This window comes from Denticeps clupeoides, unplaced genomic scaffold (assembly GCF_900700375.1).
Source record: "Denticeps clupeoides unplaced genomic scaffold, fDenClu1.1, whole genome shotgun sequence".
Taxonomy (NCBI): Eukaryota; Metazoa; Chordata; class Actinopteri; order Clupeiformes; family Denticipitidae; genus Denticeps; species Denticeps clupeoides.
Window position 1 is genome coordinate 391591 of NW_021630069.1, and position 288358 is coordinate 679948.

The window sequence follows — 288358 nt, forward strand, 5'->3', positions numbered from 1 at the left end:
TACATCTTCGGATGTACTGGCCTGTCTCCTGGTAGCGCCTCCATGCTCTGGACATTACGCTGACAGACACAGCAAACCTTCTTGCCACAGCTCACATTGATGTGGCATCCTGGATGAGCTGCACTACCTGAGCCACTTGTGTGGGTTGTAGACTCAGTCTCATGCAGTCACCAGAGTGAAAGCACCGCCAGCACTCAAAAGTGACCAAAACATCAGCCAGAAAACATAGGAACTGAGAATTGGTCTGTAGTCACCACCTGCAGAACCACTCATTTACTAGGGCTGTCTTGCTAATTGCCTATGATTTCTAGTAGTTGTCTATTCCATTTACACAACAGCATGTGAAATAGATTGTGAATCAGAGAAGTGTATGTTAAGTTCTCTCTTCAAATACATGGATGACAGCAATCCAGCAATTGCAGGACCCTACTTTATTCTACTTAATAAATAATATTATAAATATTATCATAAATATGTAGTTCCAGCAGTCTCTAGCTGGTTGACACAATATGACCAAGTGTCTTGTAACCGAAAATGCCAGTCTGTACAGACTTTTGTTTCAACATTTATTTCATCATGAATAATGTTTGTTTATCCAAAAAAGCAACATATACGCTCGTAAAAACATGTGCCATATTCTGTCCAAACAACATACTGTATATCCAGTGCATAATTAAATAGCATCGCAACACTGTAACAAGGTTATCTTTCCCCCTGCTGACATACAGCATCCAGGGCAAACTACCTGTTCTTCTCATGTTTCCGTGCCACATGCATCATGTGATCCAGTTCATTACATGCAGGTGCCCATGCAGGTGCCCATATATATTTTACTGAAACTTTGAGAACAATATTCCAGGAATTATCAGTCATATTCTTTAACGCTATGTCTTTTTTGTAATTATTTTTTAGTAGTTTTTTTATTTACTTAAAGGAGTGAAGAAACGGGGAAAGGAAAGGGACCACTCACTTGGAGATCACCCCACACACGCCCACCGCCTGACGTGAGACTGACGTGCCCTGTCTCATTGAGCTCCACTGTGGCACAGGACACAGAATTACATGACACCATACGTCAGCACGTTAGGTCCAAGCTGTAATTCATTACAGGTAGACGTGGTTTTCCCTATTAAAAGTGTTAAAACAGATTAATTTTTATCATTATGTTGAGTACTAATGATGGGGAAAATAAAATAGAAAGACACCTCATCTGAAAGTCTACATTCCATGACCACAAATTACTTACTAGAATTATACTGTATACAGTAGGGGTGTTAGAAAATATCAATGGTGGCCTAGCGGTTAAGGAAGCGGCCCCGTTATCAGAAGGTTGCCGGTTTGAATCGCCAAGGTACCACTGAGGTGCCACTGAGCAAAGCACCGTCCCCACACACTGATCCCCGTGCACCTGTCATGGCTGCCCGCTGCTCACGAAGGGTGATGGGTTAAAAGCAGAGGACACATTTTGTTGTGTGCACCATGTGCTGTGCTGCAGTGTATCAAAATCTCTTCGTTTTCATTTCATATTGTGATATTTTACATGGTGATATTGTATTGATACAGGGACATAAAATATCAATATTTTTGTATCCAAATTTAGCCCACTGAGTGGTGCTTTTCTTTAGTGAGGTCAGCATGCAACTACAACCTCCACTCCTGTAGATGCCGCTGTAAAATCACAAAGTGTGAGTGTGAGTGAAATCACAAAACCTGACATACTGATTATAACATCTTGTATTTCAGTTCTGGTATTTTTTAGTGACTTGTAGAATAATGCAATATGTAGTGTATCACAATATATTGTGATATAATCGTATCATAACCCGTGTATCGTAATACGTATTGTATTGTGAGATCCTTGCCAATACACACCTAGTATATTGGCAAGTATATCTAGTATACCCTAACGTGACATTAGCAATAACATATTGTAGATATTTTAAGTGCTTTGTTGTTACGGAGTACATGTCTATGGGTTAAGGTGCAGATGGATGAAGTTTTTTCATTTTTGTCTGATGTTGTGAAGGCTATGATTGGAACCCGACACGTGATCTCTACCTCTGGTCCACCCTCAACACTCAAGGTCCCTGGAGTTCTAGTCAGGGTTTTGCTTTTCTCCTCCTCCCTCTGAGTGTGTAGGTCTCAGGTGACAACTTTTCCATCATCCAGCATTCTTACTTCTTGTGCCTGTGTTTTCAAAAATGTCCTTTTTTTCTGATGTATTCTGTATCTGATGATACCTGACATCAGCCTTCAGTAAACTCTAATGAGTTCAAAATGCAGATGCAAGAATTCAAAGCGGAACAAGAAATCCACACCGATTCTGTCTTCAATAAAGAATTCTAAACTATAAAAATAGTTTGCCCTCTACTATTTATGTGACACCTTACATGAGAATTACACTAACAAGTCTCTTACTTGTATGAAGAATAAAACTAATTCTAAGCAGATGGAGAGCTCCCCTGTTCTGGAACAGCCTTCCTGCTAATGTTTGGAACTCAAATATTGACATTATATCTGGATCCAGGCTAAAGACACATCTTTTTAGCCAAGCATCCCATAACTATTAAAACACACATATACTATGACGATCATTTCTCCTAGGCTAACCTAGATGGACACTAGGGCCATTGTTGCACTTGACATGAACCCAGGCATCTACCATAACCACTCAGTTCCAACCGTGTCAAATCTGTTTCTCACTGAGCAACTCTAGATCCTGGTTCTTGGCATTGAGCTGCTGATAAGACAAACCGGCCTGAAATGTACTAGAGGGACAAATAGCTCCCAACACAATAACTGGTGTAGCTAGAGGGATCTTCAAATGGACGAGTATCTTCATAATGGACATGCAGTGTGGACCATGACACTGGACTAGTTGAAACCTACTCTGCACTGTCCTGTACCTACAAACATGGACAGATCCTTTCTCCAATCAACCATGTTACACTATTTAATACCAGCCTTACTCTTAAACCAACTAGAATGTTTTCTTGAACAAACTAATACCAACTCTGCTCTGATATTTACTGCACCCTCACTCTATGCTGGAAGAATGTGGGGCAGTGGTGGCCTAGTGGTTAAGGAAGCGGCCCCGTAATCAGAAGGTTGCCACTAAGGTGCCACTGAGGAGCCACTGAGCAAAGCACCGTCCCCACACACTTCTCCCCGGGCGCCTGTCATGGCTGCCCGCTGCTCACTCAGGATGATGGGTTAAATGCAGAGGACAAATTTCACTGTGTGCACCGTGTGCTGTGCTGCTGTGTATCACGTGTGACAATCACTTCACTTCAAAGGAAGGGAGCTCTCTGGTCCACTCCTTCACAAAGTTTCTCCTCTTTACCTCCTGGAGTTTTTCCTTGTGCAGAAAGGGTCAAAGTGGGGGTGGATATCAACAGTAGGGCCTGCCAAAGACCATTGAGACATTCTGAATTTTGCCTAAATACAAAATGTTGTAAACATGAACTCTAAGGCCCTGTTCGCACTAGAACACTTGTCTCAAGAATGAATTATCGGTTTTCTGAACACTGTTTTAACACCCCCTCTACACAAGTAGTGCTGTAACTCCCTGGTCTTATGCAGAGTGCTTTTCTTCTTTCGCGTCTAGTTCTCCTCCGCACTGTATTAAACACCGGGAACATCTTGTTATTCTCCAGTCTCGTCTTTTCTTTAAAAATGTACATTGTAGAAAGGATTTTGTAGTTGCTTTATGAGATTCTGCAGCTGCTCGACCACAAAGTTTTATCTGCCATGTTGCATGTATTGTAGGTCCGATGAGTTCAGTGCATGTGTGTGCATGCGTACTCTGGAAGCCACCATGTTATGGCCTAAACCTAACCCTACCATTACCCCTACCCCTAACCATTGGGAAAGTGGTACAGATTGGGCACTGACACAGTTCAATCAATTCTTTGTAGGTGGGGTGCATGAGCACATAAAAGGCACAATTAACAGGCACGTGATTCACCATGTTTTCTTAACATTCCAACTGGAACTATTAATGACATCATAATTTGCTGACTGAAAATCTTATTCTATAGAAAGATGTGGATTTAAAAATATCTCTATGCTCTCTCTTGCTGTCCTGGTGTGAGTTCTTGCATAAAAAGTAAGTAAATCATATGAATGATGTATGCACATTTGTCTATACTTGCTTACTTGAATTTATAGATGAGTATAATCTGATAGATGTCATTACTTCATGTAGACACTTTTGAAAGATTGTGATATCTAGAAAGATTGTGATTTGAGAGCCTACCCACTATTTTAAAAACAGGCCACTTTTCTCTATAGAAATGATCTGTAATGCTCATGATCAGGCAGTTAATGATGGCATACTCTGTAGAGCCTCTCATAATGCCCATGCATTTTTTTAGTTAGTAACTAATCGATGTATAGGAAACATGCATGTCCACTAATGACATGTTACAGCCGTAACATGTCATTTTCGTTCATCAACGAATTTGAACTATAGTAGGTGGGTCATTTCATTACGAGTCTTTGTTTCCGGGGGAATATTTACAGTGCTGCACCAGTCACGGATTAGAGCAGACGCCGGCATTTTATCAGCGGCTGTAAGTTGTATAATAAAATATGCTGATTCCCATTTGAAGTAGCCTGATATATTGTGTAAAATGAATATTTATACTTACAGTCTCTGTGAGTGAGACTTGAAATGTTGAAATGAGACTGTTGAAAATGTTTTGTTTTTTGAATGATCAACAAGCCTTATAAGGCTGATAAGGGTGGTAGTAGCATAGTGGGTAACACACTCGCCTGTGAACCAGAAGACCCAGGTTCAAATCCCACTTACTACGATTGTGTCCCTGAGCAAGACACTTAACCCTGAGTTGCTCCAGGAGAACTGTCCCTGTAACTTCTGATTGTACGTCGCTCTGGATAAAATCGTCTGATAAATGCTGTAAATGTAACGAGCTGAATTTACGAGAGGGAAAAAGAAGCTAGCTGTCTCTTAAACCCCTGTTTGGCAGCTGTGATTTGTGGGATGTGGGGTTTTTAGGTCCATTTTGTCATGCTTCCATTAGTTGTTTTCCCAGGAGGTTCTGACCTGAAGTGCCAGAGATTACTTATTAAAGGTGAAGAAGTTGATATAATGTCTTCATGTCCTGACAGTATTCTGCTATAGTTATGAAATAACTGCACTAAAAGTCATCACTTGTTTTCTTATCAACTGTATAATTCTAGTACAAAATTTGGGTGTGTATTGGCAAGGATCTACATATATATTAGGATATTCTACTGATACACAAGATAATTTGTATGATCTGTGTGGATCACATTACATTAATAATTCAACCAAAACAACATAACTTGGAACTGGATTTTGGACTAAATACAAAATATTGTATAGAAATGTCTCGACATTCAATGTCCCTGTATTGATACAATATCACCATATAAAATATCATTTTAAAATATCACAATATATTGGTGTATTGATATTTTCTAACATCCCTAGTAGAACACATTATTGTAAATGAATTGTATGGAATGAGATGGGCCTGTAAACCTGGAACAATGTACCCAAACCTTTCCATCCTGTCTATTATGAAATGTCCACATTATGTGAGATCGGTCTAGTCTGACAGCTTGCTTCTGACAGCTATATAATAATATTTTTGTGTCTGTCTATGACTTCATTAAATTTGCCATTTTCTCTACATTACAGATGTGACATGAATATTATCATCAGTTTCACAGAGCAGATGATGTTTCCCAGAATATCAGCACTGCCTGTGGCCAAACCATGGAGATGGCTGAGTCCTGGACCTGGACACTCCAGTTTTAGGCATAGTTATTTCAAGTCAAATATCTTGGCCTCTCTGTCATCAAGATCACATTTTAGCCAGAAAGACGTTCTCATCCAGAGATCCTGTTGCCAGCCCAGATCTCTGGGTAAGAGACAGTTTAGCTTCTCAGCTGTGGGGATTGTAGCGGCAGCTCCCTCTATGGTGCAGCCATACCTTCGGTTGATGCGACTTGACAAACCCATTGGTGAGTGAGCATACTTTCTGATGGAGGTTTGTGGCATGACATAAAAAAAGATTTCTGACCCTTATATTGAATATGATAGTTTTCTACTAACTTTATTTATGTTCATTGAGGTGTTCTCATCATGTGCTGTTCAGGTCAGGAAACAGATGTTGAGAATTCTGACTGTAGAATTATGGACTTGTGTCTTGTAGGAACATGGCTGCTGTACCTGCCCAGTACATGGAGCATTGCCCTGGCTGCTGATCCAGGCTGCCTCCCAGACCTGGGCCTGCTGACTCTGTTTGGGATTGGGTCACTGCTAATGAGGGGTGCTGGCTGCACCATCAATGATATGTGGGACAGAGACTTTGACAAAAAGGTCATTCCCTCCACTTCTGATATTTTTAAATTAAATGTTTACTGCTTCTTGATTTGTTAGTTTGCAAAATGAAACACTGATCTGAATTCCCATGGTTATCTCTGATCTAGTATCCTTCCTTGTGCAGGTAATCAGGACTGCCAAAAGACCCCTCGCTTCTGGTGAACTGTCTCAGTTTCAGGCCCTGGTTTTCCTGGGTGGACAGCTCAGCTTATCTCTGGGTGTGCTGCTCTGCCTCAATTATTATAGGTACCCAAGTATCATTAAATTGAGTTTTTTTTATTCACTGGTATCATCAAGGTTTTGAGGAATGTTCTGACATGTATATTATATGTATAATATAACCTCCAGTTTCACATTGTTTTATTTATTGATTCCTATTTTTATACCCATCATAGCATAGCCCTGGGTGCTGCTTCTCTGTCTCTGGTTGTCACATATCCTCTAATGAAGAGAGTAACATACTGGCCACAACTTGTGTTAGGTATGGTGTTAAGTACAATGAGTAATTCATAAATCTGCATGGTTGTATTTATGTGATTTAACTCATTTTTGTTCCAGGTCTCACGTTCAATTGGGGGGCATTACTTGGCTGGTCTGCAGTAATGGGTTCCTGTGATTGGTCCATATGCCTCCCACTGTATTTTTCAGGAGTGATGTGGACACTTATCTATGACACAATTTATGCTCACCAGGTAATGCACAGGTTAAGGGAATGTTGTCAAGAGACACAAGATATATAAAATTTGCCATATTATATCCAATACTAAAAATGACATTTCAAAATCTTAAACTTTTAATTGGGCTCAGTCATAGGAAGTGAGTTTCAGAGAAATCATGCGTGGTCAGATAAAAAATTGCCCGGCTAAGTCATTTGCATAATGTGTAGGGTGTTTTATTAATCATGTAGCACACAGGAAGTGCAACTTTTTGAACATGCCTTAATTAGAGCTGTGGGTTTGATTATGGTTGTCATTTGCAGATAAACCTGTGCTCTGTATTGATAAGGACTGTGCATTGTGCCATTCCACCAGCTTTACCCCAGTATACATTTTGTTACCATCTCCACCTGATCCTGTAGGCTCTATTTCTGCTGTTACCATATGGATCATTTTAATTTTGCTAGCATTCCCATGGAAAACATGGAATTACTGCGCATTCCTGTGAATAATGATTTACGGCTTCTGGTTCACTCTGTAGCCCTGTCTTGGATTATGGTGTAGCATTTAAAAGTGCCCAGTGGTTAAACATGAATATAGAAGGCATTTAATATTAAAATTGGAGTGATTGTCATTGTGAAACACAGCACAGGGTGAAATCAGTCCTCTGCCCTGTGTTTGGGGACAGTACTTTGCCTAGTCGCAACTGGATTCAAACCTGTAACCTCCCAATTACAGGTCTGCTTCCTTACCCACTAGGCCACAACTGCCCCACTGCATGTGACAAACTATAATGCATGTACTGTGGAGGTTAGGTATGAATTTTGTGAATGTGATAGTATTCAGGGAATTGTCACAAAAGTATGGCTTCTGTATTTACAGAAATAAAGTATGCTCACAGACTAGCATAGCATTTACAGCATTTGGCAGACACTCTTATCCAGTGCCTATCTGTGAAATCCCTCATTTGGTTCACTAGGGACCAATCTGTAAATACAAAAGGTGTTTTAGCCAGAGTTTGAATTCATTCCACCACCTAGTCTCCAAGATGGAGAAAAGTGTAGATGAATGCTTTTAGTACCTTGAGGAGATGGTGGTATCAGGTGACCAGTGCTGGAGGATCGGAGGGATCGAGGTGCAGAGTGAGGAGTGATGAGAGATCTGAGGTAGGAGGATGTGACCCTTCCTTGGCTTTTTAGTCCAGCGTCAGGATTTTAAATCTGAATGAAGCCAGTGGAGGGAATGCAAAAGTGGAGTGGTATGGGAGAATTTGGGAAAGTTGGAATCAACTTGTGCTGCAGTGTCCGGATCAGCTTAAGAGGTCAAGTAGTGCTTATAATGTATTAAAGTATTCAGGTTGGTGAACTAGTGACTTAAATTTTTTATTTTTTTTAACCTGTATCTGCAAATTGTTCACAGTTAAACACAAAGAATTAAAATTCTCTTTCCCCCTATTTTGTTAATACAGGACAAGGAGGATGACATCAGGGTAGGAATTAAGTCCACAGCACTAAGGTTTGCGGAGCAGACCAAGCCATGGCTCAGTGGCTTTGCTGTGGCAATGTTGTCAGGCCTGGTCTTGGCTGGCATCAATTCTCACCAGACTCTGCCGTACTATGGCACATTGTCCGCTGTAGCCATTCACCTAGCAAATCAGGTAGGTTGTAATAGTTAGCAAAGCATGAAGAAGAATATAGGATTGTTTGAAAATTTACATGAATTATTGTGATTTGATCACAGATCTACACTTTGGACATAAATAAGCCAGAAAACTGCTGGAAGAGGTTTTCATCTAATCGCAATCTTGGCATTCTCCTATTTTTGGGAATTGTTACTGGCACTTTATGGAAAGAAAATGTGCAGAATGAAGAGATCTACCAGAATTGAAAACTCACACAAAGGGCATCTGGACTTCCCTACATTTCACTGGACCTTGATACACAATGACACTTGTTTCTTTTAAAATACTTTATTTCTGCAATCCTTAGATCATTAGAAAATATTATTTTCTAATAAATGATATCAACATCCACAATAGTGAGTGTGTGGCATAGCAAAAAAAAAAAAAAAAAAAAGTGGTTGGGAAGGCAATAAAAAGTACATTTCTAGAGCAGGTTTAAGGTTTTCTAAAACCTCAGGCAGGAACACAGAACAGGTTCAGGACAAAGACCATTTAAAATACTTATACATGGGATGTAAGCAAGGTCATGAGGAAGCCCTCTCCTCATAGGGAGACTCATACACATCCATGGGTGGGCAAGTGCAAACTAGATGCTGGTCCCCGTAGATGTCATCAATCCTGGAGATTGTTGGCCAGAATTTGTTCTCAGGTCTCACAAAAGGCTAAAGCCATGCAAACACACAATTACAAGGGCATGTAACAGGAGTAGGCCAGCATGACACATAAAAGCAAATGCATCTAAAGTTAAACTGAAAAGATTATTTATATAAACATAGATCAGCCATAACACTGATGTAGGAAATCAAATTAATGATATCCTTACAGTGGTAGTGGTCTGCATATTGTGAACATTTTGTGTTAATATGCTGGAAGCAGGGAAAATGGGTAAGGAAAGATTTGAAATTGTGATGACATTTCCAAAACATTCTGTCTTGAATGTTGATCCAATAGAAGAACTGCTGTAGCATAGTTTGCTCAGTATTGGGGCCCATGCGGACCATTGCTACATTAGCATGGGGGGGGGGTGTCATTTACCTGAGGAAGGCAGGTATAATTCTTTGGACACCTTGGGTTCTGCCATCATGTGGATATCACTTTGACACATAGCACAGTATCCCATGATTGATGTGCCCACTTTAAGCAGCCCCACTGACAAAATGGTTCAAGAATAGTTTGAAGAAACAGGTTTGAGGTGGCTGACCAGTTCTCAAGCCAATCGAGCATTTGTGGGATGTACTGGAAAAACAAATCTAAAATCCTCACTACCTCACAATTTCCAGGACTTAAAACAAGAGGTTCAGAGGTATAGAGGAGTCTGTGCTTCAAATGGTCAGTTTGATTTTGGTAACAAAAGTGATACAAAAATAAAAGATCATTAATGCTATGGCTGATCTATGCATTTTAATATGATTTATCAATGACATTAATTATATTCAAGATAAATGTTTGTCAGAGCCTTGGTTATATTTACCATGGGGAAAGCAGCATCTTCTCTGGAATAGGGTCGGTCCCATGTGGTTGATGCAATACAGGCTAGAGAGTGGGGTGCCATCTGCATGAGAGAGTCTGTATCATGTCAGTATAATGGCAGCTTCCTCTCTCTCAAGGTGGAAATAAGGTAACCACAAGACTATTTGTAATTCTCATTAAAAAACAAGAGCATTAATATTCTTTAAATAAGAATAAATTAAATTTACATTTTGATTATTGCAAAACATTGATATTAAATAAAACCTCAGTTAGCCAATACATGATAATGCACTTTTACATGCATCAGTTTCTCCAGGATTAGTGACATTCTGAATGCTAGAGGCAAGCCTTGGCTTTTAAAAGATTCTTTTAGTGACATCCCAGATGTAAAACTGACAAGCAGCCAGATTATTGAAGCTGCATTTTTTTATTATAACATTCCTAACTTACATCCAGAGAACCAAACAAGATCACAATCAGCAAATTGGCTCCAGGAATCGTTCTTTAGAAATTTAGACAGTTTGCAGCTTATGTTTGTATTAATATCATTTGTGTAAATTACAAATAATAAATGGTCCTAGAAATAAACCCTGGGGTAACTCACTCTGGACACAAGTCAATCAAATCATTCCTAAAATAATGACCTGCAGTTTTGTCTTTTAACAAGGGTTCTATCCAGCCCATGTATAGTCACTGTAAGTGAAGACAACCGAACACATTTTAAAACTGTTACACTCTTGTTTTCACGTTCCAGTTTTACCCACAGAGCTTAGGTAGCATAACATTTTGTTCTACAAACATAGGCTACAAGAATCCCCCAAATCTGTTATAAACAAGGTCACCCACCTTCAGAGGGTTAACACGAGAGTCCATCCTTCCCTCCTCAATGTCTGTGATTTCCTGCCTTATAGCAATCAGAGCATCACAGAATCGGTCCAGTTCTGCTTTGTCCTCAGACTCTGTAGGTTCTATCATCAAAGTGCCTGACACTGGCCATGACATGGTGGGAGCATGGAAACCTGGAAAAGAAAGATTTTCAATAGCCAAGCATTACGTATGGCCAATAAACCAGACTATGTTATATGGTCTGGAGGAAGTAAACCTGTTCATGTTTTACAGTCTTACCGTAATCCTGCAGTCGTTTTGCCACATCCACTGCTTCAATATTTGCTGTTTTTTTGAATGGTCTGACATCAAGAATGAATTCATGAGCAACATACCCTTATGGAAGAAAATATATGATTAATTAAATTTTAATTCTTTTATCAGCATTCTTCAAATCAGGACTTCATAAGATAAAGTGGCACCAGAATGTATGCACACCCTTTCACATTTTGTTATAGTTAGAATAGTTTTAAAATTATTTAGTATCGTCTTTAGAAAGTAGTCCATAATGACAAAGTGAGAATGTGTTGTGCTCAGGGACACAATGATAGTAATTGAGATTTGAACCTGGGTCTTCTGGTTCATAGGCAAGTGTGTTAACCACTAGGCTACTACCACCCATGACATGACACCCACCAGATGACAGTGGAAACCAGACAATGAAGCCAATGGAATTGTCTGTTCATTATTATAATAATTATTACAGAGTCAGATTGGCCACAGGTAAAGTGCAATCATGGAAGGGGGGGCACGATACCTTTTGTTCCCCTGAAAAGAATCTTGTAGTGGCTCTCCAGTCTTTTGGCCATGTAGTTAGCATTTAGGATGGCGATCTCTGTGGCATGGGTCAGACCCTTAGCTCCCATCATCTTAATGGAAAAAAAAAACAATAATTTATTCAGAACAATTTCGACCTACTATAATATGGCAGATAAATATTTCAGCTCACCTTGATGTAGGCCCATGATATGGGCAGGATGGCACTAGAACCCCATGGAGCAGCACTGATTGTACCCAGACTGCTTATAGCATCCCCTGTCTGCATGGGTACCACAGGGTGGCTGGGCAAGAAGGGGGCAAGGTGCAGTTTCCTGCAAAAGGGGTCAAGGTTTAAGGAATGAGTCACATTCTTACTCATCTTTACAAGATTCATTTGTTTGCCCTTACTATATTTTGTCCTGTGGCTATAAACTCACACTCCAATGGGACCCATTCCTGGACCACCACCTCCATGGGGGATGCAAAAGGTTTTGTGAAGGTTCAAATGGGAGACATCAGAGCCATAATCTCCTGGGCGGCATAATCCTACCTGCACCAAACAGTTTGTGAAATGGAGGTGCAGAGGGGAAAAAAGAAAAAACAAGAGAAAGCACCTCACCTGAGCATTCATGTTAGCACCATCCAGATACACTTGCCCACCATTCTGATGGATGAGCTCACACACTTCACTAACATTTTCTTCAAACACACCATTTGTGGAGGGGTAAGTGATCATTATTGCAGCCAGGTTTGCTTTGTGTTTGTCCACCTAAGAAAAGAGCAAATCAGCTCATTCAGACAAGTCTACTAAATCTAAATGTATATTTGAAATTAATATCTGTACATTTTGTTCGATTTTTTTTTACTACTAACTTACCATGGCCTTTAAGTGGGCAACATCAATACTTCCATCTTTGTCCACCTCAACCACTTGAACTTTCATTCCTGCCATCTGGGCACTAGCAGGATTGGTTCCATGGGCCGACTTCGGTATCAAACACACCTAACAAAGATTGGTGCCCTTAGATTTTTTAATTTCTTCAGGACTTTCAAAACTACTGATATCATTTCACACTGCTGCAGCATTACATTCAATAGAATGAAAAAAGAAAATTGTTTTAAAAAGGTAATCAAACCTGGTTTGGCAAGGTTAGGTCTAACTAGGGAAGGAACGGGGACTTAGCCCAGCATCTTACTTTCTTCCCCACACTGGCAGGGATGGGTCAGATTCTAAGGGGTTTAATTTTTTTAATGCAGGTAAAAATACTGACTAGTTAGTTGAAAAGACAATGATTTATTACATTTGCCTCCAATTCTGCATTAGATTTTAGAAAAAAGGCATTAGAAGTCCTATTTTGATCACACAGGGACATCCTCTAAGGCAGGAGCAAGTAAAAGGCATACCAGCACTATGCAGCAGTGGATCTATGGGTGTGCTCGCGAATAGGGCACATCATGCTGAAAGGCGGGGCTGAGTGTTGCACAGTGCACACACAAAAGAAAGATGCGACTGACTTTTTTCTTTTCATTAATAGGCTGACTAATGCAACAGAATGGGTACAGGTGGGTAAGTAGTAAATAGAAAAAGTGCAAACAAAAAAACAAAATAAATCTGTGAATGAAACAAATAATGATCAAATTCATATTTATACATAAATAATAGCAGCAGCCTATTTGTGTAAAAATGAAACAATCCACATTTTTATTATAATTACACCAGGTACAGAGTAGTTTAGGGTCATTATTTTAAATATATGTTATAATTATCTTCACTATAATGTTATCCTCTTTATTTGTGCCTCATTAAATATTGGGCTGTGGTGCTATCTTGTGCACAACTAGACTTACAAACTCTGCAGAAACGAATAGATGTGATTTTCGTTAGTCTTATGCAGTAAGTGCAAAGGGACCAAAATGTCCAGTTTGCACATAGTGACATTTAAATGAAGTCAGCACAGTCATGAATCTCTATTTTCCCTCCATGTTGCATGAGATAAAGCCCTAGATCATTTAACCAGCATGTTTTAGGTGGAAGCATAGGCTCTTTAGACTGCAGTAGAATATGTCTACAAGCAATTACAACATCAAATAATTTTAGAAAACCAAAAATGGAAATGAAGACTAGTGTCAAGTGTTTTATTGAGCATTATTACAAAATTTCAGCCACCACTGCCCCTATTTGACAAATATAGGGCTGCAATAACGAATCGATTACAAAGAGTCAGCAATGAATGTCATAATCGATTTGTTGTGTCGTGCGACACAGACACATTTGATAATTAAAAATAAATAAATAAATAAATAAATAAAAAGGTTAGACGTGGAGCGCAGGGGAACACACTTGGTAGAGGAAAGATACAAGGCCATACGGGCCATAATTCCTCTGCATTTAAACCTTTTTTTTATGCTAACACACACGTGTTTTTATGAATAAAGCGCCACTTTGACTCCGCCAGTGGAAGCAGGCAGCAAGCAGTGGTCTGTGCTCCTGATCAACACAGCCACGAGTTATGCGCTAAAACGGACTGAGATACACCTGGTCCACGGTATGGTCAGACCCGCCCATTTTATCTCCCACGACAAAACAGGGAGCTCGTCAGCCCATGCAACAACAATCCCGAGCCACCGAGGTGCCACTGAGCAAAGCACCGTCCTCACACACTGCTCCCCTTTCATGCTGTGTTTCACAAAGTGTGATGGTTAAAAGCAGAGGACATATTTCTTTGTGTGCACCGTGTGCTGCGCTATGTAGCAATGCAAAGTGTCTGAACAAAGGCAGTGAGAGAGAATAAGTGTGTGTGTGTGTCAGAGTGAGAGTTTGTGAGTGGGTGTGTCTGCAAAAAAGTGTGCATCTGCAGTGTAGAGAACAAGTTCTGACATTAAAACAAATCCTGTTCTTTATTTTTTTATTATTAAATAATTGTATTTTTTATAAATAACATTATTTATTGTTCTGGCAGCTCAGGTGGCAATTTATTTTAAAAGTGTATATATTTGGTAGATCTAAAATCATAATGTGTATGTTTGTGTTAGTCCATTTTTATTTTTATTCTAAAAGCAAGGAGCAAGATAATTGCACTTTCTAAAGAATTTTGAATAAAGGGTTGGAAATAAATGCTTTTCTTTTTTATCCGATTAATAATAAAAGTAATTGAAAGATTAATTGATTATTAAAATAATCGTTAATAGCAGCCCTAGACAAATATAATGTGCCTAAGATAAAAAAAATCTGATATTTCATGTCTTTATTGAGAACAACCATAAACAATATTGCTTGTGTAGATCTAACCCTAACCCATTATATTGTATTTGTTTTCTTATTTATTGTTGATCAAAAGCATTAAGCGTCAAAATATCAATATCAAATATTTGTAATTTAAATCTTGAAAAAGATGAAGTGAAGTGATTGTCACTTGTGATGCACAGCACACGGTGACAGTGAAATTTGTCCACTGCATTTAACCCATCACACTGAGTGAGCAGTGGGCAGCCATGACAGGCGCTCGGGGAGCAGTGTGTGGGGACGGTGCTTTGCTCAGTGGCACCTCAGTGGTACCTTGGCGGATCGGGATTCGAACCTTCTGATTACGGGACTGCTTTTTAACCGCTAGGCCACCACTGCCCCTGTTAATCTGTTAATGATCATGTGGATTATTTTTCTAGCTCTTTCTACAACTGTGCTTTATAGACCTTTTGTATTTGCTAATAAAACTACCATCTAAACAGGTCTGTTCATTCCAGATGACACTTACAGTTCTGTGTGACTCTCCTTTGGAGTTCAAATAGGCTTTGATGGCAGCCAGGCCTGCATATTCTCCCTGAGCACCACTGTAATGCAAAACAAAGTATTAAAACACAACCTCAGCAAAAACCACATGCTCAAAGATCAGTTCAGAGACAGAGTGTCCCAGACAAGGGGAGAAAGTACAAAACCACATTTCAAACTGCTGAATACTCCCCAGCCAATGGCTGATAAGATTTCTGTTGGCTATCAGTCTATTTATAACTAGAACATTTTGTGTACCACCACCCTACCCCTACATTTGCAGAGTAATGAACTGGAAACAAAAAAAAAAAAAAAAAAAAAGAAAAAAAAAACATTAAAAAGCTGCACTTGTTTTCATAAGGAGGCAAAAAAGGTCACATTAGCAACATGCCTGTTCGGTTGGAAGGAGATCTTATCGTATCCTGTGATCTCACAAAGGTCTTTCTCCAGCTGTCGAAAGAGCTGCTGATAACCTTCAGCCTGATGTAGAGGCACAAAAGGATGGATATTTGCAAATTCGGTCCAGGTAATTGGCTGTTAAGAGATTACGGGATAGGGTGTCAAGTCATTAATAGAAAGAGACTAAACATTTATAAACTGTGACATTTACGGACATACTTCTATTTACCATTAATTCTGAGGAGCTATTCAGCTTCATTGTGCATGATCCCTGAAACAGCAAAATTAGCCACATTGATTAGGTTGCTGCTACAGCTCCAATATTTTCATATTCATTCACGTATTACTCACCAGAGGAATCATACTATGCACAAGTGAAATGTCTTTGTTCTCTAGACGTTTCATGTATCGTACAATATTGGTCTCAGAATGATAACTAAAAAAACAAAAAAAAAAAAAACAAACATAACATATCAAATCAATAAACTACATTGTTTGGTTTCTTCTTTAATAAAGAAGAAATCATATTTCACAGATACAATGCCAAACATTGTATCAATGTCACCAAAAAAACCACACAGTAAGTTCAAATCAAATGAAAGTTGCTGGTGAATATTGACATTACACTTTGACGTGGACAATTACCTACATAGTCGATTACCTTTACAAACCGCCTCAGTTGATTGCTTATGAAGGCAAACAGGAAGAGAAGACTAGTTGCTAATTAAAATGACTAAACCTTTTCAAACTGCACCCTCCTCACTGGTGCAACTCTTATTTTGTCTGCCGTTTGGACTTTTATGTGCTCTTTCAGTCCAAAAGTAAATCATATATTGGCAAATACAAAAATAAAACAACCTGTTGAACACAGGATGGGTGAGGTATGTGGTGGTCCTCTTGAAAGGACTTCCAAGAATGCCTTTCATCCTCTCACTCATTTTCTCTGCAATGAGTTCCTCAAAAGCAAAGAAATAATAATGAAGCCTAGGAATCGGTTTCCTCCTCATTTTCAGAAAATATCATACAGGAGTACTGTTTGTACATAAAAAGACATTTTATAGCCCAGAAGAATACAGGAAATAAACTTACTGCTGAGGATTCACATCCAAACACCCACAGCAGGTCATCCAAGTCTCTCTCTGTCACAGTCTCATCCAAAGAAACTCCCAGCTAAGGGGGTCCAAAAAGAGAACATACATTTTTCAACACATGGTCAGTAAAAAGGTGGAAACTGTAAATAAAAATCACCGCAAACCAACATTTAACAGAGAGTTCAGGAAATGTGTACATGCTGTTCCAAACGTAGTGAATGGAAGGAGAGCTGCCAAATGACGAGTCCTTACCACTCCTTTGCTGTAGACTCGTAGGTTGATCTGCCGCTGGACTGCCCTTTCCAAGATGTCTCTAGCTGCTACACTGCAGTGAATCTTCAAGGTGTCAAAGAAAAGTTCATGCTGCAGCTTGTGACCTGCTCTCTTGAGCCCTGCCATGTTAACAAAGTGACCAATTCAGGAGGACATTAACGGACTAAACTGCTCACTGGAACAAGCGGAGAAATTGAAACACACCTTCAGCTAGTATCAAAGTTGCATTGTGAGTTCTCTCAGCTATGTGCCTTAGGCCCTGAGGTCCATGGTAGAGTGCAAACATGGCAGCCATGTTGGCTAATAAAGCCTGGAGGAAGGTCAAAAATGTCTGTCAAACCAGTACTTCAAACAGTGGTGGAATACAGGTCCACCTTATAGACTACAGCGATGGCACGTTCACACATCAGTGTGTCAGCCAGATAGAGCACTAAGGAAGAAAGCTGGATGGGTAGCTTATGCTAATAAAACTGGTGAGTGCATGTTATCCGATCCACCCACTTGAGCAGTGCAGATGTTGCTGGTTGCCTTGTCTCTCCGAATATGTTGCTCTCTTGTCTGTAGAGCCAAACGGTACACATCCTTGCCGGCAGCATCTCTGTACAGAAACACGGCCTCCGCTATTATTGGGAGTGTTGATTAGGCTTATCATGGCCTGAATTTTGAGTACCTTGTCACTCCCACCATCCTTCCTGGCATCATCCGGACAAGATTTTCTTTGACTGAGAAGAAGGCTGCATGAGGCCCACCATAACACAGGGGAACTCCAAACCGCTGGGAGCTGCCCAGAGTGATGTCCACCCCAAACTCACCAGGAGGTCGCAGCACACACAGCGCTAGCAAGTCTGTGGCACAGCAAGCCAAAGCCTACAGAAATAAAAGAAAATATGTTTTTAGACTATATTAAAAATGTTGCATTCAGACAAATGAATAAACTACTATTTTTTTTCTTTAAAATATAAAAACCAATGGGGGTTGTGAAATTGAATCTGTTCCTGTGTAACAGGCGGGACATCAACAGAGTCGGCAGTGGTTTATTTCTGACATGTCAATGCACATGTTGGACTATAAAGCATTAAACTTACTCCACCCTTGTGAGCTTTGTCGACCAGTGCAGTGAAGTCCTCCACACGGCCCTCTGTATCAGGATACTGGAAGAGCACACCACTCACATCCTTCCCATTGAAATCCATCTCATGTGGTAGCTTAAGCACAGTCCGCACTCCAATGTAACTGGAACCCCCAAAAAAACAGTCTTCACATTGTTCTAAAATATTCAAATCTTTCCTGATGACTGTTAAGACCTGCTTACTTTGCTCTGGTCTGCACAACTGCAATGGTCTGTGGATGGCAGCGTGGATCAATATAGAAAACCCTCCTCTTATTTTGCCTTGAAAAAGTATTTATAAAGACTATAAAATCAACTGAATGATGGCATTAAAGGCTGGAAGGTCTTGCCCCTCTCCACTGACCTGTGGCAGAGCTGCATGGCTTCTGCAGCAGCAGTACCCTCGTCCAGCAGTGAGGCGTTGGCCACAGCCATGCCAGTGAGGTCACAAACCATGGTCTGGTAGTTTAGTAGGCTTTCCAAGCGACCCTGTGAAACCTCTGGCTGATAAGGCGTATACTGCGTCACCCTGAAATACAACACAGGGGTTCAACAGACTGGTTTGTGATGTGGTGATCACATCATTTCTGATTAATAATATTCTCAAGTCAATCTTTCATTTTAATCCAGAGAGGGGAAAAAAAAAAAAAAACAACCCACAAACCATCCAGAATTTTCCAGGAGATTCCTCTGAATCACTGGAGGCACTGAACAATTATAATAGCCCATTCCAATGTAAGATCTCCAGAGCTTGTTCTTTGATGCTATTTCACGAAGAGATTCCAAAATTTCATTTTCACCTGCCGAAATAAATCATAGTGATTTATAATTCATGTATTAATTGTTAACACATTTTCCAGAAGACACATAATATATTCATGTTGTATGTAAAATAAATACTAAATTATTCTGTGTTAAAATTGTGCACACAGCAAAACAAACAGCAGATGTGGGTTTAATGGAAAGGTTCAGACACGCCTAAATTACCCAGATACTCTGCTGCAGAAATGAAAAAATTACCCACATTTTTAAAAGCAAAATGATCCAAGTAATTACCACAATTATTTACTCATTCTGAAGCCTCAAGTTCAACGTTCCACCTGGAGAAGTTCCGCTTGCAAACCAAAAACCGGCACCAGAGGAACTGATCCTTTCATTTAGCTAATGTGACCCATATATAAGGTTTTATATAACATTAGTAATCATGGAGGGCGTTTTTAACAACGTGATTGTAGAACAGGACGGAACAGGTTATTAACAGCAGGGTTGGGCTGATTCCTCCTGGTTAATGAAGATGGCGTGATGTAATGTCGTCCTAACCAGATTGAACTGGCCCTGCCACACAGCTCAAGGCTGAACTTTGCACTCGAATGTTCATCCTACTGGCACCGACGGAGCCCGACAGCAGCAAAAACAACTCCAAATATGTTCAAAGGAAGACTTAACAATGAAAGCCCCTCCACAAAGGCCACTGGCAGCCAGCCGATCGCACATAATACATCCGCTCGATGCCCCATTATTCCAGCTCCGTCCTGTACATACACGCTACAATTTCACCAGAAACATTCATAACAACAACACGTGGGCTGGTTAGGGCAGAGAAATTGATGAACTTACACACGGGGTCGTCCATTTTCATGGCTCTTTGCAAGCGGATCGATGGTGGAAGTGTATTTTCAATCATCTGCTCAATCGACTGTAATCAATTGAGTAAAAAGGGTTACCCATCACTAAACCATAAAACGAACATCTGAATACAGACGCTCACCAGTTTCCTTCAAGAATAAAATGATATTTCATTTTATCGATATTAGCAGAAATTCTACCCTGAAATAACTAAAAAAAGAAGTGGATTGGCTGCATACAACTTGTCTGAAACATACCTCAAGTCCCAGACTACTGAGCATCTCCCGTTTCTCCCGGTCACCTGGTCCTATATGTCTCTCGGCAAAGTCATCGTGCTTGGGCAGAATTCGCTCGATCTTCCTGGATCGTAAAGTCTCCGCAGTTCGCAGGTGTCGAACGGACACATGGTCCTGGGCTGTAACGATCAGTTTCTCGAACCCGGTTCTGCACGGCGCTCGGTGACTTAGGGACCTGGAGATGAGAACACTCCACGTTTTAGCGCAGTTTTGCATCCTGGAAGTCAAAGAGAGGGTCCGAATCCGCGACTTCAGATGTTGCACCGCTCATGAGAAGACGTTCCGCCAGAAGTGTCTACTTTATACGCCTCTTCATTACACAACGAGCGACCAATCATAAGGGAGCTGCGTGATGACGTAGTGTCGAGCCCCGGTCCGGGTCCACGCTTAACTGTCCCACGCACGCCGGTGCTTTTATCAAATTCACTGTAGCTCTACCAAACACGGAGAATGGTGTTTAAATCAGCAAATGGTAAATGTCTACAGTGTTTAATATGTTCAATCTGGCAACGTTGCATCCAAACTAATGCACTGAATACACTATAATTTCTTTAAGAAGTGTTGGAATTTCAGATTTACCCTGATCCAGAGTTATAGATACAGGAAGTAAAACAGGAAGTGCTTGAAGCGACATTACTCCTGTATTGGAACAAGAAAAACACACACTGATTCTGTCTGTCTGTAACATTTCGCATAGACTATAAACTTATTTTATTAACATACAAAGCTCAACATAGACTGGTCCCTGAGTGACTTGTTAACAGAGTACTTCCCTACACGACAAGTCTCCAGGCTCTTACTGGTATCGAGAATTAACAAATTCTCAGCAGGTGAATAAGCTTTCTGCTACAGAGCTGCCCAGCTTTGGAACAGCCTTCCTGCTAATGTTCAGAACTCAGATACAGAGTCAATATTTAAATCCAGGCTAAAGACACATCTTTTAGTTAGGCATCACAGTTAAAACTGTCCACTTTGGCCATTGTTGCACTCAACATGTACACCTGCATCTGCCATAACCACTCCCAGCCATCCAAATATAATCTGTATCTCTCCAAGTTACTCTAGATCCTGATTCCTGCCATTGAGCTGCTGATGAGAGGTACCTGCAGGAAATGTACCAGAGGATCACCACTGCCACCAACACCATAATGGCTAAAGCTTCAGGCATCTTCAAATGGACCAGTATCACTTCACTTTATCATCATGATGGACATACACTGTGGACCATGACACTAGACTAAAACTCTCCAGGACAGATGTTGTTGTATTGTCCTCTCTATTCTTGTCTCATTTGTTTGCAACTAAGTACAATACTGATTTTAAGATTCTTTTCTCACTTATGAATGTTAAAAAAACAGCACAATTGATTGATAGTCATTGATTTATAAAAATTGATTGACAGGCTTTTATGTTAATGAAAGTCTTTCATCAGACTTTCATGTTAATTTGGGACTTCAATGATTTATTTGAAAATTATACATTCAGGTTCCAATGCAAACACACAGACTGTTATTTAGTTGAATGTCCAGTAAGAAATATCTAAACTAGATGCTTTTGATAGCCATAGTTTCTGCTTCTGTTATAATTCTGCTTTTTGGTAAAATTGGTAAAGTTTATTTTTATTGGTTTCCTGGCACAGTCTCAGCTTTAAAACAAGGCCTGGTGACTGAGTAGTGGCGCTGTACCGACTCCGCTCCGGAAGCCATCGGGGGTCGGCCCTGAAGTGGGGGTACTGTCAGGAGCAACGTGGAAATAAGGTGACGCAACTCTACTGTTGGGCAGTGGTGGCCTAGCGGTTAAGGAAGCGGCCCCGTAATCAGAAGGTTGCCGGTTCGAATCCCCATCCGCCAAGGTGCCACTGAGGTACCACTGAGCAAAGCACCGTCCCCACACACTGCTCCCCGGGCGCCTGTCATGGCTGCCCACTGCTCACTCAGGGTGATGGGTTAAATGCAGAGGACAAATTTCACTGTGTGCATCGTGTGCTGTGCTGCTGTGTATCACATGTGACGATCACTTCACTTTTACTTATACTGTTCCTGTTGCCCTTCACGTTCGCAGTCATTCACCTGCCTCCTTGTGCCTCACCACACGGGGGTTTTCATTACCGCCTACATGTGCTTAATCACCTGCTCCATCTCATCGGCATGACATTTTTACTTTTATTTCCCCAAATCTTTGAAACAACCTTTTGAGAACTAGACACAGTTTCAGACACAGACACAGTTTCAATATTTAAACACAGGCTAAAAACCTACACAATACAAATTGTGAGTACAAATTTTTGTAAATAATTTATTCTATCCTTTCTTGGGACACTTAAGATATGACATTTTGATACAATGTAAAATAGTCAATGTACAGTTTAAATCTGATGTCCCTATCACCTTGCCATCACCCTGCACTCACATCTTCAGCTGGGGTCACCCAGCAGATGTTCCTCTCCACCATATCATTGATAACCATAAGGAGGCCTCTCCCTCAAGCCTTATCCCCTGGGTTCAGTGCCTCCACCATTGTCACAGTAAACTGTGAACACAGTTACAGATATTAGCACATGTAATGGATGGTACAGATGTTAACACAACACAAATCTTTATACACTGGGGATGAGCAGGGACGTGCATGGGCTGATTGGGGCTGACATGTGCAGGTGATCATGACAGAACACAACTCAGACAGGAGCAATGAACTGGGGTGTCACAGTACCCCCTCCACTAGGTGCGCCACCAGGGCACCAGGCAAGCCACCGGGAGGTGGGATTGCAGCCAAAGAACCACCCCAGGCATTGGCAGGGCTCCAGGCCGTCTGGGCGTGAAGTCACAGTGTCTGCCGGGTCCGGTGATGGAGTCACAGGGTCAGGTGGGACTGGAAACTCAGAGGCCCGCTCTCCATGCATCCAGTAATGAGGTCTGTTTCCCAATTCCTTAAAACATCTCTTATCAGGTCTCTGCCATCCTGTCATTTCCAGGATCTCAGCTGTCTGGTCCACTCTGCTGTCCTCCATGGTTCGCCTGAAACCCCAATCCCACACAGCACTGACCCCAGGAGGCGGGCCATGTGAGCTGACGTGAGCTGATGCAGGATCCCATCCTGTGGAAACCAGATGACCAGCAGGCAGTCAGGCAGGCAGAGGTGCCTCAGACAGAAGTGCCATGGTTTTTGCTATTCTAAATGGTTTAATTTATCTTAGCCATGTTTCTTCACAGTTTTCCTTGTTGTTTGATGGGCTCAAACTGACAGACATAAAGAACAAACACAGGCATATTCGGCAAAACCTTCCAAAAACTGAACAAAAACTTGTGGCCAGAGGCAAATTTTTCTGAAGGTCACAGATTGGTAGCGTAAACTAGGAAAGGCCTTGGCTTCCTCATTTTGGGCTGATGTGCAGTCTTAGTTTCTCACTTATTCCCTTACTCTTAGAGAGATATGGTCTCTCTAAAAGAAGCAAACAAACCATCGTTCAACCAAAGCCTGCTGAGCACCAATTCTGTCAATTCTGCCACATGTACAGGACATACAGAGAATTTAAATTACGTTACTCTCAGACCCATGGTGCTTACAAGTAACATTAAATACAAAACAGTAACATTGAAAACAAAGGTATAAATACAATTTTTAAAAAACACAATATACAATTTTAAAAACACCATATACAAATAAGGGCACATGGTGGAGAGTGCAAAACCATGTAGTGCAACAGAGGTAAGTTTAAAAGTGACAAAGTGACAAGTGAGGTAGTTTGGCAGACCAAACTACAGTGGTCCTGGCCTGGAGACTCCGCAGTCTCCTCCCTGATGGCAGCAGGCTGAAGAAGGTTTGCATTGGGTGGGTGGGATCAGCTGCTATGCCGAGGGCTTTCTTGGTGAGGCGTGTGCTGTAGATGTCTTGGAGGGAGGGGAGAGGGACACCGATGATTCTCTCAGCTGTTCTGACTATGCGTTGGAGAGTTTTTTGGCAGGACGCATTGCAGGCTCCAAACCACACAGTGATGCTGCTAGACAGGATGCTCTCGATGGTTCCTCGGTACCATGTACATGATGGGGGCTGGTGCTCTTGCTCTTCTTAGTTTGCGGAGGAAGTAGAGACTCTGCTGTGCTTTCTTGGCCAGTGCAGTGGTGTTATTTGTCCAGGAGAGATCCTCAGTGATGTGCACACCCAGGAACTTGGTGCTGCTCACTCTCTCCACGGATGCACCGTTGATGGTCAGAGGAGCATGCTGAGTATTTCCTCTCCTGAAGTAAACAACAATCTCTTTCGTCTTCTCCACATTCAGAGAGAGATTGTTGTCTCCGCACCACGTGGCCAGGCGGCTCACCTCGCTTCTGTAGTTAGACTCATTCCTGTTATTGATGAGACCCACCACAGTCGGGTCTTTACACATGTGTAAAGTAGAGACAAGTTTAGCTCACAAGCAAATAGGAAATACAAATTTATTAAACATTGTATATCCCAATGTAAATGTAAATGACAACATTTACATATGGAAATGAGTATAAATAAAGCCATAATTACAGGGTTTGTTCTGTTCACTAAATAAATATTTTATTTAGCATTTTAGTTGAAAAATCTCTGGTTTACAGGTTTATGATGAAAAGAAAGTTTCAACTCTTTCCCACGGTCTCTTTTTTAATGGGACCCTTTATGGCCCACCCTCTCTATTGAAATATCACTGCAACTTAACACCTGAGATCCTATTATGTTGAAAATGTTCTTTTGAGTCATCGTCTTGACACAGAATGGAAATTATTTATAATTGCCATTCTGATCTGAACACAATCTGAACACAAATGTAATTTGTTTAACGCAAAGGGGTTAGATAAGCAAAGTTTTCCGAGGCTTCTGGAACCTAAACTATTCATGCAAATACATCTTGAGGAAGAGAAAGTGAGATAAAGATGGTTTTAAAATGAGTCACACAGAGATCACAACCTGCTCAGCACACCAGAGAGGTTTCCAAGAAGCAGTCAGGAGGGGAAACACCAAGGATCTCCAACTGCGAGTTCCACGTGAACTCCTTCGGACCAGATGTGCAGTCAGCCCTGCACCAGTCAGTCATTGATGGGAACCTGGAGCAGGTCAAGCTGCTGGTGAATTTTGAGGCTGACATTCACTTGGCCAACAGAGACGGATGGAGTGCCTTGCTTATTGCAGCATTTGGTGCACTATACTTAATCACCAGCGCAAAATAATCACCTGCTGCATTGTGATTGTCAGGTAATTTCCCACTTGTGAGACTAATAAAGGTTGATCTTATCTTATCTTAATACAATGGAATCATTGTATTTTTCTGTTTATTAAGTTGTGCCAAAGTACAGACCATGGCAGGAGGACGTAAACAATCAGATCTTATCTTGGATTAGTTGATGTCCAAAACATGTGCCCAATTCCTTAGCACTTTCAGATGTGTTCTGGTGATTTTACATTTACATTTACAGCATTTATCAGACGCCCTTATCCAGAGCGACTTACAATCAGTAGTTACAGGGACAGTCTCCCTGGAGCAATTTACGGTTAAGTGTCTTGCTCAGGGACACAATGGTAGTAAGTGGGATTTGAACCCGGGTCTTCTGGTTCATAGGCGAGTGTGTTACCCACTAGGCTACTACCACCCGGTTAGTCAGTTTGAATTGGAATCCAATCTGTGTTAAACAGTCCTCAGAAATGCACCTGTATGCTCGCTGAACAAAATGGCTCCTGCAACACACAGACATCAAAATGTCTTTTTATTTCATGAATGGGTTTGCTTTTGCTATAAAAAAACAACTTACAATCAACACATGTGACATTTATGAAAACAAACAATGGCATTTTGGATAGGGATTAAAATGACAAATCAGGTATAGTAAATTGACATTTAGCAGCTGAAGCATGTAATGAAAACTCCTCCACCACAAATGTTATTTTTGGTGCTACATCTAATTGTGCTAAATTAATTATTGGAGCATAATGGAAAATTAAGGGCAAAATGAGTGTGTATGAGTCTCTGGCAATGGAAGAAATAATGTTAACTTGCATTCAAGGACCAAATAGAAATATGTTGTGTCAAAAGTGTGTTTTTTTCCCCTTGCACTGAGGTTTGTTATACTAACTGTTGCATAATATGTAAGGGTATTTTCTTAAACTTAATATCTCATGTTTTTGTTTTGTTGACCATTTTTTATTATATCTATTGTTTGCCTGAAATGTTATTGAAGCTCCTACAAGACCTTTCTTAAAGATGTTTCATAATTTGAGTCATAATTGAGGTAAAATCTGTGTAACCAGGTTTACTTGAACATGACATAACATTTATGACTCATGTCCCTGGTTTGAAATATATATTTTTACAAATGTGATTTTTTACATGATCAAATGTTGCACTTTGGTTTCGAGCATATTAGTTTGTTTCAACCTTGTATCCTTCTGTCCTTTATGTCCATTTGTCCATTTTTTATTGTTTCTACCATCTTCTAATTATATATAGTTGTAGATTTGGCCAAAGTTTTTTTCCGGATGCCCTTCTCTAATCAATCCTCCCCATTCACCAGGACTTGGGACCATCACCAAGAAATACACTGTCACATGTATCGCCATATAGAGTGTTGTTTTTATGTCTCTTTCATTTAAATTGGTTTGACCATCTTTTAGACCATGCAAGATGTATAATTAAACATCTTGCAAGAAGTTACCATTATCATTTGTGCGCAAAAATTTTTTTCTTTACCACACTGTAGAGGTCATCAGTAAATGCCATGTGCACGTCAGTGTGGATATCACAAGTAACATCTGAAACAAAATCGAGTGATAGATTAATAAAGATAGGAAGACAGGTGGACCAATCCCTGCATGGCCTTTCCCTCCATTCTTTAACACTCTCTTTCTCTCTCTCCATTTCCCTGTTTTCGTCTCAGTGACAAGCTGCTCCATTCGTCTAGTCTCTCTCCGTTTGTTTCTGAAGCTTGGCTCTGTGCAGCTCTATTCAGGGTCCAGACGGCCTTCTTTTGATGGGAGCCTTTAGCCAAGTCTCCCTGCCCCAGCCTGACACCACATACAGATGCATACATTCCACAGTTCAGCAGCGGCAGAGAACAAAGGAGCAACATAAAAAAAATTGTGGAAAAGGGATATAGATGGAGGTGTGAAGTGAGGAGAAAATATGACTGTACAGAAGAATGGCTGGGTTTCCAGAAATTCAAATATTTCAAATTTAATAAAATTAGCCTGTTTGGGTGTAATTACAACAGGCAAATTCAGAATATAATTAAATATCAGTGATAATGTTTCATTTAATTTATAGTAGTCAGTAGTCATTTTTGTCCACAAATAGATTTAACTCTGACCTAAACCAATTAGCAATAACATTATGTCCTATTATTGACTATATTCCCCCATTTGCCACCATAACACTTTTGACCCGTTGAAGCACTCCATTACACCTATGATGGCATGCTGTGTTATGTAGAACTAAACATTTACATTTCAGGCATTTGGCAGCTGTCCTTATGCAGAGCGACTTACAACGTGCAGTCAGTTGAAGATCATTTGAGTTCTGTAAGTAGCAAGGTGGCCTTCAGAGTTTTCACAGCACAGTTTTTAAAAATGTACAATAAGCTGGTAGCACAAGAAGTTTGTAGACGTTTACCTTCTTTTTAAGCAGGAAATTGAAGGTCCTGATGACCCAGCTGTCTAGCCTTGATACTCAAATTTTTACACTGGCACATTTCTTCAAGGACAAAATGTATAGTTGCTTTTTAAAACAGCTCATCCTCTGCCAGATGACATCGTAACAAGATAAACGGTATTTAATAGCAAAAAAACAAATCACCATTTTTATTTTGTTCAATATCAGCAGATTTTTATTTTAAAGTACATTGACATACCTTGATATGATATACTAAGCTGGATAGTAATGAGGCTGACAGAGTAACCAAAAAACAGCAAAACTTTGTGATCCAATCATGTCTGTTCTCCGTTGTTGTCCCTGGCTGGTGGAACAACCTACCCTCCTCCACACGACTAGCCGAGACTATCACCACTTTTAAGAAGAAGGTGAAAACCCTCTTATTCCAAAAATATTACAGATAAATTTAACACATACACATGCATACACATTTAACAAACAAATACAAAATGTATAAATACATTATAATTTTTCTTAGTCTAGCACCCAACACTCTCCGAGCATGTTCTTCAATGACAAGTCTAAGCCTTATCAGGGCTCTTAGTTTGTATACTTGATATTCTATAGAAATCGAACGAGAATTGCTGGTGTCTTCCCATTGTAAGTCGCTTTGGATAAAAGCGTCTGCCAAATAAAGTAAAGTAAAGTAAAGTAATCCCACAGACTTAGTAAGAACCATGTAACATCTGCACACGTTTTCATAGTTTACATAGCAAGTGCTACGATGACATAGAACCATCTGTGAAGTAACAGCCGGCAAGGCCATAACCCTGAGCTAGATCAGCCCTGTATTTAGAAGTGATTCAGGATGACACCGGGACATGTCAGTTGGTCCTGACACCATCAATGTAACTACTTTGTTGTAATTTACATGACTAAAAGTGTTTCCTTTAAAATTCCACCTGCAGCAAAAGTACAAAAAGCAAAATCACAGTGTTTTATTATGGTTCTAATGTTCTGTTATAATTTTTGTAACATGGCTCTTGCTTAATCAATTAATTTTAGATTTGTGACTGCATAACAGTGTTTAACTGAAGGTTTTAATTTATCTGACATCCATTTAAATTAGCATTAAGCACAAAACATTGAAGGCAAACCATTTCCATTTAGCAAAACGTAGCCATTGAGGGTTTGGGAACAGGTAAAGTTTTGTTAGAAACCTGGCCATGTCCGATTTAGTATTTTACATGAATGCAAGTGGTGTTTGGATAAATCCAGAAGGGACTAAGGGACCGGGCTTGCAGTGTCTGTAGATGTGGAGTTTACTTGAAGCACTGTCTGCTGCACTGAGCAGGAGAGCAGGGTTTTTGCTGGGCTGCCCTTTTTTATCATCAAATTTTAATAGTGTCTACTAATGTCAAATATATTTATCCATATTCTTATAAGTATAGTCATAGTTATATATGATCCCTTACAACACTTAAGTATGCATGTACACAGTAATGTTATTGCAGATCACAAAAGTTGTGTTGAGGGTGGTGGCAGGGAGTACGAATAAATTGAGAGGGATGCTTTTCTGTTTGACTGGACACACTGAATGAACTCATTCACAACTAGCCCACCCATCTGCCCCCTATGACCACATTCTTTCATTCGCTCCATTGTCATCTGTCCTTCCCCCTTTGTCACCTCGTCTCACATTCATGGTAGCATAAATTGGCTGAGCACAGATTGGCTGGAGCGACAGAAATAGAAAAAAGTGTTGGGGCTGGGGAAAGTTTGGTGGCCGTTGGTTGGGGTGGTCAGTGTTCTCTGTCTGTATATATTAGATTTTGACTATATTGTACAGTTGTGGCCAAAAGTTTTGAGAATGACAGAAATACTGGTTTTCACAAAGTTTACTGCTTCCGTTTTTATTATGGCAGGTTGCATATACTCCCGAATGTCATGAAGAGTGATCAGATGAATTGCAAAGTCCCTCTATGCCATAAAAATTTACTTAATTCCCAAAGACCTATTACCACTGCATTTCAGCGCTGCCAGAAAAGGACCTGCTGAGATCATTTCAGTGATCCTCTGGCTAACACAGTTGCATAAAAAGGGCTTCACAGGCAAGGATATTGCTGCTACTAAGATTGCACCAAAATCGACCAACTATCGGATCATCAAAAGCTGCGGGATCGGGGTGCCACCAGCGCAGAGCTTGCTCAGGAATGGCAGAAGGCAGGCGTGAAGGCAGGAGGATGCCTGGTGACAAGAAGCCACTCCCAGAAAAACAAGGACAGACTGATATTCTGCAAAAAGTACAGGATGAAACCGCTTTCTGATTGTTTTCAGGCATCTGGAAAAATGACTGTCTGAATAAGAGTGCTACCATCACTCCTGTCTCATGCCAACTGTAGAGCATCCTGAGACCATTCATGTGTGGGGCTGCTTCTCATCAAGGGGAGAGGGCTCACTCACAGTTTTGCCTAAAAGCACAGCAATGATAGCAACTTCTCCCAACCATCCAAAAACAGTTTGGTGAGGAACAATGCCTTTTCCAGCATGATGGAGCACAGTGCCATGGACCGGAAACTCCACAGACCTTAATCCAATTGAGAATTTGTGGTCAAAAACTGCAAATATCAACTCTTTGCATTAACTTTATGTGATTGTCAAAAAAAGCATGTGAAACTTCTAAAACGCTTGCTATTATACTTCAATACACCACAGACAAAAAGATCTAAAAACACTGAAGCAGCAAACTTTGTGAAAAACAGTATTTGTGTCATTCTCAAAACATTTGTATAGTTTTTATTCTGTTGTGCTTGAAACGCCATGGACCAGAATCAAATTTCTTGTATGTGTTCGCTTATATACTTGGCCAATAAATGTGATTCTCAAGTATTCACTGAGGTCCCCTAGATCAAGGTACCGTCCCCACACACTGCTCCCCATTCGCATGTCATGGCTACCCACTAATGGGTTAAATGCAAAGGACACATTTCATCATGTGCACCATGTGCTGTGCTCTGCTGTGTGTCATAATGACAAAACCACTTTCACTATTTAAGTGTTTTAACTTTAATTGTATCTATGGACACAACATACAGTGACATTCCTGACAACAATGGAAAAATTTCCTTGGAAGATAAATTAAACAAGAATATGATAATCACCCTCAAAGCAACTGACCCGAGGCTATATGATCCTACTCTCAGGTATAACGAAGAGCTAACGTGGCATTACAGCAACAGGAAAAAGTGCTACGACAAGATGATTATGCCAACTCATGCATGCTCATGTCTGTAGGGTTAGGGTTATATCTGCAATACAACAAATAGATGTTTTTAATAAATATTCAGCCGTGGCACAAATATATACTAATGTCACAATAACAATGAATACATTGCACCTTTGAAAAGAATCAATAATTCTTTTTCTAGTAAATCAGGCACTAACAAATGTGCAGCACTTGTTTGTGTGAGACATTACAACATCATTGAAATATTTCTTTATAAATCCATCAGCATATGTTTATTGTTAAATGGAAACTGGTGGACTGTTATTTAGAGGAATATACTTTGGCTGCTGTGATGCTACACTGACCTCTAGTGTCTGCGGTATAGTGTTGTCTTTAAAGGGAACGTACCGAAATGCTTCACTTCATCGAGTGATTCGTTCGTTTCTCAGTTCAGGACGGCCTCACTCACTGAATTACACTCTCCTGAATCATTTTGCTCTGAGGACGACCTGTCCTTACAGACTGGCAGTAATGAGACGAGAGTGAGACTGACCAGCGGTAGCGGACACTAGGGCAGAAGCAACGGAGAGAGAGGGGTTCAATATTAACATTTTGATGTGTCACATGCAAAGTTATAACAGTACAGCATGCAGTGAAATACATCCTGAACTGCTCTGTATTGACTGTGCACAATAAAATAGAATAATTAAATAAATTAAATAGATTAAAGTGAAAGTGAAGTGAGGCAGTGGTGGCCTAGCAGGGGCAGTGGTGGCCTAGGGGTTAAAGAAGCGGACCCATACTCAGAAGGTTGCTGTTTTGAATCCCAATCCGCCAACATGCCACTGAGGTCCCCGTCCCCACATACTGCTCCCCGGGTGCCTGCCTTCCCACTGCTCACCAAGGGTGATGGGGTAAAAGCAGAGGACACAATTCATTGTGTGTACCTGGTGCAGTGCTGCTGTGTTTCACAATGACAACCACTTCACTTTCACTTCATTGTCATTGTGATGCACAGCACAGCACACGGTACACACAATGAATTGTGTCCTCTGCTTTTAATCTATCACCATCATTTTGCTCAGTGACACCTAAGTGACACCTTGGTGGTTTGGGATTCAAATCGGCAACCTTCTGATTATGAGTCTGTTTCCTTATCTGCTAGGCCATCACTGCCCCCCAAACAAGAGTAAGGATAGTAAAAAGTATGAAAAGAGTAAGCAAGCTATAATGCCAGCAAATATTTATGTTCAAGGAGAACATAAGACACAGACATGGCTATGGATTCAGCTAAAGTGCATTGTGCATTATGCAAAGACCAGATTGCAGGGCACAAACTCGTATATAGTTGGACACTGCAGGCAACATGTCGTGTATAAAAACCTGCATTTTGAGAAAATGCATGGTCCGCACTGGATGGTTTGCGATGGAATGGTGAATGTTCAGTATGAATCCTTCACTGAATGTACTGTGGGGAATGACTCATTAGGGCCAATTTGCATTGTTCCCTGCCATTTGAAAGTACTCAGTGACTGAGCTGTTCTGACCTCGAGGGGAAGTTCATTCCACCACCGAGGGGCCAAGACGGAGAAGAGTCTAGATGAGTGTCTTCCTTTTGCCTTTACCCGCAGCAAGTAAAGCCTGCTCTGCTCTTTCCTGTAGAGGGCATCAGATTTGTGAGTCCAGTAGTTGTAGTGTAGTGTCTTCAGTATAGATGGTGAAATGGGAACGGTGCCAGAACTGTTTCCTCTGGGGCTCCTGTACTGCAGACCACCCTGTCCGACATACAGAGTTCTCACATACTGTGGTCGATTGCTGACATAGTCCATGATCCGAGTTGTGAGGTGATGATGGGGTTGAAGGCACTGGATAAATCAAAGAACATGATTCTCACAGTGCTCCCAGCGGTCTCCAGGTGAGAGGGAACAATGTAGGAGGTAGATGATGGCATCATCCACTCCAGAGCCAAGCTGGTAGGCAAACTGAATTGGGTCCAGTGATGAGCTCACCAGAGGCCGAAGCTGAGTCAGGACAAGCAGCTCCAGGATCTTCATCAGGTGGGATGTCAGAGCCACCGGCCTGTAGCTGTTGAGGTCCCTGGGTCGTGGAGTCTTTGGCACTGGTACCACACAAGAGGTTTTCCAGCCTGGTCCAGCGGGTCAGTGGTGGCCTAGTGGTTAAGGAAGCGGCCCCGTAATCAGAAGGTTGCCGGTTCGAATCCCAATCCGCCAAGGTGCCACTGAGGTGCCACTGAGCAAAGCACCGTCCCCACACACTGCTCCCCGGGCGCCTGTCATGGCTGCTCACTGCTCACTAAGGGTGATGGGTTAAACGCAGAGGACAAATTTCACTGTGTGCACCATGTGCTGTGCTGTGTATCACATGTGACAATCACTTCACTTTATTATTTATTATTATTGGTCCATCTAAAACTGCACAGCGGGGCTCTTGCCCACAGTCTCATTCTGATTCCGATATTTTGGAGCTGTCTACAGCATCCAGAGCTCTTGCTGCTGCACTGCAGCATGCAAAACTGGAACCACCTGTATTCGCTGGTGGTGGCATGACAAATTCAGAAGATGGGCTGCGGTCTGTTAACAAGTTCTGAGAGGAATTTTGGATCGTTCCAGAGCCCCAAGGAACTCTTATCTACATGAATTTCCCACATGATGAGTGAATTTACAACGCTTAATAACCCACCTTCTGAAAAAGAACAAATTGAATGAATCTGTAAGCATGCCTTAGACAAGTACAGAATTGCACACTATGGTCCATCACTGCTCTCTGGGTGAGAACAGTGATGCCACCGCTTCAAGAAAGAATGAGGTAGGTGACCGCTCAGGTTGCAGCTAACAACTTCAATATTGACGTCATGGCATGAGCCCCTACGTACCTTATTTCTGATAGAGGAACACCGTTTGTGTCTTGGAACTGAATGTGTTATGTGCAATTTGTGCGTATATTGGAGACAAACACACTTTGTGAGATTATTAATTCCTCAGATCTATTTTGCGCTGCACATAGCTGTGCATGAAAGATTGGAATCATTTAAGATTAAAAATCTAGTCAGAGTAAGATTGGATCGGTCTTCTTTCACTGCTAAACTGGCCCGACTTTTTGCTGGTCCTTTCCACATGTCTGATGTGAATTACAAACACTGAAGAAGAAGTTGGAGTTTTTCATGTAGTGAACCTACAGCCATTTTATACCTGGACCACAGCTTTAAAGAACCCAGGCACCAACCACTCACATAATGACACTCTGAACCCTGTTTTTTGCTAGATGACAGGGGGTCCCTGAGGGTGTCCTGATCCAAAGAGATTTCATCAGACTGTGGACAATGCTTACTTCAATGACTATAACCCCATTGATGCACACTAGCGGAGAACATTAAACTGACTGACAATACTGACAGACATGACTCAGTTCAGGCTGACTGTGCTCTTACTTCTGAGAGTCACTATGACTTTAGACCAATATGTGTCCCTAGGATCACTTCAAATTGGGCAGTTCGTAGGTGGACGAACCCATACCACACACATAGAGTTGACTTTCAGTAGACCTCAGGGTAGGTTGTGATGAGTTTACATTTACATTTTTGCCATTTATCAGACACCCTTATCCAGAGTGACTTACAATCAGTAGTTACAGGGACGGTCCCCCCCCTGGAGACACTCAGGGTTAAGTGTCTTGCTCAGGGACACAATGGTAGTGGGATTTGAACCTGGGTCTTCTGGTTCATATCCGAGTGTTTTACCCACAAGGGTACTAACACCCTGTGGCTCATGACAATGCGACAATGCCACTGAATTTAGATCAGTGGCCAAAGTCAATGGACCGATGTAGCACTGCCCACTGCATTTTCCACCCCAAGCTGCTCCATTGCCAGCCACTGGAGAGCCCATGCAGCTCGGCTGGGACCGGCCTCATCTCACTCCCCAAGAGAGACAACGGATCCTGGCAAATACCAGGGGCAGCCTCTGATGGACTCTGGGGAGGCCATGAATCTAAGTTATGTTCTAACATTATGAATTTAATTTAATTTGGCCACCCACCCTCAGTTACCAACCACACCCAGGGCTCGACAGACGGCACCTCAGGTTGCGACAGATCCTCTGCACATTGGCAGTGATCATGAGGAGATCGTGGTGCTGTACCTCATTGTGACCGCTCACACTCAACCATCAACCCTGGTCCCATGTGTCTCTCGATTTTGTCACTGGGCACCAATCCAATGGCCAAACAATGGTGGCCTGAACGTGGACATCGTGATCTAGTAAGTTGTTCGGCAGCATGAATCCCACACAAACCTTCTGTCCGATTCTGGTGATGCTTTCACCTTGGCTTACCACCTAGAATCCAACAAGCAGACAGAGCACATCAATCAGGAGCTGGAGAAGTATCTCCATTGCTACTGTTCTGCCCATCCCACCACCTGGTCCAAGCAACTACTCCATGTCAAACAGCCCAGTGATCAGCACTTCTCCACTGCCACGGGGCTCTCGCTGTTCCACTGGACACCACAGAGGGGCTGTCCATCTGTTTGTGCCAACATTGGGCCATCAACCTGACCGCAGAGCTACATGCTACATCAGGCGGAGCCATCTCGTCCTGGTCTTTCATCCTGGATATCACATCCTGGTCTCCACCCATGGCCTCCCCATGCCCCGGACTTCAAGAAGCTCAGGCCCCATTCCACATCACAAAACGAGTCAATCCCGTGGCCTACAAGCTCTTCTTCCCCTGGTCCCTCCGGGTCAGTCTGCTGTTTCATATCTCACTCTTCCAGAAGGCCTGAACCCTCTTTGGTGCAGAAGTTCCACAACTTTCTTTTGCCCACCTGTATTTAGACCATAAAATACAGATGAAAGGTCAATGGAAATTAACTGATGATAGTTACCTTGATATACAGTACCTGCATGTGGTTTTGCGCTTTCTAAGAAAGTTGTACTGAAAACCATTTAATTCCATTAATTGAAATATGTAAGGTAAATAAATAAATAACACTTTAAGGGTGGGGGGAAGTACTTCATGTCTACATCTCAAATGGTAATTAAATAAAATCAAGGGTGATCCTTGCAAGAAATACATATAATACATATATAAATACATATGTAATATTTTGGCTATCGGCAACCCTACCTTTACCAGAGACATACAGCTTTGTCAGTTTAAGTTTATCCCTTACATATATTAAATAAAATTAACAATCACTACTGATGTGTGAATAAATAAATCATGGTATTGCTGAATAAAGTATGATATCATAGGAGAGGAGCACTAATGAGATGGCCAGAGTGAGCTAAAGGTTTGAGTTGACAGACATCTGCCACAAAATATTAATGGCTTGGACAGCATCTGCAAAGTGGACTGCCCCGGAGCTGTGTGTTAGCCTTGGGGCTACAAGAAAAGTGAGTTTGCAATCAAGTATTTTAATTACTAATTTTAATTATTTTAAATAATTTTAATTATTTTAATTACTGAAAATGCAAATTCATTTTTATGTCTTTTGAAATGGATTATTTTGGAATTTCTTGTTATTGTTCTTACTGTTCAAACAAATCTACCAATGAAATTATAGACTGTTAGTGGGCAAACTTACAATACTTAAATTTTTTCTCCCTGACTGTATCCTAAGGGCAAGTGCCTGCCCTCTAGAAATAAGAGACAGTTGACAATTACATACACAGAACAATGAATTTATTGCAAATGTCACAATTTCGCTGTGAAAGCATTAGGGATGTTCCATTGCAGGCAAATCCCTGCAGTTCTGAGTGCAGAACCCAACATCAGAATAATCTGACCACAGATGAAATGCATTGCATGGTGTGTTTAGTATCTTACCTTTATTGCTATGTGCTCACCATTACAACAAACAGAATCAGTAGTGTACACTTCAAATACGTCTACAATAGGTACAAACTTCGCAAGCGTCTGACTAATCAGAGCAATAATGTCTACTGTAAATGCATGCGAGGTACTGGGATTGCATTTATCATTAAATCCTCTTCAGTAAATTGATCTGAGGCTCAAGGGTTGTCAGCATTACTTCTAAGAGAGTTCTAGTATTTTCTTCAACTTTGAAAGCATTGCATAATATTAGCAGCAATTCAACCATAGTCAACATGAGTTAAGTCAACATAAATTTAAAAATGAAAATGGGTCAATCAAGGTAAATCTTATTTCTATCTATCAAGATGGAAAATCTACAAAACAGTGGGAGAACATTGTAAATTCTTGAATCAGCTGAGACGTTACAGCTTTGTTGGGGTTGCTCATGGCACTAACTTACACTAAAACCACTGGTGGAACAGCTTTCTCTTTCATTTGAGGAAACTCAAACACTGAATCTGTTTCATGTCTAATTGCTCTATACAATAAAAAAAGATCTGCCTGAATCGATCACATTCAGCTCTTTCAAAGCTCAGTAAGAATAAGATACAGTGAGGGTGTGACCAGCTGTGTGTACATTTCTCTAAAACAGATACATTTTCATTCTTGTAACTATTGCAGTCAGATGCATTGTGGTTCTGAAAAAAATCCTTAATTATTTCTTTAATAAATAGTTTCCAAAAAAACTCCACATTCAGCCTTTCTATGAGCTTCTGGAGAATTTGGTTTCTCTGTAAACAATTCAGCAGAGAGAAACAGAAAGATCTGGAGATCTGAAGAGACTTCACCACCATGTGATGCACAGTACAACGCTCCAGATATTCAAAGCACCGTTCCTATAAAATCTGTTTCTTTAAAATAATACTGACATTTTACACACAGTATTTACAGAAACAAATAAATATCCAGACGTATAAAAAAAGAGAGTTGTAAATGGGAATGGAGAGCCAGGATCATGTTGGCTGAAGGCATTGTGAGGGAGTGATGGTTTTGGTGGAGATATAAGTCTTTGGTGAGGGTGACTTGGGAAATAATTGGCTGTAAAGTGAAGGGTCCATAAAGTGAACCAGCACTTTTCTCTCTCAGTTAGGCAAACGTCTGGATGACCAAGTCCAGTAAAAGCTGTTTAAAAGCTTCATCTCTCCACTTCAGTGAGCACCATGGGCCACCGGCTATCTGGCCTCCTGGAGGTGGCATTTACGGAACTGGCCCTCTTGGTGGCACTGGCAGGGAGGCTCCTGATTGCGATGCTGGTCTGAGTGCCTGAGTGCCTGTGGGTCTTACTGGCCTCTGACGAGCCCCTCCGTGCTGGGGAAGTCGGCCTAACAAGGGACGGGGCCCTTCGGGAGTCGTGATGGGGGAGGGGTGAGGAGAAGGAGGCCATGCTGTTGCCAAGTCGGTTCACAGGCTCAGACAGCAGTGGCGCAAGGGTTCCGGCACGCTTACTACAGGACTCACAGCACAGCTTGTTGTACCCGGGGATGGAGCAGTACCGTGCCAGCACCTCCATCTGGCAGAATATGGATTTGTCACCAGCACACAGCTCATCTGCAGACAAAAGAAATTGAACTGTGATTATCTCAAAACCAAAACCAAAACCAAGGGCAATCCAACAAAATAGCCTCCAGTTTATCCTACAGCAGGGAACATCAGATATACTGAAAGTCAGTCTTAACGAAAATCCCCCACATCAAGTAATCAAGGCCAGAATATACTCATTCTTCAAAATCTCTGGGGAAGAATCATGGGTCTCACCATGACATGGGCCAGCCTTGCATGTACGCAAGGTCTCTGGTTTGTCCCCGCTGCACTGGTCTCCAATTCGGCAGGTTGCCATTCGGCGCTCCACTCCCTCCCCACATGTCACAGAACACTGCAGAAAGGGCAAAACGTGGGTTTAAACGGAGAGAGACAACTTTCCATAAATTTTATATTTAAAATAACTAATATGAAAGTGAAGTGATTGTCACTTGTGATACACATCAGCACTGCACACGGTGCACACAGTGAAATGTGTCCTCTGCATTTAACCCATCACCCTTGGTGAGCAGTGGGCAGCCATGACAGGCGCCCGGGGAGCAGTGTGTGGGGACGGTGCTTTGCTCAGTGGCACTTCAGTGGTACCTTGGCGGATCGGGATTTGAACCGGCAACCTTCTGATTACGGGGTCGTTTCCTTAACCGCTAGGCCACCACTGCCCCCACATGTGTGTCTGTTTTATTGTCAATTCCTGCATGCACAAGACGACAGGTGAAACACGCTTTTCTCTCTCACCACAAAATAAAATATAATACAGTAGAATTGCTAAACTCTAAAGTTGCTTAATGCAAACACAATATCAGTGATGGAAAGTGATGTGGTGCCTAATTACTGCTGATTGTGAGAAGGTGGAGGGTACTGCAAGTGTCTTCTCCACAACCTTCCCCACATACATTCAGGAGGAGATTTTTTTTTACACCTCTGGACCAATTGGCTCACCTCATTCCTGCAGCAGGGAATATCAGATATACTGAAAGCTTCTGTCAGGCAGTTAATCCAGACATGTATGCTTGCACAGTCAGTCTTAATGTGCTGTTCACATTGGGGTTACCTTAATCATATCAGTGATGAGGCCCAACACAAAATGTATAATGTGATTGATGCTGTAGGTTGCTGGCTGCCACCCTGGAGGGGGTACCTCTCAGAAGTACTCGTTCACAAAGTTTCTAAATTTTTTTCCTCCATGTGAGATTTCTAGGGAGATCTTCCCTGTGTCATTCACAAAAGCAATGGCTCATAAATGAAGCAACTCATCTTCTTTTCACTCATCTGTCTGATAGCGGCTGGTTCATTGTGAAATTATTTTCTTTCCACTTCCATATTATGCCTCCAACAGTGCTCACTGGGTTCTTCAGTAGTAACCAATGCCATCAGTATATTTTGCAACACAAAGGTAAAGGTATTCTCCATCACGAGATGTTTCTTGTCTGACACCTTAGTAATGAGACATTTTTATAGGCAATCAGTTTATATTAATTTGCATATTAAGTGGCAGTAATTTTCCAAGCCTTTTAGCAACTTCCTTTCTTCATGTATTAAATTTTTGCTGTACTAGGCAGTAAGTCCACAATTTTGCAACTTTGGAACGAAACAAACTGGGTGAGCATGCATAGTGTAGTTTCAACTGCTGCTTGTGGAATGGTGCTACTACACATTTTCTTTGTTGGGTGAAAGATTAATCTTAATACAGAGCTGTCCTTTACTTTAGAGGCAGTTCAAAGGCAAAAGAAGTGTTTAAGAAATCATTTAAGTTAATATAGTTGCATATGAATAGGAATAGATCTGAGAAAGTGTATAATACCTCAGACCAGGCCCCTGTCCTCCACTGAGCAGGGCAAGACAGTCTGTTGCAGGGACGCCGGCTCTCAGGCCTCTCACCGCTGCAGTACTTGCTGTGCACGGTGCGGTTGCCACCCTCCACAAGAAACTGCACGCATCGCACAGTGCGAATCTGGAATCCAAGCATCCCACATGTTTTGGTGCAATGCTCCCAGTCCTCAGAGATCCATCTGCAAAGAGGAGTGTGAATTACCTGAGCAGAGATGAAAGTCGAGGGACACTAGGAACATCAGTGACTCATTGTGTAATTAGACAGTGGATGCTCACAAACATTCTTCTGTTAAACTCTGATAAGACAGAAGATCTTGTACTTGGACCTCATGCAGCCAGACATAAGCTGTCTGACTACATCATAACTCTGGATAGCCTTTCTCTCTCACCAAGTACTGAAGTAAAGGATCTAGGTGTCCTCATTGATGCAGGTCTCTCATTCAATTCACATGTAAACAATTTATCACTAGGATAGCATTCTTTCACCTAAGAAATATTGCAAAGATAAGACATATGATATCACTGCACGATGCTGAAAAGTTGGTCCATGCCTTTATCACATCAAGGTTACATTACTGCAATGCATTACTGTCTGGATGCTCTAGTAGGTGCATGAGTAAACTCCAGCTAGTACAGAATGCTGCAGCCAGAGTTCTAACTACAACGAGGAAATTTGACCACATCACCCCAGTCTTACAATCACTGTAAAGAGTGCGGGGTCACTGCTTGTACCCAAAGTACAGAAGATCACAGCTGGGAGCAGATCCTTCTCATATAGAGCTCCACTGTTGTGGAACAGCTTGCCGGTCAGTGTCCGGGACTCAGACTCAGTCTCAGTGTTTAAATCTAAACTGAAAACACATCTGTTCGCTCTGGCCTACTGTTAAAGTCCCAGACACTGTGTCAATTACTAAGTCCAATTTAATACACCTTAGTTAGGCTGTCTTAGTTAGGGTACCGAGCCACTATTATACAAATGTGCCACCATAACCACGTATTTCTGCCCCAGTTGTGCAATGCCACTGTCTGCCCCTGTTTCTGTTTGTACTCTCTGAGGCACTGAATCGGGCACCCAGACCACATAATGGGATCCTGATTCCTGGCAATGAGCTGCTGACGGGACAACCCAGCATGAAATGTACCAGAGTGTCACCACAGCTACCACCACCATAATGGCTAAAGCTTCAGAGATCTTCAAATGAAACTGTAGCATTATAATGGACATGTAATGTACACCATGACACTAGACAAAAACCTACTCTGCACCATCCAGTACCTCCAAACATGGACAACAGATCTATACAGCACTTTGGACTTTTCCACCACTACACCTGTTGGACTATTGTTTCTTGGACAAATCATTACCAACCCCAGCTCACTCTACACTGGAAGGGTCACTCCTGACAAACGCCTTCCCAAGGTTTCTTCCTTCCTTTTTTTCTAGTGGAGATTTTAGTGGTGTTTTACCTTCTGTGCAGAAATTTTGAAACTAAACTATCTCCATACTCCGTTACATAGCAATATCATGACAGATTGGGACGTGGCCGTGTTCCCCTAAACCCCCATTAGCTACTGCTTTAAAGAGGCCACTTAGAGCATATGCAAACCTTTGCTCTGAACTGACAATATGGTGAAATATGCCAAATAGTAATGTCCACTAGACAGTAAAAATTTCTTTACAAGTAGCAGAATAACGCAAAGAATTAAAGGATGCCTTTTCATTGGTGGTTGTGTTGCATTTTGCCCAGGTACAATATTGCTATTTTCTGATTGGCTGTTGTCTAGGACCATTCTTTTTGATTGGCTAGCATGTGACAGGCAGTAGGAGCCAGCTGAGACGCGCTTGTTTCATATTGAGGCGCTGCTGTCCACGATCTGAGAAATCTGTGCATGCACTCAGATTCCCTCCACTGCACATCCATGCTTGGAGCTGAAAGCTATGATTCGTTTGTAAAACACACTGTTGGAATTTCTAAGCATGAGAAATGCCATGTGAACTGAGCTGGAGAGCTTGAGAGTGTTCAGGTTTAAACTCACTGTGGCTGGGTGCAGTCCTGAAGGTTGCACATCCTGCGGATGGGTTTGGGCTTCTTGTTGACATCACAATAGCTGCGGTGAACCATTTTAGTGTCTCCTTTCTTCCTGCAACCATATTTTGTATACTGGAACCCTGCATCCAGAAAAAAAACCATTGAAGTGATCTGAGCATTCATTTAAATACAAGAAATCTGGCCTACACCACTCCTACCTCCAGAACAAGGCCGAGAACAAGGTGACCAGCTCTTCAAAGCCCACTCGTACGTGTCCTCCTGAATGACATTGTTATTGTTAAGTGGTACGGAGTCTTCATGAATGATGTATTTGTACATCAGTGTGGCGCGTGTCTCATTGTCCTGGGGCATAATCTGAAACAGCAGGAGAGAAAAGGGTGAAGCTGGGCAGGGCATGGAAGAGCACATTTCCACTCCCCATTTCATACTGAAATATGATTTATCTGCCCACCTCATTTCAGCAAAAATAGCATCTTGTTTTTCTGTAATCATTTATTTTATGTTTTTAAATCCCTGCATACAGCCCCCCCCCCCCCCCACACCCAAAATACAAGTGATATAGTAATTAAATCAAGTGAACATATAAATCCTGCACATGATGACGCAAGGTTAAAACCTAAGCTCCATTTGAAATCTGCCTAATTTCATCTTTATCTGATAGCAAACTTTAATATATAGTGCCAGCTTGTCTATTATGACAAGACAGACAAAATTGGTTTATTTGCGGGAGGAAGACAGTTCACCAACTGAAAAGAAATTCAGAGAAACCCCAGTGATGTCGAAGGACGAACTAGATAAGGCAATGTTGAAGATAAAAGATAACTCTTAGGCAAGTGATAAATGATATACACCACAGTTACAAGGACAAGATCTCCTCCATTGACTGCCGGATCAACCAACAGGCCCTTAAACATCTCAAGCAGTCAAGACGTGACAATATTCAAGTCTCAGCTTGCTCTAACAAAGCAACTGTACACGACCTGCAAGCATCAATAGCTGAACTTACATCTAAGATCACTGCCATGAAAGACAGAAGTCACCACTCAAACCTTTGTCTGGTCGACCTAAAGGAAGGAGCTGTTTCATTCCTAGAATCTCGCATCCTGAAATGGCTTCCATCACTGGCTGGATCATCCATCAGCATATAGAGAGCCCAATATATCTACTCCCGCACACACAGAAATAACACACCTTGCACACTCATTTTTGAAATGGGATGCATCCCACAAATTTGTACATTGTCACATGATGTCACATGATACAAGAGTTCAGTACACCTTTGTGGATGCTTTGATTTGCTACAATGAGCAGAAAAACTAGTTAGTGCGTGCTCAACTTGACTAGCATCAGAATCTGCTGATACTCTGCACAACCCTCAACACTGACAGACCTCCACTGGAAGACTTTGAAAAGGGAAGTGACTGTCATTGTGATACACAGCACAGCACAAGGTACATACAACGAAATATGTCCTCTGCTTTTAACCCATCACCCTTGGTGAGCAGAGGGAACAGTGTATGGGGAAGGTGCTTTAGTCAGTGGCACCTTGGCAGTTCGGCATTCGAACCAGCAACCTTCTGATTATGGGTCCATTTTTTTTTTACCTGCCAGGCCACCACTGCCCATGGATATTACATCTCGGCAACCAATGCTGCAAGATCTCTCATCCTAAAGGGGTGTGTATTGGCAAGGATCTCACAATACGATACATATGATTATATCATGATATATTGTGAAACATATTGCAATATTCTACAGTTCACTGAAAATGTTTAGCAAAACTGACCAATGTAACCTATGGCTCTGTTACACAAAAGAATCCATACCATGAAGTCCATCTGATGGGCTGTGCCATAGAGTGAAAAAAGTTCAGGCAGTAAAACATATTTCTGTCCCTTTCTCGGTGAGCCACTTTCTGACCGAATGCGGATGGTATGGCACTCGACACGAGGTTGCCGCTTCCTATCAAAAAGCAGTGAGTAGCACTTGTGGTTGTCATAGGGCTCAGCACTAAAAATGTGATAAACTCCCGGTGAAATGATAATGTCACATTGTACGTCTCTAGACAATATGGGACTGATCAAACCAGCCTTTCCTCTATTCCCACTTTGTGTGTATGTGCAGACTGAACACTAGCCAGCTTCATAGCCTTGATTCTATTAGTCGTGCAAAACCACTCACACACAAGCCATAGAAGATAATGGGTTTCTGAGCAAAGAGCAGCACATGCCGCGTTCGGTCTGAAAGCAACTGTAGTGCCACCTCCTGCATAGGTGAGGGAGTCCTAATGTCCCTGTGTGATAAACAATAATGCTCACAATCAGATGCGTCCCATGTTAAAGCCACGGCCACACAAACATTTGCTCTCAACTTGTGGTATGCTAGTTACAGCGTACTAATGTACAGTTATGTTTTTAATACACATAGTAAAGTGAATACTGAACAGACTTTTAAATTGAATAATATATTTGTCACATATTAAAATACGTGTGAATATTTGACAAATATATTATTCAATTTAAAAGTCTGTAAAAGTAAAAAAAAATCGTGATTTGAGTTTTTCTTAAAATTGTCAATATGCTAAATCATTAAGAATTTTCTTTAACTGGAACTAATGGGCCAACCCCTTAAATTCAGAGCAATACCGTTATATGGGCAAGTGGTGGCCTAGCGGGTAAGGAAGTGGACCCATAATCAGAAGGTTGTCGATCCGCCAAGGTAACCACTGAGCAAAGCACTGTCCCCATATACTGCTCCCCAGGTGCCTTTCATGGCTGCCCACTGCTCACCAAGGGTTATGGGTGATGTGATTTGCCACTCCATAGAGAACATGTCCATTGCCGGTCACACGGTGGTCCACTGAAAGTTGGAGGATGAATTTATCAAACTACTTTAGGATTTACACTACTCCATCCCCAGATTGTTGCCATTTAGGGACAGAACTTTGACTCTGTATGCCATTTTGTTCATTGATTACTTTATAGACAGCTACAGTTTACTACAGTTACTACATTTAGGACATCTTTCTGCAAGATTAGCAGATAATAGTAAATAACAGCCACATGTCTGGGGAGAGGCTGGAGAGATTCTCATTACTAAGCAGTATCATTTCTTCAGACCTTTCAGAAGAATAGTTGCTGGAACAGAAACAGTTTACCTGCATTTCAGAATCACTCATATGTTCAGTCATGTGTTATTAGTCGAGAACAGCAAAGTATGGTGAAACACACAGAACACACATTGACCCTAACCCTACTGTTACCAGAATGACGAGGGTGTCATGCAGAGGCCCGTCGGTGTGCAGTGTCTCCACATCATCCTCGATGATGTAGTTCCACTCCAGGCCAAGGTCGATGAAGCTCCGTGATTTGGCCTCCTCGCCTTTCCCATTGAGGATGTAGTGTCCCGTTGCCTGGTTCTTGATTGCTGCAAACACCAACTTGATGAAAATCAACACTGATAAATGACGACCATGTCATATTGCAGTGCATCTGAGCTTATAGACTTAGATTTTTAGTAATTTTCTGTATTTTTGCTGAGATAAAAGTTAGTTCTGAGCAGATGGTTCTAAATCATCATATGATGACTAGTAATTCATCTGCCTGTGCAAGTCTTCAATCATCCATTGTGTCTTTCTACTGCAGACCACTATGGATGGATGGGAGGTTGCATTGGTACTGGTGTGAAGTAATGGAATGACATGAACCAGGTTTGAGGACAGTGGTTAGAAAGGGGCATGAATTGAATACATCTGGATGATGGAATGGATACCATTCAATATGGGTCACATGGGTTGTACTGGTAGTGCTGAGACTTATGCCATCTCATTGGGACAGGCATTATTAAAATGTAACCCAAACTGAAGGTTCAGTGTCTTCAGGCTTTTTATATCCCACTGCTCCTGTAACAACCTATGTGACCATGGGGTCTAGTAACATGCAGGCATCACTTACCAAGAATGTGAGGGGATGCCTCATGCTCTTGGATGATGATGTGCCTGGTCCCAGATGGAATGAGAAACATCTTAAGGAAGCCTTTCGCAAGAATGAGCAGTGACAGGAGAGGCGGGAAATTTGGGGGAAGAGAAGAGACGTATTTAGTAAAGGGACTATTGGTTGGATAGTCACCACATGATTGTGCTGACTTTACTCTAATGAGCAATAGAATAGGAGAAAACATATCGAGGAGCGCTTGCAATGCAGAGTTACTTTAAATAAATGGACAGACCACTCAACACCCATGTTCTATCAATCAGTTGGAGCATTCAAAGAACTGGAAACTCCAACATCATGATGATCAACTTGGTGTCTGAATGCTTGCTCCATTTTACAGTCAGGACAGGCCATAGTTGCAAAGATCAAAAGCCTTCTGTACACGGCCATGTATATCCACCGTTCTGTAGACCCACACTCACCGAGCACATTCTTAGCATCTCCTGTTTCGTTCAAAAACACGTTCCGCGCTCCTTTAGGCAACAAGAATGCTCCTCTCATTTTCCCTTTAAACAAGAGGCATCAATTACAAGCTGGCAGTGGCTCTGCCTCCATACTGCTCTTAAAACAAGCATTACCTAAACTACAACAATGACAACCTAGCAGCCTGAATCTAATCCTGCTGGAAAAAACATGACACTTCAGTCCCAACGACTACAGATTCTGATAACAACAGCTTCACACATTACACACTACCATGTGCATGTGGGTGGGTGTGCATGTGTTTACTAAGGGGGAAAAGACAGGAACAAGGGATCTACAGACTGCAGCTACGTCGAGCAGAGCAGGAGGAACTCATGATACTTGCAGATTATGCTCTCCAACATAGGGGTATCTTTTTGACACCTCTTGCTTAATTGTTTCCCTGTTAAAAAAGGTGAGTGATTAAAACATTTTTCAGTCACCACAGGGATTGTCTTTAGATCCTGTTATTTTTTAATTTTACTCAAATGTGAAATTTTTTTGCTATTTTAAAGAGCAATTGTAAATACACAAGACAACAAAGCATGAACAAAGATCAGGATTCCTTTTCAGAACAGTTATGCAATAATTGTCTTATTATTATATCAAATCAAATAGTCTTAATCCCTATTTCTGCCCATTGCAGAGCACAATACAACCAGTCCAGAGCTGAAGTTACACAGGTTTACCGGTAAAGACTCTCACACTCCAGTAATCCCGACCATTCCCCTTTTTGTTATTTATTGCTATTATTGAACTTTTGAGGCATTGAGACTGACATAATATAATGTAATTTATATAATCAAAACTGTTCAAAAAAGGAATCCTATGCTTTGTTCACAAATTGTTCTCTTTTATATTTGCAATTGCTCTACTAATTGGACCGCTTTCACTTCATAGGACTGAGCTATGGCAACTCTGCAAAAACCAGTCAGGAAAACAGAGTTCCACAGAGTTTAGTACTGGACCCTTTCTTATTTTTATTGTACATGCTTCTGCTCAGACATTTGATTCATAGACATGGAGTAAATTTAAACTTTCATGCAGATGACACCATAGTGGAGATGGGAGAAGACCCACTTGCTGTCCCCCATGTATGCAAAGTCACTGCTGGAAATAGAGCATTTGCTTACAAAGCCCCAAATCAATTTCCCCAGGAATCAGACACAGTTTCAAATCCAGGCTTAAAACCTACTTATATAGTCAATCTTTTACCAGCACATTAGTAGTTATTGCCACAATAAATGTTTAGTCCTCTGTTCACTTATTGTCATTTCAGCTTATTTACCACTAATCAAAACTGTACAAAAAAATTAATCCTATGGTTATTTATCACTAACACACGCTTCTCTTTTCATATGGATGCAGAGGATGTGGATAGTACTCCTGGACCACATCCTGGTGTGGAGTCATCAAGTGGCATCACCGACCTTCATGGATTTCCCTTCTCGGCTCGTACTGACCATTAAAAGCCATCTGTTGATCCTACTTTATAGTCATCTGCTGGAACTGTAATATACTACCTCAATATTACATCATAATACATAACTGAACTGCAATAACCTCTATATGCCACATTTCCAAGACAAATATCCCAGGGGAATCCAGTGCTGACCAGAGTAGCCCCTTACTGAGTCTTGGTTCCTCCGAAGGTTTCTTCCATTTTCAGGGAGTTGTTCCTTGCTCACTAGATGTTCTATTGTTAGTTGCTTTATGAAAATGTACACTGTAAAAAGCATTGTAAAATAAAATTTGAGTGGGTTGCCAGCACCAGACCCAATTCCTGTTCGAGCCCTCTTCACACCTCTGCTATGAAGACAGCCTCCCTCTCCCCGTCTCTATTTGTCAATCTCTCTCTTTTCCTTTCTCTGGCATTCTTGGTACTTGCTCTCTTGCACTTTTTTCTTTTTGTTTATTTTCTGTGTGCTTGGTAACTCAGACCACGCTACTCAACTGCTACACACCAATTTTTTCATAAACCCAGACCGTTTTTTTGGAGAAGCAGCAGTTTGGTATAGGTAGAGACGAGGGATGCACGCACTGGTTAAATTACGTCAGTGGGGATTTTGCACTGTGGTCCCGTCCATTCACCTGACAAATCTTTGCACGTTAGGCTGCCCATTGCTTTATTGAAACTTCGCTCAATAAATGTACCCCCACCCAGCTCCATCGCGAAAATTTTCCACAAGCTACCACAAATAACGCACTGCACACACTGGATGACCAGATCCCTACGCTGGAATATAAATTAAATTTTTTATAGTTCTTTGGTATTTTAAAAAAGCAAAACCTAACTTTGCAAATACCCCCCACGAACAACATAGCACCATTCCATTGTTACACAACTTTAAAAGATGCCTATTGCTTCGTTACCAGGGCAACTTTGGAACATTCTGATCACTGCCTGGTCCACACTTAAAATGTGCGGAGACGATTGTTCAATTGTTGACAATTACATCAAGTTTATGCAAAGAGTCAATACTTGCAGCGTTGGTCCTTTTTTTTTAAGACCTCTGCAATTCACCCTGGCAAGCTGTCAATCAACTTCTGGGCCAAATCCTGAGTGATGGCAAACTATTCCTTCATTCCAAAATTTCAATGTTTTGTTCCCTGAGCCACTTAGTTATCACTTTGGCTTGATGGCACAGTGCTCCATTGTGCTGGAAAAGGCATTGTTCTTCACCAAACTGTTCTTGGATGGTTGGGAAAAGTTGTGGTCGGAGGATGTTTTGGAACCAATCTTTACCATTCTCACAAAAGTGGCTTCTTTCCTTACAGGCCATCCTCCAAAAGTCTTTACCTCACGGTGTATGCAGATGCCCTCACACCTGCATGCTGCCATTCCTGAGCAAGTGGTGGCACTGCACTGGTGGCACCCTGATTCCACAACTGAATCATCTTTATGAGACGGTCCTGTGTCAACTGTAGGGCCTGTCAAAGCTCATTGAGACATACTGTGATTATGACATACTAATACTGTCATGATCCAGTCCGGCAGGGGTGACTCCGGGTCTAGAGTTCGGACCGAAGTTTCATGTTAGTCTCGTGTAATGTTCCCTGATCGTGGTCACCTGTTGTATATTTATATAATTGTATAAAGCTGTTCGCCGTCAGGTCATTGTCTGGTGATGTTCCCTTGTTGTGTATTAAACCCCTGTCCCGTGACATTGTGCGTATGCATCCTCCTTCCTCGCCATGTCCAGCCCTTCGTGACAAATACATACATACTGACATACTAATGTGATTATGGGCTATATAAGAAATAAATGTTGTTGTTGTAGACCAGGGGTAGGCAACCTTTAACACTCAAAGAGCCATCTTGACCCGGTTTCCACAAAAGAGAAAAATACCGGAGCCAAAATTTCTTTTGGACATGTAAGAAACAATTTGTGAAAAATTCACAGACTCTAAAGCCTCTTGTGGAGAGTAAACAGTTGTTTGTAATATTTCGTGTTTAATGATTTGCATATGTTGACATTAAGTTGATAAGTTTGTTGTGTAAAGTAAGCGTCTCTAGGTTAGGGTGACCAGATCTCTTTTTTTCTTGGGTTGTACTAGTAGTAGAAAAAAAACTGCATTCTGACAGAATATGAATTCTGTCAGAATGCAGTTTTTTTTCTACTACTAGCACAAATGTTTAATCACCCAAGTCTAAAAACCCAGCTGGACATGTTAGGTGAGAATTGCTGGTGTCTTCCTCTTGGATGGTCGCTTTGGATAAAAGCGTCTGCTAAGTAAAGTAAAGAAAAAAAGAGATCTGGTCACCCTAACCTAGAGACGCTTACTTTACACAACAAACTTATCAACTTAATGTCAACATATGCAAATCATTAAACACGAAATATTACAAACAACTGTTTACTCTCCACAAGAGGCTTTAGAGTCTGAAATACTACTTCTCTTGATTAACTCCTCTGGTGGCAACCCCTGTGGACACGCCCCTGTCTTAGCCCTACATGGCATCAAAACGCTTGTAGTGTTGCATTTGTAGTGTTGTAGTCAAGAGCGCCTAAACCAAGACCACGACACTGAAGAGACCAGCGGGTACCAAGACCAAGTCAGGGTGGTAGTAACTAAGTGGGTAACACACTCGCCTATGAACCAGAAGCACCAGGTTCAAATCCCACTTACTACATTTACATTTACAGCATTTATCAGATGCCTTTATCCAGAGCGACTTACAATCAATAATTACAGGGACAGTCTCCCCCTGGAGACACTTCGGGTTAAGTGTCTTGCTCAGGGACACAATAGTAGTAAGTGGGGTTTGAACCTGGGTTCCCACTAGACTACTACCACCCTTTACCACCACTAGGCTACTATTACCCTACTACCATTGTGTCCCTGAGCAGTCCCTGACACTTAACCCTGAGTGTCTCCAGGGGGGGACTGTCCCCTGTAACTACTGATTGTCGCTCTTGATAAGGGCATCTGGTAAATGCTGTAATGTAAATGTAAGACCAAGACACAGTAAGGTGAGACCAAGACCGACTACAGATTAGGGCTAGAATCGACATCACATTACTCAAATGAACTGAAGACAAAAAAAAGTGTTGCTGTAATGTGTCATTACTTGTTAAATGTAATTCTTGTTATTTTACCTCTCCCCTGTTTCTGATTGGCTTATTGGCTTGGGCCTATTGTTGGTGTGGCTGAGAGAGAAGGCTGCACTCTGAGCTCCACCTTATTGATCTAGTGTCTGATCAGTGGGCAAACGGTATTTGAATGTTTTTTTCTCCAAAACCTCACGTAAACTTTGTAGAATTCAGAGGGTGTAACAGCACAAAACTGTGAAACATTTCCAGATGCTCCGTATGTGTGCATACCAAGACCTTCTGCACATAAAACAACAATAAACCCTGGTTCACTCTTGGACCGGCCAAGGAGCTCGCTTACAGAAGTGGTGACAGTCAAGCTGGTTCTCCGTGAATAACCCTGCGTACGTGTGGAGAGGCCTGCAAGATATCACTAGCTACAGACAAATCCCAACCTTTGCTGAAGGATGCAAAGTCTGGCTGGATGATCTTAACAACTTCTACTGCATTTTAAAGACTGACAAATTTCACACCCCTCACCCAACCCACTATAGACAATGAACCCCATCACACCTCTCAGCCTTACACCCCCACCCTCCCCAGCCCAGAGTCAATCTCCTCCATCACAGAGTAGTGAACTGCTTCATAATGTTATTTGGGACACAACTCTTCCTGTCAATATGGAGTGATGAACCTTCTCTTTGTGAATATGTTAGATGCCAAGTTCCAGGGTACAAAATGGAGTAGGGCCTACCGTCTTTCTTCGGTGTGCGGGTGATTGTCCCTTTCACGGTTCGGCAGTGGGAGTTATCACCTCCGCACACCCCGCACTTATCCTCAACCTTGTTGGATCCAATTTCCCTGTCACATCCAACCTTCTGTACAATACAAAAAAATGTACGTTTTTAAACATTCTAAAGAATATGGAGCTGATTGAATATCATTATAATCATAATCATTATCCTGTCCTTGTTTAGAGGAGGAGGATGATGAAGATAGACCAGTTGTTCTAAATATTCAGTTATTTAGGTTTCTGATGCTTTTATGGTGATGGCATACCACACATTCACCACGGACACAAATGCTGTAGTGGTCCTTGTAGGAGCATCGCGTCCCATCATGCACCAGATGCTTCATGTAGGCAACATCACTGGTCTCCTTGGACTGGCAGTACAGGTGGCATCTTTTATGTGCTGAGAAAAGAGGCCGGTGACACAATCAACACCATGAAAATAGACCAGCTCAAAAACAAACTTGAATAAGCCACTTCAGTGGGATATAAGCAGGGGCAGATGTGATAGAGTTTATCATTCTCTTGTTGCACTGCATTATTGGATAAAAAAAAGCATTTAAAAACAACACTGAACAAAGGAGCAAGACGACCTCTGTATATATGCATGTGCATGTATACTGTCCTCCCCACTCACTGTCTGGGTGCTCATAGGGCAGCCAGTGGTGTTTGCCCCCCTGGAACTCAAAGTGTGAGTTTCGAAGTTGACACTGCTGTGCTCTGAAGTCCTCATAGTGTTTGGGGCAATCATCCATGTTGCACAGCTGATACCCATAGTTCACACCAGGGCAATCCTGGCCTCCATTCGCCGGCCTGGAAAGAAAAGCAGTGTTCTGAACACATTCTACAGACAGATTAAAAAATCATTTCCATTTCTAAAACACATGCTGCACGCTTTCGGTAACTATAAATATTCATACTTTTAAAAAGTTTTGTGAATTTTGGGCCTGATTTTTAGGAGCTATAATATTACCAATATTATTATCATAATAATGGGAATAGTACTATTGTTTATACTACTACTACTAATAACAACAAGAGATCGCTTACGCTGGGCTGTTGCACTGACGCGTTCGGAAACGGACCCCCATCCCACAGCTCCGGGAGCAGGTGCCATATTTACTCCAGCCTCCCCAAGCGCCATCCTGTTTCAACTGGTTGGCATTCTTCCACATGCAGTGGCCTTTGTAGCACCACTGAAAAGTAAAGCCTTTTTAAAAACCTCGTACGATCCAAAGTTACTCAGGTTGAAAAAAGGACTCAGAGTCAGAGTTAACCTTTCCAGGTGCACACTCGGTCCCATCTAGTGGGGGTCCTTTCTTTGTCTTGCAGAAGTAGGGGTTGTCTGGGTGGCTACACCACAGCTGCTTGCACGGATCATTGGTGCGAAACTGAGTGAAGGAGGGAGAGGGGAGGCATTTCCTCATTTAACAACAGTTAACTCTGTCACGTGTACTTAGTGGTGGCAGAAGTAGACAGATACAAAAGGTATAACATTTCAAAGTACAATTGAAAAAAGGTTGCCTTTAAACTTTTGTACCACAATTAAAAGTACAGGGATTTAGTATGGTTCTAATGTTATTAGTTTTGTAAGAGAGCACTTGATTCATTTTAGTTTATTTCACTTGTCTCTAAGAACAGCAAAAATATTTCTCAATTAGACATATAATCACATTACAAACAACAAGCCTACTTATAATACACTGTTAATCTGTCATGTGTCGGGAGGATGATGTCAGTGTTATTTTGATTGGTTGCACTTTTACATGCTGCTGTGAGGAGCTCCACGCACAGTTTCAAATTCCCTCTTTTTAGAAAATAAATCCCAGTTTACCTTAAAAAGTTGCAGCTTCCCACCGACATTCAGCAAACAAAAACTCACTAGCTGGAGTTCACTCATGCACCTACTAGAACATCAGACAGTAATGTGTTGCAGTAATCTAACCTTAATGTAATAAAGGAAAGGACCCAAACCTAAGGACATAGGTCAGGCAGTTCTGCCCAGGAGGTAGTACTGATTCTGCCCAGGACAGACGATACTGATGCTTAAATCGAACTACATCAAGAAACTCCTGTCTCGTGATACAGTATATAAGTGTGGCTAGTGTGGGTAGGTATTAGACATAAGTGTCTAGGATGTATGTACAGTGGGGTAAAAAAAGTATTTGGCATCCACTGATTGTGCAAGTTGTCACACTCTGTAATTTTCATTTCAGGTACACTTCAACTGTGAGAGACAAAATGTAAAAAAAAAAAAAAAAGTACAAAATAACGCTGTATGATTTTTAAAGAATTTATTATTGTATATGGTGCAAAAAATAAGTAATTAGCACCTACAAGCAATAATTCTGGCAGTCACAGAACTATTCTTTAAGAAGCTCTTCTATCCTTCACTCATTACCTGTTTAAACACCTGTCCACAGCTTACGTCCTTATCCAGATCGACTTGCAATCAGTAGTTACAGGGACAGTCCCCCTGGAGCAACTTAGGGTTAAGTGTCTTGCTCAGGGACACAGTGGGAGTAAGTGGGATTTGAACCTGGTTCTTCTGGTTCATACGCGAGTGTGTTACCCGCTAGGCTACTACCACCCTATGAGAGTTCTGGTTAACAACACTCTCTCCGACCTCGTTACACCTTGACCGGATCACGCCAAGGCTGCGTGCTGTCTCCCCTGCTCTTCATCTTATACACAGACGACTGCAGGGCTAGACAGCCCAAATGGTACCAGCCCAAGTACGCTGATGACACAGTTCTGCTGTCCCTGCTCTCTGGTCCTGTTCTGCAGGAGGTTGTGGAGTGGTTCGATTTCTGGTTATGGCGTGGTACGGTGGATGATCTGGAAAATCGCAGTCGTCTGTCCAATCACCGACTAGTGGAACTTCTCCGAAGTCCGTTCTGAGAGCTGTGATAATGAAAGTCCGTACTCTGAAAGCAGCTCGAGCAGTAGGCACCGTGATGTTAAACGAAAGAAAGCAAATGTTCTTTTCTGACGGGTCAGCTGAACTGCACAAGAAACGGAAAAGATTTGACACGGTAAAGAAGGGTCTTCGTGACCTGGGTGGCATCTTGGACCCAGGTATTTTGTGCATGACATGCAAGGGAAAGCGCCACTTGTTCAAAAATCTTCCAGCTTCCAGATGCTCAGAGGTTTTTGCAAGATCTGAAAGAAAATGTTTAACAGGAGGACTTAAAGGAAGACGTTTCTCTTCGGGGTCACCTGCATGATATATATATATGGGGCAGTGGTGGCCTAGCAGTTAAAGAAGTGGCCCCATAATCAGAAGGTTGCCGGTTCGAATCCCGATCTGCCAAGGTGCCACTGAGGTGCCACTGAGCAAAGCACCGTCCCCACACACTGCTCCCCGGGCGCCTGTCATGGCTGCCCACTGCTCACTCAGGGTGATGGGTTAAACACAGAGGACAAATTTCACTGTGTGCACTGTGTGCTGTGTATAACAAGTGACCCCCCCCCTTCTTCATATACAACAATAGTCTGTATACTTGTTTTTCTACTTTTGGCAAGAATGGGAATATGCAGTGTACATAATAATGGCTCCCCTATTTGATATAAAATTTACATCCTGGAATATAAGAGGTCTCAACAAAATTGTAAAGTTAAAACAAGTGATGAATAGAATTCGGCAATTGAAAGTTAAAAATTCAGGGATGAGACAATGCTAAGGAAGAGATGGCCAGGACAAATGTTTTCTGCCTCTTTTAATGAACAATCTAGAGGGGTTATTACACTTATAAATCTATACTTTTACAAATAATTAACACTATCAAGGACAGACTAGGGAGGTACATAATTAATCAAACCAATATTTTTCTGTTAGATTGAATTTAGTAAATGTTTACAGACCCAATGTGAATAATCCTACTTTTTTCATAAATCTATTTTTACTGGACTGCCAGAATACTTTGTAATAGGAGGCGATTTCAGTTGTGCTTTATATCCAGAATTAGATAGATCAACTAAATCAGACCTTTCTCATACACAGACCAGAAAAGAGATAAAACAATATATGCAAGATTTCAATTTAATAGATATTTGGAGGAACAGACACCTGGATAATTTGACTTTTTCATGCTACTCTATTACTCTAGTAATTTTTGTGTAGATTCCCAAGATGGTGACTACATTTAATCTGGTTGAGAGATCATTGATAAACAGATCGATTATTAGTTTGAAATTAACACAAATCAAACATCTGCCTCAGTTCGGTGGGAAGCATTTTAAGCTTTTATAAGAGGACGAATGATTAGTTATACAAATTATAATCACTGTCAAGTAGAAATGGTGGACTTGAAAACAAAATAAAGAAAATTGAATCAAAGTATATCAAATAATTACACTTATCTTTTGGATTTGCACAAATTGAAAATGAAATATTATAAACTTTCATTAGAACATTCATTAGCTTTCTGAGACTTAAACAGACTTATTACGAAGGGGGGGGAGAAAGCGGGTAAGATACTGGCTTGGCGTACTAAACAGCTACAAACTAAAAGGGACATAAATTCTATTCAAATAAAGGAGAGAGAGGTAACATTTGATCAAACTGAGATAAATTACGTCTTTAGGAATTACTATCAGGTTCTTTACAGCTCTGCGGCACTCTCCGAATATTCAAAGCTGTAAATAGCCTGATTTGGACTTTAAAACCACGGGTTCGGGTTTCATGGTATCTCTCGAAGAGGACCTAAATCTGAAGAGCTGTGTGAGGCCATTACCTGTATGAAAGGAGGGAAGAGCCCAGGGCCTGATGGCATACCGATAGAGTTAAATAAAAATATCCATCATGAATTACCTGGTCCCCTTCTGGACATGTACCAGGAATCATTGGATAATGGGGCCTCCCTCTTTGAATACTGCGATAATAACTCTGCTGTTAAAACCAGGCAAGCCACCAACTGACTGTGGTTCATGGACATGGACCCATCGCTCTCCTAAATAATGATTAATAATGCAAGGTACTAGTGAAAAGATTAGAAATACATTTGCCTAAGCTTGCTCATATGGATCAAAATGACATTGTTTGGGGGAGGCAATAATATTCGTAGAGTATTAAATATATTACATTCGAAATCTAATACTTGTGATAATGCACTTCTGTCATTAGATGCTGAAAAAGTGTTTGATAGGATTGAGTGGCGCTACCTGTTTAATACTATGTATTAAAGGAGTTTGGTCTTTTACCGAACTACTGAGGTGCCTGACACGGGACGTGGCCTGGCTGACGCGCTTGATGTAACATTGCTATACTCTGTTGGTTCCGTTATATGCTACACAATTAAATGAACCTCGATGTCTAATACAAAAATGTCCATTTATTCCAAAGCACTTTGCAGATATCACCAGTTAGCAGTTGGAGTTAGAGGTACAGCAAACAGTCCAGTAAGAGCTGGCGTAGCATTCGTGCAAGCGGTCAAAAACCCTTTGCCCTTCTGGGTCAAACACCTACCAACAACATAGTTTGTGCTACCTTTATACCTGAATACCTGCATGCGCCACCCTGTGTTCCACCTAGGATATTACAACCATTAACCTTGCAACATTTGGCGGCTACACTATGGAAAGAATGGGGATAAGTTTTTGAAATGGGTCCAGATTCTATATGCAAACCCTTCAGCTGAGGTATTATCGAATGGAATAATATCTGCCCCCTTCAGACTCTATAGAGGAACACGCCAAGGTTGCCCGCTCTCCCCCTTGCTTTTCACCGTAGCGATCGAACCATTGGCTAAGGCAATTCGTAAACATACACATATTTCAGGTATTACAATTGGCCCTACAGAACATCATATTTCATTATATGCGGATGATATAATTATATTCCTTTCTAATCTAAAACAGTCTATGACGGTTTTATTTATCTTGGGATTAAAATTACACCAACTGTTAATGAAATTGTATCATAACTGGTCTGCTGAACAGGCTGACAAAATATTTTAATGTGTTAATATTTAAAAAATTTAAATTTTGACCAAATTGCTATTTCTCTTCCAATCCATCCCACTTCCTCCACATTCTTCTTTTTTTCCTCTAATTAAAAAAACCTTTACAAACTTTATTTGGAATAACAAGCGCCCTCACTTCAGACTATCCTTGCTTTACTTGCCTTACAATAGAGGGGGGTTAAACCTACCTAACCTAAAATGGTTCTACTGGGCGGCTCAAACTAGAGCAGCAATGTTTAATTTTGAGAAGGATCACCCTCCATTCTGGGTATCCATAGAGGCTCACTCAATTTCAATTCCTTTAAATTCATATCTATATTCAGCAGATGTTAAAAAGATCCCTCCTGGATGCCTCCCTGGGGAGGTGTTTCAGGCATGTCCTGCCCGCAGGTGGCCCCTGGGTGGACCCAGGACAGACTGGAGAAATTATATCTCGTTTCTGGTCTAGGAACGCTTTGGGGAGCTGGTGGAGGTGGCTGGGGAGAGGGCTGTCTGGGGTTCCCTACTGATCCGGACCCGGATAAGCGGAGGAAGACGCCGACTGTTGAAGATTCTCCTGTCTATAGGTGTAATTAAATGTATCTTCAGCTGGGTATGCAGATACGCAGTTATCCCACACTCCCTGTATTGAACCTCATTCCTCTTCCTCAGGAAACAAATGTTATATACATAACCAAAAAAAAATCTGACAATATATACTGAATGGATCGAAATTCATTTAAGAATCTTGTTGTTTGTAAACATTCTTCCTGTAGGATTATAAATTATAAATGATTTCTCCTCAGCAGATTCCACTTTCCGATGAATGAAAAAAAAAAAATTAGGATAAGAGAAGATAAACATCCAGATGATACAATTTTGCATTCCTCCTGCACGTTCATATATCCTATATTAACCCACCACAAGATTTTTTGTTTGTACACACAACATGTATATCTGTATAATGATCTGTAAATTGATTCGTGCAATGGGTTTTTCTAGAACTTACTGAAGTGCAGATTTTGTATCCAACTCCAAAGTCAAAGCGGCACTGCTCATCCATGGAGTAGTTAATGCCTGGAAGTTCTGGGAGTGGAGGCCAGTCGTGTTTAAAGGGGTCATCCAGAAGGCAGTCATATGAGCTGGCAAAATATAATTTAAAAAAATCATCGCAGAGTTATTGTGATAATATACACAGCCTGTCCAAAAAATGTCACCATCTGGATTTAACAAAGCAAATATAAGAGCATACCATTGGATGATGGATCGCTGATGGATATTGATGTTTCAGATAGTTAAGGATAGTTTCAGAACAATTGATTAATCTCTAACTGTGAGATGTTGGAAGACACATCCTATCATAATCAAAAAGGTGTTAATCTGATTGGTGATCAGGATCAGTGATCACTAAAATTTTGGTAAAATCAAACTGGAAAAAAACAGCAGCTGAACATTACATGTATTTCCACACGCACAATAGAAAACAATACAATACAGCTTGTAAAACCCTGATCAGCGAGGCTAATCTGGAAAAAAGGCTCCACATTGCTAGGGAACAATATTGGACTATGGAGTAATAGAAGAAGGTCATGTGGTCTGATGAGTTCAGATATACCATGTTCAAGAGTGATGGGCACATCAGGGTAAGAATTCAGCCATAAAATGAATGTTGTGACTTTGCAGAAGACTTTGTGATTGTGTGCTATAATCAAGGCAGTCCAACAAAATTTTAGAGTGTGTGTGATCAACTGAAAAAATCACAATCAGGTGATCATGTAATACTTTTGATGTAATACTTACATTAATTATGTAATACTTTTGTTCTTCCTATCTCAGACTGTGTGTCATGCCCTTTCCCTAACTATGCTTGCCCTAGAAGTATTCTGATCTATGGGCTACCAGTGATTCAGAATCAGAATCAGAAAACTTTATTAATCCCAAAGGAAACTGCTTAAATGAATGAATCCTCATGTCTGTTGAGAATAATACACACTCCCTCTCTCTCTCTCTCTCTCTCTCTCTCACACACACACAAACAAAACCAGAGTGTGTGGTGGTGGCCTTTTGGAAGCAAAGGTTGCGGGTTCAAATTCCAAACTGTCATCTCCCACACACTTTTCATGGCTGCCCACTGCTCACAGGGTAATGGGTTAAATGCAGAGGACAAATTTTGTTGTGTGCACTGTGTGCTGTGCTCTGCTGTGGATCATTACTTTCACTTTACTTTCACCTACACCACTCACTGTATATATCGCTTCAGCTCCTGCCCACTGCACATGGACCAGTGGTATCTGTGGAAGGCGGCCTGAACCAGCGGTGCCATCACGCTGCCCATGGCCGTTTCATCACCGCAGCGGTTTCCCTGACCATCGTGCTCCATTCCCAGCCTGAAGAGGACATAGTGCAGTTAGAAAAATGGGCAATATTTCATTTCATTTTACAGTGGTCAAAGTCACTCACTCTAACGCCTTTAGCCCACATTCACTGTGGCATTGTTTCAATTATTTATAGACATATACAATTTCAAATAAGAACAAATGAACATCAAACCCCAATCCACTAAGGGGAGAGAAGAAAGAAAAGGAAGAAGAAAGAAAGAGAGAAAAATAAATAAACATCCAAATAAATATCAATTGCAAGAGGCCAGACAAGACAGACTTGCAGGTACATGTGTAACGTAGACATATCGAGGTTACCCAATTCAGGCAGCAATTAATTGACTCTTTCAGCTTTAATATTTTTGACAAAGGTTAAATACGGCTGCCATGTTGTTCAGAATCTCTTGGTATCCCCCATGCATTTACAATTATGGCATTTATAGTTTCTTCACCTCTGTAAAAGCTGCTTGTGATTTGGCAACCTTTGTGGTGTAATTCGGGAAGATTGCAATCGGTTCACCATTGATTTGGTGCGGTGCGTGGTTTCGAGCTTGTCGCAGGACTTCAACACAGTCCTGATAGTAGTGTCATTTCACCACAATCACATGCGGCTTACTGCCTGGATTGCAAGGTGCACTGCTTCTATGACGCGCTCAAAAGTTTAGTTTCTTGTATTTTATCCCATATCCAGTAACACACTCAGGGAAGAATTCGGTCTTACCACCAGGGGGATCTATCACTGGAAGGGGGAATTGGCGTTAACGCGGTATTTTCTTTAGATACAGAAATGCCTGCACGAGCGAACGACACTAATGATTCCTGCCTGTGCTTTCTCTGTTAAATACAGGTTAGTATAGTGCACCACTATTTCTAAATACACCCACTGGGTATAATAGAGAAATTACTCATAAAAGCTGTTGGAAAACGCGACAGGTATCACATGGTTCGGAGTAAAAGTGTAAGACACGTGTAATTCAGTGAAATGGTGGCCGCGCCATGCGCGTTTCTTTGTTCATGTTACAACTGCCAGGTAGATTGAGTGTATTCTTTATGTGTATGTGTACATATGTTAAGACCACTGATGTGCTGTGGGATGGGAAAATACTGGAAAGATTCTGTTCAAGGTGTTTTTGAAAGTAATTATTGCATTTAAGTAATACTATTATGTACTATTATGAAAATGGTTGTTCAATGGGCTGAAAGCACAAGTATGTGGGTTGATTCTGTAAAAGTGATAGCAGATATTGAACAAATGTAATGTTCGAATGTGTATTTCTGTTGAGATTAACATGTGAGAAGACTGAAAACTTAATGTAATTCAGGAAGTGAGTGTATGTAAATTGTTTGTAAAGTTGAGTAAAATCTATTTTTCTTTAGATAAAGAAATGCCTGCACGAGCGAACGACACTAACGATTCCTGCCTGTGCTTTCTCTGTTAAATACAGAAACCGCAGACACAAATACACTTTTTTTAAATCTGTCACAGTCCCGGGGCGCTGGGATCTGTAACACTTCCATGGAGCTTGATCCCAGCATTCGTACATTGCACCTCCGCATTCTCTCGTACATATCCTCCCATTTATTTAGCAGCTCCTTTAATTCTGTCTTCAGGTCAGCCACTGTAATCACCAGACCATGTAGATATACTGCTTTCAATGTCTTTAATGGTAGTTTCCTTTGGTTGATATCCATTTGCACTAGCACCATGTTGTTATGATCTCCGTTCTTCTGTACTCTCCGCTTGGATCTCGTTTTTAAAACAGCTGAGATCTTCAGCGAGTATGCCTTCTAGTTTGGGTCATATTAGTTCAGAAATATTGGCTTTTAAAGACAAGAGGCCTTCCGTGTACATACTCTCAGGATGTGTGTGGTGGAGTTAGTGTGGAGCTGCGATCGCTGCCTGAACTTTGTGTGGAGGATGTGTTTGGTTTAGAGCTGTATTGATGATGGGACAGTTGGAAAGCAGCGCAAATTCTTCTCCAGTACATCACAAGATTCTCAAGGTTAAGGTCTGGACTCTATGGTGGCCAATCCATGTGGGAAAATGTCGTCTCATGCTTCTTAATCAACTCTTTCATAATTTGAGCCAGATGAATCCAGGCATCATCATACTGGAATATGTCCATGCAATCAGGGAAGAAGACATTTTCTAATGCAATTTTCTGGTCATTCAGAATATTCAGTAGTCAGTTGATCTCATTCTTTATTCTCTGATCCTTGACCTGACCAACTGCAGCAACCACAACACTGCCCTCATTATAGGGTAGTAACTAAGCTTCATGTGCCTCTCTTCTTACCTGACGCTGATCACTCTAAAACAGGGTAAACCTGGACTCACCAGACAATTTCATTTAATGGCTATCTCAGCTTGCTATCTCAGATTTCTGAAGAGTGTATGATGATTGAGGCCTGCCAGTAAGTGTGCTGTTCAAGGCCTGTGACTATTAAGGTGGTTTTCTATTAAACCCCATTGCTGCTAGCACTACCTTCAGTCAGGCAAGTGTACGGCCTCAAAGCTCTCTCTGCTCAGCCCCAGTGTAAGCATTTTGGTGATTCTAATACATTTTGCCCAAATCTGGCCTATATGCCTAAGGTATATAGTGTACCAAGACCAAGACTGAAAAAAGACTAGGGCTAGAACTGACATCACATTACTCAGATGAACTATAGAGAAAAAAAGCGTTGCTGTAAAGTGTCATTACTTGTTAAATCTAATTCATGTTATCTTTTCAATTATTTTGTTGATATGTCTCTCATTTCACATCTCTCAGATTTGTCATAGTTACAAGGCCTGAAGAATAATAATCTCAGCAATTCTCTCCTATAACCATTTTATCAGACCTCGCTAAGGGGGTTAAGAGATTGTATGTACCAGAAAGATTTTCTTAAAAGTCTCTCATACAGTAACAGGACAGTGGCCTCCGGTAAGCTATGAATATGGCTAAGTAATGATCCCTTGTTTTGAACTGAAGACAATGAACATTTGTCCATTGAACATCTCAAATGTTCACTGGCACACTTAAATACATTTTCTTGAAGCAAATTAGTCAAATTAACATTAAGACAGTGCTGGTTCACTGACTTAGCAAAGTACCTAAAGAATAACGAACTGGAAAAAATGTATGCGCACAAGTTATTTAAGATAATTTACTCTAAGATACATACCTCATGATGGAGAGGACTGTCACGACTGAGTGCAGCTGGGGCCACAGCCTGCACCACTCAGCTTGACAGCAGGCCTCTAATCATGGACAGGTGCGGCTGATTAGGGTTAGGGCCCCATGGTTAGGGCCCTGTTATAAGGAACTGTTTGGCAGCAGGCTGAAGGTGCTGCATTTATGTGGACTACAAATAACCTGTGTAGTAGTTGTTTTCAGTTCTGGCAATCGCCACATGTTTATGTTGGTTTCTTGTGTTGTTTCCCCGGTTTTGGCCCTTGTGTCACTTTTTTTCTTTGTTATTATTAATAAATCCCATTTGCCCAAACGTCCCATCTCTGCGCTTCCTTCGCCCGTCAGCCCGTGGTCGTGAAAAGAACTCAGCTGATCAAGATTTATTTAAATTTTGGAATGTCATACAATAAAATGAATTCTGCTCTTGCACATGACAAAGGATTCTTTTTCTGCTCTTTTCTCTTTTTCCATACTGAAAGATAACAGGCACAGCTGATGGAAGGACTAAACAGACAATTACAAGGTCTGGGGAAGATGCATGGTCATTTGGCGCATTGATTCATAGGACAAGTTAAAATAATGGGTATTAATGGGTGTATCGACGGCATCTCATGAAGAAAAATTATTCCTACAAAACAATCAGTGACCCACAAGTTATTGGAAAATATTTTATAGAAGCGTTAGAAATATTGTCCCAAACTAAAGCCCACAGAACATGGAACAGAATAACTTGTGCACACAGGATAAAAAACCTCTTTCCATTTTATGGTAGTCAGTTTTTAAGTTATCTTTCTTTTCATTGTGTTTTCCCCCCAGCACCCGCTCAGCACCCTCTGCCATCTCTGCACCTCCTGCGGCAAGGAGTGAGCACCTCACTAATGGTTGATAGAAAACAGCCCTCAAAATAACGATGCTTCTGACTGGTTGCATTTGAATTAAGGCGTGTAACAAATAATGATAATGTTCTGTTTTCTTTCTTTTCCCCATCCCATCAAGGCCAGTGGTGGCCTAGCCGTTAAGGAAGCAGAAATCAGAAGGTTTCCGGTTCGAAGGTCCCGTAATCAGAAGGTTCGAATCCAGAGCCATCAAGGTGCCACTGAGCAAAGCACCATCCCCACACACTGCTCCCCAGGTGCCTGTCATGGCTGCCCACTGCTCACTAAGGGTGATGGGTTAAAAGCAGAGGACACATTTCGTTGCGTGCACCGTGTGCTGTGTATCACAATGACAATCACTTCACTTTCACTTCACTTCACTATGTCTGAGACCAAGACAAAGCCAAAAAAATAGCTTTGCTAAGTATATAGTAGAAGCACACTTTTGATCTAATGCAGTCATGGGTCTTTCGGGGGAAAAAAATGCAACAATCTATGGGGATCCTCTGCCATTTCTCCTTGCAGATCCTCTCCAGTTCTGGCAGGCTGGATGGTAAAAAATGGTGGACAGCCATTTTTAGTCTCTCCAGAATTGCTCAATTGGGTTTAAGTTGGGCCCCTGGCTGGGCCTTTCAAGAACAGTCATAGAGTTGATTCCTCCATTTTTTTAGCTGTGTGCTTAGGGTCATTGTCTTATTGGAATATAAACCTTTGGCCTGGTCTTTTTGGGCGAGATGGCATCCACCCCAACTGGGCGGGTGCCACTCAGTTATCTAAAAATCTGGCTCATAGTCTTAGAACCAAATAACGAATATGACTCGCCAGAGCCGAGACCAGGCGGCAGACAGACTGGCTGAATCGAGCGTCTGCCATTTGCGTAGAACTAAGAGGTGTAAAATAAAACGCTCATTGTTAATGAAATTATTACAGATCAGGGGTTTGATGTACTGTGCCTGACCAAAACTTGGTTAAAACAAAACGAATTTGTAGCATTAAACGAGTCTAGCCCTCCTGGATACAGCTATGTACACCAACTTCGCTTAACTGGAAGAGAAGGTGGCGTCGCAGTAATTTATAATGATAACCTTGGTATTACTCATAAACCCGAACATGGATTTAACTCTTGAGATTCTCTATACCAACTTAACCCATGTAGTCAATGTTGTTAAAAAGTTAATTCCATTGATTATTATTTACAGACCCCCCTGGACCTTACTCCGAGTTTCTCAGTGAATTTACAGATTTTGTTTCCAACCTGGTTGTATCTGTGGATAAAGCCTTAATTGTCTGTGACTTTAACATCCACTGTGATAAATTAGAAGACTTGCTAAGAACAGCATTCCTGTCTATACTAGACTCAGTTGGAGTTAACCAAAATACAACAGGACCTACTCATGAAGGTGGTCACATGCTCGATCTTGTACTGACCTTCGGTTTAAATATAGAAGTCATTAGTAGTCATTCTTCTGCAATCTGAAATAATCTCATAATTTCCTCATCGCTTTTAAAATATGTCTCAGACACAATAAACTCAACCCCCCTCGTTATAGAGACAAACGGACAATTACATCAAGTACAGCACAGAGGTTTATTAATACCTTACCAGATTTATCAACGCTGATAAACTCACCATCAGACCCCGCTGAACTCGACCAAGCGACCAAATGTCTAGAATTAACACTGCGTAGTACGTTAGATATAGTCGCGCCCCTCAAAAGGATGGTAAGAGATAAAAACTTAATTCGTTGGTATAATAATCACACACGCTTGCTTAAGAAGACCGCCCGGAAATTAGGCGTTGAAGTAAATTGAATGTATTCCGAATAGCGTGGAAGGAGAGCCTACTTAACTATAGGAAGGCTCTCAATGCGGCTCGATCGACGTATCTCCTCGTTAATAGACAAGAACAAAAATAATCCCAGATTCCAGTTTAACACAATAGCCAAGAAAACCAGGAATAAGACAGAAACGGATACTACCACTCAATATCATCATAGTAGTGACAATTTTATGAATTTCTTTAATACTAAAATAGTTACAAACAGAGATAAGATTAAAAGCATAACAAACAGCTCTGTCGATATTAACATGGAAAATAATATTCAAATATCTGACCACCGATTAGAATGCTTCAATCTTCTTAAAGAGCATGAATTAATTCAGCTAATCTCGTCGTCAAATCAATGTACTTGCGCTTTGGATCCGCTTCCTACAAGGTTCCACAAGTAGCACCTGATGTTATAAATTCTTTCCTCAAAATTGTTAACTCGTCACTTAGCACCAGTCATGTACCAAGTTCGTTTAAGGTAGCAGTCATTAGACCCCTGATTAAAAAGCCTGATCTTGATCGCAGCCAGCTTTCAAATTATAGACCGATATCCAACCTTCTGTTTTTATCAAAAATCTTAGAAAAAGTCGTAGCCCAGCAGCTGAGCGCATACCTAGACAATATCCATGAAGTATATCAATCGTGATTTTAAACCTCACCATAGCACTGAGACAGCGCTGGTTAAAGTGGTTAATGACCTGCTGTTGGCCTCTGATCAGGGACGCATCTCGCTGCTTGTCCTGCTTGATCTAAGTGCAGCGTTTGACACAATCAATCACGCTATTCTCCTTGCCAGGTTAGAGAATGTTATTGGGATTAAGGGAACAGCCCTTGTATGGTTCAGATCATATCTGATTGATCGGTATCTGTTTATGGACATCAACGGTGATTCATCTGCATATAGTAAAGTAGATTTTGGTGTTCCACAAGGTTCTGTCCTAGGTCCGTTACCATTTTCCCTATACATGTACCTTTAGGTGATGTCATTCGCAAACACGGTATTAGCTTTCATTGCTACGCTGATGACACACAGTAGTATTGATCAGCAAAGCCAGATGAGAGGCAGCAGCTAAACAGAATAGACAATTGTCTGAAGGTCTTTAGACAGTGGATGCTCACCAACTTTCTTCTGATAAGACAGAAGCTCTCGTACTTTGGTCTCAAGCAGCCAGACATAAATTGTCTGACTACATTATAACTCTGGATAGCCTTTCTATCTCACCAAGTACAGAAGTAAAGGATCTAGGTGTCCTCATTGATGCAGAACTCTCATTCAATGTAGATAATTTCACTAGGATAGCATTCTTTCACCTTAGAAATATTGCAAAGATAAGAAACATCTCAATGAAAGATGCAGAAAAGTTGGTCCATGCCTTTATCAAGGTTAGATTACTGCAACACATTACTGTCTGGATGCTCTAGTAACTTTAACTTTTTAACTCCAGCTAGTTCAGAGTTCTAATTAGAACTAGAAAATTTGACCACATCACCACAGTCTTACACTCACTGCACTGGCTACCCATCAAATTTAGGATTGACTACAAAATCCTTCTTTTGACCTCTAAAGCCCTAAATGGTTTCGCCCCACAGTACAATAGACACGTATTATTGGACAATCACAAACACCACTTGCAGGCTCACTCTACCCTGGAAGGGGTTCCCTCTCTGTATTACTCCTATTACTCCCAAGGTTTCTTTTTTGTGTGGAATTTTTCCTTGTGCGCAGAAGGGGCAACTGTGGGGGGTGTCAACTGTAGGGCCTGTCAAAGCCCATTGAGACATACTGTATGTGATTGGTTGATTTTCTACAACTTTCTCTCATCTCCTGACTGCATCTCTGGAGCTCAGCCACAGTGATCTTTGGATTCTTCTTTACCTCTCTCACCAAGGCTCTTCTCCCCCAATAACTCAGTTTGGCCAAACGGCCAGCTGTAGGAAGGGTTCTGGTTGTCCCAAACGTCTTCCATTTAAGGATTATAACGGCCACTGTACACTTAGGAACCTTAAATGACGCTGACTTTTTTTTTTGTAACCATGACCAGATCTGTGCCTCGCCACAATTCTGTCTCTGAGCTCTTCAGGCAGTTATTTTGACCTCATGATTTGCTCTGACCTGCATTGTGAGCTGTAGTGTCTTATATAGACAGGTGTGTGGCTTTCCTAATCAAGTTCAATCAGTAAAATCAAACACAGCTGGACTCAAATGAAGGTGTAGAACCATCTCAAGAATGATCAGAAGAAATGGACAGCAGTTAAATAAATGAGTGTCACAGCAAAGGGTCTGAATACTTATTTCAGTTTTTCTTTGTTAGTAAATCTGCAAAAATGTCAACAATTCTGTATTTTTCAATACAGGGTGCTGCGTGTACATTAATGAGGGAAAAATGTAATACTTGGTCTGAATACTTTCTGTACCCACTGTACATGGGTACAGAAAGATTTCTCTTTTTTTTTTTTTTTTTTAATAAATTTGCCAAATCCTCAAGTAAACATTTTACGTTGTCATTATGGGGTGTACAATTCTGAGGAAAAAATACATTTAATCAATTTAGAATAAAGCTGTATCATAACTTAGTATTTAAAATGAGATGGGATTTGAATACTTCCTGGGTGCACTGTAAGTAGACACATTCAGGTAATTATGAATGTATAATGCAAGAGCAGAGCGCTTCTCATGCATAGTAAATCAGATCCCTGTCAAAACATTAACATAAAAGCAACCAAGCAGAGTCAAAGGAAATACACACAATTATATTAGAGCAGATTCCTCAAAGCAAGTCTTCTGTTCGATTCTTATTAAAACTGCAGGCTCCCATCCGGAACCTTGACGTGGAACCTGTATGATTAAGTTCAGAAAGAACTTACACATGGCCAGTTTCATGGGCCACCACAAACGCAGAGGAGAAGCCATCTTCATGGTTGAGGGTGCAACTGCGAACAGGGTGACACATTCCAGTGACAGGGGCATACCCTGCAGAAATGAGAAGACACAATATACCATGTGACCAAGCCCCAAGCCGCTGACCATTTCTATGGAGTTGTGAGAGAACAAAGCTGACCTGAATGAATTATGGGAGCTGATTTCAAACTTACTACAAATCAGTGGTGGAATTTCAAGTAAATAGATTTTTAAAAGCCAGTCTGTTATGAGCTCTTCTGTCAGATTAGCCAGGTTCCATATGCACTGAATTAATGTCCAGAATTATGAGGCAGACTGCGATGCCATGAGTCCTTCAGCATTCAGCTGAAACTGTGTTTAGTTTGATTAAACTAAATGAATCTCTGGTTCTTTGCTAATTATTTAACAGGGAGTGCAGGAGAGAGGGGCAGTGGTGGCCTAGCGGGTAAGGAAACAGACCTGTAATCAGAAGGTTGCTGGTTCGAATCCCCAACTGTCAAGGTGCCACTGAGGTCCCCTTGATCAAGGTACCATCCCCACACACTGCTCCCCTGGCGCCTTTCATGGCTGCCCACTGCTCCCTCAGGGGATGGGTTAAATGCAGAAACCACATTTCACTGGGTGCACTGGGTGCTGTGCTGTGGTGTGTCACATGTGACAACTAATCACTTTCACTTAAACACTGATGTATAAATGACAAAGTGAAGGCTAACTGAAAAACAGCTGGACTTCAATTGTACGTGGTTTAAACTGAAAATCCAAGAGATTTCCTCATCACACATAAATGCAGGGTTCTAGCCTCATGTGACAAGCTAATAGTTACTTCAGATTCTCACAATTTAGAAAGTAAAAGATTTGTTCCCATTGGGTTGTCTGCAGCAGAGTATTCTTTAGAAAAATGTTTAATGTTAAATAAATAAAAACTGCTTAGACAGGCAGCTCTCACCCTGCATGCCCGTGGGCCCGAAGCCCTGGCGGGTGAGGAAAATCGCATGGTCATGGTGCTCGGAATGTTCCGGGTTATCTTTCTGCTGCACATGGGCCCAGCGGCAGACATTCTCCAGGCTGCGTGATGGGTTTCCTCTCTCAATCAGGCTGATGGACTGATCAGGATAACAACAGAAAGGTGACTAAGAAACACAAAATTAACTTCTTTTATAGACATTCTGAACTAGAACCACCATGCTGCAGTATGCAATGAAGACAATCTGAGTCCCTTACACTACTTAAAAATAACACCCTAGATCTGAATGAATTAAATATTCTAATTAAAAACATTTTTTGAATGTGTTGAATGCGACTACACACTACAGGGTGATCCAACTTTGATGTAATGTTCTTAAAAAAAGTCAAAATGAGGCAAAATGTGTGTAGCCTCCATGTGCCTGTATGACCTCCCTACAACACCTGGGTGTCCTCCACGGCATCTCAAGACTGTCACGTCTGTCACGTGCCCAGTGTGAACCAGCTTTCATCTGTGAAGAGCACAGTGCACCAGTGGCGAATTTGCCAATCTTTGTGCTCTCTGGCAAATGCATGGTACTGGGGGTAAGAAAAAACCTCCACCTGTGGACGTCGGGGCCTCAAACCACCGACATGCAGTCTGTTTCTGACCATTTGTGCAGACACATACACATTTGTGGCCTGCTGGGGAACTTTTTGCAGGGCTCTGGTAGTGCTCCTCTTGTTCCTCCATGCACAAAGGTGGAGATAGTGGTCCTGGTTCTGGGTTGTTGCCCTCCTACATCTTCTGATGTACTGGCCTGTCTCCTGGTAGCGCCTCCATGCTCTGGACACTACGCTGACAGCAAAGCTTCTTGGATTGATGTGTCATCCTGGATGAACTTGTGTGGGATGTATACTCAGAGTGAAAGCACCACCAGCATTCAAAAGTGCTAATTGCCTGTGGTTTTCATCTATGTATATTCCAGTTGCACAGCAGACAACACAAATGTATTGTTGATCAGTGTTGCTTCCTACATGGACAGTTTGATTTCACAGAAGTGTGATTTGACTTTGTGTTGTTTAAGTGTTCCCTTTATTTTTCTGAGCAGTGTATAATATCTACCAATTCTGGAATTTGTGTACCATCAATAAATGCACAGCAACAGAATAAAGCTAAACAAGGAGAAACTGAATTTCATGAATAACCTTTTTTTTTTAAACATAAGGAACATAATGATTTTTGTATATATTGTATCCTGTATAGAAATTCATTATTATTCATTCATTATTTTTTCTTTAATGCTGTCTGGTAATTCCCAGGCCCCCAGCTCTCACCTTTGAATATCCCAGCATGATCATCCTGACCAGGACCACATTGATGTGAACACCCAGGGACTCATCATGGTAAATCTCATTCACCTGTAGGGAAACAAGATAAGATAAGATGGGAGGGAGATGTTGTCCAACAGGGACTACAGCTTAGCCTCCACTGGGTCCAGAGGGCAGATCAGCCTGTTCAGTCTCTTTCTGTCCCCAGAAGAGATGCTACCTCCCCAGCAGACCACACCATAAAAAATGTCTTTAGAGAGGATTGGATTTGTGAATCCAGTCCAGTTTATTGTTCAGAGGAACACCAAGGAACCTGTAGCTCTCCTTGTGTCAATGTCCATACCTTGGCTGTTCAGTGGAAGATGTTTGTGCCTGCGGAAGTCTACCACCTGCTCCTTGGTCTTTCCAGTGAAACAGATGAAAGCCTGTTATTGAACCTACTAAACTGTGGGGGCTCAACTAAAGAGTTTCATTTATCAATACAAGCATATATTTAGGCGTGAAAATAATTCATGAAACTTTTTGAATTTTTACAGGTTTATAAATCTGCCAGTTGAAACCCTGAAGAGGAATTCTCAGAAGAGGAACTCAACTTTTTCTAGCATTACCACTGAAAGCACAATAAAGAATGAAACCTATCATTTATTCTGGTAGAAAGGACGTGCAATTTTCAAGATGGTGGCGCAGACCCCTTTCGGAGTGTTTTGTGTGTGTTTTACTTGTAAACCCTACATGTTGGCCGTACGAACACAACCGGCACGATCTTAACAACACTGTCTGTGGTGAGGGGAGTGTAATTCGCAGACGCCAACGACAAAGGCTGAGCAGAGAGAGGAAGCAAAAGCAAGGCTGCAGGGCCGGCGTGCCAGCTAGGCTATGGAGATTGCCGCACAAACCACCGCTTCCAGGCCTTTTCCTCCCTCCCTCCAGATCCATAGTCAATAAGATAAATGAACTGACGCTACAGGTTGCGTGATCAAGGACCGTTGCTTTTTGGTGTGAACAGAAACGCCTTCATTCATTCATTCTGGACTCAGCTATCGAGCTAACAGGCTACACATCTTGCCGCTATGACTCCGGTAAGAGCAGAGGAGGGGGTGTGTGTATTTACGAAGGCAGTGATAGTGGAAATCTACTGCTCTCCAGACTCTCAAATGTAGACCCATACAGTCAGGTCCATAAATACTGGGACATCGACACAATGTTAACATTTTTGGCTCTATACACCACCACAATGGATATCAAATGAAACAAACAACTGCAGACTGTCAGATTTTATTTGAGGGTATTTACATCCAAATCAGGTGAACAGTGTAGGAATTACAACAGTTTGCATATGTGCCTCCCACTTATTAAGGGACCAAAAGTAATGGGACAATTGGCTTCTCAGCTGTTCCATGGCCAGGTGTGTGTTATTCCCTCATTATCCCAATTACAATAATCAGATAAAAGGTCCAGAGTTCATTTCAAGTGTGCTATTTGCATTTGGAATCTGTTGCTGTCAACTGTCAAGATGAGATCCAAAGAGCTGTCACTATCAGTGAAGCCATCATTAGGCAGGAAGGCCAGACTAGAGTTTGCCAAACAACATCTAAAAAAGCCTTCACAGTTCTGGAACAACATCCTATGGACAGATGAGACCAAGATCAACTTGTATCAGAGTGATGGGAAGAGAAGAGTATGGAGATGGAAAGGAACTGCTCATGATCCTAAGCATACCACCTCATCAGTGAAGCACGGTGCTGGAAATGTGATGGCGTGGGCATGTATGGCTGCCAGTGGAACTGGTTCTTGTATTTATTGATGATGTGACTGCTGACAAAAGCAGCACGATGAATTCTGAAGTGTTTTGGGCAATATTATCTGCTCACATTCAGCCAAATGCCTCAGAACTCATTGAACGGCGCTTCACAGTGCAGATGGACAATGACCCAAAGCATACTGCAAAAGCAACCAAAGGGAAAGAAGTGGACTGTTTTGCAATGGCCAAGTCAATCACCTGACCTGAATCCGATTGCGCATGCATTTCACTTGTTGAAGACAAAACTGAAGGGAAAATGCCCCAGGAACAAGCAGGAACTGAAGACTGTTACAGTAGAGGCCTGGCACAGCATCACCAGGGATGAAACCCAACGTCTGGTGATGTCTGTGTTCCAGACTTCAGGCTGTAATTGACTGCAAAGGATTTGCAACCAAGTATTGAAATGTATAAGTTTGATTTATGGTTCTTATTCTGTCCCATTACTTTTGGTCCCTTAACAAGTGGGAGGCACATATGCAAACTGTTGTAATTCCTACACCGTTCACCTGATTTGGATGTAAATACCCTCAAATAAAAGCTGACAGTCTGCATTTAAAGCACATCTTCATTTGATATCCATTGTGGTGGTGTATAGAGCCAATATTTATGGACCTGACTGTATTCCTGCTGGAGTTCAATGTGGTGAAGCTCACCGTTGTTTACACACCATCAGCTTCTAATTCTACTGCGGCTTTGGGACAATTACACAGCAGCATTAGCAGCCAGTGGGGGAGGTATCCTGTCGCAGTGTTATGTCCTGGTCTAGGACAGGAACATAAACAGATAAGAAGGGAGGGAAACGATTAAACAATTGTAATGAACAAAAAGAAATACATTCTAGACTTGACACAAAGACTAAACAAAGCAGTAAGAAGCGCAGGGTAGACAGCTACTGCAAAAAGGTCATCTGTCTCATGTTTTTCTCCCTTTCCTTCCCCACGTCCATCTTTAAAAATCCCACTCTGACTGGAGCTGCGTCAGGCATTGGAAGATTTCTGTAATTACAGGCTCCTCCTTCAGAAAGGAAAACACAGACAGCACATCACATGACCATGGGACATAACCGTATTCATTATTGAATCATATGGATTCAAATTCCGTCGCAGCATGTAAAGTGTGCTACTAGTGGAGCTACCATGCTAGATAAGGTCTACATGAACATCAAGCTCCCACACCTGGCCCAGTCTGACCACATGTCACTGATGCTGATTATATCATACACCCCTTCCACAAATCTGCTCCAACTATCACAAGATCCATCACAACCTAATAAAATAATAATAATAAAGTGAAGTGATTGTCACATGTGATACACAGCAGCACAGCACACGGTGCACACAGTGAAATTTGTCCTCTGCATTTAACCAATCACCCTGAGTGAGCAGTGGGCAGCCATGACAGGCGCCCGGGGAGCAGTGTGTGGCACCTCAGTGGCACCTTGGCGGATCGGGATTCGAACCGGCAACCTTCTGATTACGGGGCCGCTTCCTTAACCGCTAGACCACCTGGCCTGAGGATGCTTCTCTGCAGCTACAGGACTGCTGTGACTGAACCAACTGAGACTTTTTTGAACATCCTGTCCTGGCACTCCACACTGACAGTGTACTGTGCTATATCAAGACCTGCATGGACACTGTCACAGTGGACAAAGATATCTGGGTCTACCCTAACCAGAAGCCCTGAATGACAAGGGAGGTCCTAAAGGAGAGAAACACCACTTCAGGTCTGGCAATAAGGCCGTCTACAATATGGCACAAAACAGCCTGAAAAGAGGGATCAGGAAGGCCAAGAAAGACTACAGAGAAGGATTGAAGAGCACCTGGACAAAGGCATCAGGAAGGTTTAGCAGGGAGTCCAGCACATCACCAACTACAGGACCTGCTGAAGGTGAGGCCTCAATGGCAGATGAGCTGAACCACCAGAGGCAGCTGTTCCATATGCAGCAGCAGCTCACATCAACTTCAAGAATATGAGGTGAGACACTCGCTCCACACCGTCAACCCCAAGATTGTATTCCTAGATGTTTTCTGAGGAACTGTGCAGAGCAGCTGGCCAAGGGTCTTCACAAAGATCTTCAACCTGTCACGGTCCCAGGCCCCTGTCCCACCCTGTTTGAAATCCTCCACCATAGTCCCCTGCCTGAATTACTATCTGTCGGTCGTGCTCACCCCAGTGCTGATGAAGTGCTTTGAGACACTGGTCCAGAGTCACATGCTGTAGCTGTTGCTCTTCATGCTGCCCTGTCCCACCTGGACCACCAGGGGAGCTATACATGCCTCCTCTTTATAAACTTTAGCTCTGCCTTTAACACCATCCTCCCCCACAGATTGGTGTGTAAACGGTCAGATCTGGGACTCCCATATTCCATCTGTCTTAAGCAGCCTGCTATTCAGGCTCCGCCCACAACAGCAACAGCAACATCGTCAAATTTGCCGTTGACACCCCTGTGGTGGGGCTCATTTCTGCCTACAGGTACTGTGTGGTTTTCTAGCTGCACAAAAGAGGACATTACTTCAACACAGCTCTCACTGCCTCAAGAGAGCACAAAACATCATAAAGGACTCCTCACATCCCACTGATGACCTGTTCCAACTGCTGCCATCAGGCAAATGATACAGGAGCAATAAAACCAAAACTAAAAGACTAAACAGCAGTTTCTACCCTGTTACCATTAGGGCACTTATTGACATTTAATTCCCACCTCCAATTTCCCTTTCGCTACCAAAAAGCACATTGTGGTGCTAAAAAGAAGCAGCATTCAGACAGGAGGAGGACAGTTTGACCCCAGACTTCACAGAGGAATAAGAGGCTGTGCGCATCAGTCCTGCTTTTATTACCACCATAATTGATGGGGAAGACACAAACCTGCATCTCAGCCAAATTTATGTGAAATATTTTCTAATGTGGTTCCTTGATCAAACAGATGAAAACCTGATTTGATTTTAAACTGATGAGTCAAAGCCCAAGCACCAGTGCCTGGAGCCATGCATCCACGCAGAGTCTGTCTTCAGTCTCTCAAGGATAAGTATTTAGCAGTCACATTTTAGAACATGTTGAATGGTGTCCTGTCTTTGTCTAATATGGCTCTTTCAGCATCAGTTTATCAAATGCAGAGCCACAAATGGAACCTGGTTGTCCAGCGCCATATGGCAGGTCAAAATGATGTCACACACTTCAGCAATCTAATGCAGCGTTCAACCATGGCACCATGTGTGACTGTGCACAATGTTGTCTGATGGACAAGAAGAGGTCCTCTAAGTGTTGCTGAGAGTCTGTATTGTACAGAATTAGACCCAGTGTCTAGATGGCAAGTGCTACAGGCAATTAATTAAAATATGTTGGACATGAATTTTATCTCATGAAGATGAGTGAGTTTTTGACAGAACCCAAACACAAAGTCCAGTAGCCAAACCTCCTCTTTACATTTACAGCATTTATCAGACGCCCTTATCCAGAGCATCTTACAATCTGTAGCTACAATCAGTCTTCTCCTTCACCAGCTTCCAAACTGGCAGCCATTACACTAAACCTGTCCTTCATTAAATAACGTAGTAAATGAACCTTTTTAACGTCATGAAATCGAGATGAGACACAATGAAAATGCTTTTCATGTGACTATAAAAAAATATATAATGTAATAAAAGTAAGACTAAATATGGTTAACAAAATAAAAACTATACTTAAATGTCACTTCATTTTCATTGCCGAAAACAATACACCATTTCACGTGTTAATATTTTTATGCAGTATTTCTGTTTCCTGTATATTCTCGTCATTGCACAGATGATGTCACTACCACAATACTCATTTGCGGCATTAATTAGATTTCAGGATGCTTGGGAAAAAATGATGAAGCTATGTGGGGTCAAAAAACATGGGGAGAACAGTGGTCAATGGATGAAGAGTATTCCTGAATCCATAACAATAAGTAACAATAATATAATAAGATAACCTTGTTTTAATTATAAAATGGGTTGTTTTGTTGTTTTTGCCTTTTCGTGCACTATATTGACTGGGTTAAATAAAATTGCAATAAAATTTAAAAATTGACTAAAACTACACTTAAATGTCATCAGTTTTTGTTGACTAAAACTAGACTAAATAGTCATGGATAATACTGACTAAAATGCTCAGACTTTGAGTTGACTGAAACTTGAACAGACTAAAATTAGTATGGACGTGATTAAGTCTAATAAAAACTAAAATGACCGCTTGATTCCTTAAAATCTCCCTGGACAATTCCCCACTGCATGCAACCTTGGGGTAATCATGGACAATTCCCTTTCCTACTCTTCTCACATTTCCAATCACTTTCACTTGTGTCGATTCCTTCTCTACAACATTAGAAGGATTCATCCATTTTTATCAACCCAGGCTACTCAGATACTTGACCAATCTCCAAACTGGACTATTGTATGTCACTCTTGGCCTGTCAAAGTCCATTGACACATACTGTATGATATTTTGGGCTATACAAGAAATAAATGTTATTAGCGCTACTTGACCTGTCTAGTTGAGAACAGAACACTACAGAACTCTGCAGCATGACATGTTTTCAACCTTCCGAAAGTTTCCCCACACCACTCCACTGCGACATTCCCTCCACTGGCTTCTTGTAGCTGCTCACATTAAAGGTCTTCAAACACAAGAAAAAACTTCCTGTTTAGAAAATATTTAGACTAAGAGATTTTTCGTACACACTCTATATAAAAAAGGTGTTAAAACAATGGTATCAACAGATTGGGTCCTAGTGAGTGATTACAATGATGGATATTTTAAAGCACTTATTTAAGTCGCTCTTTATAAGAGCATCTGCCAAATGTTGTAAATGTAAATGTATCATTTGTGTAATTGCGAATTAGAACTGTTCTAATGACTACATCAACACACACATGAGATGAAGTGCGGTGGGAGGATGTGGTCAGTGCCAATGAAATGACCAGAGCCCTGAACTGCAGTGGTCAGTCAAAATGGATGAAAAGCCCCCAGTGTTGGAAACAGTACAGGCCTTTAAACTGGCCTATTTTGCTTCCCCACCCAAAAGGTTGCAGTGTGTGGCGGCAGTGTGTATTCAGCTGGTGGTGTATGGATATGTGTGTGTAGAGTGGAGGTATGTTACAGGATTGTGTATAGCATAAGCTCAGGGGCAGATGGCCAGATGGCCCTGTCATATGTTTATGTTTTGTGAAGGTGCAGAATAAATGGTGCAAACATCAGATCAATGGAAGTAGAGAGTAGATTGTGCATGCTTGCATTGTGCTGCACAGATGGGCATCCACAGAGAGAGAAAAAACATTACTGTAAACTAGCCTTCATTCACCTACTATGTTTGGAGCCTTGTGGTTGGTGAATGATGCTGATGACATTATCTCCATGAATGCTGATAATTCAAACAAGGCATGAAGCATTAAAATTGATCAATGCATTCGTGAGCTATTGCTGAGCATATTGTAGAGAACTTTATGGTATACGCACAACAGTCCAGAACACACAATAGACGTTGCTGTTTCTTTAGATGCTGAAAGAAGACAAACTATGATGGCACGGCAAAAAATTATGGTTTTTAGGACTTAGGAGGTGCTGGATATTCTGGTGCAGGACCACAATCCTGCTGATGAAGAGTAGAAGAATTTGAGGAAAACAATAGTGATTCAGATTTTCGAATCCCTTCATCAGAAAGGTATGTATTCTCTGTTTGAGAATGTATTATTATAGTGAAAGTGAAAGTAAAGTGATTGTCATTGCAAAACACTGCAGAACACCACACGGTGCAAACAATTCTGATTATGGATTCAATTAATAATTGAAAGGCACCTGAAGAACTCTCAGACCATGAGAAACAAAATTCTCTGGTCTGATGAGACAAAGATTGAACTCTTTGGTGTGAATTCCATGCGTCACTTTAGGAGGAAACAAGGCACCGCTAATCACAATGCCAATATCATCCCTACAGTAAAGCATGGTGGTTGCAACATCATGCTGTGGGGATGTTTTTCAGTTGCAGGAACTGGGAGACTAGTCAGGATAGATGACTGCAGCAATGTATAGAGACATCCTGGAGGAAAATCTTCTCTAGAGCACTCTTGATCTCAGACTGGGGTGATGGTTCATCTTTCAGCAGGACAATGACTAAGCACTCAGCCAAGATATTAAAGGAGTTGCTTCAGGACAACTCTGTAAATGTCCTTGAGTGGCCCAGGCAGAGCCCAGACTTGAATCCAAATGAAATAAAGTAATATAAAGTGAAGTGACTGTCACATGTGATACACAGCAGCACAGTGCACACAGTGAAATTTGTCTTCTGCATTTAACCCATCACCCTGAGTTAGCAGTGGGCAGCCATGACAGGCGCCCGGGGAGCAGTGTGTGGGCACCTTGGTGGATCGGGATTCGAACCAGCAACCTTCTGATTACGGGGCCGCTTCCTTAACCGCTAGGCCACCAATGGCTGCCAAAAAAGCCGAGAATATGTGAGTCATCATATTCAAAGAGCTGTAATAGAGTCAACAGAGTATTGAGCAAAGTGTGTGAATACTTATGTTCATATGATTTCTCTTTTTTTATTTTAAATTAAATTGCCAAAAGTTGTCATTGTGGGTTGTTGTGTGTAGAATTTTGAGGAAAATATGTATTTAATCAATTTTGGAATTAGGCTGTAATATAACAAAATGTGGGAAATACCTTCCGGATACACTGTTTCTTGACATTCTGTGTTAAATTCCAGAGTACAGATTACAGAACTGTTTACTTCAAATTAGTTACATAACTGAAATTGTTGGCTACTGAATGAATACATTTGACTTCATGTAGTTTCTTGCAATGTTTGTTTTCTGTCATTTATTCTACTGAGATTATTATTATAGGCCTCCATAGACAACTACATTTAAAAAGGTTCTGGAGTGTCTGCCACACACTTTAAATGAAAAGTCCAGCAGCCCAACCCCCACAAACACAGACATGTGCATCATCATCTACCCCCACCTACCAGAAAGGTGTGGAAGGCTACATCTGGGCTACACCCATGGACAAAGGCAGGGCCATGAATACCTACCCCCACCTCTGCCAAGCACAAATGGGATACCGCAGGATGCTGGCATCCATTGGGTGAACACACATTCAGTGCAGAAATTGTTAGGTGCTACTGTGCCTCCCCTGACACTACAAATGGCAGAAAAATATGGGATCAGATTTGGGGCCAAAATTTTGAAACAAAACCTTCCTAATAAAAAAAAAAAAAAAAAATATATATATATATATATATATATATATATATATATATATATATATATATATAATGTTGAAATATGTTCTTTCTTACATTTCGCTCGTTTTCATTTCACATTTTTACAGTTTCACTGCAGGCTTTTAGGTGAGTCCGCCCTGTTTTACATTTACGCTGCCTGAGGATTTGGTTGGATCTTCGGCACAATTTGCTTGTGGTGGTTGGGCTTTGTGTCATTGGCCAGCAGATATTTGAGTGAGAGTTCAAGGAAAAAACAAGTGAGATATAAGCTAAAGTGTATGTTGTCAAAATTCCAACCTCTTATTTTACATTTAGTGGCGTCCAAGGAGTCAGGTGAGCGTGGACTGAACAGACCGTTTTCCTGCTCATTGTAGAAAATCTAAAGCCGCTTTCAGACCAAAAAAGTACAAAAAGTGAGCGTGTTTTTTTTTTTTTTTTTTTTAGATGATAATGTTGTTGTAGATCTCTGGACACTCAGATAAAGATCAGCTTTTCATCCATTCCTGCATCGTGTGTGTTTCAAAGTGATTCTATTGGTTGTGTGGAAAATACATCACAGAGCAGCAGTCAGAGTTCCGGGTGCCACACCACGCAGCATGACACTGATCAGGAAGCCAGTCACTACCAGCACTACTTTTTAATTTGAATTTTTATACTGCCCCCAGAAAATCACCAAGCACAGCCTTCATTCACCAGACAGCATATTAGTCAAACAAATAAAATGTGTGTGTCTGATGTAATATTGACAAAGAAATCTGAGAAACCAATTGATACTAAAATCCTAAAATGTAGTATTACTTTTGATATCAATTCGCACTTCTTGTGTCTCCCCCTGTATTACTGAAAAACGTATAGAGTGCCATCCATGGTATCGATATCAAGTTTGAATTTTCAGTATTGTGACGAGAATGACACAAATACTGGTTTTTACAAAGTTTGCTGCTTCATTGTTTTTAGATCTTTTTGTCAGGTGAATTGAAGTATTATTACAAGCATAATTATAAGTTTCAAAAGCTTTTATAAACAATTACATCAAGTTTATGCAAAGAATGCAGTGTTGGCCCTTTTTGTCAAGACCACTGCATGTTGTCAATCAACTTCTGGGCCAAATTCTTACTGATGGCAACCCATTCCTTCATAATCAGTGCTTGGAGTTTTTCTTTGGGTTTTTATGTGGGTTTTTGTATGACCACATGCCTCTTGAGAATTGACCACAAGTTTTCAATTGGAATAAGGTCTGGGGAGTTTCCTGGCCATGGACCCAAAATTTCAATGTTTTGTTCCCTGAGCCACTTAATTATCACTTTGGCCTTATGGCATGGTGTTTCATTATGCTGGAAAAGGCAAGTCCTTGTCCAGTCTGTCTTTCTTGGAGAGAAGTGGCTTCTTTGCTGACCTTCCTCCAAAAGTCTTTACCTCACTGTGCATGCAGATGCACTCACACCTGCCTGCTGCCATTCCTGAGCAAGTGGTGGCACTGGTGGCACCCTTTTATTTGTTTTATTTGGGAGTAAGTTCAGTTTCATAGCAAAGCGAGATTTCCCAATTCATTTGATCACTCTTCATAGCATTCTGGAGTATATGCAAATTGCCGTTAAAAAAACGGAAGCAGTAAACCTTGTGAAAACCAGTATTTGTGTCATTCTGAACTTTTGGCACGCTGGCCACATCATGCAAGATCAATTAATATTGATCTATTTTTATGGCCCTGGCGATATTAAGCGCTGATAACACAAGCTACAGATCCCATGATGCAATGCTTCCGTTGCCTAGCCAAATGCAATCTTTACACTGCAGCTGAATCTCTACAGGAGCAGATTCAACGAGGCATGTGCTATACCACTGATTTTCACTCAGGTTGTTATTGTCGATACTGATAAATCATACAAAAAATGTGTTTGAAAAAGTACAAAGTGTATATCATGCGGCGCCATGGGATTTTCCGGGGGGCAGGGGGTTCAGCTCATGTGATTTTTGTCTCTTTGGCTTCCCCATTTGGGTTTAGACCGTTTGTTTAACCCAGTCAGCAGTGCAACAATTTGATTGTACAAATCCCACCATGGATGAGTGCAGTATACAGAGAGAACTCTGGCAGGCTCTCTGTGTGCCAGGAGGAGAGGGCAATATTTACCTGCCTCATTCCTGAGCACTGATATGTGTGTGTGTGTGTGTGTGAGTGAGAGAGAGGGACCGAGAGAAAACACTCACTATATTCATCAGGGTGAGAAGGTAGTTCATCACGTGCTCTTTGCCGTGGAAACGCACAACTGAATCGTCCACTCCAAGCAGGACCTCAATGTTGTAGTCGTCATAGTCAGAGTGGCGCCGCCTCCTGACTGTCTGGTTGATCTGGTTGGCAATGTTGTCCAGCACCTTTGGGACATCCAGCTCTGGTTCTACAGGAAGGAGTGAAAGAGGCAGTCAGGCCATCATTTCAGAGAACTGAATATCCATCATTCACACAATTCACTGTCACACACTATTTATTCCTTGTCAAATATTAACCCCTCCACCAATTGGGACTGTGGGGTGCATTACCACTACGTTGCCACACCGGTAAGGTACCTACTCCAAGCACAGGGCTTCCCCTCCCACTCCCAGAAGCACATATATGTGTGTGAAAGACTTTAATGCTGCTCTCTCAAGTTCTTTATTTAGAAAGACCAAAAGCAGCACACACACACATACACACACATCCAGCTCTGCTGCTAAACTGACATCTGTGGTATCAGAATGAACCCAGACAGAAGTGGAAATGTACAGTTTTATCATCTTGTCTTGTATATGATTACTTGACATTATCCTCATCACTACAGCTGATCCTAGATCAGTGCAGTGAATATATGGGGAAACTATTGTTTTTATACAGCCTCATTCCAAAATGGATTAAATGCATAATTTTACACACAACACCCCATAATGACAACTAACACCTATATACATTTTATATAGGTCATAGTGTTCTCTTAAAACTGTCTCTGAAATCTTTTTTTTTTTTTTAATCATCCTTGGTGCAGAATTACAGAAACTTGTCCCACAATGAAATTTCCCCAGGACGCACCATTTTGGGGAGTGAGAGAGTGGCAAAACGAGGAGGAGGCAGCCTACAGAAATCAATCAATCATTATTTATATGGCACTTTTTACAATGTTCATTGTCACAAAGCACCCTACAAATACAAAAGTGCTCAAAGCCCCACACATAGAGGGACTGTTACATCCCCAGACGTTCGCTCCCACATGTTCTGTGGCTGGCTGTGGTTTTTTGTGTCTGTCTCTTTTAGGTTTAATTCATGAGAGGAGTTGAAGCCTACCAGCTCCACCTACCATCTGCCTATTGGTCACCTCCACCTATATAAAGTGACTTCGGATGGTGTCCGGGAGGTCCCCAGGGTCTGCTATGCCCTTACTCATTTGGGTGGTCCCCAGGGTCCATGGAGATCTGCAAGGAGCTCCGTTTGGGATCTTATTTGAGTGTGTTGTTGCTTTGTTTGTGTTTATGTGCACCTTTCATTAAGGGGTCTATCACTCAAAGAAACAGCCATTTTAAGATCATTTGGATTCAAGTCTGGCCTGGGCCACTCAAGGACATTCACAGAGTTGTCCTGAAGCAACTCCTTTAATATCTTGGTTGTGTGCTTAGGGTCCTTGTGCTGCTGAAAGACGAACCCCAGTCAAGAGCTCTCTGGAACAGGTTTTCATCCAGGATGTGTCTGCAGTCATTGCTGCAGTCATCTTTCCCTCTATCCTGACTAGTTCCTGCAGCTGAAAAACATTCCTACAACATGATGCTGCCACTACCATGCTTCACCGTTGGGATGGCCTGGTTTCCTCCTAAAGTAACTTTGGTCTTGTGGGAGGGATTCTCCAATACTTAGTATTGGAGGGGGTTTCAGTTCATGTTCAGCACAGTTCATCACTGCTTATAACATCACCGGTTCTCGCTACGAGACCAGCAAATTTGGTCAGTGGAAAAGTATGGCACTGGTTCCAAATATGGGAACCGGCACAAGAACCAGAGAAGTGGAAAAGGTTTAAGAGTGACCATCAGGTCTTGGAGGTCTACAGGCAATTCATTTGACTTCATGCTTGGTTTGTATTCATGAACTGACAACCTTATATAGACAGGTGTGTCCAATTAATAGTTTTTTCCAAAATTGACTGCAAGCTGCAGAAACATCTCAAGTATGATCAAGGAAACAGGTTGCACCTGAGCTCAATTGTGAGCTCAAGGCTGTGAGTATTTTTTTAAAGACAAGGTTAATCTTTATTGTCATTGTCAACAACGAAATTTAATGTGCATTTGACTCATTGTGAGGCATAAAGTTAAAGTTAAAATACAAACTTTAACAAAAAATAAAATAGTATTATACAAATTAAGCTGGATTGTTACAGTCTCGAGCTCGAGCTAGCAATATGGTTGGAATGGAGCATGGACCAAACGGAAGAATTTTCAGCAGCACAAGATCCCTTGGGGTCCCAGAAAAACCTCCTTGAGTTGCTGGCCCAAAGTGCTTGAAGACAGGTGCTATCATTGGCGCCCTGATCGGGTGCTCAGGGCAATTGCTGACAGCATAGCCAAGGTCATCAACACCATCAAGGGCCACCACACACCAAAGGCCATCATGTTCCACAGAGCCAGAGAGAAGCCCAGCAAGCAACCAGGGGCAGAGTCAGGCCTTCCTTACTTCCGCCACAAACTAGAGACTGGAAGTGGACCTTGGCAAAAAAAGGCAACTTAAGCCGCAGAAAAACAGCACAAGGTGGCTATGGATAAAGAGTGCTGATTCATGTGCAAATGCTGCTTGAACACAGGCTGGGGTCTGATCGACCTGGGGCAGGGCGAATGTATCTGATGCTTGGAAGACCCGACATGACCCAGGATTACATCACTGATGATGTGTCCCAGCGCATGCACAAGATGTATCTTTCAATTAAATATGATATTTGTAACTTCTGGTTTCAATGGCTGAAACACACATACAGTACAAGCCAAATGTTTGGACACACCTTCTCTTTCAATGTGTTTTCGTCATTTTCATGACCATTTACGTTGGTAGATTCTCACTGAAGGCATCAAAACTACAAATTAACACGTGGAGTTATGTACTTAACAAAAAAGGGGAAATAACTGAAAACATGTTTTATATTCTAGTTTCTTTGCTCTGATTACTGCTTTGCACACTCTTGGCATTCTCTCGATGAGCTTCAAGAGGTCCTCACCACCTATAGGGTGGTAGTGGCCTAGTGGGTAACACACTCGCCTATGAACCAGAAGACCCAGGTTCAAATCCCACTTACTACCATTGTGTCCCTGAGCAAGACACTTAACCTTAAGTTGCTCCAGGGGGACTGTCCCTTGTAACTACTACATGTAAGTCCCTCTGGATAAGGGCGTCTGATAAATGCCGATTGTCACACTAGTGCATCATACATTCAGTTTGTATTCAGCATGAGGTCATCTACTAGACTTTGTGTAAGAGTGATGAAGTATGCATTCATCAATAAAGCAGAACTGGAGCTAGAGGGGACAGAAAACTGCTAAACTTGTCTGATATCAGCACAGAAATCTCTGTACTTTCCCCTTCAGTGACACTAGAGATGCATGGATTCAATTGGTTTCCCCAGATCCTGACTCCATATTCTTCCAGCAGAATGGCAGCGATCACATCATCATGGCTACTCATTTACTTCAATATGAAACATAGCAGAAACTTCTGTTTCATTGGCTGTGTGCTTCCAAGTGTTTGAATCCAACTGTGAGCTATGCTGGTTAAACTGGTTCACTGTGCAGCTGGATTTTATTTTCCTCAACATCTTGCATGTTAACGACCGTGTCTTTGATGACAGAAGGTGATTTGCCTTCCCCCTTACTGTGCCCAAAATTAGCAGTGGCAACAGCACACTAATCAACACCAGCAGCATCCAACGCAAAAGCTTTTTACACTGGCAGCAAATGTGCCAAATTATTTCCACAACCAGCCCCAACTGAACACCTTCAAGCAGGGTTACGAGACGTTCCCAGTCTCCAGAAATGTTTTAGTGCTTTCTGGGTACTCTTGTAAATGAAAGTGGCGCTGAGTCTGCAAACCCTCCTGTTACTCAGCTATTTCAACTCGCTACAACCCCCAGTTTATGGCTCCATTAATAAGACCAGAGATTTCAGCACTCAGACGAACTTGTCCTGGCACACTCAAAATCCCAATGAATGAATGTGACTGATTAACACTCTGTGCTGAGTGCACTGCCACACATCAGAGGAAGGACAGAAGTGACTGGCTGAGTTCCTCAGGATGAAGGTCTGAACACATTCTGAGGGAAACTGACAAGAAATAAAATCCCTTCCTTTCCCAGTACCAGGGTGTAATGGGATGATTCAGAGAAATGAGCACTGCAGACCTGCCAGTCAGAAGACTGGGAGGACCAGAGAGGTCTCCTTAGCTCACAGAGAATTTAACTGCACAGCTTGGTTAGATGGGAACAATTCTAATGACACCAGTTCACCATCAACATTTCATTGCGTAGTACAGGGTTCAGCAACCTTTAACACTGAAATAGCCATTTGGACAAAAGAGAAATCATCGGGAGCCGCAAATCCTTTTTAACATGTAAAATAAAGATAAGACTGAAGATAAAGTTTTTTACAGTTTGCATAATTAAACAAAATAAAAACAAACACAAAAGCAAAAGACATTATGATATAGACTTATTATTCGGATGCTTCCAAATAAAACGTGTAATTCCAAGCTCATTATGTTACAATGAATGTTTCTTGGATTGTGCGAAATCATACAAAATAAATAATCTGTGCACTATAGTGTCTATTAGTTTACATTGGGGTGATCCTCAGGTTGGAGGATGGTTGTTGATACTCGAGTGCATAATTAACACATATGGAAAATGGACAGGAAAAGTTCAAATGTTCCAACAACAGGTTTTACAATTAAAATGTTAATGTACCATTCTTAATATATTGTCTGTGTGTGTTTTTTTGTGAGGGGATGAAGTCATTGTGAAACATTGCAGCACAGCACACGGTGCACACAACGAAATGTGTCCTCTGTATTTATCCATGCGCCCGGGGAGCAATGTGTGAGGACGGTACTTTGCTCAGTAGAACCTTGGCGGTTCAGGATTCAAACTGCCAGGCCAACCTGCAGGTTATGTTAGGTGCAGGTTACGTCAGTATGTATCTGTTCAAAAGTCACATGCAGCACCAGGTTACAGAGAAACGTTTTGTTTCAGTATGTACTGTCTAACACGTATATAGCTGAAATGACAATAAACTTCACTTCACTTACAGGGACAGTCCCCAGGGAGTAGCTCAGGGTTAAGTGGCATCTTGCTCAGGGACATAATGGTAGTAAGTGGGGTCTGAACCTGTGATTTTGCGGTCTTCTCATTCATATGCGAGTGTCTAACCAAGTAATACTACTATGTTTAAACAAGAATTTAGACTAACAGATTTTATACCCGTTAAAATCTTGTATACTTTGTATACTTGTGTACTTGGTCTCCTTTGCTTAGTTCAGATTACTTCAGATTAGTGCAATGCTGGCCTAGTGGTTAAGGAAGCGGCCCCATAATAAGAAGGTTGCTGGTGCTCCCTGGGTGCCTTTCATGGCTGCCCACTGCTCACTAAGGGTGATGGGTTAAACATTTCGTTGTGTGCACCATTTGCTGTGCTGCAGTGTATCACAATGGCACTTCACAAAAATCTCCTTGTAAGATAGCCCTGCATGTCCAGGAATTCTTCTTGTAGTCTTGCAGTGAACCCTTTTAAGAGTAGAAATATACTTTTTTTCCTGAGAGGTTGACCAAGCCTGGATCCAGTCTGTAATATAAATATCATTAGGTAAATTACAATACTTAAATTGAACCAGGCAGTGTTTTGCAAAATTATTTGTCCTGTCAAGCTCTGAGGCAACAACCCCCAACCAAACCTCCTATCAGTTCATAGTTCTCACTGCTTTGAGGTTAAGCAGGACTCAAGCACATTAGTCAGAAACAAATTTTAAACCATTTGGGTTTCTCTTGGAATCTTAATAGTATCCAGGTATGCAATTATTTTTCCCTGGACATACAGGTATGCCTCTATCAGTTTTCCAGTTATATTACAGTTTCCCTTTTGAATATTGGTGTCACTTGAACATGCTTTCAGTCTAAAGGCACCACATTTACAGATATGACCTATCAACCTAAAACTTTTTTTTACATTTTCTTTATTTATCAATATATTTATTCAACCATCATTCAATTGTTTTTATTTTAACAATGCTGCCACACTGTGTTGTAGCCTCACCCCAGTCAGAGGTCAAACCCTGGGTCTGGCTTTGTTCTCTGGTTTCCAGGTTCTCTGGTTTCCTGGTGCACAACAGGTGTATTGGTGACTCCATATGTGTGAGGGAATGGTGCGTGTCCTAGAGATGGGCTCCAGACCCTGATTTATTATGTTAACACCACCATCCTTAGTCACACACACAAGAGTGTTTCCATTCTAACTCCTTGATGATTATTTACCTGTATGGCCACCAAGAAACACAGATGGAGGCAGAGACTTTGCAGAGACAAATCATTGGCCACAAAAAGTGTACACAAAAGGCACTGTCAACCTTTGCTTTCTTTAGTAGCTTTGTAACAAACTTTGTTTCAGACAGTAGTTTGTTCAATATCAGACTTACCATAACCAAACCACCACAGAATGACTGATGAAATCCAGTGTTAGAGACTTGTTGATGTGTGTGCTGCTCTTACTGTCTGTTTGTCTACAATGGTAGATATGGCTTAAGAGAGAGTTGTCCATTATGCCATTATTTTAATGAGGTCATAAGGTTTTAAAATGTTCATAAATACAGTACTTTAGGAACATCTATGGTCATTACCTTGTCTAAAAATAAATATTTGAATTAATCAAATAAATCAATTTGTCACAAAACTTTGTTCTTTAGTTTTAGTTATGGTTTTTATGTCCAAAGATACAGGGCCACCTGCAGTTTTGGTTAACACTTTACTGCATGTTTTCTCTTTATGGGCTTGTTGGCATATAACAAAACACTGCAGAGCTGATTAAGCAGGACAGACAGGAATCAAATTAAAGACAAAGAAAAAAATAGAGCTTAAAATGCTGCCCATGCACATTAAAAACTGCCCATGCACATGTCCAATTAGCTTTGCTAATGTAATATTTCAGCAAAGGATGACTGATATTCCTCTGTCACTGTGTTTTAGTAATTGATCCTCCATACAATGGTAAAAGAGAAAGGGACTCAGTCCTTTCATTAGAATGACACTTCAAAACCCTTTCAATCCTGATGTTGGTCCAAATATCTAGGCTGGACCCTTTGTCAAATGATTAGGGCATTTTAACATAGGCATTTTAACATAGGCATTTTAACTGCTGTTCACCTCGCTTCCCTTCCAACCTGCCAACCATTTCTCACCCTGTGGCCGAAGGGCTGATTATCCTCAGTTGATGGGATATCACTAAAAGACCTTGCCCCCCCCCGCATTCCAGAGAAGAGCCCTGACTCCTGGGCAATGACCTCCATGTGGACTGAGGAAAGACATGCATCTAAACTAGAGCTGAGGAACCAATCTATTACCAGAGCTGAGAAAAAGATGAAACTGTGAATCCTGGCTTCAGGTGATCAGTAATGGCTTCTGCCTCAGTCTCTGCATCTATATTTAACTCATCTCACAAGCCTGTGATTTAGCACATCCATCCCCTGGCAGGGTGGTACTAGCCTAGTGGGTAACACATCTGTCTTTGAATCAGATGACTACTGGATTGACTTCAGGGTGACTGTCCACATTATAAACCACTTTGAATAAGTGTGTGCTAAATGCCATAAAATATACATTAATCTGATATTACCTTATTTTACTGCCCATCAGATATATACTTCTCTCTATCAGTCATCCTTAATTAGGAGAAATATTTATTTCTATAATATTTTTATAAATTAATATTTCCATTTAATTTGAATCCTTCTGGCCCCAGTAGTTAAAATAATATTCGTTCTCATAGTCAACCTCCAAAAGAAATCATGTTTTACTAATTATGCAGATAAATGTGTGTTTGACACGTATTTCCAGACTTCTCATGATGTCCATTTGAATAAGAAACTGTTGTCTGTAACTGACTAACTTGAGTCTCTGTAAGGAACACACCAAACAGCTAGGTGGTGGCTCAAATTCAGCATCACCTACATCACAATGTCTTTAATTTTTTTTACTTATCTTGAATATTCTGAATAATTTTTGTTAATTGAATTATTTCTAATGAACCTAGCCTGGACACCTGGACATGCTGTGCGTCATGCACCACTGGGGCAGTGGTGGCCTAGCGGTTAAGGAAGCGGCCCTGTAATCAGAAGGTTGGTGATTCGAATCAAGGTGCCAAGGTGCCACTGAGTAAAGCACCGTCATGGTTGCCCAGTGCTCACTAAGGGTGATGATACATTTCGTTGGGTGCGCCGTGTGAGCTGCTGTGCATCACAATGACAATCGCTTCACTTTCATTACCATAGAAACCAGGCTCACACCTCCTCCCTAGGCCTGTGACTGAATGAATTAGAGCAACGAGTGACAAAGACTGCGGTGGCTCTGAGAGTCTTCCAATGCCACTACAATTATTAACATAGTGTAACAAAAAAGGGGCGACCTGCTGACCTTAGGCCACTGCCCACAACGGCACCCACCGGAAACTTTGCCGGACCACCAGCATTGACTAGGGGCTTTGTGATAAGTACACTACAAACATTAAAGGGACAAAACATGCAACAAAAGTGACAATAAACACAGATGGATATGCATATATCTCCGCATTACAGCATCTGCCACGGGTTTCCTTTCAATGAGATGGGGGATGCTGCGAGAGAACAAGCAACCTGACCTATGTTTTAATCATGAGAAAAGTATACAGTACTAGCAGCTTTAATGTCAGAAACAAAAGACAATAAATAAAATAAAAAAATTACTTAATAAATATTATAAAAGTTGAAATAAAAGCCATTGGGGGGTGGGACTCGGCTACAGAGTAATTTTGATTATGAATATTTAGAGCTTCAACTCACAGAGACAGGAATCTTTATCAGCAGACTCTCAAGCAGCGCATTGCTGTTCCGAGACCAGAAAAGAACGCTTACCTTTATTCAACCAAATCAAACAATCCAGCATTGGGATTGGCTCTTATGACAATAATCTATAAAAATTCTAATTAGGCCTTATTTCACCTTTATTACATAATACATAAAAATGTGCAGGAATGTGTGGTATAAAAGCACATGATAATTTGTGTGTGTCAGTGGTGTGTTGGCAGTCATACCGTTGGTCTGGTAGTCCAAGGAAATGTCGGAGGGAGCCTGCAGCACTGCTGAACGCCTGTAAACCACGTGGACCCGTCCCCACTCCTCCACTTCCTGCGTCCCACGCTCCAGGGGTTCAATGAAGTATTCATCAGTGTCCGTCCGAATGAGGCCAGCCTGCAGATACACATAGTTAGTGTTACGAATCACACACCTACTCAGTGTACATACACACACATTCATTCTGTGTACACTAACACACCCCTGTGTGTAAATCCACACATACATGCCAAAACACTCTGTCCGTGTTGGTTTACACACACATAAGACGAACACATACACACACATACAGTGTGGTGTAATTACAGTGTGTTTGGAGGTGTTGATTCAGATATCATTTTTACATTTATGCCCTGATCCCGGACGACCTACAATTAGTAGTCCCAGGGACAGCCCCCCCGGAGCAACTCAGGGTTAAGTGCCTTGCTCAGGGACACAATGGTAGTAAGTGGGGTTTGAACCTGTAACCTGTGGTCTTCTGATTCATTGGCAAGTGTGCCCCCAGATTACTAGGAATACTTAATGAATTAAGTTACATTAATTAATACTCAACAGCTTTGCAGTGGACTAATCAGCTGCATAGAATTGTGGTATCCTGTTTTGCAGGTGATGCATATGATATATAACATTTAGATGTCACATTCAGCCTCTTAGCATGCGTTAATTCCACCACCATATTTCACTCTGACAGAGTAGCGTAGGAAGAAAAGCACAGGAACTGAGAAGTGGTCTGTGGTCACCACCTGCAGGACCACGCCTTTATTGGAGATGTCTCGCTAATTGCCTACAATTTCCATTTGCACAACAGCATGTGAACTTGATTGTCAGTTTGATTTCACAGGCGTGTGGTAGACTTTGAGTAACATTGTGGTGTTTAAGTATTTATTTTGTGGTGTTTGTATTTGCATTGTTCTGAAGGCAGTAGGAGCGTAGTTTAATCTCAAAGTGAAGTGATTGTCACATGTGATACACAGCAGCACAGCACACAGTGCACACAGTGAAATGTGTCCTCTGCATTTAACTCATCACCCTGAGTGAGCAGTGGGCAGCCATGACAGGCGCCCGGGGAGCAGTGTGTGGGGATGGTGCTTTGCTCAGTGGCACCTCAGTGGCACTTTGGGGGATCGGGATTCGAACCGGCAACCTTCTGATTACGGGGCCGCTTCCTTAACCACTAGGCCACCACTGCCCCAAGTTTACGTTTATTTTGAATAAAAAATAACTATATGCAAATTACATTTTGAAAAAAATATTAAACAAAATGCTTCTCTAGTTATTTGTGGCTTGGTCATATATACGGCTGACATTTGAAATGAGAAAAGACAAAGATCGCTTCTAAAATTTTCCACTTTTCAGTAGCAGGCTGTGGCACCCACAATGTTGGACGGAGAGATTCAGAAGGTCTTTCCTGCCAACCGCTGTCAGGCTCTACAACAACTGACCACACAAACATACATAAATAGAAAAAAACACACATTCAATACACCATCGCCCCCTTTCTCTTAAGTGCAATATGTGTATATTTACCTACTGTACAAATGTAAAATCTCACAAATACTCATATTTTTTCTTATTTGCTTACTTTGTGTCTGCGCTATTGTTTTGCTGCTCTTATCTTGTACTGTCCATGTCCTGCTGTGACTATATAAATTTCCCATTTGTGGGACTAATAAAGGATCATTTTAGCTTATCTTATCTTAACCCTGATTGACGTGCATTCGTTCAAAAGGAGCGTTACCCTGTCCCAAGATGGTACATTCGCTCCCATAGACAGCACTATGCAACATCTAGTGCGTTACAGTGCATCCACATTTTGTTATGTTAGTCTTATTCCAAAATTTATTAAATTACTTTTTACCCTTAGAATTTCACACACAACACCCCATAATGTCAACATAATGTTCACTCAGGTGAAGCTTTAATGTAATATATACTACATATTAAGTTAAACTGGCATTTAAATATTTATGGGTGACGCTTAAGATATTACAGTGAGCTAAATAATGAAAATAAAATAAAGTAGCACGGTCTTCTTGCATTATTGTGAATTCCTTCCCAAAAGCCACATACAGCCTCACCAAAAGCAAAGGTCCTGTTGCCATGTTTACATGAAAAACAGATTATTCAGCTCTCACTCATTTATCAAAATGTTAACAGGATCAATAACTCATCTTACAAGACATGACTCACTCAAGGTCATAATTTCACTGACAATTTGAATGTTTTTTGACTGGACATGACACTTAAAAACCTGACACCTAGCTCATAACAAGCAATTATCTGGTCCCATCAAGAGACCTTCAAATCTCCCCAGTGCTCCCCTCAAAACGGATTCATGTCCTGGATCACATCCATGACAGCTCAGCGCCATGCAGTCAATGAACAATCACAGCATCCGCACCATCTGAACGCATCAAAAGATCTGTTTCATGGGTTTAATATCCCAGCATTAGCACAGGCCAGGCAGACGGCACACCTGTGCCAACACAAACATTCACAGTTTGGACGAAAGGCCACACCTTTCTGCTCCTGCAGCCCAAACTTCTTAAGGATCTGCATGAAGGCACTGGATTCAGGCGAGACAGAGACCCATTCAAGCAATGTTGCACCAATGTTGTTTAAAGGCCTGTTTGCTTTAAAGATTTGAGCAAACCTTCGTCATCATTACCTGCCATTTTCAGACTCCTTTAAAAGGAACTTTCAGGGGAAATTACACTGATTTCTGCCCACATGAGAAAGGGGAAAGAAGAAAAGGAGAATCTGCTCAAAAGTCCAAATGAGAAAATGACTGATATTGAAGCTAATACAAATGACACATGAAAAGAAGGAATTAAAGCAAATGACCCCAAAGTTGATCTGGATGAGATGAGCTTTGTGCAAAGTGAGGAAGGAAAGCACCTTCAAATTTAATAAATATGTTTAATCAAATTAAATTTAAAATCAAATTTGAACAAGAGCCTGGTTCCAAATCAGAAAAAATAGTAAAACGCCTGTAAACACAGCATTTACTCATCACTCTCCGGTGGTGTAAAGAAACCACTGTACCCCAAAATAATTTTTCTTTAATCAGCCAGTTTCTGTGGCCTCCTCTTATGTCCACCAGAACTGCCAGAGGTCAGCCTGAGTCAACAAGTGGCATCCACGGCGAGGGTGAATAAAGTGCTTGTGTGCCGCCAAATGAGCCAATCAGCTGTTTCTGCTGCATCAAAAGGCCACTTCAAGCCTGCCTGAATCGGCTATGACTGAGAATGCTGTCCACCGGAGTGGAGGAATGGAAAAGCGAACGCACCACTCCGTTAACTTGACTCTTTAACAAGCTGAACCTCTCAGAAATGCAATCTGACTAAGCGATGCGCAATCAAACTACAATGAACCCGGTTTGTATTCAGTTCAGTTTCTGTTCTACTAGGGTCTCTGTCACAGGAGCGTATTTTTTGGGGTTTTTTTTTACTTGTAACTCAGCCCCCAAATGGACCCCTATAAATGTGACTGCATCTGCATTACAACTGTGACTTCATGTCACAATGGCTTGCAGTGATGTGTCTTTTAACAAATAAACAGTCTAATTCATAAATCAAGCCTCAATTAGCATTAGATATACCATGAAATGCAGTCCTTTACAACAGTGATGCTGTCAAGAACTGGATGTCCCTCCAAAACTGATGAAAACTGGTGGGAGCCTGACGAGAGACGTACAGCAACAGACTTTTTTTATCTGTTTGAATATGCATGCTTATACAACATTTACATGTTGGCCACCTGTCCTCTCTTTTGAACTGACTTTACATACAGTATCACATCATATTTCCTCGTGCTACGTTTTTTTATGTGTATGTAGTGAGTGTGTATGACCGAGGATTTGCTGAGCCTTGATCCCTGAAGGACATGCTTTGGAGTAAAATGTGAAGTGCAATATAAATAAAAGTCATTATTATAATTATGCTGGTACTAGGAAGTTCTGGGGCACAACTCGCTTCCATGGGGATTGCGGCCTTTGGAGGCTCAGGCCTCTTTGCGCCACATAACACATATGTTAAACCTGTGCTGAAATTTAAATCCTGAGTTGCCTCAAACCTTTACACACATTTAAAGACAAACACCAGAACCACCCACAGTCACTCAGAAAAGAAGAGATTCCTCACTGCTGCAGAGCTGTGCAGACAGGAACACACAGCGAGAGACCAAGACCTTCAGTTGAGATCACAGGTAAGAACGTTTTCTAGTGCACGTACTGAGACCAGAACATCAGTGACTACCTGAAACACAAACCACCCTGCTGACACTGAGCAACCTGTAAGAATCTGGTGAACCCTGGACCCACAGCAGAGTGACAGAGGAATCTGGTCCAGCTGAGCCGATTTCAGGGTGTTTTTCCTCCAGAGACCTTCAAGTCAGTGGCAACGTAGAGGAAACTGTGGAATTATGATAAAACCAGGCAAGCCCAACATGTGTTATTGATCAGTAACAGCCATAATCCACAGTTCAAGAAGAGGACAGCACTCCTCGACATTTCACATTAAAACACTCATCCAGTGAAATTTTTTTTAGGTGTCAATGTCAGGACGTATTTTATTTGACATAATTAAACCAAATATTTCAATTCACAGCGAGTCCTTCTACATCCACACTGTGGTAAACAGCATCTCTAGCAATTCAGAGACATTTAAAGTAGACAGAACAGACGAAAGAGCATCCAGAGTGACTCGAGGTTCACTCAAGGTTCACTGGCATTGCAGCCCAAGGTTAGCACTGATTGGAAGAAACGTTTTGCCCCACTCTGGCCTGGAGCAGTGCTACTGATTTAATGAAATTAACCTGTTAGAACCCTGGTTCCTTTTCAGAGATCCCTGTTCAGGAGCGGCACACCCACAAAAACTAGATCTATTAGTATCATTTTGGTATTTACATTTACAGCATTTATCAGACGCCCTTATCCAGAACAACTGTCAATCAGTAGTTACAGGGACAGTCCCCCTGGAGACACTCACAGTGGTAGTAAAAGGGATTTGTGGTCATCAGGTTAATAGTATGTAACAGATTTTAATCAAAGTAATTAATTTTTTTTATACTCTAAGATTACTGCAGAGCTCCAGCATATACGTGTTACTGAAACACAGAAGAAAATAAAAAAATAAGATTAATGGTAGAGTGATTTAGCTTTGGCAGCTGCAAACCTCAAGCAATCCATCATAAGCATGACCATAACCACCATAAAATATTGCTACAAAAGGTAAAAGTGAGATTTAAGTACACAAATAATAGAGATTAGGACCCGAACTATGAACACTCACTTCATTATAGTTGTTCGATTAATCAATCTATTATAGCTATTATAATAAAATAGTTATATAAGTGTAATGTAAATATAGTGATACAATATGAATATATTCACATTGTTTAACTATAAAGCATTGTAATTGTTATAATTCCAATAGTTAAAAAACTGATGCAGATTTGCTTATAGCGCAATATAATACAATTAAACAACACAATAACAATCAAAAGAAAGTGTGCCCTCTGCTGCATGCTTTGTTTCTCATACATGTTCTCTAATGGTCACGTTTCTGTTAAGTGGTGGAATTAATGGTCATTCTCACTTTAGGATGTCCCACAATGAAAGTAAGTAACATCATTCACCAATCACAAGGAGCCGCCAACGTGCCACTGAGCAAAGCTCCATCCTCACACACTGCTCCCGGGCGCCTTTATGATTAAAAGAGAAGGGGTTGAATGCAGAGGACACAATTTGTTGTGTGCACCGTGTGCTGTGTATCACAATGACACTTCACTTTCTTGAACTCCCCCAGTTCTGACCAATGGCCAGTTGCACCTGGAACCATTTCCGGGTCACACATGGTGCATCGGCTACAGACTATTTATTGTTATGGCTTATTAAGTGCTGCTGCTTCAGAGTGGTAATACCAGTCTGACTTGTTAACGTCAGCGCTGGTCATCTTTTCTTAGACATACGCCTACAGCTTTTTGCTTGTTTATGTGCTTGGAGTTTTAAAAATTGTGATTTTGTGCATTTGATTGAGCAACTTTGCGTTGGCCTTGGTACAACACATGATCACAGAAATTCACAAAAATCCTTCCAGAAACGTCCACAACAGCAACTCGATGCTGCTCTGCTGTGTCGTGAGGATGCAGGAGGGAAAAAGACTCACCAGGCCATCGCAGTTGTTGATTGCGACCGATGCTCCAGGCAGATCACTGATGTCTCCAATAAAGGTGCAGTCCGATTTCAGGAGCTCCCTCTGCAGTATCCGCTCCGTCCTGACACTGGACCGATTCTGGCTCTCCGTATAGTTGCCCTCCACCACCATCCCTTCTGCCTCGTCATGCCATTCTACCGTGGCCCCAGGGGCCACCAGCTTTTTGTTTGGATGAAGCCGGAGATGGAACTCCTTCCCAAAGACAGTAATGTTAAAGAACAGCCTCTCGCTCTGCTCTGAGCCCAGGGACACGTCCCTCTTCATGCGCTGTTTGTGATTGGCTGAGAGCAGGTGAGACAGGAAGTGACCTTCTGAGTCTGTGCTGATGGGAGTGACCAGTCCATACTCTTTCAGCCTGCCTTTTAAGAAGTCTGGAAATGGCAAACATAGGACAGAACCAACATGAGAATCTGCACTGTACCTCATCTGCGTTCAGCACAGGCCTGAAAAGAGCCAACCTGGGAGCTGAGCTCTTCAGCACCAGAAACATCTCCCTGCTTTCAGATGAATTAACAGTAGTCTGACATGCAGGGATGCAGGATGCTGATCTTAACTTTCCAAATCACCAGATACCTTGCTGAGCAGCAGACCACATACACCTGCAAGTCTGTTCATAACTTCGTATATTCTAGGTGAGAAGCCATAGACTCCGCAGACCTGACTGAGCAGGGGGTAAACTAAAAGTAATACGTAGGTTTTTTCATAGTCAGGTTCTGACACCTTACAACCGTCTTTTAGAACATCAAAAGGAATATCAGAAGATGTGAGCAGACAGATTGTGGCCTCTTACCTTCTTTATCTACTTTGCCAGCCTGAAAGACAGAAACACACACAGGTCATTAATGACGGCAGGTCCCAGAACAGTTGGACAGAACGGCGACCAGCAGCAACAGTGGCCACCAGCAGCAACAGGAGCCACCAGAAGCAGCAGGAGCCACCAGAAGCAGCAGGAGCCACCAGAAGCAGCAGCAGTGGCCACCAGAAGTAGCAGCGGCCACCAGAAGCAGCAGGAGCCACCAGAAGCAGCAGCAGGAGCCACCAGAAACAGCAGCAGTGGCCACCAGAAGTAGCAGCGGCCACCAGAAGCAGCAGCAGTGGCCACCAGAAGCAGCAGCAGTGGCCACCAGAAGCAGCAGCAGTGGCCACCAGAAGTAGCAGTGGCCACCAGAAGCAGCAGCAGTGGCCACCAGAAGTAGCAGCAGTGGCCACCAGAAGCAGCAGCAGTGGCCACCAGAAGCAGCAGTGGCCACCAGAAGCAGCAGCAGTGGCCACCAGAAGTAGCAGCGGCCACCAGAAGCAGCAGCAGTGGCCACCAGAAGCAGCAGCAGTGGCCACCAGAAGTAGCAGTGGCCACCAGAAGCAGCAGCAGTGGCCACCAGAAGTAGCAGTGGCCACCAGAAGCAACAGCGGTCACCAGAAGCAACAGCGGTCACCAGAAGCAGCAGCGGCCACCAGAAGCAGCAGCAGTGGCCACCAGAAGCAGCAGCAGTGGCCACCAGAAGCAGCAGCAGTGGCCACCAGAAGTAGCAGCGGCCACCAGAAGCAGCAGTGGCCACCAGAAGCAGCAGGAGCCACCAGAAGCAGCAGCAGGGGCCACCAGAAGCAGCAGCAGGAGCCACCAGAAACAGCAGCAGTGGCCACCAGAAGCAGCAGCAGTGGCCACCAGAAGCAGCAGTGGCCACCAGAAGCAGCAGCGGCCACCAGAAGCAGCAGCAGTGGCCACCAGAAGCAGCAGCAGTGGCCACCAGAAGTAGCAGTGGCCACCAGAAGCAGCAGTGGCCACCAGAAGCAGCAGCGGCCACCAGAAGCAGCAGCAGTGGCCACCAGAAGCAACAGCGGTCACCAGAAGCAACAGCGGTCACCAGAAGCAACAGCGGTCACCAGAAGCAGCAGCAGTGGCCACCAGAAGCAGCAGCAGTGGCCACCAGAAGCAACAGCGGTCACCAGAAGCAACAGCAGTGGCCACCAGAAGCAACAGCAGTGGTCACCAGAAGCAACAGCAGTGGTCACCAGAAGCAGCAGGAGCCACCAGAAGCAGCAGCGGTCACCAGAAGCAACAACGGTCACCAGAAGCAGCAGCGGCCACCAGAAGCAGCAGGAGCCACCAGAAGCAGCAGCGGTCACCAGAAGCAGCAGCAGTGGCCACCAGAAGCAGCAGGAGCCACCAGAAGCAGCAGCGGTCACCAGAAGCAGCAGCAGTGGCCACCAGAAGCAGCAGGAGCCACCAGAAGAAGCAGGAGCCACCAGAAGCAGCAGCGGTCACCAGAAGCAGCAGCAGTGGCCACCAGAAGCAGCAGCGGTCACCAGAAGCAGCAGCAGTGGCCACCAGAAGCAGCAGCAGTGGCCACCAGAAGCAGCAGCAGTGGCCACCAGAAGCAGCAGCGGTCACCAGAAGCAGTGGCCACCAGAAGCAGCAGCAGCGGCCACCAGAAACAGCGTCCAGCTCCACTCACCAGCGCGGCTGAAGTCAGAGTCGCGAGCAGCGCGAGGGTCACACGGACCGCGAGTGACAGCGCGACCATCACGAGTGACTCGGAAGCCCTCAAACCGACGTCTGCTGAGCGCGAGCGATCACTTGTCGTGGTGAGTGAGTGAGTGAGTGAGTGAGTGAGTAGGGGTGTGTGTGTGAGTAAGTGTGTGTGAGTGTATAAGTGTGAGTGTGTGAGTGTGAGCGAGCGGGTAAAGAGTTTGAGCCCCTCGCGCTCCGCTCGCGCTAATAAGCTGCAGGCCGCCCAGCGTGACGTCACAGCTCCGAGGGGGAAAAAGGGGGAAACGATGAAAGCTGCGTTCTTCTCTACTTCAACTTTCATATACTGAGATTTACAGGCAAATCTTTTCCTGATGAAAATTTCAATTTGACATTTTTAGTCCTGTCAGAGTACTCTTTGTTAATATGCTCATATTTAGATATTCAGCATCATGCGTACTTGCCAGTACATTATATGTGTTTAATAAAAAGTATATAATAAAGTTGCTGTCACGGTGTCTTATTTGTCCAGGATGTAGTGATCTTGCTCCTTGCCATGAATTCAGCAGCTACAGAATTACAGAACATTGGGGCTCTGAGGTCATCTAAACGTCACCGACTCTGGAGGTGAGATGTGACTGTGTGGTAAGCAGGTTTAGCATTGCCGTGATTCGAGGCCATGTGTCCTGGTGTCTGGCATGCAGGTGAGCGCTGAGGAGGAAATGTGATCATCATTCACATCTGCAACCCTTTTGGTCCAGACACCCCTACATGAGCAGCAGTGAGAGGTCAGGCTTTTAAGACCCAGAGTCTTGGTGATGTGGGGTCTCAGAAAAACTCCCTGTACTGCGGTGACACAACACAGTATGAAGACACAGAGAACTGTGTATGGGGGTGTTTTGTGTGTATTGTCTTGTACCACATGCTGGAAGAATAGGAAGGGCGGCATTTATAGTTCCCTATTCTGGCCTGTCTCCAGGATTTCATGGAAAAAAGCCAGAAGAGTGAAGTATGTGGAATGGGCAGAAGAAATTCCTCCACCATTGTTGTCTCTGATGAAGGAGGAGCCAGAGGTCCTGAGAACCCATCTCTGCTTGGCCTTTTCCACTTTTTATTAGAGTAGAATGCCAGCAGGTCTTTGTTTGCTGCTTTTGATTTGATTAGGTAAAGCACAGACCTTCAGACTCAGACCATAAACCATTTAAACAAGGCTGTAAAGTGGCTACCAGACCTAAGAATAATTCCCATCCCCACCACGAGGACCACAAATCCAGGCACACAACTGGTCATCAGAAACGTCCTGTTTCATCTCTATCAAAGATCATCCCACATAGAACCTCTACACATACAGCTGCTTTCCATGTCTGGATTCTTTCTCCTCCACTGCCCTCAGACTAAACTGACCAATACAGTGGCAGCTGGCATCATGCTGGTCCAACTGACCACCAGAGACAGTAATCGCCACTCTTGCCAAGTTCTGACATAATTCAAACATTATGGTTCCACTGACAATTTGGGTCTTTTTGGAGTGTAATTTATTGTTTTGTTTTGCACAACAGAACAACGGCCAGAAAAGAAAGAGCTGAAACGCAGGACGATATTTCAAAACCAGCAGACTTTTTCTAATGAGTTTCTCTCTCTAGGTTAGTGGAATGATTCACTGCTGTGTTCCCTCTAGACATTCCTCAGATTTATTTATGCTCTCGCCACACAGTTCCGAAACTTAAAAAACTCCAGCTGGAGTGAGAGCCACACCCAAAGCCACTCTTTATCTTCTCATCAACAGGGACAAGTTCGCTTTCAGGAACAGTTTCAGGATTTAGGACACCTAGTTGGATGCTGACGAAATGCTGAAAAAGCTTTGAAAGCAAGCCTATAAAAGTTCAAATAGCCAGTAGAGGGCATCCCACCATCTTTACCCCATTCTTGAGGTGGAGGGGTGAAAGGACAGATGGGGGTGAGATATGGTGAGCCTGAGTTCCCTTCCACAAACCTGGTGTCTTAACCTGCCATCTGTGCCCAAATCCTGGTTCCCTCAGCGGACCATCTGATCAGTGCTGTGCTCATTTGGCTGATCATCAGCCAGGCAATGACATCATTCCAACAGAGAAAACCTGCAGCAGCTGCTAGCAAACCACTATTGCACTGTGCACCTCTTTAGAACAAAATCATCAACCTTTAATAATCAACAGATAGTTTCCTGATGTCAAGCTTTAATTATCATCACCATAAAATATTACATTTCACATTTATTCAGCTCTGTGTCTTCAGGATGTACATCACAGTGGAACAGGAAGACAGCTCCACCTACCTGGCACCACAACCAACTCTCCACAGGCCAGACACATCCTGTTTTGCGCCATTATGCCCATGTTTGCATTGGCAAGATGGACAGTCGTCTGAAGGTCAGACCACAGTAAAGTTCAATATTTGACCCTGAGAAGAGGCTACAGTACAGTGGATGTATGCAAAATAGAAACCAAAATGGTAGACACTGAGTATCATAGAATTTGTCAACACATCATTTTTCAGTCAGTGAATTCAATCAGATGTCTTCCATCAGAGCTGATCCACAACCTACACGTGCAGGGAAATGAAATCATGTTGTAATGAATTAATCTATCAATCAATAGCATGGGGCCACATACAGTGCATCCGGAAAGTATAGCGCATGACTTATTTCACATTTTGTTTTGTTACAGCTGTATTCCAAAATTGATTCAATTCATTTTCCCCTCAGAATTCTACATACAACACCCAATAATGAGAATGTGAAAAGGTTTTACAAAAACATTTATTTCTTATATAGCACATAATCACATACAGTACACAAGTACAGTACCATCCAGCACACAAGGAAAAACTCTAGGAGAGAGTAAAGAAGAAAAAAGGAAGAAACCATGGGAAGGTGTGATACAGAGAGGGACCCCCTTCCAAGGTAGAGTCTGCAATTGGTGTCAGTGCAGGGTTTGTGATTATTTGTTCTAGAAAAGGAAAAGTCCAACCAGTATCATGGTGTACATTGTGTTTCCATTATAATGCTACTGATCCATTTGAAGATCCCTGAAGCTTTAGCAAATTTATTAAAAAACAAAAAGTTAGAAAGCACATGTACATTAGGGGCAGTGGTGGCCTAGCGGTTAAGGAAGCACCCCGTAATCAAAAGGTTGCTCTTGATAACTATTTTTGTCATATAACTGGATTGCACTTTATCAGGCCTCTACCCTAAGACCTGTGTCTTAATGACGACTGTCCCGTTGCACTTACGCCCATCATGATGAAGTGCTTAGAGAGGCTGGTCATGAAACATATGATGACCCTGCTGCCTTCCACCCTGGTCCCACTCCATTGTCCAAACCGCTCCACAGATGATGCCTCAACCACCTGGACAATAAGGACACATACTGTTCAAATGTTTTTCATAGACTTCAGTTCAGCATTCAACACCATCATTCCACTGCACCTGATTGGAAAGCGGAGATTCTGGGCTTGTCTCCCTCTGCAACTGGATCTTCCTTCCTGACTGAGAGACCTCAGTTTGTCTGGATCGGGAACAGCATCTCCAGCACCATCATCAAGTTCACCACTGACACAACCATGGTGGGACTCATCAGCAAGAACAAGTTAGCATACAGAGAGGAGGTGCAACGACTGACGAACTGGAGTAAGGTCAACAATCTGTTTTTTAATGTGGACAAAACTAAAGAGAGGATTGTTGACTTTGGAAAACAACGGAGGGACCACTCCCCACGGATCTTGTGTGCAGATTATCAAGAACACAAAGTTCCTCTTTGTTCATCTAGAGGAGAACCTCTCCTGGACTCTCAACACCAGAGGAGCGGCCACCTCCCATCGTCACCAACTTCTATAGAGGGACTATTGAGAGCATTCCGACCAGCTGCATCACTGTCTGGTTTAGGAACGGCACCGTACTAGACAGCAAGACATTGCAGCGGATAGTGAGGACAGCTGAGAAGATCATTGGAGTCTCTCTTCCCTCCATAACAGACATTTACCAAACACAATGAATCCGGAAAAGTCAAAAGCATTGTGAAGGACTCTACACACCCCTCACATGCACTCTTCACCCTCCTGCCAAGCTTTTTAAAAGCCAGGCTTTCTTTGTGTGCACTACAAGCGCTAGACTAAGAAAATTAATATTTACTCATTTACAACAATCAATCAGTCTTTATTTATATGGTGCTTTTTACAATGTATATGGTCACAAAGCACCTAACAAACAGAACAATGCTCAGGTGAGACAGCCAAAGGCAACAGTGACAAGGAAAAAGAACTCCTTCTAACAGGAAGAAAACATTGAGGGGAACCAATTCTCCTCTGGTCAGCACTAGATTACACTGAAATACCAAAAAATGATGGCATATGAAGGTTATAAACAGTCCACTTGCATATATTGAATTAGCATCTAGGTAGAGTGTTTGGGTACCAGCTGGTGATCAGATGGGGTCTGCAGAGGGCCAGATAGGACAGTCCATGGAGGTCGGCCATGTCACGTGATCACTCCGAACCAGAAAACTCCCCAGGCTGGATACACCATCCAAACAAAGCTCTCCTGACCTTATCCTCTTCATTTCTCACGTCATAAATAGTTCAATTATATCTAGTCATGTACCATCTGTCTTTAAAACAGCCAGGGTTATTCCAATCCTCAAGAAACCCACTGCTGATCCTGCAGATATCAACAGCTACAGACCAGTGTCTTTTCTCTCATTATTTTTTTTAGTCCTTGAGCGCTGTGTTTACAATCATTTATAACTTCATCTGTCTCAGAACAACTTTTTAGATCCCAAGCCCTTCTGGCTGTCTCTGTGAAGCTACATGTGGCCAGATCAGCAAAACCCTCATTTGTTCCGATTCTCCTCGACCTCTCTGCAGCATTTGATACATTTAACCACAAGACTCTCCTGTCCATCTTGAAGAGACTTGGAATTCGGGGCTACCTTGGGTATGACTTGGTCTGCTTCAAACAGACTCTCAACTGGTGTCTCTCAGGGTTCAGTACTTGGTCCTCTCCTTTTCTCCCTCTACACAAGATCACATTGTGAGGTCATTTCCTCACATGGGTTATCCTATCACTGCTATGCTGACGACACACAATTCATCTTTTCTTTTCATCCTTCAGATGTACATGCAGCTTCCAAAATCTCTGCATGTCTAACTAACATTTCATCTTGGATGGCAGCCCATCATCTAAAACTCAATCCCACCAAAACAGAAGTAGTATTCATGACCTCATTATGATCTTGCTTTCTACCTGAACAATGCACAGATCTCTCCTTCTACAACCGTACGCAACCTTGGAGTAAATATAGACAACCAACTCTCCTTCTCGAGTCACATGACCAATCTTTCCCACTCATGTAGATTCCTGATCTACAATATCAGACAAAGCTGCCTTTATCAGCACAGGCCACCCAGATACTTGATTACTCCCTCCATGCATGTCTACCTCTGAATGACTTCCGGCCTCCACAACTAATACAGAATGCAGCAGCACGACTGATCTTCAACCTTCCCAAATTCTCCCACACCACCCCACTGCTACGCTCCCTCCACTGGGGAGGTAGCACCATCCTACTTCAGAGCCCTTATTATACCTGTATTCAGGGTTTGAATCCTAGTGAACCTGAATTGATCACTTCATTAAAGGTAACATGAAAGCATGTTGTATGTCGCTCTGGATAAGGGTCTGCCAAATGCCATAAATGTGAATGTAAATAACCACACCGACCATATTGTGCATTTTGCTTAGAACAGTAACCAGGAGGAGTTGCTTTATTCAGAGTAATGAAGTCACCTTTGCTTAAGCCAAGTTTCTGAGAGACAGAGAAGGTCTAAAGACTTTTCTGTAAGTTTTCTGAGATAGAGACCTAATATTTAATATTTTACAGAGCCACTGCTGGAGTTCATCTTGAGATTAATCATGACAAATAGCACTATTAGGTTTCATTAATTTAGCTTTTCTAGCGCAGGGAACAGACACAATATCTACACTCTCACTCTCTACAACATTCGCAAGATTCGGCCTTTCTTTCACAAGAGGCTACACAGCTGCCGTCAGAGGGTCTCCAGATGGTCCAAAATGTGGCAGCCCGCCTCATCTTCAATCAGCCGAAAAACACCCACGTCCCGCCTCTTCTCACCTCTCTCCACCGGCTCCCGGTAGCTGCTCACATTGAGTTTAAATCCTTGATGCTGCATACAGGGCTGTAAATGGAAGTGCACCCTCCTACATCAATACAATACTACCTAGCTACACTCCTGCACGCTCTCTCAGATCAACGAGACTTCAAACGAGACTGAAAATTCCCTCTTCACGGGGTCTCCAATCCCAATCGACTCTGTTCTCCTTTGTTGTCCCTGGCTGGTGGAACAACTTGTCCTGCTCCATTCAACTAACCAAGACTACTACCACCTTTAAGAAGCAGTTGAAAACCCACTTGTTCAAAAAGTCAAATCTAACAAATCTAACACTTACACACGCACATGCACACACACTCACAATTTATAATTTTTTTCCTAGCATTTAACAATTTCCGAGCATGTTCTTTTTCTGACAAGTTCGGCCTTATCAGGGCTCTTTGTTTTATAAACTCAAAATCTATAGAAACCGAACGAGAATTGCTGGTGTTTTCCTCTTGTAAGTCTGCTAAGTAAAATAAAGTAAAGTAAAATGGGGTTTGAACCTGGGTCTTCTGGTTCATAGGCGAGTGTGTTACCAACTAGGCTACTACCACCCCAGATCATTTGCATACTAACAGTGATTGGCTGTCTAACTGGGGGGATGGAGAGTGGGGGATCTCTTTGCACAGAGCATGGAGGAAAGGATCAAAAGAGGTGCAACCAATCATCTCATTTGTGAAAGTGAAGTGATTGTCATTGTGAAACACTGCAGCACAGCAAACGGTGTACACAACCAAATGTCTCCTCTGCTTTTAACCCATCCCCCTTGGTGAGCAGTGGGCAGCTGGACAGGCGCCCGGGGAGCAGTATGTGGGGACAGTACTTTGCTCAGTGGCACCTCAATTGCATCTTGGCAAATTGGGATTCAAACAGACAACCTTCCAACTATGGGGCCACTTCCTTAACCGCTAAGCCACAACTACCCCAAAATTTGTGTGGATTGAGTGGATTTTTTAGCTACTATATTTAATATTGTCCATATTTTGTTTCTCATGGTTTGAGAGTCTGCTATCTGCATTTTACTAAGGAGTGGCTTCCATACAGGCCTGATTCGTTGATAGTGCAGAGCTGGTTGTCCTTCCAGAGGTTTCTCCTCTGTCCACAGAGGACCTCTGGAGCTGAGAGAGTGACCATTGGTCACCTCTGTGACTAAATTTTTTCTTCCCAGTTAGCTCAATTTTGTGCCTCAAGACAATCCTGTCTCAGAGGTCTACAGACAATTACTTGGACTTCATGCTTGGTTTGTTCTCTAACATGAACTGTCTTCTGTGTGACCTTATATAGACAGGTGTGTACCTTTTCAAATCATCTTAATTTTTTATTCCAATAGGACTTATTTTGATTCCTTGACAACATTTCAGCCTTCAATTCCAGAGGGCTTTCTCATGTCTGACTGACTGGCAGGAGAAGCAGGTTTATAAACCCTGTGGAGCCCTGAAGGTGGTAATTGGTGGTCATCTTTGGGTTGTCCTTCTCCCTGGCTTTCATGTATGTTAATGAGACCAACTGAGTCAGAGTGTGAATGACTGTGGGTACAGTTGAAAGAACTCCACCGTGTTGATGTGTTTTAAAGTGGAAATTTTCCACTTCTTGTGTTTTAATCATGACCCAGGTATCATCCCCATACCTGCAACAGTGTGGGTGTAATCCCTGGGAACAAGCTCAGGGCTCTGCTCTCTACTTCTTTCATGTAGAGATTGGACACACTGGGGGACACAGGTGAACCCATGGCACAGCTTGTAAAAACAGTCAATGAACTTGAAATAGGTGCTTGTGAGCACATATGATGTCTGGGTTGAAGCTGGTTCTGTTAGAGAGAGTAGTCTTGAAGCATCCATTTCCTCACAGTCTGGACCGCTTATGGGGATGAGGGTGAAAAGAGATGTGACATGGGTTCATCTATGCCCGGTTTAAGGTTTTGAACCTTGACAAAGTCCTGTGAATTCTTAACGTGATGAATGGTGAGGAATGTACAGATCTGTACATAGGAGAAACCGAAAGGCAGCTCCATAAACGCATGGAGCCAGCTAATCAGGACAGGAATCAGCAGTCCACTTAAATCTGAAAGACAAACACCACTAATCTTAAAACAACAAAGTAAGAATTTTGGACCGGGAAGCTGACTGGTTCAAACCAGGTGTGAGAGAAGCAAGATTTTACTGCAAGATTTAGCAACCATCATTAAACAGAGGAGGCGGCCTTAGACATAATCTATCACCCACTTACAATGCTGTACCCAGAAAGTTTCACAGTCCTTCACACTCTGGCTTAGGGGGTCTTATTAACATGCAAGCCAGGGAGATGGACAACCCACAGGTGACCACCTACCTTTAAGATTTCACAGGGTTTATAAACCTGCTACTCCTACCAGTCAGATTTGAGAAAGCTCTCTGGAACCAAATCAAGTCAAGTTGCCAATATATAATGGCAATAACCTTTTTTTAGATAACCATGACCTGGATGACTGAGAACCTTTACAGACACTTTCCAAATCATGTCCAATTAACTATTTTACCACTGGTGGCCTCCAATTAACCTGCAGAATCATCTCAAGGATGATCAGGGGAAACAGGAAGCTTCATTTTTTTTTATTTGCCTAAACCTGAAATTTTTCACATTGATATTATGGGGAGTTGTGTGTAGAAGTCTGAGGAAAACATTTATTTAATCAATCAAGGTTGTAACAGAACAAAATGTGGAAAAAGTGATGCTCTGCAAATGCTTTCTGGATGCACTGTATCAACCCATTTTTTAATAAAACCAAATATTAAAAGATGAAAAATTAACCTCATTTGCAATCATGTTTTACCAGATGAGCTATTCCTTGGTGGGGTGGGACTGCCAGGCTCTGACATGTATTGGCGGAAAATGCCATTTGAAGCCAAAAAACTTCATTGACTCATTCAATGGACTGGGTCATTTCTCAACAACACCACAGTTAGTGTCATGACAGCCTGTGTGCATCAGCAGTATGAAGAGCTGGAGCATCCCTTCAGAGGTTGGTGGGATGTTGTAGATTGTGCAGAAGTAAAGGGAAAGCAGCTGGGCTGATGAGAGAAGGAAACGTTGAACTTCATATTTACATTCATTGATGTTAAAAAAATGAATCATTGGACATTAGAAATATTATTATCTGGTCATGCCTGCTTGCGGGGGGGTGGTGTTGGGTGGTGTAGAACAATGTGGGAAACAGAAGAGGCAGTTGGGATAGTGTAAAATGAAGAGTCCGAGAACAAACAGTGTCACAGAGCAGCTGTCAGGAAATTGCCAGTAGCATAAAACTATAAGGAATTTATGAACAAGCTGTTTTTATTTGCGCAAAATAAATTATGCAATTGTACAATTAACAAAGATTTAATACAAGTAAATTCTTTAAAACTCATATAATGTGATTTCCTGGATTTAAAATTCTTTCTCTCACAGTGTACCTGTGATGATGAAAATTATAGACTCATCTCTTTAAGTGGGACAACTTGCACAATCGGAAGCTGCCAAATACTTTTTTGTCCCACTGTTCATCTGCAGTTGTTCACACTCCAAGTTGCCAATCATTGCATAATGAACCTAAGCCTAGCAATTTCACATTATGCTTTATTGTCATTTCAGCTATATACATGTTAGTACATAGTAAAACGGAACAACGTTTCTACGGAACCTGGTGCTACATGTAACTTTAGACAATTAAACAAAGTTACACACTGACAAAAAGTACAAACAGGGGACACAGGCAGTGCAAGAAGAACAGTTAACAAAAAAACGTAGACAACAATGAGACAGACAGCGCTACACTAGTGAAATTAATAAAAAATAGATCATATTACAGATAGATCATATTACTAAATATATTTTATAAAAATGATCAAATTCCCTGAGTGTGTGTGTCAGGTCAGAGTGGAAATTCAGTGTTCAGGTGTCTGGTGGCCAGTGGGATGAAGCTGTTGCAGAATCTGGCAGTAAAGGCCTGAATGTTTTGGTACCTTTTTTCCGGATGGTAAGAGGGTGAAGGGTGCATGTCAGGGGTGTGCTTCACAATGCTAATGGTTTTCCTGGATGCAGCGTGTTTGGTAAACGTCCATTATGGAGGGAAGAGAGACTCCAATAATCTTCTCAGCTGTCCTCACTATCCACTGTAGGGTATTGGTATGATATAGTCTTATATGGTGCAGTTCCCAAACCGGACAGTTATGCAGCTGATCAGAATGCTCTCAATAGTCCCTCTATAGAAGGTGAGAATGTGTGGTGGGAGATGGGCTTTCCTCAGCCTCCGCAGGAGGTAAAGATGTGGCTGGAATTTCTTTGCTGTTGAGCTGGTGTTGAGAGCCCAGGAAAGGTTATCCTCTAAATGAACACAGAGGAACTTTGTGTTCTTGACTTTTAAGGCATTTGGCATCTTGACTATCTCCACACAAGAATGATATTCAGTGGAGAGTGACCCATCAGTTATCTTCTGAAGTAAACAATCATCTCCTTCATCTGGTCCACTTTCAGAAACAGATTGTTCAGCTTACTCCAGTCCGTCAGTTGTTGCACCTCCTCTCTGTATGCTGACTCATCGTTCTTGCTGATGAGACCCACTACGGTCGTGTCATCTGTGAACTTGATGTGGTTGGAGTTGTGCATCGCTGCACAGTCGTGGGTTAGCCGGGTGAACAGCCTTGGACTGAGCACACAGCCCTGAGGAGCTCCAGTGCTCAGTGTGGAGGTGCTGGAGATGCTGTTCCAGATCCAGACAGATTCGAACGATAGTGGGTCCATGGTGGAGGGCAGCAGGGTCTTCATATGTTTCATGACCAGCCTCTCATAGCACTTCATCTTCAGCACAACACAATGATTTTGTCCTTGAGACATGTCAGTGGTGCTCAGTGAGATGTTAAAGGTGTCAGTGAGAACATAGCTAGCTGGTCTCCATATCCACTACCCAGTGATGTATGTGTTTATTTTACATAGTGAACATTAATTTCTTGTTTTTTTTACTTATCTTTTTTAAAAAATTGCATAGTGCACAGTCTAATAAGAGCAGTTCAGCATACATTTAACTGAGTTTTGTACCCTGTATAATGTTAGATGTGACTTGATCTTTATTAGTAACTTCCTTTCAAGGAAAGAACAGATGCATCTCAGAGCGAATGGGAGGCAGGAATGAGTTAAAAAAGCTGTCGATGACCAGAGCACATCCACCACCGAGGTGGTGACACAATGCAGACACCTGCAGATGCTCTGATTTAATCCACTGTTTCTTCAGCCAGATCCCCTAAACTGAGCACCAAGGCCCTGACTGGCCAGCGTGGTCATGACCTCTGCACGCTACAATCCCCCCCAAAACGTTCGCCCACTCCACTCGTCCTGTACAGACCCTTCATGTCCACATGCTTTTACCATCGGTCCACTCTTACCAGATGATCAGCATTTCGTCTACAATTCAAACAACACCCTTATGTTCTTGGGTGGTAGCTACAATCAATCAAAAACTAATCTTCTTCTCAGGGTTTCTTCTCATACTTTATAACCCTTTCATGTGTTGCAAACTTTGCTTCAGGGCCTGAGAATCCAGATAACTACCAAATTGCACAAAGAAAATTATTGCTAAAAATAGGTGTCACCTGGTCCTTACATTTATTCATACATGACTTCCTTCTGAACTGGGATCTGAGAACATTCTTCTTCTTCAAAAAGAACAGCATGGCAGGGATTGTGAGGACTCACTGTCTGTGTTGCAGCAAGGACGGCTTGACCCCAATGACAAAAGCAGCAATTGCACAGACACCTGGCTATTTCCAGCTGACATCTCAAGCTCTGTAACAGGGATTAGGGTCCAATTTATCTCCATCTTCTGAAGCTTGCCGCCATCCTAACTGTGAGTGACTTCAAAGCATGTTGAAAAACTGGGCTGAGTCCATGTGCACAGTCTGCTAAATGGCTTTCATTTTGCTGTTTTGGAGAGAAATGCGAATGATTCCTTGATGAAGGGCTCTCTAGCTTCAAAACAGAGTTTCAGAGTTAGTGGCAGGTGACATGAAAAAATCCTCAAAATTTTCTGTTAAGAGTGAAATTTGTAAAACTTCTCTGATAAAAAAAAAAAAAAAATCCACTCAGTAACCAAAAAGGCTCGTCATTCCAGCTTCAAATCTGTTCCATCTTCACTAACGTTCTAAATAAGAAACATTTTATAGCATGAACAAAATATAGACCATGCATTCAACTCGTCCAAATCTGAAATATTTATTTGCTTTGTGAGAATACAACCACAATGATGATGTGTAAAGAAAGCCGCGATACAGAGAGCTGCAGCACTTAGTGCCAGGACAGAGTACAGAGTAAGCTATGGAGCTTAAATATATGGCTATGATTTAAAGACTTTTATAAATCCAAGTAGAAAAATAATGCAAGCCATGAGGCAGAATACTGAGCCAGCAGCAAATGAGCAGAGGTTATTTTGCACCACATCTGTTCCAGACTGCTGGAACTGGTGTTGTCAATGAAACCATGTCATGATCCACAGGCCAAATTAAAATCTGTTCCAACCTGGCTTCTTTTTTATTTAAACAATCAACGGTAACTTGGACATAAAATGGTGCAATGCTAAAGCCTCACACTCATCTAAATGACTACATTTGAAGCACTTAATGTCAAACAGCGCATAAAAGCATGTTCTTTATCTTTTGTAAATATTGTATAACTTTTGTATATGATCCTTTTTTTTTTTTTTTTTACAAATTGGCCAAGCATTATTTTGAACATATGTCATATATCAGTGAAACAGGAGAGGCATCTGAATTCGGCCTTATGGAGTGGTGACAAGTTGCTCGTGCTTCACTGCTCCTCATCCTCACTCATCTTCACTCTGGCTCCCAGTAGACTGTTCCTGTTAATAAACACACATACACGCACGCACAATTTCAATATTTGATGTGATGTCTAAATAGGTACGTTTAATATGATTGCTTTTTGTTCTCTGTGGAAGAGGAGTCTACCTCTGACATTGGGGGATTGGATTAAAGAGGTTACACTATTGCAAAGTTCCATCCTACCTGGCAGCTTTGTTGAAAGTATGCCAGCTACCAATAGGACTACATAATATTCATGGCTAGGTTTAGTTTAAATGTTTATAATGTTTATGGAGTTTATAATGTAATATAATGTTTACACCATTTTAAAAGATCTGGATCAGAGTTCCTGGGTAGAGAAGGACAGTCCAGGTTTCTGCAGAGGCCAACCTACGTGCTCCTCTGGGTCGTCATCTGTGTCATCATCACTGACCACAGGTTTGGACTTTGTCCGGCCCTGCTTCTTCTTTGCATTTTCTTGACTGCCACATTCATCACGCTTGCTCAGCCTGATCTTTACCTTCACTGACTTAGCTGAGGAATCACACAAACACAGTCAGGGAAAGCATGAACTATTTCTGTGATTTCATAATCCTGATTAAAATGTCACCCTCTGACTCAGACTCCTCCTCTTCTTCATCATCGTCACTCTCATCGTTGCTCTCTTCTTCTTTGGCAATCTTCTGTCTGGCACTCTTAAACACAGACTGCAGCACAATGGAGTCCTCATAGATCTGCAGGAAGAATATTGACCTTATACACAAGGACCATAAGCCGGTGAATTTAAATGCACAGATAAAAGACAAAAATCAGCGGTCCACAAGTCAGGATAAAAGGTTGGTTAAATGGACAGTAAATAGGATCTAAATCCTGGTGAGTTTAAGGACATCTAAGGTCTCACATGTACAGTTGAGGCAAAAATGATAAGCCCACATTCTATAATTAGATCAACACTTATTGCCTCAATGAAAATGACCATTAACAACAAAAGTTTGTTATTTTGGAAACTAATAATCTATATATAACAATGTCCAATAAGTTTAATTAGGATATGTAATAACCAATCTCTTCAGAATAGTTAGGTTTGCACAGGTCTCCTGGGGGATTTTGGTCTATTCTTTATTGCAAATTGTCACTAAATGATGAATGTTTGACTATATCAAATTTCATTAATGCAGCAAACATTGGGAAGAAGTTTCGGAAACTGTTCCATAGCTCCCTGGGGCAAATACTGTAAATGGTACATTTTGTGGCTCCAGCACCCCTTCCATCAGCAAGCAGCTGCCCTTTGGTTTGTGAGGCATGGGAATGGCAGATTAGCACATCTTCAGGTGTGGCTTTGGGTGCAGGCAGTAGAATAAACTCCCAAGAGTTGTATCCAAACAGTGCTTATTTCCATGCTTAGACCAGGGCTATCCCGTGGCATAGGCAATATAGGCAAGTGCCAAGGGCGCAATCCCTTCAGGGTGTGCCACAAATCGAGAAAGGATTAAAGAGTTTTATGTGCCTTACTATGACAAGAACAAGCCCACATGAATTAACATATGAAAACATAATACTTAACACTTTTGTCACACACTCCCGCCACACATTGTATTTCACGAAAAATTAATTAGTTGGCTAATATGCCGCAGTGCCCAACATTTCTCAGACCATGGCACAGTAGCGGCTCACGATAAAACAAGCACGTCTCCACAGAGAGGAGCAGTATTGAGAAAATGCAACACAACAACCAATGAAAACACATCAAATCTTTCCTTTTACAAGTCTGAGCAGTAAATAACAACACTAATAATAAAATGATTATTGAACCCCCCCGATTCCTGCAGCTCATTCGAACAAAACTTGCATCTAATTAGCCTTCACCTGCTACTTGGTCATTTTTTGATGTGCCAACAGGATAAGTCCAGGACACAAACATTCCACTCACTTTTATCTTTTTTATGTTTTTGACAGTAATAAATGAATGAAGTGTTGATCCCTGTGACTGCATTTTGGCTCCATGTCTGGGTGCAGATATTTGTGAGTGTAGCTATGAGTCAAGTATTAATGAAGACCTACCTGAGATCCCTCCAGGTTGAATGTCTGAGCATTGAGACAGAGGAGCATGACATCTTTCTCCAGATCCCCCATACTTCTGTACTTATGATTACGCACTCGATCCTAAAGAGACAGCAATGTCATCAATCAATCCCACACAGTCTTGACAGTGAAGAGAAGGAGGATAAACAACAAAGAACACTATTTCCAAATTGGTTCTAAGTACCTTGTTCCTTTTATATGGATATAAAACATTCCCCCTTTCATTTGGTTGACTTTGTACAAGAAGTATGGGCCATACAGTGCTCAGCATAAATGAGTACACCCTCTTTAAAAAGTACTAATTTAATCAGTAGCTCAATAAACAAAAGAACAATTTCCAGAAATTTCACAAGGCTGGGTTATATTTAAATCCAATAATATAACTTAGATCACAAAATCTTTTACAATCTTTTAAAATCAGTTTTACTAAAATTGGTCGAAGCAAAAATGAATACACCCCGCAACAAAAACTACCACATCTTGTATGACCACTGTGTTTTACAAGGACAGCGGCAAGTCTTCTAAAAGAAAAGTGAAGTGATTGTCATTGTGATACAAAGCAGCTCAGCACACGGTGCACACAGTGAAATGTGTCCTCTGTATTTAACCATCACCCTTAGTGAGCAGTGGGCAGCCATGAAAGGCGCCCGAGGAGCAGTGTGTGGGGACGGTGCTTTTCTCAGTGGCACCTTGGTGGATCAGGATTTGAAACCTTCTGATTTATGTGGCCGCTTCCTTAACCTCTAAGCCACCACTGCTCCCTTCTAGGCATGGAATGAGCAAGTTGGCAACATATTGGAACATCTTCAAGAATAACCTCTTTTAGAGCCTGGATGGAGAGCGATGCTCAACTTGCCGCTTCAGAATTCTACTTTCTGGCTTTCTACTGCTTTAGTTAACTGATAAAGCAATGGACTGTTCTCTCGCTCCCTGAAGTCCAACACAGAGAGAATTAGGAGGAGCTTCTTCCCACAATCACATCACTTCATACAACTCCAATACACTCCAGCACTTTCACTTCCACTTTCAATCACTCTGGACTCAATCCCCCCAGAAAATTTGCACAAACTCTTTTTTTTTTCACTCAGGCACTCATTTTTTTTTCACTTTTTCATTTTATACTTTGACATCACTCATTTGCACACCTCCACCCTACCTGTTACACATATTTTATGTTTTATGTTAAAGACATAAAAATTTAATATTTGGTTATGTTTGCAATATTTGCATATTGTCTGTTCATATACTTGCAATACTGTTGTCTGTAGCTGTCGCCAAAGCATTTCACTTCATATCATACCATGTATGACTATGTATGTGACAAATAAAATTTGAATTTGATTTGAGTTTGCAGTGAACTTGCATGACTATTTTCTCATCAGAAGATGCTCCTGTCGAGATGTTAACTTTTGTGGATGGCCCGGACATCTTAAAATTTTGGATCACGTTTGCTACAGTATTTTGACTGATATGTAAAGCTTTGCTGATCTTCTTGTAGCCCACACCTTTTTGTGTAAAGAAATGATTTCCTTTCTCTGATTTTGTGACATTTCTCTTCCATGTGAAGCCATAGCTGACAGCATAAAATGGGAAGGGCTTTTCTAGTCACCTGTCTGCTGGACACCTCTTAAATGAATCATTAGACTGACCAGTGGTTGAATGCCTGTTAATTCGAATTTAGAAGTCTTAGGTGTGGCTTTAGTGCTAAGACTAATTGGAGTGTACTCACTTTTGCAACATGGGCTAGAATGGATTTATAATCAACATTTTGTGTGTGCAAATGAACAAATCTTGTTTGCAATCAATGGCCCACATTTGTGGGAGTATTTTGTAGAATGGTATCTCATAGAAAATTATGATTCTGAAAGGAAACTACAGATGTAGTGGAGTGTAGTCATTTATGCTGAGCACTGTATATACACACTCCACCCAGAAGATGCCCTAGAGCTCAGAATAAAGTGATCAGTGATGGAGCAGATCTCAAGCCCCAGATGGGGATTTTGTATTGCTGTATTTAAGTGTCAAAGATGAAATATTTCGTTGTTTGAAGGACATTCTATGCAGAACACATCTGAATAAGAAATGAAATAGTTGCATGCCTAAGACAAATATGAACACCTTAGATATTTCATGAAAATTTGTGGATGATTTACAGCACACATGGGTTTGTGAAGCTAAAGGCACAATGAAGAATGTTTCTGACAGACAAATACATCAGATTAAGAGATCAGATGCCAAAAATACAATTACAAAGCAGCAAATGGGTATTTGATTGAAGTGGCTGGTGCCTATGAGGATTGGCCCAGTGGGTGGCAAGAATTGTGAAGCTGTTATCCAATAATTCATCCTATGTAATAGCTTTTGATTTCTGTACATTTTAAAGGTCCCCTAATATGAAAATGTGACTTTGTGAGATTATTTAACATTAACACAAGTTCCCCTAGCCTGTTTTTGGTCCTGCAGAAGCTATAAATGACGATAGGTGAAAAGAGTGCTTTGACCATACTGCTTATTAGCTTCAATGTGCGACTATTATGTTAAAAAAATATTGAGAGGTTTGTTCGGTAACATTTATACTCTGACTTAAAATCTGTTCCAACCTGGCATTGACTATTTAGGAAAATCAGAGAAAAATATAATTTGCATAATCATTTGGAATAAGTGTTTGTGTTAGCACAGCCCAGAGGGGATGGCATAACAGTGTGTCTTCCTCCTACAGCGCTGTTTGTACAGTACTGCCCAAAGGTTTGGAGAATGACACAAATACTGGTTTTCACAAAGTTTACGGCTTCTGATTTTATTATAGCAGTTTACATATACTCCAGAATGTTATGAAGAGGGATCAGATGAAGTCCCTCTTTAATCCCCCCAAAAATAACATTTCTATTTCTTTTCACCCCTGTCAGAAAAGGACCTGCTGAGATCATTTCAGTGATCCTCTCGTAAACACAAGTGAGTGTTGAGGATCACAAGGCTGGAGATCATTCTGTCATGCTGATTGAGTTAGAATAGCAGGCGGGATGCGTTAAAAGGAGGGTGATGCTTGAAATCATTGTTCTTCCTCTGTTAACCATGGTTACCTGCAAGGAACATGTGCAGTCATCACTGTGTTGCATAAATAGGGCTTCACAGGCAAGGATATTGCTGCAAATATATTTACATTTACAGCATTTATCAAACTTACAATCAGTAGTTATGGGGACAGTCCCCCCCTGGAGACTCAGAGCTAAGTGTCTTGCTCAGGGACACAATGGTAGTAAGTGGGATTTGAACCTGGGTCTTCTGGTTCATAGACAAGTGTGTTAGACACTAGGCTACTACCACCCACCTACTAAGATTGCACCTAAATAAACCAATGATCGAATCATCAAAAACATCAAGAAGAGAAGTTCAAGTGTTGTGAAGAAGGCTTCAGGGTGCCCAAGAAAGTCCAGCAAGCGCCTGGACAGTCTCCTAAAGATGATTCAGCTGTGAGATTGGGGTGGAACTGTGTGGGAGAACAGGGTGTTCTAAACATACATCCATGGGGAGTGTTAATGTGGAGAAGGTGATGTTGCCAATCTGAACAACCTGAGGTTGGTAGTGTTGGGACAGCCGACTGGAGCAGGAAAAGGTTGAAAATGTCTGTGAAGACATTGTGGACACATGCATTGAGAGCATGACTTTAGATATTGTCTAGTCTGGGAGCTTTCCTGAAGTATTTACACATGTCTGCCTAACATATCTGAAGAGGACCGCTGAGAGCCTCCATTTGTTTTCTCTAAAACAAAAACTAAATGGCTGCATAAACCCCCTGGGAAAAGCTGGAATGTCCAGATCACATTCCAGCATGTCTGTCAGTCATAGATGCCATTGGGCCATGGCCATAGGCGCCATGCTTCACCTAAGAGAGATTGCTCCAGCTAGAATGCGCTGCCCATATCAGCTAAGCACATGCCTGATAGGTCTGGAGCAGCGTGACTGAGGTGATGAGGGAGGGCATTCCACCTCCAGCTTAGCGCACCGAAACAGGGTTGATGAACCCCTGCAGCACTAGGGGTTGACTGAGTGGCCTGCATCTCCTCTTCAACTCATGACTTAAGCCTGAGAGAGGTCTTTGTGTGTGCTTTTCTTTTTAAGCTGTCGGAGGGGAGGAGCCATCTGATGATTGGCCCAGCCTACCCCATCAGCTGAAGTTTGAAGTTTGGAGGATAGTTGTTGAGAGAGTAGTAGTTTTGGAGTGTGTAGCTATTTGCAGTAGTTATCTTGCCCTAGTGTCCAAGTCCCAAGTATGCCAAGTTATTTTATGCACTTCAACTTGAAGGATGCAGGGCTGCGTTTAAAGTCGCCTGCCGTTGGTTCGCTCAGAAGACTAGCTAGCTCAGTTAGAGGGTTTGGTTAGGCAGACAGGACTGGAGGTTGGTGGCGGGGTACCGTTTTGATGTGTTTTTATTTGGATTTTCTTGAGTGCTTACATTCAGCTTCCTGGCCTCAGAAATGGTCGGTGCTTGAATTGTTTCTGTAGAATCCATCAGAAGCTCTCTTATTGCACTGTAGCAAGGACCAGTTTGTACAAATTAAAATGAGGTTTATCCAGTGAAGACAAGAAAGTCATTTTTGAGTTGCACAAGATGCACCAGGTTCTTAATTCGGGCTTAAAATTCCCTGACTTTTCCATGACTTTCCCTGACCAAAAAGCAGAATATCCATGACTTCCTGTAAAAAGAAATATCCAATAGAACATCTAAATGCTGTTCAGAAAAGAGCATTTAAAGGGGTTACAGAATTCAAAACTGCCTTTACGTCATTGTTGTTGAAGCCCATTGAGAAATACTATGTGATTTTGCGCTATATAAGAAATAAGTGTTGTTGTTGGCATGTTGAATGGAACATACCAAAACCTCAACTCCATCTCTGACATCCTCTACATGCAAGTCTAGTGTTTGGTAAGTGTAAGGACATATTTCGACCCAGACTAGAATGTTGGACATTTTTAGAGCTGGAGAGGTTTTATGCAAAACAAAAACACTCACTGGGAAGAAAGCCGCTTACATACAAAATCCAGGTTTTTCATGAAAAAAGAACCCTGTAGAGCGAAACGTTTTTGCTGCGCCTCCTGAAGACCACTCATTTTGGTGAGGAGTGACACTGATACAGAATTTAAGAGAGGAGAGGTGATTACATTTTGAAGTTGCAAAATTAAGTTCAGAGTGTAAAAAGGAGATAAAGAAAATAGAAATAAAACAAATTTGGACCTTAAAAAGCTTGAACACGAAGTGAATTTCAACGTGAGCGTGATTGCGACTTTGCTCTCAAAAAATTGGAGTTCCAATTTGCATGCCCATATGGGGATTGTTTCTCGTACTGCTGTGCATCATACCAGTTTTGAGACTAGCTCTACATCAACAGAGTCATCGTCCCATATACCATTTGACGTTGGGCATTATATTCAAATGGTGCCACTTTTTAATGAACAAAAGGTTGAAAAATCATATCGAACAAGTCACTCTTATGCTAAACTGGCCGTCCAATGTGTGGTCATTGCTGCTGCAGTGTGTTTTGACTAGGAAAGTGCAGGATTTATATTAGACTTTAACTGTAACTGCAAAGTTTAGACTTTGAGACAATGCGTCCTGTGCTTGATCACAGCAGGTGCAGACTAAGGAGCAACATAAAATTGCCTGATCAGCCATGTCAGGCACCCAGGGAGCAGTGTGTGGGGACGGTGCTTTGCTCTGTGGCACCTCGAACCGGCAACCTTTTGATGTCCTAATTCAGGGAATCACCCCGACTCACATGAACGTCACAACGTTTATATAGAATGCTAATTATATTCTGGGTTTGCTAAAGAAGCTGTTCTTCCTCAATCATTTACAGTCAGTAGTTACAGGGACAGTCCCCCTGGAGCAACTCAGGGTTAAGTGTCTTGCTCAGGGACACGATGGTAGTAGGTGGGATTTGAACCTGAGTCTTCTGGTTCATAGGCGAGTGTGTTACCCACTATGCTACTACCACCCCAATTTCACCCATGGGAGGGATATATTTTATCCCAGGTGTCAGGTTTTTCTTTTTCCTTAGAAATGGTTGGGTTGTCCTGGTTGTGTGGGGTTGTGCTTAGTGCCATTTTTTAAATAAATGACACTCTGCACTCTACTAAGTCCATAAGAAAACAATACACAATCTATGCAGAAAAGCCCTGATAGACAGGCAGAGTAATGACCAATGATGAAGGGTCCCACCTTGATCTTCCGGAAGTCTACTGGTTTGCGGATGAGCTCGTAGTACTCAGGCAGTTCCTTTCGTGACGGAAGTTGGATAAAGACCTCACTAAGCTGTCGTCCCGACCTGCTGACAGGGGCAAGGAATGGTGGGATCAGGAAAAGTGTCTGAATGGTTGTTCAAGAAGAACGAAATTTTGTGTTGTTTACACACCATCTAAAAAGTAAATTGAAAGCTTGAAAGACTTAAATCACTGCATCAGCGCAATAAGTCTGGCCAAAAAACCTTTAAATGAGTTTTAACATTTACACTTTCTTCCCACTGAGTCACAAATGAGGTAAGAAAATTAAAACATTAAAAATGAACCAAGGGCTGCTGCAGGCTGGGTAATGCTGAACTCTAGTCACACTCACATTTGTAACTATTTATTCTGCAATTAAAGCAAGATGCAGAGAGGTTCTGCCTTCCTTTGTATGTGTCTCTGACTGGACTGTTCTCTTGTCAACAGGAACGTCAAGGACACAGCATGGTAGCTCTGATTCACTGAGATTCAGCCAAGGTCAGGCTGCTCAGACTGCAGCTGTCTGGAGGGAACTACAAAAAAAAAGTCTCCAGGACAGACTTAAGCGTAATTACTGCACTCTGCTGTGAATGTACAGATAGGTCAAGCAGGTGAATGTGGAACTTTTGAAAAATTATTAATGAATATTCTTAACCATTTAGAAAATGTTGTAATCTGGGCGTGTTTAGCTTATAAAGCAATACACTGAGACCTGAGAAGTTGTTTTTAGCAAAAACGTGATTCAATTTCACTGCTGTGCTGCTAACTGACTTTCCAGTTCTCACATTTTTTAACAGCAGTTAACTTGATTTGCGTGTTAAATGTTCACAGTATACGATGATTTGGACGCTAAAAATGGGTGCACACGCAAGTGTGTGGACAATTGTGATGCATTCTGCGATCGATTGAAAATTACTCCACGATCAACTGGTTGGGCACCCTTTAAAAAGGTTACAGTGCACAGACAGTCCAGCTCCAACATCCAAACATATCAGCAATTCATGATTACAATATTAAAATTGTAATCATGAATCTTTCAATAGGTAACTGTAATTTAACTACTTATTTTCCTACAGTACTGTAAGGAATTAATATTACATTTTATTCTAAATTAAATTACGTAATTACATAACTAATACATAACTTTTCTATGACTTTTCAATGACTGAGGGAAATTTTCATGACCATATGATCTCTGAAATTTCTGTTCATGCATACACACACATACATAATTTTGATTATAAAAGTGATTATTACAAGTGTTGGGTAATTATATAATCTTGATTGCGATAAAACTCAACTTGGTGATACGTTTTTGCCATTTTTCACGATCACAGTCCGACTTACTGTGGCGGCAGAGGGCGGCCAGCCTGACTGGACGTTTGCATGCAATATGAGTGTTAGACTAAGAGGGAAAGGAAATGCAGAGGAGAATGAGCAGGTTAGGATGTAAACAGTTGAATGTTGCATGTTGATATGTGTGTTAAACACAGCAAGGTGCCAACAGAGTAAGAGCAGCCATTTGCTAGGTGTGTTATACTGTCAACTCTGCCTACCCTGTTACAAATAAAAAGTTCGAATTCCAGACAGAACGAGTACCAAGTGTTTCTTCTCCTAGTTTGGTGAGCTCTTTTGCCTTATTTCAAAAATGTGTCTTTTTTTAACATTATTTACTCAAGGTCAAAAAGATTCCGACACCACCGAAAATTTAAAAGCCACTCTGAGCATTTTCTCTTACTGTTTTCTTGCGCTCCAAGCATTCACAATGTGACAATGAATGACTACTTCTGACTGACAAAGGCACCACAAATTTAACGTTTACCAGCGTGTCATGTATTTGTTGTTTGTGGATTCATATCTCTGATTGATTAACATGAATGTCAGGTTCTGACATAAAAATAATCTTACTCTGGGATCATGTAACAGTAAAGTTTTATGGATTCCATCTGAAATGTCCAGCTCTAACTCGGTTTTAAAAGGTTCTACCTGGGACTATTTTTTTGCTGATGTCTGGCAACACATAAGGATCTCTAACTCTTACCCATCTCTGTAGTTGACCACTGTGTCCACAATTGCATTCATCTGTTTGGTGAGCTTGGGAGGGTTGGGTGACATTTTCTCTGCTGGTGGACGGCCACGCCTCTTTTTGGCCTTCTCTTCATTGTCTCTCCTCCCATCCTTGTCCACATGGCGCCTCCTCTTTCTTTTCTTCAGTCGAATCTCCTCTTCCATCTCCTCTAAATTGCCATCTTCAATTGCCTGAAATAGATAACATGAAAGTACAGTCATAGGCAAAAGTTTTGAGAATGACTCAAATACTGGTTTTCAAAGTTTGCTGCTTCAGTGTTTTAGATATTTTTGTCTGTGGTGTATAGAAGCATAATGTATAAGCATATTATTAATTTAAGCTTTTATTGACAATTACATCAAGTTTATGTAAAGAGTCAATATTTACAGTGTTGGCCCTTTTTTCAAGACCTCTGCAGTTCACCCTGGCATACATTAAATGCAGACACAAACTACAACTTGCCAGCAGCCTGAAAGCATGTGGTAGTGCATCCGGAAATACAGTATAAATACAGCGCATTCCTTTTTTGACAGATTGACCATCAGGTTCTTGATCGCCTCCATGACTAAGGCCCTTCTCTCCCGGGAGGGCCATAGTTTGTACATTTATACAACCTAAATCTTGAATAAAAATGACTAGTGCTAATTTTACATCAAAAGATTGAAAGTAACTAAGAAACTTACTCGATTTTAAATGAAGTAACTTTTTACTTTTACTTAAGTACATTTTTAGATTGGTACTTTTACTTAAGTGGAATTTAAGCAAAGTAAAGATACTTTTACTTAATACAATTTTTTCAGTACTCTTTCCACCTCTGGACAGGGCTGATGGTAGCACTCACGTCTTCTTCCGCAGACAATAATTTTTCCAGGCGCCCCAAACAATCGCCTGTGAAGCTTGTTTACACAATGATGACTGCATATTTTACCTTGCAATATGACCCTCCCTTTAAAGCATCCCGTCTGCTATTCTAACTCCGAATTATCTCCACAATGAGAGGATCACTGAAATGATATCAGCAGGTCCTTTTATGGCAGGGCTGAAATGCAGCGGAAAAGATTTTTTGGGGGGAGTAAGTTCATTATCATGGCAAAGATCTTATCACTCTTTGTAACATTCTGGAGTATATGCAAACTGCCATAATAAAGCAGAAGCAGCAAACTGGCACAAATACTGGTCTTCCAGTATCCATTTTAAATATATTTGGACAAGAGCAAATATTACAGAAATGTAACTCCAAGTCAATCGTACTTCTGTGAAATCAAACTGTCCACTTAGGAAACAACACTGATTCACAATCAATTTCATATGCTGTTGTACAAATGCCATAAATGTAGACAACAGGTGGAAATTATAGTCAATTATCAAGACCTCCCCAATAAAGATGTGGCACTGCAGGTGGTTCCACAGACCACAGATCTCAGTTCCTATGCTTACTGGCTGATGTTTTGGTCAATTTTGAGTGCTGGTGGTGGTTTCACTCCAGTGGTAGCATGAGACTGAGTCTACAACCCACACACGTGGCTTTCAGGTATTGCAGCTCATCCAGGATGGCACATCAATGCGAGCTGTGGCAAGAGAGTTTGCTGTAGTGTCCAGAGCATAGAGACGCTACATCAGGTGACGTGGAGGAGGCCAAAAGAGGGCAACAACCCAGCTCCTCGTTGCCTTTGTGCAATGAGGAACAGGAGAAGCACTACCAGAGACTCAAACAGTCAGTAACAGACAACATGAGGGTGGTATGAGGGCCCAATGTCCACAGGGGGAGGTTGTGCTTATAGGCCCTCACTTTGCAGCGTGTTTGGCATTTGCCAGAGAACTCCAACATAGAAAAATTCACCACTGGCACCCTGTGCTCTTCACAGATGAATGCAGGTTCACACTGAGCACATGTGACAGAGGTGACAGAGTCTGGAGATACCGTGGAGAACGTTCTGCTGCCTGCAACAGCATGATAGTAGTCCTGAACTTTTTTTCAAGCCTGAACACCAAATGTGAGGTGTGTTGCATTACTTCTATAGTTTTTTGGGCAGCCTGTCTTAATTTTACACCACTCACAATAAGTTACGGATATTGTGAAAGACTTAAAGGATGTCATACATACGTTTCACTTCAGACATTTTTGGGATAGGGAGGCAATTGTATTTGGGCTGATAGACACACCTCATTTTGTGTTTTCCATATCTCATTGTCTCATTGTGTTTGTGCCTTATATTGGGGCCAATACCTAGAGACAACCTTTCTCAATGTGGCATCAATTTCAACATTCTCTGGGTACAAAAAGCTGGTATTGTCAGTTTGTCATTTCAAGTTCATCATTCAAACAGCCATGAACACATGACGTCACCTAACAAATGAGCAGTGTCACCTGGTCATAACGTGCTTCATGTGACCTGGACAATGTAGCAGTGGTCTACAGTCCTGTGTTGCTGAAGAAGGTGAGGTGAGCAATACACTGAGGTCAACATGGTCTCCAGGGTTTGCTTTTGTGGAGGAGGTGTAACAGTCTGGGCAGGCATCACCAGTCAGCGCAAAACAAATTTGGTTATTGTACATGGCTCAGTCACTGCACGTTCTTACCTCAGAGACATCATAGAACCCATCACCATCCCCCAATTAAACCAACACACCCCCAACTTTCTGTTCATGGATGATAATGCTCCACCACATCATGGCAGAATTGTTGCAGCTACAAAAGATTAAACTAATGAAAATGGTGTTTCTTCTCATACGTTATTAGTAATATCAAAGCGAACTTTCACTTTCAGAGCAAATAGGAAAATCACTAATCTAAATAACAATATCCCTAATTTATTGTGATTAGTGTAATCTTTATGTCAAGCTGTCGCGTCCATACTAATTTTAGTCCAGTCAAGTTTCAGTTGACGAAAAGTCTGAGCATTTTAGTGTTAATTTAGTCAGAATTTTCCATTACTATTTTAGTCTAGTTTTAGTCAATTGTAATTTAGTTCTTTAGTAATCCATTTAAATTTAATAGTCAAACCCACTTCACAATTAAAACAAGGTTATCTTATTATTATATAATTGTTACCTTACATACTCTAGAATAGAATACTGTTCTAATATGTCCATTCCAGACATGGAAGACGCTCTGATTTGTTCAACCACACATTCTGTTTACTTTTCCACTTCATTCTAAAGAAAATCTCCGAAGATCGCTTTGTCATTTTTTCCCAGCCACCTGCTAAACCATCACAAGTATCCTAAAACCGAATTAATATTGGGAATGTATGTCGCAAAAGTGACATCATCTGTGCAACTGGATGAGAGACACAAAAACAGAAATACTGCATAAAAACAACACGATTACGAATACGACGAGAGGAAATAATGTCTCGTTTTCGTCAACAAAACTAAAGTTTTATTTATTAAACACTATTTAATCTAGTTTTTATTGTAAACAACATTAAATGATATATTTTGTAATAGTAATCACATGACCAGAAATTACATTGTCAGTTGGCATTGTGGAAATGAGACATAAAGATATTTTTTCCTGCTAATTCCATAGCAGCAAAAAGTGCAAAAGCATCCTCCTGGTTGCCAGAGCTTTTGGCAGCAGCCTCTATCTGGCTTCATAAATGTGCTGTCCATGACTTACGATTTGCATTGCCAGCATGGAAAACTGTTAAACTGTTTGGCCAAGACCCAAGGTCCCTCCATCCCAATTTCTAATTGGCTTATTTGCAAGTAGGCATTATTGTTGGTGTGGTTGAGTGTGAAAGCTGTTGAGTGTAAAAGATAAGTGTTCAAACCTGGTTTTTATAAAAAAATATTTTTTTGCTGGCACATTAATCCAGAATCTGTCACTTTTTCAAATCACTTAACTAATTCATGTAACTTACGATACCCATCACGGTTTCAGCACTATTAATACTGTTCTGTTCTTATTTTCTTTTGTTGCTTTGAGCATGTGTTTAGGACAAAATCATTTCCTTCAGGATAAAGTATTTTCTTATTCTTAAAAACAAATCTAATGACCAACATTTTGGGGGTGTTAAGGTAGCTAAATTGCCCCCACAGCTGCTATACTTTGTGCCATCTGCCAAAAGGTTTGCAGAAAAAACCATGTCGACCCCAAGATGCTGTCAGAACCACTGTTACACTATGGCACAAATAAACAGGATTACAGTGAAGACAATCAAACAGATTAAAGCTCCCCTTTATTTCCATACTTGTGCAGCCTATGGCTTTCCAAAAAACAGGAAAATCTGTATCTGTAATTATGTATTTTCTTTCTATAAGGCCACAGAGACATTAATACAAACAACAATAAACCCATACATGTAATTTGTAATACGGACATATATAATGCTTATACACTGTAAATAAACCTAAACTGTTTTAAAACATCCAAATCTCAGATTGACACTAATTTCTATCATTAAGACACCACTCAGAATTGAAATGGCTAAACATGTATTACTTTACATATCAATTAACGATCCAATCGATTTTATAGTTATATGATTTTCAATGTGAAATTTCAAATCTTCAAATCTTCTTACACATCATTACAAAAGAATTTTCATGACTTTCCAATTATTCTAATTTTTCATGACCATATGTTCTCTGCAATTCCTGTGCAATTCAAAAAAATCACAAATAAATCTAATTTACCAATTTAAACTAAAGTGTTACTTCCTCCAAAATTGTCTATCCTGTCACAGCGCTCCAGAGAACCTATCATCATTTGAGAGGTCTTCCACTGCTTCAGTAGAGGACACCCAAATATTGCTCCTCATCAGATGGGACATGTCATATCTACTTACTCCAATCAAGCCAAGGGCAGCAAGAGGGCCCATTCAGTATGTACCCAATTTGGCTGGGTACTCCAAGGTCCAGTGATCCCCATACAGATGTGGTGGACATCAGCAGTGCCTGCATATTACCAATACATCAGGTAATGTTGAGCTACACCAGCATGTACAACGCCTATGGCAAGGCAGAGTTGCTGCTCTGAAATTCTCAAGCTGGAGGAAGCAGGGTACGTAGCTTAAGTGAAAGTGAAGTGATTGTCATTGTGATACACTGCAGCACAGAACACGGCGACATACAAAGCATGTTTCACCAATTGTGATTGTTACCTCAAGACTGATCAATTCTGTGTTTTCTGGGGAGAAATATGCAGATGGATGAGGAGCCGACCATCTACGAATGGCAAGTACTCCCGTTTGGCCCATGCTGCTCATTCTATGTGCTCCAGCACCATGTGGAACATCACCTCTGCAGCACCCCAGATACGCCTGAATACAAGGCAGTGGTGGACGGCCTGAGACAGCTCATGGCCAAAAGAGGATTTGAAATCAGACAGTGTGGCGAGTAGCTTATCTTCTGTCATCAAACATTTCCCACCTGATGCTAGGTCCCCTAGCAGTGAGCTATGGCTGTTAAAGAACACCTCAAACATCCAAGAGCCAACATTTGGCTTGAAGTGGAACTGCAATGCACTCCAGAGAATCTTCTGCCTAACATGAGGAACCTGTACCAGACATTGGCCAGCCAGTATGACCCGCTGGGTTTCATTGTGCCATTCACTACCAAAGACCTCCAGAAGCAGGATGACTTGATCAAGCCCCAGAGCTTGTGAAACCAATGGCTCACCTGGGTCAGCAAACTCAAGTATCACACTCAGGTACAGTTTCCACAACCACACACACCAGCCCTCACAGATCCTCACACAGTGGTGAAAAAACTTATGGTATGGTGTGCCTTTCTACAGACAATAACACTGATGTCTTCATCTTAGCCAGGTCCCGTGTTGCCCATGCCCCGCCTAGAGCTGAGTGCGGCACTAACCGGAGCTCAACTAGCCAGAGTGGTCCAGACCAAGCTAACTATTTGTATTAGCCAGATCATCTGTTGGTCAGACTCGACCACTGTGCAGCACTGGCTAAATTTAGATTCCTGCCGTTACAAGGTCTCCGGAGCCTGACTAACAAGCCAGCTGGAGGTGAGTGAATTCAGGTCACAATCCGGCAGACCACATCACTAGGGGGCTACCCTTACCAGCATTAGCACAGCCCCATCAGTGGAGATCAGGCCCCAAATTCTTACTGAAGTTGCCTGACCAATGGCCTACCATGTCCTGTATGGTGCATGCCCTTTGTGTGAATTCCTTGGGATTTTGTACAAGTGTAAGACCAAAAGGTACCTGCACCTAGATCTACTACAGAGCCTTTACAGATGCCTTCCTGCTCTCCTTATACCGCTTCATGGCCTGCAAAGGAAAACCTTTCTAACGGCTCTGTGATAATGGCACAAACACAAGCTCAGAGAGACATTCAATGGCACATGGCAGTGGATGGGAAAAGGGAAACTACTGAACTGCGTTATGGGTTGTCATGACTGTTGCATGTAGGCATCAGACAGTCAGAACCGTCAGAAAGAAAGCAAGATGGTCCTGCCATTCATGTGGATGCCACTTTGACAATGAGTTTGAGGTGTTGAAATCTTAATCCAGTCAAGCATCAGTAGGATGTGCTAGAAAAAGGCAATTTCATTGAGGTCCAATCTTGCAACATACAGAACTTAAAGGATTCACATTCACATTTATGGCATTTAGCAGGAGCCCTTATCCATAGTAGTTACAGAGCCAGTCCCCCTGGAGACACTCAGGGTGTCTTACTCAAGTGGGATTTCAACCAGTGACTGTCATCTGGTTCATAGGCGAGTGTATTAACATACCATCAGAGGTCTGGTGGAGTCAATGCCTACATGGATCAGGGTTTATAATAGGTAGGTTATAGATTAGTGTTATTGTTGATATATGATATGAAATATGTAATCAGTACGTGTAAATCTAATTAAGAAAAGTGACACACCAGACAGACGAAAGAGAAGTCTGTGTATTTCAGAAGGAGAAGAATGTGTGTGTGCATTTCTGATAGGAAGTGAGCAGAACTTTTCTGCTGAGATGCGGAGAAACATGTGGATCTTCATCTTTATGAACCATCATATACAAAAATGCTGCACTGGTTCCATCAACTCCGGACCACTGGCACAACTGAATCAGAAAAGAAGATGGGGGCAATAAAATGAAGTGAGAAAAGGGCAAAGAGACAGGCATACCCGCAGCCACTGCTTCTCAGTCAGAGTGTCGCTGTAGTCCACATCTCTGCGGTGGCGTGAGCCACGACCAAAGATTTTCTCCTCCTCTTCTTCACAGGTGAGTCTTTCCACCTCCGCATCATCCTTAAGGATCCAGGATGGCAGCTCATCCTCCTCCATCAGCCGTGGCCTGCGCTTTGGGTTGCGTGCATCTTCACGGCGTCGGTCCATATCCATTCGCTGAGGCCCAGAAAAGCATTAAATATACTGTTTAGCACCCCGCACTGTTCATGCAGCAGAAAACACTGAACTTACCATGAAGAGTTCGAATTCATCCTCATTTCTGGCAATCATCTGGTTAAGGGTTTCGTCATCAGGCACCTCATCTTCCTCCTGCCATCAGAGGGACAGAACAAGAGAGAAACGTTAGAGCAGGCAGTGCTGTGCTGTTTAAAATAGCGTTTAAAAGACTATTTCTTCTCACCTAAGTCCTCACTAGACAGAGTTGGCTTCACGTTCAAAAGGTAGCATCATCATTTCTGATCATGTTTTAATATCAAAATGGCCGAGCTTAAAACAGTATAAGAAAAGGAAACTGTATTTACAAGTGGCGCCTGTTATGGCTGCCCATGGCTCGCCAAGGGTGATGGGTTAAATGCAGAGACCACACGTGTTCAACAAATTACTTTCATTTAAAAATTTTTTACATTTTACATTTGCAGCATTTATCAGACACTCAAGGACACAATGGTAGTAAGTGGGATTTGAACCTAACCTGGGTATTCTGGTTTATAGGCGAGTGTGAACGTAATTGTTGTGTAGAAACTGTGCAGAATGTGGTTACGGAGACAGAGTTGGGATCTGCACCTGATTCTGGGCCCAAATAGCCTGAGGGAAGAAGCAGTTCCTCCTTCTCTCTGTTTTGGATTTTAAGGGAGCTGAAGCGCTTCCCTGACCTCAAAACTGAGGAGAGTCTGTTGTTGGGGTGATCTTACTGGCTTTAGTTTGGCACCGCTTGGTGTAGATGTACTGAAGGTCAGGGAGCTCCGAGCAGCAGAGATTTTGAATCAGGATGCTCTTGATGGTGCAAGTGTAGAAGTTCTCGAGCACCCTCTAGGGCAGCTTTCTTCACCAGTGGTGCATGACAGGTTCTGAGAGATGTTAACACCCAGATCCGGGAAACTCTCCACCCTCTACTGTCGTCCTGACGATGTAGCTCCTCACCTGCCTTGTGCTGAAGTCCACAGTCAGCTCCTTAGGGTGTACTCACACTAGGCACGATTGTCCCCTCTCCCCACTCCCCTTCTGGCCTGCACTCACATGTGCTTTCAGCATTCTTACGGAGCACGCTTACGTCATTATGGTGGGCGGGGTTTCAGGATAAACAGGAAGAGCGGCGCTTTTTAAAATGTTATCTTTTTCATCTGCAGAGCTGGCAGATAGATGGAGTGCATCCCGCACCTTTAAATACTGTGCCCGCAGTTTTTTAACCTGGTCTCGGCACTGCTCGGTGGTTCTTGGATTTTGTGCGTTTTGTCCAGCTGTTGTTGTATGCTTTCATCTGCCCAAATTCCCAACAAACATTGCACCTCTGCAGTAGACCAAAGCGAGCCTTTCCCCGCCATGCAAAAACGTGACATCACGCGTACTGTTCTGTGCTTCAGCGCGGTTAGCGGTCACACTTCATGTTAACCACGCCAGAGTCCAACTGAACCGCGCCTGGGCACACCTCTTCCAACCGGACCAGTGCCAGCTAAACAAACCACGCCCGGGCACGGCTCGGAGCACTCACACTAGTAAAACGCACTCACACTGGTCAAACGCACTCGGGCACGGTTCAAACTAGGGGTGTGCTCAAAATAGCGATTCTTAGATACATACCGATATAATAAAAAAAGATACAGTATCGACATTCTAGCCCTTAGTATCGATACTCCGCCCAGCCATTAGGGGGCGCAGCGGCGCCCACGAGTTTCAAAAAACTCATGGAAAATGTCAAAGATTTTCGAAGCGCCGTTGTCCCTAAAGGCAGATGTTTGGACACATTTTGGTTTTAAAGCAAAGGGAGGAAACCAAGGGATCGATAAAACAAATGCAATCTGCAAGCATTGCCAGACTTCTATACGCTACACCGGTAATACAACTAACCTGCGCGCCCACCTGCAAAGACACCATGCGGACAAGCTAGCTTCGCCGCAGCCCAAAAAAACAGGGGACCCCACGCAAACTACTTTGGACAACGGCTTTCGCTTTATGATCAACACGTTAGATCCCCGTTACGTGATCCCTACCTGCAGCTACATGACCGACAAAGCAGTACCGAGAATATATGACAAAGTCAAAGACAATGTTAAGTCAGCCCTGAGTTCTGCCCCACGAGTGGCACTGACTTGTGACGGGTGGACATCGTGAGCCACGGAAGCTTTTGTTACAATCACTTGCCATTACGTTCACGAGGAGTGGGAACTGATGTCGCATGTTTTACAAACGCGAGCCATACGGGGTCAAACATTGCAGAGTTACTGAAAGCGGCGCTGGAGGAGTGGGACCTCGTATCCAAAGACCCAGCTATTGTGACTGACAACGCCGCAAATATGAGCGTCGCAGCGGAGCTTGCCGGTATGTTGCATTTCAGATGCTTCGCTCGCAGCGTGCACTGAAGCTTCCTGCTGTCGCTCGTTTATTGGGACGTGTTAGACAGATATCCACCTTTTTTAAGCGCAGTACCACAGCCAGCCACGTACTTCGACAGAAGCAGAAGTTGCTCGAGTTGCCTGAACATAAACTGATCACCGATGTCGTGACGCGCTGGAATAGCACGCATGATATGCTCGAGCGCTTTCTTGAGCTGCAACCCGCTGTCTCCGCTGCTCTTCTGTCCAACGAGCTTAGGAAAACCGAGAAATGAAGTTTGCACCCTATGTGAGTCCGACATTACATCTGCGGAGGAGATAGTGGATGCAATGAAGCCCATGAAGATTGCTACTCTTGTAATGTCAAAAGAAAGCTCTCCAACACTGTCAGTTGTGGCCCCTCTTCATGCTCAGCTCATCCAGGATTTCCAAGAGAGCAGAGCAGATAGTGAGATTGTGAAAGAAATCAAGATTTAAGCAAGAGGTACATGGATCAGCAGAAAGAGACCATGTATGTATGTTCAGCACTCGATCCAAGATTCAAAGCTTTGCCCTTCCTTCCTGATGATGAACGAGAGGAAATATACTTGAGAATCACTGCAGAAGCTCGAAGAATTCAAGAACTATTTCAGGTAAGACCTTTCACTGTGTCATTAACATTAGCATTACATGGTTAAAAAACATAAAAAACAAACACACACACACATACATATACACTAAGTGTAATAAAACGAAATATTCAGTTCATAATTTCAAATTCATAATAGTATGTCAGAGCTTAAAAAAACTAAATGGTTTCAAACATATACTTCATGTAAAGCACTATATTAGGAAAACAATATATTGTAAAGGTTTGTCAGTTGATCGCATTAAATAAGAGGCAAACTAACTATTATATGTCTTTGAATATGCTCTTTATAGAATTAACTATGGGTTTATTGATAAAAAAATCTGTATTTTGCATAATAGGAAGAGGCTGAAGTGATACCAGGAGAGGAGGACAATCATGTGGAAGACAAGGATGACATTCCTGCCAGCCCACCACCCAAGAAGAAAAAGGACTTGTGCTGTTTGGCTGATCTGCTTGGTTCAACTTACAGTGCAGGTCCTGCGGTGAGACACAGAACCACACAGGCCCAGGCAGAAGAGGAGATGTCAAGGTACAAGGAGGCACCACCCCTGTCTCTTGCTGAGGGAAGTCCACTCAGTTGGTGGAAAGAGCACCAGAATGAATATCCACTAATGTCACGCCTTGCCAAAGTGTACCTGTGCATTCCAGGGACTAGTGTCTCCTCGGAGCGCATTTTCTCTACGGCAGGCGATATCGTAACAGCACAGAGAAGTGTACTAAGCTCAAAGCATGTTGACCAACTTCTGTTTTTGAACAAAAATCTTAAGTCATAGGATAAAGCTAGCATTACCAAGAGTATCCTCAGGTTATTGTTTTGTTGCTGCAGTGATTTTTGTTCAACTTGCCTTTTTGAGGACAAACCTGGTTTGTCCATCATGTTATGAGGTAGATTTGTTGTGCCAAATGTTAAAGCAAGATATAGCATTTAAGTGATTTCATAGTGAAATATGTTATGGCAGTACATGGTGTCACAAAAAAGAATTATAAGAAGATTTAATAAGAAGTTAAGAATAAAAAGAAGATTTTGTGCTTGTGTGAGCTCAGACTGTACCCTTGGAAAGTTAAATGTTGACTTGTGGTAATTTCCAGATTAATACAATTTGTGTACAATTAATCAGAGCACTTAAAGTTGCAAATATGCACTTTGTTATAATGCACTTTTGTCTTCAATAAATTGAGTTCTGTTTGTTGAGCAAATGTGTTCAGCATTAACTAATTGGCTCTGGCCCATGTATTTTTATTGAATCGTATCGAATCATGTCACATTGTATCAAATCATATCGAGACAGCTCTGTATCGAGGTACGTATCGAATCGTGACCTGTGTATCGAGGTATGTATCGTATCGCCAGGTTCTCCAAGGTATACAGCCCTAGTTCAAACTGCCTAGTATGAGTACACCCTTAGTCTTGCTGACATTTAGGAGATCTCCAGGTTCCTAATCTTCTCCAAGAAGGTAAAACTTCTCTGCGTTGTCAGAGATTAGGCCCACCACAGTCATGTGTGTACATGTGTGTAGTGTGTGGAGCTCCGGTGCAGAGAGAAATAAACGAGGAAACATGTTTTCTGACCCTCACTGACAGTTAAAAATTTGATGATCCACTGGCAAAGTGATGGATTGAGAGAAGAGCTTGATGAAGAGCTTCGAGGGATTTTGGTATTAAATTATGAACTGTAATCCATGAACAGCATTCTGACATAATACCCGCTACCCATGTCCAGGTTGTTTGCAGCAGATGGGAGATGGTGGACGATTAGTCCAGTACATTTATATTCAGAGCATTTATCAGAGTCCCCCTGGTGCAACCACCCAGTATGCAAACTGTAGTGGATCCATAGTGGCAGGAAGTGGCAGGGGCAGTGGTGGCCTAGCGGTTAAGTAGCGGCCCGGTTGCCGGTTCGAATCCCGATCTGCCAAGGTGCTACTGAGGTGCCACTGAGCAAAGCACCGTCCCCACACACTGCTCCCCGGGCGCCTGTCATGGTGCCCACTGCTCACTCAGGGTGATGGGTTAAATGCAGAGGACAAATTTCACTGTGTGCACCGTGTGCTGTGCTGCTGTGTATCACAAGTGACAATCACTTCACTGTAAAAGTGATGATGTGATGAAGTTTCTGACCAGTCGCTCAAAACACAACATCACACCTGAGGTCAGTACTACTGAGTGGTAATCATTCATGCAAGCAGGCTGTTGTTTTTTAGGTCCAGGGACAATGATAGACTGTTTGAAGCATGTGGGGACTAGTGTCTCAGCCAGGGACAGGTTGAAGATCTCATTGAACACTGGTGCTACCTGTGATCTGGACCTGATCTGGCTGCAGCATCGAAGCGGGCATAAAACATGTCCAGCTCAGCACCATTGAAAACTGCCCGTCTTAGCGCACTGCGCGCCTGATAGGATGCTGCCTTGCATAGCTTCATGTTCCCAGAGTGAAATCCCTGCATTGCAGTTGCTTTTATCCACTCATCTGATGATGGCTTTCTCAAGCTTCCTTACGAATCCCACAACCGATTCCATAAACAAGTTGACCTCATGAGAAACGTTTCTTCCCAGCTCTACAAATAAGGCATGAACTTCCTTCATTTATGAAAAGAGGAGACCAACTGATTAATGTTCTTCCTTTCATTGTGAAACACTGCGGCACAGCACATGGTGCACACAACAAAATGTGTCCTTGGTTGGCGGTGGGCAGCCATGAAAGGCGCCTGGGGAGCAGTGAGTGGGCATTTGAACATTATTGAACATTTACATTTACAGCATTTATCAGACGCCCTTATCCAGCGGGACTTACAATCAGTAGTTATAGGGACAGTCCCCTCCTGGAGCAACTTAGTGTTAAGTGTCTTGCTCAGATACTTAACATCAGGGACACAAAGGTTGTATGTGGTAACTCTAGATGCTGAAAAGGGATTTGACAGGATAGAATGGCTGTACCTATTGCATATTCTCTCTAAATTTTCCTTGACTGAAGGTAGACTCAAATGTGTTGGATATTTCTAGGAAATGGGTTAATCTGGCTGTTAAGGGTAACTTTCTCTTACAAAAAAAGTTTGAAGGATTCCTAGGAAGATTGTGGTATCTCTATTAGTGGCTCTTTATTTAAACCCACATTTCCTTCCTGGTCTCAAGCAGAGTTCTTTTATTCTATGGTCTGACAAAGGCAGTATCTAGCATCTCACAGTGGATAAGCATCGTGTTAGAATTCATGTCTCTTGAAGCCCTTAGTTTCTATTTGAGATGAATCTCAAAAATTGATCATGTGCTTTCATTTGGAGACAATTTATTACTTACTTAGGGTCTGAATGTATACAAAAAATAAAAGCAAGACTATGGGCTGGCATGGTAAATCTGTTTTGGCGTTATTTACATTTACGGCATTTACCAGACACCCTTATCCAGAGTGACTTAGAATCAGTAGTTACAGGGACAGTCCCCCCCTGGAGCAATTTAGGGTTAAGTGTCTTGCTCAGGGACACAAGTGGGATTTGAACCTGGGACTTCTGGTTCATAGGCGAGTGTGTTAACCACTAGGCTACTACCAACCCAATGTTCAGTTTGTCATGACCCGTAAGCCTGTCAATGTTTAGAAAAATTAGTAGAACCTGCACCAAATAAAAAAAAGATCATTTTCACTGATGACAATGAGACGTTATTTCATCTCGTTTAATAGTGTTATTATTAGGCAGTAGTTTCATTTCCTTTGTCTACATTATTTAGATTTCATACCTGTGGACGCACTTTCACCACAATGACATTGAGGTAAGTAAAGACATTAACGTAATGATACTTTCTATTTTAGAAAGCTCATGCCAACTGTGGTCAACATGCTAACATTAGCAACAGATGTTAACCTGTTAGCTTTAGACTTTTTATAAAAAATTATATTCCATAAGCACGGACACCTGGAAATCCGTACAAGACTTTCTAAAAAACAAAATGTTCATTGACTAAAACCAGACTAAAATAATCATGGATAATTCTGTCTAAAATACTATATTTTAAGCACTTATGTAAGTTGTTCTGGATAAGAGCATGTAAATATAACTTGACTAGACTAAGAATGGATTTAGACTTAGACTAATAGGAAGTAGAATGACAGCTTGAAGCAAAGACTAGATGAAAACTAAAATTAAGACAGGCCACCAAAAACAGCTATACTTGTCACTTGATCCAGACTTTTGGTTTACTTGTTTTCATTTCATAGATTTTTTTTATTGGTATTAGCCTTCCTATTGCCTGTTAAAATTACTTAGTTTTTTGCACCCCACCTGCAGGTGTGCTTGATAAATACACTGCTCAAAATAATAAAGAGAACCCTTAAACACACAATGCTGTTGTGTAAATGGAGTAGACAACAGGTAGAAATTGTAGTCAATTATCAAGACATCCCTAGTAAATGAGTGGTTCTGCAGGTGGTGACCACAGACCACTTCTCAGTTCCTATGCTTACTGGCTGATGTTTTGGTCACTTTTGAGTGCTGGCGGTGCTTTCACTCTGGTGACTGCATGAGACTGAGTCTACAACCCACACAAGTGGCTCAGGTAGTGCAGCTCATCCAGGATGCCACATCAATGTGAGCTGTGGCAAGAAGGTTTGCTTTGACTATCAGCGTAGACAGGCCAGTACATCAGGAGACATGGAGGTGGCCATGTCTGCTAAAACGGTCAGAAACAGACTGAATAAGGGTGGTTCACAGGTGGGGATTGTGCCTACAGCCAATCACTGTGCAGCACGTTTGGCATTTGCCTGAGAACACAAAGATTGGTAAATTCACCACTGGTGCCCTGTGCTCTACATGCTAGTGCAGTTGGCCCTAAGTTGGATCAGCCTGTAGTGTGTTTTTCCACTTTAATTTTGAATGTGACTCCAAATCCAGACCTCCATCATTTGATCAATTTGATTTCCAAAAACTTGTGTGTAATTTTGTTGTCAGCACATTCAACTATGTAAAGATAAAGTACTTAATTCAAAGTACATTCATTCTGATCTAGATGTCTTATTTTCGTGTTCCCGTTCATTTTTTGAGCAGTGTACATTACAATTCCTGCATTTTTTCAGAAGGCTGTCAGCAGGACTCTTCATGCTACCCACTTACTTTCACTCCAAAGAATCCTAAGCGTTCCTCAGAATAGCTTCACCTGATCCAATCCACTGGCTCTACTGCTCCTCCCTTTTATGTAATTTGGAGCTTATTGCTTGTTGATTATTCTGGAGTATGATTAGATGGGGCATAAGGGCATAATGGAAAATCTTTGAGTAGTGTTAACCTCAACCTTATGTGACAGCATATCTGACCTCGTTCTGCTCCTCATGCTCCAGGATGGCTTGCAGGAAGACCCTGCGCTCATGGCCTGACGACTTCTGGTCGAACATGCCGGCCTGGATGACCTTCTGGTCCACGTTGAGTTTGTACTTGGCAGCAGCCAGGATCTTCTCTTCCACACTGTTGACAGTGCAGAGACGGAGTACACGGACTTCGTTCTGCTGACCAATACGGTGGGCTCGATCCTGAGCCTGGAGATCCTGCAGACAGTCAAAAGACAGCAACATCAAAGCTGCACAATATGTGGGACGATGAACACCCTCAATGCCAATCTGTTCTCATTTATTTGATAACTTGCTATGTTCCTAAATGTTCTTTTAAACAGCCTAAATGCTGTTTAATTATTTAGGATTATATTTTTACAAAGGAAAATAGATTTGGTTGTACTGTTCATTTGTAAAATATTTAAAAACTCTATAGTTACAAATCATGGTTTTTGCCGTATCGCCCACCCCTTCCTCCACGTCAAGGACATCAAACCTGTTAATGACCCTGTAACTAAATAGCCCAACCTGGTGGGGGTTCCAGTCACTGTCGAAGATCACTACAGTGTCAGCTGCTTGCAGGTTGAGGCCAAGGCCCCCTGCTCGGGTGCTAAGCAGGAAAATGAAGTATGGAGAGCCTTGCTCGTTGAACTTCTTTAGCAGGGCAGCACGGTCCTCTGCCTTGGTTGTCCCTGCATTGGTCAAGTAATGGAGTAGAATTTAATCATTATTTATCATTGTAGCATATCTCACATACAGTTCATTCAATGTAAACCACAGAAAATGTAAAAATTTGAATATATCAGTTAGGGGTTTAACGATATGCCTAGGTCACGATACAGTACGTATCTCGATACTGGTTTCACGAGACTATATGTATAACGATATTTTGAACAAAAGTGAAAAATGAAGCTGAAATTTAAATAACAGATTTATTTCAAAAGCATTAACAAATGTCAATAATTTTCTTTGTTGTACGTACATACACATTTCAAGGTTTAATAAAAAAAATCTTCTGTATTCAAAATAACAACTGAATATCTCTTTCTGTCACTGAAAAAATTGTTAAATTTAACATGAACTTAAAATTAAAGATACCTCAGACAGAACTTCTTAAAGCAGTAAAAATGCGATCTCAAGCATCTTTTTTTTCCGTGAGCACAGCTGTGGCACTGCGGTGTGGCACTGCGGTGGCACTACGACTTTTCTTACGCGACCAAGCAATCGACTGACGCGAGGCACATTTAAACCTGCTTGCGACGCAAGATTCAATGTGTGTGCGAAACACTTCATATGCGGTGACAGCCCGGCTTCTCTCACTGCCACCTCCATGTTGCGTGCGTTGTCAGTAACAACTGCAGTACTACGAGGAGCCCCATCAAGCTCCCACTCTTGTACAGCCGCTTTTAAAACTGAAGCACGAAACTTTTCATTTCCCACTCCGTGGTAATAACATGCGCCGTGATAGTAATATAGCCCTGACAAGCCCGCGAGGTCCACCCATCAGTTGCCACATCCTCTGCTTTTTTCACACCGTCGACCACCTTTGCCTTAGCTTCACGGTACAGCGCTGGAACTACCTCTTTTTTAAATGGTCCAGTCGACCTGTTGCATGACTGGAAAACCAGACGATGGACTTATAAGAAGACGCCCGGGGCATCTTCAATTTCACTCTCAGCCGAACTCATGTTGCCCTACTAATGTTCAAGCGATTTCTGCGGCTGCGATGACTGTTGCAGAGTAGGTCACGTCGGCAGCTCAACCAATAGGATTAAACTGACGTCGTATCGTAAACGTATCGCCAACATTTTAGCATCGCCAAATATTGTACTGCGATATATTGTTACACCCCTAATATCAGTGTTTTGTGTGCAAATATCCCTCTCACAAATAAAACTGAAATATCTCTACTTTAACCCAAATGTATTTTGTTGGCACCACCTACCATCCAAACGAAGGTACAAGAAGTTGCGGTAGGCAAAGTAGTCCTCCATGATGGTCATGAGCGAGGTCATCTGGCAGAACAGCAGGACTCTGTGACGGGTGGCCTGCAGTTTGGGCAGTATGCGGTCTAGCAGCTCAAACTTGCCAGAAGCGCGGTACAGGTCCGGCCTGCAGTGGAACAGAGCAACGTCAGAATCCGACCAACCACTGTGAAACCTCATCTCAGCTGCACCCTCACCCATTTATGATGCCGTTTGAATATCCAATGTGTTCAGCAATTGATTCCTAAAACAAAAGAAGAAATAGTCTGATGTAAAATTTGTTGAAATGTCACAATGGAGAATCTTCTTGGCTCTGCTCCTCACCTCAATATGCTGGAACATGTATGGGTGGTTGCATATCTTCTTCAGCTGCATGATGGTGTTCATTAGGGTCTTTGCTCCTCCTTTACCCTAAGGATGATAGAAAGAGCAAAAACTAAACATACCATATTAGACACATCAATTTCTATGACTGCAGCTGTCTTTTCTTTTACCTTCTTGTCCTTCTCCGAGCCATCAGTCAGCAGAATGCCCTTCCCCTGCATGTGCCTGTACAGAACCTTCTGGATTGCCGACATGTCACATTTGATGACATACTCCACCTGACAAGGTAAACACCGCTGTTTCAAATGAACTTGAGCGGATAGAAAATGGCATTCTTTCAGTGCACACTGGGTGGCAACAAGTGAGTACTTGACATTTATTCAAGACTGAAACCTTAGATGATGATTGTTCAATTAAAAAACACAAAAGGAAGTTCTAAAATAACTATTAACAAATAAAACTTAATATAAATATATTGTTCAGGTTGACCTCATACAAAAACACAGCAAAAGTCCTACAGAAGTAGGTAACAGTAGTAGTTGTAACAAAGCCAAGCTTAAGGACAAATTTGCTGTTTGCATTGTGAGGAATCACATTTCTGTTTCCAAGGAGACACAATCTTGGGTGTACTGGTAATGAGAATCTCACCCAGTTCCCAAAACATTCTAAAGTTTTCTTCCAGAATGGAGGTATAATCTGTGAAGTAGAATCTGTGTAATAATTTGTTATTTTCCCCCTTACTTCTCTGAATGTTTTCCCTGTTTCAGAAAAAAATGTTTGTCCCACTTTCCTCATCTATTTCACATTTAAGTTCTTTTTGCCATATTGTTGGGAGATTCTTCCATGAATCACTCAGTTACAAAATAAAGGTTATATAGAAGACAAATGCCCTGTGGAATTCAATTTCCAAGGTAGTTTCCTAATTGTAAATATTTCCCAAATTTTTAACAATTTTGTAAAGCATAATTGTTTAGAGAAAGTGAAAGGAAAGTGATTGTCCTGAAAGCCTTTCGGCTGGCTGCAACCAGATTATTCACTGAAATTCCTGTCATGTTTTAAGACCACACCACTCCACAGCGCCCTTGTCAGACTTACAAATGATCTGCTTATGTCATCACACAATGACTGCATTTCAATACTCATTCTACTGGATCTCAGTGTTGCTCTCAATACTGTTTGACGACTGCATTCTCCTTCTTGTGGGAATCAGAGGCCATGAACTTAAATGGGCTGTTCTCTCTGTATATGCCTCCACTTGGAAACATAGCATCAACTACCACAGTTATAGAGCTCTCCACAAGGCGCAGAGAAGACAGTGACATTCAAAAAACAAGATATTAAAGACTGGACGAACCACAACTTCCTCATGCTAAACTCGAAAAAGTGAATTATTGTTACCTGGACCTAAAGCTGGCAGAAGAAATATAATTTTAGCTCTCAGTCCTACCACCATATGTGCAGACAGTGATTTGTCTTTCAAGAATCACATAAGCAACATTCGTAAGACTGCATTCTTTCACCTCCACAATATTTCTAAGACAAACACTGACCAGGCATGATGCAGAAAATCTGGTACATGCTTTTTTAATGTCCTGAATAGACTACTGCAATGCTCTATTTATTGGAAGCCCGGCATCATCTCTCAGTAAACTCCGACAAGTTCAAAATTCCGCTGCAAGCATTCTAGCTGGAACAAGAAGATTTGAACACATCGTAAAATTAGACTACAAAATTATTTTATTAACATAAAAAGCTCAGCATAGACTGATAAACTGAGTGGCTTGTTAACAGAGTACTCCCCTACACGAGAATTACATTCATAAGACTCCAGGCTCTTACTGATGCCGAGAATTAACAAATTCTCAGCAGGTGAATAAGCTTTCTGCTACAGAGCTGCCCAGCTTTGGAACAGCCTTCCTGCTAATGTTCGGAACTCGGATACAGAGTCAATATTTAAGTCCAGGCTAAAGACATTCCTTCACAGTTAAAACTCCTAAATAGTATGATGCTTATCTCACCCAGGCAGTCCTAAATAGGCCACTATCATTGTTGCACTGAACATGGCATCTACCTTAATCCCTCAGTCCCAGCCACCCAAGTTTAATCTATTTCTCTCTGAGTTGCTCTAGATCCTGGTTCCTGGCAATGAGCTTCTGACAAGACAACCCAGCATAAAATGTACCAAAGGGTCCCCACAGCCACAAACATCATAATGGCTACAGCTTCAGGGATCTTCAAATAGACTAATAGCATTATAATGGACATTTTTTTTAGTGGCCAAATTATTACCCTGCACTGACACCAACCTGGAAGGGAGTCCCTGTCCTTGTAGACGTTCCACTATCCTATCAACAACCTTTGTGTAAAAATGGACTCACGTCACCTAATTTTACCACCGGTATGGTCAACATAGCCAAACTTTGTACTTAACTGACCATGGCAGATGCGAAAAAGCTGGTCCACGCCTTTGTTTCCTTGACGCTGGACTACTGTAACTTTCTCAAGGATCTCCTCACTCATTAAATAAGCTTACGCTCCATTTGTTCCTCCTCAATCAACCTCCTCAAAACCCCAAGCACAAAGCTTCACACAATGGGGGATCAGTGTGGCTTGAAATCCCACCTTTTTAAAAGAGTATACCCTTGTAGATTTTAGATTTCTTAGCTGTTTTTACTTTGTAGCACTTTGAGGGAAAGACATGTTTTCCACACTGACCACAGGAGAAAATGTATCCTTTTCATCCTCAGTGGCTTTTCGCTGCCGGGCAATCGATGGGCTTGCTCAGTGAAGGTTCACCTCTAGTAACCATGCGAGTTGTTGCAGTACTTAGATATACTTAGAACTTTCTTTTGAACATATAATCAAAAACAGCCCCCCTCACTGCCATCACTTTGTCTACAGGAGTAATAGATCAACTGAAGAAGTTATCACTGGCCCTTCATACTGCCCTGTCACACCTAGAACAACCCAACAGCTATGTGCGGATGCTCTTCGTTGACTATAGCTCTGTCTTTAACATCCCTCCAATAAAACTGACTGTAAAACTCTACAACCTGAGACTGGACACTAAACTATGTAAATGGATTTTGGATTTCCTTAGAAGCAGACCACAGAATGTGCGCATAGGTAAACATTCCTCTAAATCCATTACCCTCAGCACTGGTGTGCCGCAGGGATGCAAGCTCAGCCCTCTCCTGTACTCCTTCACACACAACTGCAAAACCATACATGATTCCAACATTCCAACGAGTTTGCAGATGATACATCTGTGATCGGTTTCCTCTCCAAAAACAACAGGGAAGAAGTGAGGAACATGGAGTGCTGGAGCCATGACAAAAAATCTTGTCTTGACTCTAAGATGCAATGATGACCAACACATCAGCATCGGATGAGGGACTGTAGAGGGACTGGAGCTCCAATATCCTAAGTGTCCACAGAGTCCTTTCTGAGGACACTAAAGAAGGCTCAACTACTGCAGAAACTGCTCACCAACTTCTACAGGTGCACAATCACACAATGCATAACAGCATGGTTCTCTAAACGTACTCCGAGAACAGGAAGCGCATCATTGGGAATCCCCAGCACAGAGTCAGGATTAACATCAGGATTCCCTGGACTTCTGCATGGGCACAAGCTGTAACAGCAGCTCCCCCAAGGCCCTCACACACATGAGGACAATCCCTGGGCACTGAATGCAGGCCACGCCCCATTAAGTCATGGCACCTGTTGTTCCCCAGTACTTAGATGTGCCTGCAACAGTAAAACTGCAGTGATGCCCACTGCATGCTCTTGCTACCCTGGAAGGACCCTGGAGTAGTTATTCGTGTAGCAGTCTCAGTCTTGGTATACATAAAAAAAGGTGTGTAAATGAATGTGAAGTGTGTTATCACTGGGTTATTGTTAGGTTTTTTAATAACAATTAAGCAATTTGTTTTTCCTAATAAAGCCAGAGTCAGCATTCAATAAAAGATGTAATGCTAGTCAATGCCCTCAATTGAAAGAATACAATAACCAAGATCAACATCCTGGCCTGAAACATCAATCTGGGCTTCATCAACCGCTAGGCCACCACTACCACTTCTCTGCATACCCCCACTTTGCCTCTTTGATGGCCCGTGATAGGTTTGCTCTAGCTGTAGTGTAAACTTCCCTATATTTGGCAGAGTCTCATCAGGTTGTGTAAATCAGGGTTTTCTGGTTTGTTCAGGCGATTTGCTCAGGCGATGACTGTCTTGGAGACGGTGACATCCTCATCCTCATCAATTCAAAAGAGTCTGGCAGAACGTCTTAGACTGTCCAGTGTATTGTCTATTGAGCACACGTTGAAGAGCAGAATGGATGGAAGCATACTACCTACGCCACTTTCACTTCCTTGCACACCACTTTCGACAAACTTCCAGGCAGGCGCTGAGATGCGCAGAAGATTGTTCCACCAGTGTGTCTTCATCTTGTTGTGTTTTCTGGCATTTTCCAAAATCCAAGAGCTGTTTGTGGTTATAGACGTGTTTGTCTGTAGTTCCGATGGGCATTACAACTTAAAATAAAGCCGGAAATCAAATAGAACATCATAGTTTGGACCAGTTGTGGCCGGCGAACATAACACAGCACCATTAAAAGCAGAAGTGAGTGCAATCCTTTCCTGTCCCCGTTTCCTCACTCCTTTATCCCGAAGTAAAGCCCCAGATGGTTGTTTTTTGAAATAAATATTTGGCACTTACTTAAGCGTGAGTCCTCACCTTCTTGTGTTTTGTAACACAAGCGCACATCTACCCTGGAACCCTGGACTTGTATATGCACACACACCAATTCTCATTATTATTTAGAGCTGTGGTAAAAATCGATGTGCACTTTATTTTAACTTTTCTACCCCATTCTATGCCACTTTGAAGTGCAATTACTTGTGCAATATCACACCTCTTTTTTTTGCTCAATCATCATCTTACCTGCACTTTAACACACTGCTTACTTTAAATTGTAAATATCCTAGACTGTATCATTTATTTCAGTTTTACTTATTTGGGCCTGTCAGCATGACAGACCACTTACTATTGTGCTGGGACCAGCAAAAAAGGACATGTCTTACGTTCAAGGCTGCCACGCAAAAACCGTGAAACGTACAGAAACAACGGAGTGGTCAGGCCTTGTTTATTTTGGCAGGTCGTACGGCCCGCCCACAAATCGGGTTCAAAGTGTAAAAAGTACCGTTTACTATCGTGCTGGGAACACGTTTTTGGCTCCCAGTGACCAGCCGTAAAAGCTAGAGACACGGGAGTCGAGGCGAGGCCAAAGGCCTCGCCGAGACACACAATCTGACATATTGGATGTGTTGCTACCACCAACAGTGGTCAGGAAAACATGGGAAATATGGAAGAAGGCCAAAAAGGCCATGTCTCGCATTTGTGGCTGCCACGCTAAGGCCGTGAGACGCACAAAAAAAACGCACAAAATGACATATTGATTGCTTGTTTGGGGACTACAGGAGGGCCACAAATTGTGATCAAAACATTAAAAGTGTGAAAAAATTTGGTTTCTTAAGACTTGCGATGAAACGCTTCACAGCACACACACAAGTCTCATATCAGGTCGTGCGGCTTTTCCTTCCGCACGGTTTGACGTATGGCTCGGCTCGGCCGGATTTACGGTCCGCGCGCAATTCGCCAAAAAGCGTTTTCGGAACGCGTTTATTATCCTAGTCCAAAATTGGACTTTTTTGGACTTTGTGTCCAGATGGTTTGACATAGAAAAAAGATTTTGATGTTGTGTCGTAGATCTCTCCAAAACCGACGCTTTGACGTATGGTTTCTCTCTGTCTGATTTACGGATCATTGACAAATTTGAAAAAACAAAAAAGTGTCAATGGGCGAAAAAAAGTTTATTTATTATTATTTCAGCCTCACTCTTCGGCAATTAATGCGGGTCGTACCGAACCACGCACAGCGGCGTGCTATATATCAAAAATTAGTACTATATTGTGTGAGGTGTGGTATTACTTTTATATAAGCGATCGGACTGGGCGTGGCCGAGCTATTAACGCTCAAACAGGGTCATTTTCCCATTAGAATGCATTGAATGCTAATTTTAGCATTGGTAGCATTGGTAAAATGGGGCCCCTTATAAGTGGTACTGCTACTGTGTCATTGCCAGCAAAGGGGGTCCTACAAGGGGTACTGATACAGCAGCAGCGCCAGCACTGTAATTCAATGGCAGATTAAACCAGCAGCTTCATTAGGATGCCAATCAAACACATTATTAAGACCGCCCGGTCCTTTGGCTGCTTTATTAGGGACATTGTCCAAACATCACCAAATCTAACATGACGCATCTCGGCCACACCCTGTTAGCGGTTTTGATGTTAGCATTAGCATGCTAACATGCTAATTTCTAAACATGCTTCAAACGTCACCAAATTTACAGTGACGCATCTTGGCCACGCCCTGTTACCATTTTTGATGTTAGCATTAGCATGCTAACATGCTAATTGTTAAACATGCTCCAAACATCACCAAATTTAACGTCACGCATCTTGGACACGCCCTGTTAGCGTTTCTGATGTTAGCATGCTAGCATTAGCATGCTAACATGCTAATTTTTTTAACATGCTCCAAACGTGACCAAATTTACAGTGACGCATCTTGGCCACACCCGGTTAGCGTTTTCGATGTTAGCATGCTAGCATTAGCATGTTAACATGCTAATTTTTCAACATGCTCCAAACGACACCAAATTTCATGTCAAGCACTTTGGCCAAGCCCTGTTAGCATTTATGATGTTAGCATGCCCGCGCTCCTACGAAAAACGCCCGGACAGGCCCATCAAAATTTCCCCTGGAATTTTGGCTTCTAGTATTCTATTTATCCTTGTTGGAAACCATAGTTTAAATGTGAATCAGCTGTTTTGCTCCAAACGTTATCTTACTGTACTTTTATAGTGACAATAAAGTTATATATCTATCTACGTATAACTGAGTCTTAGCTATCCACTGTATAATTTCTAAAATTATTAATGGTGGCGAAATATAGGTAAATAATTTAAGATTTAGTAGTGGGTTATTCTGAGCTCCTCTAGGACATCGCCATGCTGTTCTGTCACCACACATGACTTCCCAAAAAATGTATTACTGACCTTCTCAGGGAGCTGGGACTCCACTTCCTTTTTCAGCCTGCGCAGCAAAAAGGGGCGGAGCACCTTGTGTAAGCGCCGAATAATAAGAATAGTCTCCTCCTCATTCAGGTCCACCTACTCCCCAATAACAGAACGAGAAGTAAAAGTGAAGTGATTGCCATTGTGATACACAGCACAGCACATGGTGCACACAACGAAATGGGTCTTCTATGTTTAACCCATCATGCTTGGTGAGCAGTGTGTGGGGACGGTTCATTGCTCAGTGGCACCTCAGTGGTGGACCTTTTGATTACGGGGCCGCTTCCTTAATCGCTAGGCCACCACTGGCCCAGAATTAAAGATAAAACAGATTCAGAATGAGAAGTGAAAGTGATTAGTTGTCACATGTTAAACACCTGGGTTCAGTGTTCAGTGTCCTGCTCAGGGACACAATGGTAGTAAGTGGGATTTGAACCTGGGACTTCTGGTTCATAGGCGAGCGTGCTACTGCCACCTTATCCTCTAAACCAACCACTGCCCCAGCAGAAACACTTGGCTGCATTGGCCAGGGACTGAACTTGGACCTGCTGTGTGGAAGGCGAGAATTCTATCACTAAACCACCAATGCCTCATAATGTAAAGAAAACATTTACTTCTATAAAATGCATGTCTGTCACTGTGATGTAATCATAATCATAGCACCTCGTACCCTTTCCCCGGTCATGGCAAACGGAGCATTAAACCACTGTTCAAAGGTACTGCAGCTCTTGAAGATGGTTGGCAGAAGAAAGTTCAGGAGGGCCCACAGCTCAGGCAGTTTGTTCTGCAGTGGTGTCCCTGTCAGCAGCAGCCGCCGTGGGGCTACATAGTGGGTGTTCAACACCTGGGTCAGCTTGCAGTGATGGTTCTTCATGCGGTGGCCCTCATCCACAATCATGTACTTCCAGCGGATCTGCGGCAGGAGAAAGGATAGAAGATGAGTGCTACCAAAGAATCAAAATCTGTTTCCATAGCTGGAGAGCTAACCTTGGCCAGGATGTGCTTGTCCTTGATGATGTACTCATACGTGGTCAATAGGACATTGAACTTGCCACTGCGAAGCTGTGGTACCAATGATCTGCGCATGGCAGGAGTGCCCTGTTACACCACAGAATTTAAAATTACTGAAATAAATAACGGCTGAAACCTTTTATAGGGCAAAACGGAATATTCACCTTATATGCAATTTTAACGATCGATGGACCCCATTTGTCAAGTTCATACACCCAGTTAGACAAGGTCCTAGAAGAATGAAGAGGAGCTTAACAGAAATGTCAGTACTATACTCTACCGTACTTTAAGACAAGGTTTTAACCAAGAAGTCACAATTTCATCACCCAACATGAAAATAAAAAATAAAGAAGTATTTTCTTTTTCCATTTCCCAATTATTAAAAAAATAAACAGAGAGCCAGGTTTAATATTTGGTTAAATGCCTATTAATAATTCAATACATTTGCAAAACAATGAAAGGTCAGATTACATACGATAGTGGGACGATGATCAGGTAAGGCCCATTGAGTCGCTTGTGCTCCATCAAGTATGTGATGAGCGCAATGGTCTGTATGGTTTTGCCTAGCCCCATCTCATCAGCCAGGATGCCGTTCAGGTTGTTGTTGTACAGTGACACCATCCACTCTAGTCCCTGAATCTGTGAGAGAAATAGAGAAGTCAACATACAGAGAAGAGAGAAAAAGAATGAGGGAGGGGAAAGATAGAAAATGATCATCGGTTTCAGTACCTGCTTAAACAAACCAAAAAAAGAAGCAACAAAAAAACCCACAGCAACAACCAACATCTGTATAAGTCACAGTAAATAATGAATATTAAATATTATTTAACTGCATGTTAATTAAATGTTCATTCGGTCCAGACAGTGTGTGTCCGTGTGCACAATAAAAAGTAAAAAAGTGTGAAGTGATTGTCACTTGTGATACACAGCAGCACAGCACACGGTGCACACAGTGAAATTTTTCCTCTGCATTTAACCATCACCCTGAATGACCATTGGGCAGCCATGACAGGCGCCCGGGGAGGAGTGTGTGGGGACGGTGCTTTGCTCAGTGGCACCTCAGTGGCACCTTGGCGGATCGGGATTCGAACCAACAACCTTCTGATTATGGGACCGCTTCCTTAATCGTTAGGCCACCACTGCCCCTGTGCACCCATGCAGGTAAGTGGTTAATGGTGTATGTAGCGAACCAAAGCCCTGCCCCCAGCAGGACATAAAGCCGACATGGAGGAGCCTAGACCAGCTCCTACATTTACATTTACCAGACGCCCTTATCCAGAGTGACTTACAATCAGGGACAGCCCCCCCCTGGAGACACTCAGGGTTAAGTGTCTTGCTCAGGGACACAATGGTAGTACGTGGGATTTGAACCTGGGTCTTCTGGATCATAGGCGAGTGTGTTACCCAATAGGCTACTACAACCCATGGTAGTAGATCCTTCTCTCAGCCCCCAGCTCCAGATGGTGAACAGAGAGTGGGGGTGTGAGAATAACAAAAAAAGAAAAATGCTTCTATATCTCATAAAAATAATTATAACTAGGACAGATAGAGCATGAGTGAAGGTGAAAGTGAAGTGATTGTCATTGTGATACACTGCAGCACCACGAAATGTGTCCTCTGCTTTTAACCCATCGCCCAGCCATGACTGGTGACCAGGGAGCAGTGTGTGGGGACGATACTTTGCTCAGTGGCAACCTTCTGATTACGGGGTCGCTTCCTTAACTGCTAGGCCACCACTAACTCAGGAGAATCATGCATTATCACCCCTCTCCACAGCTGACAAACCTGGTAGTGCTTGAGTGAGCCATTGATCAGCAGAGATGACTGCTTCTCCACCTTCTCGATGACTGCGTGGGCCACACCATAGTACGACTGGGAGCTGGTATTTCCAGCCTGGACGCTGTATTCATCATCCACATCTTGCTTGGCTGACCTAGGAAGCAATCAGAGTCAGGTATATATCTATGGATTATATTATTTATAATTTATTATAATAATTTATAATTATATTATTTATAATTTATTATTATAAAAGATTGTAAGAATTTTTGTGCATAGTCTTCCATATATATTAACATAGAGACACTTCCAGGAGCTGAGGTCAGGGGTCAGTTGCCATAACCAGCAATTTCCCCCGTTTGTTCAACACATAACTTTTATTTTAATATGTATTTTTTATTAAACTACTTTACATTTTTATCTATTTCCATAAAGTGTATCTGAGTGACCTACTCAATAATGTGCTTGGCGGTTGATTCAGAATATTCATCATTGTTGGGGTCAATAATCTTCTTCTCTCCAGATTCGATGTGCAACACAATCTCTTCTTCCTCCTAAACACACAGTGAGAGACGTAATGATGAGTTAGATCACTGGGAAAAAGATGCCCCAGGGCTGAAAAAAAAAATGAAGCTGCTCCTCACCTCCTCCTCAAACTCTGAGCCGCTCTCTTCGCTGTCTGAGCGTGGCGCCACTTCATAACTGAACAGCAAAGAAGGTTTTTGTTCAAGCAACATCAAAGTAAACATTTACCCTCTTTTTACCTGCTTGTCTTTATAGAGAACTTCTCAAACCACCGTTTCAACTGGCATTTGAAACTTTGCTGTCATTCCTTCAGTCAGAACCTAACCTGACACGAGTGATCTCTATATGGACTTCATATTTTCCTGTGGCAGTGAGATATTTTAAATCATGGTCCTAACATTCTACTGTTTCCCAGGCAGCATGGTTACATACGGGGATAATGCTGAACTAATTTAGCAGCTTTATATATATAAAAAAACAATCAAAAAGCAGAACAAAATGGAGAACCAAACTGGTAAATGTTTCTCACCCAGGGTTCATCTCCAGCCAAGCCTCAAGCTGGCTGGACTTGGGAGCATCAGTACCCTGCAGGACTCGGCCTGTTTCTGTCTGGATCACTTTGACTGGCAGCTCGCTCATCTGACTGCTGTCATCAATAGGCTGCATAAACACACACACACACACACACACACACACACACACACAACCATAGCGTTAGACACGGCACTTTCATTACAACTGGTGTTCCAGTTATTGATAAATCCAACTCCCCTTGTTCATGTGTTGTGCTTAACTAGGTGAGAAGCCTTGACCGGTCAGATAGACAGATGACTGTACCAAGGTGTTCAGCAACCCCCCGCCTCCTCTAAAGAATCCCTGCCAACGACCCCTCTCATCGATCTGCAGCAAGCTGCAGGCACACCTCGTAAATGGAGGGCACCCTTACTCATAGCAAATGGCCAATAGAAAATCTCATGCGAAAAAATGACAAGGTTGTTGTGTAAAAAAATGCTAAATGTGAAAAAATTTGGTTCAACAGTCCTTCTACTTCACTGTTCAGGTGAACGTTGCAAAAATGCATTGTGCAACATTGGAACCCACATCTGAACTTAATAAACTCCTCAATTGTTGTTAGTCATGTTTCTCTATACTTATTTATACTAAGCGACTTACAAACAGTGTGTTACCCACTTGGCTACTACCACCCTCACTAAAACAAACGTATGATACACCCACATCCATTTGCTCTGCTGAAGAGGAAGTGAGAAAGTCGGGATGGTTTAATTTCTCATACTAAGGTCATCCTTTGTCCAATTCACTCCAAATTTGGTAACACAAGTTCACCATGCAAGCCGACATGGAGTGGAAATGAAAGCATAAATTACTCTAAACCTTGAGCTATCAGGATGAAATTTCACAGAAATATTCACTCTCACGAAAGGTGCCCAGGGAGCAGTGTGTGGGGACAAATTCACCCTGGCACATGTGACAGGCACATTCACCTTGGCACGTGACACAATTACACAGTAGCAAGGATACTGTGTATACGTATAAATAACTCGATTTCTCTGGTTCCATGTTAACACCAGGATAATCGGACATTCGAGTCCATGTAAATGGAACTGTTGAAGAGAAGTGGGAGTGTTATTCTCATTCCTTTTGATTTTAGCTTAGTCAGTTCTAGTTAATAGTACCATCCAGGCATAGACGGTTAGGAGAGGGGAAACTGCAGACTGTGAGTATCCCTCTTCTTCCACATTAATGTTCCTGACTCATACATTTTATCGCTGGAATCCATGATCTTTTAGAGCTTTTTAGCAAAAAAAAAAAATAGTGCTGCACGACTGTTTTTGCAGTTCCAGACAACTGCCGTGTGAAAAAATACACCCTTCTCCATCACATTAAACTTTCTCTTAAACTTATGTGCACGGTTATTTCATCTTAAAACGTCGCGTTAAATATGGCTGCAGCAGAACTTATTTGAACAGACAACCTTCTGATTACCGACAACGCTTCCTTAACCACTAGGCCACCACTGCACCACTGTTTGAACCTGTAAGTAAGTTTTTGTATTTGTTAAGAAAAATCTGAAAATGAAAACCCTATAATTGTGTATTTACATAAAATTTTTAATGTATAAAGTCTAATGTCAAAATGATTCATTGTAAAAAATAAATCATTTAATGAACACAGAAAAAGTCAACTTTTGGCAAGACAAAGCACAAATTTAATGCAAATACTAATGTCAGCAAATTAAGTAGTGGTGCTGTGAGATCCAAATTTAATATCTTGTATGACTTCTATGAGCTTGAAGGACTGCATGCATGCGGTTTGGCAAGGATTCATACAATTTATTGATGAAGTCATCAGGAATAGCAAAGAAAGCAGTCTTGCATGCCTCCCAGAGTTCATCATTATTCTTTGGAATGGAAAAAAATATATTTCAGCGGCTCTTGAGGTCAATTTGTACACAAGTGACAAGACTTTTGTCAGGGGCTGTATTTTGACAGAATTATAGAAAAAAAAATCCTTTGTCTTCTATTGGAATCTACACATTTAATTAACTTAAAATAAAAAAATATATATATGTTTAATTAATATTATTGTGTGTAGTGTTGCCTTAATTTTATTGAGTCAATGTAGTGTATATATTTTACAGTATAGATGTCACATTAAGCCACTCCGCACGTGTCAATAGCACCGCCATATTGGACGGGGTTCCAAGCTCATTCAACCAGGATTCTATGACGATACAAGTGAAGATGCGGGACTTTTGCACCGCGTATGGATGTAATAACGAAGGATCAAGGCATAACATTTCAGAAGTTAGATTTAATTTTATCATCATATATGTTACAAAATTTTGTGTTCGACAAATAATGTTATTCTTTAGATTTCCATCGTTCATATTAAATATAAAAAATAAGGTATTTTCCTTGTTTGTAAAATTGTATTGTGTACAGCTCATTTTCTAGAGTTTTCTACAAATCCATACAAATGCTTAATGCTTTGGATATAAGTGTAAATATAAATGTATGAGTAATTCTACAGAGTTTATCATGAAGATTGACAGGGTCTTTCAGTAAACATTGACCTTCATGTAGTAGGAGTGTAGTTTAAGTTTATGAATGAAAAAATACCTATATGCAGGTTACATTTTGAACATAAAATTATGCTATATTTTCAAAAACGTCTTCTCAATCAATTAATTCTTGGCTCGGTCGTAAAATATATGACGAACAAAGACAATAAAAATCGCTTCTCAAATTTGCCGTTTATGGTTCTTTAATTCTGAATTCAACCTTGGCCCTGATAGACGTTCATTCATTTAAAAGGAGCTCTACCCTGTCCCTAGAAGGTGGTTCTTTGGACGCATTCGCTCACATAGATGCCCCATTCAACGCAATATATAGTGTATATATCTATTAAAACAAAATAGTGTGTTAAAATAGTGTGTCATTGCACAAAACAACACAAAAATGTATATATACATTATAATTTTTTCTTCGTCTAGCACTTAACAATCTCTGAGCATGCTCTTCGCTGACAAGTTAGTTTGTAAACTGAATATTCGATAGAAACCAAACGAGAATTGCTGGTGTCTTCCTCTTGTAAGTCGCTTTGGATAAAAGCGTCTGCTAAATAAAGTAAAGTAAAGTAAAGTAAAATAGTGTATGTATATTTCTGTATATAGGTTTACAGTTAATTGTTCTACATATGCACATACAATTGGTTTATTTGGAGTATATTCACCTAAGAAATATTGCAATATTGCAAAATACAGCATTTGCTTTGAGAGTCCCAAATCTCTGGAACAACCTTCCATGGGATATTCAAGAATCAGACACAGTTTCAATATTTAAATCCAGTCTAAAAACATACTTATACAGTCGAGCTTTACCAACACTCCCCTCACCATTAGTAATGTTGCAGTAGTTCGTGTTGCCAGAAATGCCTATTCCTCATCTCACCGACTGTCATTCTAGTTAACTTAACTTTTAGTTAACTTTTCTTGTTCTTTATTCCTCACCGCCCACTCTCATGTGGGTGGTTAATCTCTCCTGGAGATTTTCTGAGCATTTGTTCCTGTCAAGGTTTCTTCATTTTTCAGGTTTTCCTTGCCATCGCCACATACGGCTTCCTCACTAGGGGCCTTGAACACTGTTATAACGTGAGGTGCTTTGTGCCAAAGCATATTTAAAAAAATAAAAATTGACCCCAAAATTGATCCCAGCTGATCATGCTCCAGCCTCAACTATGAGCCAGTGGAGCATTTCTGTATGCTGAACATTTAGTTAAAAATGAATTCATGTGAGCATCTTTCAGAATTACAGTCAGAATTCTCCTGTTTGGCTTCCTCCATTCTCATTTCCTTCATTTATCCAAAAACATTTAAACAGGTAGAACAGGTAATATAGCAGTTAATACTGAACTATATTTTCTAAAAGAAAAATTCAATCAAAAATTTTCTAAGGCATTTTGGTTCCAAATACACTCGCTTAGCAGCTGATGGGGAAATCTTCTATAATGTTGACACCTGCCACACTTCAGACCTGAAGCCACACCATTTCCACCGATTGCAGCAAAAAGTCTAGCCTCATACTTTACCTCACCATCGGGTCCAATGGCTCCCAACCCTTCAGCAGCCTCGTCTGATTTCTGTGACTGAGGAACAGCACCCACGAACAGATTCAGTGGAACCACAAAATAAAACATCACATCAAATGCAACAACTTGTGCACTTGACACACTTTCATACCTTCTTTCTTCTCTTCTTCCTCTTCTTCTCCTTTGCAGCTTGGGCTGCCTTGTGCTCATACACCAGCTCAGTCAGGTTGGCCACATACTCATCTGTCTGCTGCAGCAGGTACGCCAAGCGTTTGTCCTTTTTCTGATCAATCAGCTTACGGTAGCCCTCCTCATCCTCTGCCTGAGTGTGTACACATATGGGCAACAAACTCAGTTAAAAAAGATCAAAGTTAGGGTCAGCAATGACAGAGGTAAATTCTGTATTTCACCACCCATATAAAAATATATTGTTACATGTCTTGTGGTAATGTCCACTTGCGGCTTTTTAAGAAGTTTAAATCGTTTTATCTGGTCGCACCTGGAAAAAGAACCTCAAGCCGCAAGTATGCACCATGTTTTAGCGCTTAAGAAGCCATGCAGCCATGTCCTTCAAAACTAATGTAAATAAAAAATAGAAAAGTAGATAGTTATATATTCCTCTGGATATGGGATACCCTGTTTAATATCTTTACTACCAGACATTGTAATAAGTGTTGTCACCAAAGTTCTGGCAGTTAAACATTTCCATCTTTAAATATTATTCTTGCTGATGTGATATGCAGATGGGTGAAATCTGGTTGTTGACTACGCACCATCAGCCTCCTCATTCGCTCTTTCTCGATCCGCTCTGTTTCTTTCTTCTGTTCACGCTCTGTGTTGGTGTGCCACGTGGCAATGGCTTTGGAGAGCTTCTGGATCTTTACTGAGATGGACCTGTGATATTCTTTGAAGTCCTTGGCATGCTGCAGGATGCTGTTCAGATACTCCTAAGAAGAAATGACATTTCATTTCCATTCAAATTTATGTACAGCAGGGAGTCACTGAACGGATTTGATGGGAATTGGGGCTGTGAGGATATCACAGTGTCATCATTTCTTGACTAGCCTCAGTGTGGTACCTGGTGCTTCTGCCGACGCTTCCTCTCCTGCTCAATCTTCTGCTGCTTCTCCAGCTTCTCAGTCATTCGCGCCTCCCTGAGGGTCTGTCTCTTGCTGCGCTTATATGCCTTCGAGTTGATGGCCGTGTCCAGCGTTGTGTCTCGGCGCATGCAGGCCACAACATCCTGCCTCAGCTGAGGACACAAAGGATACCAAGACATCATTCAAGTGATGAAACCTAATTTACTGCACTTTTTGCACTTTAATGCATATTGGTCCTTGATCAGTGAGAACGTATTAAAATGTCATCTATACACAGTCCCATACGTTTTTCACTGACCTATGATCTTCATTTTCACACTTGGTCTCATCCTTTAAAGTGAACTCAAATTAATTAGCCCCAATTATTTGTGTTACATGAACATTGAATGAACTGAGACCATGTTGGAAGGTGTTTCAGTCTGGTTCAGTTCAGTTTGTTTAACAATGGTTCGTAATTTTGGCCCTCTAGTCTAGCCATAGGCAGATCACATGGTACAGCCCTAGGACAGAAGAATGGCCACTAGTTGGACAAGGAATAGTGTGGTCCAAGGAGGAGACTATAGCACATCTTCAAATACTAAGAAAACATAAAAATGTACAGTATATAAAAACAATGTGTTCAGTTTGTCATATCACTACAGAATTCTTCTTCTCCATGTCTGTGTTTGGAACCCAGGAACCCAGAATGGAAAGCAGTAATGGTCTCAGAGCTCTGTGCTGAAATGGACTAGAAATGGTTCACTTTCTCTCTCTCCACTGAGACAAAACCCCCTAAACTCCTAAATTGAACATAATCTGGTGCAGCTCATGACTCATTTGCTGATTTCTAGCTGTCTGATTGCCCCCTACTGGACAAAGACCATGCAGACCCTGCAACGTCACTACGCGCACAACATACACTGCCGCAAAAAATATATACAAGCAGCAGAAAATGGTTAAGATGGTTAATTACTGTACTGAGTTCCACCTTAAATTATTCAATTTAAGGGAGGCAATTGCAAAGAACTCACGGACTTGCAACTAAGTAATAGTAATACTCAGAATTAGGGCTGCACGATATATCAAAAAAATATCATTATCACGATAATAGTATACGCGTTATCAGTATTGCAAAGAGTTGCGATAAATGAAATTTATGCAGCGTCCGAAATCTCATACTATATACTATTATGACGAGCCGTCGCCGCGAAGTCAGGAAAGGAGAAATCGGCTCCTTCATAAGGGTTTCGGAATAATGCTATTTATTGAACGGTAGCCAGTAGGTGGCGCCAACAGCCAATACCTACTCCTTCGGCTTCCAAATAACAGGGAGGCGTCTCATCTTTACACCGGGACGTAGTTGACTAGGTCTGGAGGAAAAGTTTCTCCCCTTGCACACGCTACATTAAATCCCCATAACACACACATCCCGAACCCCAACAGAACACATTTCCCCGTAACATGGTTAACTATTTCCAGTCCATGGGCGCGCCCGTCCCGTCTGCGTGTATCTCTCCTGCAAGGCATGCTGGTCCCAACTCATGGCCGGCTTCCACCGACATAGTATTCATAGTATTCGAAATACATAGACGAGAAGTACCCGGATGACCTACTATTTCAAGCCAAATTCTGATGTAGGCATTCGATGGACACTTCACTATCCCATAAGGCAGCAGGAGAGGCGGCGTCATATTCGAAACATGGCGAGAAACGTCTCTTTTCAAGTGTTAGGAGAACGTTGTTCATTGTGGTTAAATTACACTTGCGAGAAAATGCCCTCTGTGAAGGTAAATTTCAGACGCAGCATTAATTTATGTGCCAAGCATTTGTGTGCCCAAATTTGACCAGTTAGATGGGGCCTTACTATCTTTATACCCGCCTCCCAATAATGCAATAATATAATGCTACTGGCTAGACTGGGCCAAAAGGTGAACCTAGCGGCTCAGAGCAGAGAATGAAAAATAAATATAGTAGGAGCACAGACAAGCGAGGAAAATGACAGCAGCGAAGAACTTGTGTCTAAAAAGAATGGTACGTCAGAGATATGCCAATATTTTGGCTTCAAGAGAGAAGACATGTCACAAATGCAGGTACTGTGTAATTCGTGCCGAAAAACTGTGGTCAAGTCGAGGGGAAATACAACTAATAGGGAGCTGTATGAAGACTTACGTAAGTCTCAGGCCAAATCTACCAAATCAAGGTTTTACAAATGCAACGGCTTACGAAAAAACGTCAAAACGCCACAAGGAATTAACAGATGCTCTCACACGCTTTTTAGCTAAAGACATGATGCCAAAGAAGGCTTTGTGGGTCCAATTAACAAATTGGACCGAAGCTATCAGCTGCCATAGAGAAATTATTTTTCTCATGTAGCAATTGCACAGATGTACGACACTTGCGTGAAGACAGTGAGCTTCTACGCTAGCACCACTGACCTGTGGTCCAGTCGCACGACTGAGCCCTACATGAGCCATACCGTTCACTTTCTTACTCAAGAATTTGAATTAAAAGCACTTCCCCGAATCCCACACCAGCGGAAACATAGCACATGGGATGTTTTAGCCAGTTGGAACTTAAAAGAGGAAAATCCATTACAACGGACAACGACGCCAATATGGTGAAGGCTACCGAACTTAATGATTGGGTCAGACTACAATGCTTTGGTCATCGCTTGCATCTGGCCATCGGTGAGTATTGAATGTTTGTATTTGCAATGATAAAAAAATATATTGTTTTTATATAATATAATTACATATTATATTGTAATTATAATATTGCAGTGTTTTAACACCCTGTATGTCCTTGTTTTGTTTTCTTCTTAACTCTTCAGAAAATGCTGTTAAAGGTGATGAGCGCATAAAAAGTTAGTGGGACATTTCTCCCACACCTGGAAGGGGAAAATGGCACTGAAAAAAGCACAGAAAGCACAGCACAACCTCCCGGAGAACTCCCTCATCACAGAATGCCCTACAAGGTGGGGTTCGAGGCAGAGAATGATTCAGAGCGTTCTAGAGCAGAGCAGAGGGTTCATATTGTGTTGGCAGGTCTATGGTAACAGCAAACAAAAAATCAGAAGATCTGCTGAGGGTCATTCATATTTTCCCAATATCGTGCAGCCCTACTTAGAATTAACATTTGAAAGTGTTTATCATATAAAAGGAATAATGTGCATTTTATGCTTTATGTAGTTTGGTGTAAGTAGTCCATTATGCAATGTTTGATCACATGGATTAAAGGGTTTTGAACCTATGACTTATGGTCTTCTGGTTCACAGACAAGTGTGTTACCCACTAGGCTAATACCACCAGCAAGATCAAGCTTACCTGCCGCTGGAAGTTTAGCAGTCTCAAAGCCTTCAGCTCCACCGTGGCTTTGGTCCTCAGGTCAGGGGGCAGAGATCCCGGAAGGTTCTCCAGTTCCTGGATACGGTGGGCAATACGAGCCTGGAGCCTGTTGAAAGCAGACAACGTAGGTGAGAATACAGATGGTTTGTCATTAGGAAAATGTCCTTCTGCATATATATTTATCTATGACAACCATCAGAGGACAGTGGGCAGTGGTGGATTAGTGGGTAAGGAAGCAGAATCGTAATCAGAAGGTTTCAAATCCTGAACCTCCAAAGTGCCACTGAGTAAAGTACCGTCCCTACACGATGCTCCCTTGGTGCCTTTCATGGCTGCCCACTGCTCACCAAGGGTGATGGTTAAATGCAGAAGACTCATTTTGTCATGTGCTGCGCTGTTTTACAATGACACTTTTTTAACAAGGACCAACTCATTGGCTCAGACACATTTGGCATGAACCAAAATGGACACCCTCAAAAATGATATGTCTAATGATTGTGAGATGGGAAATTCCAGGTCCACAGCATTTTATGATTTATCTTTAAAGAAGAAAGCTTGTATCTTTATCAAGCTGCAGCCTCCCCAAGAAAACAAGAGGTGTCACCAGGGTGCAAAAAGGCCAGCAAATAGCCTGAGGAGCCATGACAGGAAGGTCTTGCATCTGTTTGGACAGGCAGAAACATCAATTGGTCTGATTGGTCTGTGTTGGATGTCAAGTATGGAGGAGTTTCTCTTGCTGCGGTCTCTTCTTTTCCTCTTCCATCGGGGGTTCTCCCCCAGCTTCTGGGGCTTTCTCTCTTCCCCCCTGTTTCTCCAGCTACCCTCTCTGAAGCTTGGCTCCTTGCTTTGTCTTTCTTCCTCTATCTTTTTTCTCTTATTTTGGCTTTTTCTGTTATATTGGTACCATTTTTACATGTAACTGCAATAGTAATCATTTTCGTAACTTCTATTGCATGTCCAGGTAACATCAGATGAGTTTAAATACTGTGTCTTTTACACGCTCAAGTCAAGCTCTGAGGGTGCTTATACATAAGTCCATTTGCTTTAGTCTGAATCAGTTGTTGAGTTTGTAACATTCTATCATTTTCCTCTTGGTTTGGTTTCCTTTCACACAGGAAAAATTCCAAGCAAACCAAATGAGTCACTTTAAATCACGCGAGAACTTTCTCTCTGCTGATTGGTCAGATATATTGCCGCGAGAACAACAAAAGGAAATAAAGGAAGCAGATCTGCTGTTGTGGACTGTATTTGTGAAAAAAATTGGAGGGACATGATGGGAGTAAATGTGTGCGTGTTGGCTGTTGCCCTTTCAATATTATATCACTTGAATTTAGGACTTTATGCAAGACACACATTTCGAAATGTAGCGCTGTTACGTCTTGAAAACATCTGCTGATGCACTGGATTCACCGAAGCACACAGTGAAATTTTCCTTGGTGCGTAGCGTTTCGTCTGGTGTGAACACCATAAGCTCACTAAAAGCCTGTAGGTGTGAGATCAGCGTAAATCAAAAGAACTAGCTGCTGGCGGCATGCTTCTCCTGGGACTAAAAGCTGTCGGGGGCACCCACCTATCAAATCTAGCACACACAACCAATAATTATCAGCACCGCTCACGGTGAAATGGAGACACCAGTCAACCGCTAATGATCCCCGGCAGCAGGCATCATGGCAGGGAATGCATTTTAATAAGCTGGGAGTGAGACACACAGCAGCATGGACACGGGCAGCTTGGAAGACCACATCACAGGTCAAATCAGCATTCGATTTTAGGTTCCCAAAGTAGTTTGGTTTTGTTGCCTTTGTTAACTTTATACCTTGTGTCATCTCTCCATTCTTGGAGTCACAAGGTTCTACCCTACCTGTATTCCCTCTCCTGCAGGATCTCAACCGGGTCCAGCCCCTGTGGCTTCTGGATGGGAGTAATGCGGTTCTGTTTCTGTTGAAGTTGGATAAGGAGTGACGGTTGGCCTGGGAGTTGCTGGGACCCCATGGGGGGGCCAGCCATTTGCTGTGGTGCAGGTGGCACTGTGGGTGAAACTGGGGAAGGTCGGCCACTGGGGGTGGGGACCAAAAGCTTCTGTGGAGCACTAGGAGTCTCTGCACTCTGGCCTGGAGCAGAAAGCACACAGAGGTCAGAGGTTAGACAGCATGTACTGGTGAAGACAGTGGCTAGTAGGGTCTTTCTTACAGTTTACCACTTTCAGCTTGACTTTACCAGCTTCAAATGAAGAACTTAAAAGATTAAAATGTGAAGACTGTAGATCATATCTGTCTCCAAGCTCCCACTGATTGATACACTGATCACAATCACTCACATAAATGTTTGTTCTCACCATCTGGCCATGACTTTGGCCCAGAGGTTGAAGGGTGTCCTTGCATAGCTGGGGCTTGACATGTCCCAGAGGTGGGCATTGATATACCTACAAAGCACCACAGATGAGTCAGTAGGGCTTAAAAAGGTCCATTGGCAGCTGCTAGTCTTTCAAACAGGACAAGCTCAATTCCCTGACTCTCTACTTTCAGGGTTCTTATACATTTTTACAAAAAAACTACCATGACTTTTCAATGACTCAGAGGCAAATGTTCATGATCATATGTTGTCTGAAATGGTCCCAATGAGCACAATGGCCTCCAGTATCCTTTGAGGTGGAAGAAGTTTAAAACCAGGAACTGGGAGAAAAAGCTGACTAGTCAGGATAGAGGGAAAGATGACTGCAGCAATGTACAGAGACATTCTGGATGAAAACCGTCTCCTGAGCGCTCTTGAACTCAGACTGGGGCGATGGTTCATCTTTCAGCAGGACAACGACCCAAAGCATACATCCAAAATATTAAACGGTTTCACGACAACTCTGTGAATGTCCTTGAGTGGCCCAGTGAGAGCCCAGACTTGAATTTGATTGAACATCTCTGGAGAGCTTAAAATGGCTGTGCACCAATGATTCCCATCCAACCTGATGGAGCTTGAGAGGTGCTGCAAAGAGGATAGGTGTGGCAAGCGTGTTGCATCATATTCAAAGAGACTTATTCAAAAAGACTTGAGTCTGTAACTGCTGCCAAGGGTGCAGCGCAAGTACTGAGCAAAGGCTGTGAATACTTGTGATTTCTCAGTTTTTTATTTTTAATGAATTTGCCAAAACCTCAGGTAAACCTTTCTTCATTATGAGGTGTTGTGTGTAGAATTCTGAGGCAAAAATGAATTTGATCCATTCTGGAATGATGCGCTATGAATACTTTTCGGATGCACTATACTTCAATCAGATTTCAATGACTTTTTCATGACTTTATATGTTTATTTCTTATTCCCAAACTCAAGGTCAGAAAAATTCTCTTCTCCAGGTTTTTACCAACCATAGGAACCCTGCTACTTACATCAAGTCCCCTGAATGCCAACTCCTGATGGCTGAGCAAGGAAGTCAAATCAATTACATGTTCTTCGCACTTTCCATGCCTTTTGCATAACCCACGTCTGACCAAACATATCCCATTCCCTGAGATGGTGTCATCAAGAGGCATGGCCAACAATACATTTTCATGATTGCAGCACTTCCAGTCAACCAGTTCACCGTGACATACCAGGAGAGCTGACCAGACCTGTTATTTTTTCCCTGATATTTGCACCAAATCAGTCTTGGACATTGGTCTGAACTGCTGTTTACTTAAGAGCCTCTCCTTGTGAGAAAGAATGGCTACTTTAATGATATGAACGAACTAACTTTACAATGCTGAAACAAGGAGCAAAGCAGTCCAGTGTCCTGGCCCGCTTACTGCTCCATGCACGCCTGGAAGTGCCATTTTTGATGCATATAACTGCAATAAATAACTGTATTTAATTCTGCAGTGATAAGAACTTCTGTGCCGTGCCATAGAGGTCAGTACAGGTTTTGCTCCCAGACTACATCAGCAATAGTCTGTTTTTCCTTCTATTTGCTATCAATTATTTATCTTACATTGTTACTTGTTTATCACCTGTAGTCCGGTTGCAGGGACTGGTATTTACTGGTTGTTGTTGCATTGTGGGAAGGCTCCTCTTTCCCTGCACAGCCAGTTGCAGATTCTCAGGTAGAGGCTGACCGCGCCCCAAAATCTTATAGGCCAGTATCTGAGCTCTCAACTGCTGCAGCTGCATTGGGCTAAAAGATGAAGGGCCACGGCTCAGCTGACCCATGACCTGAGGCTCCATGGTCATTATAGAGCCTGACTGGGCAGTGGCCATCTGTGGAGGTGTGGGGCCCCCTCCTGAAAGGGGGCTGGATGCGTGTTCAGGGACAGCCATTGGTGAAGGATGAGGAGACATATATCCTGCACAGGACAGAGAGGACAAGGGGTTATTTCCACTGTCTGTGGAAATGATTATTTCCTGCAACTCTAATTAATTTAATCATTCCAAAGCACAATGAAAATTCTGGTGGGGTAAGTAGTCATAACAAAAACTACAGAACTGTGGATACATCTCATTAATGATTAATCTGAATTATTTCATTGTAGTTATTCGTGTCATATGAATGAATTAAGCAATACTGAATTTCATGGAATATTAAATTGATTAAATTACCCTGGCTATGCTGGTCCATGGGACTCTGAGGAGGACCCATACCACCATGAAGAGACCTCATCCCAACATTCTTCATTGGGCCGAAATGAATCTCATCCCCCGCCTCCAGTGGCTAGAAGCAGACCGGAAACAAGAACACATCAAAAATGGTAAAAATAGGAGAATGTTTTGGCAATTGCCAATGGACCCCTTACTTTATGCATTTGATGCATGCCCTCCTGCTGATAATCTACATGTCCATGCACCTGTATGCTGTGGGGGCCACTTGGAGGTCCAGGACTTGGTCCCATCATATTATGCATAGAGCCAGGAGAAGGCCCTGAGCCAGGGCTGGGCCCTAAGATGGGCCCAGGCGATAGGCCAGGGCCCGGTGATGGTCCAAGGCTGGACATGGCACCGGATGGGTCTGTAGGGGTAGACATCTATGTGCTGCAATAAGCAGACTCAAATTAACGATAATTTCACACATCATTCTATGTACAGATTGCTGTATGTTAATATACAGGATCAGAATATAATGTTTTGTTCTACTAAGCAATAAAAAAAAAAAAAAAAAAAAAGCTTGTAAACTGAAAAAAAAAAGTAATGACCAATGCCATTATAAAAGGCAAAATGAATAATATCATGACATAAATTACATTTAAATAAATAAATGAATTTCAATGACATAATGATGAATATCATGAAGTGTGCAGATGCTGTTGTCAGAGGACCCCATGTGTAAGTGGAATCTATTTATAGTTATTAAGCGGAAGTTATTCAGATGCCCCTAGTTAATGCTACGCTTCAATTACTAAACATATTTGAAATACTGATCAATGGCCTTAAAGGGTATTTCAATTACTATGGTAATAATGTTCACAACTGATAAGATAAGTAAGAGTGATATGAGTATTTCCTATCGGGTTGTTGTGGAAACTTGTGGTGAACATTAGTAACCACAAATTCTCTGATGAAACTGTAGTTTGTTTCAATGTACATGTTGAAGATCTTTCAGCTACACATGAAGCCAGTTAGAATTGCGCCTCACCAAACCACGCATGTGTTTGAAAAAAGTTAGAGCTTGTTACAGCCACTTCTTTTTTAATGTCTGCTTGAGACGTGATGGGATCAGAAAGCACCACTCCTTAAAATTATGCCCGAGCACATTACAAAAAGTTTCAATGTAGCATAAAAATAATAGATTTTTACATTCTTATTCCATTTATTTGAATTAACATTCCACATGACAAGCAAATAAAGGCCCCTCGCAAACATTCCATCTAATATGAAAAAGCTCAGAATGAGCTTTATTAGCGGTTCTATGTATTTAATTGAATAGTAGTTCCCTACTTTGTATTTCTATATTTACAGTTTACTGTGATATTGTCGTGATTCAGGGCGCCCTCTAACTTGAAAACTTTTTTAATCCGCGTTCCGCCATGTCTTTCCTCTCAGAACCGAGCCCGATCAGCCCCGCGGCCTCGTCTCTGAGCGCCTCGGCCTGGATCTGGAGTTCCAGGTCCCTGTTCGCCCCTCCTGCTGCTGACAGACGCGCCATTGCTGTCTGTCGAAATGTGGAACAAGTTCAGCGGACATTTTGAGCTCCGAATAAAGTCACCGCGACGCGCGGCGTGACGGGTCCCCGGCGAAGGGCTTCACGGCGTGGTTTAGAACCGCCGCGGCTCCGGTAGTTTTTATCATTATCCGGCCTGGTAACGCATGTAAACTGCTCGCTAATGCTAATAAGCTAACTCTGTAACAGGTAGAGAACATTAAATAACAGCTACACCATGACACCTACCTGAAACGTATAAAGCGTCTTAAACGCAAATGTTGAAATAATGTTTACCTCGTGCTTGACAAAAATCGATATATATATAGATATACAGATATATCTATATATACATACATGAAATTCAAAAACAGAACATAATTTCAGCTGCAAAAATATGACCGCTGTCTTTAGTTGAACCCCGCCCCCTGTGATCCGCTGACATGTTCAACTTTGTGTTTGTTTGTGTTACCTTTGCTGATTGGTGAAACGGAGAGGCGGTGCTCTTCACCGCAACGTGATTGGTTCACAAATACGTCGATTGAAAAGAGCGTCCAATGGGTGGGACGCGCAGACCCGCTGAGGAACATCGAATACTCGAAGTGGCAGATCTGAGCTCGGGAATCCATCATTAAACGCGATAGAGGTTTTAGCTTCAATGGTGGATGAAAATAAAAGCATCTGCGTCGCTGCTCTGGCCGTGAGTGGCCGCTCGGGGGCGCAGTCGGTCCATTCTTGTACGTGCCCCGAGCACGCAAGGGCGACTGCAGAAGCAGGTCATGTTCTCATGGAGGTTGCAGAAAAGCAGGACTTAAAGAGGCAAATGTCAACACATCCGTTACATTTGCATCCGCTAATATAAACACATTTGTTTATTTCACACAAAGCTTCCACAAGCCATGGATATGAATTCATAAGCTGTCTACATGGACCTGTTATTATTGTAGATCATTTGCATTAGTGAGCACACACTACAGTGTAGTGATTTTATCATTTTTAAACCAAATTTAGATTTCATAATATTTTAATATTTCAGGGTTGATCTTATGTGGTGAATAATGAATAAGCAAAACCAATATAATGAGCACAGTGCTAATAATCAGGACCCATTATCTATTCCCACCTCTTTCGATGACGACATATGGGGGCTGTTAAGATAAGATGTTTTTTTATTAGTCCCACAAGTGGGAAATTTACAGTAAAATTATGCCAGAGCTCATTGCAAAAAGTGTGGATTTTAAATACATTGTTGAAATGACTGATTCAGTGCAGGTGATGGGATTCACTTCCCATCACGACACACACAACAGGAGTATTTCAAGTTGAACAGCAGACTCCACTGGGGTCATGTGACCTGGCCTTGCCTGAAGTTGCATTATTTGACTAGGACAGGAGACATAAACAAAGCACTTGGTACTGCTTCTGTCCCCACTTTCCTGCTTTGACGATTCTTATTCTTCTCATAAAGGATGTGCTGCAGGTTCCTGAATGTAAATAAAACCAAATAAAAAAACCTAATTGACCTGAATGGTTGAAACCACCACCTCAAATTTATTTACCAGGAAAGGCCACATCAGGGTTGATTTGTTAGTGAAAACGCCAGTGGTTTTGGTTGGCGTTCCCCTTAAGCCCTGCGGCTTTTTACCACCGTAAAAGCAATGAAGGTCAGCAAAGAAATTAATTCATTAAAGGAATTATAATATATATTGGTGTATTTCATTTAAATGAAGTAATTTTTATTATTTAATCAAATCTGTGTCTTACTCATTTTAATGCTTTGATTTGGTTATTGTAGCTTTACATTAAAATCAGTCACAACTTTGAGACACAGCGAGGCGTTTGTTTGCACAGCAGCGGCTGCTTTATTGAATTAACACCCGACAGCGTCCAGCTTTGGCTAATGTCTGTATTCCAGGTGTGAGTCAACAAATGGCATGTTATATTTAACTTTACATGTGACATCTGCTGCAGCACTTTATTTGCTTTACATCTGAAGTGCGGTTGCAGTGCTGCAAGTTCCAGGTGGATAATCCTCCTTATTAAGTCTTTCACATTTAAATGCACCTCATTGTGGCTTTTGGAAGGTATTTCAGTCCCATTTACTGAATGCCCTTCGGCATGAATCCACTGGACTAAATTTGTATAACTAGTCTAGCCTGTTGACCATATCCACCATCGTTTTAGTTTCTGGATGTGGAGAGTGCTCTGGTCATATGACTCATTTTAAAAAGTCAGTCAGCACATTTCTCAGTTGAGAAACTAAAGACACAAAGTCACCAGTTGTGTGCCTCCACAGTGTTTATTTGGGCGTCTCATTGCAATAAAGATCCCCTAAATGTCCCCTGTGGCCAATCGGCTGCCGCTGTCTCTTTAATCTGTTCATTATTGATCTCAGCTCTTCATGAACTTCTCTTGAAAAGCCAGTGAGATTTACGGGCAGGTGTGAACCCCCCCATCACTTGACCCCTCATTTCGCTGTGCTGGTGCTCAATTTGCAAACAGCGGCTTCAACTGGCCTCCTGGGACCAACATGTGAGTGAGCGCAGTGGCTGAAATCTTTTTCCAAGATGGTGCTGGATTCCTGAGGGGTCATGTTGGACTCTGATGGAGGGGAAGTGCTGTCAGTCAGGGTATCTTTGTAGTTGCCTTTTCTGCAGGTGATCTCTACCATGTCTGTTCATGATTGCAACCTGCCTAAGCATTTGCTGCACATGGATCCATTCATGAAATGAACAATTAGATGTTTTAATGTGTTCCGTCATCCCTTTAGGGTATAATGGCTGCTGGCCAGAAGATGATATTTTCTGCTGAAATGACTTAATTTAAAATTTTGTAGTTTTGTGGTTTGGAGAAAAACATTTGTAAAAATTTTGTAAAAAAGTACCACATTCAGATCTGTCCTGGTTTTTGGACAGGTTTTGTTCTAAGCAGTTACTGATCACTTGCCAGATGTACCTTGCTTTCATACTCAGAATCATGGGCTGGGATTATCCAGGAATTCTGGTGGAGCTTCTGCTCCAATCTGCAGTAATATATTTTCCATCCTTCTGTACATAGTGATCTATCAAAACACCCCACCCTAACCCACGAAAAAGTGAATCCTCGCTGTTCTGGACCATGCGCAAAGGCTTCTAATATTTCAAATTAAGATCTTCTCTGGGCTGAACACAGTTGCATGTGTTAACACATTGTCACAGTTGTTCTTATTGGTGTATTTAACCTGCAGATGTAATCAGCTGACTTCGCATGAGGCTGTCTGCAGACGGCGTATCTATTCGACTTCTATGCGGGGAAAGCGTTTTTATGGAGAGAGCCATTGGTGTGACAGCCCTTCACAGCCAGTCGTGGTAAAAGGTGACAGCTGGATTCAATGAAACATGTGTTCTGCTCCCCCAGATGTGAAAGAGAATAAAACATTTCTGGCACATAAGGTAATCAAACTCTCCCCTGGATAAAGTCTGGACAGGCTGCAGATCTGAGCTCCACTGAGCTTACAGAACTCAATAAAACCGCCATGATCTACACTTCTCCTGATTAACACCATGAGAATTGTAAAGAGGAGAGCTGGTGACCAGGGTATGTTGTGCACCTTCAGGACACTCCTCACTGTCGTGAGAAACAGAGCGATTACATGGAGGGACCATTATTGGCCAAAACCAGTTGAGGGTTGTCCAAGGAATGTCCCTCACAGAAGGGTTGTGTGTTCTGTTGATTGAAGAGAAGAGAGCAGCAGAAATCTGCTCATTACTCATGCGAGGAAATCCAGTGTGTGTTAACATCTCTGAAACAGAGTTGAAAAAGCTCGATACACTGTTTGTTTTTCAAATGAGCTGAAACAACAGTAATTTTTTTTTTATTTAACAAAGATTATCAATATGCTACATGGGCCAAATTTTTTTTTACAGTTTATGACAACGATTTAAACAAATTATGGATTTTATATTACACCACTAATTTCCAGCATGTTCCTGTGGATCAGTACGAGTTTTAGAAGCAGTTTTGGTCGGCACTGATGAAGACTTTTCTCTGCTGTGGGGCTTGTGTGATCTTCTGCCAGCAGCATGGAGGACAGCCAGTCAGGATAAACTGCTGAAAATGTCTCCCTCTAGATCCGTAAAAGCCACAGGGTTGAGTGTTTATGGAGCTGGTGGATTGAGGATTTGATCATGTTGGGGTGGGTCAAAATAGTTACACGCTAAAACATTGAATAAATCCTGTAATTCTTAATAAGCAGTGAGAGTAAAAATTGAAGTGAGATTTCAGAGAGTTTCCGAGGACAGTGCAGGTTGCCAGAATGCTGCCATTAATCTTCCTCCTGTCACTCCCATTGCAAGTTTATGTCCTTCCCTCCTAAACAGGCTATTACAGGCTGGCGGCATGTGTGGACCCTGCTAATGTTTTCACTTTCAGTGGCATTGAAAGGCATCTGCTTGGTGCTACGCTCTTCACATTTTTCTCACCCCTGAATCTGTCAAACTCCAGTGTTTTCTGTTTTCCCACCCCATCTCTTTCACTTTAGAAATAATGTTTCACATTTCTTTTATGTCTTCTTTTTACTATAAAGCAAGTTTGCTTTCATGCTGTATGCATGAAGGTGAAAGTGAAGGCACCTTTGCACTTGTAACACTGAATTCTTGAAGGAAATGCATGAAATAACACAACAAAACTTCTGGGCTTTCCCCAGAGCCCTCATTTTGGCTTGAGCCCACCTGTCTCCAACCACAAAGCGCCAGTTCACTCAGAGTTCAGCTTCACCACCAGACCATCGGTGCTCGGATCCAGAGGTCCCATCCTGCTTTGCACTGAAAACACGTCCTTTCCACATTGACAGACGCGTTAATGACCCGCTGAAAGTATTGATGAGCTAGCTCCGCACAAACTGTTCTTTTTCACTCAAGCAATACCGTATCCCTTCCTCTGAAAGAAAATTAATATCAATCTGGTACTTACTAATTACTGGCTGTTTCAGAAGCTGCTGCAGCAGTGATGGTAAAGGTTGGCAGTAGCTCACAAAGTCACAGGTTCAAACCTGACTTAATACCATTGTGTCCCTGAGCAAGACACTTACAGAGTGTCTCCAGGGGGGATGTGTGTCCCTGTAACTATTGTCTGATAAATACCAGAAATGTGTAAAACCGCTCCATTAAATGAGGTTTAAATAGTAAGAAACATAAAGTGAGTATTAGCACAGCCCTCAATGGCTCCCCCAGACTCCCTTGAATCCTGAAGGATGTGCCTGTGACTAATGTTGGTATTTAGCAAGAAATCATCTCTGGTTTCAGCAGCCTTTAATGCAGTTAAGTAGGATGCAGATCAGCTGGCCAGTGATGAATGGAGAGAAAGGTGCCGGGCGGGGCTACACCAACCACTGTCTGTCTGTATGGCCATGTGTTGCTTTTTAAAACTGCGTTTGTGTTACTGCTTGAAAAGTGATCTTTTCTCAATCTTTTCTCAAGTCCATATGACTTTGACAAGACAGACAAAGGAAGATGCCTGTTACAATTTATTCACAGGGGTTTTACACATGGAGAAAGCACGGAGAGAAATGTAGATGATTTAAAGAGCATTTAAGTAACTTTGCATGTCCGCTGTGGTTTACACTGATGATCAGATAAGAGCAAACCCTCTCTTCTCTGACTGCAGTCAGGAGCTTTGGATGAATATATGGGAAGAGTGGTGCGGAGGAAGCATCCTGATGTATTTATATATTCAACATGGCCACAGTTTGGTGGTAAACGGAGATTTTGTATAAAAAGAAAGCTGAAAAGCTGCTGTGTAAACAAGCATGGCCTGTATTTTTAAAAAATCTTTTTGAGAAGAAAATGCTCAAAAACAAGAAAAATTAGTGAAAATGTTCTTTTTTAAGCAGTGAGGTCAGATTGCTGACGGGAAAAATCTCAGGACTGCTGACCGTGTTACCACATGTCAGACAAGCTACACCTTGCTTCAATTTCCAATTTGTGCTTTCATTTGCTATCTCAGGCCATCAAAAGCCAGTGAAGCAGAGAAAGGAAAAGCAGCAGCTCTCAACATGACTGCATAAAGTAAACAGCCGGTGACATCTGCACTCAATCAAACGCATGAACCCCATGCAAAACCTCTTCATTTGGTGTCACTTTAAAAGCTATGCAAATCAATTACTAACTGATACATGTTTGCCTGAGGAGGACAGATGACAATGGCAGGGGGTGAATGGCCAGAGTATTCCTCGGGAAATATGACAGGTCATGCATTCCCACTGAGGATTTGTGGGTTGAAGTCGAGGTGTTGAATGGGGTCTTCTTCTTCTTGCACTATTTTCTTTCAGTGTCCATCGCACAATTCCAATAAATGTTTGAGTGACAGAGACCACAAACAGCACACACTGCACTCTGCCGTCACTTCTATGGTCAATAGCTAAAGGCAATAGCTAATATGCATATTAATGTCTAATCAGGAAGTGAAAGGAGAAAAGACATTTAGTATCATGTATCTTTAGTTACAGCAGGTGTCTTTATCAGTTCAATGTTATTCCCGACACTTATGTCCATTCCAGTTTTTTCCAGTTCATCTGCAGGACAGGGTGTGTCAGGCTAGGTTTGCTCTGTCACTTGACTGTTTGGTATTATTATAGGGAAAAGCCCCTGAACATTTTTATCTGACTGCTTTTGACTCAATCATGGAGCATGTCAGAGACTTTCTCCATGCAGGTACTGCCCGCTCCCATCTGGAAAAGTTACCTACTGTGTTGTTTATGAAAATATGCATTCTGGGGGAGTTCTAGGAGAGATATCTGTGAGTCCGTTGTTCACGCCATTATTAACACTATGGTGGCTCTCTGAAGATCTGCAGTTCAGGTCAACAGCACTGGCTCCTGATGAATGTCAACAATGTTAGTTAAACTGAAGCAGAACTTTCTGTCACAAGAGACCCAGATGCCAGGTTCCACTACCAATACCTTCTTCTCATGTGCTTGAGTCGCTGGCAAATGACAGAGAATTCGTATAATAAGATGAAAGGTGATATTATAATACATTAAATGGATGCAGTTGTTAAGGGAAGGTCCTCAAACCAGATCCATGCAGGGCCTGACATCCTTTGAAAGACTGAAGAGGAGTGAGGAAACACATGGTCCGTCTGCTTCTGAGCTCAGGTATGAGGTACCCTGCTGTGTGACTGATACTTTGGTATTTCTGGGCTTTATTCATCTTTTGGCCTATTTGCAAAAAACATTCTTCAAAACTCTGTAGTATTCAGTGTGGAAACATGAACACTTCTACTTTTTGATTGGCTGAAAATGCAGCTAGACAAAGGGAAGACTTGACATGACAGCATCAACAAATACGATAAGGTAAAATGAGTATAGAGCTGAAGTCTGCTGATTGCGTCATCCACATCATAATCCTGCATGAAAAGCTATTAAATGCATGTATATTACAATATTCACCGTGCATAATGTGCATTTTGCAGATGCTTTCATCCAAACAACAGACAAAACTGTATTTTAACTTTAATAATTAACTTAATAATTAATTAAAAAACTTAGTTGGACTTAGATTAACTTAGTTGGCCTACAGTGAAGCACGTTGCCTTTTGTATTTTGAGTTGGGTGAACATTTTTATTACTGTACAAGATCTGCCAATAAAGCTGAAAATAGGGGAAACATCAATGGTCAACAGTGGCCATCCAGTGTGGTCCATGCCCCAGGTCATCAACAAACATGCTGAGCCCCCACCAAATGAATACTGGTTCCCTGATCAACACATTAATTCCAGAACTGCTGATCAAGAGACTGAAGAAGACAAGATGGAGAAGGCATTTTAGAAAACAAATCTCTTGTTTTTCATGAACTGGAACCCTGTTGGGTTGTTCTACAGATGTGCTGATCAGTAACTGCTCTGACCTGAACCTTTGACAGATGTTGGCCGCTGCCTCCTGACCAATAGGGGTGGGGTCACATAACACACTTCTACACATTTTAGACGTGAGAAGTGTTAGGTGGGAGACTGGCAGCAAAAAATTTAAGTGGAACGTTGAACAGGAGGGTGGAAGGCATGCCCCAGGGACCCATCAATCTCAGCCTGCAGCTCTCTGAACTTCTTTTTAGTATCAGGTGCATCATCTTGAGAACACATCTGATGATCCAAGTGGAATTAATCTGAAAATCCCACATTGAAGCCAGGTGTCCCAGTTTCTGAATGACCATACTGAGAAGAACTATGACAGTTTGCATGTCTGTGGGCTGGAATGCTGAGGGATTGAGTGCCAGTTATCTTTTTAGCTGGACAGAGCTACTTTTTAAATTGCAACTGTCAACACATTTTATCTTCACTCTGCCAACGGAGCAGAATCTTCTACATTTTACATTTCCACACATTTCACTCAAATGTGTGGAAAGTTTTACACAAAATTTTACACTTACATCTACAGATTATACACACAGACTATGTATGTTTTCCAGTATGGGCAATTTACTAACCTTCTATAAGTGAAACTGCAGTACAGATGGCTCAAATGAAGATTTATTTGCACTTCTGAACCTTTAGCTATCAGCATATGGGCTTTTGTCTTACCCAGAACCATGTGTTTTGACTTGGTTACAGTGTGAGATACTTGTTAACTGTGGTATGCGCTGTTACATTTGTTCAGAGTCATCCAAGTTTGTCTGATGTTTGGCAAGGGGGCCAGTGAATTAAGACAGAAGTTGAACTCAAAGTTGACCCTAACACAAGACCCTGGTCCATAACAAAAAATAAACGCATTTCTGGAAAAAAATAGGATACAATTGATCGGTTTATGTAAAATATACATAAAAATATGAATTGATCAGTTCAATTCTATTTCTGAACAGCAAAAGTCAAGGATTTTTTTCAGGACTATGACATCCATTGACCAAAGAAACTCATCAAGCCCATTCATCTGCTCCAGGGGGCGTGGATTACACCAACACTCCATAAATCATACTGGATAACAGGAGGAACATTTGTCACAGAAAACTCTCTTTTTGCATGTCTGGATGTGGACTGGGCTCCTGAAGCTCTCGACCTTCTCAGACCCACTGGTGGAGGGGCTGAACTCCACTGCCATACAAACAGGTAAAAATGAAAGGCATAGAGACATGTCCTTATGTTTTCTTAATTCTTAGCGGCCACAACACAAAGACAGGCGTAGAAAATGTTTGAAAGGGAGGGAGGGAATGAGGAAAAAAGTGAAAGTGTAAAATGAAACCCAACACAAACTGAATATCCCAGCGGAAGAAAGCGCTCAGAACGTTGGCAGGGAGCTTCTAGGCGTCCATCATTAGCCTGACAGTTTTAAAATGAATGCAGCTGTCTTCTGAGCAGTTGAGACAAAACATAACATTAATACCTGAGGCCTGATAGATTGTTGAAACTTTTATGGTACAATCGGTGGTTAAGTCATGTGTTTCTGCTGCTGTGTGTCTTTCAGGTCAAATATGTCTGAATAGAAGTAAGAGGAGGGTGTATGTCACTCTCGTCCATTGGTCACTTAACCAGGCCGTGACCTGCTGCCCTCCAGATGAACACCCAACCTGTCATGCATTCTCTTCCTCCAGCCAACCACCTGAGAGTTCCTGCACTGCCTTTACATCCATCGATTAGTGGCCAAATGAAAATATTAACAGGACAATTTATTCCCAGAAAGCATTTTTCAGCTCATCCTCAGAGCCCTCCCTCTCTCATGTAGGAAACACAGGCAACTCGCTCAGCTAATGGCAGCTTTAGGAAGTTAAGCCCACTGGTGCCAATTCCCATGAAATCTGTCGATATTCCTTTCATTTGCACTCCATCTGCAATTAGTCGTGGTCAGCTTGATCAAAGCAGCTGTCGGGCACTTGCATGAGAACCAGTGTTGCTCTCAATGACATCCACAAACCAGAATGAAATATGAAATATCAAGTTTCCACGGATGCATGAACTTGTAAAAATCTTTGAAAGAAAAGGCGAATTTTCACACTGGGTAATGTGAAACATTTGGTGCAGTCTGTTGGCCTCTGAAGGGGAAAATGGGAGCTGAAAATCCACCTGGCAGTAAAACAGAAGCAAGCAAATGTTAAAGCAACAGTGTCTGATTTAGATGTCATTATCATTGTCAGAGAAAGAAACGCGTGCATCTCTTGGAGGAGATCAGGCTTGTGATGTGGAGGGTGACGAGTCTGGTAAAATGCTTTCACTTCAGTATGCAGCACTAATGCAGTGTTGGGTTACCTCTCTTCTGTCTGCTCCATCATCTGCAAATGGCAAATGAAGGCGGACATATGGAGGGTGGGGGAGGTTTCTAAACCTGAATTCAGCAGCAGACCCCATAGAGCGCAACAGGTGCAGCTGGTAAATAAGCCCCCACCTCGAGAAAACAGCGCACAACCCCGCAGGCCTGAGAAAGCAAACAAAGGAATGGCGGCCATGAGCAAAGGTGACGTTAAACTAGAGTATTAGAAGCCCCTTTATCACTTTAACAAGCCAGTGGGTCGGGGGAGTGGAAGGTTGTTATCTTTCCCCAATCTTCTCCATGCCACACTGCAGGTCAGTGTACAACATGAAGCCATTAATGAAGTTCGGTTTAACTGCACTTACTCAAATGCCAGGGGTTTAAGATCTGTACACTTCTGGGGTCGCTTGGAAAGCCCCCCTCTAATTGCTGCTTATTAACTGCACTGGCCACTGACACAGTCCACAAAAAATCACTCAGAATGTTGGAACTGTAGTACAATGCAGCTATGAATTGATAACAAATGTTTGGATGTAAGAGAATACATTTAATATTGATGTATTTTAATCAAGGCGATGACTTTTTGGACAGGTAGTGTAGATGGGAGCAGTATGACACCTTGGTTAGAAATGAGTCCCTCAGCCATCTTCACTGAGACAAAAAAGTAACTTCTTAACCATCTATATGAGAATCAAATGATAATTAGGCAGTGTGATGTGAAAGCACAACATTGAGACCATTTATGAGATGCAGATTTTTAATTCTCACAGTATTGATGTTCCTCTGTTTACAGAATTAGAACATGTGCCAGGCATTAGAAACACCGTTTCCACCGTGTAGTTAAAATGCCATTTGGGCAGGAAGAGGCAGGACTTATGCTCTCAGGGTCACATTTTAGACTTATTTTACTAGGACCACCACCACCACTAATGACTTCATCTTACCTCCACCTCACAGACCAAGAACTATTCCATCCAACAACACTTGTCAGCGAGCTTTGATTATTGCACCACTTAACCTAAACCCTGAATTATTTTGGCAAAATAAATTGGAATCCATTCAGAAAACAGTCCTTTTCACACTTTCATCATGATGAGTGACCCACAGATTGGCTTTAACATTGGCCGCTTTCATGTGTGGACGAGGTGTGTGTGGTATGGATGAATGTATAATAAAATGTCTTCGTCATCACATACGGACACACAACTGTAAATCTTGACATTGTCATGGTGAATATTGTTATTCATGTAGAAAATAGATTCATAGAACCTGCAGACCTGCTGATGAGGGCAGAGGGAACAATCACATTTCTGCCACACACGTTCTCACTGACAGGGCGTGCCGTCAGCGTTCCAAACCGGCCATGGCTGAGCCGGTTTTCCTAATGGGAATCTGAACGCATAGGTGATTGACAAGGACCCATCTAATGTGACACATGCTTGTTTATTGTCCAAACAGAGCTAACATTTTCCACCCTGTCCTGCTGGACCTGTCTGCAGGGCGAGGGATAAAAGTAGCCAGTTCATGGAAACTCCCAGCTGGGTGCCAAGGAAGGCCAATAGGGGCCCTTATCAGCATTTGTTGTTTTCTGCAAACACAACTCTGTGTCCTCAAACACATTTTGCACAGTTCACTGTAGGCTGTGAGAAGCTGGATGTACTTACATCCACAGGGTGGAGTGTGGAGCCACAGCACCCAATTAGAGAGAAGCTGTGCAATGCATTGAAGTGCTGGAACAGAGACAGGCAGGGAAGGTCAAGAGGTCCTTTCCCCAGTGCACCTTTCTTTCTGTTACACAATGACAACAAAGTGCATTCATCTACAAAGCAAAAACAGGAAACGTTTGGCCTGAAATGTTTCTTAAAATGCATTTATGTTTGAAGCCATCAACCTGGTGTATTGAACAAGTTAAATTAAACTGAATTCTAAACTGTATTACTACTTGAATAGATCATTGGTTTACTCCTATTGTTAATAAATGTTCAGCACATCACCACACAATTAAATTTGGAGGAGCAAAACTGCTCCTCACAAGTCAGTGTTAAATTTACACTGTATGGTGTTTATATAATCCACACCAAAGACGATGTTAAATTTAACACTTCACAGTGTAAAGTCTGTAAAACTGACACATTTCAGTGTTAAATCACAGTGACTCCGCCCCTCCACACATAACAAATCCGAGAACCCAGATGAGGAGTAAGAGTCGCTCCTGATTTACCCACTGTCATGAAAAAGACAGATTTTTTATGAGGTGATATCTTGATAAGACTTGCTTGTAGAGCATAAGGTACATATTCTAGTGGTGAGCTGAATAAACTTTTTAATTAATGAAAAACCACCAGGTCTTCGTTATATGCCTATATTGTTTATATTGGTATACTGTCTCAATACGGACAATTTGAACCTATATGAGGAGCAGGATTTACTCTGTTTAACCCACCATCATGTAAAAGACTCAGACCAACATGGACCTCACTGGCTGTTTTAAGTGGTAATGCTTGTTTATCAGTTTAATTCTTGTGACCTGAACTAGTAACACAATACAGCGTTGCAGTGTTAATTTAACACTGGCCATTTTGCTGTGCATGTGAATAGAGACCTGAATGCTCTTCATTCTCTGGTCTTATGGCACCTGTGTGTGATGTACAGCTTCACTTCATTTCCTCAATTCATTTCTCAAACCTGGAGGCACTTGTATGTCTTGGGTTTTGCCTCATAAAGTGTTGAGATTTTTGATGCTGATGTAGGCTGACGGGCTGCCAGCACTCATGCTCTTCATTGTCGGATTTTAGCGGTGTGACCCTTCACTGGTCTCACGATGCCTCGATATCGATGCATCACGATGCAGCCCATCATTTTTTTACTTAGTCACATGATGTTAAGGTTACAAAAGTTAAGGTCTCATTCACCTGTGTGGACGCTTAAATTTACTACAATGAGCAGAACAACGATCTGTGTTCAGTCTGCACTCCCCTGACACCGCAAACGGCAGAAAAATATGGGATCTGATTTGAAACAAATCTTTCCTAATATAAAAAACCAAATGCGACGTTGAAATGTAAAAACAGAGGCTGGAATTTTGACAACATATGTTTTTGCTTACATCTCACTTTTTCACTTTCAGTTCCGCTTCTTGTACAGTTTTTGGCACAATTTGCACTTGAGGGCGGGGCTTCACCTCATTGGCCAGCACGTATTTGAGTGACAGCTCAAGGCAAATGAAGAGCAAGATATAATCAAAAACGTATGTTGTCAAAATTCCAACCTCTTATTTACATTTCAAAGTCATAATTCATTTGATATTAGGAAAGTTTTCTTTTAAAATTTGTGTTTCTTCTCACTGTAGAAAATCTAAAGCCGCTTTCAGGCCGACCGCGCCACGGGGTTCAGGGCTCAGCACAAAAAGTATGCCTGTTCCGGTAAGATGATAATGTCGTGTTGTGATAATGTTGATCTTCATTTCCACTTGTGTGTTTCGAGGTGGTAGAAAGAAAACCCGCCTGCTTTGATTCTATTGGTTGCGTGAAAATCAAGTCTCAGAGCAGCGGTGAAAGTTCAGAGTTCAACAGATGACCACAGTGTGATAAGAAGGCCGTCAGGTGTTGCATCACACAGCATGAAACTCCTACCTGAAGCGGCGCTGTACTCCGACCAGGCTGCCACAGTCACTACTAGCACTACTTTTTATTCCAGAAAAATCCCCAACCAACGTCATTATGATGTAATCAATTATGTTCTGCACACCATCGATGTAATATGGTCCAGGTATTTATCGGGATGCATTGATTATATGATTCATTTAAACACCCCATATAGATTTTATTTTGAAAGTGTCATTTGTTCCCAAACTGACATTATATATTATGGATGGGGAATCTGCGGAATTTCTGCAAGGCAACAGAAATTCCAAAATCCTGTTTGCTTTGTTGATTGTTACATTTAAGATATCATGTGGCTACTGGCTCTGCTCCTGTGAAGCATTAGCCTGAGTAACCAAAGCTTGTAAAATACTTTTGGAAATACTACAGACAAAGAACATTGGAGAAGATGAGGATTCCACATGGCTATCCTAGGAGATGATAAACAAAGGGATAAGGTGATACACTTTACATGATATATTGAGCACATGTGGCACCGTGGAGGTTGGAGAGGTGGGGGAACTTGGTACTGATTTATTCTAAGCCTTTAAGGCTGGAATATCTAAGAACAAGTCCAGTTCAGAAGATCACATCACCCAACATCCTCTTTCTTCTCTGTGATATGAGAGCGGACAGAAAGGAGGAGATGGCTTGTTAAAACTGGCGGTGGACACAAAGAGGTCATCCCTGGACAGTTAAGTACAGTGCAGAACCTCTGAGGGCTGAAACTGCAGGTACAGGGATCTGTTAACGGTTCTGCTGCATTCTTGTATCACTCAAACAATGTGAAAGCAGCAGCATCAATCTTGACCAGGTTGGATTGTATGGCCACACCTCTCCCACACTATAAAGCTACTTGGGGTGTTTAGTGGGGTCTGGTCTGCAGAGTCCGTCTTCATGCCGAGACCCTGCACATAAAATTTTATGGAAAGTGTTTATATGAGGTCATGGCCATGCGCCGCTTTGTGTTTTGAATCATGGTTTTACTGTACAGTAAAATGAAGTTTTGTTCCCAGGATGTATGGACTGTTAGAAAAGATGGTGTCTCTGCTCACTTACTCCCTGTCCTGGTGACAAAAGCAGGTCTGGCCAGTAACATTTGGTCACAGGAAGCACACTGACCATGCTGGGAGGGTCACTTGATGGCTTATCAATCAGCAGCCCATCAGGGGTGTTGCGCAACAAACAGACAAACTCAGCCTGAAATTCCGGTGGAAATGACGTTTAGGCACTGCGGGATACTGAGTGATCTCCTGCCTTGACACTGATTCATGATCACTTGTATTCCTTTGTCTGTCATTTCCAATCTTTCCACTTGACCCCACCCACTTTTCAGCAAGACTATGCAACCTTCAGCATGCTGGGTGATGTACTTTTTTTCTGTTACTGGAAGGTGCCCTTCCGCATGGAAAATGCAAATCAGCCTCTTGGAATTCTTTCATCAACCCATTTTACCTCCATACACTCTACACGCTGTAATACAATACATCAAATAGGCTTGGAGATGTCAGGGATGAGGAGCGTTTGGGTTTGAAGAACAGAAGAAAATTCCTGAGTGAACTGACCTCATTTCATACAGTCATTACATACAAGTTGCTCCTAAAATCTTGCTGTGCAACCTGGTTCTCACCTGAACTGCAGAATCAGCGCTTTAGGGCGTGGGTGGGTAGGGGATGACAGGAATGAATGAGGAATGGCGTGGTGAGAAGCTCTGTTCTTAATTGTACAAGTCACCAGGCTGATGCTGGGATGTCCTGGCAGCTGATTGGACAGTCAGGACGCCCTCTGAGCTCATCAGGGTGTCCCTGGAAAGTGTGTGTGCCAGAGGCAGTAGGGGTTGGGCTCATCTCCTGGAACACCTCCCTCTTGACATGTTGCTCCAAGACACAGCTGCTAGTGTTAAAGTTCGCACCGAAGAATGAAAGACTCGTGAAAGGCTGGCCGTAAATATTGCCTCCTTCCGGGACCCGGGGAGGAAGAAACGCATCTTTTTGATACTTATTGCAGATGCAGAGAATTTCATTTTGATAAGGCAGAGCAGAGTTTATATTCCTTCAGATCAGGGGAGGAGGGTGGTTCTCATCCCCTGTGATGTATTTATTTAGTGTGTGTGTGTGTGTGCGTGCATTATCCCAGACCATCAAAGGAAAGGAATGTCCCTCTGCTGGAACAGGAACGAATGGCTTTGCCTTCTGTGTTTGCCGTTCTGGATGGAATTTGTAACGGTGGGAATGACATGCTAAAGCCCCTGCAGGTCGGCTATGAAGGTTTTTTTGGAAGGCGGCAGGATCTGATTGGCTCAGTCCAGCTAATTTGTCATCTCCGCTGAAACGTGGGCAAAAATGTTTGAACAAGGTGCTGCACAGAAGTCAGAGATGACTGTTCGATGCAGGACCCCAGTTCAGCTGTGGGGTGGGCAAAGTCATGTGAAATGGATATCATGTCATGTGACGTCCATTATGACTTCAGTGACGAGAACTGGAATAAATAGAAACAAACCAGGTTTTCATAAAGCCCTCCACTGCACGACAAGCAGACATGTTGCTGCACGATCTCACTTGCGTGTCCAGAACTTCACAGAAGAGAGCATCATTAAGGAGAGGGTGATAAAAGCTGGAAAAGGCCGTTGGGTCTGGATGAAAGAGTTGAGTTGCTCCATTCACCACTGATCGGTGATTGCATCACTACTCATTCAGAGGGGTCACGTTTGTTTCAGGCTTCATCGAGCTTGGTTCTTTACAGCCTGCACAGCTCACAAAGCTATTATGTACTCTTTGTTTTTCTCATCAGTTAGTCTGTTCATAAGATGTCAGCAGCTTTGTCATCCTCCGTGGTCCCATATTTTTCTGAGCTTCCTTCAAACAACACGAGTACAATGTAGACCCTGTTAAATTGCATCATTAAAAGAGTTTGCACAGCCTGCAAGCATGGTCACTAAAGGTACATGTCTGGAAGCGGATACTCAGCAGTAATCATAAAGGAATGTCAAAAACCAGCCTTGGAAGAAGTCATCAGCATGGCACTCCAAGAGCAGAAATTTTTTTATTATTTCCTTTGAAAAATTGATTCCAATTTATAAGGGGGTTCTGCAAGGGTGTCGTATACAATTTCCCCCCTTAATCCTAAATCTTTCAGGCAGAAGCTTTTAAAACTTCAAATGCACCCAATATCCACTTACACATGTCATGGAATACCGTCTGCAGCACTTGGCGGCCCAAAGCAGGAGTTTCCAGCAGGAAAGCATCGGCACATTGCTGTAAAAGCAGCACATGTGCTCTGGCTTTTCCATCACCTCTGCCGACAGCTCCATCTCATCACCACTCATCCTCCAGGGCTCAAAATCATTCAATCACACTGAAAAACACATACATGTATGTGTGTGTTTATGTATATGTATATATCATCTTTCTAGTTGTATGCAATGCTGGATGCTGCTCCATGGCAACATAAACAGAAATCAAAGGCATGCATGATAAACCTTGTTTTGTCCCATTCTTTATGATGAAGACATGAAAATGATGAAAGAGGTTAGTGTGAGCAGAGAGCAGTAAATGCCAGGTCAAATTGCCAGTAAAGAGGAGAAAACATGACAAAATGAACATTTTTAGGAGAGCACCATGCATGCTGCTGAATCTCTTGCTGTAGCCCGATGTCGCTCTGGCTGTTAAAATGACCCAAATCGTGCCATTCACCTGCAGCCATACATTTGCTCCACTGTGTTAAAACTATGCCCATTTGAGGACCTGGCACATTGAAGGTGTCAACACCTGGCTGGAGATGAGCAAAAAATATTCCCATTTGCTTCCCCAAAACTGGTCTATTGGGAGAGGTCAGCCACTGGGCAGGGTGAGTAAATCTTGTTGTTTGTACCGTTTTCTTGGGTGAGCAGCTGAGGAACACATGTTGGACCCCCTGTTGCTTTTGAGGGTCGTTTGATAAATTTTGTATGTGGCACCGATCTTACAAGGCACATAAGCACAAAAACATATTTTCTGGCACAAAAACATGTATCTATATTCATCCCCAGAGGAGAATTCATCTGGAACACTGGATAAAAGAACCCAGCAAGTGTTACTCATACAGTCTAGTACACCCTCAGTTAAAAATAATGCAGCAGGAGGTGCAAATATTTTAGGCCCCAATGTTTCATTTAAGGCATTTGGCTTTTTTTTTTTAATTATTATTAATTTTATGAAATATGAAATATAAAAGGCTTATTTTACCAATCTTATATAATTGTTTGTAAAAAACTAAGTTCATTCTAACTGTTTAAAAACAAAAGTACAGTAAACGTTGAATTTACTAAAGAATCAGACAGTATAAAAATACAACAAATAAAAAAATAGCTAAGATCCTAAAAGCAGATTGAAAATGAATTACCAATAATAAAAAAAATGTAAATGAAAAAAAAAAAAAAATCAGGTTCTTACTATTAATGTCACTTTAACATTGGAATAATTGTAAAACCTGCTAAGCTGGTTAAGTATTGACTTTTTAGAAATTTTTGTAATATTAAGTCATATTTAAAGGTCTCAGGTACCATTCCCACTCCGTGACCGCTACACTGGCTGGCAGTGCTGGACAGGTGGTGGGTTCTCGTAGTCAGACGGGGTATGGATTAGTTTAGTAACAGCATTTTCTGTGTCCTTTTCGATTCAAGTGAGGCCCCTAAATCTCAGATACCAGCATTTAGTCTTCCTTCATGTCAGAGGGGGAATTCGACACACTTCACAAATCATGCCGTTTACTGGGGAATTATATTTAAGAGATACAAGAATGCACCTGAACATTAAGATATTTTATATTCAGCCTGAGCTGAACATTATCACGAGTTGCTACATGGATGGATGGATTATAAATATAGATTCATTCCAGATACTGTTTGTGTACCAACAACTAACAGAATTACTAATCAATATTATCAGTCAAATTTATTTAAATTACAGAAATCAAACGCCTCAAAGTAGCAACACTGTAGTAAACTAACAGGAAGAACAACCACCCAAGAAGCTGGAAAAGTTGGAGGAACGTAAGGCGACCGGGTGCGAAGCATTTCCAAGTTTGCTCAGCTTCACGCCCATGTAGTTGGCATAGAGGTGAAGTTGATAGAACTTCAAAATGCTTCGCAGCCGGTTGCCTTACGTTTTTTACAGTGTGGGTTGTTGCGGTTAAGGACCACAGAACAGGCTTGAGACCGTGAAATCGGAGACAGGGAGAACTTTAAACCTGTTTCTTCAGTAATCGTTGTACTGGCAACAATCGCTGTTTATGCAGAAACAAGGAGAAAAGCAGACATGATGTTGACATTGTAAACATGAAGTGTCATATTAGCAGCCAAGGACTTTCCTCTCCAGCATCTCCCTCACTGCTCTTCTGATCACATTATCTCATTATTCTCCACTCTTGTGAGGGTGATGGCTCGTAATGAATATTCTGCAGGGCCACAGCCACAGAAATTCTGCGCTAACTGGACCACTGGAACTAGAATTGTAGGAACCTGAGTGACTGAAGGATTGGATGAATAAACAAGAAAACGTCTTCTATCTTCTGATGAATTTCCATATCATTTACCTGTTATTTAGCAAAGCAAATTCCTTCCCATGCACCAGTGGTGGGAGTAGTTAGTTCTGTGCTCTGATTGATGGCGAATCAAATGAGGATCAGATGTCTGAATTCCATCACATGGATCAGAAAGTGCTGCCTGCATCTACTGAGAAGTCAAAATGAAGCGAAGTTTCTGGTGGGGTCGGGTGCTGGGGATAGCTTGTTGATTCAGACGGGCCTTCCTTGACTTTAGTTCCTGAACCATTTACACACATTTGCATCAAATTTAACAATTTGCTTATTTACCTGCATGTCTTGTGAATGTTGCAAACCCAGCAGAAGGCAGCGAGCTGCATGAGAACCCAACACTCTCTGTACTCTGCAACCCAGCTTCACACACCCAGCTCCTAACAGCACAAAGGCCCAGCAACTCAAATGGGTGTGTGTGTGTGTGTATGTGTGTGGAGTGCACCCACATCAGTCATCTTGATCATCAAGGTAATTAAGTGCTCCACACGTTTCTGACAGTGTTACCCTTGCGGATTTCGGGGACTGGGCTTCATGGCTACTGCAGGATGCTGGTGCAGGAAATAAATATGGACTCACTCAGCGGTTCATGCTCTCTGAGCGTAAATGCAAAATACAACATGTGCCTTCATTCTCCATGTCCAAATAGCTCCTCTGTGTGTGAGGATGTGTATATTTTACACACCTTTACATTTGGTGAATATCATCTGTGTGAAAGGACTAAAATGTGAATATTTATATAATCAGGTCCCATTATTGGGGTTAATGTGTTAACCTGGAATAGAATCTCTTACTACAACCAGGCCAAAATTCCTACAGAGCGGCTCTACGCACTTCTCATATGTTGTGTGATTAAAGAAACTGCATAATATATAAAAAAGAATGTGTTTACACATGCTGAACTGAGTATGCTGATTTTTGACACCAGGCTCTCAAACGTACATTTTTTGTTGCATATAAGAACATTTCACTGGACTTTTTATGTGCACCGAATAATACATTTAAAAAGTCATAATTATTTAGATATTTTTTTATATTTTAATAAAATGCCTGATGAATATGGTGAATAAGCTGTGGTTCTGCAGCAGTTAAATATATTTTAAGATATGTAAATTACAACTATGCACGGACTAATTTAAGTGTAGTTAATATAGTTAATATATAGTAAATAGTTTTCAGCATTAATGAGTGCACGTGAAAAAGCTAAACTGAAATACAGTGATTGTGGTATATATTACATTTTTAATCACATACAAAATTGAATGCGTCAATTTAGAATATATGGAACATATAGAAAAGGGACAGTTTTAGGAGGACAGTTTTAATTGTTGGTACAAAAAAGTTTTGAAATCTTAAGTGGCCTATTAAAATATTCCAAATGACATACATCATGCATTTTGAGTAGTATTTACACGAACATTTACAGTACTTGAAGAATACCGAAAAAAGCGTAACATTAGCAGCAGTTTTCAACTTGCTTTACAGGCCTTACTGCGACGCCCGGTTGCCTGAGGGAGTGGCTCTCTTCAGTATAGCCTCCACGGAGAAAGACAGGGTCTCGTTCGGCGGGACTTTGGTTCCAGCGGGTTTGGACAGGCCTCTGGCTGGTGGGTCTGGCTTCTCTCCGAGTGTCTGCTGAACGAGGGAGTGGAATGAGCTGAGCGCCATGGACATGGGATGCTTGGTGCAGTCTTTGTTCAGTTTGTTCAGGATGTGTTCGTGGTTGGCCGACATGCTGGTGTTAACCTGGCTGAAGGGTCTCTTTGGGGGAGAAAAGGCTGAACGCTCCCTGTGAATCTGAGGAGGCCCAACCTGGCTTTCCCCCTGGAGCTCGGCAGGGTCTGGAGCTGCCCGTGATCCCTCCAGTTTTGATGCCGATCCGCCGTGCTCCGGGAAGTGGCTTTCAGAAGCAGGCATCATTTTGGGATCCCACACAGCACCGGGTTTCAGGTTCTGCACCGCGGTGGCGTTAAGGAGGCACTGCTGGTATAGAAGGGCATCGCCAAGGTTGTTTCCCCGTGGCCACATGACAAAGCGCGGTGCCAGTGGGTACTGGCGGTATGTGGTGGCCACACTCACATTAGAGGAGATGAGCTCGACGTTGCTGGACCCCGTGTATTGCATAGACAGGTCCAGGCAGCTGGGCAGGAATCCGCAGATGTCTTTGGGCGTGGGCTCCAGCGAGGCGGTTTTGTAAGAGTTGTATTCGGCCGCATGGACCATGCTTCCGGGCAGGAAGAGCGACGGGCCTGAGGCCGGCGGGGTGGGTTCGAGCAGCTCGCGCTCCTTATACTCGCGCTCCAGCATGATGCTCTCCAGCTCCTTGTCGGCAAACGCCCTCCTTTTCCTCATGCGGTCGCTCAGTGGAGGGGGCAAAGACTGGCTGCCCCCAAAAAACGGGTCAGCCTGGACCGGCCTGTAGCCTGGGGGGCAAGACGTTGGTGTGAGACATAAAACGAAATATAATATCAAATATTTCGTTAAAGAAAGGAAATTCATGCAATTTTTCAAGCTGAAAAAAGGATTTTTTGGCGAAAGTATAGAGACGACTACTAAATGATCCAAACAGGACAATGTGAAGAGTGAGAAGCTGAGACAAAGACAACATCAGATTGCATTTTAGATGGAAGATGAGACTGAGGTCTCTCACCCTCCAAGATACTCTTGGCCAGTATAGTTGATGGTCGGATGTGACGTTGGTAGATAGTTCTTCTTTCTGCAGGGATTGGCTTCCCTGAAATACCTTTCTTGTCCTAAAAATAAAGGATAAATCGTTAAGTCACTTTTTTTATCTATAATAAAGAACTTTCAGGGAAGTATTATTAGACCAAATGAATGATTACGTGAATTTGCAATGAATTACACAGAAAAAAGCAAGTCTCTGCTGGAAGCTGGGGGAGACGGGCTGACCTCTGTTGCCTGCTGTCTTCTCAGCGCCACCTGTGCTGCCATCACCCTCTGTCTCTCCACCACCAGCAGGCAGTTGGCACACTGGCAGTCTCGCCACCTGCAGAACCTCTTGTGTCCCTTCAAACAGGACACCACCCCGTGGTTCCGACACCGGGCGCATTTTGGGGTGCGGCTGAGTTTCCTTTGGTCTCCCGCACTGATGTGTGTGTGGCCTGGCTTGTCCTCATCTTTGGGCCCTGTGTCCTCCTCCCCGGCACTGGACAGAGTGCTGAATGCCACCTGGTCATCACACTCTGCATCCATAGACTCCACATCAATTTCAAACTCTGGGCTGGAGAGGTCGCTCATTTTGTTTGGAGTATGGAGATGTTGCTGGAGATCTGGAGGGGTTTTCAGCTCTGCCTCTACAACATTCTAAAGTCCACAGGCAAACTTAGCAACCTGCAAAAAAGTGATCAATAAAGCATCTTCATTTTAAAACAAGAACTCATAGAAACTTTTAACGGAGAGCCTTTCTTTCTTTAGAAATAAGACACCATCATCATCATCATCTCTGTCGTTAATTCGGAGTTGGAAGAAACCTACCGGAACGCGTGGTTTCCTCTTTACTGCCAGCCACTGGGAATAAAACGAACTATCGATCCCGACCAACTCCAACATGTGCCGTTCCGCTGCTGTCAGTCCAGCGCGATCTGCGCTTTTCTCCTCCTCCTCCTGGCCCCGCCCCTGCCTCCCGCTGATTGGTTCTTCTTCAGCGCTGCGCTGATTGGCTGACGCCGGAGCGCCGTACTTCAAAGAAAGAGTTCATTACAAAGTCACAAAGCGGGAAGCCTTTAACTGGACTTTAGGACGCAGGTGACAGTTTTTATTAAAACAATACGCGCAATAACGAGTTACGTTTATGGCATCTGCAGAATATGAGTTGATATGAGAGATTAGACCCACCTACTGCTTGAAGATTATAACTGGGACTGTTGAAAAATGTTTCATTAATCGTGGTTTCGTGTCATATCGCACATATCCAACACAAGAAAGAGAAGAAAAAGCAGTAAATTCATTTCAGAATTTTTAACAGTCACGTTTGGAATGAAAAAATAGCTAAAATATATATTAATGGTTTACATGAAATAAACGTATAACATTCTGTAATATTGCGGAATCTTTACTGCATTTACTGTTTATTTTGAATTTGTGTTTATTACGATGTAAATATTTAAACCTGAAATATTTAAACCTGAAAACCCTTAATCATGTATTGTATAATTTGTGCAATATCAAATCCCGTAGCCGCGGAATGATAGATAAATAAAGAAATTAATAAATGAGGGCCATAAAAGAAAAGAAAAAAAAAGAGAAACGTATTACTGACGAGTCATTTCACATTAATAATCAATCGCACCAATCAACAGAGGACCAAATTATTATCAATATAATAATAATAATTCATTTACACAAAGTAACTACATTTCGCAGCAATTTTCACAGGTAATGCTGTAGTTTCAAAGACAAACATATGCGCATGAAGAAGAATTCAAATATCTATAATACGGGGACCCCAAATGCTGAAGACGTTCATACAAACTAATCAAAATGAACAAAGAAAATCTTGTTGATCAGTATGTTTGTGTATATGTGTGTATATTTATATTATATATATCAAATAAAAGAGAAGGTATATTATATAAGAGAGTTTATTGTGTATTATTGTTGATTATATATATATGTATATACCCACATACATACGTGTCATCTATATTTCTGTATTAAATTGCTTGTCTCTGCTGGAAGGTGATCGGTCTGTATGAAAATCACATCACACTCCGATCATGCCGGTGCTTTGAATCCATCATCACGCATTTGAATGTGCGACTCTCTCACGTTTCATTTTTTATACAAACTGCGCGCTTCACGCCACGAATCCGAAGGCTTCATTTGTTCAACGGACGGAAGGAGAGAAACCTGAAAAAATATCATTCATAACAACAAAAAAATGTAACATCTTAACAATACGGTAATAATACCACTACTAATCCGTTTATTACTTTTAATTAAAAAATAATAAGACGAAGGGCAATAAGAAGAAGAGTTTGCAAGCCTGATACTCTACAATTCCCTTGCTCGGGTACACTGCAGGCTGCTGAAGAAATGCACCTGTAATGCGGGGAATTCGTGTGTGTGTGTGTGTGTGTGTGTGTGTGTGTGTCATTGGATATAAGGACATTAGAAGAGCATGCTTTGACCACTGGATTTTGCGCCACACGGTGGCGACGCTGTCGTCCTAAAACAAGCAGCAACACTGCAATCATCCTGCAGCTTTGGCCCTAAATGCCCGGCCCGTTATTTCAAATCCGTGGTGGAATTGCGAGAAAGATGGAACATTTGATTAAATTGCCCGTATTTGTCTTGTGTTTACAGAAATTCCTGCTTTTGGTCTTTTTATTTGGTTCAGTTCCGCTTTGGTTTAGTTTGCTTTGGAAGTGTCCGATTTGTAGAGTTTCAACCCACCGCTAGATGGCGCCATTACTCAATCTTAGAGGAAATGAATCAAGTTCCATTTTAATGACCACAGGGATAATATCAGCAAATGTATCTCACAGCAGGTAAAAATCCACTTAACAATCCTGGTCAGGAAATAAATGACATGTGTTAAGTAGATGACACAAACTGTGTTAATATCAGACATTTATTGTACATATTTTGCCATGCATTATATCTTATTTCTACATTAGGAACTATTCACTGAACACGTCATGCTAGGAGAGGAAACAACAATTCATCATATTGGTTTTATTCCAGAGACACTGATTAATTGGTCTAGCATTAAACACATAATTGGAGGCAGTTTGACGGTTTCAGAGGGACTGTCATGGGAACGGGAAATGACCCAGCGTGTTTCTGGTGATATTTCCGACTGTTGGATGAAAACTGCCGTGTTTTCACGTAGATACATTGAAGGGCTCTACATCCAACCACAATACATTTTGGTGCTTTAATTGCTACAAGCACAGGCTCACCCTGACGAATTTAAAATTCTGGAGTCGGATGAATCGGACCTTTCGTCATACTCTTCATCTGCAGCGTATATTGTCTGTTTGGGGACGAGGGGACAGGCCTCTTCCTGTATGGAGAGCTGGTGCTCGTCAGATGCCTGGCCGGACAGCACAGGAGAGGTGCGGAAGACTCCGGCCGCAGGGCTGGCGGAGAAGGGCGTGGCGTACTGGGACCTGAGCTGGTACTGCTGCTGCAGGGTCATGGTGTTCCACAGAGTCACGTCGTTGTGCATGAAGGGCGCGGCCTGGCCGCGGGTCAGCGAGCTGCGGAGCATCAGCGGGTAGCGGGGCGGCTGAGGGAAGGGATGCTGCAGGGGCACCGCCAGCGGGCTGGGTAGCATCCCTGACGAATCAGAAGACAGCCTCAGGGAGTCAGGCACCCGGAACGCAGAGCCCACTGACCACTTGGAGGAGGAGGAAGAGGAGGAGGAGGAGATCGGGTAGGAGCTCAGTGCATGTTCAAACAGGGAGCTGCCAGCGGGAAACATGAAGCTGTCAGTGGCGTCTGACTGGGGCTGATGTGCTTTCATGGTGGAGCGGCTAGACAGGAGAACCTCGATGGCCCCCACCAGGTCCCCGCCGCACCCTTTCAGAATCAGCTCCAACACGGCTGGCCTTTGGCCTGGAAAGATCTTCTTCAGCACCTCCAGAGGTGGCCGGTTGGCCCTCATGTTGAAGGGCAGGGACACCGACCCTGACGGGCCCTTAATGACCAGGCTCTGCTCACCTGGGTACTTTGGACTGTCTGCCTTTGGCTCCGGGCTGTAAGGACCCTCCTCAGATGGTGGAGGAGCCTCGGGCGTGTCTGGGGTGCAGCAGGAACTGGGCTTGGACTCCTCAGGAGAGCTGGCAGCCTCCTGCTCCTTATCGCTGGTGCTGCTGCCGTTTTCTCCTCCTGACTGCTCCCCGGACACGTCATCGCTAAGTTCTGACAAGCAGGAAACGTTTCAGTCACTCATTTTTCAAACATCACAGTGGGTGAAGATAAGGGTGAAGAATCATTTACAAAATCACCAAGACTGCGGTAAACGTCCAGAAAAGGGAAAAATTCCATCTAAATGAACAGCAACAATCCAATTATTCATTTAATCTAGTAAGACCATAAAAAAAAATATAAAGATAACGGTCAAATGTCAGTTGAATCTTTAGATTAAAGATATTCACTTTCTGAGCAGAATCAGAATCTCAAGTCGGAATCTCCCGGAGAAGAAATGTAAAATGATACAGATGATGAAAAATAAAGATGGGGGGGTGGAGAGTAAATGACCAGGTGAAGCTCACCGCGGACAGGCTGCTTGGTCCCGGGCTCCGCGCTCCAGCGCAGGTCGGGCTCCAGCGCTCCGGGGACCAGGCTGTCCAGGCTCTCGGCCGCCTGCTGCCTCCGGAGCGCCACCTGCGCCGCCATCACTCGCTGTCGCTCCACGATCAGGATGCATTTGTCGCAGCTGCAGTCCTTGAAGCGACAGTAGCGCTTGTGGCCCTTCAGCCACGACAGGACCCCGTGGTTTCGGCACCGGGCGCATTTGGGGGTCCGCTGGAGCGGAGCCCGTGGCTGAGATACCGGGGTTCCCAGGTACAGGTAGGGCGACCCGTATCCGTTCATCCCGGAGAGATGGAGAGATGGAGAGATGGAGAGATCAGACCCTCTAATGCTGCTGCTGCTGCTGGTGGTGGAGGTGGTGATGATGATGATGATGATGATGGTGATGATGGCGTGGAGAGGTGTGGACTCCACCTTCTTCCAGCAGTAAAAAACACGCATCAGCATGTCCAGCTTCTTCACCTCCAGTCTGCACGAATACGCGGCACTCGGTACATTTATTAAAATGTGAATAAAAAAGAAAAAAATCTCAATGCGCGATCAACTTTTTCAACTGCAGAATTCTGGAGTCAAAGAGATGAACTGCAGGAGTCTGAGAAGTGTGTGTGTGTGTGTGTGTGTGTTTGGCGGGCTGGATTGAATAAATGGAATCTTGGAAAATAGAATAAAATAAAACAGAATCGAATTCTTTTTCCCATTTCCTGCTATTTGCTGGATTGAAATGAGGAGAAGAGTCCCGTTAATTCAGGCAGAACCGGCCTGACCTGAACGGCGCGTTAAGCTTTTAATTTCAAGGTGACCAGCGCACAGCCGTGGGAGGAGCAATAAAAGAATAAATTATTTATGCTGTACAGGACATAAACTACACAAATGAAATACACAAGAATTAAATGCTGGTCGCGCACATACAGACTAATAATCATACAACAGCCGAAATTTCAAATTCAATTCCATCACAATTCTACATTTTTCAAACTGAGCCAAAATACATTTAAAACATTTCGATCTTCAAAAAAAAAAGAGAATTAAAACAGTTCTCAAACATGGTGTATTTTTATTATTATCTGCCACTACAGTTAGAAATGAGTTTGATGGGTCAAGCTGAGGTGATGGCGATTTGCTGGCTAAATTGAGGTGCTATAATCTTAAATCCATTTTTGTTCTACAGTAAACTAAAAGTAGTCCTGCATGGAGCAGTCGTTGTGGTTTTATAATGGTTTTTATTAATAAAGCAGTCTTTTTAATCGTTTATTACAGTCTACTACATTAAATCCCACCGGAGGAACATTTGCACAGATGTGACTGACCATTCAGGGTTTATCGGTTGTGTCCAGTGAAGTTGGGACTGGGTGGGCGTGTCCCCCATTGACTCAAGTGACAGGCAGTAAATAACTGCAGGACATCTGTCCCGTGAAGCACTGTCTCCTCATGCTGGCCAGAAAAGAAGTCCTCATCTGCCACAGTCTCCACTCCAACTAAATTACAAGTGAGTTTTCTAATGAAATTTTGCTCTAAAATGAAGTTGTTCAGCAGAAAAAACGCCACTGAAATTAATAAAGAATCCATGCTGTGTAATTAGTTTGGGGACATTTTTTTACTTCCCCTCCTGGATCTGATCAAGCTTGTAATAGCTATTCATTCTAAAGGAGCAGCTCTTTAACGTGTTGGGTTGGTGACTTTAATGAACCCTGCTGTTCATGTTCACTCAGGAAGGTCATCAAGCTGAATAAAGGTCACCCTGAAAGAGCCACATCCCAATTTCCCACTCAGCATAACAAAAGACAAGCTTTTAAATGGAATATTAATAATAATAATAGTAATAATAATAATATGACCTAATGCACATGCAGTCAGTCAGTGAAATTTCTAAATTCCTTTTTGAGTGTGTGGAGACTGCAGTGCGGCGTCAGCGATGTAACCTTCTTGTAAAAACGTGGACCTGGTGTTGATATTACTGCAGCAGCCAGTGCCCACGTGTCATTATTCACGGGCATAGGATGGGCGCGGCTTTATCTACCAGGGGCGCTATGGTGATTGATGCTGCAGTAGGATCTCAAGGAAAACAAATCCACGGACATATTCCCCGGCATGCCAGACACCCAGCCAGAGTGGCTACAGAAGGACACGGCCTCCTGACAGTGTGGAAAAATGGCCTTCTTTAACTAAACTCGTAAAGCACATAGCAATAAAACTCAATCTTCTGTAAAATCCAATTAAGTCATTATCTGACTGATTGTATCTTTAATTGAAAACAGAAGTGACAGTAAATTTCTGTGATATATCAGGATCAATCGATACTGCTGTACGATCCGCTTGCCAGAAAGTGATTTATAATGTCAAAGCAATATAGGTAACTCCACAGCGCTCTCTCTAAAACCACTGGTGGATGAAATTAAGAGTAAGTGCGTTTAATAAAAAACAAGATGGTCGGGTTATTGATTACAACAGATGGGGCCGAATCAAATAAATGTTTTCAAAGAGGAGAGTAAAAAAAATACAAGTAATTTTCATTTTGGCTTTTATACCTCGCTGCCTCCATTTTATAGAACCAGAACATAAATGTGGGAGTATTTCAAATGAGCTTCTGTTGCTGTTTTATTAAAACACAAGCATAAGAGAACAAGCACGCTTTCTGTAACATGAATATGAAAAGAAAAACAGCAAAAATTCCATCAGGAAGAAAACAGAAATCAACTTTCTATACTATAGTTCAATATGTTTTATACTATAGAAAGTATACAAGACAACACGTGAACTGTGCTTACAGGTAGAAACAGAAAAGAACTGGTGATTATCAGCCATTAACAGTACCGGTTTTTACAGAAGATTAAAATAGAACAATAAAAATGACTAGAATTTCACAGGTAAAAGAAAACATCCAAATTTTAACAGCTTTTTTTTGGAAGAGGAGATGAAGCAAATGAAAAACAAAAAGAGGATAAAAAGGAAGAGAGGAAAAGGAGGAGGAGAAGAGGCACAGTCATATTTTACTGGCATGTAGCTCCACAATAACACAGCAGCATTTCATTATGAACGCAACGTAATAATGAAAGGCGCCAAAGCAGAAGATCTTCAATCAAACTTCAATGACAAGTGGGCTGGGTGGGAGTTAGAAATACGTTTTGTATTATTTTAGTTAAATAAATCCTCATATTATTCATATTATTTGCTGGTGCATATGGGGAGAAATTAATTGAATTCCCCATCATATTTGCTGGTGCTTTTTGGCAAAACAAATATTAATTTTACAAAATGAATTGTATACAAAAGAACAGAACAGTCCAAACTCAAGACATAGATTTAAAGCAGGGTACTGTGTGACCGACTGAGTGACTTCATTTTCCGAATCTCTCAGCGATGGCGTCCACGCTCTGCTCACACTCGGGCTTGCTCTCGGGGGCGCCGGAGGATTCGGGGCTCCCGGCGGGGAGAAAGACTGTAAATAAAAACAGGTGTCAGAGGGCACGGCGGAGTCGAGATGTGCTGCAGTTTTCTGTTACACACCTCCATCACCTGAAAATCAATCCGGACTCGGGCAGCCGCAGCGCACAGTGCAGCACCTTTAAATTGAGCTCCACAAGCTGCTGACGCGCCAACATTTCCCCCTGACGTGGAAATCGGGGGGTTCTTACAAGTACACGGCTCTGGTTATGCAGGCTGTGTTACAGCACGTTAATTTTTCTTTCCTGTTTGTTTCTTTTACAGTAAATGACACTTTTTATTAGGCCACCAACAAATTAAATGACCCCTGGGGCCACAGAAGAAGCCCTTTATACTTCCTTGTTAATGTGATCAGGGCACTGAGCCACATCAGGGCACAAAAGAAATAGTACTACGGCGTACAGACAGCCAATCAGAATGATGCTTCGTCCCAGCATGTGCTGCTGAGAAAGTCATTAAGGAGGAGTGAAGCTCATTAACTTCCTGACAGGTTTCTGCCTTAGCATTCTGTGGCCTGCAGTCTGTCACTGACTCCAAACTGGCCAATCAGTAATGGTGACATCCATGTGGCAACCGCTGCTTCCTGCAGGACTTCATCAGAGGGGAAATGATGTTTGGGTGTGTTGACCTGCTTATTGCAGGTATTTCATTAATAAAGAGCAATGCAGGAAAAGATGCCCACACACAATTTCTAGATGGTCAGAAATTTCAGGAAATTTCCTAAACATGCCACTCACATCAAGTCCTTAAAAGGAAATGTTCATATCAGACTTAATAGTTTTGTATGAAATTATTACAAATAGTCTCCGAGTGAACAATGCAGAGCATTAGCCGCATGTTACATCCGTCGGTGACAAGGCTCAGTGAGGTGAAAGGAGAGGATTTGAAGGCTTATATTCCCACTGAACTTTTGCCCTGTTCACCAGCGTTCAACCAACTATCTTAGATTTCTCAACTATTAAACAGTCTTTGTTTGGTTAACAAAAGGAAGTTTTTTTAAAGAGTGTGAAGAAAAAAGGCAAAGAGGTGAAAGGGGCCCAATCATTCCTGCCAGCGCCAAGCGTGAACAAAAGCCCAGATGTGATGGGAGATGTAATTCAGAGCTGATCTGTGCAGGATAAGCTGCACTCGCACCAGAGGGGCCATGAGGGTGGAAAACACCCACACGTCAGCAAACACACACACACACACACACACACACACACACAGAAAACTTCATCAGGTTTAATTCACAGTAAATAAAAGTAGAAACAATCTGCACACTAAATTCTAGAAGACTATCAGATACAGTGAAAATGTATGTGAGAGCATGTGTCTGTGTTTTTATATGTGAGAGTGGCACTTTTTACAATGTTCATTGTCACAACGCTCCCTACGAATACAAAAGTGCTCAAAGCCCCAGGTGAGCAAGCCAGAGGCAACAGCGGCAAGAATAAACTCCCTCGAACAGGAAGAAGACCTTAGAACCCATTCTCCTCTGGTCAGTGCTGAATTACAATGAAATACAATGAAATATTGCAGGCCCGCTTCCTTAAGTGCTAGGCCACCACCGCCCCATGTCACGTGATCACTCCAAACTGGAAAACTCCCCAGGTAGGATGTTTCATCCACAGTGGAGTGGATGGTGAAGGATAAAGAGAAGAGAAGAGTGAATTAGTGTTGTCCCTCTTTAGGAACAACACAGCATCTCAATTATTAGATTCATGACTAAACTTAATGATGCAGAAAACACACACACACACACACACACACACACTCAGCACAAGATACAAGACTGTTAAATCTGTGTTATATTTCAGATATCCATAAAGGAACCACATTTTGTAATAGTACAAATACAGCACAGTAAAGAAAAATAAATGTAACATACAGTAACATTTACACATTTAAGGCCATCAAGTTAGCCAAAAAGAAATTGCTACTGGATGTTACTAGGGGTGTTGAAATGAATAGAATAATTGATGCATCGATATTCGTGCACGACGCACTGCAGAACATAATCGATCATATCATAATGGCGTTGCTTGGTGATTTTCTGGCGGTGTTATTTTCTTTTTACAACTTCGGGAATGGAGGAAAAGGTCATCTTTCTCTTGAGTGTCCAGAGATCTACAGCACGACAGTTTAGAAAACCACGCTTACTTTTTTCCACACAGTGTATGGCTCTCAATCTGCATACAGTCTAAATAGTCCCTTCAGGGTCATGTGACATGGGATGTTTAGTTTAACACAGTTGAATTTTGGAATTCTGTAAAGAATACTGTTTTGAACTAAGATGTCAGAACTACGTCATGGTTGGATTTTTTTTACACTCAGTATCGCTGTTATGTATATTTGAATAAAAATTTTGACTTGCATTTCCTTATTTTATTATTAATTCCGATAAAATTGGTAATGTTATAAAAATGACATTATTATTAAAAATGACATTAAAATAAATGATTGTTCTATAAATCAGGTCTATAGTTACATCAAATTATTACAAATGTTATTTAATTTAAGTTTTTCAAAGTGATTACATGTCTCATTTCTATGGTGTGACTGAGTCGATAAAACACTGACAAACTGACATTTACTGTTGATTTGTATTACAGTAGAACAATAACGTCAGTTCAACTCTTTCCCTTCTGTCACTGCAGTGAAATGAGACATTTTGAAAAGTTACTAGTGTTTCCAGGCAGAACAATGCAAACCGCGATGCAGATGTTCTCGCACCGCGGTATTTCGTTGAACGTATTTTCCCGCAACCAATAGAATCCAAGCAGGTGAGTTTGCCACTTTGAAACATGCACACGAAGTGGGAATGGATAAAAAGTTGATCTTTCTCTGAATGTACAGAGATCTACAACAATCTTACCGGGAGTTTAGAAAAGCTCCGCACTCGCTGCCTGCCGTGTTGGGTCTGAAAGCGGCTTTAGATTTTCTCCAATGAGCGGAAAACCGATCATTATGTTAATGATCATTAACACCATTAAAACAGCAATGACTGACAGCTCTCATTCATGCTACATGCATAAAACAGAGCAAAAGGAATCACCATACATTTCTACTGGGGTTTTCAGTAAAACCCTAACCCTAACTTGAATAGACAAACATGTTTCAGATTAACTATTTCTACTAGTTCGAATGGATATCTTTATGTAATTACGGACTGGAATGTGTTAAAGGTTCTCGCCATACCCTGCTGCTCTATCTACCTCTGGTCTCTGTCCGTGGAAATAAATCTTGTTCGCAGGAGTGTCAGTGGACATTCTCAAAGATCCAAAATATCTGGTAGAACTGCATAATCGACACTTTGTCACATGATCAGTCCCACAAACAACGAAATGCATTTACTTTATGTGCAGAGGGTTCACACATTTTGGCAGGTGATATCTGCATCTGCCAGACATGATAAGATAAGATAAGATAAGATAAGATAAGATAAGATAAGATAAGATAAACCTTTATTAGTCCCACAAGTGGGAAATTGCACTTGTCACGGCAGAAAGTGGACAGAAGCAGAAGGTAAAAGCATCACAAAAAATAATATAAAATAACATAAATGCTGGCTACATGTCAGCAAAGCCAGTATTTCTGCAATTGTTTGCAATTTTAAATACATTTTAACATTTGTATGTAAATTCATGCTTCTGAAACATTAGTTTTATTCTACAAAAGATGCATTTTTTGGAAAGGACAGCTTCAGATATCCCAAACTAATGAGCAGTGGGGCAGGGTTTGCAGCATATATTCAAATCTGGTGCGTGTCTTCCTGTCTGGGGTCAAAGGCTAATTAAAGACACATGAACCTCAGCTCCTGCATTGTTAACCAATCTGTTCCCAGAGCAGCTATGCCATTGAAAAATGGGATATGTCTCCTCCCACCTGGCTGAATCTCCATCAGCGATATAATCTGCACCATCAACTCTCCAAATGACCTGTCTATCTTTCTGCCCTCAGTTTAATCTGTCGAAACATTATGGATATACTATAATGAACCCAAACACAGAATCAATGCACAAAGGATTCTGTCAGTCTGTCTGAATGAATGAGAGAAAATGATCAGGAGAAAAGAAGCACTAAAGCATAAGTAATGTGCATTAGCTCCTCCAGACGTCAGATGAGCTGGCAGCAGTGGAGAAAGGCCATAAACATCACCATTCAAGAAAGTCACTTCACTCATTACATTAATGAAGGGAAAATTATCTGAAAGAATGAAGCCACTTTAATGTCTGATACTGGTACTGGTAACCTACAGGTCCCCAGTCAACACCCCCTGGCTTTTGATCTCTTAGTGCATGACATCACTATGTGAAGTTCGATTAAGACAAGGGAACATAAACCACAGATGTTTGTCCGGTTAATGTGCCTGCAGCCTCAGGCAAGTGTTAATGGCAATGTTGAACAGCACATTACAACTGCACTGAAGCCCCTCTAGGCAATTACAGGGCCTATTTATTTAATCACTGAGCAGAAAGCAAGGCACTTAACACCGCGTGGAGATTTCAGCCAGTAGCACCGAGTGGCTCCCAACAGGACCTTGTCTGAACCCGTGACCCTTGACAACTCGGATGTCGAGACTCTGACATCCCACAGTGACCAATTAGAGAGAAAGGAACAAGAAATGATTATAATAACAATAACAATAATAACCATCATAATTAACTCCTGAAAGTGAAAAGTGAAAGTGAGTCATTGTGATACACTGCAGCACAGCACACAGTGCACACAGCAAAATGTGCCCTCTGTATTTAACCATCACGCTTAGTGAGCAGTGAGCAGCCATGACAGGCGCCCGGGGAGCAGTGTGTGGGGGAGGAACAATCGAGCAATGAACAGAGCAGTGAAATTTATAGTATATTATCTGCATTAAAAAGCTGTCAGTCTGACTGGTTCCAAAAAAGGAACATGGGTTTTTGTAAATAATTAGCAGTCTTTCTGGTCATTTTCCGGTTATTCTGGTCGCTGTGGCCATTCCAGGTCAATCCATCCTGGAATAGTGCCATGCAACTGAGCAGGTGAGACCAGGCATCACAAACTGGCCTAACTAACTGTTTGCTAACAGCATAGAGCCATCAGGAAGAGAACAGAACATGCATTATACTGACATACAAATTAAAACCAGACCTGATTTTTGTACAGGCGTCTGGTCAGCTGAATATTTGTTTTTTATAGAAATAGAAATAAAAAAAACTAGATTCATTCGGGACATGATTAACAATCAATTCCTTCATTTGTCCTGCCTTACTGAAACTAGGTAAAAACATTATCACAGTCCAGGTTCAAATGGTGAAAGAAACAGCAACATTAGTCATAAAACAGCATAAGGAAAATTACATAATTTGAAGTCATGGTAATGCAAATTTCTCGTGTTATTAAAATGACAACAGGAAAGCAGCATATTTCTCCTATTACTACAGCAATCATCTACAGACCACCTCGAGTAAACCCTACACACATACACAGTTCCTGAAAGAGTTTGCAGACCTCATAACAGACAAAGCAATCATAGTTGGGGATTGGAACAGTGTTTAAGTCAATTCTGGAGTAATAGGAGTAAGACTTGCGGTTAGTGTTTGACCCAGTCCCTACCAAATCACAATCTAGTATTGATGCTTAGCTTCAATATTGCAGTACCTCTGAATGATTACTTGTGCAATTAAACTCAAATTATTACATTTACACCCCACATGAAAATATAATATAGTAAGAAAAATAGCACTGAAACTGACTCAAGCTTGCTGCCCAAAGGATGGAGCAAAAATGGAAAAACTAAATGGAAACCTCAATGATTGCATGGAAAGCAACAGAGTTACCCAAAGCAGACTCCTGAATGAGCTTTAGTCCAACATTACATAGCTGAGGCTCTCACCTTTCTGGCCACGCTGGTAAATCACACAAAGCATCAATGGTGCATTGAGAGACAGAAGTCCAGGGAACCAGTCTTCAGTTTATTCCCACCCCATGGTAGTAACACACTCCAGAAGACCCAGGTTCAAATCCCACCTACTACCATTGTGTACGTGAGCAAGACAACCCTGGTGAATTATACGTATTTCTTTAACTACCTAACAACTCCTAACTTCTCCTCCTCCGGACAACGGTGTGCATGAGGCTGGGGGAGACAGAAAAACAAAGTTTCTAAAAAAGTGAAAGGCCAAAAGCTGCTGCCATCTCATATAACTGCAGAATATTGCCATAACTCATAGTGGGCAGCTCATCTGTGTCTCAGCCGGGGCCGCCGGCTCACAGCGTGGGATCGCGGCAGAGGTGATGGAGTGCTGTGTCGCCTCCCGCAAACAATTTACGGCGCCGCCCTGGTGACGGGCTGCCGGCAGTAAACGTGCGAGGGGCGTATTTCACAGCGAGCTGCATTTTATGAAGAACACTTGGACGCCCTGGCAGAGCGGCGGCGTGACGGATGGAGAAAGACGCATGACAAGCTTCATCATTGTTTGTAAATCTTAACTGTTCCTGCTCACTAACCCCACAGGCAATTTCCCAGCGACAGCGCCCACCGCAGGAAGGACAGCAGTGCGATCCTGAAGGTTATTTGGCCAACTGATTACCTGGGCAGGGAAATAAATACTGCGCAGCAGAGAAAGGAGGACACACACACACACACACACACACACACAGAAAAAACACAGTACAGTAGAGTGGAGCTTCTCACACTCAGTCAACTGATGTCCAAGCCTGATAATAAATACTACTGTAGATCAAACACACACACACACAGCGGACAGACTAAATAACAAGAAAACTATTAACGAATGTCAACCATCTGACCATCAGTCTGAATCCAACCTCCGTGTCCCACCCTGACCCAGAACTGCTGCTGCTGTGATGGGTTCAGGGGGATTTAGGTTGAGTTTAGGGAAGTAAACTCTGGAGACGAGCAGCAGATAAAATGACAGCAATAAGGTCCAGTATGTTTACAATGGGATTCACACTCTACTACAAACTCATACCTGTAACGCATTTTACAATAAAGATTAGAAATAGGATTAGATTAGAGATTAAAACCTCCAAACAGACAGCTTCTTTTCATATCCTCGTTTCTCCATGCATCTCCTCTTGAAGAACCCTGCAAGGTTCAAGGTGAGGTTACTCATGTGGGCTGTAGACACTCATTGAGCTCGGTCTTGGGGGTGAGGGGCAGGATGGAAACACTGAGGGATGGAGTGTGTGAAAGTGAGCAGTGCTGCTGGTATTCTGATAATGCAGCCATGCAAAGTCAGAGCCAACTCGCTCACCTCAGCCACTGCAGTGAAATCAAGTCACTGATTTCATATTCTGAATCCTAAAGACAAACATGTGAGTAGCGATGATGGTGTGTGATCAGAGTTCCTGTCCTTGTACAGAACGAGGGGATGCAGGAGGCTGTTCTTCTCCTGGGACCACCCCGCTGCTGGAGTTTTTGTGCTGTAATGGAGCGTGACACCCCCAGGGTGATAGGGACCCTCATGTTTGAGCTTTAGGAAATGGGCATGGGAAAATTCATTAGGCAGCTGGAGTGAGCTGGAGATGGGTGGTACGGGTGGGGGTGTTTTCAATAATCTCCAAACCTCCCAAATAAACATTTAACATGTTACGGTAGACTGAAATGTATGATCATGAGCAGGATCATGATCGGTGTCTGTCAAAAGAACCCGAACCCTAGGTGCACAACAGCCACCATCTTCCTGTCTCTTTAAATCTGGAGGCAAGGAGTGAATCAATTAACTTCAATGAACCACAGGCTTCTGAATTTATTAATTTTTATTCATTTTATGGTGCCCTTGACTTGTGCCATGGGCCTCCCTAGGTTGTATTTAAGTGCACTGTAGATAAACTTTGGATTAAAGTTTATGATGCTGAGAAAGTGAGCTGGTGGTGTGTGAGCGTCTGTATGTGTGTGGAGGGAAATGACTGAACTAGTGAATGATTAATTAAACTTTGAGCCAAACACTAATAAATGCAGTTTATTCAGTATATACTATGTGTGGCTGAATATGAAAATGTGGTTCCACAGATGGAAGCCCTGTTTGAATGTGCTGTGAAATAAATGAAATCACCATGTGCATCATGAAGCATCATTATGTGCATCATGAAGCATCATGAGACCCGAGCGGCCTTCCACAGTTCCACGGCATCTCAGACTGTAACTGGGATAGTAAGATATTTAACTACCCCAGCCCACAACAGAAATACGTCACACAGATTTATCAGAGCAATGTGTACTGACCAGATGCTCTGGGCTCTGCGTAGCTTCCAGTCTCATCCATGGTGGAGATGGGCGGGACGCTGCCTCGGCTCTGACTCAGGTATGTGGTGGAGTAGTAGGAGTTTATATGGTACTGAGGAGACACAGTGTGTCCAAGGAGGCGACCATCACCACTGGGCATCTTTTTCAGAAAAGCAATGGAGAAAAGCAATGTATTGGTCAAGATGTGACATTCATTCCACTTCAGCCACACTCACACAACTACTGTTGGGGTTACGCTGCAAAATATCCATATTGTTCATTTAAAACAGAACATGGCAGGCTCTGAAGCTGACTGCATACTCTGCTCAGAACCTGTTGAAGGTCCTACCAGGACACCAGAAACCTCCAACAATAAAGTCATAACTGGCTATACATAACCTGCTTGTGCCTGACTTTGCCAATTATGACTGATATGACTAGATGTGTCCATAATACAGGAGCATTTAAATATGGAGACATAATTATTTCAGTATTCAGTAAAGTAAGTCTTAAAAAAAATAAGCAATAAAATAATAGAAATAAGTGGAACAGTGGGATAGAAGGGAGGAACTGGCCACAACGGAATGGCAACAGACACACCAGTTCTCATGTGGTTCTCTTGCCATTCCCCTGTGGTGGCCATGACAACTTCTGAAATGAGTGGTCAACTGAGCAGCGAGAGGCTTCAAGGATTTTCAATTTCACTTTTATGGAATTTGATTTCTGTCACCCTGTAATATGTCACCATTTATTGTCCAGGCCATCACTTCAAGACAAGTTTATAAAGTCTTATTTCAGCAACAGAGCTGATGATTAATTCAGTTTAGACTGAAACAAAAGAAATCGGCTCTTTTATCCAGCAGACAAATGGACACACCAGCAGCATCTCTTTAACAAAACCTTCAGAAGTGACTGAACACACACACACACACACACACACACACACACACACTACTGCTTCCAAATGGATTTGTTGAAACTCTTGCTCCACGTTTCGCCAGTACGCGACGGATTGGACTGGTTTGGCTCCCCTGCCTCCCTGGGTGTTTATGTTATCTGGCCCATCAGTTCCTACGCCACCCTCATCCACGCCCGGCTCGCCTGCAGCCTGCAGCTGAGAGAGCAAGAGCAAGATGAGCGCGCTGAGATAAACTGCAGCCAGAGTGTCTCCACCACGACCACACACAAGGATGCTCATGTGCACACACACATGCACAAGAACACACACACACACGCACATCAGTACTGGGGAACAAACAAAAAAAAATCACAGAAAATCCAGCAATATTGATACCTTGCACCTGATACCAACGACATTCTGCAATAGACAATATAGTTATCTAGGATATGATCATGGTAAAAAATGTACAACAACCTGAAGAGAAACTATGTAAGTTTTTTCATTGCTGACTTCACAGGTTCTTAAATGGTGTGTGTGATACAGCCACACCAGCATATTGATTATGTATCACCAAAGTATAATCATATATTGCCATAGTCAAATTTTGTCCCTTAACTCTTACTTTTCATTCAGTAACAACCAACTCATTCCACACATGCTAAAAAACATCCCTGCAGTTGAAACCCAACACACAAGGAAACACTCCACTCAAAATGAAAGAAAAAAAAGGAAGGACCTTCTTTGCAACTTTTTGTTGCAAAACATACAGATGGTGCTTCAAAATTACTGAGGGTTCAGGTGAACAATGTTGGGGCCATAATCCAGACATGGTAAGAACATAATTTCACCATAAACCAGCTACGACCAGGTCCTGCCCACAAGATTTCGGACTGAGGAGTGAAAAGAATTATGGGAAGATACTGAACCACCATGGTCTGTATGCACACTCTGCTTCCATTGCTGAAGCAAAAGCACGTTGAAGTGCATTTAAAGTTTGCAGAACATTCACACAAGCCTGTGAAATACTGGGAGAATATTGGAGGAACAAAGTTTGGAGGTCAAACACACAGCCAAGAGAAAGACTATAAAGCTGCTAGAAGGTCCCAGCCATTCACCTGAACTGAATTCTAAAGAAAATCTAAAGAAAGAACTAAAGCACAATTTCATTTACCCACCGTGTTTTTTAAAAATGTATAACAAAAATCACAATATATGTTTGAGTACAGTGGGGGAATGTAAGGAGATATGCAATTATTATCATGACCTTTACCTAGTTCATCTTGAAGTGCACCGTAATTGTGATCCTTGCAACAAAATTCTAAATTCATGCATGAAAATATAACTTCAGTTTCTTGATAGACAGAGGATGTGACATATGCAAATCATCTAAAATAAATCACTATGGATTTTCAGAGGCCATTTTTATTTATCTGATAGATGCATTATGCATGGTGTGATCAGCAGTGAAGTTCCACTGCTGACAGACAGCACCATTAACCTTTGCAATTCAGGCTAGTGCCCTGCGTGAAAAGGCAGAGTCAGTGACCCCCGTATGAAGAACACAAACAGCACACAAATGCACTGAAATATGACCCATCATGAGCCCTGGAGAGAAATGACATTTTCATTTACTTCACAGCTGAGCGACTCTGATGCGATACATGAATGTTACTTTCCAACATAAATAAGGATAATTGTACACCAACAGAGGGGATGATATTCAAAACGGACTAACTGTGCTTCAACTGAGGGGTCATGCCACCCAGAGATCATTATTCATACCTGCGTTGCTTATTTTTACAGTCCAGTGACTGTGTGGCACTCCCCTCATAGGACTGTCTGTACATTTCAAACTACAATGTCAAATGACATTGTGACAATCACTTTACTTTCACTTCAGATTTAACCAGAAACATGGACATTCCCATAAAAATTCTGATAAATGAGACCAGCAAGCACACGGTCACCTGGTACTGCTGGTAGTTACTGTAGATGTTACTGTAGCAGGCAGGATAGCGGCATGGCTGGTAGAAGTTGCAGTAGGACATGTCCACCATCAGGTCAGACATTCCATCGCTGACATCCCTGCTGGTCGCAGAGATAGGGCTGGACGACAGAGTGGAATTCCCTCCTAAAACAGAGTGATGAAATAGCACAGACCGACCATGCAACATTATAAAAAATTACAACACAACATTCTGTTCATTTTATGTTACGGCGATTCCTGATGGACAGACATGACTTTCCAAATGACTTTTCCTACATTCATCATATTCATCAGCCAGGCTTCAAAAATTCAAACATCCCATACAGCGCCACCTGCTGGCTGAACAGGGATGCTGTACCCATTTTTCAGAAGGACTAGTAAGTACTTCTTCAGTACCTTGTCTACTGTAACTCCATTCACTACTGAATGCTTTAACCAACCTTTCTAAATGGTATATTACTCTTTAACCTCACAGCTTAACACAGCTTTTGCTCGAAATCCCCTTCAGACATATTTGTAGTACTTGCATCTATTCGGTCTTAAAAAGTGCACACACACTCACATATATGAACTGGAAGTGTGAGGCTACATTGCTCACCTCCGTGCCCCCATGCAGTGCTGGTCTTAATGAATCATTAACAAAATGTATTCACTGACAGAAACTGTCACATGTCATAATTGCTCCAAACATCTATTCATTGATGTACGGCAAATGCATGTCCGTAAGGCAAACAAATGTTCACTTTCTTTCTTATGAAAGTGTAATTACTGACAAAACAGAGAGGGGGATGAAGACAATAGAGGAACAGAACCTTCTGTCTGATCCCATCGTTATCAGCAGCAATGCTGAATGCAGTGTGTTCTCTCCTCCTCTCCACCCTCCTGTCACCAATCCCACATCCGGCTGTCCCTGGCTGTGCTGGCAACCTTGACCGGGAAAGTGGTCCTCTACTGAGAGCCCTATCAGTGCCACAGGAACAGCCTGGCACAGCTCAATCAGCAGAGCACAGATACCCAAGGAGTTACTGGGACGGAATGTGTGTCTCAGCTGCCGACTGACTGGGTTTGTAGGGCGGAGGATTGATACTGTGTGTCCCCAGTCACAGCTCACTGTTAAATACGTCAGTTGATCATGTGATCACAGTGCAGATCTATAACTGTGAACGTCCCAAAAGTCCCAGGACAAAATGTATATTCTTTTTTAATAGCTGATATAGATTATTGCTAGTTTATGAGGTCCTATAACTAATATTTGGAACCAATATAAATGAAAAAAAGTTTTGTTTTTAGACACTGTTTAAAGTGAAAGTTACTTTTTAAAGGAATGTCAACTGATTCATCAACTATACAAAATTAAAAACATGCTGAAGCATAATCATTCATAACGGTGGCAGTGAGAATATGGAATTCAAAAACATAGTGGCCATGGATCCAGATCCCAACTCTTTACAGTGTAGAAGTCCCTTTTCCTGTATGATAGATACAGTTAGATGGACTGATGTTTCATGCTTTACCTTCCTTTCTCAGCACGTCTTCACCTCTCCTTCTCCATTCTCTCACGCTTCGTGCTGTGTGTGAGTGTAGTGTGAGTGACAGCAGGGCTTGTGTTGATTGGATATTACTCATGTGAATACAAAAGTAAGTTCAAGGTTCAAACCCCACTTACTACCATCGTGTCCCTGAGCAGGACACTTAACCCTGAGTGTCTCCAGGGGGGGACTGTCCCTGTAACTACTGATTGTAAGTCGCTCTGGATAAGAGCGTCTGGTAAATGCTGTAAATGAAAATATGCCACAATAGCACATCTAATTACTTAATATGAGAGATATTGGTCCCCAATTACTGATTGATAAGGGTGTCATGTAGGCAACTGCTGCTGAGTGAAACAAGAAGCCAAAATCAAGCCAATAAGAAAGTTGATGAATTACCTGATGCTGCTGCAACGTTAGTGGCAGATGATGTGGCAGATGATGAAGATGAACAGGTGTGCAGGTCTTCACCAGAAAGTTCATTCTTAATCACAACCTCAGCCCCAGACTGGCTGACTGGGCTACAGATGCCCATCTCCTCCTCCTGAGCCTGCTGCCGACGTAGAGCCACCTATCAACACCACAACAGGTAGCTGGGCTCAGTATAAATGATTTAGTAGAAGAACGTTGTTCTGCGGTGCACATGGTAGAGCAGGTAAGTAATGGGTTCTTGTGTTTTAAGAAAAATCCTAAAATCCAAAGAAGTATGTTTCAATGGGCTTAACAACCACTACAGATGACACGCCTCTCTGCACATAAGAAACAACTCCCTAGAAAACTGGAAGAAATTCAGACCCCCTTCCAGGGTAGCAAGAGCGTGCAGTGGGCACGTTTCTGATTTTTTATGGTTTTACTCCCCTTGGCCTTAAATGTTGTATGTTGACTCAATATTATTTTTACAGCCTATAATGCACTTTGAGGCTTTTGGTAAAATGTAAAGTGCAATATGAATAAAATTCATTATTATTATTATTGTGTAGATTCCTGAACTTCCCTGCACAGCACATGATTTATACACGAAATTACACCACAGTGTTGGGCAACATGCAATTATTTCCTGCACCTTATGAAACTGTAAATATTCAATATACATTTCCTGGAACAATTACTTTAAATGTGAATAATACAATTTGATGTGATTTGTCAAGAGTGTTAATGAAATTAATAAATTCATTACAAAACATTTAGTGAAGCTGTTCAGATCCCATTATTTAGATTGTAATTGTTGCCCTGATTTACGGGCAAGAGTAAACAAACACGAAACACTCTGGAACATCAGCATCAGAAGAAGAAACTCTGTAGCAAGGATCCACCACGTCCTCTCCACGCACCTCCACCACCGCATCCTCGCCATGCACCTCCACCACCACGTCCTCTCCACGCACCTCCACCACGTCCTCTCCACCACCACCACCACCACCACCATGTCCTCTCCACGCACCTCCACCACCACCACCACCTCCTCTGCACGCACCTCCACCACCACCACCACCTCCTCTGCACGCACCTCCACCTCCACCACCACGTCCTCTCCACGCACCTCCACCACCACGTCCTCTCCACCACCACCACCACCACCACCATGTCCTCTCCACGCACCTCCACCACCACCTCCTCTGCACGCACCTCCACCTCCACCACCAGATCCTCTGCACGCACCTCCACCTCCACCACCACCACATCCTCTCCACGCACCTCCACCACCAGATCCTCACCACGCACCTCCACCAGCGGCCTACTCACCACGTCGCGGCCAGATCCAGCCTGGATCAACACACCATGCTGCGTTTGAAGGCCGTACCTGCGCCGCCATGATGCGCTGCCGCTCGGCGATCAGGCGACACTTCTGGCACTGGCAGTCCTTCCAGCTGCAGTAGCGCTTGTGGCCCTTCAGCGGCGACACGTAGCCGTGGTTCCTGCAGCGGGAGCACTTGGGGGTGCGCGCCGCTCTCCTGGCCAGCGGCGGGGACCGGGGGGACCGGGCAGGCCGGGTCAGCTCCTCGTCGCTCATGGGGTCGAGCCCGGGTGGAACAGCGGCGGCCCGCGGCTGGAGGCGCTTATAAAGCGGGACTGTTCCACGGGGGGAAAAGCTACAAGGTCGCAGCAGCTCCGCGCCTGTCTGTCGCTCCCCAGGGCGTGACCGCAGGAGGCTGATCTGAAAGAAAGAAAACTCTCCATCTTACTTTATAGCAGAATGTGCACTGGGGTCATTCCATGTCAGGAGTTAAATGTTCTGCCATTTTACCACCACAGCAGCCCAGCCTGAGCACCATCCACAATCCATCTTCAGCATGAAGAATTCATATAACTGAAATAAATGGACTGATATTGCATCCGGTTATTGAAACAATGCCACAACACCATGCATGTTTTAATTAAAGCTAAAGGTGTATAGATTATTCATAGAAGGCACCACTACATTCAGCAGGAACGTCAACACGTTTTCTTTATTCTCATGACCATTTACGTTGGTAGATTCTCACTGAAGGCATCAGAACTATGAATGAACACATTATGTTATGTACTGTATGTCATGGCACTGAATATTAAAATGTACTTAGTTTTAACAACAATCTTCATTTATATGTAAATAAGTCAAACATTTATCCAATGTAAAATATTCCACCAAAAAAAGTGGCTTTGCTTTACATTCGGCCCTTGAGCAAGTTTAATTTTGTGTAAAGAATGATGAATAAGTGAAAGTGAAGTGCATCACCCTGAGTGACAGTGGGCGCCCGGGGAGCAGTGTGTGGGGACGGTGATCAAAGGGCCGGTCCCCACACACTGCTTCCCGGGCAGAAATGCAAACACTAATACTTTGTGCATGAATCATGAATCCCCGGAGAAAAGTTGATAAAAGAAAAGTTTAACTTTAGCAATAAACACTCAAGCTGGGATTTGCGCACAAGGAAGGTTGTTTTGTGGGTGATATGTAGAATGATTTTAACAAGGACCAACATTTTCATTTAACAGAATAAATCAAATTTGAATGTATCCTTTATGGGGATCATCAAATAACTAATGATAACATAATATTTGGTTTGATATTGGGGTCTTTTATAGATAGCTGCTAAAACTTCTACCAAAAAAAAAAGTTTCCATTAACAAATGCAAGAAAAATTTTATTGAAATGTCATATACAGTTGCCAATATGTAAACAACACTTACATGACAGATTTTAATGAAGGTAAAACAGTTCAGTACATCCATAACAAACGGCACAAGTACAATTATCGTTGTCCTCCAATCTGATGGCAGGACCTCAGACGCCTGAGAAAAGCTGTTGTGTTACTTCAGCGCCATCTAGCGGACAGGAGAAAACTGCAATATCGTTCAACGTTGGAAATAAGGAAATGCACAATGTTACCTTAAGAAAAATATAGTTTCCCTTTTTAATGCACACGTGATCTACTCGTTTTCTAAATGTATATTAAAGTGCTTTAGAAAGGAGAACTAAATAGATTTTCTCTTGTAGTCTTGGGTCCATTCTGCCGAACCCTCTAACTAATTTTACATCTTTAAAAAAATAATCCTCTAAAACTGACTACAGCTTCCGGTTCTCCGCAAAGTCTAGTTAATGCCACAGAAATGTTCTTCAGAACAAGATTAATAAAGTATCGTGGCGGAACACCAATTTGATGCCTTATTCAGAGATTGGTAAAACAGACTAAAGGAACTTGCCTGCCTGCCTGCCTGAGGTCTGCCATGAACTCACAGTTTAGGTTTTTATAAAGACCACCGCAGCCTCATTGTACTTTTTCCATTAACTGCAGTCATCTTCAAATGAGCCAAATGAGGTAATATTTGTCACAAAATGTTTCTCTACTGAAAGCCTAACGCACGTCGGCTGTGTTGGTCGAAGCATAACTTGATTGGCTGGATGCCAAGTCGAGGTGATTGCTGATCGATAGCTCATGCTTAATTTGCTGGATTATTATGCAGATTTTTGGGTGTTTAATATCTGACTTTGAAATTTTTGGAGTTGAATCTCTGACGCTGAAAAATAGTTTTTTTGTCCTTTTTTTGGTTCTTTTACTTTGAATTTTTTGGCAATGTAAAATAAACACAAAAATATTGAATATTCATCAACATTATTTCAATACCAAAGAAAATTCAATATTCATAGGCAAAAAATTCAAATGCTAATAAAATTTCCGATGGAACAGGTTTTCTTCCATAGTTGACATTTTTGCAGATTTATTAACAAAGAAAAATATCACATAGTCCTATTGCTCCGTATTTAGTAGAAACACCCTTTTGATCTAATAGAGCCACAAGATTTTTTTGGAAATATGAATCAAGTTTTTCACACGTGGATTTGTGGATCCTCTTCTATTTCTCCTTGTAGATCCTCTCCAGCTCTGGCAGGTTGGATGGTAAATGTTGGTGGACCACCATTTTTAGGTCTCTCCAGAGATGCTCAATTGGGTTTAAATCAGGGCTCCGGCAGGGTCTTTCAAGAACAGTAACAGAGTTGCTGTGAAGCCACTCCTTCGTTATTTTAGCTGTGTGCTTAGGGTCATTGTCCTGTTGGAAGGTAAACCTTTGGCCCAGTCTGAGGTCCTGAGCACTCTGGAGAAGGTTTTAGTCCAGGATATACCTGTACTTGGCCGCGTTCATCTTTCCCTCAAACCAATCGTTCTGTCCCTGCAACTGCAAAACACCCCCACAGCATGATGTGGCCATGACCATGCATATTGGACCGCAAGACTTTACAGGATAGTGAGGACAACTGAGAAGATTATTGGAGTTTCTCTTCCCTACATAATGGACATTTACAAAACATGATGAATCCAGAAAGTCACCAGCATTGTGAAGAAACCTTGGGAAGGAGTGATACATTTACAGCATTTACCTCTACACACCCCTCACATGTGTTCTTCAACCTCCTTCCATGTGGAAAAAGGTACTCACTGCCAGACTCTGCAATAGCTTCTGTCCACAGGTCTTCAGACAACTGAACACTCACAGCCTTTCCTCTTTAGACTGAAACACACACACACATACACACACACAACCTCTGTTATGTTGAGTAATATTATCTATGGGGTTTTTGTGTGTGCATGCCCATGCTGCCCTGACATTGTGATTGCATGGCCACCGATAGGTTTTCTATTGCGCCTTTTATGGTGATATGGTATCAACGTTACCTGTCTGGCCCGTCACTGTCTTCACACGTTTTGCACATCCCTACACATCTTGCAGTTTGTTTGTCTTGTCTTGTGTGTCCTGTTTGAAATAGCCAACATATCCACTTACAATCATCCTACATGATGTAATCCAGTTATATCCTGTTTGACCTGTTCATTGTTCTGAAAAGTTCTACTTTTCTCCTATAGAGAAACCTGAACAGTATTTAAGTTTTAGTTGAAGTTAGTATAGTTTAGTGTGTATATACATGTATATTTTTCTTTTATGATTGCACTATGGGGGGTCTGTAGGGTGGTAGTAGCCTAGTGGGTAACACACTCGCCTATGAACCAGAAGACCCAGGTTCGAATCCCGCTGGTGACAGTGGTGGCCTAGCGGTTAAGGAAGCGGCCCTGTAATCAGAAGGTTGCAGGTTCGATTCCCGATCCGCCAAGGTGCCACTGAGGTGCCACTGAGCAAAGCACCGTCCCCACACACTGCTCCCCGGACGCTTGTCATGGCTGCCCACTGCTCACTCAGGGTGATGGGTTAAATGCAGAGGACAAATTTCACTGTGTGCATCGTGTGCTGTGCTGCTGTGTATCACATGTGACAATCACTTCACTTTTTTTTTTTTTACTACCATTGTGTCCCTGAGCAAGACACTTAACCCTAAATTGCTCCAGGGAGACTGTCCCTGTAACTACTGATTGTAAGTCGCTCTGGATAAGGGCATCTGATAAATGCCATAAATGTAAATGGATAAAAAAATATATATATATTTGAAGAGACTGGAGACGTTTTTGACAAGCCCAGGTCAGGCAGGCCCCACAAGACCGTTTGTTGGCTCGAAAATCCAGGCCCATTTTCCACTGCAGCAGAGCTCCACGAGACCTGGTCACCTGAAGTCCCTGTGTGAACCAGACCAGTTTGTCGAATTCTGTCTCAAAATGACCATGTTCAAATCAGTGCCCAGAAGGCAGCACTAAACAAAAGACAATTGAAAAACCGTGTGGCATCTGCCAAGGCCCACAGCCTGCTAAAAGGATGGATGCTGGAAAAGTGGCAGAAGGTTGATTTTTCAGATGAATCTTCTGTTGAATTACACCACAGTCACCGCAAATATTGCAGGGGACCTACTGGAGCCCGCATGGATCCGAGATTCACCCAGAAAACAGTGAAGTTTGGTGGCGGTAAAATCATGGTCTGGGGTTACATCCAGTATGTGTGCGAGAGATCTGCAGGGTGGAAGGCAACATCAATAGTCTGAAACACCAAGAAATCTTAGCTACCTTTTATATTCCCAACCATAAGAGGCCAAATTCTGCAGCAGGATGGTGCTCCATCACATACTTCCATCTCCACATCAAAGTTCCTCAAGGCGAAGAAGATCAAGATGCTCCAGGATTGGCCAGCCTAGTCACCAGACATGAACATCATTGAGCATGTGTGGGGTAGGATGAAAGAGGAAGCATGGAAAACAAAACCAAAGAATACTGCTGAACTCTGGGAGGCATGCAAGACTGCTTTCTTTGCTATTCCTGATGACTTAAAATTGTATGAATCACCGCTACTTAATTTGCTGACATTTTTGTATTTGCAGTAAATTTGTACAATTTCTGTATAGGCGACAAAACTTTTGTCTTACCGAAAATTGACCTTTCTGTCTTGATTTAAATGATTAATCTTTTTTCAGTGAAACTAATTCATTTCAAAGCATTAAACATCATTTGGTAGGTTTTAGCTTTTCATATGAGCTATTGATTGATAACACCACAATATGAGCTATTAAGATAAGATAAACCTTTATTAGTCCCACAAGTGGGAAATTGCGGTGTTATTGATAACACCGATTGATTAATTAAAATCCTGATCCACCAAGATGCCACTGTGCAAAGCACCATCTATACACACTGCTAACTGGGTGCCTGTCATGGCTGTCCACTGCTCACCAAGGCTAATGGGTTAAAAGCAGAGGACACATTTTGTTGTGTCACCATGTGCTGTGTTTCACAATCACTTTGCTTTCACTTAATTTCTCCTGGGTCCTGCAAAAACGAAACAAACTGAATCTGCACATTAAAGTGAATTGATTGTCATACACAGCAAAGCACATGGTGCATTCAACAAGATGTGTCCTCTGCATTTAACCCATCAGCCTGAGTGAGCAGTGGGCAGCCTGACAGACGCCCGGGGAGCAGTGTGTGGGGATGGTGTTTTGCTCAGTGATTCGATCCAGCAACCTTCTGATTACAGGGCCGCTTCGAGGAAAAGTGTCTATTCCTTGGGGTGATCTTGGAGTTGGAAGATGGCTGTTAATACTGGAGTGCAAAATTAACACAATGGAAGATGGACAAGAAAAGGTCAAAGCCAAATACATGTTTATCTGGTTACATTTCAGTATGGCACAGACAACAGATTTTCAGTAAAAGATCTTCATACATATTTCTTAATATTTTTTTTTGTGTGTGTGTGGGGGGGGTAGTAGTGGTAGAGGGGGGTTCACCCATGTCACCAAACACAGGAAGTGTTACCAGAAGGACCGTCCCAAACACCCCAGGAAATGATGAGAATTAAACAAGGCAGAAGTTTGCACTTCTTGTCCCTACAGAGTTTCCATGTGTGCAAAATTCCATTTGGAATGTCAGGTTTAAAATGTGCATCATAGCCAGCTTTAGATTTACGAGTTAATAAAAGATGAATTGACACCAAATTTAAAGTGTCACCTGTTGTATTTTTATTGTCGTTGTAACACTGTTGAAATGTCCCTCCCACCCCCGTCTTCCCGTCCTGCGGAAGTGTGAGGACCGGGTCCTCCTGAGTCCTCCTGGGTGTCCGGGGTCTTCAGCCCGTCCTGCGGAAGTGTGAGGACCGGGTCCTCCTGGGTCCTCCTGGGTGTCCGGGGTCTTCAGCCCGTCCTGCGGTCCTGCGGAAGTGTGAGGACCGGGTCCTCCTGGGTCCTCCTGGGTCCTCCTGGGTCCCCCTGGGTCTGCAGACATGGCTCCTTGCCGGGTGAAGGTGTGCGTGTGTGTGGCGCTCGTCCTCCTGGTGCTCGTGGTTGTCCTCTGCGTGACTTTCTTCCACGACCACGGCTGTCCGGACGGATCTTTCCGGAGAGCCGCGGTGGCCGCGGACTCCCGGACCTGCTCGGAGGTCGGTCGGTAAGTTCGGGGACACGACGGCGAATACGGTTTTATATCGAGCTGAAAGTATGAAACGTGAAGTTGGCATGTGGCGGCTCGCAATGGCGACAGTTTACTGTCCCGTCAGCTCAAATTTAATCTCCTTCTGTCGCGCAATACTGTCCTGCCTGGTCCCCGCAGTCAATATCTATTTCTGAATAAAATTACCTTATTTACAAGGCAAAACGTCCTGTATTACATTTTACAGGTCTCACAATGAAAAGCAAAACGTTTTAACCACGAGGAATGTATGGAATAAAGATTTCTATATGAAGTACAGTATCAGCAGTTCACTATAGATGGAAAGCAGCCTCATTATTAGGAACTCCAGAAGGACCAGGGAGGACGCTGCTCTCTACATGTCTTCCGTTGGGTTTATTTTAGTGGTTTTTTATTCTGGGAAAGATGCTGCAGAGATCTCGCATGGGTTGTGATTGTTGCCGGGACCAGTCGTTTTAGGAAAGACCCAGAGGAGCTTGTCGAGTCAGAAAGCTCTGGAAACTCACGACACACCTGGCAGAACATTGTTATTTGGCTTGTTCAGAAATTGTATGGAAAGCTATGCTTGCTTTTTGCCTCATTGTCGGATTTGTCATCACTTTTCCGCTTTTTTTTTGGAACCTGTCTTATTTAAATCCATCGTAAATCCATCCATTTTACACACGCACACGGTCTCTGTGACACGTTGAAACTCGCTACGGGGGATTTCCCTCGTCATGCTGAATAGGAAGCTAATGAGCGATAAGACGGTAGCCCGATGGGCAGGGCTGGAATAGCCCCGGGACGTCGGGCCCTGTAAACTTCCTCATCCCACTTCTCAGCAGCACATCCGGCATTTTGTAGGAAAGGAAAGATTTTATTATAACTCTGACATTTAAGTATTTAAAACATGTCTAAGAGTGTAGAACATCTGTCTCATACATAGGCCTACATTTTATTGGTTGCTCTTCTGACATCCTTATGTTGTGTTTTACTATTATCATAATATTCAAGTGAAAAAAGATGCAGTGACTTGTCACTTGTGATACACAGCAGCACAGCACACGTTGACACAGCAAAACGTGTCCTCTGTATTTAACCATCACCCTGAGCAGTGGGCAGCCACGACAGGTGCCCGGGGAGCAGTGTGTGGGGACTCGAACCGGCAACCTTCTGATTATGGGGCCGTAGTTTATTCATTAAATACTAATATTCGATCAGTCCTCAGGATTGGCCAGGAATTGGAACTGAGAAAGCAGAATTGGTCCATTTCTATCTAACATTTACTCTATTTTTTCTGAACTAGAGACATTCTGAAGCTTGGGGGATCTGCAGTAGATAGTGCTATTGCTGCTCTGTTGTGCACTTCTGTCATTCACCCACAGAGTATGGGAGTTGGCGGGGGCTCAATCTTCACCATCCGTGATGCAAGTGGTAAGATCAGAATTTCATTAATGTGCTTTTGTCATGCTGTTAAGAAGATACTATCACTGAGAATTCGTCCATGCACAGGAAAAGTTCAAATCATCAATGCCCGGGAAACTGTGCCAAAGAATTTCAACCCTGAACTGCTGAAGAAATGCACACAATCCTTTCAGTCACTTCCAGGTATGCTGCAGTGTCTTCGGAATGATTATTTTTATCATCTTCATTATTTCACACCAACCAGTACATGACACACTTGCACACACACTCCCCAAACTGTCCACTTAGGAAGCAACACTGATTGATCATCAATTTCACATGCTGTTGTACAAATGGAATAGACAACAGGTGGAAATTAGCAAGACCTCCCCAATAAAGGCGTGGTTCTGCAGGTGGTTCCACAGACCACTTGTCAGTTTCTATGCTTTCTTCCTGATATTTTGGTCACTTTTGAATGCTGGTCAATGCTATATCCACCAACAGACTGTCAGTGGATGCTTTAGTCCAGGTCTGGGAGGAGGACTCTCAGGAGACCACCTCAGCAGGAGCATGCCCAGGAGTTGTAGGGAGGTCATACAGGCACTTGGAGGCCACAGACATCAAAGTTGGCTCAGCCTGTATTGTGTTTTTCCAGTTTTAGACTCCAAATCAAACATTGATGGGTTGATACATTTGTTCTTTTGTTGTCAGAATATTCAACTAAGAACAAAGTATTTAATAAGAATATGTTATTGATCATATCTAGGATTTTTTTTTTTTTTTTTTTTGAGCAGTGTATATACAGTCCCAGTCGTTGTCTCAACGGGGAATTGTCCATGTGGTTTTCCTCTCTGAGAAGCATGTACAATATGCTTTAAACCTGGCAGGTCTGTTTTGCTCAAATCGGTTTGGAATTTGATTTTAGTCTATATTCAAAGAAAACGGGGAATCATATGAGATTCTCACATGAACATTTATTCTTCCTTTGCATTCTTTTTTATAAAGGTCAGAATGAGGGAAAAGGCAGCTAAATGAAGAATATGGTTTTCTTAACTCCAGGTACTGAGTGGATCGGTGTTCCCGGTGAGGTCCGGGCCTATGAGGAGGTTCACAGGCAGTATGGGAAACTGCCCTGGGCCAGTCTCTTCCAGCCCACTATCAAAATGGCCAGGGAGGGTATCCCACTGTCACCTGTTCTTGCTCGATTTCTGTACATGTTACAAGACGACAAGACACTGCAGCTTCGGTAAGATGGAGATTCACATGTAGATTGTGAATCTGGGTACATCATTAACATCTCATTACCTACTAGATGACTGAGATAAACAGGAACACAAGCTAATGAGCATTTAGCTGGAATTTGAACGACTGGAAGATGTAGGCCACTTTGTTTAGGCAGCTATGCAGCTCCTCTTCCAGGCAATGGTCATCTCGAAACTTGACTATTATAACTCTCCTGGCTGGAGCCACTGCATTCACCATAAACCACTCCAGATGGTCCAAAATGGTCCAGCCCGCCTCATCTTCAATCAGCCGAAACACACCCATGTCATGCCTCTTCTCACCTCTCTCCACCGGCTCCCGGTAGCTACTCGCATTGAGTTTAAATCCTTGATGCTGCCTACAGGGCTGTAAATGGAAGTTCTCCCTCTTACACCAACACAATACTAGCCAGTTACACTCCTGCACACCCTCTCAGATCTGCAAATGAAACCAGACTGAAAATCCCCTCTTCACGGGGTCTCCGATCCCAATTGGCTCTGTTCTCCTTTGTTGTCCCTGGCTGGTGGAACAACTTGTCCTGCTCCATTCAACTTGCCGAGACTACCACCAACTTTAAGAAGCAGCTGAAAACCCACAAGTATTTCAGACAAATGTAACACTTGCACACGTGCACACACTCACAAAAAAAATTGTCTAGCACCTAACAATTCCCCTGCATGTTCTATTCCTGACAGGTCAGGCCTTATCAGGACTCATAGTTTTGTAACTCAAAAACCAAATAAGAATTGCTGGTGTCTTCCTCTTGTAAGTCGTTTTGGATAAAAGCATCTGCCAAGTAAAGTAAAGAAAAGAAATACACTATATTAGCAAAAGTGAATTTTTGGAAAATTTGGACCTTTCTTTTAGAAGCGCGTTAGGCATTGTTTGTGAATGAGAAGGTTTTTTTCACCAGACCAAATAATCCTACTGGGTTTAAGATGCTGGAATTACCCTTTTATATTTACATGAAAGTACACATATTTACAACTGCTCCGATTACAGGAAGTTGTTCACAGATAAAAATGGGAAGCTGCTGAAGGAAGGAGACACCCTGAGGTTTGAAAAACTTGCTGATACCCTGGAAGTCATTGCAGAGAAGGGTGCAGATGCTTTCTACACAGGAGAAATAGCCAGAAGCTTAATTAGTGATATAAAGGATGCAGGTAACCCATTATGAATTAACACTTAATTAATAAAAAATTCTGAGGTGCATACCATTCCATTATTACAGTTATGATGTCTTAGCTTGTTCTTTTTTTGTGGTTTGTGTTTTAAGACATGCTGATTATAGCAGAGTGAAAACGTGCTACTTCTAACTGATTTAACTGGCTTTGTATCACTGGTTCTGAATGTCAGGGGGAATCTTGTCCTTGGAGGACCTGAACTCATTCGAAGTATCTGTGACCAGTGCGTGGAAGGTGCCACTGGGAGATTTTGATATGTATATCCCACCTCCACCAGCTGGGGGTGCTACACTCAGCTTCATATTAAACACTATGAGAGGTGAGCTGCTGTTGTACTGCAGACTTATGATCATTTAATTTAGTCATTCTTGGAATTGCAAGCAGGCTTGTCTAGTCAGGCAGAAGAATTGACTTTAGCTTTCATGAACATTACATGTGTAGACTGGTACAGCTAGATACTACTTGACCTATTGAACTTTGAGTTATAAAAGTATTCCATGATTTCAAATGGTTTTTTTTGTTCTATGCTTTCGTTTCAGTGTACAATGAGACATAGAAAAAGGGTTTCTAAATCACTTTGGAATCTAATTAAGGCCAATAGTCGGTCTCTGAATTTACAGTGACATTTGGTCCAGATGTGGGGCCCACTGTGTATAATTTAACACGTTTCTCTGCAGGTTATAATCTATCTTCAGAGTCGCTAAGAGGGAAACAGAAAACCCTTACCTTTCACCGCTATGTGGAGACATGTAAATTTGCTAACGGTCTGAAGAAGTTCCTGCGGGATCCCAGATTTGGTTCTGAAAGGGTATGTGAACATAAAACTGTTTTTCAGTTCCTTTTATTCCAGGGTGTCAAGAGCTCCTTGCCACAAATCATTCATAAGTCTTTCAAATACAACCCCAGTTTAAAAAAAAAACTTGGGATGCTAAGCAAAATGTAAATAAAAGTGAAGTGATTGTCATTGTGATACACTGCAGCATGGCACACGGTGCACACAACAAAATGTGTCCTCTGCTTTTAACCTTCACCCTTAGTGAGCAGTGGGCAGCCATGAGGTGCCCAGGTACCCAGAGAGCAGTGTGTGGGGATGGTGCGTTGCTCAGTGGCACCTCAGTGACACCTTGGTGGTTCAGGAACCGGCAACCTTCAGATTACTGTGTGAGTGCTTTGCGGTTGAAATACGTTGACGTCAGCCAATTGGCGCACAATAGCTGTGTAGGATAAATTGTAACTGAGCAGTGAATGTGAAAGTGTTGGAGCTAGTGTTGGAGATGTTGGAGCTGTTGGAGCTAGATAGTTCGTGTTCTGCACCATGCGATTTGCCAGTAAAGCAGAGCTCTAGACTAACTTTTTTGCTGGTTGCAAGATGCCGGCACACACAGTTGCAGCGGCTCGGTGCTCTCCCCTCCGGAGTGTCATTTTATGTGTATTTATGTGAGTTTTACTTTTAGTACAAAAAGTACAACTGCCACAACAGAACAATACTCCGTTAAGAGCAGAGGAGATGGTTTGTGTATTTATATCAACAACTGGTGTGCATACGTAGTGACAAAAAGCAGCATATTAAACTGTGCTACCAGAGGAGCTACCACGCTAGATAAGGTCTACATGAACATCAAGCTCCCACACCTGGCCCAGTCTGACCACATGTCACTGCTGCTGATTATATCATACACCCCTTCCACAAATCTGCTCCAACTATCACAAGATCCATCACAACCTGGCCTGATGATGCTTCTCTGCAGCTACAGGACTGCTGTGACTGAACCAACTGAGACTTTTTTTGAACATCCTGTCCTGGCACTCCACACTGACAGTTTTTTGCATATTGTGATAAAGTTCATTATTTCCTGTAATGTGCTGATAAACATTAGACTTTCATATATTTTAGATTCATCACGCACAACTGAAGGTAGTACAAGCCTTTTATATTTTTAATATTGATGGTTTTGGCATACAGCTCATGAAAACCCAACATTCCTATCTTGAATAGCATATTTCATCAGACCAATTAAAAAAAAAAAAAAAAAAGTCAACCTTCAAATAATCATGTTCAGTTATGCACTCAATACTTGGTCGGGAATCCTTTTGCAGAAATGACTGCTTCAATGCGGCGTGGCATGGAGGCAATCAGTCTGTGGCACTGCTGAGGTGTTATGGAGGCCCAGGATGCTTCGATAGCGGCCTTAAGCTCATCCAGAGTGTTGGGTCTTGTGTCTCTCAACTTTCTCTTCACAATATCCCACAGATTATCTATGGGGTTCAGGTCAGGAGAGTTGGCAGGCCAATTGAGCACAGAAATACAATGGTCAGTAAACCATTTTCCAGTGGTTTTGGCACTGTGGAGATCTGTGGAGATCTTCATCTCCATAAAGCTTTTCAGCAGATGGAAGCATGAAGTGCTCCAAAATCTCCTGATAGCTAGCTGCATTGACCCTGCCCTTGATAAAACACAGTGGACCAACACCAGCAGCTTACATGGCACCCCAGACCATCACTGACTGTGGGTACTTGACACTGGTCTTCAGGCATTTTGGCATTTCTCTCTGCCCAGTCTTCCTTCAGACTCTGGCACCTTGATTTCCGAACGACATGCAAAATTAGCTTTCATCCGAAAAAAGTACTTTGGACCACTGAGTGCTTCTGCCGTGGTTTCTGGTTCAAAAGTGGCTTGACCTGGGGAATGCGGCACCTGTAGCCCATTTCCTGCACACGCCTGTGCACGGTGGCTCTGGCTTTTCCTACTCCAGACTCAGTCCCCCAAGGTCTGGAATCGGTCCTTCTGCATAATCTTCCTCAGGGTCTGGTCACCTCTTCTCGTTGTGCAGCGTTTTCTGCCACACTTTTTCCTTCCCACAGACTTCCCACTGAGGTGCCTTGATACAGCACTCTGGGAACAGCCTATTCGTTCAGAAATTTCTTTCTGTGTCTTCCCCTCTTGCTTGAGGGTGTCAATGATGGCCTTCTGGACAGCAGTCAGGTCGGCAGTCTTACCCATGAATGCGGTTTTGAGTAATGAACCAGGCTGGGAGTTTTTAAAAGCCTCAGGAATCTTTTAGAGATAATTAGTTGATTCAGATGATTAGGTTAATGGCTCGTTTAGAGAACCTTTTCATGATATGCTCATTTTTTGAGATAGGAACTTTGGGTTTTCATGAGCTGTATGCCAAAATCATCAATATTAAAACAATATGAGGCTTGACCTACCTTCAGTTGTGTGTAATGAATCTAAAATATATGAAAGTCTGTTTATCAGTACATTACAGGAAATAATGAATATCACAATATGCTCATTTTTTGAGAAGGGCCTGTTTAAGAGGAGGATCGAGAAGTACCTTGACAGCAACAACAGCAGGCAGGTTTGTAAGGGAGTTCAGCACATCAACTACAGGACCAGTCATGGAGCTGCTGAAGGTGATGCCTCAATGGCAGAGGAGCTGAACCACCAGAGGCAGCTATTCCAAATGCAACAGCAGCAGCTCACAGCAACTTCACCCCCACCCTTAAGTGGGAGGAACATGAAGTGAGACGCTCGCTCAAGGCTGTCAACCCCAGGAAGGTGGCAGGTCCCAGCAGTGTGCTGAGGAACTGTGCAGAGCAACTGGACTCGGTCTTCACCGAGATCTTCAGCCAGCCTGTCCCACCCTGCCTGAAAACCTCCACTTAGTCCTGTTACCAAATAAAATCCATGACCTGTCTGAATGACACTCGGCCAGTATCGCTCACTCCAGTCCTAATGAAGAGCTTTGAGAGACTGGTCTGGAGTCATATCATCAAGAGGGTGTCCGGCGTCCGCTTCCTGGACATTCACATTAAGGAGGACCTGTCCTGGGGTGCGAACTCAACTGAGCTGGTGAAGGTTCTCAGGGAAAAAAACCTCTTAAACTGCTGGTGTTGTATTGAGAGCATCCTGTGCTCCTGCCTCTGCATACGGTTTTCCAGCTGCACAACAGCACAACAATCACTGCAGCAGATTGTGAAGACTGCCCAGAAAATCATTGGCTGTTATTTATCCTCTCAGGACTAACTGCACAGCTCTCGCTGCCTCAAAGAGAGCACAAAACATCATAAAGGACTCCTCACAACCCGATCATCAACAACAACAACATTTATTTCTTATATAGCCCAAAATCACATACAGTAAGTCTCAATGGGCTTTGACAGGCCCTACAGTTGACACCCCCCACACTTGACCCTTCTGCACACAAGGAAAAACTCCACACAAAAAAACTCTAGGAGAGGAAAAAAAGAAAGGAAGAAACGTTGGGAAGGAGTGATACAGAGAGGGACCCCCTTCCAGGGTAGAGTGAGCCTGCAAATGGTGTCAGTGCAGGGTTGGATATGATATAATGATAAGTCCTACAGTTGTAGGATTGGAGAAGTCCAGGATGTATTCAGTGTCATGGTCTAGATTACGTGTCCGTAATGATGTTACTGGTCCATTTGAAGATCCCTGAAGCTGTAGTTGTAATGGTGGTGGTGGCTGTGGTGACCCTCTGGTTTGTTTCATGTTTTGTCCTTGTAAAGCAGTTGTCAGGAACCAGGATGTATTTGCTGGTCTCTTCACTGGGATCTACCAGTAGTCTGGGTGCTTGATTCCGTGTCTCGGAGAAAAACAAACAGAAGCAGCGGCAGACGGTTACACTGTACGACCGATACTGAAATATGTGGTTATGGTGGTATATTGGTGCTACAGTGGCCCGGTACCCTAACTAGGACAGCCTAACTAGGGTGAATTTAACTTTGTCTGTGTCTAACAGGGGGACTGTGTGATAAACTGGACTTTATAATTGACACTGCATCAAAATGAAGTGAAATGAGGGTCTAGGACTTTAGCAAAAAGCCAGAGAAAACAGATTTTTGAGATTGGATTTAAACACTGAGACTGTGTCTGAGTCCCGGACACTGACAGGCAAGCTGTTCCACAACTGCAGAGCTCTATAGGAGAAGGATCTGCTCCCAGCTGTGACCTTCTGCACCTTTGGTACCAGTAGTGACCCCGCACGCATTGATCGAAGGGGGCGTGGCGGTTCGTAAAGAACCAAAAGTTCACTCAGGTACTGTGGGGCGAGACCATTTAGAGCTTTATAGGTTAAAAGTAGGATTTTGTAGTCAATCCTAAATTTGATGGGTAACCAGTGCAGTGATTGTAAGACTGGGGTGATGTGGTCAAATTTCCTGGTTCTAGTTAGGACTCTGGCTGCAGCATTCTGTACTAGCTGGAGTTTACTCATGCATCTACTAGAGCATCCAGACAGTAATGCATTGCAGTAATCTAACCTTGATGTAATAAATGCATGGACCAACTTTTCAGCATCATGCATTGAGATTATATTTCTTATTTTCGCAATATTTCTAAGGTGAAAGAATGCTATTCTAGTGACATTATCTACGTGCGAACTGAATGAGAGACCTGCATCAATGATGACACCTAGATCCTTCACTTCAATACTCGGTGAGATAGAAAGGCTATCCAGGGTTATTGTGTAGTCAGCCAGCTTACGTCTGGCTGCTTGAGGCCCAAGTACAAGCGCTTCTGTCTTGTCAGGGTTTAACAGGAGAAAGTTGGTGAGCATCCACTGTCTAATGTCCTTCAGACAATTCTCTATATTGTTCAGCTGCTGCCTCTGATCTGGCATTGCTGACAGATACAGCTGTGTGTCGTCAGCGTAGCAATGAAAGCTAATACCGTGTTTGCGGATGACGTCGACTAAAGGTAACATGTATAGAGAAAAAAGTAATGGACCTAGGACAGAACCTTGTGGAACACCAAACTCTACTTTACTATGTGAAGACGAAACACCATTGATGTCCACAAACTGATATCGGTTGGTCAAATATGATCTGAACCATTCAAGGGCTGTTCCCTTAATCCCGATAACATTCTCTAACCTGGCAAGAAGAATAGCGTGATCGATAGTGTCAAACGCTGCACTCAGATCAAGCAGGACAAGCAGCGAAATGAGTCCCTGATCAGAGGCCAACCACTTTAACCAGCGCTGTCTCAGTGCTATGATGAGGTCTAAATCCTGATTGATATACTTCGTGGATATTGTTACAGTCTAGATATGTGCTCAGCTGCTGGGCTACGACTTTTTCTAAGATTTTTGATATGAACGGAAGGTTGGATATCGGTCTGTAATTTGAAAGCTGACTGCGATCAGGATCCGGCTTTTTAATCAGGGGTCTAATGACTGTTACCTTGAACGAACTTGGTACGTGGCCGGTGCTAAGCGACGAGTTAACAATTTTGAGGATAGAATTTATAACATTGGGTGCTATTTGCTTAAGGAGCCTTGTTTGAATCGGATCTAAAGCGCAAGTACATTGATTTGATGATGAGATTAATTTGATTAATTCATGCTCTTTAATAGGGTTGAAATGACCATGACCAGTGCCGATTGCTGCCATCAAGCAGAGATACAGGAGTATGAAACCAGGACAAACAGACTTAACAACAGCTTCTACCATGTTGCAATCAGGGCACTTAATGACATTTAACACACCTTTCCTCCTCCAACTCAATAAGGTTTTTCATCTCACCCTTTACATTTTATATTTTGTATCATATTCTGTATTAAATTTGTATTATAGTAATATATGTCTTAAGCTAGCTTTTTTTCAATGCAGTATTTAAGATACCTCTCTTACTCAGGGACTGAACCTAATTTAGTTCTAGTATTACAAAGATATTCTGATGCTGATTCTGTTGCGCCTAACTTTTTTCATGCCATTGAATTTAAAAATGCAGCGTTACAGGTTCACTTTTCTTTTGTTTAAATTGCCCTCTATAGAGTCAATGTTGAGCTGTAAATGAATATCAATCTGGATAATAAAGTTATTTATTTGAAGTATAATTCTACAAGAAAGGTAACTTACTGAAATTATGTTTCAATTATGCTGGAATAACAACATTTATTTATTTCTTATGTAGCCCAAAATCATATACAGTATTTCTCAATGGGCTTCGACAGGCCCTCCACACTTGACCCTGAGTGAGCCTGCAAGTGGTGTCAGTGCAGGGTTTGTGATTGTCCAATAAGAGAAAAATACGTGTCCTTCTGTACTTTGGGTACCAGTAGTGACCCTGCACCTGTTGATCACAGGGGGTATGCCGGGTAGTAAATAACTAAAATGTCCTCGGCCAATCAGAAGCAGGACCCACCCTTTACAATCTCTGATTGGTTAGAATACGACAGACTTTCAGTTACTGAGACTATTTCCCCTTTGTTGCACCATTCAGGAATTTTACGTTTGAAGAGGTAGTCACATTATCTGAATTATCTAAAATGATATCTTTTAGATATGTATTCAAACCACAAAAAAAAAAGTTATTTAAAATTGAAAAAAACCCGCCTTTTCATTAACTATTTTATTGCATCTGCAATTGCAAACCCGTGATCAGAAGGTTGCTGGTTCAAACCAAAACTGCCGAGGTGTACCACTGAGCAAAGCACCATCCCCACACACTTTTCCCCAGGTGCCTTTTGTGGCTGTCAACTGCTTAAAAAAAAACTCTGTAAACTCTTTGATTAAAAAAAAATAAATACAAGTCACTAGGAGAATTATTCTCCCAGCAGCCACAATGAAAATGTTAATTTCCATCACTGCTTCTAATGCACAGGAACCATTAAAAATGACCCAGGAGGGCTTTGCAATGAAAATGAGGGCCCTGATCAGCAGTAGTCAGACTTATGGTCCTCAGCACTATAACGTCACACCATACCTGGATAGCTGGGGCACCACTCACTTGTCCGTACTTGCTGAAGATGGTTCTGCTGTGTCAGTGACAAGCACAATCAATCACATGTAAGTACCCAAGTACCCACATTTCCTTATTATATTCTCTTTGGGAGATACATGTACACTACTCTTTGAAAGTTTCGGGTCACTTAGAAATGTCCTTGTTTTGCTCCATTAAGACATTAGATGTTTTAATGTTGGAAATGGCTATAGTAGCTGAAATTTGCTGTCAATAAATTATATATCTACACACAAGGAGAGGAACTATCAACAACTTGAATTCTAGTCGATTGTCACATTAAAAGCTTCACTATAAAACCCAAATTCACACTAAAAGAGTATCTACTGCATCAGCAAATGTGTGTTTGACTACACCATTATTTCAAATCAAATTATCAAATCAATGTTAATGACTTAATTTTTGTCATTTTTTATATTGTAGGGAAGAGCTATAGTCTAAATAATTATTGTTAAGTATCTTGGAAAATTACTGCATAGAACCCATTGATAAACCTTTCCTGTGTGTGCAGCCTGTTACCATACAATATGCAAACTCTCTTTAGTTTTTATTGGAAAAAGAAAGTCATTTCTAAATTACCATAAACTTTTGTATGGGTACAGATCATTTGGATCACAGGGGAGTTAAAGGAAGCTCAGCTACCCTGAAAATCACCCTTCTTGAATGTCCTTACCTAGACCAGGGGTAACAAACCTTGGTCCTGGAGGGCACCAGTCACAGCTTAAATATTTCAATGCGGTTTGCTGGGTACAGTATTGTTCAAAATAATAGCAGTGCAGCGTGACTAACCAGAATAATCCAGGTTATATTTTTTATTGCTACATGGCAAACAAGTTACCAGTAGGTGCAGTAGATTCTCAGACAACAAACAAGACCCAGCATTCATGATATGCACGCTCTTAAGGCTGTGCAATTGGGCAATTAGTTGAAGCATCATGATATGGGCATGTTTCTCCTACTATGGTGTTGGGCCTATTTATCGCATACCAGGGATCATGGATCAGTTTGCACATGTCAAAATACTTGAAAAGGTCATGTTGCCTTATGCTAAAGAGGACATGGGTGTTTAAAACAAGACCATGACCCCAAAACGCACTAGTAAATGTGCAAAGTCTTGGTTCCAAACCAACAAAATTAATTTTATGGATTGGCCATAAAATTAATCCAATTGAGAACTTGATCTCAAAAATGCTGTTTCTGAAGCAAAACCAAGATATGTAAATGAATTGTGGAATGTTGTTAAATAATGGCTGGTAGTAGCCTAGCGGGTAACACACTCGCCTGTAAACCAGAAGACACAGGTTCAAATCCCACATACTACCATTGTGTCCCTGAGCAAGACACTTAACCCTGAGTGTCTCCAGGGACCCTGACTGTCCCTGTAACTACTGATTGTAAGTCGCTCTGGATAAGGGCATCTGGTAAATGCCGTAAATGTAAATGAATCATGCAGTGGGATAACAGCTGAAAGGTGCCATAAGTTGGTTGACTCCATGCCACACAGATGTGAAGCAGTTAAAAAAAATGGTGGTAATACAACAAAGTATTAGTTTAGTGATTAACAGGATTGCTAACTCCTAGGAAAAAAAAACATTTGTACAAAAAAATTGAGTTTGTAGTCAACGACAGACACCGCTATTTTTTTAACACACCCCTTTCAACTAATTTCCCAATTGCACAGCCTTAAGTGCGTGCATATCATGAATGCTGGGTCTTGTTTGTTTGAGAATCTATTGCACCTACAGGTAACTTGTAGGTGCAATACATTGTATGTTCGTGGGCCTTTGCAGCCTGCGCAAAGTATGGCCCTTCACACATTTACAGTCTGAACTTTGCATGATCTCATTGAAAGGGCATATACTCACATGCATACCTGCAGGAAACTCTGGCTTGGGAGGGTTGGAAAGAACCAAGATAATTTGTTAGGCCTTGCTAGTCTTATGGGGAGGTTTGAAATGCTCCAAAGAAGACCCGATTGACACAGCGGGGCGTACAATGCTTAAACTGTTTATGACCTTTGAGGAGACAAGGTCTGTCCTTGAGGCCTCCCTTAGCTGGTGCACCCCTTAACTTACTTCACATGGATCTGGGGAGTGAACATGAAAGGTTAAGCACACGCACAATTGCCACAGTCTTTTGGGTCTTCTTGATGGTTATGATATGACCAAAGATAAGAAAATTGTATAAGAACGAACGCCCCAATGTGCTGCAGGGCTTATCAGTCAACTGGCTGGCTGTTTTGTTGCATATTGCAATAAACAATTGTCTATAATAGTTTTCTGGTTTAATGTATTAATCGAATCCTCCACCACAGTAGCATCTCTGTACAGGCTGATCCGGAGGGCCAGCTCTATTCTATGATGCCCTCTGGACCCATTGGAGGTGGTGAGTAACAGGAGAATGTGGCTAAGCTGTCATCCCTGCTTGACAACATCTGCCACCCCATGCAGGAGACCCTGACAGGACTGAGCAGGTCCTTTTGTAGCAGGCTGTGGCCCCCACGATTTGGGACAGAGATTCAGAAGGTCTTTCCTGTCAACCACTGTCAGGCTCTACAACTGACCACACAATTATAGATGAATAAAAAAAAAAAAACACACACACATTCAATACACCATCTCCTCTTTCTCTTAAGTGTAATATGTGTATATTTACCCACTGTACATATGTAAAATCTCACAAATTTATATTAATGCATTTTATGTATATACTGCCTTTTTTTTTTTTACACAACTCACATTCTTTTTTTTCTGACTATTTATTTGCTTACTTGTACAGTGAATCTTTTATTATACAGTCGGCATAGTGTCTGTGCTTTTTGCTGCTCATCATGCACAGTCCACTTCCTTCCTTTCCCACTTTACCCACTAATAAAGGCACATCTTATCTTATATTTTAGACTTATTTGGCAAGAATAAATGTGTGTTCAAGCATTCATATTGGCCAAATAAGGCTAAAGTGTGAGGCTACAGATGATTGTAAATTAAGAGCCAAACTTCCAAATCACTATCAAGAAAACAATCAATTTGATTATTGATGTATCATGATGCAGCCCATAAATGAAAGTGAAGCGATTGTCATTGTGAAACGGCACAGCACACGGTGCACACAACAAAATGTGTCCTCTGCTTTTAACAGTCATCCTTAGTGAGCAGTGGGCAGCCATGACAGGCCCGTGGGGAGCAGTGTGTGGGGACGGTGCTTTGCTCAGTGGCACCTTGGCAGTTAAGGATTTTAAACGTTCAGAGTATGGGTCTGTTTCCTTACCCACTAATCCACCACTGCACCTACCACAAGATTTTTACATTACGTTTTCCAATACAAGAATCAAGGTCTAGTTCACCCAAGTGGGCACTTTGATTTATAAGCAGAAGAAAACCTAATCTGTTGTAATTCAGACCACACTGAATGCAGACCATTTTCTGCTCATTAGAGCAAATCCAAAGCCGCTTTCAGAAGGAAAGCAGAACAGGCGTGGTTTTCTAAACTCCCGGTAAGATGATAATGTTGTGTTGTAGACCTGTCTGACACTCAAGACAGCTTTTCCTCCATTCCTGCTTTGTGTACGTTTTGAAGGGGCAGACCCAACTCTAGCCTACAGCACATGACCACCAAGTGGCACGCTGCTCAGTGCAAAATGCCTACCTGGAGACGCGCTTATTCACTATTCCATTCTCCAAATAACTGTTGTGAAAGAACTTCTTAGTCAGATCCAAACTAAAAAGTTAGCATGCATGACTTTGGATGCTGGAAGGAAATCTTACATCTCATTTTCTGTTATTGGTTAAACATTTCAACATGTGTCACTGAACAATTTGTCTTACATGCATATTTGGTTGACATGTCTTTTCAGATTTGGGTCCAGACTTTATTCTCCAAAAACAGGCATTCTTCTCAATAATGAGCTTTCTGATTTCTGTGGAAAAGTGGACCAAATTCAGGCTGGTAATCCGCATTATTGTCTAGTCCTATTTCAAAATTCTTTAAATAATTAAAATGATTTTACACAGATATTTGTTTTCTTGTGTTCCATTCTGCTTTGAATAACTATAGTTTCTGCACACTAACCCTCCTTTGAATTCCACACAGTTACTATTTCTTCCCCACTCAATCTACGGATTCGGATCTACTGTATTTTGGATCCTTGGACTCTGTGTTGATAAACTAGACATTTTAGGGCATCCCCTATTGATACCCCTTTAATCCTCGTTGGAGGTTTCAATCATCCATAAAACATTCTTCCTCTCCTCCACTCCAACAACTGGTCTAAAACACATATCTTAGACCTAGTTTTCAGTCACCCATCTTCAACTACAGACCACTACACTTCACATCTCTGTCCACTTCTTTCTCTTCTTCTGACAGACCCTCTCATCTCATATTCGCTTTATTCATCTATTGATTTTCTTTGACCTCTATCCAAACCTCAAGAGGCTTGGGCTCCTTGTCTCTTAAATGCCCTATGAAGCAATCATAGGGTTCTGCAAGCAGCAGAAAGATAAATGCAGGAAAATCACAATTACAGTCAGGTGTCAACATATCGTGATCTTAAAATTATTTGAAGTAACTTTTACAAAAAAAAATTGACAAATCAAGGCAAATTACACCATTTTTTAAAATCACAATCGCTATTTATTTACCACTGACCCACCTGTACTACATACCCAAAGTGAAATGATTGTCACATGTGATACACAGCAGCACAGCACATGGTGCACACAGTGAAATTTGTCCTCTGCATTTAACCCATCACCCTGAGTGAGCAGTGGGCAGCCATGACCGGCGCCCGGGGAGCAGTGTGTGGGGACGGTGCTTTGCTCAGTGGCACCTCAGTGGTACCTTGGCGGATCGGGATTCGAACCAGCAACCTTCTGATTACGGGGCCTCTTCCTTAACCACTAGGCCACCACTGCCCCTAGGATTCCTCTTTATCATTGGAATACTTTTCTGTCCTAAATTCAGATGAGATCCTACAACTCATCACTCCATCTAGCCTAACCACCTGTTCATTGGATCCAATTCCTTACACAATGATTTAGTCTATTTCTTATGACACATCCTCCCATTTATCACATCCATCATTAATAATTCCATAACATGTGGTCTTGTCCCACCAGCCTTCATAAAAAGGCTGCAGCACAACTTATTTTCAACCTTCACAAATTCTACCACACTACTCTATTACTATGTTCTCTCCATATATTCCTGTAGCTGCTTACATTAAATTTAAAATGCTGGCCTAAAAATCCAAGAGAGGGTTAGACCCTCCTACCTCAGATCTCTCATCACTCCTCACTCTGCACCACAATGCACCACTCTGATCCTCAACACTACTCCATTGGTACCACCATATCTCAAGGTACTTGGAAAGCATTAATCAAGACTCTTCTCTGTTTTGGCTCCTAGGTGGTGGAATGAAATTTTATTAGATGTTCTAACAGCTGAGTCAAAAAAAGAATCATAGAAACTGTTATGGTTATTTTAAAGCACTTATATAAGTCACTCTGGATAGAGCACCTGCCAAATTCCTTAAATGTAATTTGTTTCTGGACTTCAGGTGAAAGACCCCCTTCCTCCATGAGTCCAGCAATCCTCTTTTCCAGGTCTAAGAAGGATACGATAGTGATTGGGGGATCAGGAGGCAGTATGATTACTACAGCATTGGCCTTGGTTAGTGTCATGATTACAGGACCAATAGGTTAAAGTTGAAAAATGATCAATTCTGCTACCCTTTGTGTTTGTGGAAAATACCCAGATGTAGTTGAACAGGGTAATAAATATGAATGATTATAATCCTAACTGTTTCTTAATACATTTCACTTAACTTTTTGCATTTTAAGTATTACAGATTTTAGAAAAAAAAATTGCTTTGATGTTGATGTTCATTGACTACGTATTTCTGTTTCAGACAATTATGAATCACCTCTGGTTTGGAAAGAGTTTGGAAGAAGCAATATCTGCTCCTGTGGTTTTTGTGGATTCCAAAAATGCATTGAATTTTGAGCCCAATTTTGACATGGTAATGAATGTTTGGGCTCATTGCAGCTTTGAGATTTAAAAGGACAAGTTTACTGGACAACCTGTAATAAAACAAACTAATACACTGCTCAGAAAATAAAGAGAACTCAAAAATAAGCAATCCTAGATTAGAATGATTAAAATATTCTTATTAAATACTTTGTTCTTTACCTACCTGTTCTTTACTGACAAACTTGATTTCTATCGATAATTTGTGTGATTTTTATCAACCAGTGAAGGTCTGGATTTGGAGCTACACTCAAAAAATGTGGAAAAACACACTACAGACTGATCCAACTTTGAGGTGATGTCCTTAAAACAAGTCAAAATGAGGCTCAGGTGCCTGTATGACCTCCCTACAACGCCTGGGCACTCTCCTGATGAGGTGGTGGATCTCCTCCCAGATGTCTTAATAATCCACCTGTTGTCTATTCCATTTACACAACAGCATGTGAAATCAGTGTGAATCAGTGTGTTGTGTTGTTTAAGGGTTCCCTTTATTTTTTGAGCAGTGTATAATGCTAGATTTTACAACAGTCACTAAAAGAAGAACATTTCTTCTCAAGAGAGAATTTCTCATTATGTTTCTGTTCACATTATTGTTCAACTCAGGCTAATGACAGGTTACAGGGTGAAGTGGTGACAATTCTTAACTGATGTACACTCACAAATAACAGGGTTGCTATGAAAAACATTTTACTACTGCAGCCTGTAGTTAATATTGTGTGTAACTTGTCATATAGTCACAGTTATAAGAATCATGCAAGAGGTTTGATTAAAGTGCAGGGTGACTGTTTTGAGGACATTGATTCACGTGTTAAGTGCAATGTTTTTCTACCCTGTGATGCATATTCACAGGTTGTTTGAACCCATTCTCAAACTGATAAATATCATAAATGCTACTTACATTGCCACTCACATACCAACAAGCAGTGTAACATTTCCCAGTGCCTTGCTGGAAGCTGCTTTATTTCAGTAGCATCGAAATATTCTGACATTCAAACAGATGCTCATGCAGGTAGAAGCAAAGGTGCAGCCCTCTACCAGGAGTGCTGTAAGTTTTACTCTGCACATTATAGAATTACATGCAACCGCCTCTCTTGCCAGGTCAGGTGAAATCAGGTCAGGTGTTTGGCCTTACTTCCCATAGGATGAAGGATGAGGGACCGGTGTGATGCAGACTCATTGGGATTGTCACACACTATGCAACTTTGTATAGAATGGTTACCCAAAAATGATCACCATGTATGCCATCTACTATGTTTCATGGATATTTATTTTGTGGCATATGCTTTTTGCTGCAACCTTAATATAAATTCTAAATATTTTACTGAAATTATAATGCAATAATACCTTCTTCTGTTCCACCCAGGAAGTTGTGCAGAACCTTAAAGATCTTGGACACACAGTGGAAGTTCGAAAGACGTTCTTTAATGTAATTAATGGTATATCTAAAGAGGGCAGCTGCATCCACGCTGTATCTGATGCACGGAAACTGGGAAAATCAGCTGGGTACTGATCCAACAAGGCATTTCATACAGAAATGACAAACATGATGGTGAAGCAGAATGGCTTCAGTACTGAAATATGATCTCACAGTGCATATTCCTAGTCTTTACGGGTTAGGTTTATGAAAACCATTTAGAGTCCGGTAATCAAGAAGCATTTTGAACCCTGTGATGTTGCTCCTGTATAACTACATTGCACAGTGCTACTGATGATATTAGCAGCCACTGTATGTAGGATTATGCCTGAGCTCAAAGACTGCCCTAGTATGACAAACCAAAAGATGTAAAGTTATGATGTAGGATTTGTATATATTGAGTGTATTTGTTATTTCAGCATATCACATCAGCTTTTTTTAATTATTTCTTCCAGGTTGGTGTGTTTTAAAACAAATGTATTCTTCATGTGTAATTGTGACACTAATCTGTAAACTGAAAAAGTAAATGAATACATTAATAAAGGAGCTACATAGAGAACATTGACTGCAACTGTAAAGACTTTTTACTACATTTTTAAATGGAAATGTTACACTGCAAAACACCAAGAAAAATAATATAAACTAGCAGATAAAAAGTGTTTTTTTATTTTAATATACAAGGACACACAATTTAATCAAATACTAAGCTATGAATAGTGACCTACTTTTAGATTACAACTACTACAACCAGCAGTACAGTCAATCAACATAATTATATGTTCAATTGATTCCATCATTTATTCAGAGACAAGTTTATATTTAGCAGTGTTTTAATATTTTTCCATTACTGATTGAATCAACACGAAGGGCTTTTTTTTTCTTGAAAAATATCCAGCAGGTTATGCAGCATGCACATTTTTAAAAGTTACCTTTAAAACTTTACTTTACTTTACTTTACTTTATTTGGCAGACGCTTTTATCCAAAGCGACTTACAATGGGAAGACACCAGCAATTCTCGTTCGATTTCTATAGAATATCAAGTATACAAACTAAGAGCCCTGATAAGGCTTAGACTTGTCATTGAAGAACATGCTCGGAGAGTGTTGGGTGCTAGACTAAGAAAAATTATAATGTATTTATACATTTTGTATTTGTTTGTTCAATGTGTATGCATGTGTATGTGTTAAATTTATCTGTAATATTTTTGGAATAAGAGGGTTTTCACCTTCTTCTTAAAAGTGGTGATAGTCTCGGCTAGTCGTGTGGAGGAGGGTAGGTTGTTCCACCAGCCAGGGACAACAACGGAGAACAGACATGATTGGAATCGGAGACCCCGTGAAGAAGGAATTTTTAGTCTCCTTTCGTTTGCCGATCTGAGAGAGCGTGTAGGAGTGTATCTAGGTAGTAGTGTGTTGATGTAGGAGGGCGCAGTTCCATTTACAGCCCTGTAGGCAAGCATCAAGGATTTGAACTCAATGCGAGCAGCTACCGGGAGCCAGTGGAGGGAGGTAAGGAGAGGTGTAACATGGGTGTATTTTGGCTGATTGAAGATGAGGCGGGCTGCCATATTTTGGACCATCTGGAGTGGTTTTATGGTGACTGCAGAGGCTCCAGCCAGGAGAGAGTTACAGTAGTCAAGAGAACCTCTCCACCAGCACAGGTGGGGACATTTACATTTACAGCATTTATCAGACGCCCTTAACCAGAGTGACTTACAATCAGTAGTTACAGGGACAGTCCCCCCCGGAGCAATTTAGGGTTAAGTGTCTTGCTCAGGGACACAATGGTAGTAAGTGGGATTTGAACCTGGGTCTTCTGGTTCATAGGCGAGTGTGTTACCCACTAGGCCACTACCAGCCCATGAAGAAGACTTCCACTATAAAAACAAAAAATCTCATTCATAGATGGAATTTTTGTGCTCCTAGGTAGTTTCACTGACTGAACTCAATACTTTCGACCCTGCTTTTTGCTGGACCACTGCTTATTGGATTTACCCCTGGATTGTGATGCTGACTCCAGTTTTTGTTCCAAACTGGTGAAGATGTGTGTTGTAGGTGATGCGAGTAAACCCGGGGAGCTCCACCTGCAGATGATCTACTGACTAGGTGCAGGTGTTGCCAGCATGGGGGGAGCCAACGAGAGGAACCTAGAGGGGAAGAGAACAAAATCAAAGAAGGTAAAGCTCAGCAATCAAGGCCCACTGTATTAGCCGATGATAGAAAAGAACACTAAAGGGTTAAGGTCTGTATACACAACAACGGGAAGAGCTAAAACAGACATAAACATCAAAATGCTGCAACGGCCACAGCATAGCGATATTTCTTTATCAAGAGTGGAGGACAAAAAAAAAAAAAAAACAGTTGGTACCTGCTAAACTTGCGTGAGAAGCAGCTCACTGGATCTACTCAATGTTTACCTACCTGGAGCAGAACCACTCCAGCCCACAAAGCACTTGCATCTACCTCCAACTTAAAAGGAAGGGAAAAAGGACAGACTCACTGACAAAGGGAGTTTTTACACTTTCAAATGCATGCGGACTCTGGTCGGACCAAATAAAGGCAACATTTGGGCTGAAAAGAGAAGACTCCAGTCATGCTGTACAAAAGCTCTTCCAGCTGGCCACAGAAGGAGGGTAGGGGTGAGAGATAAATGCATAGGACTACTTTAGTCAGACAGAGTATTTTCTGCTGTGCAGCAGAGGCTCTCAAGAAACTTTTTTTCTCACCGAGTTGGGTTATTCAAATCTTTATTTTCCATGGCAACAGGTCACCCAGATACTCGTTCAGTCTCTAGTAATCTCACAACTGGATTACTGCAACTCCTTTCTAGCCAGTCTACCTCTGACTGCCATCCAGCCTGTACAACTAATACAAAATGCAGCAGAACCTTCATAAAGACTCTCACAAACTATTCTCTACTTTTAACCACCTCCTGAATCCTCCAACACCCCCCCTCTACTTCTCTGTGAAGAAGGTAGTAAAGTCTTCAGATGAGAGAGAAGGTGGCTGACATAATGAGACTGACGTCAGCGGTACTCCTGCCCCTGGTAAGTCCAAGTGGCTTTTTTACAACATTGTTAAAGCTAGCTCAAGCGTGTCATCACACAGCCTAGCTCAGGGGTAGGGAATCCTGGTCCTGGAGAGCCCATAGACTGTAAAATAGAGCAGCTATCCTACATGTTTTAATGTTTTGCCTGTTTCCACACACATGATTCTAATCAGCAGCCGATTAACAGTTTTTGTCAGTGTGTTCTCCAATAAGCAGAATGGTGTGCTGTATTGTAAAACCATTGTATATTTTTTTAGATGTGAGCTCCTGGCCAGCCGTGTGGAGTCAGGCTAGAGAGTTCCAAAACAGACACCCTTGGTTAGGATGGAGGGAAAGAAAGCTAGAAATGTGCATATGAAATTTAGTTTATGAAGAAAATCTGTGATGTTTTGTGTATATTTAATGAATGATATAAATTATATAAAACTAAATTTGATTATATGTACATAGTATTTTGAAGTTAGAGAGTTTAAAAGTTGAGTAAAGTAAGTTATGCTTGGCAGACATTTGACAGTATAATTTTTGTAGCTCATGGGAGTCATTTAAATAATAGAAAAAATAAAGTTTGATCACTTCATTTTCATCTGTTTGTAATGGTGTAAAATGGTTTGTAGTTAATGATTAATTGTATAATATGTTGATAATTAGTTAAATTAGAACAGTAGATGCTACTATTAGGAGAGTTTTAAAATGATACAATTCTGATCATTTTTATTCACTTGCAGGATGTGAAGTTTGCAGCAACACCAAGTCAACTGGTGTCCTGACAGAAAAGAGGATCTCCATTTCTGAGGAGTAGTCATCATTCAAAATCCAGTCATCAGGTTCCAGTGAGAACCGAGAAACGGCACTTTCTTCACTTCGTAACAAGATTCGGTGGCATGAGAATTCCGGGGCTCATGAAATAGCTCAGGAGCGCACACAAAAATGTGGACAGGATTTGCTTGGAAGTACGGTGAGGCCTGTATCAGACACTGTGCTGGCCAAGTCGGATGCTGTGTTCAGAACAGCATATTATATAGCAAAGATGAACAGACCTTTTACTGATCACGACTATCTCATGGTGTGAACTTGGGCACTAGTCTACACTCCAGGTATAGTTGCACAAAAATTGTTGAACATGTTGCAAGGGAAATGCAGACAAAAATTGGGAACAGCATTGCGTCTTCTTCAAACATACTATCTGTTCTTATTGATGAGGCTACATCTACCAGTCACAAATCTGCTATGAACGTCAGTGTAAAGGCCTCAATTGATGGAGCCACCCCTGAATTTGTATTCCTGGAGCTGGTCGAGTTGGAGAGCCAAACTGCAGAAAGTATAGAAAAAGCTTTACTAACTTGTTTGGTCACTGCAGGCTTCAGTGAAGAGTGGCTTAAAAAAATGGATTGCATTTGTTTCTGATGGAGCTAGTGTTATGTTGGGCAGGAACTCAGGTGTTGCAACCAGGCTTACTGCAAGGTATCCTAACCTTTTCACATGGCACTGTATGAACCATCGACTGGAGTTGGCTGTATCAGATGCAGTAGACGAGGTTGTGTCTGTAAATCATTTAGCTTTCATGGAAAAGATTCACAATCTATACAGCCAGTCCAGTATTTCTTTCTGAACTAGAACTAATGTATGATGCACTTTTTGAACTATCAAACTTAACTCAGCAGCTCCAAGCACAGTATCACACTTTTAAAAGCCGAACTACTAAAACGCACTATTCGTGTTCAGGTCCTTTAAAGACTCCAGGGGAAAAGTCAGTGGAGGCCAGTGAAGCAAAGGCTTCAGGACACTTTGGGTCTGGTGCCTTACAGCCAAACCCCAAACTAAAATCAATAGTTCAAAAATCAGTTCCTGCAAAGCTTGATCAGTAATTTGGAGTAGCGACTCTCCTTTCAAGGGGAAATCCTACGTGATCTGAGCATACTTGATAAAACCAGTTGGCCATCAAACCCCAGTATCAGATATGGTGAGACAGGAATAAAGAGACTTTGCAAGAGATTTAATCTTTGTGAAAACCAGGCGGTCAATGGCATGACTAAAACAAGGAGCCTGAAAACCTTAAACCTCTGATCATTTGCATGAAAACCATACCATGTAGCACAGCTGAATGTGAAAGAGGCTTTAACCTAATGAACAATGTATGCACTAATTAAAGGTCTTCACCACTGCGACACACGGTTGTATTAAATCAGCAAAGCCAGATGAGAGGCAGCAGCTAAACTGAATCAAGAATTATCTGAAGGACATTAGACAGTTAATGCTCACCAACTTTCCCTGATAAGACGGAAGCTCTCGTACTTGAGTAATAAGCTGTCTGACTACATCATAACCCTGGATAGCCTTTCTATTTCACCAAGTATTGAAGTAAAGGACCTAGGTGTCCTCATTGATGCAGGTCTCTCATTCGATGTAAATCATATCACTAGGATATAGGGCTGCACGATTTGGGGAAAAAGACATATTGCAATTATTGAGATCAATATTGCGATATGCGATTGCGATATGATAAAGGAAACTTGCTTGTATATCAATGAAAAGTCGCATACAAATTACTAATAGTAAAATGTTTAATTTCAAAGTGAAACATACAAACTACTTAACAACTTGATGCCCAGTGCTTTCAAAATACAATATTCTACTAAATTAAATAATCATTACTGTCCAACAACAAACCCTGGTAAGGCTAAACAACTGTTTTGATTATATTTGGCCATTATAAAATCCTGTATTATAGTTCTTATGTTTAACCAAAACGTTGTTTGGAGGCTGACTTGAACACAAGGATGCATATCTTTGCAAGCTAAACTGAGGTGATTTTCTTTAGGAAACCTTCAAAGTTTGGAAAAAAGTTAACTAAACAGCTAAGAACAGTCTAAATAGTTAAGGCCTACGTTTAGCCAAAATGTTGTTTGGAGGCTGACTTGAACACAGGAATGCATATCTTCGCTAGCTTAGCCTAGCTTAGCTAAGGTTAAGACTTATAAAATGGGATTTTATAATGGCCAAATATATTCAAAACAATTGTCCAGCCTTACCCATGAAATGTAATCCCCCGGGATCTGGTTTGGAGCGTACAGCGGTTTGTTCAGCCCCAAGCACCACAAGAGTGAGGCATTTTTATGCACTTCTCTCCATAGACATGTATATGAGTCACTCCACAGCACAGCCTATCGCAATATGGCGGCGACGTTGACGTACGTGTACCCATATGTCTATGCGAATCAAGAATCGAAAAGTCATATGACCAAACATGTCACATTTAAAATCGCAGCTTTTTGCGTTCATGTAATCGCACAGACTGACATCGCGATTACGATTGCGATTAGATTAATCGTGCAGCACTACTAGGATAGCATTCTTCCACCTTAGAAATATTGAAAAAATATCTCAATGCATGATGCTGAAAAGTTGGTCCATGCATTTATTACATCAAGGTTAGATTACTGCAATGCATTACTGTTTGGATGCTCTAGCAGGTGCATGAGTAAACTCCAGCTAGTACAGAATGCTGCAGCCAGAGTTCTAACTAGAACTAAGAAATTTGACTACATCACCCCAGTCTTACAATCACTGCACTGGTTACCCATAAAATATAGGATTGACTACAAAATCCTACTTTTGACCTATAAAGCTCTAAATGGTCTCGCCCCGCAATACCGGAGTGAATCTTTAGTTCTTTATGACCTGCCACGCCCCCTTCGATCAATGGATGCGGGGTCACTACTGGTACCTAAAGCTCTCAAACTCTTCCACCATGACAATGTGATTGTTTAAGGAGGAGTAAGCTACTTACTACAACTACAGTCATTTAAGTAAGCTACAGACATTTCTAAGCTATTTCTGAGGGGACACCTGGTTTAGTTGTTAATTTAGTTCGGGACTCAACTGGTCCACATGCCAGACAGGTCTTTGTCTGCCTTATATTCTGTTCTGGCTGATGTTGCACACTCTTAATTTGTGTCAGAGGTGTGGATGAGGCTGACAATAGCCGGATCAATGAGGAACCAAAGTTCCAGAGGAAACTTTGATGGGCCTGTCCAGGCGTTTGTCACAGGAGCGGGCATGGCCTCCAGAGCTGGTGTCAACTGTAGAAGCCGGCAGTATTATTAAAAGCAGCTGATGGAGCAGGCGGTCTACGAGGCAATTAGTTGTCTGTGGTATGCAGAAGACCCAGGTTCAAACCCCACTTACTAACATTGTGTCCCTGAGCATGACACTTAACCCTGAGTGTCTCCAGGGGGGGACTGTCCCTGTAACTACTGGTTGTAAGTTGCTCTGGATAAAGGAGTCTGATAAATGCTGTAAATGTACATTTCATCCTCATTTTTTTGAACACCCCTTTCAACTAATTATCCAATTGCACAGCCTTAAGAGCATGCATATAATGCATGCTGGGTCTTGTCTGAGAATCTACTGCACCTACTTGTTTGCCATGTAGCAATAAAAAATATACTAAAAACCTGGATTATTCTGGTTAGTCACATTGCACTGCTATTATTTTGAACAATACTGTAGAAGAGAGAAACATTTCTTTAAGAAAATATTGATGAAGGAAGAAAACCGACTGTTTTAAAAGAACATGGTAATGCCTTCAAAGACACATCAAGTATTTTAAAAGAAATTGACACGTTTTATGGGGACCTTTATAAACAAAAAGAAAATATCCTTAAAGAGGTATTATAGGCTGTAGATAAAAAAACTGGGGAGATCAAACCAGTGCTTTAAAACCAAGATTTTAGAGTTACAAGATGCTTTGAAAGGTTTTAAACTTGGGAAGTCACTGGGTGAGGATGGACTCCCTGTTTATAAAACCTTTTCAGATATTTTTGCACAAGACATCTTAATGGTTTTTAGAAACTTTGCAAAGTTAGAACGACTACCCGATAGTTTTAGAGGAGGAATAGTGACCCTGTTGGGTAAAAATGGAGATAAAACAGACCTACAAAATTAACGACCGATCACACTTTTAAACCTTGACTATATCTTACTAAAAAGTTTAACCAAAACATATGTCAAGTGTAAAAAGACTTGATCCACCCAGACCAAGTCTGTGCCATCCCAGGGAAGTAGATAACAGACAGCCTAGTACTGATCTGAGACGCCATCTGTTATGCAAGAGACAGAAACATTAGGCTTCTAGGATTAAATTTATATTTTGAAAAAGAAGGAGAACATTTTAACTAACAAATGGTAAAGCAATAGTCTCTCTTGTGCAGGGTCGAGAAGAGGTGATCCCAGTGTTTTGGCTCTCTATAGAGGAAGCAGAGAAGGTTTGGCGCAACATGGCCTTCCCCAGACTTCAGAACCAACACAAAGACCTCTCGTGGATGGCGGCTAATGACATCCTTCCAGTTAGGGCTGTAATGCACTCCTGGGACATAGGCAGGACAGCAGAGTGCCAGTGGCCATGAAGTGGTGCCCCCGAAATGGTGTGGCATGCTCTCTGGGAGTGCCGGGCGGCAAGGGACTTACAGAGCCCTAGCACTTACAGAGCCCTTTTTCGGGCTCTGCACCCGTTGAAAGATGGTTTCTGGAGCCAAGGCCAGGACAAAGACGATGACAATGAAACACCCGACGGGACGAGCAGATGACAAACCTCCAGTGAGAGTCCAGTCGACAAGGATAAAGGACAACAACGAAGTGGGGACCTTTCGGGAATGGGACCAGCCCAGCTAGATCAAAGAAAAAGATGGGAAAACAGTTAGCAAGTGATGCAGCAGATATCTCAACAGAAGGAAAATCAGGCGCAGAGGTGCCCACTCCCCACCAAGCCGGGGTCTCAATGCGGAGACAGCACCTCCACCGAAGTACCAGCTACAAGAATGAAGAACATGCTACGGTTCTAGTGGAAGGGAGCAGACCCCCAGGGCTTCTTGGAGAGAGTGCCTTTCATTAAGGAAGTCCTGTCTGGAGTCCTGAGCCTGAAGGCCACAGGCATTGTCTGTGTCCAGAGGAATGGTCCCCAACGCTTCATGGATGTTACAGTCTTCGCCGATGGAAGATTTACGACCATGCTGGAGGTATGCAGAGAAAAGAAAGAGGAAGGTTTGAAAAACTACACAGTCAAACAACTTTGGTGGGTGGAAGGAAGATCATCACAGTCCACATCTTCAACCCCTTCCTCCCTGCAGGGACAGTCAGAGGCTTTTTACAGTGGTACGTCGATCTTCAGCCTGGTCATAGGGAGATCAGGGACAAGCTGGGCATATGGAACGGGAGACAGCAGTTTCAGGCCCGACTACACCCTGATCCCTCGGCTGTGTACCCACCAGGATATTTTAGCATTGAGGGGAAACAGAGGATATCTTTTTTACCCCCAGCAGCCTCCCTTCTGCAAACTTAGCCTGGAGATGGGCCACACAGCCGACGTCTGCACCAATATGAGGTGCAGGAATTGCTTGGACAAGGACCACATGGACAAGGACTGCACCGGGCCACACTACTGCAAGATCTGGGGCAGTGATGACCATCTGGCCCGGGCCTGCCCAAAATACAAACCTTTGTACTTTGACGCGCTGGGAGAGTCCCCCTTCCGTGAAGAGGTCCAGATTCAGTCGCAGGGGACTCAGGACAAACCCACAACCAAAGGTGCTGGGTCAGCTATGGCTCCGGAGACCCTGCCAACCAGACCCCAAAGAGAAAAGGGGAGATGAGCAACACTACAGTCAAACAAAACAGAAGGGAGGCTGAAACATCAGAAGGGGCCCTCTCCCCAGCCAGGGCCCCAAGGAGCAAAGGGCTCTCGGCTAACACCACGCTGGCATTCAGCGTTTCGCCGCCAGCGGGAGCACGATTTTCATGCCCTCCACATGTCCAGTCAGTCTCAGAGTGGATGTGGAAGAAAATCTAACACTAGATTCCATCGATGAGGGTCTCCGGAGACTGAGTTTGCGGGTGGGGTGGTTGGATGAAAGGGTTTTTTTTTTGGCTGGGGTTTTATAAAATTTTACTTTATGGTTTTAGCAATATTTTTCTTCATTTTAATTTTTTAATCCCCATGAGACCCCATTAAACATCAGAGGGTTGAAGATTTTCATAAAACGCACAGCTATTTTTAACCAGCTGGCATCCTCTCCCTTTGACCTGTGTTTACTGCAGGAAGTCCACCTCCGGGACCAGCGAGATGTGGCCATATTCAACCAGAACTGGAACTTGGGTAAGTCTCACTGGAGTGTGGATGGAGTCCATTCGTTAGGCGTGGGAATCCTTTTCGGGAACCATGCCTTTGATAGTATATGCTCATTCATGGTTCTTCCTGGAAGGGTGTTGGGGGTGGACGCCACATGGCAGGGGCAGCACATTCGAGTACTGTACGTCTACGCTCCAGTGAAAGCCACCTCTCGCATAGAGCTGTTAGAGCAGTTGGTCCCCTTTTGTTTAACATCCAGACATCTTGTCATTGGGGGGGGACTTCAACATCTTCCTCGAAGGGAAAGATGATGTCAGTATTCCACATTTTATTACGTTTGTGCGTAATTTCAACCTTACTGACTGTTTCAAGGTTTTGCAACCCTAGTGATCTGGGAATGACCTGGCACAACACCCGTGGCTCTTGTAGTCGTATCGATTACATTTTAGCAGCACCCCCCATGCAGTTCAAAGCGGTCTCCCTGTCTCCCCAGTGGCCATCGGATCATGTGATGCTGGAGGCAAAGATTATTATCGATGCCCCAAGCCCATGGTCCGGGCTACTGGAAATTCAACATCTCTCTCTTAGAAGAGAAGGAGTACAGGGAGTTGTCTTTAGACCAGTTTAAGCTTTAGACCGAGTACAGAGAACCTGGCTCCTCTATGGTGGGAAGGGGTCAAGATTAAAAATCAAAACCCTCACCATCAACTAAGCAATACAGCGCAGAGCCTCCCAGTGCTGACAACGCTGGGACAACGTTTAGAGGAGGAGTTGCAGGAACTGTACTCTCGATGGTCTGCTGCTGCCAGGGAGTGGTGGTTTAAGGGTTAAACTGGCTCAGTATACGGATGATACCACCATATTTGAGGCATGAAATAATGTACCTGAAGGGGGGGGGGGGTGTACCTGACATCCCTCTGAAACTCGATTACCTCTACCTCTTGCAGCTTTGTCGCCGTCTGGTCGCTCCTCACGAGCACCCCCACCAATACCTCGTACGTCTGTGGCTGAGTTTCCCGATGTGCCATTTAGACCCACTGTGGACAAATTGCTGTTCCCAAGGCCAAGACGCTGCCTGCCCACTACAGGTATGCTGTAAGATTGGGTAAGTCCATCCAGGCAGACAGTCTCCGTGAAACCTTGCTGAAGCATAGGGTCTTGTATAAGACTCTACTCAGTAAAAGGGGTACTCAAGGCCTTTTTTCTGCCGTCAGAGACTCTACGGAGCCTGGCCGAGGCAACGAGGCACAGCTGGCCGAGGCGAAAGCTTTGTTTCCGGAAACAGAAGCGGGGCAAGCATGCTGGGTTGAGCGCGAGGTTAAAAGCTAACCCGGCCCGACCGGCACTTCCATCTGTTCTGCTCTCCAACGTTCGCTCACTGGACAATAAAATGGACTATCTGTGGCTCCAGCAATCAAGCCAGCGTGAGAAAGAACTGCTGCGTTTTTATCTTTACGGAAACGTGGCTGAAAGCAGGCTAGCAGGCCATCGGGCCGACAGAGAAGTAAAGCTGCCCTCAGAACAGTGAGGGCTAACCTCTCTCGCTCTATCAGTCAAGCAAAGCGAGCGCACACAAAAAAGATTCAGAATCACTTCAACGACACAAAAGACACTCGCCGTTTATGGCAGGGCATCCAGGCTGTCACTCAGTACAAGCCAGCACCAAGCAGCTGTACGGGGGATGCCACACTACCCGAGGAGCTGAACAAGTTCTACGCACGGTTTGATACACTGAACACGCACACGACGAAAGCCATGCCGACCAGACCATCACTCTGCCTGCAGCCGATGTGAGGAGAACAACAAACAACAACATTTATTTCTTATATAGCCCAAAATCACATACAGTATGTCTCAATGGGCTCAATGGGCTTGGCGAGAACCCTCGCCAAGGTTGACCCACGAAAAGCTGCAGGTCCAGACAACATTCCTGGTCGTGTGCTGAGAGACTGCGCTGATCAGCTAGCCGAGGTGTTCACAGACATCAACACTTTGCTGAACCAGATGATCGTCCCAGCGTGCTTCAAGTCCACCACCATCATCTCAGTGCCGAAGAAATCTTCAGTTTCCTGCCTGAATGACTACCGGCCCATCGCTCTGACCCCCATCACCATGAAGTGCTTTGAGAGACTTGTCATGGCACAAGTGAAAAGCAACCTCCCGCACTCACTGGACCCTCTGCAGTTTGCTTATTGCACAAACAGGTCAACTGAGGACGTGATATACACTGTACTTCACCTTTCCCTCTCACACTTGGACAATAAAGACTCTTATGTTAGATTGCTGTTCATAGACTTTAGTTCAGCATTCAACACCATCATCCCCCGGAGACTGTGTGTGAAACTGAGCGAGCTGGGACTGAGTACCTCACTCTGTAATTGGATACTGGATTTCCTGTCAGAGAGACCTCAGTCCGTCCGAATCGGCGAGAACGTTTCCAGCACCATCAAGCTGAGTACCGGAGCTCTTCAGGGCTGCGTTCTCAGTTCACTTCTGTTCACACTCCTGACTCACGACTGCACCGCCCTGCACAGCTCGAACCACATCATCAAATTCGCCGACGACACGACCGTGGTGGGGCTCATCAGTAACAACGATGAGGTACAGCAAATGGCTGCCTGGTGCAGTGAGAACAACCTGTCGCTGAATGTGGACAAAACAAAGGAAATGATCGTCGACTTCAGGAGAACTCGCCCCACACACACCCCACTCAGCATCCACGGCTCCACGGTTGAGACTGTAAAAGACACCAAGTTCCTGGGAGTCCACATCTCAGACGATCTCACTTGGACCACCAACATCACCTCCATTACCAAAAAGGCCCAGCAGCGTCTCCACTTTCTGAGACGGCTGAAGCGAGCCAACCTGCCCCCTCCCACCCTCACTGTGTTTTACAGGGGCACCATATAGAGGGTCCTGACCAGCTGCATCTCCGCCTGGTTCGGTAACAGTACTGTTGCCAATATCAGGCAGCTTCAAAGGATCATCAAAGCAGCTGGTAACATCATCGGAGCGTCTCTTCCGCCGCTGCAGGACATCTTCTATAAGCGCTGCATCAGAAGAGCCTCCTGCATCGTGCTTGACCCCTCACATCCATCACATGGACTTTTTACACTCCTCCCATCCGGCAGACGCTACCGCAGCATCAGGTCTCGATCCTCCAGGATGCGTGATAGCTTCTTCCCACAAGGCTTCCATCAGGCTTCTGAACACACTACCTGCACTCATACTTCCCCCCACACACACTCGCACTGTGGACACACACTCGCACTGTTGCACCTCTGCATCGCTGCAGTTATGCACATGCTGATATACAGACTACCTCTTCATATTGCACTGAAACCAAGAATAAGAAAAATGTTGAGATTTACAAACTGTACTATTATTACTGTTATTTATTTGCACAGTCGGTAAACATGTAAATATCACTTTTTAACACTTCATTTTTAGCTAAAATGTATATTTTGTGTCCTATTTATTTATATATTGTATTCCATGTGCCGCATCTGTTTTTTGTTGTATATTTTTATGTTGCCCTGTGTAAACTGGAGCCACGTCTTCTAGTCTCTCTGTATATCTGCACATTATATAGAAGAGATGACAATAAAGTTTACTTTGACTTGACTTTTGGGGCTAGAGAAAGGTTTGGCCAGGATTCCCGAGTTAGATCACCGTCTACAAGACCTCAACTGGCATTGCCTTCATGGCAAGCTGCCAGTAGGAGAGGTTGTGCACAGACTGACCAGGCATCTTAGATGCCCACGGTCCCAGTGTAACAACGAGTCAATTAGACACGTAATGTGGGACTGTGGGCATGCCAAAGCAATCTGGCGTCTGGTTTGCAGCCTCTGCAGAAAGTTAGACCTAAAAGGTTAGTCTGAAGGACTTTAGACAGTGGATGCTCACCCACTTTCTTCTGTTAAACCCCGATAAGACAGAAGCTCTTGTACTTGGGTCTCAAGAAGCCAGACATAAGCTGTCTGACTACATCATAACTCTGGATAGCCTTTCTATCTCACCAAGTACTGAAGTAAAGGATCTAGGTGTCCTCATTGATGCAGGTGCATGTAGATAATGTCACTAGAATAGCATTCTTTAACCTTAGAAATATTGCAAAAACAAGAAATATTATCTCAATGCATGATGCAGAAAAGTTGGTGCATGTCTTTATTACATCAAGGTTAGATTACTGCAACACACTACTGTCTGGATGCTCTAGTAGGTGCATGAGTAAATTCCAGCTAGTTCAGAATGCTGCAGCCAGAGTTCTAACTAGAACCAGGACCATTTGACCACATCACCCCAGTCTTACAATCACTGCACTGGCTACCCATCAAATTTAGGTTGACTACAAAATCCTACTTTTCACATATAAAGCCCTAAAATGGTCTCGCCCTGCAGTATCTCAGTGAACTTTTAGTTCTTTACGACCTGCCACGCCCCCTTCGATCAACAGGTGCGGGGTCACTACTGGTACCCAAAGTGCAGAAGGTCATAGCTGGGAGCAGATCCTTCTCCTATAGAACTCTGCAGTTGTGGAATGACTTGCCAGTCAGTGTTCGGTACTCAGACACAGTCTCAGTGTTTAAATGTAAACTGAAAAGACATCTGTTTTCTCTGGCCTACTGTTAAAGGCCCAGATACTGTGTCAATTATTAAGTCCACTATCACATAGTCACCCTGTTAAGCACAGACATTGCTCAATTCACCCTAGTTAGGCTGTCCTAGTTAGGGTGCCGGGCCACTGTAGCACAAATATACTAATATACCACATATTTCAGTACCAGTCGTACAGACTCCAGTGAAGAGACCAGATAAAAGAGAAGGGGGGAAATACACCAGACAGATGCCCTGTTCAAGGTTGTCTACACTGTGCTTTGTTGTTGCCTGGCAAAGGCTTGAATTGTACTTTTTCGATTCATTAAAATGACATTACAATGTTTGTGGCATTTCCCTCCCTCTTTCTGATTGTGTATTTTCCTGACCTAGACCAGGACGTAACAAATGGGGGGTTCCTGTTCTTCCCCTTCCCACATTTTAAGCTGTCTTGTTTAAAAATATTCAATAAAGTAAAAAAAAAAATAATAATAATAATATAAATCTGTTCTTATCAGTTTAATAGCTGTTACGTCCCCCAGCAGTAGACCACAAATCAAGTGGATTTTTAGAACAGGGAGTCGGCAAACGTGCTTGCACCTTCTGCTCCACTGTTACGTCCCTGGTCTAGGTTCAGGGACATAGCAAATGGTACAAATGGAACAGAAACTCCAAAACAATACAATTGCACTTATGGCTAACCGTTTATTACAAAGACATATAAACAAAACACACACAAAGCAGTTCAAGTTAGTTGAGTTATGATTCATGATTCTGGTCACAATCCTTCACTTCACACCAACACCCTTTCCTCTTGTCCCAAAGCAGACGCCATTTTGTGCCCTCTGCCCTATTACAGCCCACCAATCATGACAGGAAGGGGGAGGAGTCCAATCATGGCCCAGCATCAGTATTTTGAACCTGATGCGTGCAGCTACTGGGAGCCAGTGGAGGGAACGTAGCAGAGGGGCGGTGTGGGAGAACTTGGGAAGGTTGAAGATCAGGAGACATCACACCATGCATTGACCCAGTATTGCATGCCTCTGGGAGGGGTGTTCTTTCTCTGTTGTGTTGCAAATAAAAACTCAGCACCCGCTATTGTCACACGCTCACATGACGTGCCAGCTTTTTGCCTTTTTGCCAGTAACAGTCTTTACAGAATGACAGACACTTGCACTGTTTGTGTGCACATTCTCTCAATTGCATGTTTTGACAGTCATGAGGGTATTTTTACTGTTTGATACGTTTTCCCGCCTTTTTTCTCTGCTTCCCAACTGATCCCTGTCCTCCAGATGGAAGTGAATAACAGTCCCGTTTGGCAGCTAATTTACAACAGCAAACAAAGAACAAATCCTGATGAACCAAAACCTTAATAGGTCCTTACAGTGGATGAGAGCAGCTGCCCAATACAACACTCCCTTTGCTCAGGGATATGATTACAGCAACTCTCAAATTGAGTTATAGGCCCTTGCCTAAAACAATTGAATTAATGCAGGGCCAAGCGCATGGCAGCACACAGACATACAATCTACAAGAATTTGTTGATCGCATGAGGTCATGAGTCTTCAAAAAATGCATTCAATCCGATGCACACACGTTCATTGGGAACGTATTTGGGTTCACTGCCCAGAAGGTCAGTCAGACACAGTGTAACACACTGGTTTTAAAATGCCCACTCATCTACTCAAGTCAGTGTTTTGTTGTATATCAATACCAGTATAAATCATACCAAATTGTGCAAATGTAATGAATTACAGAATATGATCGTAGCAACCATGCCCTCAGGTTCAACTCTGTAGGCCTATGGTTAACTACAGGTTCATGTTAGCCCAATAACCAGTACACCGTGTTTGGAACAAACAATATCCTTTAATACAGAGTTGGGTTTAATATACAATTTAAAATGTCTAAAACACAGAGTTGACAAAGGAAAGTTGGGTGTACACTTTCGCCGTTAAAATGAATAAACACAAAAGGTATAAAAGGTAAAAGGATCAAAAACACACAAACCACACAATCAAAATAAAATCATTCCATGCAAATATGTTAGAACTAAACTAAAATCCAAAAACATTGGAATAAATACCCAATAAAATTATCTAAAACAAGAGACTTAAAAGGATTAACCGACAAAATCTAGAACATAGTAAAATAAGCTGGTCGTGACTCTGCCTGTTTTAAACACTGCAATTAATTGTTTACAGCTGTGAGTGGCACAGAGACACGCAGCTGTACATAATTACCTATTATGCCGTGGGGTGGATCGCTGGCTACATTCATATCATTAGCGTATGAAAATAATATCAGTATATTTGTGCCATTTTTATTCCAGTATTCATAATAACAACAACAACATTTATTTCTTATATAGCACATCATCACATACAGTAAGTCTCAATGGGCTTTGACAGGCCCTACAGTTGACACCCCCCCACACTTGACCCTTCTGCACACAAGGAAAAACTCCACACAAAAAAAACAACTCTAGGAGAGAGAATAAAAGAAAGGAAGAAACGTTGGGAAGGAGTGATACAGAGAGGGACCCTCTTCCAGGGTAGAGTGAGCCTGCAAATGGTGTCATTTGTGGGGGGGTGGGGGGTGGTCAACTGTAGGGCTTGAGACATACTGTCAGTGGTGTAGTCTACATTTTTGTAGTGGGTATACTGTGCTTAGAAAAAAAGTACCCTGGTTCATGCAATGCAGTCAAGAATTTTTTGTATATTTAACTTTGCAAAAATTCTCAGATGCTTGTATTTAAACTGGATAAATGTACAACAACCATAACAGAGCTGCAGGAATTGTATTGAAAACATGGATACAGCATATATTCAAAACATGTTCAAATACTAAGATGTAAAGAAATATATCAATTGTTCAAATACAGATTGAACCAAATTAATGTGTAGATCTATAAAATGTTCCAAAAGTGTTTGTTCTCAGGCTGCTTAGGTTTCACTTGTCTTGTCTGTGTTGCAGAGTGGTGCTTTTGTAACCACGTTGTTACATCTTCCTAGGCTCAAAAAGATTAACAGGAGGGCCATTTATATTGATCATCATGAGATGACTAACATTTGACAGTAACAGAGAAGCCCTTTAATCAGTGCATACATTGTTCATTAGGCTAAAGCCTCTTTCACATTCAGCTGTGCTACATGGTATGGTTTTCATGCAAATGATCAGAGGTTTAAGGTTTTCAGGCTCCTTGTTTTAGTCATGCCATTGACCGCCTGGTTTTCACAAAGATTAAATCTCTTGCAAAGTCTCTTTATTTCTGTCTCACCATATCTGATACTGGGGTTTGATGGCCAACTGGTTTTATCAAGTATGCTCAGATCACGTAGGATTTCCCCTTGAAAGGAGAGTCGCTACTCCAAATTACTGATCAAGCTTTGCAGGAACTGATTTTTGAACTATTGATTTTAGTTTGGGGTTTGGCTGTAAGGCACCAGACCCAAAGTGTCCTGAAGCCTTTGCTTCACTGGCCTCCACTGACTTTTCCCCTGGAGTCTTTAAAGGACCTGAACACGAATAGTGCGTTTTAGTAGTTCGGCTTTTAAAAGTGTGATACTGTGCTTGGAGCTGCAAACATAACCAAGTATTACACTTTTACGTCTTGTGTAAAAAAATATGTGTAACTGGTAGGGTGAAGGTGTGCAAATGAGTTACAGTTTTTACAATGTTTAAAGAAAGAAGAAAGAGCCATAAAAGAAAGAGCAGTAAGGACCTAAAAAGCGCAGAGTCATTTTGTGCAAAGTGGTTTTGTTTGGTCCACAGAAGCATTTTCAAAGTGTTTGTTGGGCGCACCATAGGACTTTCACAGTGCGGAAGCTGCTTGCTACCCATCATGTGTTCAAAATTCTGCCAATTTGTTGAACGTGAGATCCCACTTCTTGTGCAGCTTCCAGAAGTTCTCTGGCGTTTTTACTGGACTGGCTGTATAGATTGTGAATCTTTGCGCTGTAGTGTAAGCTCATTGGCTCAGTCTTGGCAACAGGAGGAGAGGTGACGCAGGGGAGAGAAGCGAAGGGGAGTTTCGCTTGTCCTAAATTAAATGCAAAAAGGGACCAAAATGGACACCCAAATTTCACAGGAAGTTAAATAAATATATAATACCATGCAAGAAAATTTAAAGGACCGCTCAGTGACAATATTCTCATGTACAGTTTTTCACACAAAATCACTCACGACCACACTGTGTAAAACACTCTCAAATAATAAATTACACACTTTAAACATGGATAAGTGCACACGGTTTCAAATCATCTCATCAGTCCATTTCATTTTAGATATATATTGTGCTGCCCTCGCTCTGGGTTTTCTAGTCTCCACCAGCTAGACAGCGAGATAACGATGCTCCAATAAAAAGACTTGTATTTGCTTTTCTGTGCTGATTTATTGAAGAATGGCCTCTGACCATTGCCTTCTCTATGACCATCGTAAAACTGAAAAAATACAAATGTGACGATCAGCTAAATAACATAGCAAATTAGCTTGTTACATGCGCACAGCAAGCTAGCACAAAACACACGTTTCTAACGCTACTAATATACAAATAATTATACCATTTACACACAAAACAAAAAAGTCCTTATCTCGTCATAACCAATACTTACAGACAAATCTTGTCCAAAGCAACAACATTCTAGGATCCGTATCAGCTCAATACGGGAATGCTTCGGCACTATGTTCAACCATCTTGGATTCTTATTCTATCGTTTTCAGAGTAACCAAAATAATATGACAAGACAGCCACTAGAGGGAGCTATAGGCCAACATGCTGCCTGCACAAGGCAGTGTGTGTGTGTGTGTGTGTGTGTGTGTGTGTGTGTGTGTGTGTGTATATATATATATATATATATATAATGATTCTTTTTTTTTTTTACATGTATTGGGCTCTCTAAGGATTTGAGGTTTTGTTTTGAATTTTAATAGATGGATTACCAAAAGATTTCAATGTATTATGTGTATGAAGCTGCACTTGAAACAAGTGGGAAAGTGTGTCCTCTGCATTGGACCTTATCTATGATTGCTATGCCAACCAGGGGACTGAGGTCCCTTGGTCAGCATCAATGACCGGAGTACATGACGTAACATCCACACCATGCATGTTGTTTTAGGATAGTAGAATACATGAAATGTGTTTTTGCTTAAACAACAATAAAAAGGTACACAGTTGGTCTCCCACCATGTGCTCAGTCATCAGCACAAAATATTACTGATAAATGATAAAAGGGAAGAGCAAGACCCTAGACATGGTCGCTCAAGACAGATATTTTTGGGTATGTAAGATGGGTAATATATGTTCGTAATAAAGTTTGCAAATGACTTTGTAAAAAAACAAAGTTTGCAAATGACTTTGTTTTTAACATTTTTAAAATAACCTTTAAATGCCTTATGCTTCGCTTCAAACCTCATAGACCACATATGTGACAAGGGACCAATCTTCCTTATAGAAGATGGGTAGTGATCATAAACTGATGCTTTGGCAACAGGTTTTTATGTGGATACAAATGTTTAAATAATTTGTGGTGTTCAACAATCAAATGCTTCAAATATATTGTCATACCCAGAGTGAAAAAACTGTAACAATAACAATAGTAACAATAGTAACAAATTCCAAATTCCAGACTAATTTTTTCTTTCTAAAAATCCATAATCAAAACAACATATGCTAGAAAGCAAGTCCTGCACTGAAATGAAATGCTCTGTGAGATACTCAAAAAGCAATTTAATTTCAAACTGGGCCATGCCCTCCAGAAGATCATGCATTATATCAAATGAATAGTTGTTTGAAACATAGAAATATTTCAATGAATTAAATATTGAATTTCTTTACAACCATACAGAGACATAGATTGAGAGTTTTCACACAAAGACTGGCAATGCATTTCAAATATATCTTTTCCACAAAGGATCACCTTTTGGATCATCCTCACTGTATACTGTCTGACAATCATTCTTGTCCATTAAACAAAGGCGACAGAAGTGACGACCACTGAATGACTCATTAAAACCAAGAATTGTGTGCATTCCTAAATTATCTCCAGTTATCTGTGAAATTGTACCATAAATCTGCTAGTCAGAAAAGGGAAGACTTAACCCTTGGTTTTCCAGTATTTTCAAATCATTCATCAATGGTTCTAATATTACATCAAAACAATATTTATGCAAATCTTGTGTGTGAAAAAGTGGTATCAAATGAATGTTCATCAAAATTGAATGAAATTTTGGGGGGCAAGTTTCTGAAAATAAAATAAAGACATCCAATTTTGTGAATGCAATGTTTGGAGCCCAGGGGATTGGCAATCATCATAAAATACCTGAATCTATAAAGCATGTCTTTTAGTGCTAAACAAAGGGTGAGATTTAAAATAACTCCAATCAAAAAAATCACTGAAAGTGTCAGACTCAGAGATTTACACAAAGAACAGATTTCTGGATTTCTGCACATGAACGTCAATGTTTCTAAAATTGGTACATATATAAAAGTATCATTTATTGGTACTTGATCAGTGCCACATTTTGGATTGCGCCTGTTTTCATATCTCATTCCCAATAAAATTTCAATTGGTTCAAAAACTCCCCATTATAAGTTGAAGTGTTTCCATTTGGTATTGAAACTTGTAAAATGGTTTACTAATTTTTCAAAAGATTCATTTATCATAGACATGCTGGGGTCATTCACAGGTAAAGCAGAAATAGCAGTATGCACTCTAAAAAATCATTCATGGTGATAGTAGGTAAAACTTAAAGAAAAGGTTTCTAACATAAAAAAAAACATGTTTGTCAAATGTACATATTTTCGTGAGTTAATAACTCATTTTAGGAAGTCAATGCAAAATAAAAATCACTTCCTTAACTTAATTATTTAAGTCTCTTGAATCAATAATTTCATCACCACTCAACAAGACTTGCCAGCCGCGCCATTTAACACCACACATACAGGAGAAACGAGAGGAGTTTGTGCCTCGTTTAGATTACGTTACCCGGTAAGTTTCTAATTTTACAATGAGTTTATTGGCAATGTATCGTTTTCACAGAGCAGAAAAAACTTATTCCATATAGCTCACACGTTTCTTTTAGCTTGCTAACACGGTACTAAAAATATTAATCTGTATTGGGTTTGTTTCTGAGTGGCAGTCGAATGAGGTTAAATAACGTTTAATTTAAGTTGCACTAATTGTGACACTACAAAAGTAAAAGAGTAATGTGTATTTTTCAATCGTAATTTACAGTTGATATTCTGTCAGTAAAGTTTCGTCAGGAACAACTGCTTGGGTACCTGAGGTATTCAGCCCCTGGAGACACTGGAGGGAAACCCCGTGTAAAAGTTCAGCGCGGCCACATTCAGCGATGTCGTCGCGTGTTCGAGTGGTTCTTTGTTAAGTTACTTCTACACTGAAAACACAGCAGATGAAATTTTCTTTTTCTTTATTTACGTTTTGATGCTCTAAGCCGTTTTGTGGCATGTTAAAGTTGGCCACCCCAGCTAACTAGTATTTGTTCAGCTTTTAAAGGCGGGCTGGGAAGGTAATTATTGTTTGTAATTACATTTAAACCTTATATTGACGCTGTGCAATGATATGTTGTTTTGTTACTTAAGGCTTTTGTTATAGTATTATTAATGTTAAGGATAACTTAACTTTCTTAAGATGGTAAAGTATTGGCTCAGCATTGGTCTGTAGACAGTTCAGTTTGTGTTTTAGAGCTATGGAATGTTTTTGCTTTGACAATTTGGCTGGGATACAGTAATACAATCTTAAATTAGTTTTTTTCAATTTCATTTCACGTGTCAACCTTTTGTGACTATAATGAAATGTAAAATTTTATTTAAGATGGTATGAATTTTACTTTCAGCAGTGTCTCATAACTGGTTTTAATGAATTGGACTTGTAAATTGTGCAAATTTGAAACAGTAGGAAAGACTGTGCTCTTAAAGCATTATAGTGTTTATGCCTTGTCTATACTGGGATTGTTATTGCTCATTTAAAACATGGGGTGGGCTGTGAACCCACCTGTCGAGAAGCCATTTGTCTCATGAAACAGTGGCATATTGAGAAGTGTTATCTTTCAAATGTCCATGTTGCTCTTTAAACACAATCGCCACACAAAGACAGTATTTTGAGCACATTGGCCGCCATTAAAATAAATGGAAACTGTCCCTTGTGTTTTTGAAAATTGCCATTTCAAAACATTCATGGAACATATGCTTCTCATAGGAGCCGAAAACACACTCCTCACTCACTTGATGACTTCAAGCCTGAGCTTTCACAGAGGCATGTCAATCCATTAAATGCAGGAGATGATCCTGTTGATGAACATACTGAGAGTGCACTGAGTGAAGACGAAGAGGTTGGTGAGTTGCCCGATTTAATTGAGAGAAATGTAGCCCACTTATTGCTAAAACTGGAAAGCATATACAATGTACCTCACAGGTGTTGATGAGATAGTGGAACAGATGTCCTGCTGTTTTTGATGCAGCACAGGTAATTTTATGTATTCATTTACAGGATAACCTATGAAGTTATTTAAGATTCTTTGTTTTATATTTACTAATTGTGCTGTTTAACTGTGCATCATTTTATACAGCTAAATGATGAATTTAAAAGGATCACCACTGTTAACCTGGAAAGGACATTCATGGAAAAACTGGACCTTGAATAAATACTTAATGTCATAGCTAGGTTTAGGAGTGTTATTTGAGGGTACTATTGGCTACATTATTGGTATCGGAGGAGTGTAAGTCTGTAAATACTTAGACATCACAGGTAAGATGAGAATATATTAAGGTAGGTATTAAGCACAGTATTGGTAACTGAGGAGTGTAATTCCAATTAAATAAGTAACCATTACAACTAGTTTAAGCAAAGTAAATTAAGGTAAGTATTGAGTGCATTATTGGTAACTTAAATACTTGGCCCATCACGAGTGAGTTGGGGAGAATACATTGAGGTAAGTACTGTGATTATAGATAACTAAGTTAGGTAATACCTTAGGGTGTTCCAGGTATCTTGGATATATTACTTGGGATGTCAGCTTTGCTACAAGGTAACTGAAATTCCACAGTGCAAATAAGGAAGTGACAAACATGAACTACGGACGACAGGAGCTTTTAAGGGTTTATTCATGCACACGGCCAAGAGCTATTACAGTACTTGACCACACACATTGTAAATTCTAGTTCAAAGCTTTGGGCAGAGACAGGATCAAAGATTAAAACAAAGTAAGCTGACAAGTAGAAAAAGTAATTACTAAATGGAATATAATTAAATCTTTTAACCTGGTTCAGTAGTATGTTTACATACTGATGAATTTGTCTTCTCTCTTACAAATGTACTGTAACCCTTTAAAGAGATTTGTTTTCCCTGTTCCATTTTTTAGTAGAAAGGAGGAGAGAGGTTGTTATCCATTCCCTGTTGGTGTATCTGAAAGAAAAAGAAGGATCTCTTCAGAGAATACTTGGTAGGTAAATCTGACATGATTGTGTTACTGTAATTTCTAGATAAAAACATACAGTACTGATATGTTGACTTATTACTCACTTGCCAGGATGATTAAGTGCAGTTTACTGGAGAAATGATGAAGAGCGCAGTCATGACTCACCCAGCCAGTGCAAAGATTGTTATACATTTACATTTACAGCATTTATCATACGCCCTTATCCAGAGCGACTTACAATCAGTAGTTACAAGGACAGTCTCCCTGGAGCAACTTAGGGTTAAGTGTCTTGCTCAGGGACACAATGGTAGTAAGCGGGATTTGAACCCAGGTCTTCTGGTTCATAGGCGAGTGTGTTACCCACTAGGCTACTACCACCCCTTATAGAACAGATGTCTTGAAAGACCTAGATGTACCAAGAGCCTGTGCCTTGCTAATGGGGTTGATATATGCACTCAACCTCAGCTATCCCGAAGAACACTTTAGAGGTATTCCAAAAGATATTTCTGGAATTAGATGGACTGAAAGCCAGCCCAAGGGTAATGTCACTAAAATGTAAACTGCTTTCGTAAAGAAAAAGAAAAAAAGTGGGTTGTGCTAGTGTTTTAGTTCAGGTGGCATGGTAGTGCTGTTCCATTTTATTTTTATTTTTTAACCCCAAAGTGACTGTATAATACACCAGCCATTCTTTCAGTCCTCTAATAACATTGTACAGGTGTGCCTATTAAGGTTGCCAGCTTTTGTATTGTGTTGTAATATGGTATTTGTAATATTTACTCTGTCCTCACCAAAAGGACTAAAAGTGTAGTAGTGAAATTTAAATATTTCTGTTCAGCAATAAATAGACATATACAGACACACACATCTTTGAAATAAACCATAAGACATTGAAATTGAAGACTTATCTAAATTTTTAGCAAAGTTCATAGGATTATAACTTAGCAAAGTTATAAGGATTCATGGTTGGAACAAAACCTTTTTTTGTTTTTTAAGGCTTTCTAATAAAAGTTTTAATCAGTTGGAACAACTGAAATGACTGATTCATTGTGATTATTTAAGTTACTAATACTAAATAAAATTATCGTAACAATTTGCATGCATATTTATAAGTAGGATATAAGTAAAAAAAGAAGTTTGAGTAAGTTAAATGGATCAATTTGACAACTTAATATTGTCAGAACATTTTAATTAATATTGAGTTGGTTCAACTTAATTATGTTTGTAGAGGTCAAATCAAATCATGTTGGTTACACTTAAACTGTTACATTACTCTTATTTAAAATTACATGTTGGATTTACTCAATTATGCTAGAGTTGGCATAACTTAAAAAGATCAATGCAAATTGTTACGATAATTTTTTTAAGTAAACCCAACAAATTATTTTTTAGAGTGTGCTTTGCTTGAGAGCGAATCTCATTTGTTAATTCCTCTAAATCTCCTACAATTGAGGAAACCAAACTGTTTGAAATTCCACTACCTTGTAATTTGGCCACAGTGGATGCACACATCTCTTTAATTAGATCTTTGTCCAGAATCACTGATTTCAGAAGAAACACTGGAAGAGCAACACTGACTTTGGAAACCCAATTGGTCCTCCAATACATTTGACTGAGATGAAGACTCAGTAGGCTCACTGTAGGAACATGCAAATATCAGAAACTGATGCCTTCACCCCTGCTGAGCACAAAACAATTTGAATTTGGGTCCACCATGTGTAGTTGATGCACATGAGTTTGCACTTGAGTCTGACTTCTCAGAACCTGAACACAAGGAAAATGCAGAGAATTTTAAAAGAAAAATGATTCTGTGGCTTCAATATTCCTTAAATACATTAAAACATTAAAATCTTACCATCATCTGTGAAAACGGTCACCACCAAATTGTTCATTGAATATGTCTGCATCAATTTCTGTCCCTGTAGCATCCTTGTGTATAATGCATCCAGTGGTAGGCAGAATTATAATAAATGCACTGATAATTACAACATTTTACTTATTATAATTCATAGTTCCACACTTTTCAAATATAAATTAAAGAAAAAATTATATGTACAAGAATTAAATTTCATTTAACTGATATGGCACTACATGATGCCTGACTGAATGCCAGTTTTCAAGAGTGGCTTCAAAAGGCCTAAAGATTTAACATTCCACTTTTCTGCAAAATATGTTATTGACTACATTAAACCAAATGTGTTCATAGTCATTCTATGCAAAAAGTATACAAATGTACCTTTTCCCTGGAATTGCAGGAAGTCAAACTGCCCTTCAACCTCACTCAGCTTCACAAACCTCTGCTGTTGGTTGTGATAAATAGATAAAGTGAAGTGATTGTCACATGTGATACACAGCAGCACAGCACACGGTGCACACAGTGAATTTTGTCCTCTGCATTTATCCCATCACCCTTAGTGAGCAGTGGGCAGCCATGACGGGCGCCCGGGGAGCAGTGTGTGGGGACAGTGCTTTGCTCAGTGGCACCTCAGTGGTACCTTGGCAGATCGGGATTCGAACCGGCAACCTTCTGATTACCTTCTAGGCCACCACTGCCCCATGGTGTCCATTCAGCATGCTTAGCAACCATGATATGCTTGACCTGAACCAGCATTTTATCTGTGACACAAAAGAAAGACATGTCAAGGAAAGATTATAATATTCATGTGATGGTAAAGGGCACAGAAACTGATAATACATAAGGAAATTATTGTTTTTTTTTTATAAACTGTCGTCTCTTTCTTCAACTGAAAACAAAATTTCTTTTCTGTAAACCCCGCAAAACACATGTATTACCTGCAAAATGACAGGAACACATATATCGATGGTTGCTAAGCATGCTGAATGGACATGTGAATTTCAAATCCACGTGGCTCCTGAGCAGCTAACTTCATTTTAACAAGATATGTTTTACGTTAGAACGCGAAAAATATTAAAATAAATTTTATGCATGCGTGATGGTACGTACAAAAGTGTCTGTGAAACCGGTCCATAGTGCAAAATCTGTTATCATCTAAGGAAACAGCGGCGCCTCAGCTTTTTTTCAGAACTGTGCTTTCCAACAAGGTCCCGCGTCCATGCAAGGACCTGGTCCTGTGGATGAAACCTTAACTGCACTGCACTGTTTGGTGTGTTTGGCGCCAGCTGGTATTACGTCCAAGGTCTCCCTGAATTACCTCAGAACTAATCACGCAAATTCACCAAAAACGTAAGTTATGGCTCCCTCTGTAATTCCATGTGCAGTGTGTGAAATGTACAGCTTGACGAACTCCGTCAGTAGTGAGGATTTCACCTGTGGGAAGTTTAGGAGACTGGTTGAAATGACGGAGAAAATACCCGGCAAGCTGCCCCACCACCTGCTTTTCTGTCATCTTTTAATACAAAACGGCGATTAATTTTATGGCAGGCTGCTGTGCCACAGAATGCCCCCCTGCCTGGGAAACTCTGGCTGGGAATGTCCTACAGACACCAAACTTGCACCACTTACTCATATCTCTTCCTCATCGATGTTACAGAGATTATTTTGAGCTGGGCTGCAAGGAAGAAAATCTAGGTGGGGGGGCATTTCATGGCAGGCTGCTGTGCCACAGAATGCCCTTCCCCTTGCAGTTACAACTGTGATTGGAATTTACTCTAAGATTTATATGAACTAAATAAAAGAAATACACAGAAATAAAAAAATGTTTTTCCAATAACTTTGTTAAGATCAATAAAATTAACAATATCAGCATTGTAAGAATCAAATTTTGTACAGTAATTATTAAATTAACACTTTTTTACAGTTTTTTTTTAAACAGTTAACACAAAATAATTAACATACTCCAAGCAACAAAACAATAAATAACAATAATGTGCAGTTATTATAAATTCAATTTTTTAAAGTGCTCATGCTATTTATAAGTTTCTACAGTCTTGATGGCGGATGCATTGCACACTAATCAGCTGCATGCTGGGCACAGGTACTCCTTGTCCACTGGAGGATGCTGGACACAGCTTACATGAAACCACCATTTACAACTGTCACAGCAAATCTGGAAAATAAATTTGAAAATAAATAAATAAAACAAACATTTTTTTCTGAGATGTATTGAAATCTGTGTCTACTCTTTATACAGCAGAGTTGATGTGTACACTAATAGTATACCATGACTGAGGTTTAAAGAATGTATTGCAGAGAGTACCCTGAATTAGCAAAACAGTTGTTATACATATTTACACACACTCGCAAACATACATATTTATGTGCGTTTTAATAGCATTTTGGTCTGCATTACACATAGGGAAATGGGAGGGAGAGACAGGGTGGGATGACATGCAGGGTGGGATGACATCTATCCTCACTACCACAATAATAGCACATGCTGCTGAGATTGTCTGCAAAAACAAGAAGTATATTGTAAACATTTAATACTAATAAATCTTTATTAATTATTATTTCTACATACTATATTAAAATGCTAGATTGTATTAAGTTGGTTCTTGTTAATTTATGTCTGAGATTTAGACAGAATGGGATAATCTATGACAAAGAAGAATACATACCAGATTCCCGGAGGAGGGTGGTGGCTGTATCCAGCCTCATTTTGTTTACCTCTTCCTCGGTGGTGTCAAAACTTAAAGTTACACCAATCAGAATTTTTTCTGCAAACTGAAGAGACGTTTGATTGGTATATCTTAGAAGCACTGAATAACAAAAAAACTTTAAAAACTTAAATACTGTACTAACCATTAATGCCAGGACACCACAAGATACTGTGTCTTGCTGGAGAGAATGAGGCAGGGTGCTGCATGACCACCTTGAAATGTTGTGGCCCTTCTTCCGCATAAAGGCTCTGACAAATGAATACAAAGTGAAACACTTGTGAAAATGCTGTCATATGATAATTAGCTTTTGGCTTTCATTAAGGCACCAGAGAGAGCCAAATTTACCTTGTTGTCTCCTCGCAGCTTTTCTGATTAGTTGCTGTTTCTCCCAAAAGGATCCAAAAACAGGCATCTCTTCTCATGTGGATACAGAACCTGTGTTTGTAAAGTTTGAATATAAAATTTTCAGGCATTAACAAACATTAAGGTTTTTACAGAAAGACCTACTAAATAATTCCTTTTGACATTTTTAGGAAATATATCTTCCTGCAAGAATGCTGGCATGTAGATATGGTGTTCTTCAAATCTCAAAAATATAGGAAGACCTAGCCAAAATACTGACTCCCTGTGGAGGGTGACAAAGATATTGTAGCTATTGTATTGCAGTACCCACTGCCAAAAAGTCTAAGAAATCATGATAGCTAAATGTCCTGTCCCTTGTAATCTGTTGCATATGTCATAAAGCATTGAAAAGGTGAAAAAAACATTCAAATATTGTCATCAATTCATTTATCTAATAATAAGACATGACTGAAGCAAACTGAATATCTTGTTTCATCTACACTAACTGAGTGATACCATTTGAGACAGTGTAATTCACAAATGGCAATCTTACTGTCAGAATCCAGTGATGGTTCTTGTTGATAACATCATATGACATCATACTTCATTGGATCCATCTAAGATTTGATGAAAAACATAATTATTCTTACCCTCATTGAAAACAAAATTGCTATTGCTCAATCATGTTCCACTACATACTCGCAGTCTGGATAGTTTTCGATCCCAAATTGCTGTCATGGCAAAGGAATCGATGACAGCTGCTTTGCATCCTTGTTTGGTGTTATATCGCCGCACCAGTACTGTCAAGTATGCATTGATGACCTGTGAAACAGTTACATTTGGTCTAATGCATTGTATTTTGGTAAAATTGAAGATGAGTCATTTCATGGTTTTGTTGGACAATGTATTGTGATACTCCTGACTTGTTATTGACAAACTGCAGATAACTGTTTACATGTAAACAGTTCGTACTTGATTACTGAGGTTAGTAATGTATATTATAATAATGACAAAATACCTCACTTTCTAGTTCCATCTTAGGATCAATCTTTGCAATGTCCCAGAAATATAATTTATATGGTCCCACTCTGGAAAGAAGAACATGAATATCCTTTCCTGCCCAAGCATCCTGCAGATCTGTGAACAGTAGTAGACAATGTTGATGGTCTGTGGTGATGGTGAGGATTGAGCTGGTGGTGCCTGGGGTGGTGGTGATGTCTCTGCAGCTAGTTGTGTCTGGTCGGTCTGTGGTGATGGTGAGGCTTGAGCTGGTGGTGCCTGGGGTGGTGGTGATGCCTCTGCAGCTAGTTGTGTCTGGTCGGTCTGTGGTGATGGTGAGACTTGAGCTGGTGGTGCTTCTCTGGCAGGTGGTGCAAAGCGTATTACAGAGGGTTTGGTTGTTGATGCGGGTATAGATATGGATGATGGGACAGCTGGTGTTTGGGCTGAAATGTCCTTCTCCAATTTAGAAGGAATGCGACGATCCCCCTTAATCATTCATTTTAAATGGTCAATGTTCACTTTTTTGTGGACAGTGCCATTTTCTCCAAGTATGTCGGCACTTTTCCCCTCTAGTGCCACATCCGTATAAGGGCCCAGAAAATTTGGCTCCAGTTTGCCCCCTTTCCTTTGCGCACTCCGTTTATTCTGTCTCTACACCTGGTCCCCGACTTTAAAGTATGCTTTGGGAGCACCCAACCTGAGTCTCTGCTGGGTGTACTCCTCCTATTGTTTTTTAACATTCTACTTTATGATATCCCTGATGGAGTCAAGTCTTTTTATGTCCTCAAAGACAGCTTCCTCTGTCACGGTGGCTTCCACACTACTGTTAACCTGTGAACAGAAAAGTGATTGCACTAAACGTGTACAAAATGTACAAGATAAAAAAAAAAAAAACACACACAAACAGATAGATTGCTAGAAAGAAAGAAAGAAAGAAAGAAAGAAAGAAAGAAGGTATGAATGAATGTACTAGCCAAGTAATCCTGTGGCACTTCTGAGGTATACTGAGCTTCTCTCCCAAACATTAAAAAATAAGGAGAGTACTTGGTGGTGACTTGGGTTTTAGTTCGAAGTCCAAACATCACTGCATCCAAGTTCTCATCCCAGATGTCTAGTCTTTCCCCAACAAGTTTTCCAAGTGCTCTGAAAAGCATATAATGGCAATATGAAATATATTTTACATTTATATTAACAATATATTACATATATTAAAAATATATATTTAATGGCATGTGACATGTATATAACTTTTACATCTTATGATATAACATTATATATGTTAATATATAATATGTAAATTCTGCAGACTAAATAAATGTTTATGTACAAAAATATAAATTTGTTGAAACCACTCAAGACAAACTTTCCTTACCTTTGGATAGTCCCATTTAACCTTTCCACTAAGCCATTTGTTTGGGGGTGATAAGGGGAGCAAAGACTTTGTTTAATGCCAAGCTTGGCACACAAACCCTTATTTATCTGTGAATGAAAATGTAAAGAGGCACATTAGTCCTTGGACACACACTGTAGAAAAACTATTTCATAAATAGTCAATAAAATTACAAAACCAGAATGTAAATTTAAATGTCTAATGCAAAATAACTGGTCCCCTATCTGCCAGAATGTTTTTTTTTTAAACTCAACAATTTTTTAAAGGGAATATATATATATATATACACACACATACATATTTATATATTCTATTCAAATATATTAATTGCATTATTAGTGTTATATAATAGTATTATACATAATTATGAATTATAAAAATTTTAAGTACAATAGTACTATGTATAATTATGTAAATGTAAATACTTACCGAATTAACAAATTCTTTGCCCTGATCAGTGAGGATTCTTTTTGGAGCCTCAAACTAATAGAAGAAACGGAGGATGCACTCTGCAACTTCTTCTGCCCGTTTTGAGCTCAAGGGGTAAGGTTGTGGCCATTTGGTCACATAATCCACCATAACACAGATGTACTTATGCCCCCTTTTGGTGACTGTCAATGGCCCAATTAAGTCCATTCCTACCAATTCAAATGGGTGTGTGACCTAAAAAAAACATACACACACAAAAAAAAGTTATTATGAGACATTCATTTGTGGGGAAGTAAACAATAACTTGGCAATAAATGCATAAGATAATGTCATGATTAATACCTTTATAGGAGTGTACTTCGCCTCCTGTTTAATGATTTGCTGTGCAGCTTGGCAGGCTACACAGTCTGAAACCTGCATTAAATATAAATATAAATATAATAAAGTTATTCATTAGCTTTAAAAATTAGGAACAGCTAAAAAAATTAGTTGTACAATATGCAGAAGTATACATGGTCAAAATATGGTAGAGCGCAGACTGTTATTAGGTGAAGTAGCTTTTTTGGCTATGTACCCATTTGTTGATGTCAGCAGTAATACCAGGCCAAAAAAACCTTTTGGCAATCTCGTCCCTGGTTTTTTTTCTGGGCTGTGTGAGCTCCCACGGTGCTTGAGTGGAATTCGGTGAAAACCAAATTTGCCTCTTCAGCTCCACATACCACTTTGATTTTGTTTTCCCCTTTTCTTCCACTGATCTTGTACAACACATCTCCTGTTATCAAATTAATACATGATTCCCTCAACATAAAAATAATGTACAGTACCAACTGATGAAGATTAAATAACATACTTATATGATATTATGGTCCCCTGTTCTATCTGTTTTCAAGTTAAATTAATCTGAAGGAAGAACATGTGCAGCTATTACAGAAAGAGCTCTGCTAGTGTCAATTGTAGCAAAGCTAGCATGATGGAAAAATACACAAAATAGTAATTACACATGAGGGGAAAGTGATATCCAACATTAGTTGGCAAGGAAATGTGTATGCTACATATGCTATTCTGTGTCAGTGTTCGTATGGCTATGCCAATTAATGCACTGCGTGTTTTTTTTATTTGCTAGCACCGTGTTAACGATGCACATGATAATCCGTCAATATTAGTTATACTCACCTTCAAAAATAAAACCTAAAGCTTTATGTCTTAGGTCCCTTTTTTCGGCTTTTGAAAGGCCCTCCGGGTATTTATTGTACCTCTTATAGGCAACAATGTTATTAAAAACCGTGGGATCCATTGTTAAATTTGTGGGGTAACTGCAAAGGTTAACTTCTGCTTACAGAGTAGGTGACGCTCCACGATTTGGTACAATCTCGGTACATCTTGGTAATAATCTCGTAAACGAGTCAGACAAATAGCGAGACAGATAATTTATTTGATGAAATTTCAAATAGTCAAAATCAAAATGTGTTATTGTGCAACGCATCCGCCATAGCGAATCCCCGCCCCATGAAGCGAATCCCCGCCCCATGAAGCGAATCCCCGCCCCATGAAGCGTTAACTGTTTAATGACTGTAAAAAAAATTTGAAGTGTTAATTTAATAATTACTGTACAAAATTTGTTTCTTACAATGCTGATATTGTTAATTTTATTGATCTTAACAACAAATTTATTGGAAAAGCATTTTTTATTTCTGTGTATTTATTTTATTTAGTTCATATGAATCTTAGAGTAAATTCTAATCACAGTTGTAACTGCAGGGGGGGGGGCATTCTGTGGCACAGTTTTAATTGTGGGACACCACTACAAACAAGAAATTTGGGTATTCTTAAAGCAAGAAAAAAGTGACAGTGAGCGGCAGCTTCTGTTGCGCTGGAGAAGAGCGATGACGTCAAGGGAGGCAATCTGTGGCAGGGGGGCAGTTTACAGCAGCGAATAAAAACCCTGTGTTTTCCTGGAGCCAGAGCGCCCGACATCCGTGCAAATTTAAAAGCAACCGCAGGTACTCCAGTATAGCAATTCACGTCGGCGCTAACGACGTCCGACTACGCCAGTCAGAAATAACTAAAGATAATTTTATAGAGATGCTTGAACTGGCTAAAACGAGGTCGGATACAGTAATCTGCTCTGGCCCATTACCGCAGTTTCGGCATAGCGACGAGACCTGTAGCAGGCTCCTCGATATAAATCGCTGGTTGTCGGAGTGGTGTCCAAAAAATAGAGTGGGCTTTATTAATAACTGGCCAATATTTAGGGGGAAGCCTGGTCTTTTTGGGCGAGATGGCATCCACCCCAACTGGGCGGGCGCCACTCAGTTGTCTAAAAACTTAACTCGTAGTCTTAGAACCAAAAAACAAAACTGACTCGCCAGAGCCGAGACCAGGCAGCAGACAGACCGGCTAAACCGAGTGTCTGCCATTCGCGTAGAGCCGCCACCCAGCGTGTACAATATTGACACTGTGTCTTTACATCGCTCTATTAAACAAGAGATTCTACAAGAAACGTTAATAATAAAACTCATAAATATGCTGACACTGTGTCTGTTCCCCGGGCTGGATGGGGTGTCTGTTTCAGGAACTTACTACCCGTTACTATCACTCCTTCTGAATGTACCACCAGCACCCCCGACATAAGAATAGGATTATTAAATGTTAGATCTCTCACACCTAAAACGCTCATTGTCAATGAAATGATTACAGATCAGGGGTTCGATGTACTGTGCCTGACCGAAACTTGGTTAAAACAAAATGAATTTGTAGCATTAAACGAGTCTAGTCCTCCTGGATACAGCTATGTACACCAACCTCGCTTAACTGGAAGAGGAGGTGGCGTCGCAGTAATTTATAAGGATAACCTCGGTATTACTCATAAACCCGGACAAGGATTTAACTCTTTTGAGATTCTAAATACTAATATAACTCATGTAGTCTCACAAAATAAAAGTTAATTCCATTGATTATTATTTATAGACCCCCTGTACCTTATTCTGAGTTTCTTAGTGAATTTACAGATTTTGTCTCCAACTTAGTTGTATCTGTGGATAAAGCCCTAATTGTCGGCGACTTTAACATCCACTGTGATAAATTAGAAGACTCACTAAGAACCGCATTCCTGTCTTTATTAGACTCAGTTGGAGTTAACCAACATGTAATAGGACCTACTCACGAAGGTGGTCACACGCTCGGTTTAAATATGGAAGATATAGTTACTCTTCCGCAATCTCCTCATCGCTTTTAAAATATGTCTCAGACACAATAAACTCAACCTCCCTCGTTATAGAGACAAACGGACAATTACATCAAGTACGGCACAGAGGTTTATTAATACCTTACCAGATTTATCAACGCTGATAAACTCACCGTCAGACCCCGCTGAACTTGACCAAGCGACCAAATGTCTAGAATTAACACTGCGTAGTACGTTAGATAATGTGCTCCCCTCAAAAGGAATATAGTAAGAGATAAAAACTTAATTCCTTGGTATAATGATCACACGCGCTCACTTAAGAAGACTGCCCGGAAATTAGAACGCAAATGGCGTTGAAGTAAATTGAATGTATTCCGAATAGCGTGGAAGGAGAGCCTACTTAACTATAGGAAGGCTCTCAATGCGGCTCGATCGACGTATCTCCTCGTTAATAGACAAGAACAAAAATAAATCCCGGATTCCAGTTTAACACAATAGCCAAACTAACCAGGAATAAGACAGAAACGGATACTACCACTCAATATCATCATAGTAGTGACAATTCTATGAATTTCTTTAATACTAAAATAGTTGCGAATAGAGATAAGATTAAAAGCACAACAAATAGCTCCACCGATATTTCTATGGAAAATAATATTCTAATATCTGACCACCGATTAGAACGATTCAACCTTATTAAAGAGCATGAATTAATTTAATTAAATGTACTTGCACTTTGGATCCGATTCCAACAAGGTTCCTTAAGCAAATACCACCCGATATTATAAATTCTACCCTCAAAATTGTTAACTCGTTGCTTAGCACCGGCCACGTACCAAGTTCGTTCAAGGTAGCAGTCATTAGACCCCTGATTAAAAAGCCTGATCTTGATTGAAGTCAGCTTTCAAATTATAGACCGATATCCAACCTTCCGTTTATATCAAAAATCGTAGAAAAAGTCGTAGCCCATGTAGCGTCTGCGTAGGATCACAGATGGTTGATCTTCAAAGAACCTTTTAACCTGTGACATTTACATACCAATTACAACCCTGGACCCTCACTCTGATCGTCCCGTCTTCCCCCACTGTCACAAATGTAGCGTCTGCGTAGGATCATAGATGGTTGATCTTCAAAGAACCTTTTAACCTTTGACATTTACATACAAATTACAACCTGGACCCTCAGCCTGATTGTCCCGTCTGCCCCCACTGTCACCAAGACGATGCAAAACAGACGGGGTCTGCAAACTGCTCATCGGGGCTCCAAGCTTCAAAGCATTCCAAAGACCTCCTGCCTGGCCCCACCGTCGCAATACACAATCACGCACACACTTAAAACATATTGTCTGTATCTTGTGCTAGGAATATGTGATTATAAGTGGATCCCGTATATGCACGCGTTGTGTGTACGTTCCCTTGTATGAATTATACTAGTTACAACTTTCTATTGTACATTAGGTAAACTTTAATTACCTATAATTAAGTGTATAAGTGTATCTCTACTTTCCTACCTCCTAAAGGTCCCTTTCTTGGTGTCAGAAGGAACTTCTCTTTACTACTGGAACAGTGATGCATACCATGTGATCACAAAATACATCATACAATTTCTATAAGGTAGAAATTGTAACTGCAACAAACTACAGTCTCTCTCTGGACCAGCCATAAACATTCCGGTCAGTCGTAAACCCGGACAAAGGGAACTTCTCCCGCCAAAATGTCACACTTGTGATTGGCTATTCAGGCCACATGATGGGCGTGCCAGAAAACATTCAAAAAGGAGCGTCACACAGGCACGAATGCTCAGAACTTCTCTTCTTCCTTCCGAGACACCTTTTCTTTCAACACTTTGTTACTCTTTGGCAATATTTACCTTCAAGGAGAACCTCCAACGCCAGACCTACGGATCAAGGATCGTGACCCTACAGCATCAGGACTCTTTGCATGAAATAAGGACCAATGCAAGTAACTATTTAGATGCACGTGTAAACCCCTTTTTAAGGTGAACATAAGAATTCTCTGACGATTCTCATTAGGCTGTGGTTAATTGATGTGTAATACTGCCATTCTCTTTTCATCACTTTCCTTTACCCTGTATGTATATGTTTGTCTAATTGTTGTATGTTAGCTATAGCCGTGTTTATTAAAATCTTTAAATTCACAATCGTTTGTTTCTGTGTGCTGCTCACAGCTGAGTCACTGAACGTTGACCTTTTAAGCTACATGCTAAGTTACTGCTAGTGGGAAAGCTACCTTTCCTGGCAAGAGGGGGGATAATCGTTCCCAGAATTGATAAATAATTATATTATCTGCTCCGTGGACGGACAGATCAAGTAATTGTAACATTAATTCTGCTACAGTTTATCCCAAAATCTAATCTAAATGTTTATTGTTAATTATAACCAGTTATAATTAATTATAGATATTTCCTCTTGAGCTAATTCGTTACATTTAATGGTGGAGAATGCGGGCACGTTCAAACTTATTTTGTGAGCAAACTCAGTAACAATCTTTTTGTGTTTTTATGCAAGCTTAAAGTGAGGCAAGACTCACTCTCGTGATTGGTTGGTTCAAGACCACCTCCATATGTGTATTTCAACAGCCATTGTCTGTTAAAGTACACAGCCATTAGTTCATAATATTAAAATTGTGCTGTAAAGACGAAGAAATCTCTTTGCTGTACATTTTAATATTATCAGATCGCCTGTTGGAACGAAGAAATCTTCCTTCATCGCGATAAAGATTGATTTGAGCGACGTTCCTCTTGTCATCTTTTTATAGGCCTTATTCGTAAATGAGAGCCCTAAATGCATATGTGTAGAAACAGCTAAGGAACCCTGTTTTTAATTGTTAGTGTGTAAGAGGCGGCGAAGAAATCCTGCCCACACATTGCTGTGCAACTAACTGCATTTGTGTAAAAACGGCGAAGAAATCCCGTTTTTAATTTTTAGTGTGTAACGGCAGCGAAGAAATCCTGCCACACACCCCTTTTGGTGCAGCTAAATTGCATTTGTTTTAAAGCAGCGAAGAATTCCTGTTTTTAATTGTTAATGTGTGAAAGGCAGCGAAGAAGTCCTGCCACACCCTGTCTAACACTCCTAAATTCCAACTCCACCCCCTCTGTTCTAACCCTTGGGGCTCACCCACGCCACCTTGTGGCCGGTCTCAGTAGGTGGGTTTTCTTGGTTGGTTGGCCTAAGCCTGCCAGTTTATCTGAAAGGCTTAGTCTGACTCTTTGCCTCTTAACTTGATTATTGTTATTACTGAGTCAAGCCTCTCCCTCTCCTGTTTAGATTTATTTAAATTTAGTCTAAACAGTGTTTGAATTTAAATTTAGAATCGATTTCTATATTCTACACCTGTGTGTTTACTTATAGGTAGTGCTCCTACCAATCCTATACCTCTCCTCTGTGTTTGGCGTATTTGTTTGTTTGTCTTCACCTGGTTTCTGTTTGTTTACCAAACCTTTGAGAATCATCAGGGAAGGCTGAGTAATACATTGACAACCCAAGCTGCCAAAGTCTTAAGACTGTCACGCAGTCAAATCTAAGTACTATAGGCGCAGTCATTAACACTGGTAGGACTTGCATTGGTTTTGTTTTGTGCTGTCCCTCTCTCGCTCCCTTTCTCTCCCTCTCTCGCCTGACCAGCAAGCCAACATGTCTCGATCATCCAGCCCTGAGGCCCACTGGGATCGTCTAGAAGTCTGGCTGAACGCCCTGACTAGCAATCTTCTTCATGAACCCACCGGGGACCTGCAGAACCTGAGCCAAGAGCAGATTGACGACAACCTGAGCATCTTGATGGCCCGCGATCCGACGCAGGACTACAGCCACAAGGAGCTGGCCAAGATCACCGCGTCACTGGCTCACAACCTCCTCGGCCAGGCAAAGCTGAGTGAAGCAACAATCCACCACCAGGAACGGCGGACTGCAGCACTAAAGCTTCAGGATGAGAGAGCACAGAGGAATCTGACGCTCGTTCGAAGACAACTGGAGCAACTGGAGACTCAGGACAGGACAGCACACAAACAGCACCCAGAGCTACAGGAGGAATTGGAGAGACTCCAGAACGCCTTGACTGATCTCCGCGTGGACACAGCACACCGGGAAGAGCAGGAAAAGGACGCCAGAGAAGAGCTGAGGGAAAATCTCAACGAGGCTAAGACCCTCCTGATGAGAGCAGAGACTGAACTTAAAGAAAGTGAAGCCTGGGCAAGGGCCTGTGAGGGCCACCTGCAAACTGCCCGGGCCGAGGTCAGTACTCTGTCCCAACAAAGAGATTATCTGAAAGATGAACTTGACACAGTTCGCAGAGAGCTCAAACACTCATATAGACTGCAAGGTGACCCTGAAAGAGAGATGCACCCCACAGAGTTTCCCCTAACCAGCAGCAAAAGGGAGGAGAGCCCAGTGCTCAGGACATCACCTGCCAACATCCCAAACCCCCCGCCAGCAGCAAGGGGGTGGGATCATCAGCAACTGCAGCAAGCGCTAATCAGGGAGTTCTCTGACCCAGAGTCAGAGCATGGACTGATCACTGCCATGGACCTTAAACAGGGCAGACAGGAAACCACGCAAGCCTACTACAACAGACTCCGACAGGCCTACTTCGGAGCACGCAACGAGCCAGGAATGGAGGACGATTTCAATTTCAGATCCCTGTTCCTCCGGAACCTGCACCCCACAGTAAGTCACTATCTGGGGGTTCTGGCATGCCCACGGACGATGTCCACCCAACAGCTGAGAGACTTGGCCCACAAGGCCTTCGCCAAACAAAGAGCTGTCTCGGAAAAGACAGCGAAAACCCACACCATCTATCCTGTCTCCACTCAGAGTGCAGAACTCACTCTAGAGGGCGCCGAGCAAAGCCACCATGACAACAGATGGTCACGAACCTTTCCAGCCAACAGGGGGCAGCGTGGACATGACGGGGCCCGACACAAACACCAAACTGGTCATTCCGGAAGATCCTGGGACAGGTCACAACCACCCTCCAACCCAAGGGATGAAGCCACATGGGAAGGAAAGAGACGACCCAGAAGGAGCCAATTTTCAGCAACACAAGCGTCAAGATCAGATTGGCAGCAGCCGAACCCTTCTCAACACTCTCTGGATCAGTCCAGATTTAAATCACCAGCAGGACCAAACTGGGAAGCCACATCTGAAGCAGCAGAGATTATGAGAGTTTTGAGGGAACTCCTCCAGGAAAGGCACTACAGGGGGGACAAAAAGGATGAGTCAGATCAGGCATGACTAAGCGTGCAGTCTGACCCTATCACCCAATCAAAGTCCCCTCAACATAATCCTCCCAACCAACTCAAACATAATCCTCTGCTGACCACAGAACGAGAGGTCCCACCACCAAGTGATATCACGCAACCACAGCAGATTACTATGGAACCATCAGAACCAGCCAACTCCCAGCATCACACCTCAAGCCAGGACCTTGATGTACCTGAGAGTGCTGTCTTGGTGGTCTGTTTGCCGGAAGAGTCACGGGAGACTGGTCCTGACTGCTTACCGATTACCACACAAGCCCCAATACCAAGACTGTTGGGGAACCTAATTGAAAGGGGGGTAGCCAAGAAACTGTACCTGACCACCACTTTGGAGAATGAGGTAAGGCTAGAGGCCCTGGTGGACACGGGAGCAGACCTGACTCTGATGTCAGCCCAGCTTTTCGACAGACTTCAGATTGCTGCCAAGAGACAGAATCGAACTCTCGAATATAAGAACTGTGTGCTGAACGTACAATCATACAGCCAAAATGATGTACAACTAGAACAACTAGCTCCCATTCACCTAACCATCGGCCCTATGACTTTAGTACACCCTGTGTACATCTCTCCATTTGACACATACCCTCTCCTTATTGGAAAAGACCTGCTAGACCGCTTTGAGCCCCTATTGGACTTCAAACAGCTAAAAATTTGGGCTCAAGTGCGAGAACCTCTGCCTCCTCAGTCACCAAGATCACGCCAGACAGACTGCCAGGTCACAAAGGCCACAGAAGGTCTCGCCAACAACTGCGGGAACACACCGACCCAAGAGCAAGGTTCAAGGTCATCACTATGCACTTTCCAGCTGGCTACAGCAGGTGCACTACACGGCGAGTTATGGCATCCACCTTCCCACCCACCCACCCTTAATGTGGCTGCCATAACCCGCAGCAAACAGACTCTGCCCACTTCAATGACCGCCTCACAGCCGCTTACGCTGGCTCCTCAAATCACCACCATGGACATTGCTGACATGCAGGCCTCTGACCCAGCTATACACACTATCCCTCACCACCTCTCTGACCCCTCCAACCGCCCTATCACAGCTGCACAAATGGCCAATACGCCAACCCTCAAAGCACTACTCAACGTGAAACCTATGCGGTGTGTGACGCACAATATTCTTGGGTACTGCCCTGATGACGTCACTGCGCCAAGGCTTGTGGTGCCACAGTGCCTAAGGGGGGTCATGCTAATATATGCTCACGACACACCAAGCGCGAGACACCACGGCACAAGTACCACGTATGAGACACTAGAACAAGCGGCATACCGGCCCAGCATGCAGCAAGATTTGGCAGAGTATGTGAAAGAATTCTTTCCTTGTTACCAATTCCAACCAACAAAAACAAACCACAGAGCCTCACTGCAGCGCAGAGGAGTCACATCTCCTTGGTCAGACCTCCAAAGTGACTGGGTTGGACCCCTGCCTAGGTCAACTAGAGGCTACAAGTATTTCCTCACAGTCGTATTCCAGTTCACAAAGTTCGGGCTGCCACTGAGAGTCAACTCAGACAAGGGCACCAACTTCACAGCTGAGATTATACAGCAAACCTGGAAACTTCTGGGAATACAAGTACACCTGCTATACCAGCCAGGAGACACCAACTACACCACTCACCAGTACCTTGAGGAACCGCACCGGCATTTGAGAACCGCATTTGCTTTTGCCCAACAACGACTCCAAAAGAGTGCAGACGGCCAGAAAGCATATTACAACTGGAAGGCATCACACCAAGAACTGGACGTGGGCGACAAGATCAAGCAAAGCCGTGGACAGAAAGAACCAGCGTTCAAATGGTTCCATCGTAACCAGATCAAGAGACATGTGGCTTCTGGCAGAGAAAGACAAAGGGGGGTGCTGCTGTGGCTGTCCTTGCTATGCCTCCAGCTAACCAGAGGACAACCACAACCTGAGATCACATCCCCAGGTCCAGCATCCGGCATTGCACTGAGGGACCAACATGGACTTCTCATCACCAACGACCGTAACCCACAAGTATACCTGGCGTTGTACCACCTTCCGAGCGATGAGTACCAGTCCGAGGTGGAACTTCCATCTTTTTTTTCAAGGATCACAGTCTCACCCTGGAGCCCGAATTGGAACAGAGCATTGAGGAAGGGGGGGTCTCAGATAATTGATATCACCCCAATCGACACAGCCCTCCAAGCATTGTCTAGGCAACCTGTCCAGACCAACTTTCCTGTTGCCCGATCCTGGACTGCGGCCGACACAGCTCTTTGCCTCGCCACAGCGATCAGTTGCACCCTAACTCTCGGCCTTGCCTCCGTCCTGTTTAACAGAGTAAATTTGGTGCAAAGGTCCATGAACCGGTGCACGGCTGCATTTCCCCGGACCTTTCAAGAAAAACCGCCGTAGGAGAGTACCCCAGGCAGAGGCAGTGCTGAACTTGACCAAGGGAACACCCGGGTGGAAGACCCAAAGGCTTGCTGGTCCACCTGCCATCTGACTTACAGGATCCATCTGTCATCCCACCTTCATGATCCAATGTGTCTGATAAGGTTTCTAGTTGAACACTTTTCAGCCACAAGGGGGGATTTGTAGCGTCTGCGTAGGATCACAGATGGTTGATCTTCAAAGAACCTTTTAACCTGTGACATTTACATACCAATTACAACCCTGGACCCTCACTCTGATCGTCCCGTCTTCCCCCACTGTCACAAATGTAGCGTCTGCGTAGGATCATAGATGGTTGATCTTCAAAGAACCTTTTAACCTTTGACATTTACATACAAATTACAACCTGGACCCTCAGCCTGATTGTCCCGTCTGCCCTCACTGTCACCAAGACGATGCAAAACAGACGGGGTCTGCAAACTGCTCATCGGGGCTCCAAGCTTCAAAGCATTCCAAAGACCTCCTGCCTGGCCCCACCGTCGCAATACACAATCACGCACACACTTAAAACATATTGTCTGTATCTTGTGCTAGGAATATGTGATTATAAGTGGATCCCGTATATGCACGCGTTGTGTGTACGTTCCCTTGTATGAATTATACTAGTTACAACTTTCTATTGTACATTAGGTAAACTTTAATTACCTATAATTAAGTGTATAAGTGTATCTCTACTTTCCTACCTCCTAAAGGTCCCTTTCTTGGTGTCAGAAGGAACTTCTCTTTACTACTGGAACAGTGATGCATACCATGTGATCACAAAATACATCATACAATTTCTATAAGGTAGAAATTGTAACTGCAACAAACTACAGTCTCTCTCTGGACCAGCCATAAACATTCCGGTCAGTCGTAAACCCGGACAAAGGGAACTTCTCCCGCCAAAATGTCACACTTGTGATTGGCTATTCAGGCCACATGATGGGCGTGCCAGAAAACATTCAAAAAGGAGCGTCACACAGGCACGAATGCTCAGAACTTCTCTTCTTCCTTCCGAGACACCTTTTCTTTCAACACTTTGTTACTCTTTGGCAATATTTACCTTCAAGGAGAACCTCCAACGCCAGACCTACGGATCAAGGATCGTGACCCTACAGCATCAGGACTCTTTGCATGAAATAAGGACCAATGCAAGTAACTATTTAGATGCACGTGTAAACCCCTTTTTAAGGTGAACATAAGAATTCTCTGACGATTCTCATTAGGCTGTGGTTAATTGATGTGTAATACTGCCATTCTCTTTTCATCACTTTCCTTTACCCTGTATGTATATGTTTGTCTAATTGTTGTATGTTAGCTATAGCCGTGTTTATTAAAATCTTTAAATTCACAATCGTTTGTTTCTGTGTGCTGCTCACAGCTGAGTCACTGAACGTTGACCTTTTAAGCTACATGCTAAGTTACTGCTAGTGGGAAAGCTACCTTTCCTGGCAAGAGGGGGGATAATCGTTCCCAGAATTGATAAATAATTATATTATCTGCTCCGTGGACGGACAGATCAAGTAATTGTAACATTAATTCTGCTACAGTTTATCCCAAAATCTAATCTAAATGTTTATTGTTAATTATAACCAGTTATAATTAATTATAGATATTTCCTCTTGAGCTAATTCGTTACACCCAGCAGCTGAGCGCATACCTAGACTGTAACAACATCCATGAAGTACATCAATCAGGATTTAAACCTCATCATAGCACTGAGACAGCGCTGGTTAAAGTGGTTAATGACCTGCTGTTGGCCTCTGATCAGGGACGCATCTCGCTGCTTGTCCTGCTTGAGTGCAGCGTTTGACACTCTTGATCACGCTATTCTCCTTGCCAGGTTAGAGAATGTTGTTGGGATTAAGGGAACAGCCCTTGTATGGTTCAGATCATATCTGACCAACCGATATCAGTTTGTGGACATCAATGGTATTTCGTCTTCACATAGTAAAGTAGAGTTTGGTGTTCCACAAGGTTCTGTCCTAGGTCAGACTTTTTTCCCTATTCATGTTGCGTACGTCATCCGCAAACATGGTATTAGCTTTCATTGCTACGCTGACGACACACAGCTGTATCTGTCAGCAATGCCAGACAAGAGGCAGCAGCTGAACAAAATAGAGAATTGTCTGAAGGACATTAGACAGTGGATGCTCACCAACTTTCTTCTGTTAAACCCTGATAAGACAGAAGATCTTGTACTTGGGCCTCAAGCAGCCAGACATAAGCTGACTGACTACATCATAACTCTGGATAGCCTTTCTATCTCACCAAGTACTGAAGTAAAGAATCTAGGTGTCATCATTGATGCAGGTCTCTCATTCAATTCATATGTAGATAATGTCACTAGGATAACACTCTTTCACCTTAGAAATATTGCAAAAATAAGAAATCTAATCTCAATGCATGATGCTGAAAAGTTGGTCCATGCATTTATTACATCAAGGTTAGATTACTGCAATGCATTACTGTCTGGATGCTCTAGTAGATGCATGAGTAAACTCCAGCTAGTACAGAATGCTGCAGCCAGAGTTCTAACTAGAACCAGGAAATTTGACCACATCACCCCAGTCTTACAATCACTGCACTGGTTACCCATCAAATTTAGGATTGACTACAAAATCCTACTTTTGACCTATAAAGCTCTAAATGGTCTCACCCCACAGTACCTGAGTGAACTTTTAGTTGTTTACGAGCTGCCACGCCCCCTTCGATCAACAGGTGCGGGGTCACTACTGGTACCCAAAGTGCAGAAGGTCATAGCTGGGAGCAGATCCTTCTCATATAGAGCTCTGCAGTTGCGGAATGACTTGCCTGTCAGTGTCCGGTACTCAGACACAGTCTCAGTGTTTAAATGTAAACTGAAAAGACATCTGTTTTCTCTGGCCTACTGTTAAAGGCCCAGATACTGTGTCAATTATTAGGTCCACTAAAGTCACCCTGTTAAGCACAGACAGTGTTCAGTTCACCCTAGTTAGGCTGTCCTAGTTAGGGTACCGGGCCACTGTAGCACCAATATACTAATATACCACATATTTCAGTACCAGTCATACAATGCCACCGTCTGCCGCTGCTTCTGTTTTCTCTGAGATACTGAATCAAGCCCCCAGACTACGGGCAGACTCCAGTGAAGAGACCACCAGATAAAAGAGAAGAGGGGAAATACACCAGACAGATGCCCTGTTCAAGGTTGTCTACACTGTGCTTTGTTGTTGCCTGGCAAAGGCTTGAATTGTACTTTTTGCAAATAAAAGCTTACCACTCCAACTTTTTGCCTTTTCTCCATCATAAATTGACAGTAAATCAGGAGTTTTCACTCTTTGATATGTGTTCAAGCCCCTTTGGTTTAAAGTTCAAGATTTTCAAGCAGAGTTTGTGTACGGAAAAACCAGCTGAAGAATGCCCAATCTTGTCTGATCTCAGAAGCTAAGAAGGCTTGGGCCTGGTTAGTACTTGGATGGGAGACTACGTGGGAATGCCAGGTGCTGTAAGCTTTAACTATTAAAAAACTTTTAAAATGAAAGTATTTACATGGCTTTGTTAGCTTTTTTTGCCTTTTCTCCATCATAATTTGACAGTAAAGCGGGAGTTTTCACTCTTTGATATGTGTTCAAGCCCCTTTGGTTTAAAGTTCAAGATTTTCAAGCAGTGATTGTGTACGGACAAACCAGCTGAAGAATGCCCAATCTTGTCTGATCTTAGAAGCTAAGAAGGCTTGGGCCTGGTTAGTACTTGGATGGGAGACTACATGGGAATACCAGGTGCTGTAAGCTTTAACTCTTGAAAAACTTTTAAAATGAAAGTATTTACATGGCTTTGTTAGCTTTTTTTGCCTTTTCTCCATCATAATTTGATAGTAAAGCGGGAGTTTTCGCACTTTATAATGTTTTCAAAGCCCTTTTGTTTAAAGTCCAAGATTTTGAAGCAGAGTTTGCTTACGGACTTGCCAGCTGAAGATTGCCCAATCTTGTCTGATCTCAGAAGCTAAGAAGGCTTGGGCCTGGTCAGTACTTGGATGGGAGACTACATGGGAATGCCAGGTGCTGTAAGCTTTAACTATTGTAAAACTTTTAAAATGAAAGTATTTACATCACTTTGTTAACTTTTTTAAAGTAAGTTAAGGGGTACTTTCTTTCTTTAGTATGTTTTCCCGCCTTTTTTCTTTTTTTTTTTTCTTTTTTTTTTTAAACTTCTCTTCAGGTTTCTTTGTCTGTGTGTGCTCTACAACGATCATTCACAGGCTTGGCTATGGAGTGGGGTGGAGCTGAATCGATTAGGTGGGGTTTTCCAGCCCTCGGCCTTCAGGTGCCACGCACCCTGATGTCAATTTAATATCTGATATGTCATATTAAGCGGATTTTTAGAACAGGGAGTCGGCAATAGGGCCTGCTCCATCCGCTCCATTCATCGACCCAGTATTGCATTGCCTCTAGAAGGTGTGCACTTTATTTGTTGTTTTGCAAATAAAAGCTTACCACTCCAACTTTTTGCCTTTTCTCCATCATAATTTGACAGTAAAGCGGGAGTTTTCACTCTTTGATATGTGTTCAAGCCCCTTTGGTTTAAAGTTCAAGATTTTCAAGCAGAGTTTGTGTACGGACAAACCAGCTGAAGAATGCCCAATCTTGTCTGATCTTAGAAGCTAAGAAGGCTTGGGCCTGGTTAGTACTTGGATGGGAGACTACATGGGAATACCAGGTGCTGTAAGCTTTAACTCTTGAAAAACTTTTAAAATGAAAGTATTTACATGGCTTTGTTAGCTTTTTTTGCCTTTTCTCCATCATAATTTGATAGTAAAGCGGGAGTTTTCGCACTTTATAATGTTTTCAAAGCCCTTTTGTTTAAAGTCCAAGATTTTGAAGCAGAGTTTGCTTACGGACTTGCCAGCTGAAGATTGCCCAATCTTGTCTGATCTCAGAAGCTAAGAAGGCTTGGGCCTGGTCAGTACTTGGATGGGAGACTACATGGGAATGCCAGGTGCTGTAAGCTTTAACTATTGTAAAACTTTTAAAATGAAAGTATTTACATCACTTTGTTAACTTTTTTAAAGTAAGTTAAGGGGTACTTTCTTTCTTTAGTATGTTTTCCCGCCTTTTTTCTTTTTTTTTTTTTTTTTTTTTTTTAAACTTCTCTTCAGGTTTCTTTGTCTGTGTGTGCTCTACAACGATCATTCACAGGCTTGGCTATGGAGTGGAGTGGAGCTGAATCGATTAGGTGGGGTTTTCCAGCCCTCGGCCTTCAGGTGCTACGCACCCTGATGTCAATTTAATATCTGATATGTCATATTAAGCGGATTTTTAGAACAGGGAGTCGGCAATAGGGCCTGCTCCATCCGCTCCATTCATCGACCCAGTATTGCATTGCCTCTAGAAGGTGTGCACTTTATTTGTTGTTTTGCAAATAAAAGCTTACCACTCCAACTTTTTGCCTTTTCTCCATCATAATTTGACAGTAAAGCGGGAGTTTTCACTCTTTGATATGTGTTCAAGCCCCTTTGGTTTAAAGTTCAAGATTTTCAAGCAGAGTTTGTGTACGGACAAACCAGCTGAAGAATGCCCAATCTTGTCTGATCTCAGAAGCTAAGAAGGCTTGGGCCTGGTTAGTACTTGGATGGGAGACTACCTGGGAATACCAGGTGCTGTAAGCTTTAACTATTGAAAAACTTTTCAAATGAAAGTATTTACATGGCTTTGTTAGCTTTTTTTGCCTTTTCTCCATCATAATTTGATAGTAAAGCGGGAGTTTTCGCACTTTATAATGTTTTCAAAGCCCTTTTGTTTAAAGTCCAAGATTTTCAAGCAGAGTTTGCTTACGGACATGCCAGCTGAAGATTGCCCAATCTTGTCTGATCTCAGAAGCTAAGAAGGCTTGGGCCTGGTTAGTACTTGGATGGGAGACTACATGGGAATGCCAGGTGCTGTAAGCTTTAACTATTGTAAAACTTTTAAAATGAAAGTATTTACATCACTTTGTTAACTTTTTTAAAGTAAGTTAAGGGGTACTTTCTTTCTTTAGTATGTTTTCCCGCCTTTTTTCTTTTTTTTTTTTTTTTTTTTTTTTTTAAACTTCTCTTCAGGTTTCTTTGTCTGTGTGTGCTCTACAACGATCATTCACAGGCTTGGCTATGGAGTGGGAGTGGAGCTGAATCGATTAGGTGGGGTTTTCCAGCCCTCGGCCTTCAGGTGCTACGCACCCTGATGTCAATTTAATATCTGATATGTCATATTAAGCGGATTTTTAGAACAGGGAGTCGGCAATAGGGCCTGCTCCATCCGCTCCATTCATCGACCCAGTATTGCATTGCCTCTAGAAGGTGTGCACTTTATTTGTTGTTTTGAAAATAAAAGCTTACCACTCCAACTTTTTGCCTTTTCTCCATCATAATTTGACAGTAAAGCGGGAGTTTTCACTCTTTGATATGTGTTCAAGCCCCTTTGGTTTAAAGTTCAAGATTTTCAAGCAGAGTTTGTGTACGGACAAACCAGCTGAAGAATGCCCAATCTTGTCTGATCTCAGAAGCTAAGAAGGCTTGGGCCTGGTTATTACTTGGATGGGAGACTACCTGGGAATACCAGGTGCTGTAAGCTTTAACTATTGAAAAACTTTTCAAATGAAAGTATTTACATGGCTTTGTTAGCTTTTTTTGCCTTTTCTCCATCATAATTTGATAGTAAAGCGGGAGTTTTCGCACTTTATAATGTTTTCAAAGCCCTTTTGTTTAAAGTCCAAGATTTTCAAGCAGAGTTTGCTTACGGACATGCCAGCTGAAGAATGCCCAATCTTGTCTGATCTCAGAAGCTAAGAAGGCTTGGGCCTGGTTAGTACTTGGATGGGAGACTACATGGGAATGCCAGGTGCTGTAAGCTTTAACTATTGTAAAACTTTTAAAATGAAAGTATTTACATCACTTTGTTAACTTTTTTTAAAGTAAGTTAAGGGGTATTTTCTTTCTTTGGTATGTTTTCCCGCCTTTTTTCTTTTTTTTTTTTTTTTTTTTTTTTAAACTTCTCTTCAGGTTTCTTTGTCTGTGTGTGCTCTACAACGATCATTCACAGGCTTGGCTATGGAGTGGAGTGGAGCTGAATCGATTAGGTGGGGTTTTCCAGCCCTCGGCCTTCAGGTGCTACGCACCCTGATGTCAATTTAATATCTGATATGTCATATTAAGCGGATTTTTAGAACAGGGAGTCGGCAATAGGGCCTGCTCCATCCGCTCCATTCATCGACCCAGTATTGCATTGCCTCTAGAAGGTGTGCACTTTATTTGTTGTTTTGAAAATAAAAGCTTACCACTCCAACTTTTTGCCTTTTCTCCATCATAATTTGACAGTAAAGCGGGAGTTTTCACTCTTTGATATGTGTTCAAGCCCCTTTGGTTTAAAGTTCAAGATTTTCAAGCAGAGTTTGTGTACGGACAAACCAGCTGAAGAATGCCCAATCTTGTCTGATCTCAGAAGCTAAGAAGGCTTGGGCCTGGTTATTACTTGGATGGGAGACTACCTGGGAATACCAGGTGCTGTAAGCTTTAACTATTGAAAAACTTTTCAAATGAAAGTATTTACATGGCTTTGTTAGCTTTTTTTGCCTTTTCTCCATCATAATTTGACAGTAAAGCGGGCAGTTTTCGCACTTTATAATGTTTTCAAAGCCCTTTTGGTTTAAAGTTCAAGATTTTCAAGCAGAGTTTGTGTACGGACAAAC

At 41.9% G+C, this 288358-nt stretch overlaps 8 protein-coding genes, 2 long non-coding RNA genes and 7 pseudogenes across 26 annotated transcripts; 10 read left to right on the forward strand and 7 right to left on the reverse strand.

Annotated features, from left to right (window-relative positions):
* The first annotated feature begins 4522 nt into the window (after positions 1 to 4522).
* coq2 (coenzyme Q2 4-hydroxybenzoate polyprenyltransferase) lies at positions 4523 to 9064 on the forward strand. The gene is made up of 8 exons (XM_028968174.1): positions 4523 to 4574; positions 5690 to 6015; positions 6207 to 6373; positions 6501 to 6622; positions 6772 to 6857; positions 6935 to 7068; positions 8501 to 8689; positions 8773 to 9064. The coding sequence occupies exons 2-8, from the start codon at positions 5697 to 5699 to the stop codon at positions 8917 to 8919; spliced, it is 1164 nt and encodes a 387-aa protein (XP_028824007.1). The 5' UTR covers positions 4523 to 4574; positions 5690 to 5696; the 3' UTR covers positions 8920 to 9064.
* Positions 9065 to 9077: 13 nt separating this feature from the next.
* Positions 9078 to 20692, reverse strand: gldc (glycine dehydrogenase (decarboxylating)). Of its 3 annotated transcripts, none has more exons than XM_028968171.1 (25): positions 20348 to 20692; positions 20082 to 20160; positions 19129 to 19264; positions 18829 to 18993; positions 18669 to 18746; positions 18442 to 18589; positions 18027 to 18223; positions 17858 to 17954; positions 17561 to 17666; positions 17336 to 17475; positions 17082 to 17162; positions 16851 to 16948; positions 16344 to 16428; positions 16222 to 16263; positions 15985 to 16127; positions 15580 to 15655; positions 12705 to 12830; positions 12447 to 12596; positions 12265 to 12377; positions 12018 to 12159; positions 11826 to 11937; positions 11309 to 11404; positions 11030 to 11202; positions 10185 to 10265; positions 9078 to 9375 (listed from the first exon to the last, which is right to left on the reverse strand). In XM_028968171.1, the coding sequence occupies exons 1-25, from the start codon at positions 20600 to 20602 to the stop codon at positions 9238 to 9240; spliced, it is 3057 nt and encodes a 1018-aa protein (XP_028824004.1). In that variant the 5' UTR covers positions 20603 to 20692; the 3' UTR covers positions 9078 to 9237. The 3 variants fall into 3 exon arrangements, with proteins under 3 accessions (XP_028824004.1, XP_028824005.1, XP_028824006.1); XM_028968172.1 differs by having other exon boundaries at positions 19521 to 20160; positions 20348 to 20417; XM_028968173.1 differs by lacking the exons at positions 20082 to 20160; positions 20348 to 20692 and having other exon boundaries at positions 19125 to 19264.
* A 16221-nt stretch (positions 20693 to 36913) lies between these two features.
* On the reverse strand, positions 36914 to 100983 carry adamts3 (ADAM metallopeptidase with thrombospondin type 1 motif, 3). 4 transcript variants are annotated; one of them, XM_028968220.1, is made up of 23 exons: positions 100753 to 100983; positions 99090 to 99111; positions 98252 to 98670; positions 92045 to 92201; positions 82928 to 83115; positions 71682 to 71765; positions 70348 to 70504; positions 69368 to 69473; positions 60492 to 60635; positions 59258 to 59390; positions 53584 to 53697; positions 53357 to 53502; positions 52944 to 53119; positions 52576 to 52709; positions 52271 to 52394; positions 46942 to 47025; positions 46481 to 46561; positions 45790 to 45953; positions 42725 to 42881; positions 42514 to 42646; positions 40448 to 40655; positions 38863 to 38980; positions 36914 to 38655 (listed from the first exon to the last, which is right to left on the reverse strand). In XM_028968220.1, exons 1-23 carry the CDS (start codon positions 100819 to 100821, stop codon positions 38243 to 38245), a joined length of 3531 nt encoding a protein of 1176 aa, XP_028824053.1. In that variant the 5' UTR covers positions 100822 to 100983; the 3' UTR covers positions 36914 to 38242. The 4 variants fall into 4 exon arrangements, with proteins under 4 accessions (XP_028824053.1, XP_028824055.1, XP_028824054.1 ...); XM_028968222.1 differs by lacking the exon at positions 46942 to 47025; XM_028968221.1 differs by lacking the exon at positions 46481 to 46561.
* Positions 100984 to 113170: 12187 nt separating this feature from the next.
* smarca2 (SWI/SNF related BAF chromatin remodeling complex subunit ATPase 2) lies at positions 113171 to 168180 on the reverse strand. Of its 8 annotated transcripts, none has more exons than XM_028968229.1 (34): positions 167983 to 168180; positions 166394 to 166628; positions 166200 to 166311; positions 165614 to 165946; positions 163978 to 164064; positions 163504 to 163753; positions 161622 to 161748; positions 158298 to 158471; positions 157993 to 158166; positions 157371 to 157541; positions 157220 to 157276; positions 153141 to 153271; positions 152731 to 152788; positions 152540 to 152640; positions 152093 to 152240; positions 150783 to 150946; positions 150472 to 150538; positions 150284 to 150394; positions 149967 to 150209; positions 149279 to 149392; positions 142327 to 142434; positions 142157 to 142243; positions 142030 to 142076; positions 141793 to 141959; positions 140376 to 140539; positions 139836 to 140063; positions 131590 to 131667; positions 131296 to 131514; positions 124177 to 124394; positions 122095 to 122200; positions 115856 to 115957; positions 114405 to 114528; positions 114189 to 114328; positions 113171 to 113832 (listed from the first exon to the last, which is right to left on the reverse strand). In XM_028968229.1, the coding sequence occupies exons 2-34, from the start codon at positions 166619 to 166621 to the stop codon at positions 113797 to 113799; spliced, it is 4674 nt and encodes a 1557-aa protein (XP_028824062.1). In that variant the 5' UTR covers positions 166622 to 166628; positions 167983 to 168180; the 3' UTR covers positions 113171 to 113796. The 8 variants fall into 8 exon arrangements, with proteins under 8 accessions (XP_028824062.1, XP_028824061.1, XP_028824058.1 ...); XM_028968228.1 differs by having other exon boundaries at positions 122095 to 122203; XM_028968225.1 differs by having other exon boundaries at positions 114117 to 114328; positions 122095 to 122203.
* Positions 168181 to 188399: 20219 nt separating this feature from the next.
* dmrt2a (doublesex and mab-3 related transcription factor 2a) lies at positions 188400 to 190742 on the reverse strand. 3 transcript variants are annotated; one of them, XM_028968197.1, is made up of 5 exons: positions 190651 to 190742; positions 190066 to 190506; positions 189806 to 189908; positions 189235 to 189578; positions 188400 to 189135 (listed from the first exon to the last, which is right to left on the reverse strand). In XM_028968197.1, exons 2-5 carry the CDS (start codon positions 190411 to 190413, stop codon positions 188644 to 188646), a joined length of 1287 nt encoding a protein of 428 aa, XP_028824030.1. In that variant the 5' UTR covers positions 190414 to 190506; positions 190651 to 190742; the 3' UTR covers positions 188400 to 188643. The 3 variants fall into 3 exon arrangements, with proteins under 3 accessions (XP_028824030.1, XP_028824028.1, XP_028824029.1); XM_028968195.1 differs by having other exon boundaries at positions 188400 to 189578; XM_028968196.1 differs by having other exon boundaries at positions 188400 to 189578; positions 190066 to 190479; positions 190651 to 190724.
* A 2028-nt stretch (positions 190743 to 192770) lies between these two features.
* dmrt3a (doublesex and mab-3 related transcription factor 3a) lies at positions 192771 to 194768 on the reverse strand. 2 transcript variants are annotated; one of them, XM_028968147.1, is made up of 2 exons: positions 194397 to 194768; positions 192771 to 194036 (listed from the first exon to the last, which is right to left on the reverse strand). In XM_028968147.1, the coding sequence occupies exons 1-2, from the start codon at positions 194636 to 194638 to the stop codon at positions 193076 to 193078; spliced, it is 1203 nt and encodes a 400-aa protein (XP_028823980.1). In that variant the 5' UTR covers positions 194639 to 194768; the 3' UTR covers positions 192771 to 193075. The 2 variants fall into 2 exon arrangements, with proteins under 2 accessions (XP_028823980.1, XP_028823979.1); XM_028968146.1 differs by having other exon boundaries at positions 192771 to 194043.
* A 2623-nt stretch (positions 194769 to 197391) lies between these two features.
* Positions 197392 to 212514, reverse strand: dmrt1 (doublesex and mab-3 related transcription factor 1). Its single transcript, XM_028968148.1, has 5 exons — positions 212305 to 212514; positions 210903 to 211074; positions 208955 to 209118; positions 206087 to 206246; positions 197392 to 197872 (listed from the first exon to the last, which is right to left on the reverse strand). Exons 1-5 carry the CDS (start codon positions 212512 to 212514, stop codon positions 197772 to 197774), a joined length of 807 nt encoding a protein of 268 aa, XP_028823981.1. The 3' UTR covers positions 197392 to 197771.
* A 2356-nt stretch (positions 212515 to 214870) lies between these two features.
* Positions 214871 to 223568, reverse strand: LOC114782072 (uncharacterized). Its single transcript, XR_003747850.1, has 3 exons — positions 223372 to 223568; positions 215654 to 215732; positions 214871 to 215489 (listed from the first exon to the last, which is right to left on the reverse strand). It is a non-coding gene; the product is annotated as an uncharacterized LOC114782072 (long non-coding RNA).
* On the forward strand, positions 218454 to 238416 carry LOC114782069 (glutathione hydrolase 5 proenzyme-like). Of its 2 annotated transcripts, XM_028968144.1 has the most exons (12): positions 218459 to 218794; positions 220101 to 220228; positions 220307 to 220402; positions 221258 to 221444; positions 222464 to 222624; positions 222818 to 222964; positions 223323 to 223453; positions 230273 to 230457; positions 234264 to 234355; positions 235968 to 236080; positions 236319 to 236429; positions 237801 to 238416. In XM_028968144.1, exons 1-12 carry the CDS (start codon positions 218631 to 218633, stop codon positions 237945 to 237947), a joined length of 1662 nt encoding a protein of 553 aa, XP_028823977.1. In that variant the 5' UTR covers positions 218459 to 218630; the 3' UTR covers positions 237948 to 238416. The 2 variants fall into 2 exon arrangements, with proteins under 2 accessions (XP_028823976.1, XP_028823977.1); XM_028968143.1 differs by having other exon boundaries at positions 218454 to 218794; positions 220101 to 220402.
* Positions 238417 to 253065: 14649 nt separating this feature from the next.
* Positions 253066 to 253273, forward strand: LOC114782121 (uncharacterized; annotated as a pseudogene).
* A 6700-nt stretch (positions 253274 to 259973) lies between these two features.
* On the forward strand, positions 259974 to 263021 carry LOC114782101 (uncharacterized). Its single transcript, XR_003747857.1, has 4 exons — positions 259974 to 260149; positions 260839 to 260975; positions 261055 to 262081; positions 262169 to 263021. It is a non-coding gene; the product is annotated as an uncharacterized LOC114782101 (long non-coding RNA).
* A 21290-nt stretch (positions 263022 to 284311) lies between these two features.
* LOC114782120 (uncharacterized) lies at positions 284312 to 284430 on the forward strand (annotated as a pseudogene).
* An 818-nt stretch (positions 284431 to 285248) lies between these two features.
* On the forward strand, positions 285249 to 285367 carry LOC114782122 (uncharacterized; annotated as a pseudogene).
* An 818-nt stretch (positions 285368 to 286185) lies between these two features.
* Positions 286186 to 286304, forward strand: LOC114782112 (uncharacterized; annotated as a pseudogene).
* A 160-nt stretch (positions 286305 to 286464) lies between these two features.
* Positions 286465 to 286583, forward strand: LOC114782123 (uncharacterized; annotated as a pseudogene).
* Positions 286584 to 287404: 821 nt separating this feature from the next.
* LOC114782105 (uncharacterized) lies at positions 287405 to 287523 on the forward strand (annotated as a pseudogene).
* Positions 287524 to 288344: 821 nt separating this feature from the next.
* Positions 288345 to 288358, forward strand: part of LOC114782114 (uncharacterized) — a 119-nt pseudogene continuing 105 nt past the window's right edge.

Excerpts from the sequence above, each read along its gene's own strand:
- dmrt3a (XM_028968146.1), bottom strand. The coding sequence starts at position 194,718 with ATGAACGGATACGGGTCGCCCTACCTGTACCTGGGAACCCCGGTATCT. Across the intron at positions 194,044-194,396 it reads GACCAAGCAGCCTGTCCGCG|AACTTAGCGATGACGTGTCC; the intron begins GTGAGCTTCACC and ends CCTGCTTGTCAG.
- LOC114782069 (XM_028968143.1), top strand. The coding sequence starts at position 218,631 with ATGGCTCCTTGCCGGGTGAAGGTGTGCGTGTGTGTGGCGCTCGTCCTC. Across the intron at positions 218,795-220,100 it reads ACCTGCTCGGAGGTCGGTCG|AGACATTCTGAAGCTTGGGG; the intron begins GTAAGTTCGGGG and ends TTTCTGAACTAG. Across the intron at positions 223,454-230,272 it reads CCAGATTTGGTTCTGAAAGG|GAACCATTAAAAATGACCCA; the intron begins GTATGTGAACAT and ends TCTAATGCACAG.
- adamts3 (XM_028968220.1), bottom strand. The coding sequence starts at position 100,821 with ATGGTCGCGCTGTCACTCGCGGTCCGTGTGACCCTCGCGCTGCTCGCG. Across the intron at positions 83,116-92,044 it reads CTTGGACTACCAGACCAACG|AACCAGAGCTGGATGTCCCA; the intron begins GTATGACTGCCA and ends TCCTTCCTGTAG. Across the intron at positions 52,710-52,943 it reads GCCCTATGAGCACCCAGACA|CACATAAAAGATGCCACCTG; the intron begins GTGAGTGGGGAG and ends CTCTTTTCTCAG.
- dmrt1 (XM_028968148.1), bottom strand. The coding sequence starts at position 212,514 with ATGAGCGACGAGGAGCTGACCCGGCCTGCCCGGTCCCCCCGGTCCCCG. Across the intron at positions 209,119-210,902 it reads TAACGTTGCAGCAGCATCAG|GAGGGAATTCCACTCTGTCG; the intron begins GTAATTCATCAA and ends ACTCTGTTTTAG. Across the intron at positions 197,873-206,086 it reads CGCAGAGCCCAGAGCATCTG|TCTTTCTCCCCGCCGGGAGC; the intron begins GTCAGTACACAT and ends TTTTATTTACAG.
- gldc (XM_028968171.1), bottom strand. The coding sequence starts at position 20,602 with ATGCAAAACTGCGCTAAAACGTGGAGTGTTCTCATCTCCAGGTCCCTA. Across the intron at positions 17,667-17,857 it reads GCAACATCTGCACTGCTCAA|GCTTTATTAGCCAACATGGC; the intron begins GTGGGTGGATCG and ends ACCTTCCTCCAG. Across the intron at positions 12,597-12,704 it reads TTGCCCACTTAAAGGCCATG|GTGGACAAACACAAAGCAAA; the intron begins GTAAGTTAGTAG and ends CTCTTTTCTTAG.
- coq2 (XM_028968174.1), top strand. The coding sequence starts at position 5,697 with ATGAATATTATCATCAGTTTCACAGAGCAGATGATGTTTCCCAGAATA. Across the intron at positions 6,374-6,500 it reads ACAGAGACTTTGACAAAAAG|GTAATCAGGACTGCCAAAAG; the intron begins GTCATTCCCTCC and ends TTCCTTGTGCAG. Across the intron at positions 6,858-6,934 it reads CTGGCCACAACTTGTGTTAG|GTCTCACGTTCAATTGGGGG; the intron begins GTATGGTGTTAA and ends TTTTTGTTCCAG.
- dmrt2a (XM_028968195.1), bottom strand. The coding sequence starts at position 190,413 with ATGAGCGACCTCTCCAGCCCAGAGTTTGAAATTGATGTGGAGTCTATG. Across the intron at positions 189,909-190,065 it reads GAAGACAGCAGGCAACAGAG|GACAAGAAAGGTATTTCAGG; the intron begins GTCAGCCCGTCT and ends CTTTATTTTTAG. Across the intron at positions 189,579-189,805 it reads GGCCAAGAGTATCTTGGAGG|GCTACAGGCCGGTCCAGGCT; the intron begins GTGAGAGACCTC and ends CTTGCCCCCCAG.
- smarca2 (XM_028968225.1), bottom strand. The coding sequence starts at position 166,621 with ATGTCTACCCCTACAGACCCATCCGGTGCCATGTCCAGCCTTGGACCA. Across the intron at positions 152,641-152,730 it reads GCTCAGAGTTTGAGGAGGAG|GAGGAAGAAGAGATTGTGTT; the intron begins GTGAGGAGCAGC and ends CTGTGTGTTTAG. Across the intron at positions 131,668-139,835 it reads AGCATGAGGAGCAGAACGAG|GAGGAAGATGAGGTGCCTGA; the intron begins GTCAGATATGCT and ends CTCTGATGGCAG.